Source organism: Heterocephalus glaber, unplaced genomic scaffold (genome assembly GCF_053883595.1).
Source record: "Heterocephalus glaber isolate CG9 unplaced genomic scaffold, H.glaber_assembly_v1.0 deba00001538, whole genome shotgun sequence".
In the NCBI taxonomy this organism is placed as follows: Eukaryota; Metazoa; Chordata; class Mammalia; order Rodentia; family Bathyergidae; genus Heterocephalus; species Heterocephalus glaber.
The window spans coordinates 37,995,009-38,283,366 of NW_028258333.1; the positions used below are offsets into that span (position 1 = coordinate 37,995,009).

The following is a 288,358-nucleotide window of genomic DNA, read 5'->3' on the forward strand; positions in this document are numbered from 1 at the left end:
AGGGGCTTCCTGGCCACCATCCCTCCTGCTGCTCCCAGCCCAGAGGAAAAGGCTTTTGGACTGCCTTCTGTCCCTCTGCTCCTAGCCCAGAGGAAGGGGCTTCTGGGCCACCATCCCTACCAAAAATAGACCACATACTCACACATAGAACGTGTGTAAGTGCAAAGGAATTGAAGTTATGCCCTGTATATCGTCAGACCATAGTGCAATGAAATTGGAGATCAATAGCAAAATAAAGCACAAGAATTTCCTAAACACATGGAAATTAAACAACACACTTCTGAATAACCAATGGGTCACAGAGGAAATTAAAGAAGAAATCAGACAGTTCCTTCAATTAACTGACAATGACAATACAACATAGCGGAATCTATGGGACACAATGAAAGCAGTCTTATGAGGGAAATTCATAGCAGTGAATATGCATATTAGGAAAACAGAATGAGCCCAATTAAACAACCTGATGCTGAACCTCAAGCTTCTAGAAAAAGAAGAGCAGGACAACCTCAAAGCTCATACAAGGGAGGGAATTATAAAGATCAGAGGAGAAATCAATGCAATGGAGACTAAGAGAACGATACAAAAAATCAATGAAGCCAAGAGTTGGTTCTTGAAAGAATCATCAAAATTGACAAACCCTTAGTCAACCTTGTCAGAAAAAGGAAAGAAAAGGCCCACATCCATGCAATTAGGAATGAAAAGGGTGAAATTACAACAGGCCCAGCAGAAATCCAGAGGATCATCAATACCTACTTCCAGAACCTATATGCCAATAAGATGGACAACACAGAAGAAATGGACAGCTTCCTAGATACATATGAATTACCAAAGTTGAAAGAAGAAGACCTAAAAATTCTTAACCTAATATCAAACAATTAAATTGAAAGCGTAATTAAAAACTTATCAACTAAGAAAAGCCCGGGTCCTGACGGCTTCACTGCTGAATTCTACAAGACATTTAGAGAGGAACTGCTGCCACTACTGTTTAAACTCTTTAATGAAATTGAAAGGGAAGCAATACTCCCAAATTCATTCCTGGAAGCAAGCATCACCTTGATCTCCAAAGCAGAGAAAGACCCAACCGAAAAGGAGAACTATAGGCCAATCTCACTGATGAACATAGATGCAAAAATCCTCAATAAGATAATAGCAAACAGAATGCAGAAGATCATCAAGAAGATCATACACCCTGATCGAGTGGGATTCATCCCAGGGATGCAGGGATGGTTCAACGTATGCAAATCCATCAGTGTAATACACTATATCAATAGAGCCAAGGACAAAAACCATATGATTATCTCCATAGACACAGAAAAAGCATTTGACAAAATCCAACATGCATTTATGATAAAAACCCTACAAACAATTGGAATAGATGGTCTCACCTCAAACTGATAAAAGCCATCTATGAAAAACCAACAGCCAATATCATACTAAATGGTCAAAAACTAAAATCCTTCACACTAAAATCAGGAACAAGACAAGGATGTCCACTATCACCACTCTTGTTCAATATAATTTTGGAAACATTAGCCACAGCAATTAGACAAGAGAAAGAAATAAAAGGAATAAAGATAGGAAATGAAGAAGTCAAATTGTCATTATTTGCAGGTGACATGATACTCTATATCGAAGACCCCAAGAACTCCACCAAAAGTCTTCTAGACTTAATAACCAAATTCAGTCAAGTAGCTGGTCACAAGGTCAACACACAAAAATCAATAGCTTTCCTCTACACCAATGACAGACTCACTGAGAGAGAAATAGGGCAAATAATTCCATTCACAATAGCATCCAAAAAACTGAAATACCTAGGAAGCAACCTAATGAAAGAAATGAAAGACCTCTTCTCTGAAAACTATAGCACTCTGAAAAGAGAGATTGAGGATGATATCAGAAAATGGACAGACATCCCCTGCTCCTGGGTAGGAAGGATTAATAGAGTGAAAATGGCCATACTTCCAAAACTGCTATATAGATTTAATGCAATTCCAATTGAGATCCCAGCAGCATACTTCATAGACCTTGAGAAAACAATCCAAAAATTCATTTGGAACAAGAAGATACCCAGAATAGCAAAAGCAATTCTAGGTAACAGAGACATGGCAGGGGTATCACAATCCCCAGCCTGCAACTCTACTACAAAGCTACTGTGATAAAAACAGCATGGTACTGGCAAAGAAACAAACTTGAGGACCAGTGGAACAGATTAGAAGATGCAGAAACAACACCAGACACACTCAGCCATCTCATCTTCGATAAAGGAGCCAAACACCCTCATTGGAGGAAAGATAGCCTCTTTAATAAATGGTGCTGGAAAAATTGGGTTTCAACTTGCCAAAGATTAAAACTAGACCTATACCTCTCATCATGCACTAAACTAAAATTGAAATAGATTTGAGACTTAAATATTAAAATAGAAACTCTGAACCAGTTGGAACAGAGCTTAGGTAGAACTCTTGAAGACATCGATGTAGGAAAAGATTTTATGAACAAAACCTCAGTTGCCTGTGAACTACCACAAACAATCAACAAGTGGGATCTCTTCTTATTAAAAAGCTTCTGCACAGCAAGAGAAACCACCAGCAGTGTGAAGAGACAACCCACAATGTGGGAAGAAATCTTCACCAGCTGTTCCTCAGACAAAGGCCTATTATCTTGAATCTATAAAGAACTTAAAAAGATCAGACCTCCCAAATTTAAAGACCCAATCCCAAAATGGGCATCTGAAATGCACAGACATTTCTCAGACAAAGAAGTAGAAATAGCAAATAAATACATGAAAAAATGTTCAACATCATTGGTCTTTTGAGAGATGCAAATGAAAACAACGCTGAGATTCCACCTCACTCCAGAAAGAATGGCTGCTATCATGAAATCAACCAATAACAAATGCTGGCAGGGCTGTGGGGAAAGAGGAACCCTGCTCCACTGCTGGTGGGAATGTAGACTGGTGCAAGCACTGTGGAAATCAGTATGGAGATACCTCAAAGAACTAGGACTGGAAGTCCCATTTGACCCCACTATTCCACTGCTGGGGATCTTCCCCAAAGAATTAAAAGAATCATACCCACAGTGATATATGTGTGCCCATGTTCATAGCAGCGCAGTTTGTGATAGCTAAAACTTGGAAACAGCTCAGATGCCCATTAACTGGAGACTGGATAAAGAAAATGTGGTTTTTTGCTAAAGTGGAGTACTACTCAGCCATAAAAAATGAGAAATTAGAGACATCTATAAGCTAAGTAGATGCACATTGACACAATACTTTTAAGTGTAATAAATAGGACACACATGTGTCAGTACCGAATATTTTCTCTGGTGTGAGAAACTGAAAGTGTAAATAAGGACTAAATGTATAATAGGTAATGTGAAATAGGAAGAAAAGGGGCAAAGGGGAAGGAAGTGGGAGGGCTAGGGGATAGGATAGAAGGGAATGGGATTAATATGAGAAAATGGAAAAACAGGAACAAAATCTTTGTAAATAGGGAGGAATGGAGGGGTTGAATAGAGGGCTGAGCAAGGGTGAAAAATAAGAACCAAGAGAGATTATGTAAAGGTGCAAATTTCCAATGATGAATGTCATTACATTGTACACCTAAAATGTAACAATGATTAGAATGAATAATTGATAAGGCAAAATAGGAAGGAAAGGTCCAAAGGGGTAGGGGTAGTGGGAGGGACAGGGAAAAGGAAAGAAGGGAAAGGAAAAATGCTGAGAAATGGAAAAAATGGAAATAAAGTCTTTGTAAATAGGGAAGGGTGGAGGGCATGAAGGGAGGGCTAGGAATGGGGAAAAAATAAGAACCAAGATGCATTATGTAAAGGTACAATTCCCAATGAGAAATGTAATTGTGTTGTATACCTAAAATGTACCAATAAAAGAATTTAACGACAAAATAAATAAATAAATAAAAGATTTAAGAGGATGAATACCACACGTGGCTTTGTAAAAACTGATTTAGTGAAGCAAACAAAATCTTAGGTCCAGAGGCCAATAATCTTTAATTCTACTACTGACCACAAAGTCAGTGTGAATGACGAATGCAGAAGATCACGAGTCATGGGAACTTTCAGGTCACCTTAACCCATTCAAAAATTGTTGCAAAACCTCAGTAATTCAGATCTTATGATTTGAGAATTGGTAGACACTCAAGCAGGAGCTTCCTGTTCTTCCCAGTGCTCAGAGTCCAAATTGATATAAATGAAGTGTTTCTTTATAATCTTATTAAAAATAAAATATGGGAAATATTTGGGTAAAATGGTCTCCAGTGTTTCAGATTCATTCCTTGTGACAGTGCAGCTAGAAGGAAAAAACTGGAACCTGAAGGCCAGAATCAGCTGTGGTCAGTTTCAGGCCTGATAACAAAAAAGGCCCAGTGTCACAGTGCCAGCCAAATTTAGACTCAACTTGAGTCTTCTCATTGTTCTAATCCTAAGAAATTTTTTCTGTATGGTAATTGAATCATTTGGGAAAGGTTGGGAGGAAGGTGACCGAACACAACTATGTCCTGAATGTTCCCACAGATAGAGTAGGATGAACTGAAAAGTGCTCAGAGACAGGTGTGCTCATCATCCTACTTAATTTCTGGCCTTCTACCAGCCCCCAAAGTAGTCACAAATCCAGGCTTACCCCAGAATCACTCAAGAGATGAAGTGTTGGCAAAGTGTGATACTTTCCACAAACTGTAGGATTCTAAATGTGTGTAGGGGAATTTGACCTTATAGGGTACACACACACACACACACACACACACACACACACACGATGAAAGGATAAATTGAACCTGGCAAATTGTTTAAATTATCTGAACCAGTCCTCCTGCACTGATAGTACAAATACCAAACACTACAAGATAAATCCTAGTAGCCATTCTTGTAAATGCATAGCAGAGCTTATAAGAAAGACAGGGGAACCCCTATGTGTCAGATAGATAACAGGAACAGAAAACCAAGCCAGAAGGTGTGGGAGCTTTTGCGGTTCTTTGGCTGTGTGTGTGTGTGCGTGTGTGTGTGTGTGTGTGTGTGTGTAGGGGGTCGGGTATGAAGGTTTTTGGTTAATGGCAATTTTGGAACTTTAATTAAATGCCTATGTAGAAACAATAGAATTAAGATCTTTGTTATGGTCAAAGACAGTGGAACCTAAGACCCCTCCATAAGCCTGGAATTCCAAAACATTGCACCCCCATGGAGGAATAAACCAGGAGAAAAAGTCCAACCTTCCGGCACAAGAACATTTTTCTGTCTTTCAGAGTTCTCAGTAGAGACAAAAGTTTTCCTGAGAATTTGTATTTACAAGTTTTGTGACAGCTTCATTTCATGAGTTTAAGGTTGACTGTTTTTATATTTATGTGGTGTTAGAAACTAGGGCAGAGAAATTTTGCTATAGATTGTTCTTGAGACTATGATTCCCCAGAGTTACCTCCTAAAAGTAAAAATAAAAATTTGAACTAAGTCTACAAGATATACAAATAAAGTCCTGCCAAGATGAACTCACAATCTAAAATTACAAACAATTCTACAAGAAATAAAATTATGTACTGAACAGCAGCATTAGAACCTAAGAACTTCATATAACTTAATACTGTTATTAGTCATTTGATTATTGTTAATAATTGTGATGATCAAAGATATTTTAAAAATCCAAACCAAAAGATAATAAAAAGTGGTCAGTATTTGACCCAGCTATCTCTCTGCTGGGTATCTTCCCAAAAGAATTAAAAGAATCATACCACAGTGATACATGCTCACCCATGTTTATAGTGGCACAGTTTGTAATAGCTAAAACTTGGAAACAGCCCAATTGCCCATCACCTGGAGACTTGATAAAGAAGATGTGGGGTTTTTTTTATAAAATGGAGTACTACTCAGCCATAAAGAATGAGAAACTAGAGACATTTATAGCTAAGTGGATGCACATTGAGGCCATACTCTTAAGTGAAATAAATAGGACACACATGTGTAACTACCAAATAGTTTCTCTGGTGTGAAAAACTAAAAGTGTAAATAAGGATCAAAATGTATAAGTGATATTATGAAATAGGAAGAAAAGGTCTAAAGGAGTAGGGGAAGTGGGAGGGGTAGGGGAAAGAAAAGAAGGGAAAAGAAAAAATACGAGAAAAGGAAAAAAATGGAAACAAAATCTTTGTAAATAGGAAAGGGTGGAGGAGGTGAAGGGAGGGCAGGGAAATGGGGAAAAAATAAGAACCAAGATACATTATATAAAGGTACAATATCCCAATGATGAATGTAACTGTATTGTATACCTAAAATGTACCAGTAAAGTTAATAAGAAAAAAAGTGCGCAGAATGAAAAAGGTAAAATTAGATCCCTACCTCCATTCTCAAATTAAATTCCAGATATATTAGAATCCAAATGTGAAAAGAAAACTTTAAACAGAAAACTTAGAAGGATATAATTATGACATTAGCATAGTGGAAATTTTCTTATATAAAAATCATAAACCATAAAGGGAAAGACTAATAAATTAGAGCTTTATCAAAATCCTATAAAAAAAGATAATGTAAACAAAGAAGAGAATAGAATAGAGGGAAGATACTTGCACACCATATAAGAATAAATCATACGTTAATAAAAAAATATAGTCAGTCTAATTGTAAAAGGATATTAATACTCCACAGAAGAGGCAATGCTTATAACAAACACACAAAGGATGCTCCAACCCAATGTAACTAGATAATTGCAAGCAGCAACAAAAATTGAGAAAGCTATGGGGTAATAGAAACATTTATCTATTGTGGGTTGTGGCATATGTTGGAGCCACCATTGTGGAGAGAAATTTGATGTCATTTAATAAAAATCAAAATGTTTACACCATCTTTGTTACCTGTCCACAAGGAGACACAAATATGTATATTTATTATTACAGCCCTCCTGTGACATTAAACAAACTAGGAAAATCTTAATGCCCACCAAGGAACAATCGTACACATAAAACAGTTGGGTGGGTTATTTATACATACAAGAACATATATAAGAATGATACACATCTACTTCAAGGTAAAGATTACCTTAAAAAAGAGGAAGAAATAAGAATGAGGTTTTGATTGTCTCTAAATAATTGTGTTTCTTAAAGAACTATTTGAAGCTAATTAGGCTATATGTTTTAGGTGGCAGTTATGTAAGTCCAATAATGATATTTTGGTGTTTGTTAGATTATCATTTGTAATTAAAAATTAAATTTAGAAAAAGTATGCATCTTGGGAGTAATTGCTCTAAACATCACCTAAAATTATCCACTGGGCTTTAAACATCATTAAAATAGGTTCATTGATTTAATAAATATTTACTTATTGGCTACCACATAGTGAGTGTTATGGTAGGTTCATACAAAACAATTGAACCTTCTCTGAGTTCAACTGGGAGCCATGTATGGCTAGCAATGATTGATAAGGTCCAGATTGGTGTTGCTTTATGATGAATTTTGATCTATATTGGGCCACTTTAAAGGGCCTTTCCCAGTGCACTTTATCTCAATATAAAGCAAGATGAGTACATTATAATAACCAATAACACCAAATAGAGGTTCCAGAATTTCAGACATAGCCCTAGGATTTGTGTGTGTTATGTATTTTTATCCTAACCACATACTTATGAGATAGGTACTACTATTATTCCTGTATTATGGATTAAGAAGATGAGGTACTGTTATTGTTTGATTATATCTTCCAAAAAGTATGTGTTGGAAACTTGATGTCCAATGCAACAGTATTGAGAGGTAATTCCTAATGGGAGGTGTTCAATTCATGAAGGCTCCTCCACCTTCCTGAATGGATTAATGGTTTGAGGCTTTGAGTTTGAGCTCTTGACCTTTCTCTCATGTGTACTTCCTTAACTTTTTGCCTTTTGCTGTGGGATGACAGAGAAAGAATTTCTTCATCAGATGTGAGCCCCTTAATTTGGGGTTTCCCAGACTCCAGAGCTGTAGAAAATATGTTTCAGTCCCAGTCATTCTGCTACAACATAAAACAGACTAAGATAGACACAGAATAGTTAACTAATTTAATCTAACTCACTGACAGAGCCAAAATGCTGACTTCATCAATTCAACAACAAAACACAACACTCTTAAGTTCTTTTCTGGTCTGTTTGTCCTTGTATAGTTATAGTTGGACAGTTAACTCTAAGGACAAAAAGTTCTCTGGGTGTGCTTGGGGACACCTGCTTTATGATGTCTTATAAGTGCAAGATGTTGGATCTGGAAAGGAGCCTTAAAGATCATGTGCTCCAGTAAAATGGTAAAATGTGAGCTCTATCACAGCAAGTGGCAATGTCATTCTTTGGGGCAGTGCTCCTGCCCCTAAAACACTGCCAGATAAATAGTTGGAGCTCAGTAAAAGAAAACATGTCAAATAATTTTTTTAAAAATCAAGTTTCCTTCAAAAGCCCAATATCAAACAGATCAAAGAAGAGACACTCTGCTTAAAGCTTTGAAGTAGAGATGGGGCCCAGAGCTCTGAGATGTAGAGCCAACTACAAATCTGTGCATAGCTGAAGACCACTCACCAATCCAGATCCCTGTAATACAGAGATAATGAAGAACTGAACCACCTCTTCTAATTTTGAGTCTCAGATTTTGAGTCTCAGTTCACAGCTGAGACTAAATTTCTAAGAAAAAAATACAATGACTTGGTAAATACCCAGTAATATAATGAAAGTTACTGAAACACAGCTTTAATTCTTGTGTGTAAGCTAAACAAAGATTTTCTGTCCCATAAATGAAGAATTAGCAATTTAACTGTCAACTACCACATCCCATGAAATGCTGCTAAATTCAGAGACTGCTTGTCTGTTAGTTTAAAAAAAATACCAAGATCCATTTTATTGATTGCTTAAAGACTATTTATCTTATGGTAGAATGAGGGTTTTTTCTCTTTTCTTTTTTGCCATCCTTTAGCCTTTCAGCCCGTTGTCTAAGAAACATCCACCCCATCTGCTTTGCCATGATAAAAATGTTATAGCAAGAACCAAGCAAAGGGCTTCTTAGAAGAAATCTGTGTGAAATGTATACTCTTGTTTGGGTAAGAGACAGTAAAACCAGCTGAGACATCCATCCAATTATCTCTTTTGGAGGTGCACTCCCTGTACTTAAGAGCATATTAATCATTTTTATGCTGTCCTGACTCCTAATCACAGGCGTTTCCAGTGTTGTTAAAACAGTGCCTGCCTATATCTGTTTTCTACGTCTGGCCTGGCTTCCAGGGAGTGTTTGTGAGAGAGGTGAGAACAAGAGATTGACAGTCTTGTGTTGACATTTTGTGGCTGTTTGGAAATGAGAACAATTCAGGGTTGATGTTGTAATTCCTCCTTTTATAGGCAAAAAGTAATGTCTCAGCATGAATGGGCATAACTGAACACATTAGGGCACACCCCAGACACAGGGTGTACTCCCAGGATACTCACTGTGCTTTTTGTTGCTGCTATTGTAGGACAAAAGGCAGAAAAGTTTTGTCTGGTTCCCTGAGTCTCCCATCACTAATGAATTGAATAAAACATGAACCTTAAAGAGAAAATATTCCTGATATATATATATATATATATATGTGTTCATCCTTCAAACCACAATCTTAATCATAATTCCTTATAATAATGAATTATTTTTAAAGTTACACAAGTAATACATTCTCATTGATAAAAATAAAGTAGCACAGAAAAAGCAAAACTTCTCTTTTCTTGTTCCTCTAATTATACAGTTCTTTATTGAGTATCCTTATTATTCATCTACTGTCTATATCAGATTTTTCCTAAGCGCGCGCGCACACACACACACACACACACACACACACACGTACATATATATTTTCACATATAGGAAAGGATATTTTGTTTGGCAGGAGTTTTTGTTTAATATCTAAATTGTGCCATGCTGTATATATTATACTACAACTAGCTTTTCTCATTTAAGAAAATATGTTGGACATATTTTTCATATCAGTACCTATTATTTCTTTCATTTGTTTTTAGAAAAAGCATATACTTTGATAGGATGGCTATGTGGTAATTTATTTAATTATTTCTCTAAAGATGGAAATTTTGATTATTTTCAATTTTTCACTTTTAGAAATATTGCTATGATAAAAATCATTGCACATATCTCTTTAAGATCTATAAAGAGGTACATGTGCTTATTTAAAGAAACAGTAAAAACTATTTAACTGACTTAGCTTGTGCTACCATTATAATATACCATAGAGACAGTGGCTTAAATAACAGACATTTATTTCTCACAATTCTGGAGGTCAGGAAGTCCAAGATCAAGGTGCTGATATTCATTCCGGGTGAGGACCCATTTTATGTCTTGAAGAAGGCTGCTTTCTCCTTTTTCCTCACATAGTGGAGTGACAGAGAACCTGGTATTTCTTCCTCTTCTTATAAGGACACTAATGCCATCACTGGAACTCCACCCTCATGACTTCATCTAAGCTAAATTACATCTCCAAAGACCTCACCTAAAATACCATCACATTGTTGGTTAGGGCTTCCACATAGAAATTTTGGGGAGACAAAAACTTTTAGCTCATAACATTCTACTCCTAGCATTTCTTCCCAGCTCACATCCTTCTCACCTGCAAAATACATTCATTCATTCCAACTTCTTCAAAGGTCTTAATTCATGGTATCACTTCCAAATTCTCATCTAAATATCAGTTAAATCACTAGTAGTTCAAATTAAAGGTTTCATTTATTCTGAAGCAAAATTATTGTCCAGCTGTGAGATTATGAATTTAGATAAGTTATGTGCTTTCAAAATAAAGTGATAGGGAAGGGATAGACTAGACATTTCCTGTTTAAAAGAGAGAAGTTAGAAGGAAGAAAAGCTTAATAGTCACAAGCAAGTTCAAATAGTAACAAGGCAAACACCATTCAATTTTAAGCCTTGAAGCTCATCCTCTTTTGGATTGATGTTTTGCCTTCCAGACTCCCTGGGGCAGAGGTTCCCCCTCCTACTATGTCAAGTGATAACCTTCCCACAAGGCTCTGTGTGTCTGCTTTCTGGTTTACTGAGATCAAGGTGACAACAAGATGTCCTTCTCTTTGAAGCTGAGAAAGGTCTTCGTATTTCTTCTTTCTCAAAGAATAGTGCACGTTTGCTTTTGAATAGTTCTAGGGTCCGATCCTGTAGTGTCTAAGAAGTGTAATAACCTCCCTTTATTGCATCCCATTTCCACGCCCTTCAGTTCCAATTGGTAGTGTTTCTGTTGAGGTGGCTTGTTCACACATACACAGATCTTGTCAAGCAGTTGCTTGACCACACACTTTTAGTGTTCCCCACAGAGCAAGTTTTCTCATTCTTCTATAATATGGATATATTTACTTTTGTTTAACAATTCTTCTTCATTTATTTTTTTCTTGCTTTTTACTATAAGAAGTCAGGAGAAACTGAGCCTTTCCTTCAATATTTTGTCTCAGTTAAATAACAAATTTCATTGTTCACAATTTCTGCCTCCCCAAAAAACTCTAGAACAAAGTTCAGCCAAGTTCTTTGCTACTTTATTGCATGGATCATCTTTATCTCCACTGTCCAATACCATTAATTGCAGTCTGATACTTCACTAGAATGAGCTTTAATACCTACATTTCTACCATCATTCTGTTCATGATTATTTATTTATTGTTTATGGGAAGAAGGAACTTTCTAGATGTCCCCTTTTCTTTCTGAATGGTCACTCGAATTGCCATTAATGTCTACTTTTTAGTATGCACTTCAAAACTCCTCCAGCTCCTACCCATTATCTGGCCCTAAAGCTGCTTCCACAATTTAAGGTATTGTCACAGCATTACCCCACTTCTTGCTACCAAACTCAATCTATCTCAGCTAGTTTGGGGTGCCATAATAAAATAACACAGAATGGAGGTTTAAAAACAACAGAAATTTATTTCTAGAGACTGGAAGTCCAATCTCAAGGTGCTGGCTGATTGAGTTACTGATGAGGGCCTTTTTCCTGGCTTGGAATTGGCTGTTCACTTTTTGCTGATGAGAGGGAGAGAAACAGAGAGAGAGGATATGAATGAGTGGGTAACATTCAGTCTATCATCTGTCTAAATAAGTAATAAATGCCTATGATAAACAATGTTCACAGTTAAACTCAAGTGGAATCATAAATCCAAAAGTAAGTGTTTAAAAAGATGGTAGATTTTAATCCAACTATATACATAATAACATTAAATGTAAATGGTCTAAGAATACAAATAAGAATACATACTTTAGATTGGATTAAAAGAAAAATTCCAACTATATGTTACCTCTAAGAAACCTACTTTAAATCAAAAGACACAGATTAAAAGAGAGAAATGAACAGTAATCAAACACTAATAAAAAGGAATAAAAGAAAGCTGGAGTGTTTATTCTAATATTACACAAAGTAGACTTGAGAACAAGGAGTTATTACCAAGGATGAATGAATATTATGTTATGATAAAAAAGATTAATTCATAAAGAGAATACAGTAATCATAAATGTGTATGCATCTAATAAGATAGCTTCAAAATACATGAAACAAAAATTGATAGAACTTAAAGAAGAAATAGATACATCTACAGTTATACTTGGAGTCTTTAGTACTTCTCCATCAGTAATCAATAGATTGATAGAGGAAAAATTAGTAAGGATATAGATGACCTAAGCACTGTCCACCAATTACTTGACGTTTACAGAGCATCTCACTTGTGAACAGTTGTACCTTAAAAAAGTTCAAAAGATTTAAATAATTCAGGGTATATTCTGTGACCACAATGGAATTAAAGAAGAAATTAATAGCAGAAAAACTTTTAAATCCCCCAATATTTGGGATATTAAACGTGATTCCCAGACTCAAATAGGAGAACACAGGCAAGTTGGAAAATATCCTGCATTGAAAATGAAAACATAATCATCAAAATGTGTGGGATGTGGCTGAAACAGTACTTCAAAGGAAATGTATAACTTAAATGCTTATATCAGAAAGGTTTCCAGGAACCTCTGAGTACTGAAAGGAACACTGGAGAAACAAGAATGATGGCAGTATCTAGATCTACTGCCATGCTCAAACCTCGCCCCACCACGTTAGTCTTACAGAGCACCATTATATCAGTTACTAACCAGTGACCACAACAGACTGCCGGGAAGCCTCTACTGGCTTTTATCACTCCAGTTGTTGCAACCTATAACCAAAATGACCTCCTCATTCATTTCTGCTTCTTAATACCATCATTCCCTTCTTTGTAGTACAGAGCTGGTGGATCTGACTGGCTGAGTTCAGAACAAGTGCCTCTATCCCAGCTGTAAAAGTAAATGTGAGAGTGAATGGCTTAAATGTTGAGTTTCTGTGGTAGAAGGCAGGCTGTGTCTCCAATAAATACTTAGAAAATCAGCCCCCAGAAGTCTGGAAGACTGAACCAAGAGGATCTCAAATTTAAGCCCAGCCTGGATAAGTTAGTGACTTAATGAGACCCTATCTCAAAATAAAAAGAGTTGAGAATGTAGCTCAGTGCAAAAGCCCTGGGTTCAGTCCCCAGTATGCAGAAAAAAAGAGAAAAGGGGAAGATGGAGGAGAGGGTATGGGAGAAAGGGAGAGAGAGAGAAAGAGAAAAAGGAAAGAGGAGGAGGAGGAAGGAAGAGGAGAAAGAGAAAGAGGAAGAGTAGGGGAGAAAGAAATGGAGAAAACTGGGGACTGCCCAAGCAGAGGAAAAGATTTCAGAAAAGAAAAATTCCCACTATACCTCCCTGCCATTTTTTCCCTGTTTCAGTTTCCCTCCAGAGAGTCAGTGACTCTCATAAGTGTCTAGAACATCCATTCAGAAAAGAACATATGTGTGTAAATGCCTATCTGTTCCTCTCGCTTCTTTGTATGTAAATAGAAATATGCTAAGATATTATGTGAAACTTTTCCTGATTCACAGACCTACGAACAAAGGATATCATGTAACTTAAAGAAGATTTCCAAAGCATTTCATTTTGGCCTTTTCAAGAGGCTGAAACATGGGACCTTCTACTTCAACTATCATCTCAGCTTCACTTTTCCTGATCTATAAAGAACAAGGATGGGGAATGAGCACAAAAGAGGCCAGACTTAACTGGAATGAAGTGTTCATGTTGAGGGACTATTTCTGGATTCTATATATTTCCATACTCTTCCAACTTCATTCAGGCAGGACCTCCATTAGCCCTTTTCTCCAAGTAACCAGTGAGGAAGGTAGAGAATCATTGGTAGATGATGAGAATATCAGCAAAAAAGGGTAACTAAGGTCTCTCCCCTGACTGGCTGCCTGCCTCACAGGGAAGGGCTACTGCATATAAGATTAAATAAGACCTGAATAGGAAGTCAACTAGACTAAACTTAATTATAAGGAGGAGACTTGCTCCAGGTTAGGTTAAATGATAGTAAAGGAGAATATGACTCATATGGAGAAAGTGTCAGTAATGGTGACAGTGCTACTTTGCATTCAATAGAGTCCACTCTAGCTGATGTTAAAAGAAGAGATTTACTTAAGGAGATAGAATGCTCATAGAAACATGGATGAGAAACAGGCTTCAGGCTGAGCTTCAAGGAACTGACCTCAAAAAGACTTCTCCCTCCATCATAGTAATAAATAAGTAGAATTATTAAAAAAACCAAGCAAATAAATCAGGAAGCAGACACAACATCTGGCTTCAAGATACTGCTTCTGTTGAGAGGGGTCAAATGGATGCTTCATATCCTACCTCTATAAACAAAAGCTAGTTTTAAATCAAAGTATTTTGGAGAGGACTGCCGGGACACCAGCAGCATGGGTGTGCAGGCCCCAGTGACAGGCTGGCCCAGACACCATTGGTAAGGGCATGTAGGCCCCAGACAGAGGCACTCCCGGAAAACAACACAGCACAGGGATGCAGGAGGCCATCATTCTGAACCCAGGATTTGGCACAGTGATGAGAAGCAGAAAGAGGGCCTCTCCGAGGCTTGTTGAGAATTGAAGCCCACTGGGAGATCAAAGAGTCACCTCAATAAGAAGAGACCCAGAACAGCAAAAGCAATTCTGGGCAACAAAGGCAAAGCAGGGAGTATCACAATCATCAACTTGAAACTAAACTATAAAGCTACTGTGATTAAAAACACCATGGTACTAACAAAGAAACAGACCAGAAGATCAATGAAACAGATTAAAAGATGCAGAAACAACTCCAGACATACTCAGCCATCTCATCTTTGACAAAGGAGCCAAACACCTTCACTGGAGAAAAGATAGCCTCTTTAATAAATAGTTCTGGAAGAACTGGGTTTCACTTGCTAAAGATTAAAAGTAGACCCATAATCTCTCACCATATACTAAACTAAAATCAAAATGGGTCAAAGATCGAAACATTAGAACGAGAACACTAAACCTTCTAGGAGATAGTTTAGGTAGAACCCTTGAAGACATTGATGTGGGAAAAGACATTATAAAAAAAACTTCAGTCTCACATGAACTATCACAAAGAATCAATAACTGGGACTTCATCTTATTAAAAAGCTTCTGCACAACAAGAGAAACCACCAACAGAGTGAAGAGACAACCCAGAATGGGGGAAAAATTTTTTACCATCTGTTCCTCAGACAAAGGTCTACTATCCGGAATATATAAAGAACTTTTAAAAATTAGACCCCCCCCCAAATTTAAAGACCCAATTCAACAATGGACATCTGAAATGAACAGATATTTCTCAGATGAAGAAGTAGAAATAGCAGATAAACATGTGAAACAATGTTCAACATCACTGGTCATTCAAGAGATGCATATGAAAACAATGCTGAAATTCCACCTCACTCCAGAAAGAATGGCTGCTATCATGAAATCAACCAATAACAAATGCTGGTGGGCCTGTAGGGAAAAAGGAACCCTTCACTGTTGGTGGGACTGCAGACTGGTGCAACCACTGTAGAAATCAGTGTGGAGATTCCTCAAAAAACTAGGTTTTGAAGTTCCACTTGACCCAGCTATTCCCCTGCTGGATATCTTCCCAAAAGAATTAAAAGAATCATACCACAGAGATATATGCACACCCATATTTATAGTGGCACAGTTTTTAATAGCTAAATCTTGGAAACAACCCAAATGCCTGTCAACTGATGACTGGATAATGATGTGGGTTTTTTTAATAAAATGGAATACTACTCAGCCATAAAGAATGATAAACTAGAGACATTTATAGCTAAATGGATGCGTATTGAGGCCATACTCTTAAGTGAAATAAATAGGGCACACATGTGTAAATACTGAATTATCTCTCTGATGTGAGAAACTGAAAGTGTAAATGACTACCAAAATATATAATAGATAATGTGAAAAGGGAAGCAAAAGTTCAAAGACGAAGGGGAGGTAAGGGGTTGGGAGAGGGGAAAGAATGGAAAAAAATATGAGAAAAGAATGAAAAATGTGAACAAAGCTTTTGTAAATAAGGAGGGGTGGAAGGGTGGGAGGGAGGGAAGGGGAATGGGAAAAACAAGAACTAAGGTATATCATGTACAGGTACAATTTCCCAATGATGAATATGTATACCTATATGCACCAATAAAGTTAATTTTTTAAAAAATATATTGTTCCATATTCAAAAAAATAAATCAAAGTATTTTGTGGACATACTTTATTTATGGAACATAAATTGTGTGTCCTCACCCTTGGGTCATGGGAAATTACAACATATTGCTATTGGTTTTGATTTTACATTGGAAAAATTGGATCTACACTGTGGGAAAATGTTAAAATGTGGAAAAATATTCAGTGATTTTGGGGCAGTACAAAGGATAGCATTTACTATAACTATCAGTGGAAAAAATAAATTATTTTACATTAATTCACGTTGACCTAAGACTTTAAAAACTGGTGTGGAAACACATAGTATTGATTTATATCTTAGTTAATTCACTTAACATGTATCTACATCAGTCACACCTCATTTTGTTGGTTATTGTATAATAATCCATTATGTGGCCACCCCCTATCATACTAACCCTCTAATGACAGAAATTCAGGTTGTTTTGAATCCTTTACTACTATTTTTAAAAATCCGGAATTCAGGTCTGGGCACACAAGTACAACATTCTCTATGATCATGCCCCTTCCAAATGACAGGGTTCAAATTTTGTTTTCTCCTCGAGTTAAATAAAAAGGCTTTACCTCATCTCAAGAATAAACTAAGTGGGGCCCGGGGATTTAGCTCAGTGGTTTCGCCGCCTGCTGTGCAAGCACAAGGATCCGAGTTCGATCCCCGATACCAAAAAAAAAAAAAAGAATAAACTACATGATTTTATTTCTTTTAAACCAAGTGATTTTAAATCAATTCTTGAATAAAAGTAACAAGAATATAAACAGACTCCTGGCAGAGTGGCTCCAATACCAGCTGCCTTGTGACTTCAGGCAATTCACAGAGCCCTTTGGGGTTAATTTCATTCTCTATAAAATGTAAAGTTTGGATAAGGTGATCTCTGAGACCCAGCTAGTAAACTCTGTCACCCTGAGCAGTTTCCCCTGGACACTTGATATTGCCGTAATCTTTCAGGGCATTGATAATTAACTCTCTAAGAGACGCCTCCTGAAAGTTCCAAGCAGGACAGTTACTTCCAGTTTCATCACGTGTTTCCATCTCTTCTTATTTTCCCAGCACCAAAAGCAGCACTCCAAATAGAACAGATGCTCAATGAACTAGTTACTGATAAAAAGACAGTAGTATGGAATGAGAGATAAAATCTGAACTTATCCATCCATCACCCCCAATAGTCCTTCCCATACCCTATCCAAGTTCAATTCTAGAATACTATTCCTTAATTTCTATAATTCCTGATGGCTAGTGAGTTGAAGAAACCCTGTCTGATTCTGTTCTGTCATTTGGATTATTTTGTATTGTAAAATATGATTTATAAGATTAAGAAATTTGGTTTTTAAATTTTATTAGCATGTACTCTTTAGTCTTTTGGAAACTTTGAACCCCAAATGCCTTCATGGAAATTGGTTAAAACCTTTAGCAGGTTTTTCCCAGAAGAGTTTTTTAGTGTATATGAAAACATTTTGCAAGTGATCCTACTTCATGCAGTTCTGTGTTTGTGAATAAAATGTAGAGACCTGGGTCCAGAATGGGGATTATAAGGATGCGGATAACCTGGTAGTGCAGGGGAATTGGCACAGAATTCTTTGTTATGCAGCCAAGGATGCACATCACACCCTGCCTCATGAGCTGTTACCTTACCTCTCTGGGCTGTACATTAATAATTCTTCCTTTGCAGGACCATTGTGAAATTTTAAGAGTACACATACCATTTGTGTTATGTGTTATCCTCTTACCCTTGGTAGTTGTTAATATTATCATGCTTGAGTGAGGTGTGAAGCACTACCTCAGTACTTCCACAAAGCTGACTGAATGGAGTCTTCTGCTCACCTCACCTGAGTATCTCCAGGGTCTTATCTTAGAGCAGCCATGCTCTAATATGATCTACAAAAATCTTATCTATTGCCTCCTGGAGTGACCGCTATGTCCAAAGTACCCCTGGGTGGTCACACATGGTGCAGGCAGTGTGCCTGAACTGGCCTTCATATCCCCTCTTTAATGCTGTTCTGACTGTCAGTCCCACACCTTCCTCTCCATTCTACCTGTTCCTTAACTCTTGCATAGGGCTTGCTACTGACCTCCCTTCCTATGATCTACATTTAATCTGGCTCCCAGTGATCACTCCTCTTCCTACTCTCTCCAGGATGAAGTCACTTCAGTAGCACTTTCAGAACCCTGTTTCTCCTCCCCTGCCCACATCTCCAGCCTACCTCACAGTCCCTCTCACTAGCCCTGCCATACCCTCCTAGTGTTTACTTATTCAAGTACACTCTGTGTTCTGTACTGCACACACAGGTTGTATTGTATCACTCCTCCTGCCTGGAAGATAATCGTCTGACTTGTTTACCTAAAAAGTGCTAACAAACTCAAACACAGCCTTCCCTGACCCCTTCACTCAGTTTGGAGGCAATCACTCTTGCATCCACCCCATTCTCCTGAAAAACTTAGTGCAGTGCATGGGTTTGTCTTCATTCTTCCAGTTAAGTTGTAAGAAGGCCTTTGAAAGTTTTTTTTTTATTGGAAATTTGCACCTTTACATAGTCTCTCTTGGTTCTTATTTTTCACACTCGCCCAGCCCTCCCTTCAACCCCTCCATTCCTCCCTATTTACAAAGATTTTGTTCCTATTTTTCCATTTTCTCATATTAATCCCATTCCTTTCTATCCCTTCCCCTAGTCCTCCCACTTCCTTCCCCTTTGCCCCTTTTCTTCTTATTTCACATTGCCTATTATACATTTTAGTCCTTATTTACACTTTCAGTTTCTCACACCAGAGAAACTATTCGGTATTTACACATGTGTGTCCTATTTATTTCACTTAAGAGTATCCTCTCAATGGGCATCCATGTAGCTATAAATGTCTCTAATTTCTCATTTTTTATGACAGAGTAGTACTCCATTTTATTAAAAAACCACATTTTCTTTATCCAGTCTCCAGTTGACGGGCATTTGGGCTGTTTCCAAGTTTTAGCTATTACAAATTGTGCTGCTATGAACATGAGTGCACATATATCACAGTGGTATGATTCTTTTAATTCTTTGGGGAAGATCCCCAGCAGGGAAATAGCTTGGTCAAGTGGGACTTCCAGTCCTAGTTCTTTGAGGTATCTCCATACTGATTTCCACAGTGCTTGCACCAGTTGACACTCCCACCAGCGGTGGAGCAGGGTTCCTCTTTCCCCACAGCCCTGCCAGCATTTGTTATTGGTTGATTTCATGATAGCAGCCATTCTTTCTGGAGTGAAGTGGAATCTCAGTGTTGTTTTCATTTGCATCTCTTGAATGACCAGTGATGTTGAACATTTTTTCATGTATTTATTTGCTATTTCTACTTCTTTGTCTGAGAAATGTCTGTTCATTTCAGATGCCCATTTTGGGATTGGGTCTTTAAATTTGGGAGGTCTGATCTTTTCAAGTTCTTTATAGATTCGAGATAGTAGACCTTTGTCTGAGGAAGAGCAAGTGAAGATTTCTTCCCACATTGTGGGTTGTCTCTTCACACTGTTGGTGGTTTCTCTTGCTGTGCAGAAGCCTTTTAATAAGAAGAGATCCCACTTGTTGATTGTTTGTGGTAGTTCACGGGCAACTGAGGTTTTGTTCATAAAATCTTTTCCTACACCGATGTCTTCAGGGTTCTACCTAACCTCTGTTCCAACTGGTTCAGAGTTTCTATTTTAATATTTAGATCTTTAATTCATTTTGATTTTAGTTTAGTACATAGTGAGAGATATAGGTCTAGATTTAATCTTTGGCAAGTTAAAGCCCAATTTTCAGGTACCATTTATTAAAGAGGCTATCATTCCTCCAGTGAGGGTGTTTGGCTCCTTTATCAAAGATGAGGTGGCTGAGTGTGTCTGGAGTTGTTTCTGCATCTTCTAATCTGGTCCACTGGTCCTCAGGTCTGTTTCTTTGCCAGTAGCATGCTGTTTTTATCACAGTAGCTTTGTAGTGTATTTGCAGGTTGGGGATTGTGATACCCCCTGCCATGTCTCTGTTACCTAGAATTGCTTTTGCTATTCTGGGTCTCTTCTTGTTCCAAATGAATTTTTGGATTGTTTTCTCAAGGTCCATGAAGTATGCTGCTGGGATCTCAGTTGGAATTGCATTAAATCTATATAGCAGTTTTGGAAGTATGGCCATTTTCACTATATTAATCCTTCCTACCCAGGAGCAGGGAATGTCTGTCCATTTTCTGATATCATCTTCAATCTCTCTTTTCAGAGTGCCATAGTTTTCAGAGAAGAGGTCTTTGATTTCTTTCATTAGGTTGATTCCTAGGTATTTCAGTTTTTTGGATGCTATTGTGAGAGGAATTATTTGCCCTCTTTCTCTCTCAGTGAGTCTGTCATTTGTGTAGAGGAAAGCTATTGATTTTTGTGTGTTGACCTTGTAACCAGCTACTTGACTGAATTTGGTTTTTAAGTATAGAAGACTTTTGGTGGAGTTTTTGGGGTCTTCTATACAGAATATCATGTCATCTGCAAATAATGACAATTTGACTTCTTCATTTCCTATCTTTATTCCTTTTATTTCTTTCTCCTGTTTAATTGCTGTGGCTAATGTTTCCAGAACTATATTGAACAAGAGTGGTGATAGTGGATATCCTTGTCTTGTGCCTGATTTTAGTGTGAAGGATTTCAGTTTTTGACCATTTAGTATGATATTGGCTGCTGGTTTTTCACAGATGGCTTTTATCAGTTTGAGGTGAGACCATCTATTCCAATTGTTTGTAGGGTTTTTATCATAAATGCATGTTGGATTTTGTCAAATGCTTTTTCTGTGTCTATGGAGAGAATCATATGGTTTTTGTCCTTGGCTCTATTGATATAGTGTATTACATTGATGGATTTGTGTATGTTGAACCATCCCTGCATCCCTGGGATGAATCCCATTTGATCAGGGTGTATGATCTTCTGCATTCTGTTTGCCAGTATTTTATTGAGGATTTTTGCATCTATGTTCATCAGTGAGATTGGCCTATAGTTCTCCTTTTCGGTTGGATCTTTCTCTGCTTTGGGGATCAAGGTGATGCTTGCTTCCAGGAATGAATTTGGGAGTATTGCTTCCCTTTCGATTTCATTGAAGAGTTTAAACAGTAGTGGCAGCAGTTCCTCTCTAAATGTCTTGTACAATTCAGCAGTGAAGCCATCAGGACCAGGGCTTTTCTTAGTTGATAAGTTTTTAATTACATTTTCAATGTCATTGGTTGATATTGGGTTGTTCAGAATTTTTAGGTCTTCTTCGTTCAACTTTGGTAATTCGTATGTATCTAGGAATCTGTCCATTTCTTCTGTGTTGTCCATCTTACTGGCGTATAGGTTCTGGAAGTAGGTATTGATGATCCTCTGGATTTCTGCTGGGTCTGTTGTAATTTCACCCTTTTCATTCCTAATTGCCTGGATGTGGGCCTTTTCTTTCCTTTTTCTGACAAGGTTGGCTAAGGATTTGTCAATTTTGTTAATTCTTTCGAAGAACCACTCTTGGCTTCATTGATTTTTTTGTATCATTCTCTTAGTCTCCATTGCATTGATTTCTCCTCTGATCTTTATAATTTCCTCCCTTGTATGAGCTATGGGGTTGTCATGTTCTTCTTTTTCTAGAAGCTTGAGGTTCAGCATCAGGTTGTTTAATTGGGCTCATTCTCTTTTCCTAATATGCGTATTCATTGCTATGAATTTTCCTCGTAAGACTGCTTTCATTGTGTCCCATAGATTTCAATATGTTATATTGTCATTGTCATTTAAATGAAGGAACTGTCTGATTTCTTCTTTCATTTCCTCTGTGACCCATTGGTTATTCAGAAGTGTGTTGTTTAATTTCCATGTGTTTATGAAATTTTTTGAGTTTCTTTTGCTATGGATCTCCAATTTCATCGCACTATGGTCTGATAATATACAGGGGATAACTTCAATTCCTTTGCACTTACTTACACATGTTCTATGTGTGAGTATGTGGTCTATTTTTGAGAATAGAGTTCAATTGAGTTCTAGTATTTCATTACTTATTTTTTGTCTAGTTGGTCTATCTATTTGTGACAATGGGGTGTTAAGGTCCCCCTCTACAATTGTATTAGTGCATATATGACTTTTCATGTCTGTTAGTATTTGTTTTCTATAGTTGGGTGCACTAGTGTTTGGTGCATAGCTATTTATGATTTTCATCTCTTCCTCTTGGATTCTTCCCTTTACAAGGATGTAGTATCCTTCTTCGTCTCTCTTAATCAGTGTTGGTTTGAAATCTACTTGATCTGCCAAGAGGATAGCTACTCCTGCTTTTTTTCAGGTTCCTGTGGCTTGGAGTGTTGTTTTCCAGCCTTTAACTTTCAGTCTATGAGTTTCATTTTGAATTAAGTGTGTTTCTTCTATGCAGAATATTGTTGGATTTTGCTTCTTCACCCATTCTGCAAGTCTATTTCTTTTGATTGGTGAATTGAGACCATTAACCTTGATGGTTATAACTGAAACATATTGACTTGTCATTGCCATGACTTTTTCTTTTTGTTGAGTTCTCCCCTTTTACATTTAATTTCTTGTCATGCCAGATGGGTTCATTCTGCTTTGCTTCCTGGGGTTGTGATCCTCAATGTCTGTTCCTAGGATATTGTGTAAAATTCTTTGGAGAGCTGGTTTGGTATTCATGAAGTTCCTAAGGTGCTCTTTGTCATGAAAGTATCTTATTTCTCCATCCATTTTGAAAGATAGTTTTGCAGGGTACATCAATCTGTGTTGGAGGCTGTTTTCTTTTAGGGCTTGGAATATGTCACTCCAAGCTCTTCTTGCCTTGATGGCTTGTGTTGAGAAGTCGGCTGTGATTCTGATGGACTTTCCTTTGTATGTGATTTGTTTCTTTTCTCTAACTGCTTTTAGAATTTTGTTCTTCTGTTGAGTTTCTGAAATCTTAACAATTATATGGCTATGTGTAGATTTTTTTTTGATCAAGGCTATTTGGAGTCATATATGCCTCAATTATCTGGATGTCAAGCTCTTTTCCCCTCTTTGGGAAGTTTTCTGCCATTATTTCTGTGAATATTTTTTTTATGTCATCTGCACTCTCTCCTGTTTCTTCATTGACTCCAATCAGTCTTATGTTATTCTTCTTTGCATCATCTAGCAGCTGCTGGATTGATTTCTCATGTTCCCTTATAATTTTGAAGCAATTTTTCTTTTCCTGGTCAGTAATTGCAATCTTATCTTCTATATCTGAAATTCTGTCCTCACATTGGCTCACTCTGCTGTGTAGACTTTCAATGGAGTCTTTCATGTCCTGGAAATCTATTTGCATCTGTTTTATGGATTCCATTTGTTTCCTATTTTGGGATTCCATTATCTTCCTGAGCTCCTCTCTTGATTTATTAATCATGTCTTGCACTAGGGGCACAATTTCTCCTGTTATCTGAGAAATTATTTCTGATTTCATTTTTTCCAGTTCCCCTTTTGTTGCCAGTTCAGTGGGTCCAGGTGGTTGAGTATCAGAGTGTTCCATCTCATTTCCCTTTGGGGTTGCTGTAGGTGATCTGGAAGTCTGGTTTTGAGACTTATGTACGTGTTTTCTCATTTTGACTGGGGTGGGGCTGTTGATGCCTGCATGGATTACCTCCTCTGAACTGGGAGAGGTGGGACAGGGGCCAGGAGCAGCAGTAGGAATGGTGGCCTAAAAGCCCTTTCCTGTGGGTTGGGAGCAGTGGAAGGGATGGTGTCTGGGAAGCCCCTACCTCTGGTCCAGGAGCAGTGGGATGGAGGCTCAGAAGCCCCTACCTGTGGGCCAAGAGCAGTGGGAGGGATGGTGGCCTGGAAGCCCCTTCCTCTGGGCCAGGAGCAGCGGGACAGAAGGTGGCCCAAAGCCCTTTCCTCTGGGCTGGGAGCAGTGGGAGGGATGGTGGCCAGGAAGTGCCTTCCTCTGGACCAGGAGCAGTGGGATGGTGGCTCAGCAGCCCCTACCTCTGGGCTGGGAGCATCAGGACTCAGTACCATGGTCTGGTGGTCTGGTGTCCTCTGCGTCTTTGTAGTGTGGAACCAGGTGGCTGTACAGAGGAGCGGCGGGGGGGTTCAGTGGATTGTTGCCGGGGTGCAGGCTGATTTGCTTGCCTCAGGATCTCGGTAGGGTGTCCGCAGACCTGCCTGTCTGCAGCAGGTTGATTCGGCATGTTCCGTGCTACTCGGGACCTCAGTAGGGCATGCCTTTGAAAGTTGTTTTAATGATAAGAGCTAAGTATTTTCATTTTTGTATCACCAGAACCTAGCACAACAGCTGGCACCTAGTAGGTACTTTATAAATAATAATAACTGCTATTTGAATTAGTTAGGAATAAGCTTGGCTATACGTAATTAAATACCTAAGGGTAGCTTGAAAAAATAAGGAGTTATTTTCCACAGATAGTAAGACTTCTGGAAGCAAGTGGTTACTGGCTTTGTCTCAGCTGTTTACTGGTGCCCTTTGAGAGGTCAGATCTTTCTGTTTCCCCCCTTTCAATCTATTCTCAACATGAGCCAGAAGGATCTTGTAAAATATAAGTAAAATCCCCACAAACTCTCCTCTAACCCTCCAATGAAGTGCTTTATAATTGCTCATTTTTTTAAGAGTATGAAAAATTTATTGAGAGAAATATAGCCTCTGACTAAGAGAGACAGAAGGGGGTCCAGAAAATGGGTTGCCCACTCACCCTTCTTCTCAAAGGTGTTTTATGTGACAAAGCCATGAAGTGAGGTGGCTTCAAGGTGGGACAAAGCTATAGAGAACTAGTAAGATTGCAAGTACAGTTGCTTAGGTAATATTGATTAAATGGGGATCTAATGGGTAAGCAAATCATGTAGCAAGCATACAATGAATGAGCAAGGATTTTCAGTAAGGGGTGGGTCAGGGATCTTTCTTGGAAGATCTTGGTCCCCTACTCAAGTGTTTATACCTATTTAGAATATCAATCACTGCTACTTACCCTATGTGTTTGTGGTAGTTTCTCTCCTTTTACAATGCTGGCCTTCAGTGAATGTGTCTTGATTGTCCTCCATGTTGGCTCCTTGACTGTTTTCCATGATGGCTTCTCATGGGCTGGCCCTGTCTTACTGCCTACAAAATATCTAATTAACTTACATGTCTACAATATTCTCCCCTCTGAAGAAGCACCCCTAACTGCCATGAGGGGGTAAAAGGCAAAGACCATTCTGGCTACTTCTAGCTGAAGAGGGTTGTGGTTGTGATCAGCAGTCACTCTACAGAGGGTCTATCTGAAGACACTCAAGAGGTGCCAGGCATTGTCATCTTGGGTAGGCATATAGCTTTGAGTCAGGATGAGTCAAAGCCACAGAAACAGTTAAGAATACATGGACCAAATAATAAGGTCAGCAAGATTGCTATGGATATAGCCAACCAGCATTTCCACCAGGAAGAACGAGTAATAGCCTCCCACAGAGGAGAAGGTCCACGGGACTTCAGAATCCAACATAGAAGTTGTATTGTAATTTAGCAGTTATGAGCTGTTTCAAGGTTGATCTAATGGATCCTGGTAAAGAAGTCTAGCACATTTGTCATTGGTTCCATTTGTATGAGCACTTGGAATTTCACAGCCTCTGAGCAAGAATAAACAAAATTTTAGAGAAATTACAGAGTGTATAATCTGAGCATGAGCACTAGAATAGAAAGGCAAGTTAGGGAAAGAGTCACACTTAGAAACTGAAAAAGTGAGTGATTGTGTTAGACTCTTTTATTGATGGAGGTTATCTATAAGTCCTAAGTCTCTCCAGTCCTAGCTGTAAGAAGATAGAGATGATTTGAAGGACAAATTTAGCTAAGAAATTTAAAACTCCAGCTGACCTCTTATAGATTCTACTGTAGTATTTCCATAACCATGGTCAGCTACAGGTGTGGCTGGAAACTTCCAGAAGAGGTCAGCGATTGGAACCCCTTTTTATATCTAACTTTACTACTACGGTTAAATATCTTTTGATTATTCTTTTCTGTTGGGTGTTTAAGATCAAGTTAAAGTGAGACCTGTGTCAATCAAAATCAACTTCTGGCTGTCTATCAAGGTCAATTAAGTCTCCTCAGGGATTTTGGAACCATGCATATAGCCCCTCAGCTCCTCTATCAGTGACAGCCATCAGGATGGGTCACAGCCTTGCTTGACCATGTTGCTTTTGGTGAGAGCATGGGAGGCTTTTCCCTCTTGGTGATCCTCCTTTGGCACACAGTACATTTGTCCTTTGGTGTCCAGCAACCTCCCTGCTCAGGAGGTTGGGTGACTTACCAAAGATGTAGGATCCTGTAGATCCTCATATCCTGGATCTTTGTTGACCTTGAGGGGCTAGGGCCAAAATATTGGCTGTCCTCTTAGCCTAGTTACCTTTCTAGTTTTGGTCTCCAAACTTTAGTTGTTGAACACCCAGAAGACATGATCAGTGATATTAGTACTGCAGTAGCAGCAGTGAGCTTAACTATTATAATTTTGTCTGGACATTAGTCACTTTTGAAATGTAAAGCACAGTTAGAGGACTATTATTTCTTACCAACCTTGGTTGTTCTAGTTGTTGAAGCCCTGTAGAATGTTAACAAACAACAGTTATACATTATATAGAGAAACTTGAGATCAAGAACCACACAGAGTATTTTAGCATGACAATCATGATGACATTATCTTTGTAACACTTACATGTCCATCTTAGTATGTAAAAGTCGTTTATTTAAACACTTCCATCTGATCACAAGAGATAAATGACCAAAAAACCTCTTATTTAATTTGTTATCCTTCAATAGGATGCCATCTAAAAAGAACATACATATTGGCCTGTAAATTACCTTAGAAGTTCATAATGTCAAGCTTCTAATTTAGTGTGTGATATTGTTTAGACTGTTTGGCATCTAAGCATCCCTAATTGTGGTGACACATATAACATACACATCACATAAATTCTTAAGAAAAACTGTTATTTGACTGGTTATCTCATGCAGGCTTGACATGTACCTCTTATCACAAGTAGCTAGAATGCAAGAGAAAGGCAGATACCTGAGTCAAAAGATTATTACCATAAACAATATCTTGGAAGACTTGTACACCCAGATGGCATGAATGTATGTATGTAGTATACCATGAAATAATGATGAATATCACAATTAAAAGAAACCCTTTGTCCTTTAATTTAGTTTTGTACCAAGAGCATTTAAAATAAAACCTATATATATATATATATATATATATATATATATATATACATTGCTAAACATATTATTGTGATATATATAATAATAATATGTTTAGCAATGTACTTCCCACTAGGCTATGGAAATTATTGGGGCCCCCTTTTTGAACAAAGGATGGAATAAATTTTCCAGGCAGCTGCACCTTTATTTACCAAGGAGAGTCCTGTCCAGTAGTTTTTCTCAGTTCAAGGGTCTTTATTTAATTATCTTAACAAATTTTTGGATGATGTATGAGAGCCAGATCATAACAGTTAACACATTATTTTTGACCAATGAAAGATTCCCAAGTTATTATACATAGACAACAATATGTACTGCATTTGTAAAACCATCATTTGGATCATCTGGCCATCTGGGGAAAGCATGTCTTTAGTGACATTTATCTATAAGCCAATTTGAGTTACAGGCAAATTTTAAAAAATCCAAAAGGCTAAAAAGAAAAATATTGTTGAGCTCAAACAAAACAGCTGCATGTGTTGTAACAAATTGAACAGACAGACAGACAAATGCACACACATATAAGAGGACTCATTTATAAACCAGAGTGCACTCAGATGTATTTGACCAAGTTAATAAGACTAGTCAGAATTTTTGTAGGTCAATTAACAGAGATCTCTGGCTTGGTCTTTTGCAAGTTCCTGCCATTGTACATTAAAATGGAAGTATTTACTAGGGACAAACAAGAATGAGCAAGATGTCTAACATCATGTGGGGTTAGAGGGTAAGACCCCAGCATAGAATCCAAAATACCCAAAGTAAATTGTCCCTGAGCTCCATTATTAACACTTTTAATTCCTTAAGCAATTTGAAGTCAAACACCTGCTGTTCAAGAATAAACTGATTTTGGTTGTTTAGATTGGCTCTGTTACTGGGAAACAACAAGGCCCAAGAACATTCCTGTGCATAGTTGCTTCCTTAAGAAGCAACATCCTTAGATGTTGATATTTAGACCTTTCACTTTCTCTTGGGACCAAGTTTGCCCTCTCATCGCCTAACACACTGTGGGTCCTTTCCTCCACTGGAATGGAACTTCCCTCTCAGGCCTGTTCACTCCCATGTCATGCATCAAATGTTGGAGGGTGATCAGTCCTCCAACTGCCTAGAAAGGGGGACAGTGAGGGCTAAAGGGAAAAAAAGACAATAGACTTGCATAGTTTCAAAGTATATGGGAGGCTGAGATGTCAGTGCCTCAGAGCAGGCAAAGACAAAGACTCTCTGAGCTAGCCACTATTTATTGGATACACACAGTAACTGGAAGGAGCATCAGGTGACTTAGGGAGTGACAGTAATCCTATGTCCATGCAGATCTTATGCTGCTGAAGATCTTAGGTCACAAGGTTCTTATGCTGACAACATTACATCTTTCTAATCTAGTCCATATGTCTGAGTAAGTCTTCTAAAGACTTCAATGTACATATCAGGGCCATCTAAAACTTTCTTAGGTCTCATTTCATTTTTTCTGTCTTAGGTCACTGAGAGAAAAAGACACATGAACACAGGTAATCCTATATTTACCATTTACTTTCTGCAAGGGATACTGTCTTTGAAGGACTTGAACAACTTATCTAAGGGTGGATGTAGCCTCATGGAAATTTTAATTATGGCTAGCCTAGAAACTCCACCCTCAGCACCTGGTGGTCAAGGCTTAAAGTTGTCTTGGAAAGTTTGTTCTCAGGTTAAAAGGGTGAGGAGTAGCCTCAGGTTTACAGGTACTGAATGTCTTAAGGGCAAGGTGTCTCATATTTCTATGGTCCACATTACATTTGAATACAAGCAAGGATTACTTCTTCATGTAAAAAAAGTCTCAACATAAGATAATTCTGACCATTTTTTTCTCTTACAGTGTAATTCTAAATGTGAGATAGCATCATAGTCAGTACTTTCCTCTGTATTCTATTTTGGCTTTAGGAGCTAAACATACCATGTGAGGGTGTAGAAAAATACTAAATTGCTCTTTAATATATTTCAAAGGAGTACGAGGTTAAACAAAACAGTGAGAGACACAAAACAGCATGCTGTAGGTCTCTGCTCAATTTTTATCCCCCCAGGGCATTCCCCAAGGTTTTTCCTCTCCAGGGAAGGTAGCTACTGTCTGGAGAGAGACCCAGAAAATAAAACTGGACTGGACTATCTACCCTTTACCAGCATGCAATCTTATCTTCCCAGAAAACTCATGTCCTTGCTCCCATAGGTACTCTTGAAGCACAAGAGCAATCATGTTTAGAGAAGGAAACATTGCTAACAAATCAAGAGATTTAAACCATTGCTTTCTAGTTCCTTAAAAGAGAGGGGGGAAAATAGGTCAATGGTCAAATTAGGGTACTTTTTCCTACAAAAGAGATCACTTCTAGAGATGGTAGGTCAGAGATTCTTCCCTGGGCCATAGGGCAGAGAAAGCTCTGAGACATTTCTGTTGTCCATCTAGTCATTTATTTAGGCAACCTTTATTAGCAGCAAAACAAGGCTACTCTTTAAGGTCCATTTTAAATTCACTAAGTATTTGAAATCACAGCTCTGCCTAGCAGCCATAATTCACATGTTAGTAAAGACACCTTTATCAACTTCCTACTCTCACATGAAGGAAGAGAAATGCTGGCTAAAATTTTCTTTTATCCTAGTTAGTATACAAAAACACAAATGCAAGTCACTAACTGATTGCTGTTTTCCCTTGTGTGAGACAAAACAGTTGTTGCAAGTTGCCTTAGTTTGACTTCCTGGAAGGAGGAGTGGTCTGACTACAAGGGATTCTCAAATGAACTCCCAACAAGTTGGAGAAAAGTTTAAGGGGAGTTTTTAACTCATTTGCAGAGAGAAAGAGTCCAACTAAATTTCAAGCCATTTAAACATTTAAAAAATCACCACATAGCACTCCACAAGTCCATAGTAGAAGTTCCAAAGTCCACAACCTATCAGCAAAGGTATTTTTTTCCCTTAAACATATAAATGAAGACCAAGCATAGGAGAGAGAGAGAAGGTTTAGGTAGTTTTTCCTCTATCAAAGATTTGTTTTTTATATTTTTCTAGAGGTCTGTCTTACTGGTAGAGAGAGCAGTCCAAACCTGTAACTCAACTCTTAACAGAGGCTTCAGAAAGGGCTCTGATGGCATCATTTCAGATCACTCTGAGACAGGATATCTGGTGGTCACTGACAGCTTCACTTTCACCTCACTGAGGAGCCCAGATAGGGATGAGATGTGGAGATTTTCTGCTGATTACCTGGAGGGCCACTGGGAGCTAGTTTCTTCTGAGGAACGTTTGGGTGTCTGCCAGAGATTAGCCCTGGCCATGACTTCTCAATTGTCACCTCAGCTTCCATTAGTTCCATGCAGTCAGAGAACTGTCTCTTAAAGGAACCCGGTTGCCTATCTGGTCAATGTTCCACCTACCATTGGCTTCAGTGGGAGTGGGGGTTCACCAGAAGGCAACTGGAGAAATCTGTCCTCTGCTTTGAGAGTGGCAGCTGCCCTAAGAGCCATTACTAGCTGGCAGAGTAATCACCATGTTTAGGATTCTATAAGGGATAGATAAAAGCCTGAAGTGGCACAGAACATGCCGAATCAGCCTCCTGCAGACAGGCAGGTCTGTGCACGCCCTACTAAGGTCCTGAGTTGCGTGGAAGATGCCAAATCACCCTGCTGCAGACAGCCAGGTCCGGCCCATGCCCGACCGAGGTCCTGAGTGACACAGAACATGCCGAATCAGCCCACTGCAGACAGGCAGGTCTGTGCACGCCCTACCAAGGTCCTGAGTCATGTGGAAGACGCCATCGTCCCACTGCTCCTGGTCCAGAGGAAGGGGCTTCCTGGTAACCATCCCTCCTGCTGCTCCCAGCCCAGAGGAAAGGGCTTTTGGTCCACCTTCTGTCCCGCTGCTCCTGGACCAGAGGAAGGGGCTTCCAGGCCACCATCCCTCCCACTGCTCCCAACCCACGGGAAAGGGCTTTTGGGTCACCATCCCTACTGCTCCTCCCAGCCCCTGTCCCACCTCTCCCAGCTCAGAGGAGGTAATCCGTGCAGGTGCTAACAGCCCCCGCCCCAGTCAAAATGAGAAAACATGTAAATAAGTCTCAAAACCAGACTTCCAGATCACCTACAGCAACCCCAAAGGGAAATGAGATGGAACACTCTGATACTCAACCACCTGGACCCACTGAACTGACAACAAAAGGGGATCTGGAAAAGATGAAATCAGAAATAATTTCTCAGATAACAGGAGAAATTGTGCCCCTAGTGCAAGACATGATTAATAAATCGAGAGAGGAGCTCAGGAAGATAATGGAATCCCAAAATAGGAAACAAATGGAATCCATAAAACAGATGCAAATAGATTTCCAGGACATGAAAAACTCCACTGAAAGTCTACACAGCAGAGTGAGCCAATGTGAGGACAGAATTTCAGATACAGAAGATAAGATTGCAATTACTGACCAGGAAAAGAAAAATTGCTTCAAAATTATAAGGGAACATGAGAAATCAATCCAGCAGCTGCTAGATGATGCAAAGAAGAATAACATAAGACTGATTGGGCTCAATGAAGAAACAGGAGAGAGTGGAGATGACATAAAAAATCTCTTCACAGAAATAATGGCAGAAAACTTCCCAAGCAGGGCAAAAGAGCTTGACATACAGATAAGTGAGGCATATACGACTCCAAATAGCCTTGATCAAAAAAAATCTACACATACGCATATACATATACTTGTTAAGATTCCAGAAACACAACAGAAGAACAAAGTTCTCCAAGCAGTCAGAGAAAAGAAACAAATCACATACAAAGGAAAGTCCATCAGAATCACAGCAGACTTCTCAACACAAGAATGGCTGCTATCATGAAATTAACCAACAACAAATGCTGGCAGGGCTGTGGGGAAAGAGGAACACTGCTCCACTGCTGGTGGGAGTGTAGACTGGTGCAAGAACTGTGGAAATCAGTATGGAGATACCTCAAAGAACTAAGACTGGAACTCCCATTTGACCCAGCTATTCCACTGCTGGGGATCTTCCCCAAAGAATTAAAAGAATCACACCACAGTGATATATGTGCACCCATGTTCATAGCAGCACAGTTTGTAATAGCTAAAACTTGGAAACAGCCCAAATGCCCATCAACTGGAGACTGGATAAAGAAAATGTGGTTTTTTAATAAAATGGAGTACTACTCAGCCATAAAAAATGAGAAATTAGAGACATTTATAGCTAAGTGGATGCACATTGAGGGGATACTCTTGAGTGAAATAAATAGGACACACATGTGTAAATACCAAATAGTTTCTCTGGTGTGAGAAACTGAAAGTGTAAATAAGGACTAAATGTATAATAGGTAACGTGAAATAGGAAGAAAAGGAGCAAAGGGGAAGGAAGTGGGAGGGCTAGGGGAAAGGATAGAAGGGAATGGGATTAATATGAGAAAATGGAAAAACAGGAACAAAATCTTTGTAAATAGGGAGGAATGGAGGGGTTGAAGGGAGGGCTGGGTGAGTGTGAAAAATAAGAACCAAGAGAGACTATGTAAAGTTGCACATTTCCAATGATGAATGTCATTATATTGTATACCTGAAATGTACCAATGATTAGAATGAATAATCGATAATGTAAAATAGGAAGAAAAGGTCCAAAGGGGTAGGGGTAGTGGGAGGGGCAGGGGAAAGGAAAGAAGGGAAAGGAAAAATGCTGAGAAATGGAAAAAATGGAAATAAAGTCTTTGTAAATAGGGAAGGGTGGAGGGCGTGAAGGGAAGGCTAGGAATGGGGAAAAAATAAGAACCAAGATACATTACGTAAAAGATACAATTCCCAATGAGAAATGTAATTGTGTTGTATACCTACAATGTACCAATAAAAGAATTTAATACAAAAAAAAAAGCCTGAAGTCTCTTTACCTGAGTTGATTTCATGAGAGACCCATTTTACAGCATTTTAAGCAACTAAGTCCAAAGCAACATGTACAAAAAAGAATAAAATATACTTTTAACAAAGAATTCATTATAAGAGAAACAAACAATTTGCAAAAATTTAAAACATACAAGTTAAAATTAAGACAATTTTGAAGTAAATGCTAAAACAAAGGCCAGAATTTATGAAGCAAAAACCACAATCTATGAAACAAGAGCCAGAACTTCTGGAACAAGTAACAATCTATGAAGCAAGAAGACCAATGTTAGAACCTATGAAAGAAAACTCTTACCTCCAACCAGTAATCTCAGTGGAACACCTCCAAAATGATATAGGGGGAAGAGATGTAACTCCAAACCCACTAGATATCCAAAGTGCAAGATCGTGTTCTCTAAAATCAAAGAATGAATTCTAGGAACAATGGAGATTAAGAGTAGGAGAAAATTATTGAGAGAAAGGTATCTTCTTTCTAAGAGAAGGCAGACCAGAAAGTGGCTTGCCCTATAATTTGTTCATCTTTCCCAGAGGACTTGGCTAGCCAGAGTCCTCATATTAGCATTCAGGGTCCCACCCAAGAGAATGCCTGCTTTTCTTTTTTTCATAGTACTTATCACTATGTTACACATTCTATGCTTTGCTTATCATATGATATATATATATCTAAATATATATATATTTCTTTTTTCTCTCTAAACAAAAATTAAACTTCAGAGAGGCAGACAGTTGTGTGGGTTCTCTTTTTCACTGTTGTGTCTCTAGCATCTAGAACAGTGCCTGCCACATTGTAGATCTCAATACTATTAGTTGAATAAATGAATGATAGAGATATTTCTGCTCCATCTTTCAGTCTTGGTTTTGTCTTCATTTTTCTTGCCTTGTGGCTACATGATAGCTGCTGCTTTCTAGTTATCATATCCATGTCCATTTCCAACTCAAAACAAAACAAAAATGGGGGAGAATGGTGCCAGACACATAGGTCTCTTTTTTTAATCACAAAAACAGAAAATATTTCCCCCAAATCCCAAGCTATCTTCAGCTCACATCTCATTGGTTCAAATTATGTCATAAACTACCACCAGCAGTGAGAAAAGCTAGGAAAATAAGTAAGAATCTGAGCATGTTGCAGCCCTGAGCAAACTTGGGGAGAAGCCAGGACTGTATGTGGGGTCCTCTGTGGAACTGCCAAAGAACTCAGATCTGGTAATAGTGTGGGAAATGCACTATTCTCCCTCAAATAACCTCTCTGGATCTCATTCCATGTTTTCTTGGATAACCTGTCCTTGGTCACTGGAGGACCATGAGAGGGACAAACAGGCTATGGTCTGAGGCTCAAGGAGTGCATGAAAGACAATTGTGGCTAACCCTTGAAGCTTACAGGAAATAATTGCACATAATTGCATCTCCTGGGCTCACCAGCATGCTTGGCCTTGTTCAGGCAATTAGCTCCTTTCTGAGCCTCTGAACTTAACCAGCTCAGGTCAGCATGGCCCAGGCTTTTGTCCTTCATACTGCTCATTGATGGAGAAGCTGTCAACTGCTAAATTGCCTGCAGATGGGTCTAGCCATGCAGAAGTATTCTTTCAGACTCCTCCAGTTCAGTATATGTGCTGTCCCCAGATACAAGAGTGGGACTTGGAGCTCTTCTCTGCCCTACAGGCCATCTCTATGCCATATTCTCCAGGAAATGACTGCAGCACATTTGAACTGGGAGAGAAGCATGTGGAGTCTCAGAGCATGGTTCTCCTGGCACCTGTAGCAGAAGTCATTGCAAGAAGGCAAGGTGCTGGGACTTTGGATGCAGGGCAGGAACAAGGTGTCACATTGAAATACTCTTCAGTTATTCCAGCTCTGACCTGGATGCCATGGTGACACCTCAACTTGTCCTTCTTTAGGTCAGGGCTCCAGGAAGGCAGCGATTATGTCTTTTATGTTTCTTTTAATTTGTAAAATTTTGTGGTAGATAACGACTACATTCATCATGAAAAGTTAGTACATGTATATAACACATCTTAATTCCTTTTACTTCCCTTTCCCTCCCTTCCCTCTCTCACTTGGTTCCCTTCCCATTTGCAAAAGACCTCCCTGTTTTCTTATTATCTGTCTTTTACTTTGCTCTTTAAATTATTTATACTTTGTGTTTCTCATTTAAGAGAAACCATGTGATATTTAAGGCTGTGTGTTTATTTTACTTAATGTATCTTTCATGTTTTTGTACCTCAGCACTTAGCACACTGCCTAGTACTTAGCAGGTGGCCAGTAAGTTGGCACTGAATAAAGGCATACATGAATGAATGATTCCCTGAAAACAAAATGTGACAGACATGTGAGAGATCCAAGAGAACACACAGTACCCTTTGGGTTGCACAGTACTTCTCTATACCCTTTGCAATAAAATCTAAAACTTTTACTCACCTTCGCACATGAAAGACCTAGACAGACCTTTTCTATTTTTGTTGTTCTAAGATCATTAACTTTTTTCAACCCATTGTCAGTATGGGGTAAAAAAGAGGGGGAAAATGTTAGTTTGACCATGAAATTTAAGAAGTTACTTAAATAGTTTAACACCCAGATAAATCACCTGCAGCTTAAAAATCCCATGCTTCTGTGATTTAGCCTCTACTTTTTACTATAAGAATATTTACCAGTGAAGTGGGTGGTCTTGGTCCTCTTAAACCTCCTGTGAGCTCCTTAGTATAATCTCCAAATCTTTCTCTACTCACCCATGATTACTTTCAAAAAACAAACCGGAATCTTTAGTAGTCAATCTCCCTCCCATTCGGTTAAAAAGGGCTGTTAGATGTGATACCCAAAGACTGGGAGTCCCAGATGCTGCTAGAAGAGAGAAGGCATATTCTCTGTCTCACATCCTGAAGTATTTCCAGGGCTTATCATAATGGGAAGAAAATCCTTTCCTGTCTTCTATGCCTGACAGTAGCATTCTGTCTAGACTATTCCCATTCATCCACATGAATTATATTGAAAGAGATAGATCTTTAACCTGAACTCTGTCTGGTTTAGAACTCTGGATTCTTCTGATCCATGAAGAGAAAAAGATAGAGAGAGGGAAAGAATTATAATTCTTCATAATGATGAGCATCCTGAAGCCTTGGGAAGTTTGTTGATATGCTGGAAAAAGCTACTTCTCAGATGGCGCCATGTTAGATATCCATGTGGCCACTATTCTGGCATTGTTTCCTTTCTGCTGTAAGGAAAAAGGTGCATGTGAAGTCGCTTGCTAGACATGACATTCCTGTGTGATACAATGCAATGATTTGGCTGTCTCTTACAGTAAATCTTTTCATTCCCAGACAGCTTGTTGTACTGGACGTTTGGGATGCAGCTTGGCATGAGCACAGAAAGTCCATACAGCCACCCACAACTTGATCTGGTAGTTGTGAACGGAAACTTTTGAATATGTTCCACCAGCTGCACAATGGTACCATTTATTGCTTTATTCTCGGGGGGAAACGTTTGCTGTGTGAATAATACCAGGCACTTATGTAGGCCTCTTCCTTTTCAGGGAGGTTTACGGGTGTCAGCAAATTCACACAACAGCCTGGTAAGGTAGCAAGGCATTGTTATGCCTTCTTTACAGGGAGAGAAACCAGATCACAGCATTAGATTTTTCCCAAGGCCACATAGATAATAACTGGCATAGACTTCTTTCCAGAGAGACCTACCTTCTTCTGCTAGACAGCACAATTTCCTAATTAAAGAAAGTGTCAACAGGGCTCTATACTGCACCTAACACTTGAGGATTATTGCCCTCACTTTTGATACATTTCCTAATGTTGCCTTACCTTAGGTTTTGTACAGATGGGTAAAGAGGGCAAGACAAGATGAGGGTACCCATTTAGGACAGTGGTGAGAGTTTTGTCTCAGTTCACATGCCCTGCCATGTAGTAATTGTCCGATTTATAATCACAGGATAACAGAGACAGGTTGGAGGGGAGCTGAGTATCCATTCAGCCCAGGACATAAAAAATAATACTTTCTACAATAGAGAATAGATTTGTTGACTTCAATTGCTACTTAGCATAGGGATACACACCTATTTTTCTAGTACTTGGGAGGCTGAGGCAGGAAGATTGTGCATTTGAGGCCAGCCTAGTCTACACAGTGAAACTCTGTCTCAAAATAAATAATAATTAAAATAAAATCAATTGCTACTTAGGAGATTGAGAAAATTTTTACCTATCAGCTCCAGGACCATACTAAATACCTTCAGTAACAATTTGAATTGTGACTTCAAAACAATGTATTCAAGTCCTGACCCCTAATGTTTCTATGTGACCTTATTTAGAAAACAGACCTTTAAGTCCAGGGATAGGTGTCCTTATAAGAGAGTGGCAAAGGTAGAGTTGAAGCACAGGCACACAGAGGGGAAGCCATGTGATGACAGAGGCAGAGACTTTAGATCCATGCCAAGGAGCATCAAGGGGTTCCAGCAGCTAGCAGATGTTGCGAGAGAGATACAGGATGGATTCTCCCTCACAGCCTCCAGAAGGAATCGAGCTGCTGACACCTTGATTATAGGCTTCTAGTCTCCTTAGCTGTGAGAGAGCAAATTTCTGTTGCTTTTTAAGTCACCTAGTTTGTGGTGATTTATTTTAACTCCCCTAGGACACAAATATGTCCTCTTTCACTCCTGAGGCTCAGAATCATATGAATTTCAGCTTGTTAAAGCTGAATATAGGCCATGCCAAATCTTTTAAGTCATATTTATGCACATGCACATGTGGCTGTGCATGAGCGTTGGAAGGCAGTAATAACTCTAAAGTGGATAGGCATTACTCTTCTAGAAATCCAACATTAGTGAAGGCTGACTTGGATTTTCTGGACTCATCCCCCTGTGAAGGCAGAAGGGCCATCATGAAAGCAGAAAAAGTCAGGAACCATGCAGCAAATTCAAATTCAGATGAAAAACAATGGTTTTCATGCCTTCTTTTCTCCAGGCAACTGTACCAAGAATCATGTAGTGTAGCACTGCATATCCTTTAAAATCTAATGTGATTGTTATTATTAACTTAATACAAATTCATTAGACAAAATTCAATTATGATTGAAATTCATAAAGTAGAAAACAATAACATCCAGAAGGCATATGGTACAGAGTCTTCTGCTTTTCTCCCTCTGTCAACAGTATTAAAATACTTTTCCTCTTTTCTTCAACTTTCAAAAAATTAGAATAGAGAGCAGGTCTCCAGGGAAATCTGGTGCCTACTAATTCTCTGGGTTGATTCAGCTCAACAAAAGGAATGTTTGTTGAGTGTCCCTGGATTGTAAGTCTTATTTCTTGGGAGCCTTGGGTTAAGAACAAGACTGTCACTAAATACAGCTGACATGAGATTACATTTATGGTTAGAGCACAAGTTGGCAAACTTTTTCTGTGAAAGGACAGAGAGTAAATACTTTATGCTTGGTGAGCAGTAAGGTCTCTGTTCCAAATATTCAACTTTGCTAGTGTAGGGTACAAGCAATCACAGATCGCATGTGCAGGAGTGCATGTGGCTGTTGCATCACCATATTGCTGCCATATAATAAATTGCCACTTTTTGTAGTTGTGTCAGTCAGAAGTCTAGGTTAGCTTAGCTGAGTTCTCCACTTAGAGTCTCAGAGGGCTGGCATGTTGAGGTTAGCTGGCTGAGCTCTTCTTTGGAGGCCTTAGAGAAAAATCCACTTTCAAGCCCATTCAGGTTGTTGGAAACAGCCTAGTTCTTGAGACTGTAGAACTGAAGTCCTGGTTTTCTTGTTGCCTGTCAGTAAGACCACACTTAGTCCGTAAAGGTCTATTTTAGGCCTGTAATGAACAGTTCATAAGATGAACTGGAGCTGGAGCATAGCTGTCTCACTTCTTCTGCTACCAAGAGGATGAACTCTCTACTTTTAAAGCATGCATATTATTAGGTTAGGCCCACTTAAATAATTCTTCTTGTAAATAACCTGGCAATTGATTAGTAGCTTTAATTGCATCTACAAAAATATATTTTGCCATATAATGTAACAGATATCCTAGGAGTGATCCCTTACTATATTCACAGGTTTTTCCTACACTCAAGGGGAAGAGATTATTCAAGGATGGTCATCTCTGGGATCATTTTAGAATTCTTCCTACCACAGCTACATTTTAATACAACTTTAGTTACAAACACCAGAAACAGAACACAGGGGAAGAGGCAGAGAGGAAGGGGCCAGGTGCCAGATATAATTCCCAAAGTTACACACCTGTGACCCACCAGACATACTCAGCAGTGTGCTTTACTAATCTCCTAGGTATCTCTCAAGCCAATCAAGTTGGCAATCAAGATTAACCATCTCAATGTGTAAAAAATATTATTATTCTTTTAATTTCTTTCTTAAGCACTTAAAAACCATTCTTAATTTGTGAAGCCATAGAAAAACTGAGGACCAGATTTGGCCCATGGGTTGTGATTTGTTGACTTTTAGGTTAGAGGATCAAGTACACAAAGCATTAAGAAAAACCAAAAGAATAATTGTCACAATGTTCCATGTAGAGCCTTAATCAAGTGTGTACTTGAATGAATGAATATTGGTGTCCAGAAGAGATTGAGGGCACATTCACTGAAATGTTCTGTTGCCAAGTCTACTGCACTATGTGAAGTAAACTCACTCTGGCATCTCCTTTTCAATGATACAAGGCAGAACCACAGGAATCCCAGGTGGCCCAGAGCCCCAACCCCAGAATCTGCTACATTCCCTCAGGTTTCAAAGTGAAATCCCTGCAACTACAAGGGCCATGTTCAGTGGAGACCAGTCCAATTCACATTATCTTATAAGTGGACTCAGAAGCCAAGCAAGACTCTCAGTAGGCTGTCGCAGGGATAATGGGCTTGGCATCAGGTCTCAGTTTTCCCTAATTACAGGTTGACTTGTCAGGTTGTGCAACAGTGCCTTATCCCAGATGATTGTCATTTTATTTTTTGGAAGGTCAAATGGATGAGGTGAGAGAGGCTTGGAGCACCCTGAGAATTGAACTCATGGTAGACATTGGGAATATGGAGAAACAGCAATGCTTGATGAGAACTCTCACCTGGATACAAAAGAACCCATCCTCTATGTTTTCTAATTGGAAACATTCCTTGTGATAGGAAGGGGCATTATATTGGCTAGTGGCATACCACAGAATTTTCATTATTAAATCTGGGAGAGAAGATCTCTGGCTATGAACTACCTGGGTTCCCAGATTCACAGATGTTAGGAGGAGAGGGGTTCCAGGAACCACTTGCTTCAACTCTCCTATTGTATGTGCAAAAAACCCCACAACCCTCAGGAACATGACATTACTTTCCCAAATGTCCCCAGCTACTTAGAATGAAAAAAGAATCTATATATCCTGATTCCTAATAAAATTACATTAGTGCTCTATATACTCTCTTCTTGTGTTGTAAGCTCTGGTTTACTGGTTAGCACATCAGCCAGAAGTTCACAGGGATTATTGCTCACTCCTACTCTTCCCATGATCACAGCACCTCCCTGGCTGATGCCTTTTACTTTGCAATTCAAAACACTGAAGAAGGTGCACTCATAGATTTTCATATCTTCTTCTAGCTTGGTTACTATGTAAGATAATATATTCAGGCTGTTGAATTGATAGCTCCAAATGAGAACCTGGGGAAAACTGAATTTGGTGTGTATTCAGCCTGGCTGAAGTAATAGTGATTTTTTATTTTATCCCAGTATCCCAAGAAGGTAAGAAGTCTCCAAAAGATTTATCTGTACTTCTACCAATGTATGGTTGAGTTTTCTTTGAAATGGAGAATCTTGATTGCCGCCCTACATTAGCAACACCCTAAATCTTTGGGGGAACATGCTTCTCCATGGACTCTCTATCAGTGGGTGACATCTCCCCTGGTCTATCCTGCGTCCAGTGTCTCAGGACCCCATCTTATGGTTATTGCCCCCATTCCATATTTTATCCCATCTCTAGGCATCCTGTACATCAGCTTGAGAAAACATAATCAAGAGGTCTTAAGTTCTGAGTTCCTTGTTGGAAACTCACTGGACTGCAATTCTGTAAGTGCCCCCTTCTCTCTCTCAGTGCTCCCAGTGGTCCCAGGTACTCATCCTGCTATTCTGTCCCTGTGAGTATGGCTGGCTGTCCTTCCTTAGCATCACAGGTCCCTGTGGAGGTCTAATGCTGTCACCCATAAAGGGTTCTCCAGTTCCTCTAGAACACAGAGTTCTGGTTAGCCTCACTTATCCTCCTTTCAGCATGGGCTGTAGGGGTTCTTGTGGGATTTGATGTTCATCACTGAGCTTTCTCTTCTTTTCACTGTTAAAACTCAGTTAGATCTGCCTCTGATACTATCCCATGTCACCAATCTTATTCAGCTGCCTCTTTTCATTCCTCAGAGCTGTTGCTCTTGAACAACATGGGACTGATATCACAAGGCCCTGTAGAAAGGATACCACAAAGTTGCCTACCCAGAATCAAACTCTAATATTTGCTTGCCTGGGTGGCCTTTGCCCCACCTCCTTCCTAGGATATCAACACAAGTAGATTAGGGAGCAGCTCTGTCTGCCCCCATCTCCCACATGGCTCAAGACTGAATCTCAAGCAGGCTACCACAGCTCAGAAGGACCTAGGCCCCCACCTTGAGGCCTTGGGATGCTTTAGGAAACTGCACTCACCCACGAATTATGGGTCTTGTGTCAGGGATGCTATGGCTGTTCTCTCATATTTTCTCTTTCCCTTTGGAACCTGGATCACAGGCTCTAAAGTGCACCTCCTCCCTCATCAAGGGAGTCCCCTTGAAGCTCAGGCACCTGCAGGTGGACCCTGAGGAAGAGAAGCAGATACTTCCTGCTGCTATCTCAGTCTAGAAATGTTTCTTAACTTTAAAAAAATAATTTTCTTATTTGTCAGACATTAAAAAAATGTTAATGGCCTACATGCAACAAGCTGTTGATGTAACCTGCCTGTGGAGAGGAGACTCCAATTCCAGCAGGTGCCCACTTTGACAGCTCCCAGATGCAGATTCCCACCAGCAGAGATCACTTGGTAAATCTAACTTTCTTTGTCTATATTAGGAGAGTACTGGACTTTTCTAAATTGTGATATTCTGCGCTGTGAAATATGTGTTTTTAAACTATACATATATTTCCTTCTAGAAATGCTGATATAAATCCCAAGGAAATTTCTTTACCCTTGTTAGAAAACCAATGCTATAAAATGTTAGGGGGAAAAAAGCATGTATGGAGGAAACACACAAAAGACCAACATCATGGGACCCAGGGAGAACAAAGCAGAGTCCCGTTATGAAACTACCTTCATATATGTATGTGTGTATATATATATATATATATATATGTGTGTGTGTGTGTATATATACATATATATATATATATATATATATATATATATGTATATATATCCCAATAGATCTCACGGGTTCCAGTCAGGGCAAGGAAGGGCTGTGTTCATGTGCATTTCAATAGGAGTACACAACTGGCTGGTAGAAACCTGCTGTGAAACAAAGATTATAGATTGCTGAGCCCTCCTTTGAACTTTAAGCTTTGCTTTTCCTTGAGCAATAGTGATGTCTTGTGAGACCTGTCCTTATCTCAAGGGTGTGAACACATGTGAGTCTTGGCCCACTCCAGCTCAGCACTATCAACATGGCAACTCCACAGAAGACTGGTAGTATTATAGACAGCTAAGCTAGGCAGAAATATTATAGGCATTCAGACAGGATTAGGCCCTCAAGAGAGTTAAGACAAAGGTAAAAACACATTACAACTGTGCCTGCAAACACATCCGTTGGAGGCCAGGCCTCAAGATAAAGATGAAATGACCAGGCCTAAGATAAGTGGTAACACCTAGTCTCAAGAGCTCTAGATAGACATCAGTCACCTCAGTGGGTAACCAAGACCCTTGGACTCATCCCTTCCTGAAAAGTTCTTTGTTCCTTCCATGTATACTTGCTATGTGTCTTATTTCTTCATTGGATCAATGTTACCTAAGGGACTATACTTACAATCTTATTGGTTGATCATAGCTATAACCCACATTGTACTCATTTGGTTGTGCTCCATACAATTTCCCCTGAGAAATGGGGTCCTCAGAAACTCACTTTCAGGCTCCCTCCTGCCTCTCAGGAGCTGTATTTCCCTTCAATAAACAACCTCTGTTGTTCCTTAGAATTCATTCTTTAATTTTGGGGAACATGAACTCAGGATGTTGGACATCTAGTAGGTTTGGAGTTATAATACTTCCCCTGTATCATTTGGAGATCCTATATCATTTCCTATGTCATATTTGGAAGCCCCAGTGAGGTAACTGGACAGATATCAGAGTTTGTTTTTGTTTCTTCGATTCTGGATTGTGACCCACTTAGATAATCAAAAATTGTCATCCTTGTTTATCAATTGCTTATGTCTTAGATTCCTATACTTTCTCTCTTTTATGCATTGTCTTTTGTAAAAGTGATGGAAAATTTAAGTTGAGAACATGGGAAGATTATGATGTTTCTTTGGTGGGACATTATACTTTGGCAGGCAAGGTCTTATATTCCTGTTTTGTACATGCTGCATTTGGCTGCATTTACTCATGTTCCTTGCTTGACCTCTTTGGCTGTTGTGTTTTATCTTATTTTAAGGGGCAGCATGAGGAAAAAGTATTGTTAGGGCATTCCCTAGTGGATTTTTATATGAAGTGCTATAAAATAGGTCTTATATTTAGAAAAATACATGCCTATTAATAAATCATGGGACCCCATCCACCAGTTAAAAGGCAATAGGCAGGCAGCCAGTCTTAAGACTTGGAGGACAGGTTTCACTGGGACAAACTGGCCCAAATAGCCTCTCTATACCCTAGAGAGAATTTCAAGCCTGTTCTTCCTCAGTTTCCTTTCTAGTCTGGTCTGCTGGTTAGGAGGCAATCTTAGCTCTTGAGATTCCCCATTCTCAACTTTCCAGGCTAAGAGTGACGCCTCATGAGCAAGTTATCTCAATAACTCACCAGAAGCATGAGAAGAAAAGACTTCCTTCTTCTGATCTAATTTCTGATCTTTCCCTGCCACTTTGTATTTTCGTGTGTGTGTGTGTGTGTGTGCGTGCGCGCATGTATGTACTGGGAATTGAACTCAGGGCCTCCCACTTGCCAGGCAGGTGTTGTGCCACTGAGGTACATTCCCAGCCCTGTACTTTCCTTTTTTCAGAGGCATGTAAGATTAGAGAGAAAGGAACCCTAAAGTGTCCCAGCCTTTTCCTTCTATGAACCTTTAAATTGAGCCCATAGAAAATGGGGGTTTGTTAATGCTGAAGAAAGGGGGTCTTTTTAGATGAAGACAGTTCAAATTTTTCTGTCCCTCATAGAATGCTAAGACAAATAGTGGTTACTCTCCCAGCTCATCAAACACCCATAGGGGAGCTGCCACCTTTAAAGTAGAGGACAATTTACCCAGCATATTCTGGCCAATCTTCATTGAAGCCAATGGAATGTTGACCAAAAAGGTAGCTGTATTCCTTTCCAGAGATAAATCTGCAGTTGTGTAGAACTGGTGAAAGAAGAGAGGATAACTGAGGGGACATGGTCAGAACTACTCTCTGGTGGATACCCAGAAGTTCCTCAGAGGAAGTTGGGTCCTGACAGCCCAACTGCGTTGCCAGCAGAAAAATCTCTGCTTATCTATTGTCCCTACCTGTACTACTCAATGAGATGAGAGGTAACTCTCAGTGATGTTCAGGTGTTCTCTGTCCTGGGGTGACCTGAGATGATATTGTTAGAACCATTTCTTAAGCCTCCATTAAGAGCAGAGCTACAGATTTGGACTTTTCTCTCTCTGCTAGTAAGCTAAACCCCCTATGGGGCCAGGTAGACAAATAAAAACAATAATCTCTAGATACCCTGATGAATCATTGGTAGGGCCAAGGTCTAAGTTAAGAGCCCTCTCCCAAGTTTTTCTTTTCAACTCACTGAGAGCAAACTTCAAAGTGCCTTGGCTATTTTATCAGTAGACTGCACCTCTCTACAGGAGGACTCAGGCTGAAGCAGCTTGCAACAAGTATTTTCCTTTCATAGAAGGAAATAGCTAACAGAGAAGCAATTTACACTTGTGCCTTGCATATGCTACCCAGAATTAAAAGGGAGATTTTTGTAGGCTTTCTCTTCTTTCATGTGCATGTAGAAAACTGATAAATGTGCCTTTACTAATATGTAATTGTGGTTGCTAGATGATAGGTATAAGTTTAACCTGTGAGCTTCAGAGACATAGAAAATTTATGGTGGATTTTGAGTAAAACTTAGCCTTGTCTTGCTGCTAAGGAAGACTGCCTATGTGATTAGGTAGATAACTTGATTCTATCTATCTCTAGAAGTGATTTCTTTTGCAGGCTGGGAGGTGTTCCAATCACTTTCAATGCCCTCACTCTCTTTCAAAGAATTGGAAAGCAGTAGTTTAGATCTCTTGATTATTGATTTTGTTAACAATGCTTCCTTCTTTAAACATGACTGTTACAGCTGAAACCAATAATAGCTTGCACTTTTAGAAACACCTTAGAAATTAAGAGTGTGAGCTTCCAGGGAAGATAGTCTCATGCTGGTGAGGGTGGCTAGTCCAACTCGACCTATCTTCTACTCTCCAGGTGGCAGCCACCTGCTCTGGAGTGGGTCACCTCAGGGTACACCTTGAGGACATGGAAATCAAGTAGAAATCAAAGGGACGCCAATTCTTTCTCTTGTATTTTCAGATGGGAGATTCAATGTCAAAATCTCTTACCCCTTTGGATTTTTTTTTTTAATGTATTTTTAAACACAGGAATATCTGCAACCTTCACATATTGATAAAGAGCAGTTTAATATTTTTCTGCACCTGCACATGGCCTGCCTACCCCCTACAGCTAAAATGGAATGCAAAGGAAAGTATTGATTATGATATTATTTCACAACTAGAATCATACTGTAAGAAAGAGAGAAAATGGTCAGAATTACCTTATGTTCCTACTTTCTTTGCATGAAGAAATAACCCATACTTGTGTTCAAAATGTAAATGTAAGCCACAGAAAAAGCAGATACCTCTGGCCGTTAAGGTATCCACTATCACTGAGCCTGGGATTCCCTACCCTTGTCCTTTGGAATCTGATGAGGTTTCCCTAGGCAACCTTAATCAAAGCCCTGTCTACAGTTACTGAGCCTGAGTTTTCCCCTACTTGCCATTTGGAGTCTGAGGTCCCTCCCCCTTACCCTGTGGAGTCTAAGGGTGAGGCTACTAAGCCAGTCATAATTGAACCCTCTATTGGGAATATCCACCCATAGCTGATTTTGATTTTTGATTTGGATAATGCCCTTTACAAGAAGTAAATGGCAAATTTGGACATATTCATGTCCATGTGTCCTTTTCTCTCAGACCTAAAACAGATCAAACAAGATCTAGGAAAGTTTTCGGATGACCCTGATAAGTACACTGAGGTCATCAGAGGTCTTACTCAGACCTATAAACTAGACTGAAAAGATGTAATGCAACTCTTATATCAAACATTGACTTCTAATGAAAACCAAGCAGCAATACAAGCTGCCATTACACTTGGGGATGAATATATTGCTAACTTTAGAAAGCCAGAAGACAGGCAGCCAAGAGCACAGCTTGTTCCCACTGGAGCCCAAGCAGTCCCTACCAAGGACCACTACTGGCCTACCAACCAGACAGGAGAATGGAATAGGAGACATCTCCAGACTTGTATTTTTGAAGGTCTAAGGAGGACAAGAACTAAGCCCTTCAATTATTTTAAATTGTCAACTATTAATCAGGAGAAAGAGGAGAACTCCTCTGCCTTCTTAGATCATTGACAAGAGGCATTGATGAAACATACATCCCTACATTCTGATTTGATAGGACAGATTATTTTTAAAGACAAATTTATTACCCTGTCAGCCTCAGATATTAGAAAAAAAGTACAAAAGATGGCTTTTGCTCCAGATAGCTCACTTGATACTTTAGTGACAATTTCCTCAATTTTATAATTGAGGTCAAGAGGAAGCCAAGAGGAGAAAACAAAGGGACCGAAAAAAAATGGCTCCCTTAGTAACAGGCTTAAAAGGAATAGATCCTAAGTCTTATTCTCAGGGCTCCAAGAAGAGCTTGATGACTAAACTCACTTGCTATCACTACAGCAAACCAGGCTATTTTAAGAGGAACTGTGATAAGAACCATCACAACAAAAATCCCTCTGAGCCATGCCCCGATTACAAAGGTGACCACTGGGAGTCAGACTTCCCCTGAGGCAAAGGGCTTAGGAATCAGATCCATCATATCAGCTGATCCAGCAAGACTCAAGGGTTCCAGGGCACTCTCTGCCTTCTCCTTCTGTCATTTCCATAGAGGAGCCCTGGGTAATCATGACTACAGAGGGAAAAGAAACCAGCCTACTGCTGGACACTGGCATGTGCCTCTAGGTCCTTCTTTTCAGCCCTGGCCTTCCTTCTAGCCATCATACCTCAGCAAAAGGAGTCACTGCAGAGGAGGTAATTTGATATTTCTCACAACACTTAGGCCAGGATGGCTTTTCTTTTTACACATTCCTTTTTAATTATGCCTGAAAGTCCAGTTCTCTCCTGGGGAGAGATATTTTATTTTGTCTGAGTATTGTACTATATATGCACCCAGGTCAGGTATACTGCCTTCCCTTTATGGAGACAAAAATAAATCCTGAAGCATGGGCAACTAAAGGTAGAATGGGAAGAACAATAAGAGCTGCTCTGGTACAAGTACATCTCAAGGATCCTATTATCTTTCCTCACCAGAGACAATACCCTCTAAGGCCTGAAGTTAAGAGAGGATTATTTCCTATAATTAATAATTTAGGAGCCCAAGGCTTACTTAAAGTCTGTACTCGCCTGTTCAACATTCCAATCTTAGGAGTTCAAAAATCCAATGGAAAAAGGATGTTGGTACAGGACCTTAGATTGCTAAATGAAGCAGTAGTGCCAATTCATCTGTTGGTACCTAACCCACTCACTCTCCTTTCTCAGATCCTGGAAGATGCCAGTTGGTTTTCAGTGTTAGATTTAAAAGATGCCTTCTTTTGTATTCCTTTACACACAGATTCCCAGTTTCTTTTTGCCTTTGAAAATCCTCCTGACCAGGCCTCTCAAGTGATTTGGACTGTGGTTCCTCAAGGGTTCAGAGACAGTCCTCATCTTTTTGGACAAGTGTTTTCCCATGCCTTGGAATGTTTTGAATTTCCCTAAGTCACAGTTTTATAATATGTAGACAATATACTGTTATGTACTCCCTCAGAAGAACTCCCTAGCCAAGGCACCCATGCTCTGCTGAATTTCTTAGCAGACAGAAGTTACAAAGTCTCTGGGTCTAAGGCACAACTTTACAACCTTGAGGTAAAATACTTGGGCTTTATCATATCTAAGGGAACCTGAAGGCTAAGGAAAGAGAGAATTAAACCAATACTTTCCTTCCTACAGCCCAAGACCCTAAAACAGCTAAGGGAATCTCTAGGAATTACAGGCTTTTGTTGCCTTTGGATAGCAGGGTATTGTGAGATTGCACAACCCCTCTAATCAGCTTATAAAGGAAGTCCAAAAGGCAGATACCTATATTTTAACCTGGGAACCTGATTCCCAAGCTGTATTTCAGAAGCTTAAACAAGGTGCTTCTAAATGCCTCAACACTGAGCCTACCAATAGGATATCATTTCAACCTGCATGTTGATGAAAGGCAGGGCATGGTTTTGGGAGTGCTTATGAAGGATTGAGGACCTGTTAAACAGCCTGTGGGGTATCTGAGTCATGAATTAGAGATTGTAGCGAAGGGATGGCCTACATGCCTTAGAGCAGTAGTTGCTGTGGCTCTCCTATTCCCAGAGGCATCCAAGATGACTTTAGGTGAAGATCTCACTGTATATACTCCTCACATTGTGGCAAGACTTCTTTCTTCCAAAGGGAGGCTATGGGTATCAGACTTCTTAAATACCAGACTCTACTTCTAGAAGGACCAGCCATTTAAATAAAGACATGCTCCTCCTTAAACCCTGCCATCTTTCTACCAGAGAAGAAGGAAATTGAGACTGAAAGACATGACTGTGAACAAGTAATTCTACACATGTACACAGCCAGAGAAGACTTGTTAGACATTATTAACCCTGATTTAATTCTCTTCTGTGAAGGCAGTTCCTTCATGGAGAATGGGACAAGAAAGAAAAGGTATGCTGTAGTGACTCTACATCAGAGACTTGAAAGTTCTTCACTTGTCCCTGGACTAGTGCCCAACTGGCAGAACTCATAGCTCTGACAAGGTCTTTAAAACTCAGAAAAAGACAAAAAGTCAACATTTATACTGATTCAAAGTGTGCTTTCCTACTACTGCATGCCCAAGCAGCCATATGGAAAGAAAGAAATTATCTGACAGTCAATGAATCTCCCATAAAATATCATAAGGAGATAGAAGAACTTTTATCATCTGTCTCTATGCCCTCCAAAGTGGTTCTAATTCACTGTAGAGGATACCAAAAAGGAGTTGATGAAGTATCTCCAGTTAATCAACTGGCTGATGCAGCAGCAAAAGAAGCTGCTTGAGGACCCCTCCAGTAAGGATCCCTAATCTGGGAAAGGTTCCTTAATCATACTCAACCCAAATATTGTCAGTCAGAAATTGAATGGGCTCCTTCGCATGGGTGTCAGTTCCTCCCATCATGATGGTTACAATCAGATGGTAAATTGTTCCTTCCTGGTGCTAGTAAACGGAAAATTATTAAGTCTTCATGTCAAACCTTTCACTTGAGGAGAGACAAGACCCACCAGGTAGCCTCAAAGTTATTCATAGGAAAGGGACTTTCTCAGACAATACAACAGTTAAGACATGTGATCTTTGCCAAAAGAACAACCCCCTTAACAAGATCATAACCCCTTCAGGTATACAAAGACACGGTAAATACCTTGGAGAAGATTGGCAGCTCAATTTTACTCATATGCTAAAGAGTAAGGGGTTTCAATACCTATTGGTCTAGGTAGATACTTTCACAAACTGGGTTAAGGCCTTTCCTTGTAGAACAGAAAAAGCACAAGAGGTGATAAAGGTTTTGGTCTCAGAAATTACCCCCATATTTGGACTTCCTAAGAGCTGAGAGAGTGATAATTGGCCTTCATTTAAAGCAACAATCACACAGGGTGTCTCCCAGGCACTGGGCATTCTCCATCTTCCTCATTGTGCATGCAGGCTCCCAATCATCAGTAAAAAAATGAATGAGACCCTAAAGAGACATCTTTGAAAAATGGCTCAAGAAACCCACCCACAATGGTTTCACTTACTACCTTTGGCTCTTATCAAAATAAGAAATACACTTCAAATTCTAGGCCTCAGTCTATTTGAAGTGCTTTATGGATGCCATTTCTCACTAATAATTTTCTCTCTTATAGAGAGACAGATGCCTTACTAAAAGATGTCAGTCACTGGCTAAATTCCAATAGACTCTTGAACAGCTTAACAGAAGCTCAGCTTAAAGAGAAGGGAAATCCCATATTCTGTCCCGGCCCGCGGGTAAGTCAACGGAGACCCTAGAGGGGGACCGAGAATGACAAAGGACAGGGGACACGAGAGATGGAGACAAGACAGGTTTCTGATCAAGTCTCATTTATTGCAGAAGCTGTTACAACATATATACTGTAGGGCTAGAGGGAGGGAGCAAGGGGAGGGTACTGGGGCTACTTCCTTGTTGCCGGGTAGACTTGCAGCAGGCTTAGACATGCCCGTAAAAGGCACTCAAGAGTACTAGCGGGGTGGGGGGACAAGGCCCCCCACAATATTCCAACCAGGAGATGTAGTATCATTAAAGCCTCTTCCCTCATCATTCCCTTCCCTAGAACTTGGGAAGGACCATACACCAAGATCCTATCAACTCCATCAGCTGTCAGGGTAGCAGGCCTGGACTCCTGGATATATCACACCTAACTCAAGCCCTGGGAACCAGATACTGTTGCTGAGTGTGAGCAGTCATCTGAATATTCCTATAAACCCATAGAATATTTAAAATTCTTGTTCAAAAAAGAAAACAAAGTCTTCAGATAACTGATCTAAGATATTACTTTTAACCCTTTTACTAATTACGTTACCACTTAAAAAAGAATGCAGTTCCTTTCTAGTCTGGGTACAGGAATATGCAGAGTCATTACAACAAACATGTTGCTGAATATGTGGCCTGCTCCCTGCTCCCCTTCTCAAGTACATTAGGACTTCCTTAGTGGGTATTCCCACTTCAAGGAGATGATTGGGATAAGTTACAAGACCACATTGATGAGATATGAAAAAGTTCAATGACTCATAGTTTAGTCTATCATTACAAGGTAACTGAGTGTTCTATAAACTACACCCTTTGATCCTGGACAAAATAAAATTTTTTCAAAAATCCCACTGAAGCCTCTCTACATGTACTAGTAAAACCCCTATTAAGTAAAAGTAAGGGTCTTATCATGAGAACCAACAATCATAGGTGTAAAGACAGCTACTTTCAGATATGAGATGATTATATGTGGTTAATTGCAATGAAATAACAACTTAGTTACCTTATGTTGGGAACAAAGAATTCACTCTTGGGCCAGGGATTTAGCTCAGTGGTTCCACTGCCTGCCCAGCAAGCCCAAGGACCTGAGTTTGATCCCTGGTAGCCCCCCCCCCACAAAAAGATTCACTCTTATTCTATTTGGATTAACTTTACTAAATACTTGGGATGGACACCCTTTGAACAGTGTATGCATGCCATAACCAGTCAAAGACTGGTTTACAACAGATTGGTTTAATTGCCCTGGTATTAGATGGGAAGCCCCCAGTGGCATGCATTGTTCCTATGGAACCAATTTATGGTCCTGGATACCCTCTGGATGGATAGGGAGATGCACACTAGGATTTGTGTGGTTACAAGGCAGTAGAGTCAAAAATATCAATAAACCTGCAAACTTATCCTGTCTATGACATTGATGGTCTAGCAGTGTGTTCCATTGGTATGATCATTTAGCTTCTATTTTTGTCTCTTCTCTAGGATTAGAGGATGTCATGCAACACACCGAGGCCTTAACTAACTATACTCAACAAGACTTAAATGATAATTCAACTGGTCTCTCTCCTAAGTGAAGAAGTAAAATTAATGAGACAAGCTATCCTCCAAAATTGAATGCCATTAGACATTCTAACCGCAGACAAGGGGGTACTTGTGCAATTGTAAAAGCTGAATGTTGTGTGTACATTCCTGATACTTCTGCTGATATCTTAATGGCTGTCCAAGATGTTAAATGACAGGTTAAGGACATGTCAGATTCTGAAAGTCCCTGGACCTTCTCCTTACCCTCTTTGTGGGAGATTATTACTGGCTCTCCATGGTAGAATCATTTATTGGTTGTATTCATAACAGTCTTGTAGATTTACTATGTGGCCCATGCATACTTAAGTGTTTCTTTGGCTTTGTCTTCTCCAGATTTAAAGCTATATGCCTATCCAAGACAAGAACACCTGACATCTATCTAGGACCTTTAGATAGACTCTCTGGAGAGTGTCCCTAACTACCAATCACAACTATCACTCCCTTCATCCTGAAGTACCCAGAACAGTCATTTCCCCTTGCCCTCTTGCCTCCTAGCAGTTAGGAGTACCTCTTCAGTTGGGGCAATATTATAGACAGCTAAGCTAGGCAGAAATACTATAGGCATTCAGACAGGGTTAGGCCCTCAAGAGAGTCAAGACAAGGGTAAAAACCTATTACAATTGTGGCTGGAGGCATATCTGTTGGAGGCCAGCCCTCAAGATAAAGATGAAATGATCAGGCCTAAGATAAGTGGCAACACCTAGTCTAATGAACTCTAGATAGACATCAGTCACCTCAATACATGGTGACTCATCCCTTCCTGAAAAGTTCTTAGTTCCTTCCATGTACACTTGCTTCATAATTTGCTTCCCTATTGGATCAATATCACCTATGCAACTATACTTATAATCTTATTGGTTGATCATAGCTGTAACCCATGCTGTACCCATGTAATTGTGCTCCATATAACTTCCCTTGAGAGGTAGGGTCCTTGGAAACCTACTTTATGCCCCCCCCCACCTCTCAGGAGTTGTATATTTCCCCTCAATAAATATTTCTTTCATTGTTTCTTAGAATTCATTCTTTGATGTGGGGGAACACAAACACAGCATGTCAGACATCTAGCAGGTTTGGAGTTATAATATTTCTCCTATATCATTGGAGGTCCTATATCTTTTCCTATATCTATAGCGGGGGTCATCACCAAGGTTCATTGACTCCATATGGTTTTTCCTGCCTTGGCCCCACAGTGCTTTTTGCCCCATACAACAACATTATACAGTTTGGCAGTGCTGGGGCTGGCCCTCTGGAGACACATTCACTCCCTAGGACTTATCTGAGACAAAGGGGAGAAGGAGAGATGGCATTAATGGTTCCCTGTCATGTCAATGGGATTTGGTCACAAACAAGCAAAGGGGCTTAGTAAGATTTTAATACTCTCAAACTTTATTATGTACATGGGATGTTTAAGGTTCTATTTAGTATTTGATTCACTTATTTTAGCAGGAGACAAAGTAAAAGCTGAGTGAATGACACATTAAAATCCATAAAGCCTTTCCCAATTTGAGGATGGACAGTAATTGTTAGCTTTAATTTACATGAGGAAAAAAAATGTTTCAATGAAGCATACCAAATTCTTAGAAGAATCAGAGGTAAGAAGCTCCCGCCAATGACTTCAGTGTCCCTGGACCAATTCAGTGATATGTGCCTTGGCTGTACTCCCACTGACAGGACAGAGGACTCTTTGGGAAGACAGAGCCCATTTGAAAGGCAGGTGTTACTTGTAAATTATCTCCAGATGGTCCAATTCCTACAATTTCCCTGTTGCTCAGATTTTCAGAGTGGAAATTTTAATCACAGACCATTTGAGGTTGATTTGGTCTAAGCCGAGGACAATTTTAAGAACTCAAATGACAAAAAGAAAAGGAGCACCTCCTGGGACTGCTCTGGGAGACCTGCCCTTGCTTGTGGAGGCTTAATCACTATTTGTATTCTGCTTTGCAATTCACACGGCCATTTTCTCAAACTTCCAGACAGATCTCCTCACTTTCCACCTATGAGGAACTATTGAAAATAACCTCCTAGGAGGGAGCCTAATTGAATATTTAATTTACTTTTTAGAGTATCATATAAATGCACAAATTAGTTATAAGTTTCAACCATACTAGGTCAATTAAGCACTTTGACACATCAGGAGCTAACATCTCATATACTCATGTATACCTCCCTCCCTTCTTTCCTTCTGTACTTCAGTCTGGTCCTTCCATTGGTCCTCCCCTTACAGTGATACTTTGATTGTCAAACTCAATTCATTCCAAATTCATGTTCAAACACAGAAAAGTTTGAGAACTGAACATGTTATGTCCCATAAGAAATAATAGAAAATGGCTCCACCTCTACCTGCCCAGAGGAAGGGGCTTCTGGGCAACCATTCCACCACTCCCAGCCAAGAGGAAGGGGCTTCTGGGCTGCCACTCCACTGCTCCTGGCACAGAGGAGGTGACCCATGTGGGGGGCAACAGCACCCACACATCAAAATGAGAAGACACCTAAATAAGTCTCAAAACGAGACTTCCAGATCACCTACAGCAACCCAAAAGGGAAAGAAGATGGAACACTCTGATAATCAACCACCTGGACTACCTGAACTGGCAACAAAAGACAATTTGGAAAAAATGAAATCAGAAAAAATTTCTCAGAAAACAGCAGAGATTGTGCCCATAGTTCAAGACATGATAAATAAGTCTAGAGCAGACAAAGATAAAAAAAATAGAGGAGCTGAGGAACATGATGGAATCCCAACATAGGAAACAAATGGAATCTATAAAACAGATGCAAATGGAGAGTTTTAAATCCAGGAGATTAAAAATTCCGTTGAAAGTCTACACAGCAGAATGAGCCAATATGAGGACAGAATTTCAGATACAGAAGATAAGATTGCAATTACCGACCAGGAAAAGAAAAATTGCTTCAAAATTGGAAGGGACCATGAGAAATCAATCCAGCAGTGGCTAGATGATGCAAAGAAGAATAGCATAAGACTGATTGGAGTCAATGAAGAAAGATGAGAGAGTCCAGATGACATAAAAAAATTGTTCACAGAAGTAATGGCAGAAAACTTCCCAAGCAGGGAGAAAGAACTTGACATACAGATAAGTGAGGCATATACGACTCCAAATAGCCTTGATCAAAAAAAATCTGCACATAGGCATGTAGATTCTAGTTCTACAAGCAGTTAGAGAAAAGAAACAAATCACATACAAAGGAAAGCCCATCCGAATCACAACAGATTTCTCAATACAAATCCTCAAGCCAAAAAGAGCTTGGAGTGACATATTCCAAGCCCTAAAGGAAAACAGCCTCCAACCTCCAACTCAGATTGATGTACCCTGCAAAACTCTTTCAAAACTGATGGAGAAATAAGATACTTTTATGACAGAGAGCACTTTAGAAACTTCATGAATACCAAACCAGCACTCCAAAATATTTTAGATAATATCCTAGGTACAGACACTGAGGCTCACAACCCCAGGACGCACAGCAGAATGAATTCATCAGGTGCAACAAGAAATTAAATGTAAAGGGGGAGAATCCAACAAACAGAAAAAGTCATGACAATGATAAGTAAATATGTATGAGTTATAACCATCAATGTTAATGGTCTCAAATCACCAATCAAAAGAAGTAGACTGGCAGAATGGGTCAAGAAGCAAAATCCAACAATATGCTGCATAGAAGAAACAGAGTCAATTCAAAAAGAAACTTGTAGATTGAACATTAAAGGGGGGAAAACAATACTCCATGTGACAGGAAGCCAAAAAAAAGCAGGAGTAGCTATCCTCTTTGCAGATCAAGTGTATTTCAAACCAACACTGATTAAGAGAGACAAAGAAGGGCACTACATCCTTGTAAAGGGAAGAATCCAACAGGAAGAGATGACAAACATAAATATATATGCACCAAACACTAGTGTACCCAACTATATAAAACCAATACTAACAGACATGAAAAGTCATATATGCACTAATACAATAATAGTGAGGCACCTCACTCAATACTCCACTGTCACAAATAGAACAATTAGACAAAAAATAAGTAAGAAATACTAGAACTCAAACAAACTCTTGAACAAATGAACTTAACAGATGTTTACAGAGTCTTCCACCCCACAAAATCAGAATACACATTCTTCTCAGCTGCACATGGGTCATTCTCCAAAATAGACCACATACTCACTGATAGAACATGTTTAAGTAAGTGCAAAGGAATTGAAGTTATCCCCAACATATTACCAGACCATAATGAGATGAAATAGGAGATGAATAGCACAAGAAACTGCAAAAATTACATAAACACATGGAAATTGAACAGCACACTTTTGAATAACCAATTCATCACAGAGGAAATTAAAGAAGAAAGCAGAGTTCCTTCAATTAAATGACAATGACAATACAACACATCAGAATCTATGGGACACAATGAAAACAGTCTTACAAGGGAAATTCATAGCAGTGAATACTCATATTAGGAAAACAGAGCGAACCCAATTTAACAACCTGATGCTGCACCTCCAGCTTTTAGAAAAAGAAGACCAAGACAACCACAGAGCTCATACAAGGGAGGAAATTATAAAGATCAGAGCAGAAAGCAAGTCTATGGAGACTAAGATAACAACACAAAAAATTAATGAAACCAAGAGTTGCTTCTTTGAAAGAATCAACAAAATTGGCAAACCCTTAGCCAATCTTATCAAAAAAAGGAAAGAAAAGGCCCAAATCCATGCAATTAGGAATGAAAAGGGTGAAATTACAACACTCAGCAGAAATGCAGAGGATCATCAATACCCACTTTGAGAACCTATACTCCAATAAGATGGAAAACACAGAAGAAATGAACAGATTACTCGATATGTATAAAATTTCAAAGTTGAAAAAGAAGACCTAAAAATTGTAAACAACCCAATACCAACCAATGAAATTGAAAACGTAATTAAAAACTTACCAACTAAGAAAAGCCCAGGTCCTGATGCCTTGACTGCTGAATTCTACAGACATTTAGAAGAAACTAATGTTACTACTATTTAAACACTTCAATGAAATTGAAAGGGAAGCAGTAGTCCCAAATTCATTCCTGGAAGCAAGCATCACCTTGATCCCCAAAGCAGAGAAAGACCCAACCAAAAAAGGAGAAATATAGGCCAATCTCACTAATGAACATAGATGCAAAAATCCTCAATAAGATACTGGCAAACAGAATGCAGATCATCAAGAAGATCATACACCCTGATCAAGTGGGATTTGTCCCAGGGATGCAGGGATGGTTCAACAGGCACAAATCAATCAATGTAATACACTATATCAATAGAGCCAAGGACAAAAACCATATGATTATCTCCATAGATGCAGAAAAAGCATTTGATAAAATCCAACATGCATTTATGGTAAAAACCCTACAAAAAATTGGAATAGATGGTCTCTACCTCAAACTGATAAAAGCTATCTATGAAAAACCAGCAGTCAGTATCATACTAAATGGTCAAAAACTGAAATCCTTCACACTAAAATCAGGAACAAGACAAGGATGTCCACTGTCACCGCTCTTGTTCAATATAGTTTTGGAAACATTAGCCACAGCAATTAGACAAGAGAAAGAAATAGGAATAAAGATAGGAAGTGAAGAAGTCAAATTGTTATTATTTGCAGATGACATGATACTCTATATAGAAGACCCCCAGAACTCCACCAAAAGTCTTCTAGACTTAATAACAAAATTCAGTCAAGTAGCTGGTTACAAATTCAACACACAAAAATCAATAGTTTTCCTCTACACAAATGACAGACTCACTGAGAGAGAAATAGGGCAAATAATTCCTTTCACAATAGCATCCAAAAAATTGAAATACCTAGGAATCAACCTAATGAAAGAAATCAAAGACCTCTTCTCTGAAAACTATAGCACTCTGAAAAGAGAGATTGAGGATGATATCAGAAAATGGACAGACATCCCCTACTCCTGGGTAGGAAGGATCAATATAGTGAAAATGGCCATACTTCCAAAACTGCTATATAGATTCAATCCAATTCCAATTGAGATTCCAGCACCATACTTCATGGACCTTGAGAAAACAATCCAAAAATTCATTCGGAACAAGAAGAGACCCAGAGTACCAAAAGCAATTCTAAGTAACAGAGACATGGCAGGGGGTATCACAATCCCCAACCTGCAACTACACTACAAAGCTACTGTAATAAAAACAGCATGCTACTGGCAAAGAAACAGACCTGAGGACCAGTGGACCAGATTAGAAGATGCAGAAACAACTCCAGACACACTCAGCCACCTCATCTTTGATAAAGGAGCCAAACAATCTCACTGAATTAAAGATAGCCTCTTTAATAAATGGCGCTGGAAAAATTGGGTTTCAACTTGCCAAAGATTAAAACTAGACCTATATCTCTCACCATGCACTAAACTGAAATCAAAATGGATTAAGGATCTATATATTAATATAGAAACTCTGAATCGCCTAGAACAGTGGTTAGGTAGAACTCTTGAAGACATTGGTATAGGAAAAGATTTTATGAACAAAGCCTCAATTGCCCGTGAACTAGCACAAACAATCAACAAGTGGGATCTCTTCTTATTAAAAAGCTTCTGCACCACAAGAGAAACCACCAACAGTGTGAAGAGGCAACCCAAAATGTGGGAAAAATTTTTCACCCACTGTTCTTCAGACAAAGGTCTACTATCTTGAATCTATAAAGAACTTAAAAAAATCAGACCTCCCAAATTTAAAGACCCAATCTGAAAATGGGCATCTGAAATGAGCAGACATTTCTCAGACAAAGAAGTAGAAATAGCAAATAAACATGTGAAAAAGTGTTCAACATCACTGCTCATTCGAGAGATGCAAATGAAAACAACGCTTAGATTCCACTTCACTCCAGAAAGAATGGCTGCTATCATGAAATCAACCAATAACCAATGCTGGTATTGCAGTGGGGAAAGAAGAACCCTGCTCCCTTGTATGAGCTCTGTGGTTGTCTTGGTCTTCTTTTTCTAAAAGCTGGAGGTGCAGCATCAGGTTGTTTAATTGGGCTCAGTCTGTTTTCCTAATATGAGCATTGACTGCTATGAATTTCCTTGTAAGGCTGTTTTCATTGTGTCCCATAGATTCTGATATGTTGTATTGTCATTTAATTGAAGGAACTGTCTGATTTCTTCTTTAATTTCCTCTGTGACCCATTGGTTATTCAGAAGTGTGTTATTCAATTTCCACGTGTTTATGAAATTTTTCAAGTTTCTTTTGCTATGGATCACCAATTTCATCCCACTATGGTCTGATAATATACAGGGGATAACTTCAATTCTGTTGCACTTACTTAAACATGTTCTATATGCAAATATGTGGTCTACTTTGGAGAATGACCCATGTGCAGCTGAGAAGAATGTGTGTTCTGATTTTGTGGGGTGGAAGACTCTGTAAACCTCTGTTAAGTTCATTTGTTCAAGAGTTCGATTGAGTTCTAGTATTTCATTACTTATTTTTAGTCTAGTTGATCTATCTATTTGTGACAGTGGGTTGTTGAGGTCCCCCACTACAATTGTATTAGTGTATATATGACTTTTCATGTCTGTTAGTATTTGTTTTATATAGTTGGGTGCACTAGTTTTTGGTGCATAGATATTTATGATTGTCATCTCTTCCTCTTGGATTCTTCCCTTTACAAGGATGTAGTGTCCTTCTTCGTGTCTCTTAGTCAGTGTTGGTTTGAAATCTACTTGATCTGCCAAGAGGATAGCTACTCCTGCTTTTTTTCGGGTTCCTGTCGCATGGAGTATTGTTTTCCACCCTTTACCTTTCAGTCTATGAGTTTCCTTTTGAATGAAGTGTGTTTCTTGTATGCAGCGTATTGTTGGATTTTGCTTCTTGACCCATTCTGCCAGTCTATTTCTTTTGACTGGTGAATTGAGACCATTAACATTGATGGTTATAACTGAAACTTACTGACTTATCATTGTCATGACTTTTTCTTTTTGTTGGGTTCTCCCCCATTTATATTTAATTTCTTGTCATGCTAGATGGGTTCATTCTGCTTTGCTTCCTGGGGTTGTGATCCTCAGTATCTGTTCCTCTGATATTGTGTAAAATTTTTTGGAGTGTTGGTTTGGTATTCCCAAAGTTCCTAAGGTGCTCTTTGTCATGAAAGTGTCTTATTTCTCCATCAGTTTTGAAAGATAGTTTTGCAGGGTACATCAATCTGGGTTGGAGGCTGTTTTCCTTTAGGTCTTAGAATAGGTCACTCCAAGCTCTTTTTGCCTTGAGAGTTTGTGTTAAAAGTCTGCTGTGAGTTTGCTGGGCTTTCCTTTGTATGTGATTTGTTTCTTTTCTCTAACTGCTTATAGAACTTTGTTCTTCTTTTGAGTTTCTGGAATCTTAACAATTATATGCCTATGTGTAGATTTTTTTTGATCAAGGCTATTTGGAGTCCTATATGCCTCACTTATCTGTATGTCAAGTTCTTTTTCCCTGCTTGGGAAGTTTTCTGCCATTACTTCTGTGAACAGTTTTTGTATGTCATCTGCACTTTCTCCTGTTTCTTCTTTCCTGCAATCAGTCTTATGTTGTTCTTCTTTTCATCGTCTAGCAGCTTCTGGATTGATTTCTTGTGTTCCCTTACAATTCTGAAGCAATTTTTCTTTTCCTTGTCATTAATTGCAATCTTCTCTTCTATATCCGAAATTCTGTCCTTACATTGGCTCATTCTGCTGTGTAGACTTTCAATGGAGTTTTTCATGTCCTGGAAATCTATTTGCACCTGTTTTATGGATTCCATTTGTTTCCTATGTTGGGATTCCATCATGTTCCTCAGCTTCTCTCTATATTTATTAATCATATCTTGCACTATGAGCACAATCTCTGCTGTTATCTGATAAATTATTTCTGATTTCATTTTTTCCAGATCCTCTTTTGTTGCCAGTTCAGTGAGTCCAGGTGGTTGAGTATCAGCATGTTCCATCTCATTTCCCTTTGGAGTTGCTGTAGGTGATCTGGAAGTCTGATTTTGAGACTTATTTAAGTTTCTTCTCATTTCGACCTGGGGGTGGTGGTGGTGCTGTTGGCTTCCTGCATGGCTCACCTCCTCTGAGCTGGGAGAGGTGGGACAGTGGCTCAGAAGCCCCTTCCTCTGGGCCAGAAGTGGTGGGACAGCGGCTCAGAAACCCCTCCATCTGGGTCAGGAGCGGTGGGACTGATGGCAGCCCAAAAGCCCTTTCCTCTGGGCTGGGAATGGCACGACCTAAAGTTTATTTTTATTTGTATGTGTTTGCAGTACCCAATTATTACATTCCTTGTGTGGAGTTGGTTCATGTACATAACACATCTTAATTCCTTTTTTCATCCCCTTCCCCTCCTCCTTATCCCCTCTCCCTCCATCTTTGGATTCCTTTTCCATTTGAGAAAGATCTATCTCTCTATTTCCTATTATCTACCTAATATTGTCCTTTAAGCTAGTTTTAAACCTGTTACTTGGCCACATTCCTGCACATAAGACCAAATATCATACACAGGGAAATAGTCCAGTAAGAATATAAATAATGCAAGCCTGGAAGTAATTTGCAATCATCTTTCAGATCATTTGGGATGTTGATAAAATCTGCCAAAAATTGAGGTCAATATGCGAGACTGCATTTTCCACATATAAATAAATGTAAGTAGTTATAATATCTAATTCAAAACTGCAGCCTGTCCAGAAGAACAAGGAAAAAACTCTTCTTTATCCACTTTAAGTTTAAATCAGCCAAGCTAAACTTCCTCTCAGGCTGAAAGATGTTGGTAGAATTCACATCGTGGTGAATATTATTACAGCTGAGAGAGAAAGGACCCTGAACTGTGTTTCCAGAAAGCCAGTCTGAAGCATTCTGAGCCCTGTGTTGGGACAATAACTCCCACCCAGTAAATAAAGTAAGACTCAGAGTGTGCCGTGTAAGTGGGCTGTGTATTTCCTTAATGTTTCAACTCACTGGCACACTCTCTCCCTCTCTTAAGTGGGTGGGACCCCATTTCGTTTTGGACACTTCCCAAGGGTAGCTGGAAGGTGGCTTCCTTTAAACTCTCTGGGTGGCAGCAGTCCTGCAGAACAGGTGGCAGGAGGGAGTCACTGACCAAATAACCTCTTGAACTTTGTGGGAAAGGCAGGCAGGATACAGCTGGCCCAGCCAAACATTTCTCCCTGCTTCTTTGGAAGCTGCTTAGGAGGCTTTCTTTGGTGTGGAAAGAGCAAAAGGGTCGAATCGCTTTAAGTTTTTCTGGGCGCTTCCAGATCACCCCGAGGTCAAAACCCAAATAAACCAGCGGGGTGAGTAGTGAATGGAACAATCCCTGCAGAGGAGCGAGCCTTCTGCCTTTGTAAGGAGGAGTCATCCAGGAGGAGCCCGGCATTCTGGAAGGAATCCAGAGCAAACAGCCCCTGAAGGCAGCGCTCCCCACACACCCAGGGTCTGTCGATGCTTTTCACACACACATACACACACACACACACACACACACACACACACACACACTGCCAAATGCAGCAAAAACATTCCTACCAAACCCTTAGGAAAACAACTAGAAAACCACTGACTGCAATGTGCCAGCCTGGGAGTTTGGGCAATTAGAGACAGAAAGCTTCAGCTTCATGAATATTCAATAAGAATCAATAAAAGTGCTTTTGGAAAGTTCCCATCTAGAACTTCCAGCTCATTCCACATTTACCTTCTTTCCAAAACATCTGATATGAAAGCCTTCCTCTTCCTTTCCCAGAGAATGTTGGATGTGTGCTAGGTTTTCCGTATAAATTGTGGAAAATAATGACTTTCCCTGTTCCTTAACTGAGACAGACATTAACATCTGCAGAGAAGAGGTATTCATTTTATTAAAAATGTTCAACATTATAATATTTAAAGTACTAATGACAATTAATAATTATCTGAAATCAGTAAATTATTTGACTTTAGTAAATATTTTTACTTAAGGCATTAGGAAAAGAACAGTTAAAATTTGAGCACCCTTTATTTTTTAATTTAAAAGCTTTTGATATATTATCTACTATCTCATTTTAATTTTGACATACATCCTTATTAAAATTAAAAGGAATAGAAACTATTTATTATTAAAGTTGCAATTTTCTATTATTATTAATCAATGCCACTAAATATTTCAGAAACTTAGAAAAACATAGAAAAAGTTCTCATTGTGTCATACCTAAAAACTTAAGACTCAACCAAACAGAATAATTTGGTAGACACATGCAGGTTTAACTGTCAGATAAATCTTCATTACCAGCAGGTACTTCAAGAAAGTTGCCTGGATCTTTAGACCTAATTTTCTTATCTACAAAATGGGCATAATAAAATCCACCATCAAAATTGTTGTGAGAATTGGAGATGAAGTAGTAGCAGGCTGAAGGAAAGCTTCCCCTTCTGAAGGTTTGCTGGAACTAATTAACAATAGACAGATTAGCAAGAGAAAAAGATGTGCAAATTTATTTATTGTGCATGGGAGTGAAGTGGATAGGGGGAATACCTGATAGTTCAGTAAGTTCTAGATACTTGTTCACCCTTTTTTCATAGGAGGGGAGAGAATGTAGATAACTTTGAGAGGTAGGAAATGATATTAGGGAAGATGGATGGACCCACCATAACCAGGTGTTATAATTTTTGGTAAATTTAATTGTTCTTTTCTTTTCTATTATTTTATATATTAGGGTTTTCCCTATAGGTTTGTAGGAGTTTGTTATTTATATTAAAAAAGTTAACCTCATTGAAAGACCCTGCTTCTCTGTAAAACTGGGTCCTATGATTTCCTTAAACTCTATAAAGGTGTATGACATCCATAAAGTGAGAAAAACGAAAACAATCAGATCTCTGACATTTATTGAATACTAAATATGACTATTCACCCTTTTGTGCACCAAATATTTATTGAGCAACTACTACATGTGTCAGGCTTTGGTCTAAATGAAAGGATATTACAATGAAGAGAAAAAGATAAGATCTCCACTTTGGTGGAGCTTATTTTCAGAATGCTTCTTGAATTTCAGGCACACTTTCTAAAGTCTATTCACTTATTATCTCCAAAACACTGTGTATTAAGTATTATTATTTCTTTTGTTGTTGTTGTTCAGATTTTTTTTAAAAGGCAACTGAGTTTTGAGTGGGTTGATTTACTTGACCAAGAGCAGATAGCAAGCAATTTGGTGCAAGAATCAGAATGTGAACCTAGGCAGCCCGAATCCAGAGCCTACATGTTTCATCATTCTCTTTTAAATGAGATAAAACTTCAAGTACATGCAGTCTTCACTCAGTGGTGCAGGACCATGAAAATGACTGCTCAGGCAGAAACCTTGCAAAATAATAATCTCTAGAAAAAATTATTACACAGTGTTGTCAAAATATTAAAAATTCTGCACAGGTTATAAAAATTGTATAACAAAAATTGGTAAAGTAAATATTTAGCATATTATAATTTAAGAATAGAAATAATATCAAAAGTTAAAGGGTTTTCTTTGTTTGAGGAGTGTGTTCTCTGTGCTTTTATGTGATGCTCAGTCATGTGTACAAGAGAACCCAGAGAAGAGGTTCAAGAAAACCAAGTGTACAGTATCAAAGTCACAACCAGAGGCCCAGCACATGGGGAAGCCTCAGAAGGGTGAGGAGGTAGAATATAGGAGCCAGGGCAAGGATTAGTCCAGAGCCTTTATTGTGGTTTCTGAGGGGAAAGGAAGTCAGGGAGGGTGAAAAGTTTAGGTTGGTTCATTTGAATAATTTCAGCAGGTTTTGTGCTATAGGGTCCTGGTTGCCTGGTGATGGCCCTGGGGTGACTAAGGCAGAGGAATATTGCCTCCTGGGGATAGGCCCCAAAGAGAAGGGGCCTGGGTTCAAAGTATGGGTAGTTTCCATATCAGAAGCAGCTCCTGATTGAGTCCTTTCCGGCAAGATTGGCTAGCTCCAGGAGGGGCAGGCATTTCTGAGCCAAGAGGGTTTTTAGGATGTAATATACAGGAAAAATATATTTAAAATACAAAGCTCTACCTTTTTGTCATATATCTTACAATAATGTGCAAATATCTCCTCTATGCCTTGATAAATTGTCAGTTATCTTTCTAAATTTGGATTAAATTCTGACATTTTATCCTTTGTATTTTCAATAACGTGAAATATCTGAGTATTCCATTAATGTGATTTTCTGCTAACATCACTTCCCTAGGACATCTTCCTCCTTTCATCACTTCCTTATTTATGTAAGTAAGTTAACTCTCACTCAATTCCTTTGGTTGCTTAGGTAGAGTCCAGAATGACTATCAACCTTCCTATGCTAAGCTGTATCTTTTGACTTCGTTTATGTTCAATTTGAATTCACTTCCTGTGTTCTCATCTTTGATTCCTTTGCTTCACTTGCATGGTTTGACAGTTGGTTCCCTCCAGTGATTATCCATTTTGCAAAATGTCCTATGAGTTCTCCCTAGAAGACAAGGCTTGCTTTGCTGTCAGTGTATGAACTGAATGACAGAGGCACAGTGACCCACCACTGAGAGATTTTGAAGGAAGTGACATGATCATGATGCAAATGCTTACAGAGTGACTTGTGTCCTAAAGAGCTAGCAGCAAAATTCACGCTCCATGCAAGGATTCAGAGTTCCTGTACATGGTGACTGAAAATTAAACCGTGCTCCTTCTGTTTAACTATCAACTGATGTGGCTGAAGTTGGTGCATGCTGGAATCCTGACAAGGAAGGAGTACCTGCTTCTTGTTGCTGAATCTTGCACAACTGCAACAGAGAAATGATGGTACATCTTAAAGAAGACAACATTGATTTTATTTCATCAAGTTGTTTTTTTCTGTTGTGTAAAATTGCAGGGTGTGGCCACACAGCACTATTGTTAATCAGACAGTTGAAAATTCAGCCCACACATCTCTCCTCACCCAATGAGCCTGCTCCTTTAGGGTAATTTCATCTAATTCCCAAGGCTGCGGTGAAGATATTTCCTGTCTTCATGAAAAACACTTCCATCCTCTCCCTGTTGGGGGAGGAAATATGGAAAGAGAATGCTATCCATCACAACAGGATAGACCTATGCTCCTAAGTCCTACTCCCTATCTCTTAATGTGCAGTCAGAATTGGGGCAAAATCTAAGCAATATGCCACCTGTGCAGAGGAATCAGAGCAAGCCTGAAGGAAACCAGGCAGGGTAGCAACCTCCTGGTGTATACGTTATTGTGAAAAGTGAGGAAAGAAGCATGAGGAGGCATGGAAAGGGAAGGGTCAAAGCTGTTTGAATCATTCAGAGTATGTGTTAAGGTTACTGTGATCAGACAGAAGTGGGTAGCAAGGATAAGAGTATCTTAGTTTGGGTTTCCCAGAAGCAAATCCTGAATTCAAGTAATAATTTAATTTAGGCAGTAATCCCAGAAAGACCAGGCAAATAAGAAAATGAGATACGGATGGAAAAGAAGCAGTACAGGATAGGCCAATGAGCTAGTTACTAAAGTGGGTGATTGGGGTTCAGTCACCCTGCAGCTGTCCAAGGAATGAGAAAGCTAAAGTATTTGCATATCAACTCTCATGCTGCTTGCTGTCTAGCAACTTCCAGGCACTTGTGCCCAACCCTGCATGTACAGCATACTACCAAGAGGCTAGAGGAAGCCTAAGGGCAAAAATTCTTGTAGTTCAAAGCCACCTGAGTGTATGAAATGGGGTATACCAACAGGTATGGCCAGAACATCCATAGTGTCTGCTGTTGGGTTCTAACTATGGTCTATGCAACTATTCGTAGCAGTTTGTCATTAGGTTTTTAAAGCTTATGTTATGGCTACAGAACAGCTTCATTTTTAAGATAACAGGAAAATATTGATCGGAGCAAGCACTGTATATGAGCAGGACCCCCAACAATATAAGGTAAAAGCCAAGTATTTTTTATTTAAGTCACTGTTCTTAGAAATCTCATCATTTCAAAGGTCCAATCAGGATCCTAATGAATATACAGGATAATGCTGGAGCTTCAGTTATAGCCCCAATGCCAAACAGGAGAATCCACTGTTGCTACAGCATGGAGACCTCAAGCAAGATGTACTGGGTCAGGATCAGTGGACCTCAGCTCATCTGTGTCATGCAAGTTTCTATCCCTTGCTTTGACCAAAGGAGGGCCCAGCCTCTTCTAGAATTTCCTTTCCTTGTAGAAGGAGCTTGTACAAGAGGCAACATGATTGAATCCTCCCTGACTCCTACGCGAGTCACTGCTTGATTTCAAGTCTGCCTCACCAAACCAGTCCTAAGCTCTCAGTGCCCAGAACTGTCAGCAACCCTCCCACTCCCTGTTTGTGTTGGCTTGTGTCACTGAGCTACACTGGAGGTGTCAGCTAAAACTGTTTACTGGCTTCACTTAAAAATACCTGGAGGTGTTCTTAAAATTCTGCTTTATTCAGCAATATTGACAGGAATGGCAGGAGGCAAGAAAGTAGTGATAAGCTGAGCACAACCTAAACAAAATTGTCATGAAATCATATTGGATTAGCTTGAAGGAACTTCTGAGAAAATATTATGTTCTTTAAATCCAATGTCATATACATATTAGTTCATATAAATATACACACATACATGTATATGTACACACAAACATATAGAATTTCAGGTGATCTTATTGTCTTTGTAAAACTCATCCCTCCATGCTACAGAGGTTAAGCCATGTCCAGGCTAAGTTCCAGGCTGAAATGTATTTTTCAAAGATAAAAAACAAAACAAAACATAGTTGAATTAAATACTAGTTTAATATTCATGAAAAATAATGCCACTGGGCCGGGAATTTAGCTCAGTGGTTCCGCCACCTGCCTCACAAGCGCAAGGACCCAAGTTCGATCCCCTGTACCAAAAAAAAAAAAAAAAGAAAAGAAAAATAATGGCCCTAAAAATCAGACCTAATTGAAAAAGCTACCATAGAGTTTCTTTGATGACTTTTGTAGGGTCAGGGACCACTCAATGGTGAGATGTGGGTAGATCCAAGTTATACACAACAAAAGGCTAAAAACTCATGCAGTCACTAGCTGCCTGTATCAAATGAACACCAATTAGAACAGCATTTGTCCCATCCCTGAGAAGCAAAAGCTGAAAGAGAACAGAGATCACATAGCCAGTCTGAGAAGGACTCAGGGCCAAAATCTACCTCTTTTGACTTCAGTATTCCACAACACTTAATGGTTCCCCCATGACTGATTCTTACTTTCTCCTAATGTACTACAACTCTGGATTAGAAGGAAAATCCTAAAACAACCTCTCAGGCTTCATCATTCTGTTTCATAGTCATGCCACTCAGCCACTTGCCTTACCCAAGCCTGACCTACAAGGCCTGGCCACCTGCCTTAGCTCTAATGCAGGTTGAGATTAGTCAGAAGGGAAAGTGAAGAGGGAAGTCAGGAGAGGAGTGGGATGAGCAATTCTTTGCAAGTGGGGAGGCTAAAGTAACAATGACAAAATTCCAGCCTTGCTGCCCTTGTGCAGCCCAAGAATAACATCCAGGCATCAACATCCTGCCTCCCACATGGTGATACACAGTCTCTTTGTCTTGTGTAGAACCTTTAAAAATGAAAAAGCTTGACTTTGGTTTTCCTCCTCTTAAGAGTTGAATGGATTTGGCCCAGGGATTTAGCTCAGTGGTTCCGGCGCCTGCCTCGCAAGCGTAAGGTCCCAAGTTCGATCCCTGGCACAAAAAAAAAAAAAGAAAAAAAAGAGTTGAATGGATTTAAGAAATGTTTCTAAAAGTCATTTGAAGGTCATCTTGGAAACCAAGGCAGAAGAGTGTTTTCTGAGTTTCTTTTCTTGGAGAGTCTCTGTAGGAGAGGAGCTTACTGCCATGATGGTACGAACATTCTTTAGCCCCAAAGTAGACACAAATTCCCTTATCAGAGTGGCCCACAGAAAGCCAGTATCGATGGGGAATGAGTTCCTTCTACATGGAAAGAAACGAACAAGATGGTTTCTTGTTCCTGGCTGGGGAGGGGTAGATGGTAGAGGGCAGAAGGGTTCACTTCTTAGGCCAAACTAAGACACATGGAATTTTTAAATCACCATACATGCACCTAAATCATTAGATTCTCAATTATGTGTCATTTGGCTGACATTCAACCCAGGTATAGTTGGAAAACAAAGGACTGACATATGTGGAAGATCTGAAATGGATATCATATGGATATCAAATGGAGAGCATATCCAGTCAGAAGTTTAGTTAAATGATTATAAAAAGGAAGGGAAAGGGGAAAGGGGAAAGGGGAAGGGGGAAGGGGGAAGGGGAAAGGGGAAAGAAAGAAAGAAAGAGAGAAAGAGAGAAAGAGAGAAAGAGAGAGAGAGAGGAAGGAAGGAAGAAAAAAAAGAAAGAAAATTGTTAGTGGTTACCATGTGCCAGGCACTGTCCTTGGTGCTTTATGTAGTTTCTTTAAGCATCCTAACAGCCCTGAGTGCCAGGTACCTTTATCAATCCCACTTTCCAGATGAAGAAGTTGGTGTCCAGCATAGCTTGGTAACCAGCTCAAGGCTACTGAGCTGCTTATGTGGCAGTCAGGAACTGACTTGAGAAAGTCGGGCTCCAGAAGGAATGCTCTTAACCAGGATGGAATATTGCCTCTCAATGCCTAGAAAACAAACGTAATTCTTAAAATAGAACACAACATTTTGTAATTCATTCATTAGTGTATATTTAGTGCTAGTGTGTCTGTGCCAGGAATTACACACTAGGAGATGAGAAGACAGTTGAAAACTGATGAGGTTCTTACTCTCTGACATTTAGATTTTAATCCAGACAGATTTAAAAAATTGTAGAAATCAATAGAATTAATGTAAGTTGCAGTAAGAGCTAACAGAGAGATGGAGCTTTTGTAATGTTAAATAAGGGAAGGAGACTCTTAAATTCTCCTGGAAAGCTTGGCAAAAGATTGTGTGGAGGTCCTTTATTTAGGAAATGACCCCAGGGAAGAGGAGTGGAAATTAGGGAAAGGAAAAAAAAGGAGAAAAGCTGAAACTTAGATGCATTGTCAAGTTGGCCACTGCTGTGGGCAATGAGGGCAATCCTGCTAGGACACCAAAGAGCCAAGTAGAATATAGGTCAGAACTGTTCACCCAAGGGATGAAAGAGGTGAACATTGTTTCACCAGCTCCCGCTGGTCATAGGTTGTCAGTTTCTTCACATTTCCAGGGTGTGCAGGCAAAGTCCCCTCGGCAGCATCAGAAAAACCCTGGAGCAGAACCTGAAAAAAGCAGGTACATATGAAGTCAGGTGCTACCAGGTGGTACCTGGACCAGGTGGTACCTGTTGCTGCAATGGCTGCAGTACGAGGGGGGCTGAGAGGCTGAAAGGATACAAATGGTGACCAATATGGAAGCCTGCTTTAAGTGGGTAGGTAAGAGAAGTCTGCTCTGGAGAGGTGGCTTCTAGGCTGACATTTAAGAAAGTGAAGAGACTAAATATGGCGAGAGCTGAGGGAACAGTGTTTCCAGACACAGGCAACAGCAAACTGAAAAGCCTTGTGAAGAAGTTTGCGTATTTTAGGAACTGAAAAATCAGAGTAGCTATGATGAGTAAGGGTAGGAGGCAGATCAAGGTGTTAGCACAAGAAGGGCAGTGGCCAGAGCATGCAGGGCCATGGACATCCTAATAAGGATTTAATTTAAATGAATATAAGTTCACTGAAGGGTGATAAAAACGCACGCTACTAAACTCTGAGTAAGAAACCCTAAGAGTTTCAGAGCTGGAAGAACCATGGGATGAAGAACACAAGAAAAGACAAACAGACTAATAGGATCATGGGCCAAAGGTCCATATGGAGGCCGGGTGAAGACTTCCCTCCATATCAGGGCAGGGTAGATAATTTTTCCTGGGCTATTGAGCTCAGGCAGCCAGGCAGCAGAGCTGGAGTTAGCAGACAGGAATCCAGTCTCTGACACAGACACTCTTGGTGAGAACAAATGAGCCCCAAAGCTGGGAAGGGACAGGGAGAAGAACTGGATGGAGACTGAGAAACTCTTAAGAAGCCCTAAGAGCTTTCTCCTCTGTCAGCATTGATCATCACATCATCATCATCATCATCATCAACATCATCATTATCATCTTCACAATAATAACAATTTCAAATCTCTAAGACTTAGGGGAATGAGAACTCTGAAAGGAACATTTGAGTCTCCCCTTCAATTTCCTCTCAGCTTCCCCATGGAAGTCTTTAACTTTGATTTATCTTGCATCTGTTGTGTTGGGCCCAAATGAGGCATTAACAGTCTGGTTCAAGCCTCAACAAAATCCTTTTCCCTTGAGATATTTGTTGAAGCCTAATTGTCTGTGTTTATTCAAACATATTTGCCACATGATTAATGGGTAACACAAAGCACTTACACTTGGGAGTCATTAGACATGTAATTTCCATTTCCCTTGCCTACCTGACCTTTACTTAGCTTATAGGTACATCAATATACATCCTGTCTTCTGAAGCACCTTTTATGGTTGTGTTAGAGTAGGCTAACTAATACCAATATTCTGGTATCTCAACACAACAAAAGTTTAGTTCTCATTCCAGCTCCGTTCCTATGGAAGAGTATATTCCATTCAATCATATGAGGATCCAGGCCTGTTCTTTCTCTTAGCTCCATCTTCTTTTAGTTCTTTGGGATCTCTCCATTTGGCCAGCAGAAGAGCCAAGAGAGCATATGGAAAAGGGGCTACAGCTTGTAGGTGAGACATTCACTCTGATGAGCACTAATCTCACGGATCACCCATCTACAGGGTTCGAGAATTATCCATTGGGGATCTAAAAAAAGAGGCTCAGGGATGTGGGTGAGCACTAGCTACTTCTACCACAGTGATGAATGATACCAAAATACTACTACTGACCTTTCATGGAAATCATTGAAGCTGCAAATATTCTTTATCATGTAATTTAGGGCAGAGTGGAAGGAAAGGCTTAGCTTCCTAAAATGCATATAGTTGACAGTTCAGAGAATACAGTTCCTCTATTTCCAGAGCTTAGAAGAAACCCGAGGAATATGTGTAAGGGCAACCATTTGAAATATATTACACTATTTATTCCCAATAATTAGGTATCTTTTTCTATGACTTTATAATAATGCAGCTTTTGAGTTTGCAGAGGCTCTCTCTCTCTCTCTCTCTGTCTCTCTTTCTCTCTCCTTAGTGTGGTAAAATAGACATAATGCAAAATTTTCCATCATAGTCATTTTTAGAACACTACTCAGTAATGTCGTTCACAGTACATTCACAGTGTTATGGAACCAACTTCCAGAACTATTTCTAAAACTCAGAGTGATAAGTCAGCATTCAAGAAAACAAATAAAATCTATGCTTGCCATTCCTCACACAAAGAAAGATTGCAAGCATTACTTCATTGTTCTGTGACAGTCATATTGTTTTGGTTTAAGAAAGGTCTTTAGTGAGCTGATCATTATCCAGGAATGTTACTTCTTTTTTTTTTTTTTAACTGTGGTAAAATACACATAACAAACTTACAAACTCTGCCACCTTAACCACTTTTTTTGGTGCTGGGTATTGAACCCAGGACCTTGTACGTGCTAAGCACATGCTTGTCACTGAGCTACACTCCCAGCCTATCTTCTTATAAGTATATAGCTCAATAATGTCAAGTGTAGTCACATTGTTGGGCAAAAATCTCCAGTACATTTTCAGCTAGCAAAACTGAAATTCTGTATTCAGAATGGCAGCTACCATTGTATTTTCTGTCTTTATGAATTTGACTATCATAGGCATCTCCTATAAACCAAATCATAAAGTATTTGTCCTTGTGTCTGGCTTATTTCAGTTAACATAATCTCCACAAGTTTCTTCCATGTTAAAGCATGTGTCAAAATTTCCTTTTAAGGTCGAAGAATAATGATAATTACAATAATGATTCCATTATGTGTACGTACCACATGTTATTTATTCATTAATCCATCAGTGGACACTTTGGTTGGTTCTACCTTTTGGCTGTTGCAAATAATACAAAAGCAGCCATTTTTATGTAAATGTTAAAGACAAAAAAATCATCTACAGTACACTCAGTAGTGTGTGTGTGTGTGTGTGTGTGTGCACAGATAGTATTGTCACCATCCTCCTATTCCCAGACTCAGAACATGTCGGGAAACTTAATAACTGAACTGAGGGTAATTGATTCTATCATTTCATTTCACCTCCCTGAATAAATTCTTATATGATTAAAAAATATTTCATAAATGTAATCTATTAAAACTATAATTTTTTTCAATAAATATGGGACATTTTCCAAGTTATATTGGACTAGTTATTTGTTTTCAAGGTTAATCATTCAGTAAATTATTTACAACACTTACTTGTAAATTGGTATTAGTTTCTGCAGAAACTGGAGTCCATTAAATCAGTGTGTAGTCCTTTCCCTTGTCATAGCTTAAATATGACATGTGTAACACACTAGGCTAACACTTTCAAACTATATTCTGAAGCACGTCCGTATTCAGTGTGGTGATAAGAGGTGCTCCCCAATGCCAGTGTTCCATAAAATAAGTTTGTTGAACACTATGATAGCTTTATTTTTATTTTAAAAAATTGACAGGGGCCAAAGGACAAGGACAGTGGGGTAGAAGAGCGTTCCTTTGGTGAGTTCACTCAAGGGAGCAATTCAGCCTGTAGTCATGATAGGGAAGTCAATCCTTCAGGAATGGCTGGGATATGCAATGCACAGCTCAGACAAACAAATTAAAATTTTCTCTATTACCAAATTTGAAAAGTTGTATATCACTGAGGTCATTAGACATGGTATATAATGTCTGTGTGTCTCATAGTGAACCTCTAGTTCACAATGGCAACACAAGTTGTCTGCCCATCAAACATACTTCCTGCATCACTAAATATTGTACGACCAGGAACTCAATTGAGAGCATCCTCCCTGGCCTCAGTGTAGTAGATCTTCTCAAGTAGGCCTTTTCTGGAATCTCTCACCTCTAACTCTACTGCTGGTGCATGGTCCTGTGAACAAAAACAACACTGAGAGTCACTCCATGAGGACCATAACCCAAGGGATAATGTGGAGGTGAGGGCTCCTCAGGCCACACACCCTAGTGATGTAGGAGCAGCTCCCTGCAGCTGTCACTGAGGCACATCTTCCCATAATATGAGACGAATAGAGCAGAGATCTTGTCCCTATTTCTTAGAAGCCGGAGAACGTCTCTTCACGGGATGCACACCCAACCCCTGAGAAGGCCTTGAGGATAGTTACTAGTATAAGGGAGGAAAGGCTTTTCTTTTTTCTTTTTAATCCGTTTAGAGTCCCTCTGGGCCTGAGAATTAAATTGATGTAAGATAGATTAATGGGACAAAAGCATACACATTTGATATGTTTTGCATGACATGGGAGCCTGTATAAGGAAATGAAGACCCAAATGGCAGAACCTACATATTTTCATATTATGTCAAAGAAAAGAGAAGTGACCATGGAAAAATAACTAAGTTATATGTAGAAGGCTAAAGGAAGATAAGAATTATTTTAACAAGGTCCATTTGTACAGAATTCTTTTGGCTATGATTCCTCATCAAAGAATGTTTCTTTTCTTCTGGTACAGGGAGGGGATCTTTCATATGAGAGTCTTTATCTCCTGTTTTCAGGGAGAGGATTAGAAGGCCTTTCTTGCATCTGCTGTTTTTTAAGAGTATTCAGCTTAATGCAATCCTAATAGTGAGACTGCATATTTTGGGGTGGCATATTCTGCCAACCTCTACCAGTTTAACTTCTTTATCCCTCCTTCACCTGAGCCATCCCCAAGTGCTGAGCACAAAAGTCGCCCTTGCTAGCTCTTTCCCCACCATGCAAAGCAATTCAAGCAGAGTTGCCAAAGGTTGGCCTGATCAGTCTCTCATACAGCGCCCAACTTGTCCGAGTCTAAAGTCCATTCATTCATTCTTTTTAATCTTCCCTAGATATCATAAGTTCCTAGACAACTGTTAGGCTTGTGATTTATTTGTCCATAACTCAGAGTAAGTGCCACAGTGTTTCAACTGACAATGAATAAAGAACAAAGGCACCCACCTACAGTTTCCTTGGTGAACTAGTGATTCCAGGAAAGGCAGTAGAAAGCTACCATAAAATTCTCCCCAAAAAGTCATATAATTAGGGAATTAATTTATACTTACTTTCTTTGTGATCTCTCCAAATCTAACATCTTTTACCTACAACAGAGGTTAATATTCACTAGCCCTTTAGGAGGAAAACTCTCGTCAGTCCCCACAGGATGACTGTTCTCTACTTAATGTAATAATAATAATTCCTTTTAAGAAGGCTAGTGATGACTGCATCTCTGCTGGGGCCCAAGTACAATGAAAAGCCTGGTAATCAGACACCTGGAAGTTGACACTGCTGAATGTATCTTTCCTTTTGTTCTCTTTGCTTTTTTTTTTCCTAATCTGTCTTCCATTTCATAGCTTTGCCAAACACTCAGGTCAAGGTCAAAGCAAGGGACTATCTCACGGTGGGAGGAACTGAAATCAGCCACACAGGGCCTCTACCCAGTGCAAAAATTAGCACGTGCTAAAGGAATATGGCTTTAGATTCTTATAGAAAAAAAAAAAGATTAAAAAATCTCCTTAAGAAAATCCCAACTTTGCTTTGCTTCACTAGTGCCCAAGCCAGCCTTGCTTCAGGATCCAAAGAAGCTGCTTCCTTCAGAGGGGAAAGTGCACCAGGGGCCACTGGAAGTCCTGGATTCTGTTTCCAGCCCTCACTGACCTACATGAACTTACCCCCAGCCACTACTTAAGCCCTTCCCCAAGCTAACTCCAAGCCACCACCTTCTGCCATACTCTTCCTACTACAATGTTGTATGTAAAATTTCAAGGGATTCTCCAAGGCCTTAAGCCCAAGTGGTCAGTGCTACTTAGAACCTTCATTGCTCACCAACCCAGATGGGCTTCTGGGAATGAGCACCACAGTGCTGGCTTTCAACATTTGTGAATGAAAAGACTTAAATTTGAGTACTACTAAGGAACAGACACAGGGCACAAGTTCTTTTACAAAGAGTAGAATTTGTGGTTACTGGAGGCACTTGAATGTCCATGAAACTCACCCTAAACAAGGCTGTGGCAAACTGCTCTGCCAACACCCGCCCACCCCCTACCCCTGGCTCACCTACACACACAGGCTGGAGATTTACTCACATCCTCTAGGAGCCACCTGGGATGCTGGGAGTCACAAGTAGCTTAAACAAATAAGCAAGATGCAAACAGTGAGAGAGAACAAACCATTTTCTTTTTCCCAGTGTGCTCTGAGAAATGGAAAGCTGTCATATTAGAGACAGTGTAATCTTGAAGGGGTAAAATTTGGAGAAGACTAGCTGGATCAAATCCTGATCCTGCCTTAGGTTCTATGTGGCCTTCAACAATTAATCTTCCTCTCTGATATATGAGCTTTATGTGTGTATGTGTGGCACTGGGACTAAACCCAAGGACTTTGCACTGAGCTACCTTCCAAATCCTTTTTTATTTTGAAATAAAGTCATGCTAAGTTGCTAAGTTGCCCAGGGTGAGCTTGAATACATAGTCCTCCTGCCTCAGTCTCTCAGAGTGCTGGGTTTACAGGCATGCACCACCATGGCTGCTACAATGGAGTTTCTAAGTGGACCTAATGCATCATATTGTGAATCTCAACTGAGGAAAATACATGTGCAATGCTTGGCACTATATCCAAACATACCACTTCATTAATGCTATCTATTAACAACAACAATAATAATAAGGTTCACGAAGGAAAATATTGTATCTAGGGAATTCATAAATGATAAGCAAATAGGATTGATTCTGCTAACCTTTTTGTGTCCCTAACATATCCTTCTATGTTATTTACAGTAATTATTTAATTACTTATTATTATATATTTATTATTATTTATACTTCTATTTTAGCACCTATAACATTTCACTGTACTCTTTACTTGCTTATATTTCTAGTATTCTGAACTCCCAAGGAATTATCTCTTATTGTTTGTAATGGTTTAAATATGAAGTGTCGCGTGAAGACTCACGCATTGAAGGGCTCTACCCCTAATGGAGCAGTGTTCATGAGAGGGGCCTACGGCAGTGATTCAATCATGAGAGTGCTAATCTTATCAGTGGATTAATCCATTATAAATCCGCAGCTGAATGGGATAGGTAGAAAAAGTAGGTCACAAGGGTGTGTGCCTTTGAAGGCTATATCCTGTCCCTGTCACCTCCCTTTCTCTGGCTCTTTTCCTGGTCTGTTTCCTGGCTGCTATAAGGTAGGCAGCTTTCGTCCATCATATCCTTCCATCATGATGTTTTTCCCTTGGAGCCAGCTAACCATTGACTGAAACCTCTGAAACTGTGAGCCAAAGTAAACCTTTTCTTCTTCAAGTCATGTATGTCAAGTATTTCATCCCAGCAACAGAAAAGTGACTAATTATTGTATCAATCCCACTACTAATACCTGTATTACATAATCTTTTTTGAGTAAATGAAATGTCATAAATCAATGAGCAAAGGAGTTAAGCAAGTAAAAAAAAACTTTGTGGAAGGGAATTTTGTGTATTAAGCTAGAACAATTGTTTCTTACACAAATTATTTCTGGCAAAATGGCATTTTACTTGTTTTTTGTAAAGTATCCCATCCTCCTTCTGTCTTTCATCTATGCCAAGTCACAGTTTAATTTCCCAGAGTTGTTTAGGTACTTAGTCAGCTTGGGCTGCTACGCCAAAATATCATAGATTGAGTGACTTAACCAACAGACACTGATTTCTTACAGTTCTGGAAGCTGGAAGTCCAAGATCAGAGTGTCAGCAGATTTGCTTCCTGGTTACGATCCTGTTCCTAGGTTGCAAATACCTGCCTTTTAGCTGTATCTTCAAGTGGTGGAAAGAGAGAGAGCTCTGGTTTCTCTTCCTTTTATAAGGACACTATTCCATCACGGGGACCCACCTTCGTGACCACATCCAAATCTAATCACCTCTTGAAGGCCCACTTCCAAATACTGTTATATTGGGGGTTAGAGCTTCAAGCTAGAATTTTGGAGACATACAATACTCAATTTCTAACAAAAGCTTGAAGTATAATACAACACAATTCCCCAAAACTGTGAGAGTTTTGCCAGGTCATGTGCATTTTTAATTCCACTTTGGCCTCTGCATCTGCGAGCTAGGTATTTTAGACTAGAAAAGGAAAAAGAAGCAGCACACATGAGCACCTTATTATGGAAATCACTAGATCTTTGAAGAGTGCACATTTTAAGTCCCAAGTGCCTAGTTTAGTTTGTGGAACATTAATTAATCAGAACAACTATGGTGGATATATTTGAAATTTAAGAGAATTACCTTCAGCACCTTATCAACTAACCACAGACTATTATGGCAAACGGGAACTTATTCAGACCATTATTCAAATGAGTGTGCACTCTTACTAGAAATTACTACATAATTTGTGAAGCCCAGTGCAAAATGCAGATGCATGGTCCTTAAAAAAAAGAAAAATACTATTAAACATTTCCAGATGGTGATAGGAGAAAATTCAGCCAAGTAAATGTCCCTCGCTGAGCACCGGTCCATAAACCCACCCTCGCTACTGATTACTATCTAATAAGTCCAGAACCCCCAACCCCTCCTGAGTCATGCAGCTGCTGCTGCAGAAAAATAAAAAAAACAAAACAAAACAACACACTATCAACACCAGCAACCTGGATTGGCTGTCCCAAAACTGCCACACTTCCTTGTAGTCCCCTTAAATGACTAGTTTCCACTTAAGCCTTCCCTCTTTGGGTTTTTGTTTATAAGGCAGTTCAAATCTACAAAACAAAAAACCGACAAAACAAAACAAAATACTGCAAATCTCTCAAACCATGGCAGTAAATAGAGAAACCAACAAATTTGCAATCCTGATACCTGCACCTGGTGTTGACTGGTACAGTGGAAACCAGGGACTGGGAATATGCACCAAAGCCACAGCTGCCTTCAAGCTGGCAAACTAAAACCCCAGTGACACCATTCTGTTGGCAAATCCTCTCCTTCCACCCCAAGTCCCTGCCTCACACAGTTAGCGGCACTAGTGCGCAAATTGCTTTCTGAATATTCCCTTGGAAACTGCAAAAAAGTGTAAATGGCTGTAACTGTGAAGAGAAAGAAGGGAAGCTGAGATGCCTGGCACCAGGGGCGGAATCTTTTTCTCGCTAGTGGATAACTTGATAAGGAACCTGGATCCCAGCGGGCTCACAATGGCCTATTTATCCGGCTCTCACGCACCGCCCGCAGCCCCGGCTGGGAATCACGGGGGTGGCAGCCGTCCCCGGAAAACGGCGGCGCTCCGGCACAGGAAAGCCAGCTGATAACTGATCTGCAGACAGCGCTTCTTCCTTCCTGGGAAGCAACCACAAAGGCAGCCAGCTGACCCGGGCCCAGCGCAGCTCCGGCCAAGGAGGCCAGAGGCGGGGGAGGGAGCCCGCGGGGCGGGCAGGGGATCGCTGTCTCTTTGCTCCGAGTTTCTTTTGGCAGGAGCACCTCGCAGCATGACTCAGGCAGAGCCCATGGGCAAGGCTCGCCCGATCCCACCACGCCAGGGAGGCGCGCCCGCTGCCCCGCGCCCCTTCCGAGAGCCCTTCCTGGCTGGGGCTGGGATGAAGTTTAGAGGGGGGACGACGGGAACTGATTGGCACAGCCTTCAGCGACCGTCTCCTGGGGTGGCCCCTCCCAATGGCTTTCGGTCAAAAGCAAAAAGCAACACAGACATTTGTGTCACCCTATTAAGCGCTCGGGGCTTTGGCTCGCGTTTCAGGGGCAAAGACTTTTTTCATCCGCCTCTTGGCAGGATGGCCCAGTAACAGCAAGAGGGGAGTTCTTGACTCCCAGACTTTCCTAGCGACAGAGAACTTTATGGGTCTCTCTGTGTCTGTTTCTCTCATCTTCTCCTGTAATTTACACAAGAAGGCAATGAGAGGAACTGGCTGGAGGTCACGGCGGGTTCTGAGATGCCCTGGGCTCCCCGGAAGCGCTGTTCCCGCGCGGCCCAGCAGCTGCTCCCTGCTGCTCCTTGGGTCTTACTGCATCTTGCGTCTTGCGTGCTTTCCCTTTTGCATTCTCCACCAGTCTCGAAAGCTTTGGAAGAGCTGCCTAGGAAGGAAAGGAGCAGAAGGCCAGGAGAGCAGAAACACTGGGAGAGGGGGACAGAGCACAGCAGAGAATTCCTCTGTGGGCCCTGTGGGCGAGGCGTGGTCAGCTGGGAGCCAAGACGTCCTAGATCTGCTATCCATCCTAGATCTGCTATCCAAATCCCGTACAACTCCCACAAGGGAAAAAGGGTCAGGCAGGTCAGATCTTGACTGCGACTGCCTGTGCTCAACAGGAGGCCCTAACTCTCATCAGCCCGCTAACCCTAATGTCTACCCAGGGGACCCAAAGAAGACCAAAGTTCTTCCCTGCAGGCAGAATCCTGGGCCCAACATTCCCATCTCCAAACTTCTCTTAATGTACTGCCATTAGCAACAGTCAGCCCTGTAGGGTTGAGCTGGGAAGAAATTTCTTCTAATTTATCGGCTGCAGGGTCAGGCCTTGGGGAGCAGGATGAGTTATTCCATCCTAAAGACAATGTCGCTGAATTGACTCTTGAATAAATCTTGTTCTATTTCAAGGGACAGAGCTGACTCTGATACCTAAGAGCAAAGAAATTGCAGGAAGGAGCACCCTTGATGTTCCGTGGTGGTTAGGGGACTTCAGTTCTTTGGCACCCTGAAGTAAGGCTACCAGGCTGCTACATTTACCAGGAAATTCTTCTAAGTTAGTCTTGAAGATCCCCCGGCCTAGTCCTGGAATTCCTTCAAATGCCCAGGTGATCGCCCACATCTGGGAATTCATAGCAGAGAAGGGTGAAGGCAGCCAGCAATAGTCACTTTTGGCCTAAAAGAACCAATTTAGGGTTTTCATACCCACTTATCCTTATGGGGCATTACTGCATCCTTCCACTTTGCTGCAGTGTTTCAGAAAAATGAAAAGTAGTTCCTTCTGAGAAATAGAGTGAGTACTAAGTCTGAGAAGTAGTTATTCTCATAGTTCTGGACAACATAGCAAGGAACATGGACTTTTGTGACTATATTCAAAGGAGAGAGGTTTTGCATTTGCCATACTGCAGGTTTTACAAGTCTCTGGATGCCAGTATGCTGTTTAAAGACATCTGGGTGAAGTCAAAGAATTCCCTGAACCCTCATTTAATAAGCTGTCATAGGAACCTGTTGAAAAAGGCTCTTTTTGCTTGCCCTGACTTTATATCTTCAACTCTGGCTGTCTCCACACTCAGTGGGACAATCCATAAGAAGAGTGAGTTGTAGGCATCTTTCTTAGTCTGTTTTTTGTTACTATAAGTGATCGTCACAGATCAGATAATTTATAAAGAATAAAGGTTTATTCAGCTCACAGTTCTAAAGGCTGGGAGGTCCAAGGTTGAAGGACCACATCTAGTGAAGGCCTTCTTGCTGTTAGGGATTCTGCAGAGTCTTGAGATGGTAGAAGGCCTCATAGGGGCAAAGGGGGCATAAACATGTTAAAGAGAGTTTACTTTTGTGGCGAAGTCACTGCCTCAATAACCTATTAATCCATTAGTTCATGAACTGCGTCAACCTTGATTGGTAAGAGGACAGCTTTTATGACAGTCTCCTTTAAAATGTTTCATCTTCAAACACCATTAACATAAGACTTTAGCAATTGTTTCCAGCACATGAATCCTGAGGGACAAACATTCAAACCCTAACTGGATCCCAAGCCCATGTAGGATCAATGCTTTGTGCAGAATGGCAGACCTAGCCCCTGACTCCTCATGGCTGATACTCTATTCTCCCCTCCCAACTTGTGGCAGACATGGCACCTTCTCAACCCTGACCTTCTGTGCTTTTCTTCAAAGTTACACTGTCAAATCTACTCCAATAACTTCCCTGCCCCACTGGCTGGGTTCTAAGGCAGGTGCTTCTGGAATGCCTGATCTACCTGTGAAACCCCAAAGAGGGTCGGATACATGCTTCTCTTCCAGCTGCTGATAGCGGAACAGACAACAAGTACGTGGGAGGCCTCAAGGTTGGGGACAATTATTGCCACGATTAAATGTACAGGAATACCACACTTTTCTTTTAAGAAAGCAATTAGGATTCAAAATTATCTACATGTAATGAGCTAACAACTATTATTTTTCCCGTTTCAAAGATGAAGAAACTGAGAAAAAAAAGGGGTTACTATTGCATCCAAAATTCCACAGCTTCCAGGCAGTGGTGTTTGCATTAAGGCTCAGAGAGAAGCTGCAAGGGCTGGACAAGAGCTTGCTGGGCAGGGAACTGAGCGATTCTTCCTGACTCTTCCCCTTTCTTGTGGAATTCCAACAGACTTCCCTTTTGTTCTTCCAGGGAGATCATGTCCTCCAACATCTGGCCCTGCTGCCTTTGGCACCAGAGCTATCTATGTACCCTGGAGCAGAGACTTACTGAGTTTCCTTAACAATATTTTCATGCTGTTTCCTACATCAGAATATAAATATGACAAAACAATAGCTTGTCTTTCCTTTGCCTTTGCTATTGTTTGTGAGATGCACTCTGGGTGAAAAGACATTGAGGCAGTGCACAAATAACTTCGGCTCTGAAATGAAAGGTATTTACTTTGCTGCTGCAGGAAGTCCAAAAGAGATTTGTTCCTTTTCTTGTGCAGTGTGTGAGGGAGACTGATTCATGATTTTGTTTTTTGTTAGTTATCTCACCAAGGACTGGGAGACTCATATTGGAGTATCATTTTTCTTTTCTCTTCCTCCCTCCTTAGTCCCCAGAAAATCTAGTAACATCATAGCATAAAGCCACAAAGCTCTCCAGCTAGGGAATTGGGGGTACTGGCAGCATGAATGGGTGTCTGGAAGTGGCTTCAATGATATTTACTGTAATATTTTCTCCTCCCCATTTTATAGATGAGAAAATTGAGTCCCAAATGGCAAACAGATGGTCACATTCCTGCCTTATAGTTTGTGCAGAACATAAATCGTTTGTGCAGAACAAACCCTAGCCAATCTTCTAGTTCCATATGCAAAAATCGGTTCTGCCAGGGCACCTTCCTCTCCATGCCACCGATAAAGGGCACTGTGAGAGGAGCTGGTAGCTGCCAGGCCTGAGCAGAGATTGGGCCCTTACAGGTATCAAAGGTGCTGGAAGCTAGAAGGCCCAGAGACAAAGTTCAAGGCAGAGGAAATAGAAGAAAGTGTCTGGTCTCTGAACTGATGGGTCACCAATTTTAGAAACAGGTGGTCCAGATGGTTCAAGTGTTTAAGGGAATACTAGCTGTAGGAGTTGTCTTTGTTTAAGATGACTGAAGTGGAGAGTATGAGACTTCTTCTCTGAGAAACAAGAATATCTCTAGTATTATACAGGGGTCTTCTGGGCATTATCTCATTTAATTCCCAGAACAACTTTATGGTGTAAGTTTGTTTTGTTTTGTTTTTTGGTACCCAGAATCTAACTCAGGACCTTGTGCTTGCAGGACAGGTGCTGGCACCACTGAGCCAAATCCCCAGCCCTGGTGTAAGTTTTATTAATCTCTTTTTACAGATGAGGGAACTAAGTTTCACAGAGGTCACGTGGTCAAAAACTACCAAGACTAGAATACGAGTTTGATTCTAAAATGGGGATGTTGAGGCTATCCACCAAGCCACACGGTGTTCCTGAGTTGAAACGAGTCTCTCACCTCAGAACCCTAGACTTCTGACTTCTGCAGTGGATCCTTCCTTCCAAAAAAAGTTTTAAAGCCAGGTGTGGTGGGCTTATACTTGTAATCCCAAGTGCTGGGAAAACTGAGGCAAGAGGATCACAAGTTCGAGGCCAGCCTAGGCAGCATTGTGAGAACTTGCCTCAAAAATTTTTTTTTCAAAGGAAAATTTTAAAACGTTATTGGTACACAATATTATCAATTTTTCTTAGACTTTGTCCCAATAGGCCCAGTGGAAAATTCCTATGGGGGGGGCATTACTCTTTCTCTGACCTCATCTAAGGCATGTTGGCGATATCTGGACCTTTAGGCCATTTAGCAGATCATCTGGAGGTGAAGTTGGCAAGCTTGTGTTCTCTCCCAGCACTGGCTGATTTCACAAGCAAAAAACCCTGGAAGAGTGGCCACGAGGAGGAACTCTGATACTACACTCCATGAGATAAATACCTGTCTCCATTTACCAGCTGTGCGGTCTTGGATAAGGCACTTAGCCTTGCTAAGCCTCCTTTTCCTCATCTGTGAAGGAACTGCGGGTAATAACATTACCTATGTCACAGGATTGTTGAGAAATTGAGCTACTTAACCCATGCAATGGGCATAGAGGATGGCCTGACACACCATAAGCATATGGGAGTGTCTGCCATTAGCATGCTTTGGGAATCATTTCCCCTGAGGCTTGGGTGGGACTGAATAACCACCAGAATCTTAGAACCAGATACCTATTTTATGGATTACCTAATCTCTTTAGTAGGATATCTATCTATCATCTATCTATCTATCCTTCCTGATAAAGACCTTCTTAGATAAGCATTATGATCTCTATTTTACAAATGGAAACTGAGGCTCTGGCTTAGCTGCCTCTCTAATGCTGGGTTTGTGGTTTCAAACAAAAGCCATCTTTTAACATAATATCTTTTATTATTTTTTCATTTCTTTCTCTGTTTTTTGGTGAGAGTGAGTGGGTTTGGTAGTTAAAGGATAAACAGTGTGACTATAATCAAATGCTCCTTAACTTGTCCCTTGGAAAATAAGATTAAGGAAGAAAAACACTGTCATTTGGCAGAGCTACTAGGCCACAGGGTGACAATATGGGGCTGCACACCCTCTGCTTAGGGGTTTGTCCTTGACTGACCTAACCTCAGCCCACATCTATAGTAACCGAGAAGACTGAAGTCAGTGACCAAGTAAATGAATTTTCATGGATTTAGGACTCAACGCCCTCCCCTCCCAAGAGGTTCAGAATGATTCCGAGCCAAATCTTTTTGTTCTACAATGTTCTAGTGTGGGCAACTATGTCAATAATAATAATGACAAATAACTCCCATTTACAAGAGCAAATGGCATGTCAGGCACTGTGGTAATGTTTTATGTTATCTCAGTTAATCCTCACAGATGTCTTGTACAGCCCCCTTTTACGAATGAGGAAATTAAGATTTAGGAAAGCAGAGTCCATAGTTCATGGTCCTTTATAGTTTGGATGTGGTTTGTCCCCCAAGAGTTCATGTTTTGGGGGCTTGACCCTTAGCACGGACATGTGAGAGGTGGTGGAACCTTAAAGAAGAGAGGCCTAATAGAAAGTCCTCAGATCATTGGAGGTCTCTTCTTAGAAGAGATTAGATAGCTTTTGTGGGACCTCTGAGTTCTTATAAGAATGAGTTGTTGTAAGACTGAGCCTGATCACTCAATCTCCCTCTGGTTTCCTGTTTGGCAAAGTGATTCAGCTCCAATACACACTCTTACCATTGTGGTATCCTCCTGCCATAGACCCTCACCAGACGTGAACTGATCTGGTGCCATTAGACCTCCAGCAGGTGAGCTCAAGAAACCTCTTTATAAATTAGCCACCCATAAGTATTTTGTTATGGCAATGACAAACTAATACAGGGACACATGGTGAGACAAGGAATCAAAGTTTAAATTCTGCCTGTTTCATATTCTAAACTTCTAATGATGGGTGGTATGGTTTCTGCACCCTTTAGGAAGGGCTTGACCGCTTCAGGCCCATGAGCCAAGGCTGAATGTGAGAGGGTTCAAAACATACCAGCCAATCCAGATGTCCTAAAAGAAGAAGGATCATCCTGTTCTCCCATTCTCAAAGCCACTCAAATTCTCCTCTTAGTTTCTGAACTTTGATAGAGATGACAGGTTCTACTTGAATTTCCCAAATCCTTTTGAGAATGGAAGAATTAAGGCTTTAGTTATTGGCAGCTGTTTTAGTTGTACTTGGTTGTTCTTCAAATGATGAAGCCCCACCTAGTTTCTTTCCATCCAAATGGATCTTTGGGTAAGATCTGGCATTCTAATTTGCTCTTCTGTTCTGAGTTAGCTGGAAATATTGCCACCTGTATTAGATATAAGACTATTTATTTGTTTTACTTCTCAGTCCTCTCAAGTACTCTTAAATGAGACCAAAAATTTGTCCTTCCATTTATTCTTTTAATCCTCTAACTATTATTTATGAAACATCCAAAAGTTTTCCAATTCTGTCTTGGGAAATGCTGGGAAGACAGAGAGAAAAATAAATGAGCCTACCCTGGTCTCAACTTGCTTAAAATTTACATGTGCTATTCTAGTTCAGATTCTTCCAAATCCAAAGAAAAGATTTTAAGTGGGCCTAAAAAGCAAGATCAAGAGAAATTAAAGGGCATGATTTTATAATTCATGTAGCTTTTTGGGTATGAAAACAGGAAGAGGAACTGCCACAACTCCAGGGTTCTTTGAAGGCATGAATCATAAACCAGATCAACAGGTATGGTGGCCCCCTTGTCAGGGTAGCAGATGTCTCTATAAAAGGAGAGAAATGTTTGGTGAGAAGGAAATACCAATGCTTGTCTCTACCCCAACCACCCTCCCACACAAAGCTCAATCTCTACAGCATGGTTAAGAAGTTCTCTGTTTTGTTTTGACTTCAGCTCCCTCTCTACCCAGCTGAGCTGCATAAGGAGAATGAAGCCTGCCATTTTTAACACACTTTGCCTCTTCTACTGTTTATTTTGCTAAGACTCTTAAACCTGTCAGTCAAGCGGTTTCCAGCCCAGTCTCTGTGGTACTAATCTCCCTTTCTAAGAGATAAGCGCCCAGAGTGAGACAGATTGGGAGACAAACTAACACATCAAAGTTGCTGAATACACACAACTCTTTGAAGACTGCCCTGGGTTTATTAGTTTCAAGGCAAAAATGTGTAAGTCCAGCTACAAGGTTTCAGAAATTCAGAAATTACAGATACCCATCATTGGCAAATGCCAATGTATGTGCATGTGCCTGAGCCAAACCCATGCTTCTTGCCACAGAAGTGCTGGGGGGGGGGGGGGGCGAGCAAGGAGGGTCACAGGAGAGTTGGAGAGGAAAGACCATTTTGGTTAGCCTGGAGTTTACTGAATGTCCCATAATTTGTTATGCAAACCAAACTTCTACCATTGGGATGAGAAGGTGTGAATTTATTCCCAGGAAGTGAAACAAAATAAAATACTCAAGTGAGAAATGTCACATTTTTATTTCCTGAAATCAAATTAAATCTAAGTAACTCTGCAGTGCCTTTTTACCAGGGCAGGAAATATATTCTTGGCCACCAGGAAGGAACTCTCCATCAGAGATAACACGATGTCTTTGGTGTTCTTGTTCACCTTTTGGGGCCTACTTAGATGTTATTACTTTTCTTTTGTTTGCTGATAAAATCCTGATTTTATCCAAGTGCAAGAGAGCAATCTACTCAGGGAAGGTAGGTCCTTCCCCAAACTCAGACAAATAATTAGCTTAAGCTGTACTAGTATAGCAGACCTAACATCCTTCCTACCTATAGTATTCGATGGTTATGTGACAGTAGATTCTAAGACCATGGGCTAAGGGGTAGTTTCCTTCTTAATTACAATAAAAGCAAAACTCCACTCTGTCCTGCCTTTGGACACATCCATGTGAAGCATGCATTTGGATCAACAGCAGCAGCCATTTTATCCCTATAACCTGCAGGCAAATGGACCACCAAGAAGCCACTGGGCAACTATTGTCATTGAGGTCATCAATCTTCACATCTGTTGATGTGCATGATGAAAACTATCTGTTGTTGAAGACTCTGGATGAGTATTCTGTTACCGGCCAAAAGCACCCTACCTTATACAGTGAGACGCTGAACACTGGGGAGAACCCTCTGATCTTCTGTCTACACTGTTCACCATTGGTAGTGTCTGAGCCATTATGGCCTCTGAACCACAGTACTTCAGTTTTGGTGCCAACACTGGGCAAACCTCTGCGGAAGATTGCTCCCTAAAGCCTTATGTTCAGTGTCCCTGGCCACCATGGCATTGCTCATCATCATGCCCTGCTATTTTGATGCTGGCTGACCCTCCCTGAGGCTTTAGTGATAGGCTTTTCTGACTTGTACTGGGTTCTCTGTTCCCAGTTCATTCCTCAGAGGTAAGAATCTAGGTCCTGAGGCAGTGAGCAGACCAGACTTTAAAATGACATCTGAAAATGTGAAGTAATGGTTTGGTCAAGTAACTGCCCAGGAAAACACTCAGTTCACTCTTGCACTTCCTCCACCCATCCCACTCCACTACAACTCTTCACAGTCACAACCTGCTTGCTGATGTATTTTCAGCACCATCTTCCTATCACAGAACATCTGCCCTCCAAGGACTCTTAAGTGACCAAGAACTTCAAAAACAAAACAAAACTGAATATAAGTGCCTGTTTATACTGAAAAACTAGCCATCAAGTGGAAGGAAGCTCAATAGACCAAGAAGGGTGAAATAAAGGTGAAGATTCTGTCCTCTCCAGAGCAAAAGATTTTCTTGTTAGAGCATGGCAGTCCAAAACAACTTCTAGTTCATCAAAATGGTGATTTTAGGCTGGTATGGTGGCTCACACCTATAATCCCAACATTCTAGGAGGTTGGGCAGGAGGATTGCAAGTTTTATCTCAGTTTGTGCAATTTAGGGATTTACCAGAGTACTGTCTCAAAAGTAAAAAAAAAAAAAAATTTAAGGGGTGAAGGATGGAGATGTAGTTCAGTGCCAAAGCCCTGGGTTCAATCCTCAGTACTGGGGTGGGGGTAGGGGGAGAAGTGATTTTAGAAGCATAGTTGTCAGAGCTAATTAACATAATATTACCTGAAGATCTCCGCAGCTCCCTTTTAAAGCACACTTCTAGAGCATAACCTTTTGTAATTCTAATTCCTTGGGCCAGGGGTGGGCTAGGAGAATCTGCCAATCTATATTCAGCCAGTCCAGGGGATTCTGACAAGGGCAGTTCAGAGGCCCACTCAGATGCACTGCTCTACACCTAGATTTTGCCCTCTAAAAAGCAGCCTCCACCTTCTGCACATTATCAGTGCTTTTCTTTTCAAAATAGAAAAGAAAATCAGACTTAAAATAGTTTAGTCAGAGGCTTTGCCAAAGCACTTAGTAAAAGTATTTTGTTAATTCCAGAATCTGAAATAATAAATGAGGGTTAAAAAAAAAGAACCTAAAATTACTTTTGAGAGGAGATTTCCTATATGGCTCTTCCACTCTGTGTGGGAACCACCCGAGGAGGCTGGAGTTCTGGGGAACACACTTTGGACAGTTTCTTCACCTCTGCTAGGTTTCAGCTTCCTGCAATATCCCGGGGCAGTCTTCTACACAAATGAATAGGTTGCCTTCTCTGGTCTTCACCAGTTCCTGTTTCTGCTGAAAATCACTCTGAAACTGGTTTGCACACAAGGGGCTGGATCACAGGCCCCAGCCAGGCCAGCACCTCTAAGAAAACAGAAAGGATCACATGATTTATCGGGTGATGAGTGTTTGCTGGAAGCATGTGGTGCGAGGTTACTGTCCTGCGGAGGGGAGAGGGCACCAAAACACAACAAGAAACTCCCACTTGCTCTTGTTTTTGAGGGAAACTCCCCTCCTGTGTGTAAGCGCCGGGAGGAGGGGGGACCTCTTTCTGAACCAGAGCCTCTAGGCAGAAAGTGTTACATACTGTGGTTTCAAGGGGGTAGGGAAGGCTGATCTGGGAACACGGTAGGGATCAGTCAGCAGGCAACTCTCTCCTGTAAGAGGCTTCTTCACAATTGTTTCCCCAGAATCTTTTTGGCTATTTCCACTTCATAGGGCCTTTCCCTTACCCAGGTCAGATTGTTTACTGGTGATCTAAAAAAACATTTGCTTGATGCTTGAGAATAAATCACCCACTTGGCAGAAGAACCTACTTGTCAGGAGCTTTTTAGGAGGGAAAAGGAAGGTCAGTTTTACAAACTGGAGGAATGGGCTGTGCAGGCACTGGCCTATGGCAGAAGACTCTCTGGGCTGATTATTCCAATCACTGAGCTGTTCGACTCATTACTGGATTTCTAGAATTCCAAAGGCTTCCAAAGGCTTCACTCTCAGGGGTCGGCCACAGTTGACAAATTCCATCATAACAATCATAGCTTTCCTATAGTCAACTGAAATTCCCATATTGCTAAAAATAACTTCTAAAAATCAAGAAGAAAAACCAGCAACAGCTTAATCTAAGAGTAGGCAAAAGATATGAACCATAATTCATAGAAAAAAAATGTAAATGGCTTGAACACATGAAAAGATATTTCACTCTGTTAAGCCAACTTAAAATCTTTTTTTATTAGTACATGTTTGCGGTACATAATTACATTTCTTGTGTGTACATAACCTATCTTAGTTCCTTTTTCATCCCTTCTGTTCTCTTTCCTCCCCTCTCCCTTCATCTCTTTTTTTTCTTTTTTTAGTACCAGAGATCGAACTCAGGACCTTAGGCTTGCGAAGCAAGTGGAAGCACCACTGAGCTAAATCCCTAGCCCTCCCTTCATCCCTTGATTCCCCTTCCCATTTGAGAAAGATCTAATGTTCGTACTTCCTATTATCTTTTAGTTTGCTCTTTATTTATATTTTGAGTTTCTCATGTAAGAGAAACCATGAAATATTTGTTTGTGTATCTAATTGGAAACTCTTGATATACTGCACAAGAATCATCTCTAAAATACATCATTGCATGAACAGAAAAACAAGGTATAGAGAAGTGTGTACAGTCTTCTAAGATTTAAATAAATAAGAGCAAAATTATATAGAAACAAACAATCTCTGGAAGACTATACAAGAAACTGGTACTATAACTTTCAGATGGGAAAATTAGCCCGTTGGGGGACAAGATTGCGGAAGAAGCTTTTATTATATTGCTTTTGAACTTTTGAATTAAATGAAGGTATAATCTGGTCAATACATAGCACTAAAAAACTTAAATCTGTATTTTATGTTGTATATAATATATTGACCACTTTATTATTTGGACGCTATTTTTGTATTCTCTCTCTCTGTCTTTCTCTCTTATACTTTCAATCATAAACTATCCCATCAAATCAATTACTTCTGTGGGAAGCAGGAATTCTCCAACATTAAATCTGTCAATTAGCCACAACCTGACTTCAGAAATGTTCAATTGGGAAAATCACAAGCCATCCAGAATGGGGAGAGGATATTCCTCTGCTTTTCTGACTACTCACTTATGCCCTAGACTATGAACTATCATCACTCAGCAGTTATTAACCTTTCTTTCCTGTTTGGTATTGCTTACTAAGAGGCAGTAACATTCACTAGCTGTGTGTGTACTGTGACCACTGTATCATTTTCTGCTATTTCTGCTTGCTTTCTGAATAGCCTCTTGTTTCCTTATTTCTGGGCAGTCTGTTTATTCTCCTTTCCATTGTGCTATCTCCTGCATCTCTCTAATGAGCTTCATCCTGTTTTTGACTGGCCATTCTCTGTTTTGACAAGGTAAAATTGATCAATGAATTAAACACATGTGAAACATCTCTAAATACAAACCCATTACAGGGAAAGATTTGAATGCTGTCCATTTCCTTGCAGATAATAACTTGGAAGACAATTTTAACAGTCAGACAAATTCCAAATAGAGATCTCTGTTTAAACTTTTTGTTCCATACATAGAAACAAAGTGCAGACATCCTGCCTCTTGACTTATTTTGTCATTTGAAGCTTTTAGACATATGTTTTTGTTTTCTTGATTTCTCTCTTTTCTTCTTCTGCAACCAAGACTGCAGTCAGGATGACCTCATAGCTCAGCAAGAACTAGAGTGACTCCTGCTCACTCACCTATTTCTGGGAGATACCTAGAAGATCGTGGCCAATTTCTTGACACCTTACTGCCTAGTGAAGCTGGCCTAGTGAGTCTTTCATTTAACTTCTGGATTTAGTAACTCAACTCCAAGTGAGACATTTATTTCATTCAACCAAGCAGGCATTCCCTATGAACCAGAGTAGGAATTCAGGTGATTCACAAATATAAAGTTGCATTTTTAAGTTTTATCTCACAAGCTCATAGGCTTTCAGAATTAAAAAAAGACTTTAGAAGTATTTAGACTTGGGATTGTTAACCTCAGTCTCACAGGAAGTGCAAGAAGCAATGAATAGACATAAGATAGTGTATCACTCAGGGTGGGCTACTTACTCTGTGGTAACAAAGAACCCACCCAAACTTCAATGGCTTAACACAACAAAAGCTTGTTTCTTACTCAAGCTACATGATAATCTAAGACTGGCTGGGGACATTGGTTCTGCGGTAGTACCATCCTCATTCCTGGCACAATGAGAAAAGCCAGTGTCAGGAGCATTGCTGGCCTCAGTGAAGAAGATAAAAAGAGCAGTGCACTTCATTCTTCCACCCAGAAGTGTCACATTTCTGCACACCTTCTGTTGGTCATTGCCTGAGTTCCAAGGGGTAAAGAAACATAATTCTTCTTAAAGGAGGAGAACTGCCTTGGAGAACTGTGTGCTGCAGGGTCTGTGAACCCGCAGAATTGCATACAAAATTATACGTGAGTAAGTTTATGTGCATCTTTCTCAGGAGTTCTGTAACTTTCAGTCTATTCCAAAAAGTGTTTTTGACCACCTTCCCACTCCCTCACCAAGTTAAGAACCAATGTTTTTAATCCAAACTGCTTATTTTACAGATGAAAGAACTTGAAAGCCAGATCTTTAAGAAACTTGCCAAAACCTAAAACATCCCCAACTTGCCAAAACAACAGTTAATTGAGAGCAGAACCAGCCCCTACCCCAGTACTAGGGGGAGGCCACACTTCCAGGCACAGCAAAAGGCTCCAGTCTCTGCAACCAGCTCTCTGCATCCAAATTTAATTTAGAGAGGAAGAAAAGAGGTCATGGGAAGGGTCTTTGTTTCCTGTAGGGTTCAAATCCCAAATGGAGGTTGGAAACTGGTAAAGGATCCTCCTTGGAAACTTTTGAAAAATAACTCATTTGAAAATATTTCAATGCCAAGACAAACGTGACCCCTTGTCCTTGTTCCCTATAGTTCGCCTTTCCCTTCAGCCCTCTTTCCTCTTGTCAGGTAACCTGGGCTTCCATCATATTCTTCCAGCTTCCTCACATCTCTCCTGAGCTTCCCGTTGGGCCCCACAAAAAGCATCATCCTGGAAGTACTGGCTTTTCCATCTCTTTTTGTAACCCTGTTTCCTTTTCGGAAGACCATGTGTTTTCCTTAATTCATTTCAGCTCCCCATCCTGTTGCCTCCTTTTTCTTTACCTCCCCCCACCTCCATTTTAGGCTGCAATATCACTTAGCTTCTCAACCAGCCTAGAAATTTTTTATTTCAGCTTTTAAAGCACACAAAAGCTTATATGCATCCTCTCCTTTGACCCTCCAAGTGTGAGGACCCTCTCTTTTGACCCACTTCCACCAATGGTAGGACATTTGAGAAGACTTATCAGTTTATCAATATTCTCGATCCTCTTTTTTCTTCCTCTTCACTAGATTTACTATTTTCTCAGCATTCTCCCTATTTGTTATCTCTTTTCTAGGTTGGATTTGTGTTTTGTTTTGTTTTTGGTACCAGGGATCGAACTAGGGTCCTTGCGCTTGTGAGGCAGATGGCGGAACCACTGAGCTAAATCCCCAGCCCTCTAGGTTGGATTTGTGTTGAGCCATGAAGAGCAACAAAAAACCCAAGTATTTTAAATATAATATGTAGCATATTTAATATGTAATATATATAGTATACATTTACATAGGTGTAGAAATTATAGAATATCAAGGTAGAAGAGATTAAAAACTATGCGATTATATGATTGTCAAAAGTCTTAAATCCCAGCTAGGGATTTAGCTCAGTGGTTCTGTTGCCTGCCTCACAAGTGCAAGGTCCAGAGTTCAAGCCTCAGTACCAAAAAAACCCCACAAAAATTCTTAAATCCAAGGATATTTGCCTTCAGGTTTTATGGAGCCTGAAGAATTTGGGGTTTCCAAATTTTAAAAAATTAAATTGCAAATACTGAACTAGGCATCAAAGTAAATATCTTTTTAGACACTAATTTAGTAACCAGTGAAAATTTATTTGTAATTCCCTATCCTCATCCTTATTTCAACCCTTATCTAGAGGACAAGCAAAATGGAGCAGGAATTGGAGTGGAAACAGTCTGCACTCTTGGCCAGTTATGGTAAAGGTATCTTATATTTGCAAAATTGACATGAATACTCAACTATGTTAACACATTGCTAGAGGTTTTTCAAGGTCTTACCCTTAAGGGCCTCTGCAAGTGAAAAGTCCTTAAGTATAAGCTTCATTAACTCTGAGAATCAGGCTATACTAGAGATCATTATAGCCAAGACACCTGCAAAGAGAGTCAGGTCAGAAAACAATTCTCTCACTCCATTTTTTAATTTTTTAATTTTTACTTTTTACTACTAATGGCCAGGTCCTCTAAGAATTTACATTTTGCCCAAAATAATACAGTTGATAAAGTATTTTATGTATCGTCAGTATTGAGTGGGGCAGACTTTTGGAAGCTGGCTCATTGAATCCTTCTAGTATCCCTCCAATCCCACTAAGGCCCTGGAATTAGGAAGAGGAAGGTTAATGAGGTTCTCACTACAGAGCCCTGACAGCCTTTTGATGAATTATGAGCATGGAGGCCTCCCATGGGGGAATAAAAAGAGGAAGATTAGTTTCTTTCTTTGCCTATTAGCTAGAGGCTGGCCCTGCAAACATCTTCCTGATTCTTCTTCTCCACCATACATTGAGACTTATTCTATGCTAGATCATCAGATAGACACTGCCATTCATAAAGTAGAACAAAGGGATGCTCTCTGCCTTCCACACAAAATGGTGAAAATGAAAAAAAAATTTTTTTGAAGAATTGTTTGATGAAAGAAGGAAAAATATTGATTCCTCAAAGTCAGTAAGAAAGATATGCAAATGATATGGTTAGGTAAGATATCCATGAGAATTCATGATTCTTTCTCATTTGTGGACGTTTTTTCCTAAATCTACAAGATTTAGGCCTATGTCATACACTAAGTAAAAGACTGGAGTCTACTGAGAGGTTTCCAATAATGTTTCAAGGGTCCTCAATACCCAGTGGCTTATGAGAACAAACAGGTAGAGACCAATTAAAATAAAAGATCTAAAACTCGAGCTAAAGGTCACTCAGGACCAACCTGGCAGATGAATCTTAGTCCCTCTTATGGATGTCTATCCAGCCCTGACATTAATTTGAGCCAATCTTTTGTGGGTGGCTGAGTCCTATCAATTGGAGACTTCCAGGAGAAGGACATTTCTTCTACTCTAGGATGGGAAAAATGTCAAGAGAGAGGAGAAGGGATAAAAATCTTCCCTATATTAATAACAGAGTCAAAGGTTGAGTTTGGAAGTTTCTTCCACCACTAAGGTTTTGACTCTAATCAGAGAAGCCCACAGATGAAAGGACATTTAATGCTGATAGTAATTGTGTATGGACAATGAGATTGCTGGGCTGAGATGTTTTAGGAGAGAATTAAATATCAGATTCCAGCTGGGAGCTATTATCAATTCACTTAGTCATCCTAAATCCTTCTTTAACCCCCAATGGCTATAAAAGCATTATTACTATGACTATTATAGATAGAGCTTTAGTAGATATTAGATCATTGGATTGACTGAACCTCTGGGCCCCAATTCTTCTAAGGCCCTTTTTAACCAAGTATATTCCACAATTCCAGTATTATTTTGAAGAAAAGTTAAGGTAAATTCCTGGATATTTAGGAAAGAGGCATCTGTCTTTGCTTCTCTTATATCCCCTCAATGTCTCCAAAACCCTTTTTAAAAATAGATTCTCTTGGAGGGTTTTCATAGGGGAAGAAGAAAAGCAAAGAGTCTGAGCAGAGTGTGTATATATATATACATATATAAATTTTTTTTTTTGGTACTGGGGATCGAACTCAGGTCCTTGTGCTTGCAAGGTAGGCAGCAGCATAACCACTGAGCTACTGAGCTAAATCCCTGGCCCTTGACCAGAGTATTTTTGACAGGAGCAGGATCTCTTAGTTTAATTCCATGAAATAAAATGAGATGGGGTGTGATAATTATAGAAAAGGCTGAAGTTGGAGATTCAAGGATCAAGGATATATTTGCCTTTGAACATTTGATAACTGTTTCTGGGGCCAGAGGAGCCTCCATAGGAGGCACAATTGACGTATAAGATTATCTCCTACAAAGCTTATTTTTCCACCATTCCCAGAACAACATCCACCTCCAGACAGGAACCCAGGTGAGGCATATGAAAACTATTCTCAAGGAAAAAAAATACTTCTGTCTTTTTGTAAAAATAGGATTAACATTTGTTCTGGCAAAAAATTTTAGGGTCACATTCTTGGTTGGTGGCAAAATTAGGTTTAAAATTCATGCAATGTGTATTAATCTGCTATGGCTTCCATAGAAAAATACTGCAGGTGGAGTGACTTAAGAACAGCGATTTATTTCTTACAGTTGTGGAGACTGAAAGACCTATATTGAGTGTTAGGAGAGTTGGTTTCTGGGAAGTCTCTCCTTGGCTAGTAAGTGACAACCTTATCGCTGTGACCACACATGCCTTTTGGTGTCTCTCTCTTTTTGTAAAAGCATCAGTCATATTGCATGAGGCCCCCACACTTTAGACCTCATTTAACCTTAATTATCTCCCAAAGACTCCAAATAGAGTCACATTGGGGTAGGGCTTCAACATATGAATTTGTAGGGGATATAATTCAGTCCAGTACACTCCCTGACTCCCCATCGAAGGTTCTTTCCCTAATAACACCTTACATCCCAACAACAAAATAAGTGTAGGGGTGTATGTATGTTTATGTAGGGAAGAGAAAAATGACCTCATTATTAAGTTGTGAAAAGTGAAGAATCAGTGTTTTTGGAGAGATTTCCATTAGTTATGACAAACATGGTTATATGGAGGTATTTCATAAAAGGTAATAAATAAAAAGATAAGATGTTCTCCTTTGCAATGATTTCAATCCCATTTTGAGGATGCCATGAGGGTTTATCTTTTGGCATCTTCCAGAATTTATAGACTACAGTATTTGTACCACATGCTTTAGCCTGGAGGTGAGGATGCTGAGAGGGGATAAGTTCCTATTTTAGCTATTTGCAGAACAATCATGAGAAAGGATAGGATCATAGATGGCAAATGCCTTAGGACATTTTTTCTTATTCTACCCTTGGCAGACATTACTTACCAATTATGGCACGCATTAAAAATAGCTTCAGCATATACGCAATATAGCACTCAAAACAACATGAGTTTTCTTAAAATAACGGATACATGAGATGAAATAGTAAAAATAATATTGCTATCAGTTAACATTAATTATGTGCCTATCAAGTGCCAGAGAGAATTCTAAATTCCTTACAGGGGCCATACTAAAGGAACTTAGATTTGAATTCAGGCCATCTGGTTTCAAAGCCATGATCATCTTCACTTTAATGTACTTAGGTAAGATTTATCCCACATTATTCTAGAGGTAGAACTATAACAAATGAGGGAACATTTCAAAATAAACAAATATAAGAAAATAACTTTTTCAAAACAATGAAATTGTGCCAGTAGTGGCCTTAATACTCACCTGGCAATCTTCAGCTCCTCTCTTTGGAGACATCCAAGGAGAGCTGTAGAACTGGTAGGGTTGTTTTGCATTTTTTTTTCTTGAATTAGATAAAGAAGGAAGTAGGTTGAATTACATCACCTCAATCTCCCATCTGGCTATAAAACTCAAAGATTCCTTGACAAAACTAAAAGGAACCACAAGTGGCATCCTTCCTGATTCTTTTTTGCTGTCTGCCTTGCCCTCCAGCATTGTCAAGCAGAAGGAATCTCCAGGATTTGAATAAGTCACACTATATTTTAAAAATAGACACTCAATAGATGGTATATAAACCCCACATATCCTTAGAATACAAACAGCAGGCATGAAAAACTAGATGAAATTCTATGAAACCATTGTTCTTTTATTAGTCTGAGAAAACTTAATCCTCTTCTTACTGATACTTTTCTGGGAAAGGGAATGAAGTTATAGCAACAGTTGAAGATAGGTAAGCTTGATAATTGATGAAGTTGACCATATTCTTCAAATATTAACTTTCCCTTTATCTCTCCTCAAGAATGCTATGCTTTGCAAGGCAACCATCCTTTTCTGGAATGTGACCTTGACCATTCCTAACAACAGCAAAGAAAAATGCCATCCCTATGAGGTTACCATTTACTAATGGGAAACAGAATGAATGGCAAGTGCAAAATCATTGACAATGAAAACTAACATATATCAGACAGAAAGGAATTTCTGAGTACTTGGCATGTGATTGCTCTCAAGATTTCTACCTGACTTTCATTCTTCTGAAACTCCATGGTATTACATGACTTCTGCACAACTTCTATGATCTCCTCTTTTAAGACAGGGATTGACCCTCTCTGTGCCTCACTCCAACCCAGAGTGCATCTTGACTTGAAGAAATTTAGAGAGCATAGAGTCCCTTCTGATTGAGGGTATGCTTTGGAAGACCTTCCACCAGGGCCAGCACTAATCCTAACCTCACTACTGAATGAACACACGTGACCTTGGGCAAGTCACTCAGGGCCTGAAATCTCTCTGTCCCTTTTTTTCAGATACCTGTAATAGAGATTATGATCATTGGTCTTGATAACATCACAAAAAGTGAGAATAAAAGAAAAATTAGTAATATATGAAGGCTGGTTATAAACCAGGGCCAGAACAGCATTTTTCCATGACTCTGGCAGAGGTAGCTCCGGGGAATCTGCAGTGGGTATAGTTACAACCCACATTTACTATTGTTTACACAGGAAGGATCAAGACCTGACTGCTGGATTTAAATATTCTAGGCCATTGAAACTAGATACCTAATATCCAAGTTTGGGTAACTATGAAGAAAATAGATGTAGGAGAAAAAAGTCTATGCTTTCTTTTATTAATTCCCAAATCTATGCTCTGGGAAAGATTTAGCAAGTGGTTTTAGAAACAGCTAGCAATCTGTTATTTGGCAAAGATGTAAACCTAAACAATTAAATAGGTACATAATATTGTTTTAAATGTAGGGTTTTGGAATTTAAATGGATTTGAAGGGAATTGAAAAAAGGAAGATTGTTAGGGAAATTTATTTATTAAGACAAAATACTTATAAGTTAATACATGATGATAATAGTATAAGGAATGACAACCAATATACTCCTTTTCCTCTTCTAAACATCTTACATGTATAAACTTACTTATTTCTCCTAGAAACTTTCCAAGACAAGTAACATTATTATCTCCATTTTATACATAAGTAAACCAAGGCATAATCACCCCCTTCTTGTTCTTGTCAATGATTATGTCTGGCCTGTGAGGTGTGCATTACATGTCCTTTATGTTCTTGGTTAAAGAACTCAGATTCATCCAAGTTAGGTATGACACCGTTGTCAAAATAAGGATACTAACCTCTTAATGTGAAGAACTTTCTTGCCTGCATTTAAGCCACAATGATGAGCTTGTCTAAAGGATTGCTGAAATTAAATTAAAATTAAAATTAAATTAAAAGATGACTTTTAATGCATCACATCATACTTTGGTCCCATGCTCCTCCTATCAGATTGCCACATCTCCCACTCTAATCAGAATTTCAGGGCAAACACATAGCAAGGCCAAGGGTCATTTGCCTTTTGAGACTTTCTATCACTCTCCTCCTTTCAAGTACCCTAGCACTACTGGGCCCTGAAATATCCAGGCAGCTCTCCATTTATTCTTTGTTTTTGTTTTGGTACTGGGGATCGAACTCTGGACCTTGTGCTTGCAAAGCAGACAGCAGAACCACTGAGCTGAATCCTCAGCTCTTCCCATTTATTCTTCAGGATAACTTTAGCCACCCCAAACTCAAAGACATAACTAGTTGAAATGGTATAATGACAGGTTCCACCACTCCTAGTCCAGAGGAAGGGGCTTCCGGGCCACCTTGCCACCACTCCCAGTCAGGAGGAAGGGGCTTCTAGGCCACCATTCCACTGCTCCCAGCCCAGAGGAGGTGAGCTGCATGGGCGCCAACAGCACACCACCCCCACCACCCCACCACCCCCGTTGAAATGAGAAAGCACATAAATAAGTCTCAAAACCAGACTTCCAGATCACCCACAGCAATCTCAAAGGGAAAGGAGATGGAACACTCTGATACTCAACCACCTGGACTCCCTGAATAGGCAACAAAAGAGGATCTAGAAAAAATGAAACCAGAAATAATTTGTCACATAACAGCACAGATGGTGCCCTTAGCGCAAGACATGATTAATAAGTCTAGAGCAGACACAGATAAAAAAACAGAGGAGCTGAGGAACATGATGGAATCCCAACATAGGAAACAAATGGAATCCATAAAACAGATACAAACAGATTTTCAGGAGATTAAAAACTCCATTGAAAGTCTACACAGCAGACTGAGCCAATGTGAGGATTTAATTTCAGATATAGACTATAAGATTGCAATTAGTGACCAGGAAAAAAAATTGCTTCAAAATTGTAAGTGACCATGAGAAATCAATCCAGCAGCTGCTAGATGACCAAAGAAGAATAACATCAGACTGATTAGAGTCAACAAAAAAACACGAGAGAGTGCAGACAACATAAAAAAACTGTTCACAGAAGTAATGGCAGAAAACTTCCTAAGCAAGGGAAAAGAACTTGACATACACATAAGTGAAGCATATAGGACTCCAAATAGCCTTGAACAAAAAAAAAAATCTACACATAGAAATATAATTGTTAAGATTCCAGAAATGCAAAAGAAGAACAAAGTGCTACAAGCAGTTAGAGAAAAGAAACAAATCACATACAAAGGAAAGCCTATCAGAATCACAGCAGACTTCTCAACACAAACCATGAAGGCAAGAAGAGCTTGGAGTGACATATTCCAAGCCCTAAAGGAAAACAGCCTCCAGCCCAGATTGATGTACCCTGCAAAATTATCTTTCAAAATGGATGGAGAAATAAGATACATTCATGACAAAGAGCACCTTAGGAACTTCATAAATACCAAACCAGCACTCCAAAATATTTTAGATAGTATCCTAGGTACAGATAATAAGGATTACAACCCCAGGAAGCACAGCAGAATGAATCCATTAGGTGTGACAAGAAATTAAATGTAAAATGGGAGAATGCAGCAAACAGAAAATGTCATGACAATAATAAGTTAATATGTATCAATTATAACCATCAATGTTAATGGTCTCAATTCACCAATCAAAAGAAATAGATTAGCAGAATGGGTCAAGAAGCAAGATCCAACAATGTACTGCATACAAGAAACACTTAATTCAAAAAGAAACTCAGAGATTGAAAGTTAAAGGGTGGAAAACAATACTCCATGTGACAGGAACCAAAAACAAAGCAAGAGCAGCTGTCCTCTTTGCAGATCAAGTGGATTTCAAACCAACACTGATTAAGAGAGACAAAGAAGGACACTACATCCTTGTAAAGGGAAAAATCCAACAGGATGAGATGACAATCATAAATATCTATGCACCAAACACTAGTGCACCAAACTATATAAAACAAATACTAACAAACATGAAAAGTCATATATGCACTAATACAATAGTAGTGGAGGACCTCAATATCCCACTGTCACAAATAGATAGATGAACTAGACAAAAAAATAAGGAATAAAATACTAGAACTCAATCGAACTCTGAACAAATGAACTTAACAGATGTTTACAGAGTCTTCCACCCCACAAAATCAGAATACACATTCTTTTCAGCTGCACATAGGTCATTCTCCAAATTAGACCACATACTCACACATAGAACATGTTTAAGTAAGTGCAAAGGAATTGAAGTTATATTATCAGACCACAGTGCGATGAAATAGAAGATCAATAGCAAAAGAAACCGCAAAAAATTCATAAACACGTGAAAAGTGAACAACACACTCCTGAATAACCAATGGGTCACAGAGGAAATTAAAGAAGAAATCAGACAGTTCCTTCAATTAAATGACAGTGACAATGCAACATATCAGAATCTATGGGACACAATGAAAGCAGTCTTATGAGGGAAATTCATAGCAGTGAATACACATATTTGGAAAACAGAACGAGCCCAATTAAACAACCTGATGCTGAACCTCAAGCTTCTAGAAAAAGAAGAGCAGGACAACCTCAAAGCTCATACAAGGAAGGAAATTATAAAGATGAGAGCAGAAATCAATTCAATGGAGACTAAGAGAACGATACAAAAAAATCAATGAAGCCAAGAGTTGGTTCTTCGAAAGAATAAACATAATTGGCAAAACCTTAGCCAACCTTACCAGAAAAAGGAAAGACAAGGCCAAAATCCATGCAATTAGAATGAAAATGGTGAAATTACAACAGACCCAGCAGAAAAACAGAGGATCATCTATACCTACTTCGAGAAACTACATGCCAATAAGATGGAAAATGTAGGAGAAATGGACAGATTCCTAGATATGTATGAATTACCAAAGTTGAACAAAAAAGACCTAAAAATTCTAAACAATCCAATATCAATCAATGAAACTGAAAAAGTAATTAAAAACTTACCACCTAAGAAAAGCCCGGGTCCTGATGGTTTCACTGGTGAATTCTAAAAGACATTTAGAGAGGAACTGCTGCCACTACTGTTCAAACTCTTCAATGAAATTGAAAGGGAAGCAATACTCCCAAATTCATTCCTGGAAACAAGCATCACCTTGATCCCCAAAGCAGAGAAAGACCCAACCAAAAAAGAGAACTATAGGCCAATCTCACTAATGAACATGGATGCAAAAATTCTTAGCAAGATACTGGCAAATAGAATGCAGAAGATCATCAAGAAGATCATACACCCTGATCAAGTGGGATTTGTCCCAGGGATGCAGGGATGGTTCAACAGGCACAAATCAATCAATGTAATACACTATATTAATAGAGCCAAGGACAAAAATCATATGATCATCTCAATAGATGTAGAAAAAGCATTTCACAAAATAGAACAAGATTTTATGATAAAAACCCTACAAAAAATTGGAATAGATGGTCCCTACCTCAATCTGATAAAAGCCATCTATGAAAAACCAGCAGCCAATATCATACTAAATGGTCAAAAACTGAAATCCTTCACACTAAAATCAGGAACAAGACAAGGATGTCCACTGTCACCACTCTTGTTCAATATAGTTCTGGAAACATTAGCCAGAGCAATTAGACAAGAGAAAGAAATAAAAGGAATAAAGATAGGAAATGAAGTCAAATTGTTATTATTTGCAGATGACATGATACTGTATATAGAAGACACCCAGAACTCCAGCAAAAGTCTTCTAGACTTAATAACCAAATTCAGTCAAGTAGCTGGTTACAAGATCAACACACAAAAATCAATAGCTTTCCTCTACACGAATAACAGACTCACTGAGAGAGAAATAGGTCAAATAATTCCTTTCACAATAGCATCCAAAAAATTGAAATACCTAGGAATCAACCTAACAAAAGAAATGAAAGACCTCTTCTCTGAAAACTATAGCATTCTGAAAAGAGAGATTGAAGATGATATCAGAAAATGGACAGAAATCCCCTACTCCTGGGTAGGAAGGATCAATGTAGTGAAAATGGCCATACTTCCAAAACTGCTGTATAAGTTCAATGCAATCAATTGAAGTCCCAGCAGCATACTTCACAAACCTTGAGAAAACAATCCAAAAATTCATTTGGAACAAGAAGAGATCCAGAATAGCAAAAACAGTTCTAGGCAACAAAGACATGGCAGGGGGTATCACAATCCCCAATTTGAAGCTATACTACAAAGCTACTGTGATAAAAACAGCATGGTGCTGGCAAAGAAACAGACCTGAGGACCAGTGGAACACATTAGAAGATGCAGAAACAACTTCAGACACACTCAGCCACCTCATCTTTGATAAAGGAGCCAAACACCCTCATTGGAGGAAAGGTAGCCTCTTTAATAAATGGTGCTGGAAAAATTGGGTTTCAACTTGCCAAGGATTAATACTAGACCTATATCTCTCACCATGCACTAAACTAAAATCAAAATGGATTAAAGACCTAAATTTTAAAAGAGAAACACTGAATCGGCTGGAACAGAGGTTAGGTAGAAGTCTTGAAGGCATTGGTGTAGGAAAAGATTTTATGAAAAAAACCTCAGTTACCCGTGAATTAGCAAAAACAATCAACAAGTGGGATCTCTTCTTACTAAAAAGCTTCTGTACAGAAAGAGAAACTACCAACAGAGTGAAGAGACAACCCATAATATGGGAAAAAATCTTCACCTGCTCTTCCTCAGACAAAGGTCTACTATCTCGAATCTATAAATTACTTTAAAAAAATCAGACCTCTCAAATTTAAAGACCCAATCCAAAAATGGGCATCTAAAATGGACAGACATTTCTCAGACAAGGAAGTGGAAGTAGCAAGTAAATACATGAAAAAATGTTCAACATCACTGGTCATTTGAGACATGCACACGAAAACAAAGAAGACATTGGACCTCACTCCAGAAAGAATGGCTGCTATCATGAAATCAACCAATAACCAATGCTGGTGGGGCTGTGGGGAAAGAGGAACCCTGCTCCACTGCTGGTGGGAGTGTAGACTGGTGCAAGCACTGTGGAAATCAGTATGGAGATACCCCAAAGAACTAGGACTGGAAGTCCCATTTGACCCAGCTCTTCCCCTGCTGGGTATCTTCCCCAAAGAATTAAAGGAATCATAGCACAGTGATATATGTGCACCCATGTTCATAGCAGCGCAATTTGTAATAGCTAAAACTTGGAAACAGGCCAAATGCCCATCAACTGGAGACTGGATAAAGAAAATGTGGTTTTTTTATAAAATGGAGTACTACTCAACCATAAAAAGTGAGAAATTAGAGGCATTTGTAGCTAAATGCATGCACATTGAGGTGATACTCTTAAGTGAAATAAACTGGACACACATGTATAAATACTGAATAGTTTCTCTAGTGTGAGAAACTGAAATGGTAAATAAGGACTAAAAGGTATAATAGATAATGTGAAATAGGAAGAAAAGGGGCAAAGAGGAAGGGGAAGTGGGAGGGGTAGGGGAAAGAAGGGAATGGAATTAATATGAGAAAATGAACAAATGGAAACAAAGTCTTTGTAAATGGGGAGGGATGGAGGGGTTGAAGGGGGGGCAGGGGAAGGGAGAAAAATAAGAACCAAGAGAGATTATGTAAAGGTGCAAATTTCCAAAGAGGAGTGTCATTATATTGATACCTAAAGTGTACCAATAAAATAATATTTAAAAAAAGAAATAGTGTAATGACAAATTACCACCATGGGTAATACATAGTTTTCTTCTTTCTTTTGTTCCTTTTTCTGCGTAATTTACTAATTGACCAATGGCTAATGGCTCATGTCTGCTTCTCTAATGCCATCTATTCATGTTCCCAAGTTTTGAACTATTAAACTAATAAAAATCATACCCAGTGCCTTGATAAACTTCTTCCTTTGTCAAAGGTGACCACTGCATCCCCTGAGACAGTCTCTGTGACCAGGCATTCACCTTGAGGTCATAACAGTGTGTGGGAACAATTACACAAAAGCTCCACAAGGGACTCAGCATGAGACCAGGAAGTGGCCACAAGAAGCAGCAATGATCAGATCTTACAGTTTTATTCACTCAGCTCAAACATTGTTCATTTGAACTGATTTACTAAAAGTTCAAAGGACCAAATAAACAATTTGAATGAGTAATGAAATTGATAATGGAAGCCAGAATTATTTCTCATGGGCGGGGTCTCTTATCAACATTTTTAAATGATACAATTTTATGTAATACCTTGAACTAATTTCACCTAGTCTTTGTCACACATACACATACACACACAGAGACACACAATTGTTTAATTATTTTTACTCTCTTAGTGGTTTTTCACAGGCCTTTTTGTTGTAGCTGCTGTTTCCACATAGCCTTTGAGATGCCTGCTAATCTGACAGTCATTTCTACCACTGGAGCCATCTTTCTTGTCTCTCCTTGTAGGTGTGTGTGTGTGTGTGTGTGTGTGTGTGTGTGAGCGTGCGTGTGTGTTTCTAGATGCTTGGGTGTCAGAAGAGGACATGTACCAAACATGAGGAGATATCTAATGAGTGGTTGCTTGGAAGGATTCTCTTTTTTGCAGATAAAAGAAGGAATGATGCCCACATCACTTCCCTCTTCCCTTCACAAGGAGATAAACATGCAAATCAAAAACCAACACACTGTGGATGGCAGAAGTTAAGTGTTAGAAAGAATTTAGGCCAATTCTGAAACCTCTTACCACTGGTTATCTTTTTAAAAAAATATAAATGTCCTTATAATCAGTCCTGTTTCACAGAACAAAAAGGTTATCTAATTATTATGCCTCAGCCTCCCAAATAGCTGAGACTACAGGCATGTGCCACCCCACCAGCTTCTGTTATTGTCTTCATAGCCATTACTTTAACCTTAGTCAAATAAGCCTGGAAAAGGTGAATGTCAGCAATAGCAGACACTTGTACACTCATTTCACAAAGAAATCTTCCAGGAGCTTTGGGATGACAGCTAGGAGGAGCTTGCAGAATGGCACTGATTGTGTTTAACTTGACATTGTCTCCTTGACTTTCTCTTTCCCTGAAGCTGCATAAAGGCTCAGAACAAGGATGTGGACTATCATGTACATTTCTCTTGCCCCAAGACCATCCCTGCGAGAATACCTAGGTATCTGAGAGGCTTACAAAGCACAGGCTGAATTGTTAAAATTAGGCAAGGGAGCTGGAAGCAAGACTGATTCTCTGTAAAGTTAAAAAGACCTTCCATATCTTGTCTTCTCTCCTGAAAGCCTTTTCTCCTTGTTTTCCGCCTTCTTCTCCATGCTTGTGTCTTATCACATATGCTCTTTTAAAACTTCTTCAAGCTCTGACCTTTCCCTGCAGCCTCCTGCACTCTTCTGTATCTTTCCTGTCCTCCTAACTGGCAGTCACCAAGGAAAGACTAGCCTGCCCAAAAGGGCTTCTGTGACCCACAGAGCACAAATTCCGTGGTCCAATAAGTTTGAGAAGTACTGCTTACCAAATGCTCCCTCTTAGAAATTATCTATGCTTATTAGGAGAATAGAGAAGTCTTTGAAATACAATTGATCCACTGTTTCCCAAACATATGTGAAACAGATCCCTTATACCTCATCAATATTCTGTATATGTAGGTTCTACACATCATATTTGAGAATATTGTCACTCAGGAGGGTCTGAAAGTAGCTATAACTTCAAACTCTCTAATTTTGCATACAAAATTGTCAATCCTGGGGATGAATCTCAAACACCTTAGTTTGGCTTTTTAAAGTTCTTCACACTATCTCCCTAATCCAGTTTTCTTATCTTGTTTTTCTCATTATTCCTCAGCATGAGTTTTCTGTTCTAATAAAACTGTCCTACTGTTTATTCTCTAAGCAGTCTGTGTCCATTTCTACCTCCCTACTTATGTACATATTCTGAAGGGAGGGGTCTTGAATTTCATAAGGACTAGGGAAATGTCACAAATTCTTAATTAGTCATTTAACAAATATTTATTGCCTGTTAATTTACCATTGTATCTCTCAGGATGGCTTGTTGCAAGCAACAGAAATAGGCCCTTGCTAATTTAGGAAAGAACAGGAATTGATTGAAAAGACATTGAGTAACTCTAAGAATTTTTAGGGGATCCAGAGAATCAGGCTTGGGGACTATGTAGCCAGGAACAATACTGTAAATTGCACTGCAGGATTCAAGCAGTGAAGATGCCACAGCTGATCTATGCTACACCCAGACAGAATAGGTAGCTCCATCAACACTATCAACATAGGTGCTTAGATGCTGATGCTAGAAGCATGGACATTGCTGTCTCTGAGCACTAGATGCAGTTCCACTGTGTCCAGTATTTACTTATTAGCCAGAGTAGATTCTGGAGGTTTCCTTTCTTATATCATTAGCACATTCAAAGACCTTCAGGCTGGTGCAATTTGATCATATATCCACATTGAATGGCAGGGGATATTGGGAAAAACAGAGATTGGAATTTTCTGTAGGAGGAGCTGGGCTCTGTCTCATAAGATGGGGAATTCTCTAAAAAGAAGAAGGAGTTTCAGATGGTGGTTGGTCAGAAAGAATAGCAATTGTCCACTATGATTATGTGATGGATTATTGGGAGATGCAAGAGAAGAAAAGATTGTTCATACCCCCAAAGGAATTTACAAACTACTTAAGGACATGAAGTAAAGAGATGAGATGATTAAAAATAAAGTAATATGTAATAATATAATAAACTGAACTGCTTAATTAAAAGATACTAAAATGATTTTAAGCATAAGCAACATAGAGAGAAAAGGATATGCATACTTTATAGCTCCAAGCCACTAATTTCCCAACAGACTTTTTCCAGAGCAAAATTTATGTAAATGAACCCTGTTTCTACCTGGAATATTTCCACACATCCTAGCAACTCCATTTTTCAATTTTATCTACAAAAAGATAAGTTCCTTTCTTCCCTAACATGATGTGTGGGGCTTAGGACTGAGCCATCTGTTACATATGCTTATGTGTGCCTGTATAAAGTGTGATAAAAAATACAGTGAATGTTTTAAAAGTTTATTATAGTAAAAACTACATTTTCATTAATTTCCCTGAAAATATTCCCACTCACGTTGAACATTCATTTCTTACAACTTTCTGAAGCTGTTTTGGAAGTCCTTTTTTGTGTCTTCAATTGCACAGTCATGGCTGCCTCAGTGTCAAAAATCAATTCAAAACATTTACATTTTATAGTCATTTTGACTTTGGAGAAGAGCCAGAAGTCACGTGGTGCCAGATCTGTTGAATAAGGTTGATAAGGACAAATAATGTTTTTACTTGACATAAATTGCCTTAATTGTTTGATCAACAAGGGGTAACCAAAACATAAGGTAAATGTTTAAATTTTAAAAGTTTATTACAGTAATTTTTCCTTTCCCTTCTCTCCTTTCCCCTTCCCCTCCCACCACCCCTACCCCTTTAAACCTTTTATTCCTATTTCACATTATCAATTATTCATTTTAATCATTTTAATTCTTATTTACACTCTCAGTTTCTCACACTAGAGAAACTATTCGGTATTTACATGTGTGTCCTATTTATTTCACTTAAGAGTATGGCCTCAATATGCATCCATTTAGCTATAAATGTCTCTAGTTTCTCATTCTTTATGGCTGAGTAGCATGCCATGTAAATGTATTGTTTACCAAAAATGTACCAATAAAAGAATTTAAGAGAAAAAAGTTTATTACAATAAAAGACATACAGCCTTTAAATCTCCCTTAAAATACTCAAAATACTCCCTCTCTACTGAAACTCACTCATCCATTGCTACTGGCAATGTATCTTTTACTATAATAAGTATTTTTTAACTTAAACAGTCATATTTTTATCACCCCTTGTGTGTATACATATATATAGTATGTATGTATGGATAGTATATGCTATATATGCAGAAATACCATTTCTCTTCCCCTTCCCTGGGAAAAAAGACAGATGTTAAGACTAAAGAATTAATGCTGGGCATGGTGGCACATGCCTGTAATCTCAGCACTCAGAAGGCTGAGGCAAAAGGATTGCCATGAGTTCAAGGCCAGCCTGGACTACATAGCGAAACCCTGTCTCAAAAACAAAAAACAACAAAACAAAACTCAAGAGAAAGAAGACTAAAGTCAGAAATGAACCTGGGAATAGGTGAAATTCTTGACCAAGAGTCAGAGAGGTAGAGAATAGGCCCAGAGTCCTAGAAAATCTGCCAGTGCCCTTCTGCTTTTCGTGCTTGCCTCCTTGCCTGGGGAAGGGCAGTGCTGGGCTACACTGGTGTAAAGGAGATCTGAGAGCTGAGCGCTTCTCTTGTGCTGTGTCAAGGTCATTGGTGCCCCATCATTTGAAGCTGCACTGTTATAGTCAGCCAATGGCCACTCAGGATTAACAATAGAAGCTGTGTGGGTAGAACTGGGAAAAATAGGCCACTTGGCTATTTGTGGGACATCCAAGGTCAGCAGGCAGGGCATCCACCCATAACAGCCACCCAGCCCCAAGGGCCTGCTGCTACACTCCCATTTCTTTGATGCCATGCAGCTTGCTGCTTCATGTTTTCCATTTTTCTAGCAGTCAGTGTGGTCTCCAGAAAGAGAGTGAAAGTGCACACAAAAGTAGGGAGAAGGAAGTAAGTCATGCTTCACTCTACCAAAAAGGAAAGGGATTGTACAATGTAATAGAAAGGAAACTAACTCAATAGCCTTCTCCAGTTGTTATCTGAGTGATCTTTTACAGGTTCTTTTTCCTCCACAACACCATTCAATAAACTAGAATATGTGAGGTAATTAGCATGAAATTATAGCAAACAATAAAGAACAACTCCCTGGAAGCAAACAAGATAAACTATTTATGTTCTAAGTATCACTTAGGACTGATTGCAGCTTGAGCTGCTGCTGGTATACAGTCAGTGGCCTTCTGCTCTGGCTTTTGGCTTTGTGTAAAAAGCTCTACAGCATGCTGATTGGCAGGTGCCGTCAGAGCACCTGCAGCAAAAAGCTCTCATCGAGCCTAGGCATCCACTCACCTGCATTCTCTCTTTCTCTCTTTTACACCCACACACCCACACCCACTCACACACCCCTAAGAAATATATAAAGCATAATAATAAAGTAATGACTAGTGCAGTGTAAAGTTGTGCAAGAGTAGAGACTCTAGACCTAGATTCCCAAGTTTGAAAATCCTGTTGCTGCCTTATGCTGTTACCTTAGGCACATCCCTGACTTAGCACCTTCCTTTCCACATGTTGTGAGGACTAAAAACATTAATATACCTAAGGCACTTAGAGCAAGACCCAGTATGAAGTTGTTAGTCAACAACAGTAGCCTCTACTATTTTTACCATTTTTTTCATATATCTGAACAAGCGCACTTGTATTCATAGCATCACTAAGAAGAGGAAAACTTGATTGCACACGTTTTGTGTGCTGTACGTGATACATACACATCCAAGCACTATAGAGTGAAGAGCTGAGATTCAAACCCAGGTCCTTCTGATCCCAAAGCTCCCACAAGGCCATGCCTACTCTCTATCCCAGAAGCTGCCATTATTACCCAAAATATTTAACATTCTTCCTTTGGAATTTCCTTCAGTACTCCATGATCATATTTACAATTTCCTTAGTGCTAACAAATCTTCTTTTGAAAAGTAGGTATCAGGAAAATTCAAAAGTCATTTATTGTCAAGGTGAATAATCCAACTGTAATACTGTTTTGAGCTAACAATATGGTATGATTAATATCCTTCAGTGGCTGGTGAACTGACTTTGAGAACAATTCCAAAAGCATAAGCTCTGAAATGATTGTAAAAAATTCAGTAACCCAGGAAAACTCTATTTTCCACTGTGTTTGTCAGCTTTCCATTGCTGTAACAAAATGTCTGAGATAGAAAAATGTAAGAAGAATTTATTTTGGCTTGTAGTATCAGAGGCTTTGGTTCATTGTCATTTGGCCCTGCCACTTGGGACCTGTGCCAAGGCAGAGCATCATGGCAGGTAGCAAATCTGCTCATCTCATGGTGGCTGAGAAGAGGATGGAGAAAGGGGCCCAGGACCCAAAACACCCTTAATACTCTTCAAGGGCAAGACCCAGTGGCCCACTTCCTCCAAATAGCTCTGACCTCCCAGTGTTTCCACCTCTTCCCAACAGCACCCTCAGCCAGGGACAAAACCTTTAACACACGGACTTTTGGAGAACTTTTAAGATCCAGACTATAACACCACACCCACAATGGGTTATGCTGGTTTTGATATGCTTCTGTAGTTGTGGGTTTTTTTTCTTTTTTTAACCATGTGGTTGTTACTCCTGTATATGAAGGACATAGAATAAGATTGTTCTTATCGTAATCACGAGTAAAGCCTGGAGCCTGTGGTAGGACAGAAGAGTGGGAATTCCTGGCTTTTTGCCTGTCTTTCCACAGTGATATCCTCCTCCATGGTCCTGGGAATATTGTAATGTCTCCAGGGTCTGCAAAGCACAGGGCCATTCTGAAAGTCAGCATGACTGAGGAAGAGGAACAACATGGAAAGAGGAATTGTTGTGTGTTCTTTCATTTATTCTTCATAACTTCCCATCTTACTGGGTGGAGACTGAGGTCCAGTATGGGTTCATAGCCACTACAAGTCATACAACTAGTTTGACAGAGAGATGACCCGTGTCTCCCTTCACCTGACCTATGGCTGGAGCTCTGCTTCAATCACTCCAGGCTAAAGCACTTCCATACTGAGCCATTTACGCAGCCTAGATTCCAAGGCAGAGCATTTCAGGGAGGTGAATAACTAAGTAATTGCTGAAGATATTTGGGCAGAATCAGGATTTCTGGTCCACTTGCTTCTGGATCCAGCAACATTAAGGTACCAGGAGATCATACACTTTCTGGAAGTGGCTCACTCAGAGATCTGTCCTCCAATTAAATGGATCCTTCTGCCACTAACTCCAGCCTCTAGGGTTGATGCTTGGGAGGCTCTGTTCCCACGTGCCACTCGTCCAGAGGTAGAGTGAGAGAAGATACTGTTGATATGGTTGTGTATGTTAACTTCAATCACAGCCAAACTGGTAGATGAAATAGGGAGCAGTCATCATCCAGAGTTCCAAGTTTATCTTCTACTATTAACCCCAGAAGGAGAAATAAGGAAAGAGGGATGTGGGAGATGATATTAGAGAAACAAGGTAGCTGACCTTGACCTTTTATTGGAAGAAATAATAATTACTCCAAGTGAAAAGTATTTTCAGACAAGAACTCACGTCAAAAAAATGAAGTGACTGAAATCATGTTAACTATTATATTCTTTCTCTGTCCACCTAACCTCCAAATTCTTCACTTGTTCCATCCTACTGGTTCTTTTCATGTGTCCCTTGAGGAGCTTTGAAGTGTTGTTAATATGTGACTACAGGAAAATCCAAGGTAGGGAGAAAAATTAAACTCTTCCACCACTCTGTGGAATTTGGCTCTCTGAGAAGAACATTGTTTTAAAATCAAAAACACGTCAGAGATTACCAAGATTCAGTTGCATTCTTTGCTTCCCAAATCTTAATCCCTAATCCTTGAGAACCAATTCTACATGATCCCTTTACTGTATTCTTTGAGCCCTGGGGTGAGTTTCTCTTAGATGAGGAAGAATTAATAGATGGATTATGGGGAGGAAAAAGGAGACTCATTTCATGAAACTGACAAAATAAATTCATGCTGGTAATAGCATGCATGATGCAAACATGCTCCTACATGGAAAATAATCATCTGTATGGGAAGTTGCTAATAAAGAAGATGACGTTTAAAATTTGACATCTCAGCAGTTTTACCTTTGATCTTGGAAAACTGCCCCAAATAACCAAGTCATTCCCAATCTGTTTCGCTTGCCATTTTAATTATTTTTAAGATTGAGGAGATGCTTTCCTCTTAACCATGCAGTAGCAGAGGCCTACTTTCTTATCTGAAAGTAGCAAAACTGATGGACCTCACAATCTGCGATTAAACAAAAACACAAACCTCATTAGACAGTGATTTTATTTATATTCCAATCCCTGCCCGCAGCAGATCAGATTTCACAAATTTTAAACCCCATAATGTGAAGTCTGAAACAGAAATTGAATAGGCTGTTAATTACATTTGCCCTGGAGATAACTATGAATATCGCTCTGCTCCTCACGAGGATCTAGTTACACTGGTTTTGCATTACAGGATCAGAATTTGGGATTCTGGGTGGAGGCCACCTGAAGGCCAGTGTCTGCTCTCTGATCTGTAGTCAGCTCTGAAGGCTTCTGAGAGAGGAAGGAAATTGGCATGGAGTTATCCAGGCAGCAGTTCTAGTGGAGGTAGTGCTTCTGGGTAATCTAGGTAGGTATTGGGTAGTGGGAGAGGGAGGATGAGTGAAGAATAGGGTGAGAGAAGCCCAATGAACCAGAATAGAGACAAGGGGAGACAGGGCAGTCATGAAGCTTGGAAAGAGAGAGTACAAGAGCAATTAAATGTTCCCCTGCTCCTGAGGAGAAAGCACTGAAGAGGAAACAATGGGTATTGCTCCTTGAGGGCAGACAGGCATTAAACCTGACTTTAAAGGTGATTATTCCAGAGAATCTGGGGGGCCTGAGTCAATCCACTGAAAGGCCTTCAGAGCAGAATCGAGGCTTCCTTGATGAAGAAGAAATTCTAACTATGGACAGGAGCTTTGGCCTGTGCTCAAGAGTTCCAGCCTGTCTTTCCTGACAGCCTGCCCTGTAGATTTCAGACTTGCCCAGCAGCCTTCATAGTCATGTGAGCCATTTCTCTGCAATAAATCTCTTAATATTTCTCTCCTCCTGACTCAGCTTCACTAGCTGAAACTGGACTGGTACAGATACACATCATAGATTCCTTTGCAGAGTGGAAAATTTCTTACTTCAGGTACTGGAAGTGCTGCTGTGACAGAAGTTTGCAGGCTCCAGCCATCTGCAAGGAGGGCTTTGACAGAACAAGATGACCTTGTCCTAGGTTTCACTCTCTTCCCAAGAGAGCTCACATCTACTGATTGGTGCACCTGGCCCCACACTACAACCCTAGATACCCTGGGAGGCCTCCCTCAGGTTCACAACTCCCCAGGATCTCTTGGCTGAGGCTGCACTATGGCTGCATCATAGCTCACATACCCTCCCCTCCTTCCCCCTCCTTCTTACATAGGTATTGATTCTAGAAGCTCCTTCCTATGGATCCTGTTCTACTTCACAGGAACACCATTTGGACCAGAAATTTGCTCCACGGACTTCCCACCAGGAACCTTGCTCCACTGAGTTTCTATTTTCTACATCTGCTTTGTTGTTGTTTTCTCCTTATTTCTTTTTTTAATCAATACATTTTATTTTATTTTAGCCCATTTGCCCCCCTCCAGCCCCTCCCTCCCTATGTACAAAACTTTCTTTCCATTTTTCCTTCAATTTTCACTTTTTTCTTGTCCCTTCGTTCCTTTCTCCCTCCCTCCTCTCTTGTTCCCCTTCCCATTTGAACACTTTCTTCCCATTTCCCAACATCCATTATACATCTCAGTCCTTATTTCCACATTCAGTTTCTTACACCAGAGAAACAATGCAGTATTTAAATGTGTGTCCGATTTATATCACTTAAGAGTATGATCTCAAGGTCCATCCATTTAGCTATAAATGTCTAATGCTCATCCTTCTTTATGGTTGAGTAGTACTCCATTGTATAAAAAAACCACATCTTCTTTATCCACTCCTCAGTTGATGGGCATTTGGGCTGTTTCCAAGATTTAGCGATTTCAAACTGTGCTGCTATAAACATGGGTGCACATATATTGCTGTAGTATGATGCTTTTAATTGTTTCTGGAAGATACCAAGAAGAGGTATAGCAGGATCAAATGGAACCTCTAGTTTTAGTTTTTTGAGAAATCCCCACATTGATTTCTACAGTGGTTGCACCAGTCTGCACTCCCACCAGTGGTGGAGAAGGGTTTCTTTTTTCGCCACATCCCCTCCATTATTTGTTATTCATTGATTTCTTGATAGCAGCCGTTCTTTTTGGAGTGACATGGAATCTCAGCATTGTTTTAATTTGCATCTCTCAAATGACCAGAGATGTTGAACATTTTTTTATGTATTTATTTGCCATTTCTAATTCTTTGTCTGAGACGTGTCATTTTTATTTCAGATGCCCATTTTTGCATTGTGTCTTTAAATTTTGGGGGTCTGATTTTTTTGAGTTCTTTATATAGTTTAGATAGTCCTTTATTTGAGTAGCTGGTAAAAATTTCTTCCCACTCTGTGGGTTGTCTCTTCACCCTGTTGGTGGTTTCTCTTGCTGTGCAAAAGCTTTTTAATAAGATGAGGTCCCAGTTGTTGATTCTTTATAGTACTTCCATTCAGTCTGGGCTTTGTTAATGAAGTCTTTGCCTAATCCTATGTCCTCAAGCATTCTACCTATTCTCTCTTCCAGCAGATTTAGTGTTTATGTTTTAATATTTAGGTCTTTGATCCATTTCAATTTTAGGTTAGTGCATGGTGAAAGATATGGGTCAGGTTTCAGTCTTTGAAATGTGAAAAGCCAGTTTTTCCAGCACCATTTATTAAAAGACTATCTTTCTTCCAGTGAAGGTGTTTGACTCCTTTGTCAAAGATAAGGTGGTTGAGTATATCTGGAGTTGTTTCTGCATACTCTATTCTGTTCCATTGATCATCAGGTCTGTACTTTTTCCAGTACCATGCTGTTTTTATCAATGTAGCTTTGTAGTATAATTTAAAGTCAGGGATTGTGATACCCCCTGCTTTGTCTTTGTTGCCCAGAATTGCCTTTGCTATCCTAGGTCTCTTCTGGTTCCAAATGAATTTTAGAATTGTTTTACATCTTTGACCTTCCCTTTTGCTCATCTCTTTCCCTTCGATATATAAAAATACTCTAGTTTTGCTGATATTTTTAAAAAACACAACCAAAACCACGAAAATCATTTCTGAATTTTGTGTCATCCTCAATATCTGACTGTTTGTTTTTCCTCCACATGCAAACTTCTTGAAAAACTAAGTTGATACTGTTCTATCTTGCCCACCACTGAATTCACTCCCACAAATATTCCTCCTTTCTGAGCTGATAGAATGATACCATTCTTCCCATCACTGCAGCCTGCAATAACCCTCTCTGTCTCTTTCTTTTTCTTTTTCTCCACAAGTGATCACCAGAGATTAACACATCTTCCCTTTACTGTCTTCTTATACACAGTCTTATTTCTCCCAACAATGTCACCAGCTAGCATGAGTTCTTAGCTGCATGTAGGATGGCAATAGTTTGGTGGGTTCTTCAGCTTGCAGATGACTGTCACCATTGTCCACCCTCTTCTTCAGTACCTTACTGCCTTCCAGAATGTTACCTATCTGCTGAGGGTTCTTGCCCAGTTTGTATAGAAATCACAAATAGGAAAAGTGCAGCTCTTTTAGTGTTAACAACTCTGTGTTTTGAATGCCAGTGGCTATCAGTTCTTTTAGTGTTAATGACCCTCCTTGCTACTCAGAGCTAGAAATTTCTCTACTGGCAGGTCCCAAGAACTCTTCTGGCCACTGGAGATGGTGGATCCCACCAATTCTCCATTACTGTCTGTCATTACCTGTCTTCTAGCTACCTTCAGAGTTACCAGTACTGGCTGCTGGTGCCTTTTAGCCACTAGTGTACTAGCTCAGCCTCTTTACTTAAGAGATAAATCATAAATAGGCAGGAATATGCCATCTGGGAAAGACTTTTGAGGGCTTACCCTGCAGCATAAAGGAGAACAGTGCACAAGCTGAACTCACTAAAGGTGTGCGGAAGTTACTTGTAAAGGAAAAAAGGTGGGCTGGTGCATGCATAGTGTCAGACTTTCTGATTGATCAAGGTAGAAGAGCAGCCCTGCAGACCTGAATGAGGAAGGATACAAAGGAGAGGAATAATCTCCTCTGTATGATGTAAGATTCATCTCCAGTAGGGTAGAGTTATCCAGAGAGAGCACAGGGTAGAAGTATCTGTGATAGGTCCATGATTGAAGCCTGAGGCAAATGTCTCTCAGAACAGCTGTAGGGTATCCAGTGCAGCCAGGCTGGCTGCAAGACATCTAAGGCAGCTATAGAACAAAATTATCTTTTAGGGAGCATCAGATCTTTCTATTTCATCCCATTAATATTTTCTCCCATCTCAGGTATTCATGATCTCATATATTTCATAGAATGATGAACAGTGCTACCCTTGAACCTGAGCAACATGGGTTCCACACTTTAGAGGGCTTGACTCTGTCCTTTTGCTGGTTACATCCCTAATCACAAGTTAAGACCATAGGGCCAAAGGGAAGAGATAAAGCCATCATGGACCCACATATCTCAATTTTGGGCCATTTCAGTATACCCAGGACTATGGATTCCCTGTCCAAATGGCCAAAGTCTGTTTACAGGTCCTCTACATGACACTCAGCCAGAACACCCTCCCACACAGACACACACCACATATACTGTATCACTGGAGGCAGATCTGTAGGCTTGAAAGGCCAAGTGGTGGCTATGTTAGTCAAGGAACAGCATAAATAGAGGCTGGACATCAAGGCTGGATTGTACATATACACATATGTGTGTAAATGGACCTTGGGTGTCAGGCTGAGGGACAAGAAGTGATGATTCTGCGCTTTCCTCTAGACCCACAAATATTGAGGAAGAGAATTTGGTTATGCAGCATCTTTTACAAGCCAAGTATTAGGCTAACTCATGAGAATTGAACCAGATGTATCACTGCCTACAAAAATCTGAGAAACAGATAAGAAGGGGAAACCTTCTAAAATGAGATGAAGGCTAACTTTACACAGGATCTTGGAAGAATTGTATGGAGTGGCAGGATCAAGTCCTGTTGGGTTTTATGGGGAGATTTCCCATCTTGGATAACATTATATATGGAACATGAAGCTTGATAATAAGTTTTCTAAGCTTGGTTGTGGAAGTTATTATAAACAGAGAAGATAGCAAATACTCAAAGAACTCTGGGTAGCTAAGCAAACTGAGTGCTTGGGGAGAGATGGCTGGAAAGGCAGGGAGAATGGCCAAGAAAGGCCCTTTAGGGTTTGCCAAGTAGCTTCTACTTTATCACAAAAACAGATAGAAATTTTTAAGATTTTAAAACAGGGGAACCTGGGGTATTATGCATTTGAAAGATTTCTTCTCTAGACTAGCCTCTTAAGTAAATGCCTGTCTTTCCCTACCTCTAGCCCTGAATGTCCAGCCACCACACAGCCACCAAAGAAACTTTTCAAAAATCTGTATTGTAGGCAGGCTCTCTTCTCTTCTTCCCATTGCCCACAGGATCGAGTCCACTTAACCCAATTTCCACCACCTCTATGTCGTGTCCCTGCCTGCCTTTTCAGTCTCTCCCATGCTTCTTCTCCCACAGACATACCCAACTTCTTTCCCATTCAAAACACATTATATTCTCTGATTTCTGCATTGATACTTTCTCTGAAAGTTGTGGCCTATACAACTGAAAACACTAAACAACTTCTTAGTTTTCAAGCAGTTGGGTGGAGAAAATAGAGCATGGACTCTCCCACCCAGATCGTCAAGGATATGATCCTTGTTCTGCCACTTTCTGACTTCATAAGCTTGATCAGGTTACTTAAATTCTGATCCTTGGAAACTTCATCTCTTTCAAGGACCTGATGCCCACTTTATGAAACTGTTGTGAGAATCAAATAGAAAGCAGCTGGTGTGAGCATTGTAGGCTCCTCTGGACCCACTTGCTCAACAACTGCCAGCCTTCCCCACTGTTCTTGCCTGTTGTACACACCTTGAGTCCTTGAGTCTGCCTTGGTTCTTGCCCTAACTCCAGCTAGTTCATGCTGATATTCTTCACTTCAAGGGAGATCCTGCTTTGATGAGCCCCAACCATTGCCTGATTGGTGTCCTGCTACAAACCCAGGAGGATCCCTTGAAATCACCACGTTGCCATTTGTTCACTCATCAGGCAGACTGCTACTGCCACTCTCCACCAGGCTGATGCTGATATAATGGAACTGAGCCTAGTGCATCCCTCGAATATAATTTTTGTTTGGTTGCTATTCACCTAAGAAGTTATGCCTTGTACTTTTGCTTTATTTCCATCTCCCCATCAGCCAGGAAAGGAATATAAACCTCATGGTTTATGACCTATAACTAAAGTTAAAGATACTACAATTTATCACCTAACTCACCTCATTTTTGAGACTAAGGGGCATACTTAGAGTTAACTGGACATGTGATCAACTAACCCACAACCCAAATAGTATTGGTCATTGAGGAGATGAAATAGTAAGACATCTGTCCAGGTCCACCATATGCTATCACTATGTTGCCTTAAATCATAGAGATATTTTTCCTCAGTTTAGTTGATTCTACTAGGTCACTCTATCCTTGTGGCTCACCCAGAGAAGCATCCACTTTCAGAAAGAACAGTGTTCCTCTGTCTGGTATGCCACAGGCAAAGAGCAGCTGCAGCTTCCCTGCCAGGGAGCTCTGCAACAACATGGCAGCCACACTATGTGTGGGTGGGAGGTGAGGCAGCTGTGTTTTGTGGTGCTTGTCATCTGTATTTGACAACTGTTTGGGGTTTTGGAAACTCTTGGCTTTGGGTTACAACATCTCACCCACCCATTTGGTAACCACCATTTGCCCTCCCTCCAGGAGGTCATGCCAACTCTGAAATGAGGCAAGGCAGTGCTCAGCAGCCCTGGCTGGCTCCTGTCTGGCAGCCAAAGGGTTTTTTCTTCCATCTGGCCAGATCTGCAGCCTCCTGGGACTCTCAAGAATCAAGCACTTATGAGTAGGTTCAGGTGTCGAAATCCTGACTCCTCAGAAACAACAAGAAAGCTAAGAATTTCTTCTATCTTTAAATAACACAATTGAAGTTGAAATGATCTTTGGTCATGTGCTTTGTTGAGAGAGGCTGAGGGTATGCATTAGGACATCTGAGCACATTATTTTTTGCCTTCAATAAGGTATTGCCATTTAAAGGGAATTCTCTTCGGTCCTTTTATTTCACCATCATGTATGACCTTGGACCATGTTGCTTTATGTAACATGTGAAAAGATCATAGAAGAGGAGGTACAAGTGTGCTCATGAGGGGCTCAAATATGCCTTTTAATGAATCTCCCTGCATTTTGCCTCCATCTCAACTTTTAAAATTACCATATTTGTCTAACTCCTCCTAAGAATAACAGTCAGTGAGCACTGTCTTATGCAGCAGTTCTAACTGAAAAAAAAATCACTCCTTGAACAAGCATGGTTACCCTAACTTTACAGATGGAGACACAAAGGACCAGAGATCTTAAAACAGTTCCCTCAAGTCACACAACTGGTAAGAGATGGTTCCCAGCAAGGTTTCAGCTTTGAAACTGAAACTGTACAGCATTCCTCCCAATTGCTTGCTGCAGACCTCTGGCAGATTCATCCCTCTTTACTGCCCCTCTCTTATAATGACTGTCATTCCAGGTGGAATAGACAAAGACAAGTCTCTACTGCTTAAAGTATATTTGTTCTGCTGGGAAGGACGGGGTAAAAGGAGGAAAGCAGTCAAACTGAATTATAGGAGATATGATAGACTAATTTAAAAATATCTAAAACCTTCAGGATTTTATTATTGTATTTCAATTATTATTGAATTTTCTGAGACCCTCCTCCAAAACATACTTAAAATAAATCCCTCAAAACTTATATTCAAAAAAATGGCCTCCAATTCAATTAATGCAATGGCAAATTTTAATTCATTATTCCAAATTGTCCGTGACTTCAAAGACATATCTTACTTGAGGCAAAGTATGATCTACAGGTGTTGGGAACACTAGACTTCATAAAATAAGGCATTAAGTCTGGAATTGAGAAATTTCCCTACAGTATAAACATACATGAGATGATTATCCTTACATTAAAGTGTGATGTTGCAGCCTTTGCTGTTATTCAACTTAGCAGACGGAGCCGATGGAGTCATCAGGAATGGTACAAAGCATTACTGAAGCATAGTTGGAGACCTTGACAAGTGTGAGAAAGGCAGGGGAAGAGGGAGGGAGGGAAGGGGATTGTCTTGGAAAGGAGATTGCAAGATCAGAAGAAGACTGTGCAACTTTCTGATTTCTCCCTACTGCAACTAGGTCATCTGGCCAGTTCTTGCAAGAAGTTTTCAACCCAGTGAATAGAGAACTGGGCTTTTCCATTGTAGCCTATGGGAAAGTGGCTGAAATCAGTAGTAAAATGGGATTTGCTTTTTGAAAATTTGCTTTTCAGATACCAACACTGCAAAACACCTATTTTTACTGGCTCACCAGTAAAGCCTCCAAAACTTTGATATTATTTTTAAATATTTATTTTTTAGTAAAGAACACACCCAACCCCTCCCCTACAACTGGAAAAAAAATCTGTGTCCTGCTTGGAGCTCAAAGCCCTGGCCTAGAGCAAGGTATACAGGTGTTCAGGCCTGAAAGATTAGGGTGTAACGGCAGACAGATCTGGGTTTCAATCCCAATCATGTGGTCAAGTTACATAAACTCTAAATTTCAGTTTCCTCACCTGAAAAATGGGGGCGCCAAAAGTACTAATATTTATTTGTTGTGAGGATTAAATGAAAAAAAATGCATGGAAAGTACCTGGCCCGTGGAAAGTAATAAAATCATACTGTACAGATACAGAACAATGCTGAACAGAGGACTCTTGTGTTCACTGAATGAACATGCTACTGTGGGAGGCAGACTCCAAAAGATGCCAACTAGCTTGCCCTCTGGCCTCTCGCTACCTTCTCAGAGAAGTGCATCACTAGTGACTGCCATAGCATGAAGAAAGCTGGCATGGGATCCCCTCTAAACATAACTGAGCAGGAAGCTAGAAATGGTGATTCCTGTAGCTTCTGCTAACCTCAGGTCTGAGGAAGTCTGGTGGGACTCTGGTTTTGACTAGGGCAGAATGAATTGACCAAGACAATGAATCCAGCTACTACTAATCATCACCTTCTTTGAAGAACACAGAGTCTTTTTCTAACTAATCAACTAATTAAATGTTAAACTCTGGGATCTTTTAAAATACATGGATTTTCATTACCATTTTAAAAACAACTAAGATCTGTGAATACAACTATTTATAGTCTCATAAAAATATGTGCCAGATAAATAGAAAAGACTACTGGTTCAGACTCTCTCTCTGTCTCTCTCTTTGTCCATGATTTAAAGTTGTTGCTTTCAGTTGTCAGCAACTAGATAACTTCCAAATAGCTGGTTATAAGAATTGAACCTGTTTGGCTTATTATGCAAATACACAAACACACAGGGCTGTGTACACAAATACAGTCTGAAATTTCACCTCATGAAGGAGTTGACATAGTTAGAATATTCATTTCTATGGATAAGTTAGAGTTGTATAATTTTAGGCAGAAATTTTTGAGTCTTAGATATCTGAAATATGAGTAAGTAAACCCAGTTATATCCTCAGATTGTTTTGTTTGTCTAGTGGTGTTGTAAAAATGTGAATGTGAATGACTTTTCTAAGCATTCAGTTTCTAGTCTCCATAGTGCTAGCCACCCCTAACACCATCCAGGTGCCTGACTTCTTATACTTCCTTCCTGTTCATGACACCGAAGCATCTGAGTTTGCAGAGCCTCCATAAGGTGGGTTTCAGAGACTCAGCTATGCTGATTCTTCATTTACACTATTGAGTTGTTTAATCTTTTTGTTGGGAAAGTAAACAAAACATTTATTCTTTTATAGATAGACTTGGGTATTTATTAGGAAGAATTGAAGCATGCCTCAGACAAAACAGAATCAGTACATTCTAACAAAGAAGTTAAAGCGTTTTGCAAATATTTTTAAAGATCCCCGTTCTGTAACTCTAGATGCAAACCTGCAATGTATCACGTATTTCAGCCACCTCTCCTTTTAAAGACATTGTCTCTGAGACATACCCCAACATTTCTGCTTGTCTGTCTTTGTCTTTTGCTCTTATTAAGGATATTAGGCAAATATCCCTGACAATTTAAATCCTGGATGTGACAAACGGGGATTTAAATTTTATGATTAAATCATCATGATTTCACTTGGGCTTTCATCTGATTTCGGCTGGCAGCCAACAGAAATTGAGTCAGACCCTCCTGGTGAGTAAAGGCTTGTGAGACCAAGCTAGAATCAAACAGAGCAGAGAGGCCTTTGGTTGTAGCATTGGACTGAGAGAATGAACCACTCCTCCTGCTTATGTTGGGTCAGTGAATGACTTTTTCCCCCAAAAGTCAAAGATGTTATCCACCCAGATGGCATTCAACCTGAGAAGTGCAATCTGTCCCACTTTGGTTTTAGAAACAGTACCTTTGAGGCAACATTCTCAATTTTGCCCTTATAACTGAATCTTAAAACTGGAGGCAATCCAACTTTCTCTGCCTAAATTTTATTCGTCCTTGGTAGCTGAGCCACTGCCCCAAAACTGACAATGAGCAGAAAGAGTGGGCAGAATCTCTCAAGGCATCTTATAGAAATATGATGAGTGAGTCTGATCAGTGAGTCTGGAGTAAGATCATATTCTACACTTTGACTACTCCTGACTGATGTGGGTGTATCTGGTCCACGGCAAGATTTGGTGTAACCAGGATAGAGTCAACTTTGCTCATTTAAAGGAGATATTTATTTATCTCTAAGTGCCGATTTCTGTGCTAGTTGCTAGGAGTATGAAGATATGTGAGAGACAATTACTTTCATAATCACAAAGATCTCACCATGCAGTGGAAAGGAAAGCACATAAATACCTAGCTAAGGACACACAAGGTAACTACTACTATTACAATATGAATAAAGTTCTTTGGGATTGATGAGGTGAGAAATAAGTTGTTATTATTGTCAATGCACAAATTCTCCTATCTCCACATATTTCCCTCTCCCCCTCTTCTTTTTTCATGCTCCAAAAGGAAAACAACTATGACATGGGATCTAGATCAGATCTCCCTTAAACTGATATTCCCAAGGGATCAAGCTTTGGACAAACCACAGATCACCAGACACTCAAAAAAAGTGAAATGATTCTCATGCAAATATAAGAGCAATATATGTCAAATATTTTATCCAATTAACACAGTTTAAAGAGCATTGGAGAGACTAGGTATTTATAGGCAATGTTAGGATAAGATTGCTGGGTGAGGTACATAGGTAGTTAATGTCCAACAGGGCCATAAACTATAAGATAACTTTAGGATTATCTTTTCTACTGGAGAGAAATGATTTGCATCTCTAGCAGATAAAACTTACAAGTTAGAGTCTGCTTTCTCCAGAGTTATAAAATAGCTTAAACAATAGAAAATCAGCCTATCACTTAAAGAATCCTTGATGATCTCTCTTGTTTTTATTTCCAAGTTTTAGGGGCCAGGGATTTAGCTCAGTAGTGCCACACTTGCCTGGCAAGCACCAGGTCTTGAGTAAAAAAAAAAAATAGAATTATTTCCAAGTTTCTGATAAACTTTCTGTACCCATACATTAGAAAATTACCATGAGGTAAGAGAAGAATCCCCTCTTCATTTCAAACACCTCTAAAGGTACTTCAAGTCCTGAATCTTCCTTTGATTCATCTGGTTGAATCTCATTCACAGATAAAATGATTGCTATAGTTTGGAAGTGTCCCCAAAGGGCCTGGTTGCCAGTCTGTGGCTCTAATGGGAGCTGGTGGATCCTTTAGGGGATGGGGCCTAGTGGAAGGAAGTAAGGCCACTGAGGCCATAACTTTGAAGGGGATATTGGCACCCTGGCCCCTTCCTTTCTCTTTCTTTGAATCCAGGCTGCCGTGAGGTAAGCAGGCCTCCTTTACCATGTGCTCTACTATGTGGGACACTACATGGGGCCAAGTGACCATAGACTAAAACCTCTGAAACCATGAGCCATAATAAACCTTTCTTCTTAAGTTGATCTACCTCAAATATTTGTCACGGCATTGGAAAGGTGAATAACACAAGGATAAATATTAATAATAGTATCTGTCATTTATAGAGGTACTAGAGTATGTTTTAGGTACATTATCTCTCTCAGTCTTCCGCCCTTGGTGTAAGTACAACCATCACTACTTGACAAGTCTTATGGTGGTCAGTTGAGTTTCCTAAAGATATGCAACTAGTGGTAGAGCCAGGATTCAACACAATAATATATTGTCCTACACCATTAGCTCTCATGATTTCATATTAAAATTATTTAGGAATTTTCTAAAACCAGCATGCCCTGGCCTGGGAATCTATCTTTAAAATTACCCTTGGAAAACTATTGTTCTATTACTTAGCACTTCTCAAACTCAAATGTGCATTCAAATCATCTAGGAAGTCTAAAATGGGGCCTTCAATTCTGTTTTGAAAAGTAATTTTATTAGTGCATTTTAGATATTTATAATTATAACATTCATCACAGAAAATTTGTACCTGTACATGATATATATTGATTTCTCTTTTTTCCAAATCCCTTTCCCTTTCTTCAACTCCTCTTCCCCTCCTTATTTACAAAAGCTTTGTTTCCATTTTTTCTTCTATTCTCTCTTTTTTTTCTTTTCCCTTCCTTCATCACTCTCTTGTTCCCTTTCCCATTTGAATAATTTCTTTTTATTTCCCAATACTTATTATACATTTTGGTCCTTATTTACCCTTTCACTTTCTCACACCAGAGAAATAATACAATATTTAAACATATGTGTCTGATTTATGTCACTTAAAGAGCATGGTCTTAAGCTTAGTCCTTTTACCTAGAAATATCTCAAGTTTATCTTTCTTTATAGCTGAGCAGTCCTCCATTGTTTTATTTATTTATTTTTTTAAAAAAACACATTTTCTTTATCCATTCATCAGCTGACAGGCATCTGGGCTATTTCCAAGATTTAGCTATTACAAGCTGTGCTGCTATAAACATGGGTGTGCATATATTGTCTGGTATGATCCTTTTAATTCTTTTCTGTTTTAGTATTTAGATATTTGACCCATTTTGATTTTAGTATATGGTGAGAGATATGGGTCTGGTTTTAATCTCTGACATGTAGAAAGCCAATTTTTCCAGGACCACTTATTAAAGAGGCTCTCTTTAGAGGTGTTTGGCCCCTTTGTCAAAGATAAGGTGGATGAGTGGCTTTGGAGTTGTTTCTGCATCTTCTAGTTTTTTCCATTGATCCTTGGATCTGGTTTGTTTTGTTTTGTTTTGCCAGTACTATGTTGTTTTTATTACAGTAGCTTTGTAGCATAATTTCAAGTCAGGGATTGTGATGTCCCCTGCCTTGCTTTTGTTGCCTAGAATTCCTGTTGCTATTCTAGGTCTCTTCTGCTTCCAAATGAATTTTAGGTCAATCTTATATTTTTAATGACCTCCCTGGTAACACTGATGCAGCTGGCCCCTGGCTGCACTTTGAGTAGCAAGTTTCTCCAACATTGATTCTTTAGCTATTCATTAGAATCACCTAAGGAGATGATGTTAGTTTCCTAGGGCTGCTCTAGCAAGTTGACACGCTCTTTCTGGCTTAAAATGCACAAATTAATTCTCTTACATTTCTAGAGGTCAAAAACCCAAAATCAGTCTCACTGAGCCATCATTAAAGTATTGATTGGGTTTTGTTTCTTCTGAGGGCTGTGAGGACATCTTTCCAATCTTTCGCTCCATTGTCACCTGGCTTTTTCTTCTATGACTCCTCCTTTTATAAAGGGACTTGTAACCACATCAGTCTCATCTGGCAATCCAGGATGACCTCCTTGTCAAAACATCCTTAATGTAATCACATCTGCAAAGTATCTTTTACTACATAAGATAACAGAATATCACAAGCTCTGGGGATTCTGATATGGACATTTCTGAGGGTAAGAGGGTTGCATTATTTAGCTTATCACAGAGATGTTTTTCAGTTCTGAAGATCAGGCCCATAATAAAGATCTGACATGTTGGTCTAGGCATGAAGCAAGCATAAGCATTGTTTAAAGCTTTCAGGCAATTCCAGGGCTTCACAGGAAGCATGAGAAACATAGTTCCTGCCAGGCCAGAGCACACAGGCGCTGGTCCTCCCTTCACCTCTTCCATGGGTTTCTCCCTGGATTTCCACTGAAAGATTCCAACATATAAACCTGAGCCTTACAGAGAGTCAAGGGAGACAAATTTTGGTCATTCCATCTCCTTTGGAGGCCACGGCATACAGGCAACCTGTTCCTGAACTTTATCCCTAAAGTGCAAAGTCCCAGGATGGCAGCAGAGGGTTGAATCAGCACTTTCCTCTGAGTAAGCTCTGTATGTTAGAGAGTTTTTTTAAGTTGGCATTTATAGTATTTCCAGCCACTTTAATTATAACCCAGATCTCACTCACACTACTTCAGCTCAGATTAAAAGCAAAGCTCTCTCTTGAAGCAACCAACTATTAAAATTTCATGGCCTTTTACCAGATATTGGTTGACATGAGGTATTATGAAACACTGTCTAGTATAATTAAAATTTTACCAAAACTGTCAACACCCATGAGTCAGGCACACTGTGCAAAGTGACAGTGGGATGGTACAGCCTCTTTCCTAGCTGGCTACCCAGGCTTGAGGCTTTCCTAATCCATCCCTGAACCCTGGGCTTTGTCATCCACTATGAGCTGCAAAGGCCAGCCATGCCACCAGAAATGGGACCAACCCTACTAGTGGCTTCTGCTCTAGTCTTCTCACTTGACAGGAATGTTGACTTTCTACTTGCCCTTTGGACTTTGGGCATGGATTTGCATAGGAGCTGGGTGTTCCATTTTTCTGTTTGGTTTCAACTACAGTAAGCTAAACAAGTACTGATTTGTGACTATCAACATGGTACCTAAGTATCCAAGATGAGGATGGTCTTGGCAGGGATACCTGAGAAGATCTGGTTCCTTGTTCCCTTTTACTACCATTCTTCTCTATGAAGGAGTCTGCAGATGCTCAACACTGAAAACTATCTTGAGCAGCCATCTCGCTCCTCTCTTCCTTTTATGACCACCAATCAGGTCCTGTGGCTGAATCCATTGGTCTTCTCTCAATCCTGTTGTCAGTTCTGTTTCTCTGTTTTCAGTTTCATACCTTTGCTCTTAAAATCTGAATTTCATTACCACAACCTACATCATCCAGCTGCTGCCTACCCTAAGTTTTATCTCATGTCCCCTTCTTCCTCATGCTCTGTGCCCTGTCACCTTAACCATCTTCCAGTACCTCCAACGTGCCAAGCTCTTTCCTGTCTTAGCAACTTTGCCTGCTCTCCCCTCTACTGAGAAGCTTATCCCCTTCTATGACTTGGCCAGGCTCTTCTAGCTTACACATCTCAGTTCAAACAACATCCACAGGGAAAAGGTCTTCCCTGCCCACCTATCTAAGAGTGTGGCATACACCCTTAATATCCTCTTCTTATAGCATCTAGATTATTTCATTCATAGCTTCAATTGTGATTTTATTTGTTTTGTTCCTTTTTATTTTCAAGGTGTTAGGGACAGAACCAAAGACCTTGCACATGATAGCCAGATGCCCTACCATTGAGCTACAGTCCTATCCCTTATTATTTGTAATTGTTCACTAGTTTCCATGCTTATTTACTTCATCTGTTTTTTCCACTGGACTCTAAACTCTGTGAAAGGAAGGGTCATGTTTACTTTCTTCATCTACAAATCTCCAGGTACAAGAGCTGGATATGTGGACCCACTTGACTAATCAACCTGTATAATCTCTCTCTCTCTCTCTCTCTCTCTCTCTCTCTCTCTCTCTCTCTCTCTCTCTCTCTTTGGATCTGCTGTATTTTGCCTTTCTGCTTGTCCCCTGAGCCTCCTTTCCTCCATCGCTCTTCTACACTATTTCTTGTAAGTTATTATTGCCCCTACTTCTTCTCATTTGGTTTGCTTATGAATTCCTGTGAACTCAACAAGTTCCTCTCCAACTCCAAAAGCTATCTCTAGTCACCTTCTCCCGGTGCCTAACACCCAGCTCTCGCTGCCCATTTTCCATTTTGTTTGTTTGCTGGATTTTTAAAAATCAGGATGAGTATATTTTTCTCCTAAACTAGCTTTTCCTCTTGATTTCTTATTTCTTTTAATGATATCTTTATTTCTTTGCTAATTAAGCTCAGATTCTCAAGACTGATTTTGACTCTTATCCTCTCTCTGTTTAATCCGGTAAAAAGCCACATCACGGCATTATCCTTGGCCACTGCTGTTGTCCAGAAACATGGCCCCTCTTCCCTGGACTGTACAAATTTCACTTAACCAATTTCCTAACATCGCCTTCTTAACACCATGATCCATTTTTCTATCACTAGAAGAATCCATATCAACTCCTTTTAATGCTATTATTCCATAGCTCAACCACCATCAGTGACACCTTACTGATTACAAAGTTAAGTGCAAATTCCTTAGCCTGGCAATCAAACCCCAGGTTACCTTTCTATTTGGCTCTTTACTACTGCCCCATCTCAAACCCCCATGTTCCAATCCAACACTAGAGTTCTTTGCTCCACAGGTAACTCTCTAACCTCTTGATTATTTACTTTTGCCATTTGCTTCATCTGAAATGCCCCCTTCCATGTTTGTATGGTAGAATATTTCAAGGGCCCTCCCAAGTCTACTTTTTCAATATTATTTTGTCTTTATTCTATCCAGCTAGAGTGATTACTTCCTTATCCTAAATGCCATGCCTTTTATTTCACTTTTCTTTGAGTTTTAGTTATTTGAATACTTGAGTCTCTTTCAGAGCATATTCAAGTTTTATGAGGATTTAAATAAATCTATCTTAACCATTATTACCCTCCCAATTCATGCATGCATGCACGCACATGTACACACATACCACAGAGAGACGGGCAGTTAAGAGTCTTTAACAAGGACTATAAGCTGTAACTGTCCTCCAGGTGATCTATGGAGAACTCATGACTCTTGTGAAAGGATAGAGCAAGTATTCATTACACAGATGTCAGAATAATGTTCAGGCTTACTTTCTACAGAATTTGGATCTCTAAACCAAACTGAAACTGCCCGTGTGATCATCCTCCCAGCCATGAATGTACTGCTCTCTCCTGGGCTGAGCTCATGAAGAAAAATTAGTCCAGATCCCAGGAAAATCAAGCTGCTGTTTGGAAGCCTGGATATGAGGGCTGAGAGACCACAAGCTCTGTCAGTACTGATCCAAGCAAGGTTGTCACTGCACATGTTTCTGAGGCATAACATGGGGTATTTGCCAAAGGAAGTTGGAGAGCTTTATCAGTGACAGATGGCTCTCTCACCTTTGAACTCCCATGGTATTTTGTACCATTCATCTTTAAGAAACCTAATTAGCGGACATATCAAATAACCATTGTGGCTAGTGGGCACCTGAACCATATTGGGTGTTTGTATTTTCTTAAACAAAAAATAAATGAATGAACTTCTCTATTCCCCTTTTATCTTAGGGAAGCCCATATTTTCTAGTGAAATCTCATAGAACATTCCCAGCCACCACTGCCCTCTTGTTCAGAACCTGGCTCCATAAGTCTCTTGCATCACTGAAAAACTCACCTTGACCTAGAAGGTACTGGTAAAATAAAGGATCTAAAGTCAAAGACCTGTTGCACACCAGCTCTGTGAGATTAGACCTATGCTGTTCAATATGGTAGCCACTAACTATATATTGCTATTTAAATCCATATCAATTGAAATAAAATTTTGTTCCTAAGTAGCATTAACCACATTTTCAGTGCTCAATGGCTACATGAGGTTAATGGCTTTTATGTGGACAATTCTAGTGAATATTATGTTGAATAAGTACTGTTGGACAGTTAATCTCTTTGTACTCGCTGGTTAAAACTGACTCAGTTGAACTAAATAGTGCCTAAGATTCTTTCCTGGAAAATAGAACTATGAATATTTTGTAAAGTGTACGGTTTACGTCTGTCCTTTTGAAGCTCTAGAATATGTGTTTTATGTGTGATTAAAATGGAAATGTTCTTTGTTCAGAACAACTAGCAATAGAGCCAGCTTATGTGTGACAAGTTCTCTAAATTCTATCCTAAATTACAGGAACCCTTGGACAGCCCCAAACCTAGTCCCATGAGTGCAGCACCCTGTAAGGCAGGAGTAGGCTGCTCAGTTTGAGCAGCTGTTGAGTGGGGTTCTGAAGGTGGGGAAGGAGGGTAATACAGTACAGCAAATGTTTCTTGGAAGCTGATCCATCGTCATCTGCTTGCCTCTGTAGCTTGAATCCTCCTTTTACCTATTCATTTTTATTTGGCTCTACCTATAGCTACTTTGACCTTTTCCTGCCCAAATGTCCCCTTGGGCTCAAATGACCATTGTAACATAGTCTTTTGGAGCACAAACTTGCTTTCTGCTTTGTCGTTGCTAACATTCACATTAGATAACTTGCTGTAGCTCTTCCTTAGCCTGCTACCACCACAGTAGTTGGTTTTAGGTGGTATCATATAGTACTTTGGATTAATGTAATTATTTAATTTTCATCTTCCTTCTTTGGATCTGTTTGGGCTCTCATGACCTCAGATTTCTGTTAAAAAAGATGATTTATTGTCTCTTGTAAAGGAAACTATTAAAGTATATGTGTGTGAAAAAAATTTAAATAAAATGAAAAATGCCCTGAGAATAAGGTCATCAGAAATTTAGTCACTCAACACGCTTATGGCAAGAATTGGAAAAGGCAAACAATTTGTTTTGGTATAGTGCCTTGATGGCTCTGACTATGCAAAAGCCATGTCTTGTCCCTTAGTCTTAGACCTATATTCCCTTCCCAAACACCATCCTAGCCTCAAAAAAGTATGTTCAGCTCTTTTGGCCTACTCTCTGCTTGGTAATAGTTAGATAATTGGATCAACTGCACACCATTGCATTTTAGCATTAATGCCTAAAAGGTCTAAAGTCATGGCTTAGCATGCTGCAGGATTTAGGAGAGTGCAGAGCCAGCCCTTGACCTGTCACTCCTTGGCTGGTAATCTTAGACAAGTCACCTAATGAGACCTGATTTGTTCACGTGTAACATTTAAGACTCTGGATTTTGACAATATCCCCAGCTCCAAGATTCTAGATTGTAGCATTAGGCTTGCCAAATCAACAATAAGACCTATGAGGAATTTACATTTTGGAGACAGAAGAAGTATGTGTTGACCAGAGAGACATTAGCAAGATTGATCCTAGAGAGCTGGGAATGTCTCATTTAAGGGGACAATCCTCTTCTTGAAGCCTAGGGCTAGCAGAACAGAGCAGGCTGTCCTTGTTTCTGATAGAACTCCTTCCTGAGGATGAGTCATCCTGCAGAAAAGGTGTGTCCAGAGGCCTGCCTGCCTTGTCTAGTTAATGAAATTCCTTACATGGCACCCGTTTTTCTGACAGGTAATATTCTCCTAAACATGAAACTCATTTTAAGTTAGTTCTTCAAGTGACATTTAGAGAATGTTTGTTTTGTTTTGTTTTGTTTAACGATGTGTTGTCTCAAGGGTATCAGCCTTTTTCCCAGGAAGTTCTCTTCTGGACATGTCCAGCTGTTACAGAAGTTTCTCAGAATCAGGTCCCAAATCTAGGGGCATAGAGTCCCCTTCCCTTCCCACAAATAGCACTGTGAGGGTGGGACCTCAGGCAAATGGAGCCCATGACTTCTAGCTCCATGGTGACTTTCTTGAATCTTCCCTATTCTCGTCATAAGCTTGGCCTATCCAGGCTGGCATGGCAAGCACAAAAATGGATTGGTAATGGTCCCAGCAAGAATACTGGGGTCATAATGGCCCTGTATAGTGAAGGTAGCTCACTCTGCTAATCTGGCCTGCCGCCTGTGCCCCTGCCCCCTCACCCAGGGGATTCCAACCTATCTCAATTTAAATTCAAGATGTCTCTGGCAATAGATGCTGTAACACTGCCTGCCTGCTGCTAGTTTCCCTGTACCATGTATGAGAGCCAGTTATGAATCAGAGCCATGTTTTATGCATTACCACATTGTCTCTAAGCCTCCTGATCACCCTGCAAGGTAGGTATTATTTCTTCTACGTACAAGTGAGGACAGAGTGAGGGGTCAGTACTCACCTGTAGCATCCAAGTAGATATGTGGTCAAGCTAGACCAGAACAGTTCTGAGAGGTTTCAGTATCCATGCTCTGGTTCCTAAAAAACTGCAACCTCCTGAGCATGAACAGGCCGAAGATCCAGCCACTGTGAAGTTTGAGGAAAAGCATAGGAAGAGGGTAGTATATTCATTTCCTGTTGCTGCTGCAATAAATTACCACAAACTTAGTGGATTAAAATAAAACAAATTTATTCTCTTAGAGTTTAGAACCCAGAAGTGTGGAATCAGTTTCCCTGGGCTAAAGTCAATGGGTTGGCAGGGCTGGTTCCTTCTAAAGGTTCTGGAGAAGAATCCATCTTCTTACCTTTTCTAGCTCCTAAAGGCCATCTGTATTCCCTCATCAAATTTCCAAGGTCCTTTTTGCTGAATAAGGTAACATGTATAGGTTCTAAGGATTAGGAAATGGTCATCTTTGGAAGGCATCCAAAATTTATTCAGCCTACCATAGGCAATTCCTCATTTACCTTGAAGGTGGTAGAGCTCCTAAAAGTACATTTGAATTTCCTCTTTCATATTTTCTCAACACTTTTCTCCTTGGGTGGAAAGCAAGTCTTCAGGGATCCCAGGAGTTATGAAGTGGTAGAACGAAAAGACTCCAGTACATGCACCATCTGTGGAAGTGGTGGTAGGCAAGTTAGAGGTTGGGTAATGAAGTTGCTGGTGGCCTGAGCATTGATGACTTGCCAAAGCTTTCAGATGGGGGAGACACCCATTTCCTCTAAACTTCCTCCTTGTACTCTTGCTAGGGAAAAATAAAAACTCTTTGCTTTAACTATTTTGTGCCTGTTTAGACTTGGAAAATCTTCAGCTTCTTTCCATGGTCTACCCAAGGCTGTGCAAGAGAAGCCTTCTGCCCACATTGTCCATCTCAACCTGTCACTCTTCTCCTCATCCTCATCCACAGTGTCCCGGCCACACTGCATGGCTGACAATGAAAACAAGTTAAGAGTCTTGGTTTCTATAACACTTAGGTTTTCTTTGAGAACAAAAAGGTCATCTAGGCAACCCAGCCCCCTAATGGAATTTAGAAAAACAAAAACAAAAACATGAAAGTAGACTAATGCTTTTAAATCACCCAAATTGCAGCTGGAATCTATTAGAAGTCTTCTTCCTTCAAAGAAAATAGATTTTACAAAGCTGCTTTTGTATCATTGTTTCAAAACACTGTGTGATCTAGAGGGTGACTAATATTATTCTTTCTTTAGAGATAGGTGACAGTCTCAAAAAGAAAGTCAAACAACTTTTGAATAACAGCCCCAAGATTATAACACCAAATTCCAAACTAGTCTCTCTTCTATGTGCTGTGTTTTAGGCAGCTTGAATATAAATAATAAGATAGATTATAAAAGGACAAGGCAAACTGAGAAGTCTTAAGATGATAATTAGTACATGCTGATAGCTGGATGGTAATTTGGACATCAACACACACCATACACAGACACACACACACACACACACACACACACACACACACCACTATGGGGTTTAGCTTGGCTGAACCAGAGGGTGAGAACAGCTTCTTGTGAACCCTAGCTGTACTTGATCTACCACTTTCTGCCTATATGTCCCCTGTACCCTTTATCATCTTCCCTGCAATTTATCTGAATTTCCCTCCAACTTTACTTTCTGACCCAAAAGGCAAGAGATAGAAGCTGAGGCCACTTGGAGATGAGAAGGGCAAGAGGGCACTGGAAGCCACCTTTCTGTGTCACCGTTCCGTAGATGCTCGATTAATGTTGCCAAGAGATGCCTTGGTACTCCAAAAGCTGAAAGTCAAAAACAGAGGTGTTTCTTCCAGGAAGCATTTGCAAGAGCATCAGAATATAAATTTTAAGTCATAGACAATAACCAAATGTTATTTAAGGATGTTTTCATGTGTTTGCTTGTTTCAAATGACCAGGTCATAGAGCAAGAGGCTTCTGCTCTCTCTGATCAGTGGGTTCTATTTTCCATGACATTCTGGGTGGGTCAGAAATTTTCTGAGCCTTAGTTTTCTCACTTATTAAACTAAATAAGAATATCTTTTCAGGGATTATACACAGTATTATTTAAAATAATGCATACTTCTGAGTAGTTTCCAATAAACTAGAATTATCATTGAGTTTACCATGCCTGCTATCTTGGAATTCATAATGACCACCAGATATTTGTTTCTATTGAATGGCTGACCCATAGAGTCAGTACATATCATTGTGTCCACATTGCACACATGAACTAGAGCTATGGAACCCAAGTTAAGTATTGGTATTCTGCTCCCTCTTCTTGGAGACAGCTTTAATCTTCTGGACCCATGTACAGTGTTCATTGTGGAAGGAATATGGATTAGCAGTAAGAAGTCACTAAAGCCTCCAGGAGGATCTAGAAACTCTTTTCCTGACCAGACTATGACCATTAATTGGTATCCACAACACTATGAAATAGTGTACAATAGCAAATACCAATAGTAATGTTATCATTTCATTACGTTTTTGTTTCCTTGTAATTGATATGTGTGACAAAGTATAGAACACTGAATTTAATGTACCATATAGTTTCTGCTAAGGGTTGTAATCCGAAGTCCTTGAAAAATGCTGTTCTTGGTATGGGCATAAGTTGTCCATTTCTATGATTTGTTCCAGAATGTGTATTAAACAGGAAGAAAGGACATCACGAAATGAATATGAGGATCTAGAGTTTGGAGAAGATTCAAGCTGCCTACCTAGGTTATCCCTATTGTTCCTCATTGGTTAGCAGAGTTAATGATATGTTTTATCCAATGGAACCATTGAGTGATTGATGCCTGTGAGTTTAGGTCAGGAGAGACAAAGATCAGTGGCTCCTTGCTGGTGTTCTCACTGCCTGTAGAGGTGGCACAGGAGGGACTCCAGAGAAAGATCACAGAACACAATCCTCTTTCACGTTCCTTACAAAGCATATCTCCAGCTTAGCTACCACCATATCCTGAGCTGTGCAGTGGGCACTTGTCCACATGAAAAGATACAGAACAGGAAAAGGAACCCCAGAGGAGAGCAAATGAGCCCACAAGTATCATGGAATTGCCCACTTCTCACAGAAGTTAATTAACTCTCCCAGCAATGCCAATAGTTATTCTTCACAGCACCACAACTCAGAGATAACTTCTCAGAATGCTTTGAGTTAGACAGAACCTACAGCAACAATAATACTAATACCCACCTTACAGGGATCATTAAAGGACTAATTGAGATAATGTGAGACTCAGAGTAGTTGAATGATGAGAAAGGATGAAAGTATCCTTCCTGATCTTGTGTTGCAGAAGGGAAATAGATCAGGGGTCAGAGACCTGTCATGCAGTACCATGTCCACCACTAACCAACTGGTCCTCCTTAACACACAGTGACCTCTCTGGGCTTCACTTCCTTATCCATGAAACAAAAGACTTACAATAGATCATGGAGTAGAAAAGGGAGGAGTGGGCAAATCATTATTTAAACAAACAGCCATTCACTGAAAACTTTACAAGAAGGCACAAAATAGAAAACCCATCGAAATGAGATAACTTGTGCTGAAGGAAATTGAGTGAAGAGAGCCCCATTTCTATTCTTCTTGTGTCAGGCAGAATTCTAAGGTGGCCTCCAAGTTCTGTCTCTAATGAGCACACATTTTCTTCCATCTATTCAAACACTAATCTAGGTATTGCTATCAAGAAATTTCAGAGATGTATTTAAAAATTCAAATTCATTGAACTTAAATCAGAGAGATTATACGAGTGGGCCTGAATCATATGAACCTTTTAAGAGTAAGGTTTACTCTGGCCCAAGAGCAAACAAAAATCCAGAGATGTGAAGCACAGGTGGATTCAACACACCATTGATGACTTGAAAATCTGAGGGAACCCATCACAAGGAATGTGGGCACCTCTAAGAGCTGAAACCATCCTCCACTAATAGCAAGCAAGGAAATGGGGACCACAGGCACAGAATGCAATAAGAGTAAATTTGGAAGTGGACTTCCCCAGAGCCTGTAGAGGAGCACTCAGCCTGCCCAACACCTTGATTTCAGCTTTACAAGACCTTGAGTAGACAATTCAGCCATGCTGTGACAGTTACAGAATTATGACCTAATCAATAGATTAGAGCTGTTAAATTAATCTTAAGTAGACTTAAGCTGCTAAATATATGGCACTTTCTTTTGCACCAGTACATCTTTTGATAGCAGACAAGGACCTCCATGGAATGCCATCCTTTGAGACTTCAGGATAGCATTACCTCTGCCATCTCTCCTGAATCCAAGTTTCCACGTTCTTCCATACCACTTCATTCTGATGGAATGGAATGGCTTTATGAAAGTCATATTTGAAACTGTGAGCTGTAGAAAGTCTTCATATATTTTTCTATTCTTTTCTTTTCTGGTGACCTGGGAACCATTAGAAAGAAATGGGAATTGCAAAGCAATAACTATATAATCATAGAACAAGATAATAAAAATTTTTCAGAGATTCAGTAGTTTGATGATACTGAAAATGTATTGGTAATCAGTAGCACAAAGTTTCTTTTCACCCTGGATAGAAAGCTGACTGGATAAGGTAGTTTACCTTCTATCTATAGCTATCATCTGACAGTGTCAGAGTCTCCTGGATTCCAGAATGAAATTACAGTGATGGCATTATGTTCAGAGAGAGTGTTTAGCCCACTAGGTCACTTATAACAGGCAAAGAATGAGAAGAACTTGGCCAAGGAAGCCGGTGGAGTCCATCTGCATCCGTTGGGGTGTTCCCTCTGAGTGTTCGCTGACGCAAAGGAAGAAATTCATGGGTGACTTTAAATCTCACCAGTGTTCCAATGAAAACAGGAATATTGCCTGTGGAAACACTTCCTGACTTGGAAAAATAGTCACGACCTCAAAGACCCTAGTTACCCTAGTCTTGTTCCAATACTCTGTTGGTGGAACTGCTTTCACAATTTAGAGAAATAACAAAGTAGTAAGAGTCAGAAACTTGGGTTTTATTCTTAGCTCTGCTATGAAACAGCTGTATACCAAAGGAAAGTTGCATAACATTTTGAGCCTCAGTTTCCTTGTCTGCAGGAATGAACAAGAGTATCTAACTCCCAAGACAAGAATAATAAGTGCTTACTTCATAGAGGTCTGATGAAAATTATATAACGTACATAAAATATCTGCAATGTTGAATAAATACTAATAATCAGAAGAAAGGTTGTATTATTATCACCTAACCTTTAACAGTTCTTCTATGTAATCTCTATTGGAGTCAGCTCTTCCCTCTCAGAGGAAAACTTATCATCCTGCCTCTGGTCTGCTTGCATTCCTGCAGAATTTATGAAGTTCCTGCCATAAGGTCAGGGCTCTTAGAAACCAAGTCAGTGACCAATAAGAAATAACTTTTATTGTCTAGGAGCTTATATTTCATTTTTAAAAGATATTCAGATTATATACAAGATAAGGTAAAATATTAATAAACTGTACATTGTTGTGGAAATCATCATTATCATCCCCATTATTTCTTTGAGTAGCTGGAAAGTAAACACAAAATTCAGTGTTTAATAAATATTTTAAGAATTTAGAGTAAGTAACATTTAATATAAATCTACTGGCTGGGAAAGGGCCTATATGGGTGAGGCAGGCAGGGATGGGTCCTGAGCTGATCCTGAGAGGGGTGGGTAGACTTTAGAAGAATGGAGGGGAGAACAGCTTGTGAGATGCTTGAATTTGAGAATGACCCCCATGAAGTCCGAATGTAGTGAGAGGTCTCGTGTCAGGACTTGAAAGTTGGTATTAAAGAACTGATGGTAAGAATCTTGAATAAGTGGAAAAGAAGCTACTCTAGACAGATATGACTCTAGACAGCTTTGAGTATCACATTTAAGTGAAGAGGTCTTTGCACTCAGCCAATAGGAAGTCACTGAAGTTGTTTAAGAAATCAGGCAGCACATGGAGATCGGCATGGTAGGGAGAAGCCCAGGGAGCAGAGTGTAGGCTGAGTGGTCTGTTGAGGACCCTGCAGGCAGAGACGTCAGTGCAGAGACCACTGTAAGTACTTCAGATGAGGTGAAGAGTGTCTTTGGCAGCATTTTTCAATCTGCAGTGTGCACAAGAATCCCCCCCCCACACACCGGGATCTGACTCAAATGGCACGTCCTGACTGAGTGCCTGCATGGAGTATCTTCTAGGAGAGGCTGATGCTACTGGTCAGAGACCACACTGTGAGTTCCAAGTACCTGGACTGAAACAATTACAGCAGAAATAGAAAAAGGTGCATGTCTCAAGGGAAGATTCTACAGCAATTAGTGTTTGGTGAAAGACAAATACAGGCCACAATACAGGTAACCCTTTAAAACATTGTGGAGTGAAAGAAGCCAGACTCAAAAGATAACATATTATATGATGCTACTCACAATCATCCCTTGTTGTCCATGGGGACTGGTCCCAGAACCCCACTCCCACCCCACCCCTGCAAATACCAAAATCTGCAGCTGCTCATCCTTTTCATATAAAACAGCACAATGTCTGCATATAACCTATACACTTCCTGTAATATACTTATAATGCCTAACTCAATGTGAATGGTGTATAAATACTTTATACTGTTGCTTAGGGAACAATGACAAGAACAAAAGTCTATGTTTATGTTCAGTATAGACGCATTTTTTCAAGTATTTTTGATTCATTGTTAATTGACTCCTTGGATGCAGAAGCAGTGGATAAAGTGGGTCAACTGTACAGAACAGAGAGAAAATGAGTCATTACCCAGGAAAGAGTGGAAAGAGAAGTGATTGTGTAAGGGTATGGGTGTTTTTAAGGGGCAATAAAAATGTTCTAAAAATAGATTGTAGAGATTGTTGTACAACATTATAAATATATTAAAATAGTTGAATTGTACATTTAAAGTAAGTGAATCTCATGATGTGTAAATAATGCTACTGAAAAATGATTCACTCAAGTTTGTGAAGAAACAATTCAAGAAAACTCATATACTAAGCGTATGTCATAGATAGGTTGGTCCTTGGTCCCACTTGGTTCCTTGAAAGCAGCAAGCCTGGAGGGATTAGATATGAGCTTATAGGTAACCTAAATTTTTGAGACATATACATAGCTAGAGAAAGCCTTTTTGGTGACTTCAAATGACACCTTGAGTATAATTACCTTCACTGACAGCTCAGTCTGATTAGTGACCTAGAGATACACCAGGACAAAAGATACAACTATTAGAAAATGGATAATGTAATAGTATAAGTGGGCAACTCACCTATTACTTTTTAATACTTATTTTCATTTGGATCCTAGTAATATCCATCATATTGAAAAACTCTTTTCAGGGGACGGGGATTTAGCTCAGTGGTTTTGCCTCCTGCTGTGCAAGCATAAGGACCTGAGTTCGATCCCTGGCACCAAAAAAACAAAACAAAACAAAAAAACTGTTTTCAGGTTCCCAAGCACAAAGTTTTTCTCAGATGCTGCATTGCTTTTACTACAATTTGCACAGCACCAGAGCCCTGAGATTCCAGATGAATGTGATCCCGGGACCAGCAGCACAAGTATCACCTAAGAAGTTGTTAAAAATACAAATTCTAGGCTTTCACTCTACATTACAGAATCAAAAACTGGGTGTGAAACCCAGAAGTCTGTTTTAACAAATACTCCAGGCCACTGTTTGCAGGCTAATGTTTAAGAACCACTCCTCTAGGTCATAATATATGTGTGCGCACATGCACACACACACAAACAAACTCACCCTCCCGCCTCACTTGGGAAACCATGTCAATTTGAAGACAAGAGTCTATTGTTTTGTAAATTCACAAATTAAGATGGAAAATGGTCCAGGACTGCATCCACTTCCATCCTTTCCATGGCACACACCAAAAATCAACAACTCGTGACCTAGAGTAGCAGCAGCCTTGGGCCATTCTGGGAGGAGTCAACCTCACCAGGTGTCTTGCACTATTGTGGGTGGGATGAGGAAGGCTGAAGGAGATTAGGAATTGTAATATGGAAGAAGTTGGCAAAGAGCAAGTGCCTGATACACTATCACAATTCCCTAAGTTTTTATGTCACATATAGGAGCTCCAGAATTTCCTGTTGTCCAAGCTGGACAACGTGCACTAAAAAAAGTTGGTGAATCAAATAAGTCCTGAGTCCAAGAAAATAAATTCACAATGAGCCAGTACCTCAAATCCAGAATTAATAGCAAAGTGCCGGATGGTAACATGAGGTGCCCAAAGTCTAAGTGGGACTAGCCATGTCTGGTGGAAATCAATACAAGTTGCTCATTGACCTGATAGAGGCCAGAGAAGATGGGGAGGACAGCTTGGACCAAAGGCCCCTCTCTCAACTGTCATGTTCAAGAAAAGTAAGCATCTCCTCTCAGTAGCTATTTGGGAGAAGCGAAAGTAGAATGGTGTTTCCTTGAGAGCAGAAATACGATCCCAACAGAAATACTTAGCCATAACCCAAAAGGAACAGATATAAAGACTAGATTATCTGAGTCTGTTAGCTTATAGAACAATTATAGAACAGTTACAGAAACAGTTAAATTTTTTGGAAAATACCTGATTCATACTGCTCATAAAGCTAGGTAGACACATTATGGATCAGAGTTTTGGTCCTGAGGAGACTTCCAACTAAACAAATGCTAGGTGGGAGACAGAAGCAAATGTTGCCCCTGGCATTGGAGGGTTGACTAGCTCCAGGTTTCAACATGAGGTGCCCTTGTCCCATTTCAGAATGCTTCCCCTTCAGCCTAAAACATTTCAACAGTTACTGCTTTCCCTTCACCCTAAATTTAACGTTTCAACAGTTAGTGCCATTTGGTCCAGTCATATACCCACAGCTGGTAACTGGAGAAGGTGAACATGTGCTTCCAGCATTCACTTTTCATAGAATCATTAGGTCAAAGATCAACTAGCCAAACCCTCTCATTTTCCAGATGAGGAAACCAAGGTCAAAGAAGCTAAACTCAGTTACTTGTGAACTATAGACAAAGCTGGAACTGGATTCCAAATTGTTCCAGCTCCAAATCCATGGCTCTTTTTGCCACATCAAGCTTTCATAAACCAGAAGTAATATATCCCTTGCACTGTAGATATGCAAGAAAACGCAAAGATTCAAAACAGGATCTTTCTTTATGGCAGCCATGAATTTCGTTTTCCCTCTTCTTCCTGCATTTGCTTTAAGAAATGTTCTGAGTCTCCTGATGAAAAGCTATTCTGAGAGAAGCTGAGACAAAGCCTCCATGATCTATGGCTGCCAAAGTTAGCTCTTTGCAGCTGTACCAGCACATTGGAGGCTGAGAGGCAGCCAGGCTGTCTTTGGTGCTGGATTAAGAGGTGTGAGCGCCTGAAATTCTGCAATCCACAAAGACCTTCTGGCAGGCAGCTGCCTTCTTAGTCTCTGAAGGACCACCCTGCTTTTACTGAAGGAAGACTTTGCATGTGTCCTGGGGCATGACTTTCAAGAAGTGCCAGAATCCAAATTCTGGACCAGTCCCTGAGACTGTGGACAAATTTTAGACATGATTTGGTGACAGTGTTGAGCATCATTTTATTCTTCCATTACCTAAAGAATTTTGTCTGTAATTGGTATTGGGAAGAAAAAGACAACTAAAACAAATACCTGAATATTTTAATCCAAAAGCATGTTTGCTTCAGTTGCTTGGAATGACTATGAATCAAGATTGATGCAAGTGTTTTCTTTTACTGTGAAGTGAATCTCATGGGGACTATGCGTGGCTCAGCGCACGGGGTTGGAAGTCTACCTGTCATTTTACCCAAAGTGATCAGAAGCTGCCCAGTCATCCAGAACAAAAGAACTCTAGCCCCTTCTTCGTCAGAGAGAGAGATAGTAAGATAATCATTTCCTTTAATTGTAGCTTCAATATTGATTATATTGTGGATAGCTAATGTTTATATGTTTTTAAAAATGTTTTCCCCATGGACAGGATCTGCTTCCTCAGATCACAGCTGGAAGAATGAACAGGATAATATTCTCCTTCAACTTGTGGTGTATTTGCCTGACTCCTATTAGCTATTACATAAAAGGAAAAAAGTGCAATAAAATATATAGCAAAGTCTTGCTTGTTACCTGCTTTATTTAATTTTGTGATTATTTTTGACATAAAGGTAACATGTCTAACCCTGGGGGATAAAAGTAATTCTGAAGCCATCTTTACCATCAATTAACATGTTTTAGCTTCTTCAGAACTTATGGAGAAAAGTTGGACAATATTATGTTTGTCTAATGATAAAGTCTGCAAATATTTTAACATGACAGTTCTTTTGCAAATGTTACTATCGCTTTGCAGATGGTTAGCATTTCCATTTCAGATTTCCATTGTGGTCTGAGTAAAACTGTAAATCTTTTTCTCCTCTTACCTAAATATCCTCCTTGTCTTCTAGAAATGAGAAGAAAAACGAAAAAACACACACACACATACACATGTCTCTTCCCTTTGTATCTCCTAATTTCTGCCCCTTTCCTACTAATGGTGATGGGCAAATTGTTCCTATGCCTACCTTACTGGGAGTTCTAGGATGTGGTTTGAGAAGGTACTCTCCACTATGGCAGGTGGGAAAGTAGGACATACACTCTGGGGAAAGATCTCCAAGACAGAAAGTCTTTGGTCTGTTCACTTGGGTTATCCTTGCTTACACAATGTGGAAATCAAGGTCTCTGATGAGCACCGTGGAGCAGCTGTCAGTTCCCACCATTGGCAGATGGCTTCTTGGCATATTTGTGCCTGGGTGAGGTGAGACCTTGGAACAGATAGAACCATGATGAAGAGTAAAGATAAACCACACTCACTGTCAGGGCCAAACCCCCAATGGTGAAGGCTGCATATCACCCTCTGCACCAATGGCAAACAAGCAGGTGCATTTTATAGAAAGAATGACATTCGTTTCTAAAAATTCTACCTGATTTTTCATGGAAGACATAATTTTTTGCATGCTTGAAGATTTTTTAGAAGTCTCTACTTTGAATTCTTTTTCACACATGAATTATACACTAATGGAGTGTTAAGGCTGGGAGAGATCTTAGCTCTCATCTAGTTCAGCCTCCTCATTTTAATGATGAGGAAAGAAAAGTCTAGAAGATTAAGCAGTTTTTCCTAAGTTCTCAGAGTAGATACCTGGTTAAAACTAACTGAATTCTGCAAGTCAATTCTTTAGAAGGCACAACAAAAATCAAATAATTTTAATGATTAGTAAATAAATGCATGAGGTATGGGAGAGATACTGTGGAGACAGAAGACAAGAGGCAGACACAGAGAAAGTCAGTATATAAGCATAGAATTAGAATGATTAAAGTCAAAGGCTCTGGGGCAAGCAGACCTGATTTCAAGGCTTAGCTCTATCACCTATTCACCATATTAACCATGTGATTTTGGGTAATTCCTGGACCTCTCTCACCCTCCATTTCCTCACCTGTAAACATTTGGATGATAGTAACACAGCAGGCAGTGATCTAACTCCCATTCTCTTTCCTCATTTGTAACAACAGAACTTTGATCCTATCTAGCCCACTGTCTCTAAGGCAGCCTGGGGCAATATTGATATGTAAAAATGCAAACTTCTTATAGATAATTTTAACTAAGAGCCCTGACTGCATGGGGGTTTGAAAATGTTTTCCTTCTGGCTCAAACCTGCTCTCATAATACTAATTAATTTTTTTTTTTTTTACCAGTTCTCAACTTTCTTTCCCTAGCTTCTAAAAGCTGTGAACTATGATTGGCTTGGAAACCAGTCACAGTGATCCCTTTCTGTTTGTGGATGGATGCTTTAGGGATGGGTATGTTAAACAATTATTTATCTGCTCTTGAGGAGTGGGGGCTTCTGGGAAAGTTTTATACCAGGAGAGACATTGACAAAGAGACTGGATGTTGCCACAAGTAATAAGGCAGCCATCTTGGGGCCATGAGGGAAGCTTGCTTAAAGACCACCTGCCAAAGTAATGATGACAGAGCAAAAATATAGAAAAGTCAGCTTTTGATGACTGAACTGATTACCCCTGAAACCATTCTTCATAGAATTTCTTACAATGTTCAGCAATAAAGTTATCTGTGTAGGCCAATCTTCTGTTACTTATAGCAGAACAGCAAAGTAGCACAGTAGTACATATATAAGATTATTGTCAATAGTAAATGATAAATGCAATAAGGGAAATTGTATACAGTATAGTCAAGCACAAAGAAAATCTTCAATAAATATTAGCTGTCAATATTATTTTAATTATTGTATTATTGTAAAAGAATATATAGTGAAAATAACTATCTCTCAAACTTCCCCATCGTATTCTTTTTTTTTAATGGCACTGGGGATCGAACTCAGGACCTTGCACTTGCAAGGCAGGCACAGTGCCACTGAGCTACATTCCAGGCCCTCTCCATCCTATTCTTGAGTGACAAATTTTTAAATGTCTTATGTAGCATTATATCTGTTTTATTTATTTTTACACCTTTTTTTTAAAAAGGAAAATACTACACATATTGTTTTTCAATTCCAAGTTATTTCCTAATAGATATGTTGATGCCCAAAGTGACATGCCAAGACCATTGGAAATTACCTCTAATCCCCAAGAGTATGTTTCACTTAATAATCTTCCAAAGATTTGGAAATATTATCTTCCAGCCCAAACATTTGGTTTTTCAAAATCCTTCTTTTCAAGGAAGGAAAAAAAAAGTTAGAAATGTCAAAGTACATAACCAAATAGACTTCACTCTGCCACTTCCTAAGAGACCTGAGGCCTAGGCACCCTCACAAAGGACTTTTGTTGGAATTGAATTTTACAGTCTCTGCAGAGATGGAGTAGTGGTTACTATAAGGGACAGTGGCAATAATCTGCTGTGTTTCCAAGGGCATGTCACCTTCAGTCAAATGACCATTGTCAGATCATGGGCTGCAGCTCTGGTCTCTTAAGGACCACAACCTATTCTCTGTGGTGATCAAATGGGCCACAGAAATTCAACCAAAGTTCAGGTGATCCAAGGGGAAATCCCTAAGCAGGGATGGAAGGAGATGAGGCCAACTGTTAGCTAAAATTTCTCCCAGAAATGATGAGCATCCAAGGAAGATTTTTAACTAGTGAACAAGATTCAAAAAATAAAGATCCAGGAAGATTTTCACAGATCTCTTTGATTCCCTTGAATTTGTAGTTACAACTGTTCTGTCTGAGCAACATGGGCTATGGGAGCACAGAAATTCTTGTGCGTGGAAAGGAATAAGGGAAGCAATTAAAAATTTCCCAAAAGTTCAAACCTGTCCAGAAACTTCCTGTTTCTAACATGTGATTTGGAAAGGACTTCTGAATTCTTTAATGAGGGAAAATCTGCTATTTTTTAATAGCAATGTGGTGTAATGTGACTTTGGAGTGAAGTCAATGGTTTTCACACCAGCTATGCTTTAGAATCATATAAACAGCTTTGTTTAAAATGCCAACTCCAGGACTCTATCCCAAGATCCAAGTAAATCAGGATCTCTGGCATACAGGACTAAGCACATGTAAGTAAAATAGCATTTGTGCATGTGCATATGAGTTTTTCTAGCTTCCTTAGTCAGGAGTGAAAATTTACTGAATAAGATCCAGATCTTCACACATCTCTTTAAATCCTGGCTCCCGAGCTTCTAAAATGTGAGACCATGGCCACATTATTCTTCTCTATGTCTTAGGCTTCTGGTTTATATACTAGGAATTATATTAGTATAACAGATTACAGAAGTACAATAGCCTACAACTCAGTAGGTCATGTCAGATCTGTCCCCTTTCCACGGGACATTTCACTCCCCTTCCCTGCATAGTGAGCTTGCCTTGGTAGAGAGAACCAGCAGGTGCAACCAGAGGCTATGGAAGTCCATTGGGAAGAGAAGGTGCCACTTTCTCAGATTTGGCCAATCAGTTCAGCTTGTGAATTCCGGAAAGAAAGCAAGTGTCCTGAAATAGCAACTTAAAATGATTCCGTTAGAAAGGATTTCACATTGAGGTTTTTTTAAAAAAAAGTCTGCTCTGTCTTCTCATACGGGAAGATGATGAAACAGCTACTACACCCTGCTGTGGACATTGGCCAACCTGACACAAACATCTATGGGCAGTAAACAACAATAGTGTTGACCTCTGACCTAAAAAATACAACAAGGAAGACCAATATTCACCTGGCACCAACTGCCAATAGGCCAGTGTTTCTATGACATTGTATCTGTAGTTGTCTATCTCCATCAGTACCCTGGGGGAACCCTGGGAGCCAACGAGTGAATCTTTCTAACAACATTTACCAGTTATTGACTGCCTTCCAAGTTCAAGTAAGAACTGCAGAGATTATTGAGGGAGAGGAGTTTTCCTTAAGCTTTAACTACTTTAATGTTTTAATTATGAATTTTTGTCTAATTGAAATGTATTTTAATTGTTTCAGAACAGTCTTCCTTGATAATCTGCACTTATCTGGATAAGTCTTACATAGCAAATTTTCTTTTAGTAGCTAACATAGTTCTCAAAATAGCTCTCTGAATCAGTGGACAGATTAGGTTTTCACCTTCCTCACAAGTGTCTTTGGCTCAGGAGTGTGATACTTAGCTAATGAACTTTCCATCAGCCTTCTGACTAGCAGGACCTTTAAAAGCACTTGAAAACCAAGCACATGGCCACAGAACTGACTGGTGTGAGCTGCTGCTGTGTTTGTGGCTGATGGCTGCTTTTTGGAGGGACATCATGGAACACCCAGGATAAAGCCATTGTCAGTACTTGTTTGATCTTGAATGATCTTGGCCAACCATGTGCTCTTCTGTTTTTTCAGCAAGATCAGCTTTCATGAATGATCTTGTCATTTTGTTTATCTGCTGGTGCCACAGCTGTCAAGCTTTGCAGCATAATCCATTCATGTTGCAAGATCCACAACACACCCGGTGAAGTTGGCATTGACCCTGACTCAATCCGTCATGTTGAACTTTATGCCTTGGCATCCAATTATAGCACACTCACCCAAATCAAATCCTATGGGGTCTGGTTAGAATCATCCAGTGAAAATACATCTTGTGCAGTGATCACAAATCCCTTAAAGTGGTCTTGCCCTCTGCCCACTCAATCCTTTTCTACCACCCAGTGACAAGGCAGGCACTTTCTCTCAAATCACGTTCTCCTACCACAGTGATGGTCATTAGTACAGAGAGCCACATCTGGAATGGGGGTGGTGGTGGCTCTTTTAGCTAATAGAATGTTCATAAATATAAGAGAAGGCAGATTATTTTGGATCTGTGACTCTAAATAGTAGAGTTGTTGTGTGTAAAGACTTTTACTTACATTTACTTGTGATATGCTATTTTGTTGCATTTCAAATTTAAGCCATGTAAAATGACCTTCCTTGTGTTTTCCATCTCCAGATTACATCAATATTTGGCACTGCATTATTAGGGTTCTCTAGACAAATAGAATCAAGAGAAATACATGGTAATTATGCAAAGGGATTTATTAGGTAGGCTTACAGAATCAGAGGTGGAAAAGTCCACAGTGACCATTTGCAAGATCAGAGGTGGAAAAATCCAAAATGGCCACCTGTGAACTAGAGAGCCAGAGATCCAGTAGCTGCTCATCCCAAGATGGAAGCCACAGAACAAGTAGAATCAAGGATAAAACACAAGTTCAAGGTCAAAGGCCTAGAAGTTCACTGTAGAGTTGTCCAGAAGGACCTGTGTAGAAAGGCTGAAGGAACTGGAGATTGACAATGTCCAAAGGTGATGGTGAAGACTAGAACTCTTCCAAAACAGAGAAATTTATTTCTTCTTTCTGTTTTTATTCCAACCAGGCTACAAGCCTACTGGTTGGTCCCATCCACATCCAAGATGGGTCTTACTCCCTCAGTTTGCTGGCCTACTTGTCAATCATCCATAGATATACCCAGAACTGTGCTTCACTAATCTGCTAGTCATTTCATAATCTACTCAAGGTGACATGTTATGATTAATGATTATGATTAATGCCTGACAACTTAAAAGAGACGTTTAATTTGATTCATGGTTTCAGAGGATTCAGTCCATGGTAGGCTGGCTCTGAAGCAGAAATATCACAGCAGAAGCGTGTGGTGGAGCAAAGCTGCTCAGTTCATGGCCGGTGGGAAGCAGAGCATGGGAAGAGTGCCAGAGAGGAAAACCAGGGACCATATATAGTACTCAAGCTAACACCTCCATGACCCACCTAGGAACAAATGTGCTTTACTAACTCTTATGCAACTCCCAAGCCAATCAAATTGGCACAAATAAGCTTAAACACAACAAGACCCTTTCCCCATCGCTCAGGGACAGTTTCAAGACTTCATTGGATCATTAATAACAATAAATAAAACCCTTTCTTTGTATGTATGGATTATTCTTCCAAGAGTCTCAAAATGGGATGTCACTAGTGAAATTTTTTTTCTAGCCTTTCAATTTGGGATCATCTTTACAATGGTTGAAGGCAAAGAAATAAATATACCTAAATTGTTCCTGGTATTGTACAGTGAATCAAACCCAGTTTCACTAAGCGTTATTTTTCTTATAAACTCAAGTAGTTGATCAACTAACATGAAAAATTTCTCCCTCCAAATAATTCCTTTCACAATAGCATCAAAAAAACTGAAATACCTAGGAAGCAACCTAATGAAAGAAATCAAAGACCTCTTCTCTGAAAACTATAGCACTCTGAAAAGAGAGATTGAGGATGATATCAGAAAATGGACAGACATCCCCTGCTCCTGGGTAGAAAGAATCAATATAGTGAAAATGGCCATACTCCCAAAACTGCTATATAGATTGAATGCAAATCCAATTGAGATTCCAGCAGCATACTTCATGGACCTTGAGGAAACAATCCACAAATTCATTTGGAACAAGAAGAGACCCAGAATAGCAAAAGCAATTCTAGGTAACAGAGACACGGCAGGGGGTATCACATTCCCCAACTTGCAACTATACTACAAAGCTACTGTTATAAAAACCTCTCCTCTAAATTGTGAGTGTTTGGGATTGTGTCTCAGTGACAAGAAAAGTGACTAAAACAACAAGTATAAAAACAGCATGGTACTGGCAAAGAAACAGACCTGAGGACCAGTGGAACAGATTAGAAGAGGCAGAAACAACTCCAGACACACTCACCCACCTCATCTTTGACAAATGAGCCAAACACCCTCACTGGAGAAAAGATAGCCTCTTTAATAAATGGTGCTGGAAAAATTGGATTTCAACTTGCCACAGATTAAAACTAGACCTATATCTCTCACCATGCACTAAACTAAAATCAAAATGGATTAAAGATCTAAATATTAAAATAGAAACTCTGAACCAGTTGGAACAGAGGTTAGGTAGAACTCTTGAAGACATTGGTGTAGGAAAAGATTTTATAAACAAAACCTCAGTTGGCCATGAACTAGCACAAACAATCAACAAGTGGGATCTCTTCTTCTTAAAAAGCTTTTGCACAGCAAGAGAAACCACCAGCAGTGTGAAGAGACAACCCACAGTGTGGGAAAAAATTTTCACCTACTGTTCCTCAGGCAAAGGTCTACTATCTCAAATCTATAAAGAACTTCAAAAGATCAGATCTCCCAAATTTAAAGACCCAATCCAAAAATGGGCATCTGAAATGAACAGACATTTCTCAGACAAAGAAGTAGAAATAGCAAATAAATACATGAAAAAATGTTCAACATCACTGGTCATTCGAGAGATGCAAATGAAAACAACACTGAGATTCCACCTCACTCCAGAAAAAATGGCTGCTATCACGAAATCAACCAATAGCAAATGCTGGTGGGGCTGTGCGGAAAGAGGAACCCTGTTCCACTGCTGGTGGGAGTGTCGACTGGTGCAAGCACTGTGGAAATCAGTATAGAGATACCTCAAAGAACTAGGACTGGAAGTCCCATTTGATCCAGCTATTCCCCTGCTGGGGATCTTCCCCAAAGAAGTAAAAATATCATAGCACAGTGATATATGTGCACCCATGTTCATAGCAGCACAATTTGTAGTAGCTAAAACTTGGAAACAGCCCAAATGCCCATCAACTGGAGACTGGATAAAGAAAATGTGGTTTTTAAATAAAATGGAGTACTACTCAGCCATAAAAAATGAGAAATCAGAGACATTTATAGCTAAATGGATGCACATTGAGGTGATACTCTTAAGTGAAATAAATAGAACACACATGTGTAAATACCGAATAGTTTCTCTGGTGTGAGAAACTGAAAGTGTAAATAAGGTCTAAAAGGTATAATAGATAATGTGAAATAGGAAGACAAGGGGCAAATGAGAAGGGGAAGTGGGAGGGCTAGGGGAAAGGAAAGAAGGGAATGGAATTAATATGAGGAAATGAAAAAATGGAAGCAAAGTCTTTGTAAATCGGGAGTGATGGAGGGGTTGAAGGGAGGGCAGGGGAAAGGTGAAAAAGAACCAAGAGAGATTATGTAAAGGTACAAATTTCCAATGATGAATGTCATTATATTGTGTACCTAAAATGTACCAATGATTAGAATGAATAATCGATAATGCAAAATAGGAAGAAAAGGTCCAAAGAGGTAGCGGTAGTGGGAGGGGCAGGGGAAAGGAAAGAAGGGAAAGGAAAAATGATGAGAAATGGAAAAAATGGAAACAAAGTCTTTGTAAATAGGTAAAGGTGGAGGGGGTGAAGGGAGGCCTAGGAATGGGGAAAAAATAAGAACCAAGATGCATCACATAAAGGTACAAGTTCCCAATGAGAAATGTAAGTGTGTTGTATACCTAAAATGTACCAATAAAGGAATTTTTAAAAAAAGAAAAGAAAAATTTCTCCCTCTTAAATTTAATATATTTGTTTAAAAAAGCAAAAGTTAAATGATTCATTAACTAAATAGCTAATTAAGAGACTCCAGGATTGATCTTTTTGGAAGAATTCAGGAGAGAGTCCTTGCTTATGAAACTGCACTCTACAGTTCCATAATGGGAATCAAGTGGTTTATGAATGCATTTTTGGAGTACATATTTATGTTCCTTGTGTGGAGTTGGTACACGTATGTAACACATCTTAATTCAATTTTTCATCCCCTTCCCCTCCCTCCCATACCCTCCTTCCATCTCCTGATCCCCTTCCCATTTGATTTAGTTTTATTTTTTGAAACAGGGTCTCACTATCTTGTTCAGGCTGGCCTTGAACTCATTATGTAGCCCAAGCTGCCCTCAAACTCTCAGTGATCTTCCTCCCTCAGCCTCCCTAGTGCTGGAATTTCAGGAGTGTGTTATACACCCAGCTCCCTCATTTGAGAAACATTTATTTCCCTACTGCCTATTATGTATCTTTTATTTTGCTCTTTATTTATAATTTGGATTTCTCACAGAATAGGAACCATATGATATTTAAGCTTGTGTGTCCAACTTTTTTTTTCACTTAATATTATTGTCTCAAGGTGCGTCCATTTTCCTGCAAATGACTGAAGTTTGTCTTTCTTTATGGCAGAGTAGTACCCCACTGTATGTAAATACGACATTTTTTATACATTCATCTCTTGATCAACATAATCTGCTTCCAAGATTTAGCTATAATGAGTTGTGCTATTATAAACATGGGTATACATATATCACTGTAATATGATGTCTTTAACTCTTTGAAGAAGATACCTGGAAGGGGAATAGCTGGGTCAAATTTAATTTTAAATTTAAATTTTAAATTTAAATCAGTATGAAAACTCCATACTGATATCCTAATGGTTGTACTAGTTTACACTCCCACCAACAATGTAGAACGGCTTCTTTTTCCTTGCAGCCTCACTAACATTTGTTATATTTGATTTCTTGATGATGGCCATTCTTTCTAGGGTAAGATGAAATCTCACTGTTGTTTTAATTTGCATTTCTCTAATGACCAGCAATATTGAACACGTCTTCATGTATTTATTGGCCATTTGTGCTTCTTCTGTGAAGTTTCTATTTATTTCACTTGCCTATTGTTTGATTGGGTCTTTTATTCTGGAAGATGTAATTGTTTTGAGTTCTTTATATATTTTAGATATTAGTCTTTGAAGAACAATTGGAAATTTTTTTCTATTCTGTAGGTTGTCTTTCATTCTTTTGGTTGTTTATTGTACTGTGCCTAAGCTTTTTAATTTGATATGATCCCATTTGTTGATTCTTGGTACTATTTTCTGTGCAACCAGGATTTTGTTCAGAAAATCCTTGTCTACATGTACGGTTTTTTAAAATTCTCAATATCATAGCATGGTAGAAGTTGGAGTATACATTCTGGTTAACAGTAGTATAAATTGACATAAATTTTGGAAAGCTATTTAGAAATATGTAGTTTTAAGAATCCTCAAAAATTCAGGCAACCTGATCCGTTCTACTTCAGGGAATCTATCTTAGGAAATAAGCAAACTATAAACACAATCTTAAACACATAGTTGCTCATGGGAGTTATTTATAGTAGTAGCAAAAATTAGAAACAATTTCAATGTCCACTAAAGGGATAATACTAATAAATTCCAGTACAAACATTCAGTAGTCATCATCTCATGTGATGTTTATAAGATTTTTAATGCCATATAAAAATGTTTCTGATGAACATTAAGTAAAAAGATTAGGATATAAAAACTGTGTGCATGATGTCCAAACATTTTATGTGTATGTAAAGAGACTTGAAGAAAATATAACATACTGTAAACTACTGTAAACAATATTTATCTTTAGTATGATTCCTGTAATCTTTACTCTCTTTGTGTATATATATATATATTTCTATGTTAATTATCTCCCTATTAGTGTTAAAGTTTTATGAATAAAGTGATAGTAATTGTAGTTTAAATAATCAAAGAAAATTATAATCTTAAATGAAAAATCTACATAGAGGTGAGTCACAACTACTGCTTATTTTTTATTTTTCATTGATTTTATTGAACAGATAAATCAATGTAGGAGTGAAGGAATATGTGTATTTACTTTCAGAAGCTCTCCTCAGGAAACTGTAAATGTCCATGAATAGGCTGCCTTTCGTATACATTGATGGCAACTACTAAAATCAACATGATTTGGACAGCAATTGTGATTGTCCAACATCTGGAGCAGACCATACTGGCACCATAGCTAATGAGGCACAGCATTAGCAGGGAAGCTATTGCTTCCATTCTGTAAACTTTGACAAATATGTATTGTGTAAAATTTAGACTCAGTAACTGTTACTGAAATAACAGCCACTGAGAAGTATAGGTTACCTAGGTGAAACAGAGCTATAACTATAATTCAACGTAAGTGTGCTAAGAACTCTGGTGGACATATTGGGGAAATAATATGGGAATGCTGAAAAGTTAGAAATGAATTCAAACACTCTTAGAAGGAAGTGGTTTTTGTCTATGTATTGATATGTAAATAGAAACAATTCACTTTATTCAGGAAAATATTTTCATCCAACCCATAAATAAATATAATAAATATGTATAAAATATAATAAATATAAATAAATATAATAAGTAAATATAATTTAGCACCCATGAAAATACAATATTTTGCTTTTATAGTGATGTGATGTCTGATAATATCATCCAACATTTAGATATAGTTTACCTAAATATTCACATATACCTGACAGATTCCTTTTCATAAGGTTGAGAATCTCTCATCATCACCACTTGAATGACAAGGACAGGAAGACTAAGACAACAGCTGCTGTATAATCATTTTTCTTTAGCTGCTGTGATCCTATGTGGAAAATGAAAATGGCAACACATTCTGAATCAGAATTGCTGTGCATATAAAACACTTTTTTGTCTAGACAGCTTTTGTCCAATGAAAAGATTAGCCTACAAAATATATAAAGCCACTACTAAGTCTTGATTTTTAAAATATCAGGTTTGGATTGTGGAGAAAAATCAGATGCCATTCTAACCAGTCCAAGTCTCATCTGGTTCTCTCTGTTCTGTGACAGTCTTTAGTGTTGAAAGCCATGAAAACCTCTCAGGGAAGCTGATTCTGTCTTTGTAGAGAGCAGTAGAACAGTGATAAGAGCTTTTAAGAACCTAGAGCATCACACTAACCTTGCCTTCTTTTCTCACTTGACCCTCTTTTCCATTAACATAATTTGAAAGGTACACACAAGGAGGGCAAGACTCCAGACCCTTAAAGAGCTGACATTGTAATAAGACCCATCAAAGTTTATGTGAAGCCTTGTAAGGCTGTACCCACAAGTACAGGAGAACATAGTGTTCTGAGACACCCAAATGTTAAGTATTTATGGATAGAGCTCATAACAGTCCATAAAGACTATTGAAAAAGAGGGATGATTTGGCTTGAACAGAGGCAAAACATGATGTTTATATTACGTAGAAGTTAAAAATGTTTTATTCAAGTTTACTTCAAAATCAAAGATTCTAAAGGTCTATTCTTGGTTTCAAGCTAAGCCAAATTTTGTCATTTTAATGATACACTTTAGGAAATAGGGGTAAAATGAGCAAAAAGGAGATATTTGGTCAGTATAAACATAAGCAAGATTGTGATGCTTGAACATAGTTTACTCTGCCATAATCTCCCCCAAATAGTTTAATTCCCTGTGTGTTTGAGTGTCTGTGTGGGTGGTCTGAGCTCTTGAGAGGCTTCTGGAAAGGCACAGTCCCTCTTCTGTTTCTCAGGACTCTCAGCAATTGCTCACCAGCCATACTGCATGGGCAAAATAATCACCAGATAAACCTTGGAGATACTGCAGAGTAATTACTTTAAAATAGTCCAATTAGTTTCAGTCTCGCATTTAGTTAAAATTATACCCTTAGAAAGGTCATGTGAAAAACTCCAACGCACTTGGAGTAGTATCTGATGACATCATAGTTCTCTAAAAGTCACCAAGCCCCAGCAGCTGAAGGCACTGTTTCTTTCTTCCATACTATGGCTTCATGTGGTGTTCCACCCACCAGAGCACTGCTACCTGATCAGCCCAAGAGCTAACAGCATTAGGGAGGGAAGTTTAATGAAGAAGCTATTACAGAACCTCACTGAACAGACTTTACCTTGCACTGTTCTATAAATAGAGCCACTTTTGAGCACCACTTCAGATGAGAGAGGGCAAGGATTTGCCCAGCTTGTCAAGGTATCGGCATTGCCATCGACCTCTGCTGAAGTTTTATTTCTGGGCTTTGCATCTGGTCAGGACCCCATTCCGATCTTTTCATCTTCACCTACATCTCTGCAGCTTTTCCTCAGCACATCCTCTACCTGGGCAGCAAAAGCATGTCCACTTCTCCCATGGGGCTATTTCATCTTTCCCTGCAGTTTCTCACACTTTTTAAAACTGCTGTTTTCTATGATGAGTCACCCTTGCAAATTTGAAGCCACGCTTTCTGTTCTCTTGAGAAAGAGATGCTTTCCCTTGTGGTTCTCTTCCCTCTGAAGGATTCCTTTATCTACATCAAAGACTGGAAGGCAAAACAGGATTTCTAACAGTCTCCCCAGGTTCCTCTTTGGCAGGATATGTGATAAGGAGATTTAAAAAAAAGTAGCAGCACACAGTTCACACAGCAATATGGCTTACTACCAGATGAACTTCACAAAGGAAAAAAAAAATCATCTGTTGACATGGATCTTCAAATGGTTTTATTTACATATATATATATATATATATATATATATATATATATATATATATATATTTGGAGACAGGGTCTCACTCTGTAATTCAGGATGGCCTTGAACTCACTATGTAGCCCAGGCTGGCTTCAAACTTGTGGCAATCCCCCTGCCTCAGCCTCCTGAGTGCTGGGATTACAAGTGTGTGCCACCATGCCCAGCTTTTAGATTATATTTTAATGAAAGATTTTAAAGTGAATTTTTCATATTTTTAATGCTCTCAGAAATCCATTAACACTTAAAGTGAAGAATAATTAATAAAGTTAAAAATAAATAATTCTATTTCTGCTTGTCTTGAGAAACATTAATTACTGACTTAAATTAGGCATTTTTGCAAGTATCAATAGGGAGAAAGCATTTTGAGCCTGGGCCTCAAGTGTGGCATGATCATCAATAAAATTTAAGTAAACTAGAGCACAGAGGAGAAGGCTTCCGGGTCAATGTACCACTGCTCAGAGCACAGAAGAGGAGGTGTCCAGGTCGACGAGCCACTGCTACCATCCCAGAGGAGGGGGAGGCTTCCGGGTTGACGTATCACCACTCCAAGCACAGAGGAGAAGGCTCCTGGGCTGCTGTAATACCTCTCTCAGCACAGAGGAGGAGAGCCACACAGGTGCCATCAGCACACCCCACCCCCACCCCCCACCCCCACCTCCTGTCAAAATGAGAAGACACATAAACAAGTCCAAAACCAGACTTCCAGACCACCTAGAGCAGCCCCAAAGGGAAATGAAATGGAACACTTTGATACCCAACCACCAGGACTCCTTGAACTGGCAACAAAAGAGGATCCAGAAAAAATGAAATCAGAAATAATTTATCAGATAACAGTAGAGATTGTGCCCATAGTGCAAGACATGATTAATAAATCTAGATAGGAGCTAAGGAACATGATGGAATCCTAACATAGGATACAAATGGAATCTATAAAACAGATACAAACAGATTTTGAGGAGATCAAAATCTCCACTGAAAGTCTATGAAGCAGAATGAGCCAATGTGAGAGCAGAATTTCAGATACAGAAAATAAGATTGCAATTACTGACCAGGAAAAGAAAAATTGCTTCAAAATTGTAATGGACCATGAGAAACCAATCCAGCAGCTGCTAGATGATGCAAAGAAGAATAACATAAGACTGATTAGAGTCATTGAAGAAACAGGAGGGAGTGCAGACAACATAAAAAATTGTTCACAGAAGTAATGGCAGAAAACTTCCCAAGAGTGGGGGAAAAACCTTGACATACAGGTGAGTGAGACATGTAGGACTCCAACTAGCCTTGATCAAAAAAAATCTACACACAGGCATATATTTGTTAAGATTCCAGAAACCCAACAGAAGAACAAATTTCTATAAGCAGTTAGAGAGAAGAAACAAATCACATACAAAGGAAAGCCCATCAGAATCACAGCAGATTTCTCAACACAAACCCTCAAGGCAAGAAGAGCTTGGCGTGATGTATTCCAAGCCCTGAAGGAAAGCAGCCTCCAACCCAGATTGATGTACCCTGAAAAACTATCTTTCAAAATGGATGGAGAAATAAGATACTTTCATGACAAAGAGCACCTTAGGAACTGCATGAATACCAAACCAGTACTCCAAAAATTTTAAACAAAATCCTAGGAAAAGACAATGAGGATCATAACCCCCAGGAAGCCCAGCAGAATGAATCCATCAGGCATGACAAGAAATTTAGTGCAAAGGGGGAGAATCAAACAAAAAGAAAAAGTCATGACAATGATAAGTCAATACGTTTCAGTTATAACCATCAAAGTTAATGGTCTCAATTCACCAATCAAAAGAAATAGACTGGCAGAATGGGTCATGAAGCAAGATCCAACAATATGATGCATATAAGAAACACAATTCAAAAAGAAACTCATAGACTGAAAGTTAAAGGGTGGAAAACAATACTCCATGTGACAGGAACCCGAAAAAAAGCAGGAGTAGCTATCCTCTTTGCAGATCAAGTAGATTTCAAACCAACACTGATTAAGAGAGATGAAGAAGGACACTATATCCTTGTAAAGGGAAGAATCCAAGAGGAAGAGATGACAATCATAAATATCTATGCACCAAACACTAGTGCTCCCAACTATATAAAACAAATACTAATGGACATGAAAAGTCATATATGCACTAATACAATTGTAGTGGGGGACCTCAACACCCCACTGTCACAAATAGATAGATCAACTAGACTAAAAATAAGTAATGAAATACTAGAACTCAATCAAACTCTTGAACAAATGAACTTAACAGATGTTTACAGAGTCTTCCACCCCACAAAATCAGAATACACATTCTTCTCAGCTGCACATGGGTCATTCTCCAAAATAGACCACATACTCACACATAGAACATGTTTAAGTAAGTGCAAGGAATTCAAGATATCCCCTGTATATTATCAGACCATAGTGCAATGAAATTGGAGATCGATAGCAAAAGGAACAAAAACTTTCATAAACATGTGGAAATTGAACAACACACTTCTGAATAACCAATGGGTCACAGAAGAAATTAAAGAAGAAATCAGACAGTTCCTTCAATTAAAGACAATGACAATAAAACATATCAGAATCTATGGGACACAATGAAAGTTGTCTTAAGAGGAAAATTCATAGCAGGGAATACGCATATTAGGAAAACAGAATGAGCCCAATTAAACAACCTGATGCTGAACCTCAAGCTTCTAGAAAAAGAAGAGCAGGACAACCCCAAAGCTCATACAAGGGAGGAAATTATAAAGATCTGAGCAGAAATCATTGCAATGGAGCACACTAGCATTGAGAATTTCAAGTGGCAGTGCAATGCTAGAGGCCAGTGGGACCCCAGCATCCTCTGTGATGATTATGGAACCCCTGGATGAGCTTTGGTGGTGTCCGGGCCTGGCAGTCATGAAGACAATGGATGATTTGCTACGATGTGGAATTTGCTTTGAATATTTCAACACTGTGATGATAATTCCTCAATGTTCACATAACTATTGTTCTCTCTGTATAAGAAAATTTCTGTCATATAAAATTCAGTGTCCAACTTGTTGTGTGCCAATCACAGAGCCAGACCTGAAAAATTACCACCTATTAGATGAACTGGTAAAAAGCTTGAAACTTGCACAGAATCATCTGTTGCAGTTTGCTTTAGAGTCACCACCCGTATCTCCTGCTTCTTTTTCCTCAAAGAAACTTGCTGTCAAAGTACAGAGTCATGGAGCCTTCAGAGAATCTTTAAAGCAGGGCAACAGGTTAATGGGCAAGTTTTTGATCAGAGAAACTGGTGGTTCTACATCAGAGTTGTTAATAAAAGAAAATGACAGCAAATTCAGTCATCAAAAAGACGAAAGCCCTTCTACAGAGACCAAAGAGACATGTTTTGTAGAAAAGATGACACTTGGTTTCTCAGATGCTAATAGACCTGAGATACCCTCTATATCCTCTTTGAAACAAGTTGCTAACGTGGATTGTCCTGTTTGTGGGGTGAACATTCCAGAAAATCACATTAATAAGCACTTAGACAGCTGTTTGTCATGTGACAAGAAGGAGAGCCTCAGAAGTTCTGTTCAAAAAAGGAAGCAGCTGCCCAAAACTGTGGATAACTTACTCTCTGATCATGATGTAAAGAAAAAGCTAAAACAGCATGGATTATCTATTCAAGGAAATAAACCATACCTCATTAAAAGGCACCAGGAATTTGTGCACATGTGTAATGCCCAGTGTGATGCTTTGCATCCTAAGACAGGTAAAAAGCATCAGAATGAGTTTCAAGTTCTGGTGGATTGAGCCAAAAAAGGATATAAGAAAACTGGTGGAATGTCAAAAATCAAAGTAATGAAAGAAGAAGAATCTACAGGAAAGATGTTATCTGTATGCATGGGACCAAAAGAGGATAAAATGAAATTTTCAGATGTGACATCAGAAGCAGACCATTTTCACCCATCAAAGCTGGGCTCTCCAAGCAATTTCAAGGCCAAGAGAGCAGATGATTCTTCTAGTTGTACTGATATTCAAGAAGGGACTCTTTTCTCATCAGAATCAGATTCCTGCAATAGTTCCAGTTCAGACATCATAAGAGATCTTCTGGAAGAAGAGGAAGCCTGGGAAGCATCACACAAAAATGATCTTCAAGACATAGATACAAGCCCAAGACAGAATCCCCGCATGAAAGCAACTGAAAGCTGAGATTGAACCAAGAAATAAACCTAATAGGAATTAGGGGACTTTTACCAACTCTTTTAAGGCCATGATCAGAATATGGTAGTTTTTATTGCTGAACATAGATTTCATATTTATAAATGACCAATGAAAGATGTGAACTTCTACATGTTATGGTTAACTAATTTTCATTCTTTTCTATCTGGAAAAAGGAAAAGGTGACAATACATTGTCACTTGGTCAAAAAAAAAAAAAAAAAAATCAGTGCAATGGAGACTAAGAAAACAATACAAAAAATCAGTGAAGCCAAGAGTTGGTTCTTCGAAAGACTAAACAAAATTGACAAACCCTTAGCCAACCTTATCAGAAAAAGGAAAGAATAGGCCCAAACCCATGCAATTAGGAATGAAAAGGGGAAATTACAATGGACACAGCAGAAATCCAGAGGATCATCAATACCTACTTCGAGAACCTATACGCCAATAAGATGGAAAACACAGAGGAAATGGACAGATTCCTAGATACCTATGAATTACCAGTGTTGAATAAAGAACTAAAAATTCTAAACAACCTAACATCAACCAATGAAATTGAAAACATAATTTAAAACTTACCAACTAAGAAAAGCCCAGGTCCTGATGGTTTCACCACCGAATTCTACAAGACATTTAGAGAGGAACTACTGCCACTACTGTTGAAACACTTCAGTGAAATTGAAAAGGACGCAATACTCCCAAATTCATTCCTGGAAGCAAGCATCACCTTGATCCCCAAAGCAGAGAAAGACCCAACTGAAAAAGAGAACTATAGGCTAATCCCACTAATGAACACAGATGCAAAAATCCTTAATAAGATATTGGCAAATAGAATGCAGAAGATCATCAAGAAGATCATACACCCTGATCAAGTGGGATTCATCCCAGGGATCCAGGGATGGTTCAACATACCCAAATCAATCAATGTAATACATTATATCAATAGAGCCAAGGACAAAAACCATATGATCATCTCCATAGATGCAGGAAAAGCATTTGACAAAATCCAACGTGCATTTATGATATAAACCCTAAAAAAATTTGGAATAGATGGTCTCTACTTCAATCTGATAAAAGCCATTTATGAAAAACCAGCAGCCAATATCATACTGAATGGTCAAAAACTGAAATCCTTCACACTAAAATCAGGAAGAAGACAAAGATGTCCACTATCACCACTCCTGTTCAATATAGTTTTAGAAACATTAACCATAGCAATTAGACAAGAGAAAGAAATGAAAGGAATAAAGGTAGGAAGTAAAGAAATCAAACTGTCATTATTTGCAGATGACATGATACTCTATATAGAAGACCTCAAGAACTCCAGCAAAAGTCTTCTAGACTTAATAACCAAATTCAGTCAAGTAGCTGGTTACAAGGTCAACACACAAAAATCAATAGCTTTCCTGTACACAAACAGCAAACTTACTGAGAGAGAAATGGGGCAAACAATTCCTTTCACAATAGCATCCAAAAAACTGAAATACCTAGGAATCAACCTAATAAAAGAAATCAAAGACCTCTTCTCTGAAAATTGTAGCACTCTGAGGCAGGTGCTGAAACCATTGAGCTAAATCCCCAGCAACTAGCACTCTGAAAAGAGAGAGTGAAGATGATATCAGAAAATGGAAAGACATTCCTTGTTCCTGAGTAGGAAGAATCAACATAGTGAAAATGGCCATATTTCCAAAACTGCTACATGGATTCAGTACAATCCCAATTGAAATCACAGGAGCAATCTTTACAGAAGTATGGATTGAGAAAACAATCCAAAAATTCATTTGGAACAAGAAGAGACCAAGAATAGCAAAAGCAATTCTAGGTAACAGAGACACGGCAGGGGGTATTACAACCCCCAACTTGAAACTCTACTACAAAGCTACTGTAATAAAAACAGCATGGTACTGGCAAAGAAACAGACCAGTGGAACAGAAAAGAAGATGCAGAAACAACACCAGACACACTCAGCCACCTCATCTTCGACAAAGGAGCCAAACACCCTCACTGGAGGAAAGATAGCCTCTTTATTTTTTTTATTCTTTTATTGGTCCATTTTAGTTATACAATATGTTTACATTTATCATTGGGTGCTTGTACCTGTACATGATGTATCTTAGTTCTTATTTTTTTTCCCCATTACCTGTGCATCCTTCACGCCCTCCACTCTTCCTTATTTACATAGATTTCATTTCCTTTTTTTCTTTTCTCATAATTTTTCCTTTCCCTTCTTCCCTTTCCCCTTCTGCTCCCACCACTCCTACACCTTTGGACCTTTTCCTATTTCAAATTATCAATTATTCATTTTAATCATTTTAATCCTTATTTAAACTTTCAGTTTCTCACACTAGAGAAACTATTCGGTATTTACACGTGTGTCCTGTTTATTTCACTTAAGAGTATGGCCTCAATATGCAGCCATTTAGCTATAAATGATTCTAGTTTCTCATTCTTTATGGCTGAGTAGTTCTCTATTTTATAAAAAAAAACAAAAAATAAAAAACATCTTCTTTATCCAGTTTCCAGTTGATGGGAATTTGGGCTGTTTCCAAGCTTTAGCTATTACAAACTGTGTTGCTATGAACATGGGTGCACATATATCGCTGGGGTATGATTCTTTTAATTCTTTGGGGAAGATACCCAGCAGGGGAATAGCTGGGTTAAATGGGACCTCTAGGCCTAGTTCTTTGAGGTATCTCCATACTGATTTCCACAGTGGTTGCACCAGTCAACACTCCCGCCAACAATGGAGAAGGTTCCTTTCTCTCCACACCCCCACCAGCATTTATTATTGGTTGATTTCTTGATAGCAGCCATTCTTTCTGGAGTGAGGTGGAATCTCAGTGTTGTTTTCATCTGCATCTCTTGAATGACCAGTGATGTTGAACATTTTTCCATATGTTTATTTGCTGCTTTTACTTCTTTGTCTGAGAAATGTCTGTTCATTTCAGATGCCCATTTTTGAATTGGGTCTTTGAATTTGGGGGGTCTGATTTTTTTCAGTTCTTTACAGATTCAAGATAGCAGACCTTTGTCTGAGGTACAGTTGCTAAAAATTTTTTCCCAGATTGTAGTTTGTCTCAGCTCTGTTGGTGGTTTCTCTTGCAGTGCAGAAGCTTTTTAATAAGATGAGATCCCACTTGTTGATTCTCTGTGCTAGCTCCCATGCTACTGAGGTTGTGTTCATAAAGTCTTTTCCTATGCCAATGTCATCAAAAGTTCTACCTAACTTATCTTCCAGCAAGTTTAGTGTTTCTGTCTTAATATTTGGATCTTTAATCCACTTTGATCTTAGTTTAGTGCACGGTGATAACTACAGGTCTAGTTTTAATCTTTGGCAGGTTGAAATCCAGTTTTTCCAACACCATTTATTAAATACACTAAGATAGCCTCTTTAATAAATGGTCCTTGAAAAACTGGTTTTCAACTTGCCAAAGATTAAAACTAGACCTATATCTCTCACCATGCGTTAAACTAACATTAAAATGGATTAAAGATCTAAATATCAAAACAGAAATGCTGAACTGGCTGAAACAGAGGTTAGGTAGAACCCTTGAAGATATTGGTACAGGAAAAGATTTTATGAACAAAACCTCAGTTTCCTGTGAACTGGCACAATCAACAAGTGGGATCTCTTCTTACTAAAAAGCTTCTGCATAGCAAGAGAAACCACCAGCTGTGTGAAGAGACAATCCACAATGTGGGAAAAAAAATTTCACCTGCTCTTCCTCAGACAAAGGTCTACTACCTTGAATCTATAAAGAACTTAAAAAAATCAGACCTCCCAAATTTAAAGACCCAATCCAAAAATGGGCATCTGAAGTGAATAGACATTTCTCAGACAAAGAAGTAGAAATAGCAAATAAATACATGAAAAAATGTTCAACATCACTGGTCATTCAAGAGATGCAAATGAAAACAACGCTGAGATTCCACCTCACCCCAGAAAGAATGGCTGCTATCAAGAAATCAACCAATAATAAATGCTGATGGGGGTGTGGAGAGAAAGGAACCTTCTCCATTGTTGGCGGGAGTGTTGACTGGTGCAACCACTGTGGAAATCAGTATGGAGATACCTCAAAGAACTAGGACTGGAAGTCCCATTTGACCCAGCTATTCCCCTGCTGGGAATCTTCCCCAAAGAATTAAAAGAATCATGCCACAGTGATATATGTGCACCCATGTTCATAGCAGCATAGTTTGTAATAGCTAAAACTTGGAAACAGCCCAAATGCCCATCAACTCGAGCCTGGATAAAGAAAATGTGGGGGGTTTTTGTAAAATGAAGTACTACTCAGCCATAAAAAATGAGAAATTAGAGCTATTTATAGCTAAATGGATGCACATTGAGGCGATACTCTTAAGTGAAGTAAATAGGACACACATGTGATAAATACCAAATAGCTTCTCTAGTGTGAGAAACTTAAAGTGTAAATAGGGACTAAAAGGTATAATAGATAATGTGAAATAGGAAGAAAAGGACCAAAGAGGAAGGGGAAGTGGGAGGAGTCGGGGAAAGGAAAGAAGGGAACAGAATTAATATGAGAAAATGAAAAAATGGAAACAAGTCTTTGTAAATTGGGAGGGATGAAGGGGTTGAAGGGAGGGCAGGGAAAGAGGGAAAAAAGAAGAACCAAGACAGATTATGTAAAGGTGCAAATTTCCAATGAAGAATGTCATTATATTTTATACCTAGAATGTACCAATAAAATAGAATTTTAAAAAAATTAAGTAAACTCTTTTCATTTTCAAGGAACTGGTACAGAAGCTAAAATGTAGACTTCAAATGCAGGCATAAATTCACACCCTAAAATCTACTTGAGAAACTAGTGATTGTAATGAAACAATTATTCAGTGCTGAACTTCATTAGAGAAATACAAAGAGACTGGCTTGTCATTTGCTGGTGGGTAATACACAATTTGATCAGAAGGAGATATGGGCTGATTTTGTGTGCTTCCTTTCTTCCAGATGCTTTCTTGATATTCAGTTATAATTAATAGTGATTTTTTTTTCTAGCTTAGGACTCTATTTCAGAACTATGGAACTGCTATGGTCAACCCAACTTCTAGCTATTAATCGTACCACAAGAAATTTTTTTTCACTGTAAAAGCACTGCAGTCACTGTGCAGTTCCAATCTTTTAATTGCCCTTTACCTCTCCTGGAGAAGATAGAGAGGTAAGGGATATTCCTAGGGCACATTACTCTGGCTTTTCTGTACACTTTCTAGAGGGGTAGTTCTGGCTCTCTTATTTCCCTGGGGACTCACCTATAGAATTTTTACTCAAACCTTTTCAAGGTCATCAAGCATATTTTCTTTCTAGAACAATTTCTCAGTTACATATTGGTCTTTCTAATTTATTATGAAATCTAAAACTATAACTACGATGAGGAATAACATTTGGTTCCTTTTAACTCTTCATCACCATTTCTTTGTCCTTTATTTTTTCCCTTGCAAGTAATAATCCTTGTTATTCATATTCTTGAAGATTCTCTCCCTTTTAAACATCTGCGATACTGTGCCCACATCATAAGACTACAGCCTAAATCCAAAATCAGTAGACACAACCCCAAGGCAGCCTACTACTTCAGGTCAACTCTTGTACATAAAGTGGAGGCATTCTGACAAACACACTCTGAATGGCAACTGACACTGTTGAGCCTTCTCTGTAGAGCACTTCTTGCAAAGAGCATTTCAGCTCAGATACTCCACTCATAAGCTTAGTTTGAAATTACTTGACTTGTTTTTGATATTCTATTGCATTGTCTCTGGATTCTTGCAGCTATCATCCTTTTTAAATATTCTCTGTTCTAATCTTCTGTCAATTCATTAGAACTGATGCAGGTATCATCTGGGGTACTGCAATGAACCGTGATGAGTAGGCTGGTTCTTCCATCACCACACTGGTTGAGTAACACCCACTTTGCTTCTTCTGTAGCCTAGGACTTTCTCAGGTCATTGTCATTTTCTGAGCCTAACAGATTTCTCCCTGATCTAGCAAATGAAACCTGGAGTTAAAGAAAAGATTATGAATTTATAAAAGAGCAGTTGGGACTCTCTTATTTAGCACAATCAAGATTAGATAATTGATCAGCACATTCATTAGCTTTCCAACTTAAAGGAGATGTTTAATCTGGGTCATGGTTCAAGGGTTTCAGTCCTTGTTTGGTTAACTCCAAGGCAAAAGCATCACAGCAGAAGGGTGTGGTGGAGCAAAGCTGCTTATTTCATGGCAGCTGGAAGCCAAAGCAGGGTAACAGCACTAGAGAGGAAGGGGCAAGGGACCAGATACAGTGCCCAAGGTCACACCTTCATGACTCACCCAGACACACCCAGAAATGTGCCTTACTAATCACCACAGCAGCTCCTAAGACAATCAAGTTGACAAAATTAAGCTTAACCACCACAGTCATATAATTAAAATTCAGTGGGTGTAGAAATGCCGGGCACACCAGAGAGTGAGCAGCCTTCTGGCAGCAAGCACTTGACCATGAGAAGGTAAGAAACAGTAACCTGTGCGAAGGTGACCACTAGTTAAGCTGGTGAGCTGGCCAAGTGGAAGCCAGTTTGTCAAGCTGCTAAACTTCATTTTCCTTATAATACTCACCAAGATTTAACTGTTCCCTTAAAGACAAAAAAGACAGAGTCACACAGAAGGCACTGAATCACCCCGCTGCAGACAGGCAGTTCTGCCCACGCTCTACCAAGGTCCTGAGTCTCACAGATCACGCTGAATCAGCCTGCTGCAGACAGGCAGGTCTGTGCATGCCCTACCAAGGTCCCAAGTCCTGCAGAAGACACTGAATTTCCCCGATGCAGACATGCAGGTCTGCACACGCCCTACCAGAGGTCCCAAATCATGCAGAACATGCCAAATCAGCCCGCTGCAGACAGGCAGGTCTGTGCATGCCCTACCAAGGTCCTGAGTTGTGTGGAAGACACCGAATCACCCTGCTGCAGGCAGGCAGGTGGGCCCATGCCCTACCGAGGTCCCGAGTCACACAAACATACCGAAGCAGCCCGTGGCCCAGCAACAATCCACTGGACACCCCCCCGCTCCTCTGTACAGTCACCTGGTTCCACACTACAAAGACGCAGAGGACCAGACCACCAGACCACAGTACTGAGTCCCGCTGCTCCCGGTCCAGAGGTAGGGGCTTCTGAGCCTCCATCCTACTGCTTCTGGTCCAGAGGAAGGGGCTCCCCACCCACCATCCCTCCCGCTGCTCCCAGCCAATAGGATAGGGCTTTTGGGCCACCATCCCTACCGCTGCTCCCGGCCCCTGTCCCACCTCTCCCAGCTCAGAGGAGGTGATCCTCATGGGCCCCAACAGCATTCCTCCCACCCCCCAAGTTGAAATGAGAAAACATGTAAATAAGTCTCAAAAACAGACTTCCAGATCACCTACAGCAACCCCAAAGGGAAATGAGATGGAACACTCTGATACTCAACCACCTGGACCAACTAAACTGGCAACAAAAGGGGATCTGGAAAAAATGAAATCAGAAATAATGTCTCAGATAACAGGAGAAATTGTGCCCCTAGTGCAAGACATGATTAATAAATCCAGAGAGGAGCTCAGGAACACGATGGAATCCCAACATAGGAAACAAATGGAATCCATAAAACAGATGCAAACAGATTTCCAGGACATGAAAAACTCCATTGAAAGTCTACACAGCAGAATGAGCCAATGTGAGGACAGAATTTCAGATATACAAGATAGGATTGCAATTAGTGACCAGGAAAAGAAAAGTTGCTTCAAAATTAGAAGGGAACATGAGAAATCAATCCAGTAGCTGCTAGATGATGCAAAGAAGAATAACATAAGACTGATTGGAGTCAATGAAGAACAGGAGAGAGTGCAGATGACACAAAAAATCTCTTCACAGAAATAATGGCAGAAAACTTCCCAAGCATGGGAAAAGAGCTTGACATACAGATAAGTGAGGCATATAGGACTCCAAATAGCCTTGATCAAAAAAAATCTACACATAGGCATATAATTGTTAACATTCCAGAACCTCAACAGAAGAACAAAGTTCTACAAGCAGTCAGAGAAAAGAAACAAATCACATACAAAGGAAAGCCCATCAGAATCACAGCAGACTTCTCAACACATTTGTGTTGAGGCAAGAGCTTGGAGTGACATATTCCAAGCCCTAAAAGGAAACAGCCTCCAACCCAGATTGATGTACCCTGCAAAACTATCTTTCAAAATGGATGGAGAAATAAGATACTTTCATGACAAAGAGCACCTTAGGAATTTCGTGAATACCAAACCAGCACTCCAAAGAATTTTACACAATATCCTAGGAACAGACATTGAGGATCACAACCCCAGGAAGCAAAGCAGAATGAACCCATCTGGCATGACAAGAAATTAAATGTAAAGGGGGAGAACCCAACAAAAAGAAAAGGTCATGGCAATGACAAGCCAATACGTTTCAGTTGTAACCATCAATGTTAATAGTCTCAATTCACCAGTCAAAAGAAATAGATTGGCAGAATGGGTCAAAAAGCAAAATCCAACAATATGTTGCATACAAGAAACCCACTTAATTCAAAAGGAAACTCATAGACTGAAAGTTAAAGGGTGGAAAACAATACTCCATGCCACAGGAACCCGAAAAAAAGCAGGAGTAGCTATCTTCTTTACAGATCAAGTAGATTTCAAACCAACACTGATTAAGAGAGATGAAGAAGGACACTATAACCTTGAAAAGGGAATCATCCAAGAGGAAGAGATGACAATCATAAATATCTATGCACCAAACACTAGTGCTCCCAACTATATAAAACAAATACTAATGGACATGAAAAGTCATATATGCACTAATACAATTGTAGTGGGGGACCTCAACACCCCACTGTCACAAATAGATAGATCAACTAGATTAAAAATAAGTAATGAAATGCTAGAACTCAATCAAACTCTTGAACAAATGAACTTAACAGATGTTTACAGAGTCTTCCACCCCACAAAATCAGAATACACATTCTTCTCAGCTGCACATGGGTCATTCTCCAAAATAGACCACATATTCACACACAGAACATGTTTAAGTAAGTGCAAGGAATTCAAGATATCCTCTGTATATTATCAGACCATAGTGCGATGAAATTGGAGATCCATAGCAAAAGAAACTCAAAAACTTTCATAAACATGTGGAAATTGAACAACACACTTCTGAATAACCAATGGGTCACAGAAGAAATTAAAGAAGAAATCAGACAGTTCCTTCAATTAAATGACAATGACAATACAACATATTGAAATCTATGGGACACAATGAAAGCACTCTTATGAGGGAAAATCATAGCAGTAAATATGCATATTAGAAAAACAGAATGAGCCCAATTAAACAACCTGATGCTGAACCTCAAGCTTCTAGAAAAAGAAGAGCAGGACAACCCCAGAGCTCATACAAGGGAGGAAATTACAAAGATCAAAGGGGAAATCAATGCAATGGAGACTAAGAGAACGATACAAAAACTCAATGAAGCCAAGAGTTGGTTCTTCAAAAGAATCAACAAAATTGACAAACCCTTAGCCAACCTTGTCAGAAAAAGGAAAGAAAAGGCCCAAATCCATGCAATTAGGAATGAAAAGGGTGAAATTACAACAGACCCAGTAGAAATCCAGAGGATCATCAATACCTCCTTCCAAAACCTATGTGCCAATAAGATGGACAACACAGAAGAAATGGACAGATTCCTAGATATGTATGAATTACCAAAGTTGAATGAAGAAGACCTAAAAATTCTGAACAACCCAATATCAACCAATGAAATTGAAAATGTAATTAAAAATTTATCAACTAAGAAAAGCCCAGGCCCTGATGGCTTCACTGCTGAAGTCTACAAGACATTTAGAGAGGAACTGCTGCCACTACTGTTTAAACTCTTCAATGAAATTGAAAGGGAAGCAATACTCCCAAATTCATTCCTGGAAGCAAGCATCACCTTGATCCCCAAAGCAGAGAAAGACCCAACTGAAAAAGAGAACTATAGGCCAATCTTACTAATGAATATGGATGCAAAAATCCTTAATAATATAATGGCAAATAGAATGCAGAAGATCATCAAGAAGATCATACACCCTGATCAAGTGGGATTCATCCCAGGGATGCAGGGATGGTTCAATATATGCAAATCAATCAATGTAATACACTATATCAAGAGAGCCAAGGACAAAAACCATATGATTCTCTCCATAGACACAGAAAAAGCATTTGACAAAATCCAACATGCATTTATGATAAAAAACCCTACAAAAAATAGGACTACATGGTCTCTACCTCAAACTGATAGAAGCCATCTATGAAAAACAACAGCCAATATCATACTAAATGGTCAAAAACTGAAATCCTTCACACTAAAATCAGGAACAAGACAAGGATGTCCACTATCACCACTCTTGTTCAATATAGTTTTGGAAACGTTAGCCACAGCAATTAGACAAGAGAAAGAAATAAAAGGAATAAAGATAGGAAATGAAGAAGTCAAATTGTCATTATTTGCAGATGACATGATACTCTATATAGAAGACCCCAAGAGCTCCACCAAAAGTCTTCTAGACTTAATAACCAAATTCAGTCAAGTAGCTGGTTACAAGGTCAACACACAAAAATCAATAGCTTTCCTCTACACTAATGACAGACTCACTGAGAGAGTAATAGGGCAAATAATTCCTTTCACAATAGCATCCAAAAAACTGAAATACCTAGGAATCAACCTAATGAAAGAAGTCAAAGACCTCTTCTCTGAAAACTATGGCACTCTGAAAAGAGAGATTGAAGATGATATCAGAAAATGGACAGACATCCTCTGCTCCTGGGTAGGAAGGATTAATATAGTGAAAATGGCCATACTTCCAAAACTGCTATATAGATTTAATGCAATTCCAATTGAGATCCCAGCAGCATACTTCATGGACCTTGAGAAAACAATCCAAAAATTCATTTGGAACACAAAGAGACCCAGAATAGCAAAAGCAATTCTAGGTAACAGAGACATGGCAGGGGGTATCACAATCCCCAACCTGCAACTCTACTACAAAGCTACTGTGATAAAAACAGCATGGTACTGGCAAAGAAACAGACTTGAGGACCAGTGGAACAGATTAGAAGATGCAGAAACAATGCCAGACACACTCAGCCATCTCATCTTTGATAAAGGAGCCAAACACCCTCACTGGAGGAAAGGTAGCCTCTTTAATAAATGGTACTGGAAAAATTGGGCTTCAACTTGCCAAAGATTAAAACTAGACCTATATCTCTCACTATGCACTAAACTAAAATAAAAATGGATTAAAGATCTAAATATTAAAATAGAAACTCTGAACCAGTTGGAACAGAGGTTAGGTAGAACCCTTGAAGACATCGGTGTAGGAAAAGATTTTATGAACAAAACCTCAGTTGCCCGTGAACTAGCACAAACTATCAACAAGTGGGATCTCTTCTTATTAAAAGGCTTCTGCACAGCAAGAGAAACCACCAGCAGTGTGAAGAGACAACCCACAATGTGGGAAAACACCTTCACCTCCTCTTCCTCAGACAAAGGTCTACTATCTAGAATCTATAAAGAACTTAAAAAGATCAGACCTCCCAAATTTAAAGACCCAATTGAAAAATGGGCATCTGAAATGAACAGACATTTCTCACACAAAGAAGTAGAAATAGCAAACAAATACATGAAAAAATGTTCAACATCACTGGTCATTAGAGAGATGCAAATGAAAACAATGTTGAGATTCCACCTCACTCCAGAAAGAATGGCTGCTATCATGAAATCAACCAATAACAAATGCTGGCGGGGATGTGGGGAAAGAGGAACCCTGCTCCACTGCTGGTGGGAGTGTAGACTGGTGCAAGCATTGTGGAAATCAGTATGGAGATACCTCAAAGAACTAGGACTGGAAGTCCCATTTGACCCTGCTATTCCACTGCTGGGGATCTTCCCCAAAGAATTAAAAGAATCATAGCACAGTGATATATGTACACCCATGTTCACAGCAGCACAGTTTGTGATAGCTAAAACTTGGAAAGAGCCCAAATGCCCATCAACTGGTGACTGGATAAAGAAAATGTGGTTTTTTTTATAAAATGGAGTACTACTCAGCCATAAAAAATGAGAAATTAGAGACATTTATAGCTAAGTGGATGTACATTGAGGCGATACTCTTAAGTGAAATAAATAGGACACACGTGTAAATACCGAATAGTTTCTCTGGTGTGAGAAACTGAAAGTGTAAATAAGGACTAAATGTATAATAGGTAATGTGAAATAGGAAGAAAAGGGGCAAAGGGGAAGGAAGTGGGAGGGGTAGGGGAAAGGAAAGAAGGGAATGGGATTAATATGAGAAAATGGAAAAATAGGAACAAAATCTTTGTAAATAGGGAGGAGTGGAGGGGTTGAAGGGAGGGCTGGGCAAGGGTGAAAAATAAGAACCAAGAGAGACTATGTAAAGGTGCAAATTTCCAATGATGAATGTCATTATATTGTATACCTAAAATGTACCAATGATTAGAATGAATAATCGAAAATGTAAAATAGGAAGAAAGGGTCCAAAGGGGTAGGGGTTGTGGCAGGGGCAGGGGAAAGGAAAAAAGGGAAAGGAAAATGATGAGAAATGGAAAAAATGGAAATAATGTCTTTGTAAATAGGGAAGGGTGCAGGGCGTGAAGGGAGGTCTAGGAATGGGGAAAAAGTAAGAACCAAGATGCATTATGTAAAGGTACAATTCCCAATGAGAAATGTAATTGTGTTGTATACCTACAATGTACCAATAAAAGAATTTAATTTTTAAAAAGACAAAGAAAAGAAAGGTAACAAATATGTTAAACAATCAAACTTAAATGTATGACATTCCGAGGAGTAGCAAGTTCAGGGAAGTGACTCCTTCACAAACTGTATTCCACTTACTCATGAGCCAGAGCATCTTATGAAGATTAACAGTGACCTTGGTTGAGACTTTTTATAGAATGCAGAAGATGTTAAGTACAAATTATTCAAATTCAAATCCCAAAGCAGATGGAACATGAATAATAGAAATCATAGACTACTAGTAATTCAATAATAGTATGATTGGACCAATACATAGACATAATTGCAGCTTGCTATGTTACTTGTTCATCTGTTTGAAATCTTGGAAAAGACTGAGCCATAGAGTGAGGCAGCTTTGAGACACTGAAGCCTTTTCTGTTTTTGCTTGAACAAGGCCAGCCATGGCATGTTTAAACAACACTGTTGGTAGCTGGGTGCTAGTGTGTTTTCACCAGCAAGTGTGGGCAAGGATACTGTTTAAAAACCAAAAGAATTGCTGCCAAAGAAGGAAATCAATCACTAAATCTGTCTATTCTTCATTTTTTAAAAAATCCTCTATTCTGCATAAAAATCTCTCTTGTCACAAATATACTTAACTCCAGGGGTTTGCTATTGGGATGCTCAAACCTATAATCAAAGCATCAAATGATCTCTCCCCTCCTTTCCTTCATTCACCCGTAGCTCTGGCCAGTCAGTAGAGAGCTTTTTAAGAGCACATCCAAAAGAAACCGAGGCCCTGGAAAGAGACCTAAGTAAAGGTAGACTGCTAAAAATAATCATCCACCATTAAGGAGGTTTGCCATGGGAGTTTTGTTTTTTAACAAAAAGGAAGGAAGAGAAGAAAAAGAATGGAGTTAATGATGTAGAAAGCCAAGTTCTTAAGTATTTGTGTGATTACAACTACTAAGAAGTATAAATAAATCACATACATAGATATGTCACTCTCTTCCTCTGCTCCTAAACTATAACTAGGTTATTTCTTGAGAACAATGACATTGCCTTCTCTGTTTTTGTCCTCATGCTTTAGCCTTCACCAACATTTTCTGCAATGTTCCACACAGAGCAGCTGCTTAGTCAATGCAGGATAATGTAGTAGGTAAGAGCAAGGGTTGTGAGCAGACTACCTGAGTTCAAATCTCAAACCGACCATTGCCTTGAGCACACTATGTAACCTTTGTGCACCTAACATCTGTAAGTGAACGTAGAGCCCTCCAAAGAGATGACTGGTGTGTAGCAAACACCTAATGAACACTGGCCATTTTCTGCAATTTGCTACTGTTTGTGTATGAGCAACTTGATTCCTTGAAGGAAAGTCTGCAAAATGGAAATGGAATTGCAAACACAGATCCTGGTTAGTAAGAGCATGAGTCATCTGGAGCCATCAAAGTTATGTCCCCAGAAATAGTAAAAAGGAGAGATGGTACATATTCCTATAAACTACAAACCCAAGGGAGACCCTGTGGATCCACTGGTGTCTTTGTGGCCATGAAGAAAATATTGTGACATAGAAAACAAGAAACCTACATTGTACCTAGTTCATCCCTTAACTAGCTTTATTGCATTATCATGTTTACTTCTCTGCACACCAGGGCTTTTATATATATAATGAAAACACTGACCTAGCAGTGCTACCGAGTAGAATTTCCTGCTGTGAGGGACACATTCTAAGTCTGTACATGTGGCTCTTGAATGCTTAAAGTGTGGTGAGCACAACTGAGGAGATATATTTTTACTTCTAATCAGTTTTTTGTTTGTTTTGCTTTGTTTTGTTGAAACAGTCTTTCCTGTAGTCCAGGCTAGCCTTGAGCTAACAGTGATCCTCCTGCCTCCACCTCCAGAGTGGAGATTACAGGTGTCCACCACCACACCAGGTGCAATTAGTTTTTTAAATTAGTTTTTAGTTAATTTATATTTAAATATCCAGAGCCATCTATAGGTAGAAGTTACTGTATTGGACACCACAGACAAAAATCTTTTCTAAGATATTTTCTAGTTCTAGCACCCTGTCATTCACAGTGATTTTCTAGGTAAAGATATGGAAAATAAGTACTGTGACATGGATATTAAGAGCTTATTTGTCCCTAGGGCCTGTGTAGTTTGGAAGGCAACTGAAAACAAATATGTAAAAAGGGAAGAAGAACAAAAGTCTTCAGAAATTAAGGGTTGTCCTACCTAGAGGCAAAGGAGTACTCAAACAACCCTCAGTGTTAGTTTCCAAATCTTTGAATGACCCAGATTGGAAAGGGCTCACCTTTTGCAAAGCAATAGCCAAAATAGACACTTTTTTTAGTACTTATTATGGATTAACTCATTTAATTCACAACAACCTCACAACATAGGTATATTATCAGTCCTGACTTATAGGTGAAGAAAGAAGGCACAGAAACATTAGGCAACTTATTCTCAGGCCATCCACCTGGAAAGGGATGAGTCAGGATATGAACATAGGCAATGAGGTCTAGAATCTTATTTTGTAAAGAAGAAAATGAACATTATAATGAATGATAATATATGTACTGAATAGTGATTAAATCAAGACCATGTCATGATCCTATTCCATCACTGCTCACCACAACTCAATGAAGGAGAACCACTACTTTGATTTCCAAACCATACATTAGAAAGGCTTATACTTAATCACTATGTTGTATATTCCTGAATACAGTATTAGAAGATCACATCCTTATGATCAAAAGAAAAAACAAACACATATAACAAGAGCAATAGCTACGTACTTGGTGGTCTCAAATCCACAAGTACTAAAAATGAGTAATTCATGGACAGGAGAGCTATTCATTCATTTAGAACATATTTATTGAGCATCTACTATATGGTAAGAACTGTGCTAAGGCACTGGGTATTTAACATTGATGAAAACAGAATTCTTGCCTCCTGCTGCTCTTAATCCTTAATCCAGCTCATCAGCCAATGAGTGTCTTAGAGAGTGGAGGAGACTTACTTTTTGGTGGCCACCACACAGTCTTGGTGGTAGTGCTGATGGTAGTGCTGACATCCCAGAAAAGAGTTGGCCTGGATCTGGTCCCTAGAATTTTAACAGGGTACCCTTTGAAGCTCCTGGAATTTTGGAAATACGACAATTACAGCTCATTGCATGGCTCCCACTAAAAATAACTTTACAAACAATTTCTAAATACTGTCTTTATAAGCAATAACTTAAGAAAAATCTACAAGCTTAATGTAACTAGAATTATTACAGCATGAGATGGGAAATGTGGGGATATTGCACGGTTGAGAAAAAAGGAAAAATGTCACCAGGGATCTCCACCCTAGCTAGTGAGGAATGGTTGCTTTCTACCAACAAGTCACTGAGAAACTCTCACTCATATTTTTCCAGAGGGAGAAAGAGGCTGATGCAAGACATTGAAGAGCCAAGGGATATTTCCAAACATATTCTGGGTTATCCAGAAACAAAAGGAACTAATGGCAGTAAAAAATCAGCTTCTGTGTGCTACTGAGAATTGAGCTCTTTCTGTGACCGTGACCCGGACATGTCTAAGCCTGGGGACACTTCAGGAACTGTTTAATGGCACCAGAAGAGCATAGAAGGAAGTCAAGTCATAAGTGCGCCCACGTTTTTCTTTTTCCACAGTTGACTTGATCTCCACCCTTGCATCTCACACGTTAATATGAGCCGTGGGAATTGTACAAACCTATCAACACAGCACAAGGTCATCTGTTTAGATGTTGTTGGGTTTCTTACTACTGAGAAAACAGCATGTGAGTCCTACAGGAACTGTGCCATTACTGTATTTTTCTTATCCAAACTCGGTTCTCACACTAGCTGTAGCTCTTGCTGCTACTGTACAATGAAAACATACTGTGGGAACAACTAAAATTGCGTTTCAGGGGAAGAGAGAGCATTCTCTCATTACCCAATTCCATGATCTCCAACCAGTCTCACCCATACTTGCATCAAATTCACATCCTTAATGGAGCACAAGCAGCCTGGTCTATTTATTGTAAACAGTGAGTGGAGTGAGCAGTAAACAGGATTTCTAATCTTAGAGACCTGGTGGAGGCTGTGCAAAGTGTTTTCAGGGAAATCCAAGTCCAGAGAGGGCAGCTAGTGTGTAATGAACTCAAAGAGTGGCTCTGGGGTTTTTCCTATAAATGAGCAACAGACAGACTCCTGGGAGCTTTCAGCTCCGCTGAGGAGCAGCCAGGCTTAAGCAAGGAATTCGGCACAGCTAGGAAAGTTCTGACTCAATGAAAAGTCTGAGCAAGAAAAAAACCCTGCTTCCAAGTGGAAAAGGTCTCGACATCTAAATCCATTGCTCCCAGTCTTTTCCCTCTGTGACCTCAGTTTGAATTCAGTGAGGCCTGGCGATCTTCCCATTCAGGTCTTATGGTTTACCCAACAATCATACCAAAATCAACACTTAGCCTATAGACTAAATGGAGTGTACCCAAGGCTACTTGGTAGGAAGCAAAGGTCTGTGCAATGGCCTGAACCCTTTGAGCCCTTGTGCTAACGGTTGGGAAGATCAGAGTCAGTAAAATGATGACTGTTGTCTCTGTAGCTGAAGGAGGGTACTGCAAAAGTGTGTCCTCTTGGTTTTCTCTCTGCCCCATACCCTGCCTTTTTCTTCAAGAGGTTGAAGACTAGACTCTTTGATTCATTCATTCTTTTATTTATTCTTCACTCAGAAAATATGTATTGAGCACTTGCTGGATGTCAGGCATTGTTTAAAGTGCAGGCAATAGAGCAGCATGCAAGACAGCTAAAATCACTCCTTTGTGCAGCTTACATTCTAATGAAGGAGAAAGTAAAAAAAAGAAAAAACAAGTAAGTAAATGCATAATTTAATATCAGCCAGTGATACACAACATGCAGAAAAATAAAGCAAACTAAGAAGACAAAAAGTCCCTACTATTAAATAGGGTAGTTAAAGAAAGTCCCTCTAAGAAAATGACATTAGGGCCCAGATCTAATGATATGATCAGGGCATGTGAACATGGGAGAAGAATGGTCCAGGTAGTGGAGACAGCAAGTACAAGGCTAGTACAAAGGCGTGCTTTGCATGCAGGAGAAGCAGCCAGGAGACAAATATCCTTCTGTGATGGAAGAGGAGGGTGAGTAAAAAGATAAGGTCACAGAGGTAGGCACTTGCCTGATCATGTAGAACTTGGATACAAACATTGTATTTCAGTTGTAATATAGAAAATCACTTGAATATGGTCAAGATGAAATCTCTATTGCAAAACTTTGTGACTCTTCGGTGGCCTCAATCACAGAATGAGACTGAAAACCAAATTTCGAGTTGGAGAATAGACTTCCAGAGAGGAGTAGAAGAAGTCCTAAAGATCACAGGCATTCCAATGGATCAAAGCTCAGCTCTGAGAGCAAAACTAGGAGAATTCTTTGCCACAATATCCTCTTCTCTCCACTCTCTCTTTAGGGTGACTCGGATGCTCCTGTCAGGAGAGAAGATGAGCACCGCGAATGGCAGCAGGTCCCTCCTCGTGAGCAGCCAGGGCCGCCTCCCACCCCTATCACCCGCTCTTCCTGCATGCAGCTGGGGACCTGTTATAGTGAAGTAAGTATCCTCTTCAACTGTTTTATTTCTTTATGCCAGAAATGTGCTCATTCTTCTGCCGACAGTGACAGTCTCTGCCTCGTATGCCTGAGGAAATACCCACTCATTCTTCAAGAGTCCTCCTCTGGGAAGGATATACTGTACTGTATTTCTGTTCATATGTATCACACTGCACTAAAGTACAGACAGATGACTATGAGAAGGAATAAATAATCCAGACTTGGAGGAAAATATTCCAATTTCAAGTGACTTCTTTCTTACCTGTGGGATTGGGGGAGATACTACACCCCTGCCATAGAAGAGGTAGGTACTGCAAAGAGAACAGGTGTTCAAGTGACCATTAATCAGGGAGGCAGGACCTTCTGAATGAGGAGGAGACAGACCAGAGTGAGAAAGGAATTCTTAAGGGATGGAAGAAACTGGGCTACGTGTACTTAGGCATGAGCTGAACTGGTTCAACTCCTTAGGGGCTAAGAGGGAGCTGGCCCAGGAAGCAAATGTACATCTGGGTTTAGGTGCCAGTTCTGTCCTTGCTTAGAGGGAATTGGTAAAAGGAGAACAGTTTTTGCTCCATTGAGTCAATGATGGCAGGGAGGGCTGTTCTCTCGATGAACAAGGCACAAAGAAAGCCAAGGCACACAGCTACATGTAGTAGACATGTGGGTCAACAGTTAATCCACTAAATCATGTGTTTCCAATAAAGGACAAGGAACCACTGCAGTCTTCACTCAAGAAGAAACCAATGTCAGCCTAACAAAGGGTAATCTGCTGCTTCCCATCAAAGTTGATGAAATCCTAAGAACAGATGAATTCTGATCTTCCTATTGACTCCATTCAGTAGCCAGAAACACCATAATCACTATTTTGATAACTGGGAGGAACAGTGGATTTTGAGTTAAAGCACATTAGTTTGAGTCCTGGATCTATCATCATTTGACTATGCATACCTACAAGTCACTTAATCATCTCAAATTCAATATTCTCACCTCTAAGAGAAACACAGTAATAGTGAACTTGTATATTACTGTGATAATTAAATGAAATACTGTATGTAAATCACTGTGTCAGTATAGATCCTGATTTAAATAAAAGTAACTTTTAAATATATTTCTAGTAGAATTATAATGAGAAAAGCAGTGTGTTTAAAATATGTTTACTTTATTGTTATTGCTAGAGAATATAGCCAAGTTCAATGTATAAACAGTAAGCTTCATACAGGTATACATATTCTAATCAATATATGTGAAAATTGTTGAGGTTTTTAATATCAGGTCATCAGAGCTGTAGCAAATGAAAAAGCCCAAGGGCAGGAAGGCATGAGTTAAGAGCAGTTCTTATGATTCATTATCTTTTACATTTTGCTATCCAAATACTGCCTCAAAATGTTTGTTCTTTATGCCCACCTAGAGTTGGTAAAATCATCTGGCCAGAGGTAAGGTCTTCCTAGGCATAATAAGGACAGAAACTATAAACATAAGAATAGAAAGATTTGATGACTTGAAAATTCTGAGTCTCAAAAAATCTCACATCAAGCAAATAAATTAAAGCGCAGTTGAAATGCTATACAGTAGGGTAAAATGTAACATATAAAAAGCTTGGGTGTTAAAGTCTTCAATTTATAATTTTTAATAAAAATCATAAACAATCCAAAGGAAAATAACATATAAAGATAACAAATAAGAGACACAATTAATGAGAAAGAATACCTAATCTCCCTAGTAATTAAAGGAGAGCAAACTAAAACAAGATGCTATTTTTTGCTTATCAGATTGGCAAAGATTAAAAAGAATGCTAATACCCATTGTTGGCAAAGGTGTAGGAAGTGGGCACTCTCATAAACTGTTGGTGGGAATTTAGTACAATCTTTCTGGAAGGCAGTCTGGCAAACACCTATAAAATGTAAAATATGCAGACTCTTTGACCCAACCATTCCACATCTAGAAATTTATTCTAAAGAACCACAAGAAAAATGCACAAGATGTTTCTATAAAATTATTTCTCATGGAGTTCTTTATTACAGAAAAGTGGAAGTAGCTGATGTACTTGGGGCATTAATTGGATAAATGAAAGAATATATACACAGTGCACAATTAAAAAAGTGATGTAGACATAGTTATTGACATGGCATATCTGTAATGAAGAAACAAAACAGCAAGCATCAATTTGTCTATTGCTGGTACATGGGATTAGTAATAGTGTTCAATGTGTAATTTTCTCAATTGTTGTGTTAATGTTTTTATTATAGTAGGCATGTGACAACTATACTTACATTAAAAGATGTTTCCAAAATAGTTTTCTTTAAAAAAGTAATATGGCTATTTTACAATAATTGTTTTCTATCACAGCCCTTTTTTAAAGTATGACCTATCTTCTCCTTGGTAGATTCTAACTGAGACATATTCTAGACTATTCCAACATAACATTCTCTCAGAGAATAAAGATACAGCTGACAAACTGTCAAAAGCAAGCATTATGTGACCACAACTCAGTCAGAAAATGCACAGTACCCAGAACAGGTTATGTGCGCCCTCCCTACCAAATCTGCCACCTTGGTTTAAAAACTTAATGGACCATCTCCCTCACTTCCAACCTTTCCCTAGGAATTTGGGCTTCCTGCTAGGACAATTCTCAGATCTAAATCAAAGAGCTTGATTGCAGTGAATATCCTTTCCACACAAGGCTACTATTCCCTTCTCTGGTTTTTGCCTGCTTCTCTCTTGGAGACCAAGGGCCCAGGCCTGGAATTACTTTATTTAAAATAAGAATGCAACTCCATTTAAGAATATCAGTGAATATCAATGCAGTAAAAAAAATTATATTCAGGATTAGAGAGATTAGTTGAAAAAGAAAAGAAAACAGAGCATAGGGCGGGGGATTTAGCTCAGTGGTTCTGGCGCTTGCCTTGCAAGCACAAGGTCCCAAGTTCAATCCCTGGTACCAAAAAACAAAAACAAAACAGAGCATACTATTTAAACATCCAAGTTCTAGAGCAAGACACCATGGATTTAAAGTTTGATTTTACTTACTAGATCTGCAACTGTGACAAATAACCCTTAAGCCTCTTTCTCTTCTTTTCCCCCTTATAAAATGAGCATGTTATCTTCTTTATGGAGTTATTGTGAAAATAAAAAAATAAATCACAAGTAAAGCAGTTTGCACAGTGCCTAACACTCAAGAGTGTTAGTCATTAATATTATCATTTATCTTAATTGTCTGTTGTGTAATTATTCTAGTTTCTGTGGGTCAGGAATCTGGTGGTGGTTTAGCTGGATGCTCTGGCTCTGGATCTCTCATAAGGTTGCAATCAAGTTGTTAGCAAAGACTACGGTCATTTTATGGGTAAACTTCTAAGGTCTTTCAAATGGTTATTGGCAAGATTCCGTCTGTTTGAATGGCTGGACTGAGGGCCTCAGTCCATCAAAAAGGTGGTTCCAGGTCCCCTGCAAGCTAGGTCTTTGTGTATGGAGGTCCACATCATGGCAGCTTGCTTAATCGGAATGAACACCTGGGAGTGCCACCCTGAGAGGAGTGCAAGACATGGAGACTACAGGCTTGTCTAACATAATCTCAGACATGACATCACGTTACTTTCACCATACTCTATTCCTTACTAGTAAATCACTGGTCCCAGCCCACACACAACAGGAAGGGTTTACACACAAAAGTGAATACAAGGAGGTAGGGATTATGAAGAGCCATTTTCAAAATAAGTCCCTAACTTGGACAAGTTCCATTCTGGGAGAATGTTCATAAGTTGGATTTGTTTGTATTCAACAAAATGAGTCTTATACAGTACACCTCTAAAAGTTCACAACTTGAATGTTCGTAAGTCAAGGACTTAATGTATCCTATCACATCATTATCCATGCTTTTCTAGGAAAATACTAATTTTAAAGAACTATATTGTGATAGTTAACTGTTGGTAGTCCCCTTGAGTAAGAAACATCCAACTGCTGGCTGGGTCCTAGGCCTGGGGGAGGCCAGCGGCCTCTTGCGGGCGAGGAGGGGTCGGGGCTTGTGGTGCGCGCCCGGGCCGGGGCAGAGCAGGGCAGGGGCCTTGTGCTCCCTGCCGGCCGGCGTGGGAAATGGTGGGGCTTGGGAAATGGTGGAGTCCGGGCCCGCAGCGCCCCGTGACGGCCAGGTCTCTGTCCCCAAGCAGACGATGAGATGTTCTCTGACATTTACAAGATCCGGGAGATCGCAGGCGGGCTGTTCCTGGAGGTGGAGGGCAAGATGGTCAGTAGGACAGAGGGTTAACATTGATGACTCGCTCATTGGTGGAAATGCCTCCGCTGAAGGCCCAGAGGGCAAAGATACCGAAAGCACATTAGTCACTGGAGTTGATATTGTCATGAACCATCACTTGCAGGAAACCAGCTTCACAAAAGAGGCCTACAAGGAGTGCATCAAAAATTATATGAAATCAATCAAAGGCAAACTTGAAGAACAAAGACCAGAAAAAGTAAAGCCTTTTATGACGGGCTGCAGAACAAATCAAGCACATCCTTGCTAATTTCAAAAACTATCAGTTCTTTATGAATCCAGATGGCATGGTTGCTCTCCTGGATTCCCGTGAGGATAGTGTGACCCCCATGTATGATTTTCTTTAAGGATGGTTTAGAAATGGAAAAACTGTTAACGGATTTGGCGGTTACCTTGGATCTATTACTTGTCATAACTGGCTGCTACTTGTCATCTACACAACACTGGGATTTTAGACAAATGGGACTGATGTCATCTTGAACGCTTCGTTTATTTTGACCATGATTTATTTGGAGTGGAGACATTGTTTTTTAGAGAAAAAAAAAACATGTCATGTAGGTTGTCTAAAAATAAAGTGCATTTAAACTAAAAAAAAAAAAAAAAAAGGAAAAAAAAGAGAAAGAAACGTCCAACTGATTGGCTTAGCATAATTCTGAATTTGACTAAATGGATTTATTAAAGAGGGAAGATGCATCCTGGGTGTGAGTGGCACCAGCCAGTAGGCTTGTAGCCTCAATGGAATAAAAAAGGGAAAGAAAAAGGAAGGCCTGCTTCTGTTTCTTGCAGACAAACTCAAGTCTTTATCTTCACCTTGGATGTTCATCTCCTGGCTTCTAGCACAGGGCCTTTACTGGCCTCCTAATACAGACCCACACAGGACTCTATAGTGAGCTCCAGGCCTTTGACTTTTGACTGGATCTTTTGGATCTCCAGCATGAAGATAGCCCTTTTGTACTCTTCTACAACTGACCAGGAAGCCATTGTAAGCTTATTTTGTAAATCTTTATTTAGTGAGCATTGGTTAATACATATATTAAGTGGCTTTTGCACACTTTCCTTAAACCTAGACAAATTGCAAAGTGTCCACTTGAAGTCAATGAGTTATACTTTGAATTATTATTTATTTGACTTGGAAATGAGTTCACAAAGAAATTCCACCATAAAGGAAGGATTGGATGCTAAAAGAAGTCTTCTCTGGTACTTATATAACAAAAACAATAGGATCTCTGTTTTTTCCTCAAATATAATTCAATACATTCTGACTGTGACTATGTGCCTTATTCAACTTTTAAAAGAATTGGACACCTCCCAGGCTCTCAGAGTCACTCTTCTCTGAGACCAAAAGAATATAGAACCACATTCAGGGTCCATCTAAGCCACCTCCAGCCTCTTACTGTTTGTGGCTCCTATTTGTCCTGAGGCTATTGTTTCACTGTAAGTTGTGAATATCACAATTTTCTTCACTCCTCAGAGCTCACTTCTGTTACTTGGCTTCAGAAAGAAATTTAGTTCTTCCATGTGTATTAGTTTGTTTTTCCATTGCTATTATAAAAACTTCTGCAGCTAGTAACGTATATAGAAAAGAGGTCTATTTAGCTCAGTTTTGGAAAATCAAGAGCATAGAACCTACATTTGCTTCTGGCAATCCTCTCCTCAGCTACATCACACTATGGTGGATGGATGGCATCATGGTGAGAGTATGTATAAGAAGAACAAATCACATGGTGAGACAAGAACGCATAGGGTGGCATAGAGGGTTATTTTGTTGTTTTACAATGACCATTTCTTGTAGGAACTAATGAAGGTCACAAGAGAACTACCCTAATTCCTTCCCAGGTCAGTGCCTTAAATGATCTCATATTCCACCAGGGTTCACTTTTTAAAGTCACACCCACCTCTTAACATTGCCATGCTGAGAACCAAGTTTCCACACATGAACCTTTGGGGGACACATTTGAACCATAGAATTTTTCTGTCCCTGCCCCGCCTAGGTTCATGTTCTCATAATGAACAAAAATAAACATAAATCTTTCCATCCTCATTTGTCCCAACATCTTAACTCATTCCAATACCGCCCAAAAGTTATCTGAGACTCAAGGCAAACTGTCCAGACATGAGCCTGTAAAAATGTTTCCCTTCTAAGATACAATACTGAGGCAAGGATACCTGTGGGAGAAACAAGGAAACAGAAAGGAGAAATATACCAAAATAAGCACATACACAACATAAATCCTTAAAAGAATGTACGTAGAATACACTAGAGTTTATAAAAAAATTACAGAGATTAAATACATATCAATTCTAAATTAATATCATTTCCTTTAAAATAATACTGATGAAAACACTTATTCCCCCAAAATTCTTCTTTTTTGAAATTGCCCTTAGAGCTAATTTATCAGGTACATGAAACACAGTGACAGGTAAAATGGAACTCATTATGTTATAATTACAACTCCAATTAAGAAAGATGTTGGCCCAGCTTACAATCAAAACCACACTTAAAAACAATGAATCTCCATCATTGAGACTTTTTTTTTTGGTACCGGGAATTGAACTCAGGGCCTTGCGTTTTCCAGGCAGGCGCTGCACCACTGAGCTATATCCCCAGCCAAATTGAGACTATTTTTAAAAATTCACAAAGTGTAATTTTTTCAAATGTATATATGTAATGGTAGCCTGACAGAAAGAAGTGACAAGCTTCTTAAGCAGCAATTTGAAAGAAATGATAGTTATCTTTGATAATAAGACTAATAAGACCTTTTTTATTAACAAACAAAAAGAAAAGAAACCTACATGATCTCATTATATTATTATAATTCCTCTGACACTTGAGGGTACGTGTACATTTATACTGTATATCATGTCATTACTATTTCAATGAGGCTTTTTAATATTTTAAAAAACAACTTATTAATTTTTCTTTTTACTAAATTACTATGAACTAATTAAAGACTTCACAGAATACAGAAGAACCTAAAGAAGAAAGGTAATCATTTTAAAATATGAGTTTTGCATATTATATAGTGTTAGGGTGATGAGGATGAGGCTAAAACGGCTAAGCTGGTTGAGATAGCACATTCAGAAAAATTTGAAAGGACATTAAGTAAGTCTTTATATTTGTTTTCTAAAAATTAAACCCTGGGAAGAATCAAGTTACAGCTTTTTTTCTCCAAGATAGGCCTCAGATAATCATTCCTCAACTTGTGAGTATCCTTGGCACTAAAGATTCTTAACATATCATTTGAGAAGTATTACCTCTTCCAGATCAGAAAGCCATGTTCAACAGAACTGAACAAGCCAAAGGTTATTTGCTTTCTTAAGCAAGTTGGTATGAGTAAAACAGAACAAGAGTAGTCATTCATCAGCTTTTCCCTTTGGACTATAGAATGGAAGCCACTGCAACCATTCATCCAACAGCCATAGTCATGGCCAAAGCCAAGGAGCCCCGCTGGCACGTGGGCTTCAGGGAGAAAGGTCATCACCTAACCCAAGAACCCCAGTGTTCTTGACATATCTTACAATGCCTTTGTATTGGTCAGCTTTTCATCACTAGGACTAAATATCTGACATATACAACTTAAAGGAAGAAGGATCTATTTTTTGTTTATGGTTTCAAAGGGTTCAGTTTACGGCCAGTTGACTCCAATGCAGGAACATTATGGTGGAAGGGTGTGGCAGAACAAAGATGCTTAGTTTATGGAGGCTTGGAAGCAGAGCAGAGGAATAGCACCAGAGAGGAAGGACCAAGGATCCCAAGGTCATAACCCACCTATACACAGCCAGAAATGTATTTTACTAATTCCCTGGCTAGCTTTCAAGTTGGTTAAGTTGACAGCTTAACCGTCACAGTCCTGAAGTCTAAACTTAAGTTTGGATACTAATCATTGTGAGCCAACAAGGGTACATGGCATTTGAATTCCTCTAGCTATATTACTAAAAATCTATATGAGACCTATTCGAAGGCATTACTTCTTTGCCACTGTTTTAGTCAACTATTGCTGAAACAAAATTCTGTACCTGAGAGAATTGCCTTAAAAGAAGAAATATTTGTTTTTCCTCATGGTTTCAGTCCATAGTCATCTGGCTCCATTCTTTTCAAGCAAGGCAGAAACATTATGGTAGAAGAGTGTGGCAGAACAAAGCTGTTCACCTCATGGCAACCAGGAAGCAGTAAGAGAACAAGCCAGAAAGGAAGGGGCCAGGGACCAGATATAGTGTCCAAGGGTACAATACCATGACCCACTCCCTTCAACTAAGTCCCGTCTTCTTTCTATCATCTCCTGATAATGCCATCAAATTATGACAAATCCATCAGTGAATTAATCCCTTCTTAAAGGTAGAGCCCTTGTGATTCAATCACCTTCCAAAAGTCTTACCTCTGAACACAGGGGGACCTTTTAGACCAAAATCATAATAACTTCTCAATATTCTCAATATTCCTTTGGTCATACTGATGCCTCTCTTGTGTTTCAGTCACTGCTCTGTGGACCACAGACAGGGAAGGGCGGACAGGGAGAACAGAATATAGGGAAGGTTGAAGTCATAGGTGGAACCGTGTCTCCAAGACCAAACAAGGAAGATGAGAAAGGAAAAGACCAACATGGAGACCTGAGGAACACTTGAAGTCTTACAGGACATAATTACTGACAAGGTTTAGGGACAAAGAACAGAGGCACATACAATGGTACCCACATTTATATCAAGTGTCTGAATGGCAGAAACTTCGTCTTATTTTTCTTCAGGTCTTCCATGGCACCCACAGGTACTTAGTCGTTCTAGAGAAGGAACAGAATAGAATAAGATGGAAAAGACAGAGAAGAAGGAGAAAATAGAAGAAATAATATAGGAACAAGGAAGGTGGACAGAAGGAAACCAGCCAAAGAAATAATATCTCTACAAGTATTCCCTATTCAGCCTGCTTGTTTTAAACTCAGAACTTTGGTGGCCCAGTCAAGTTCCGAATCAGAAGAGGCATTGCTGAGAAGTCTGGATGTAGAAACTTTGAAAGCATGTCCTACACAATCTACTTCTGGGGAGTTGAAGGCCAGCTTCAGGGAACCAGCCTCCAGAGTAAGGACAGGAGCCCTGCTCCCACTCAGAGTGTATACCATGTTTCCAGGCCTACACAAGAAAACAGCAGTGACTTCAGTACAGTCAGACTTCTGAAACAAAAATCTCTTCATCTATGCTTTGTGTGGCTTAAAGAGAAAGTAGTGAAAAGAGCTTGGTGACTCTGATAGCTCAGTACTGAAAAGAAAGTGAAAAAGACTTAGTAGCCTCAGATATTTATGTGTTTATAATATGCCTTCCCAATGGTGGGCTGGCTTGTTGTTAGATAATGACTGTGAGTGGTAAGGAAAGGCTAGAGAGGGTTTGGTTCACAGCACACCAACATTGCTTTGATAGCAGGTTCCCAACAGTGGTGCCAAATGATATTTCCCCAACTGGCTGTGGTCTGTGTCTTCTAGAAATTCCTATTTATTTTCTCCCAACTAAAGTTTATCTCCATTTGACTTTGTAGGTCCTTGAAGCTAATAAAGTATGGAACTACTTGCCTAGAAAAATATTTTTCATGGAAAGAATCTATTGCAATCTAGAGGAAACACTGCCTGAATTCCAACAAACCTATGCCACAGCATGGTTAAATTCTTGCACTCTGTCCAAAGCCAAGAGGTGTAACATGAATAGAAATACTGCAAAGCTCTTGATCCAACATTCTTGCATACTATTTATTTCAAATTTGGTCTTCTGATAGGAAGGTATAGTGTGGGACAGGGAGGCTTACAAAATTCTTTTTATCTGGCCATACTTGCAACTTTTGTTTAGTCTGGAAAAACCCAAAGGATGCAGTTCTTTAAGATTCTGTACTTTTCAATGTCACTTTGTTTGTGTATGCTACATGAATCAAAAAACTGTCAAAGTACAAAATTCATTTTTAGAACAAGTTAGAGTCTGCCTATATTAAACAATGAATTAAAATAGCGTGTTGCTTTTCTGTAGTTCCTTCAAGCACAACTTTATATCTCTGGGTATTTATAGGAATTTCCTTAACAGCTAAGTCAGACAATACTTGCCCCTAATTTTCAAATGAAAAATATTTTGATAAATGCATTTTCATAAATGGCACACCACAGATAATTTCTTTTGAGTCCTTATTCTCTGCTTGATTTTCCCTTCCACTCACCACCTCCCAAAGGAGGGCATTAAAAACCAGTGATTTATTTACACAATTAACACATACACATGGACTCAAAATTTAGATATTTACATTCTGAGAAAATTCAATAGTCTAAGTGATTAAGAATTTGATCACTTATACTAGGCCACCAAAAAACAGGGACAAAAATGGGAAATTCTGGTTCAAGGTTTTACTCCCTAGGGAAGAAAGCATTCTGTGAGTACTATCTCAAATCTTACTCCATTTAACTGAGGACAAGGATCCTTCCTTTGAATACTTGGCACATGGATACAAAAATGATCACAGGTATGTGTTCTTATGAAGCTGTTTATGGAGTGTGTGTTGGGGTTACCCCGTGAGCCTCCCAAGGGCAGGTGGGATATCCCACATACATTTTGCTTCCTCTGCAGATGCTATCACAGGGAAGGATTGCATTGCAAAAGGATATTTTGTTGTGATTAAGACATGACCACTGGAAATAGAGTTTAGAACAAGTTGTTGTAGATTTGCCACTTACTACTTTGAGCAAGAATTTACTCCAGGCTCAGATTTCTCACCTATAAAATGAGTATGATTATATGACAAAGAGTTGCTGAACAATCGAGTGAGATAAAGTATGTGATAAACTTAGTAAAATTCCTAGAATATGGTAAACTTTCAGTGAATATTTTATAATATCATTTATTGTGATATGTATTTTTGAGTAATGATTAAATAATATAGTGTTTAAGACAAAGCTATTTCTTCTTAGGTAAAATTGCTTTACATCTCTCTAACAGTTTAGGCAAAAGTGGTGGAAAGGGAACAAACATTTACTATGCACCTCTGTAAGCCAGACTGAGCTAAGCCTTATCTATTACTGAGTGAAAGGAGGAAATCGGGTCCCATTAAAGGAACTGCTAGTTACTTTGTAAATTGTATCCAATTGACTGAGGGAAAACAACTAGAATGAATATGGGATGGGGATTTTATTTACACAACAGAATGTAAAAGAATTAATTAGTTGAGTGAAGAGACAACCTACAGAATGGGAAAAAAATTTTGCTAGCTATTTCTCAGGCAAAGGACTAGTATCTAGAATACAGTATATAAAGAACTCAAAACTATTAGACCACTTAAAATAAAAGACTCGGTCAAGAATTGGGCAAGTGAAATGAACAGACACTTCACAGAGGAAGAAGTACAAATGGCCAACAAACATATGAAAAAGTGTTCAACATCTCTGGCTATTAGAGAAATGCAAATTTAAAAAAAATAACTCTAAGTTTCCATCTTACTCCAGAAAGAATGGTAATCATCAATAAATCCAAAAGTAACAAATGCTGGTGAGGCTGTGGTGTAAAAGGAGCCTTCCTACATTGTTGGCGGGAATGTAAACTAGTACAACCATTATGAAATTATGAAAATCAGTATAGAGATTTCTCAGAGAACTAAAATTTGATATCTCATATTACCTAGCTATCCCCTTTCTAGGTATCTTCCCCAAAGAACTTAAGACATCCTACTACAGCTATACATGCACACTAATGTTTATAGCAGCACAATTCATGATAGCTAAATCCTGGAAGCAGCCTGGACACTCATCCACAGACAATTGAAAAAGAAGATGAGGTATCTATACATAATGGAATACTACTTGGCTATAAAGAAGGACAAATTTGAGACCTTTGTAGACAAATGGATGGACCTGATAAATATAATGTTGAATGAAATAAACCAGACACAGAAGCTTACATATTGTATGATATCTCTCATTTGAGTGAGGCAAAGTACAAACAAAGAGATTAATACAGAATGGATAGAAGGAGACAGGGAGATGGATCTCTTGCAAGTGGGAAGGGGTCAAAGGGACTCAGGGTGAGGAGTGAGGGGAAGAGGAAGGGAAAATGAGTAGAATAAAGATATGCAATGTATGGGCACCCAATTATCTCAATGAATGCAAACATTATATGTCATAACATGAGCCAATATTAATAATATCAACAAGAATGAAAATGGGCCCAGCACTCAGGAAGCTGAGGCAGGAGGATTGCCTTAAATTCGAGGCCAGCTTGGGCTACATTTGAGTTCAAGGCCAGCTTGAGCTGCATAGTAAGACCTTATCTCAAAACAAAACAAAACAAACAAACAAACAAAAAACCAAGGAGAAGAATGAAAATGAGAAAAGGGAAATTAAAGGAGGAGGGAGGAAGGGGGAAGAGTAAGGGGATTAAAAAAAGAAACAAGTTGCATTGTATACATATACCCTCTCCCCAAGATAATCGGAAACTTCACATTCTGCAAATATATACTAATAAAAAAACTATACATATGCCTACCATAGATCTATCCATTCTCCTAAGTATTTACCCAAAATATAAAAGGAAACTATGTCCAAACAAGACCGTTCACAAGTAGTAGCAATTTTATTGATAATAGCTAAAACTAGCAGCAACCCAAACACCCACTAATGAGAGAACAAATAAAAATTTGAGATACAATGGAATACTATTCAGCACTGTAAATAAATCAACTATTCATACATGTAACATCAATAGTGAGGTGGTTTCTATGTACCCAGAATTATAACTTGTTTCATTTAAGCCTGGTAGAAACCTTATAAACTAATTATTAAAGGTGTTCTCTTTTTTAGATTGGAAAAACTAAAATGTGGAGAAGGTAACCAGCTGTCTGGGTCACACTGCTAGTGAGTGGCAGAGGCAGGAAACAGAGGAAGTCAGTCTGAGGCAGCGTCCTTGCACACACTGTGCTCTGCAGAGAGCAGGGGGTGCTTGGGCTCCTTGGACACACTTACCTCTTCCAGGAAAGGTGCTAGGTAGTGTGCAGGACGTGACCTCTAGAAATGAGAGGGGACTCAGAGTTGGTGCAAAGAGAAAAACTTTGGAGGAGGAAGAAATTTTGTTCTTTCTTGTCTTTTTTAATATTACGGCCCAGAAGACTCACCCTTTCTTGCCTCTCAGCCTCCAAATCCTCAGGTCTTAATCTTGACATGTTAGATCTGGGGACCCAGTGGAGTGCTCCCCGGAATGGCTGCCCTTCTGCCTCAAGGCACAGGTCTGTACAAGCAGCAGCTCCTCCACCTGGGCACCTATTGCCAATGTGAGCTGTAATTTGATATCCTTTTACTATTTACTTCTGCTTTAATTACAGGGTGGGGGAGAGAGCTCCTAAGCTTTGCCAAAAACTTCGGTGAATTTTTTTAAAAGTCTTTCTTTCCAATTGTTCAACTCTGTTGGGAAAGGCAATAGGAATGGTTTTGGAACTGAGCTCACTGCTGAGTTGCCAGGGTCTGAAGATCTCTGCAAAGGTCATTGTTTTTTATAAAGGTCATTGTCTTTTCATGAAAACCCCAGCAAAGCATGCCAAAGCAGGAAGGCCACCAGCTTGCCAAACGTCCGGTGTCCCAGTCACCTGCTCTTCCTGCCCTAGGAAGGATGTGGATTGATCTCTGCAGTAAAGACATCAGATCGGGTTTGTTCCTTTCTTGCTCTTAAATCAGCTGCAAAATGCATGAACAAAGCACACACAGGACGATTCTCTGAGCCCTGTGCCGCCTCCTCGTTAAGCGCCAGCAGCTGCTGAGTGTTGCACAGAGCAAGATAAGCAATATGACATTTGCAGCCATTCACATCCTGAGTGTAGATCATTGTGCTCTCAACGGAACCTCTGAGGCCTCAAGCCTGGAGAATGCCCCTCAAGTGAAAATACAGAGAAATAGAGCAATCTGCATAGGGTGGGATGGGGGTACCCGGAAGGAGCCAGTGGCAGGCAGAATCAAGCAACCAAGTCACGAGTCACTAGCTCTTCTGAAATGTGGCTCTGCTGACAAGACAATTAGGGCAGGATGATTTTGGCAAGCCCCATGTTGTGTTAGCTGCACAAACTTTTTCTTTCCTCTTAGCAGCCTCTTAACATTGGCTAGGAGCTTCTTTTCATATTTCACATAGAGACTGCTTCGCATCACAAGTCCTGCACCAGGTTTCATGGTAGGTTGGCCAAGCATGCCCAGCTCCATAGGCAACTCTGAGCCTAATGTAGCTCAAAAAGATTTAAATGTGCAGCTTTCTTGCATTGGCAGCGTTTTGACGTTTTTCTTTTTTCTCTGTTTTCTCACATTACTGGAAGTGATTCCTATGCTTATCTCAACACTGTGTGTTAAAAAAAAATATGGGGGAGAGAAGGTACCCAGTGTGTCACCAGGGGCAACCTGCATTTGATAGGAGGCTGCCAAGCCCAGTGAGTGCACCCTGACTGGAGATTCACCCCCCCCGCTCAGGGCAGCCTCTGACTTTCCTCTCTATGGGAAGATACTTATTTTAGACTTATGGCTGCTAAAATTATTTCTATAATTTCTCACCTACCTTCCTGCCTATTCCAAGAGCCTCTATGTCCTTATCCCTTCTCTGCACCCCTCCTCAATATAGCTCTCATTAGGGCCCCTGCATCTAAAGGACCAGTCCCCCCAAAAGAGCCTGTCTAGGCCCCACACAGACCCCTACACCAGGTTAGTGCCCTGAGAGAGTTCTGGTGAGTCATCATCTGAGAGTAGGACCAGGGCAGCACCCCAAATACAGAAGAGGCTCTGTGTGCATAAGTATTGAAGAAAATGCTTGCAGCAAAACAAAAACCCTCCAAAGGGGAAGATAGATAGATAGATAGATAGATAGAGATAGATATTTGTTCTGATATATGACTAGATAGATGAAATAGATTAAAAACTTCACCTTAATGCAGATTTAAATATATGTGCATATATTCTTCCATCCCACTTATTCATTCATTTATTCAACCATGTCCATTCAGTATTTCCTATATGAAGGAACCAAGGCATGAACCATAAAGACATCTCAGGAAAGGATAATGAAGGCAGAGAAAAGGCAAGTACAAATGTCCTGGGGTAGGAACATGCTTGGGAGGTTCAAAGAGCATCAGGGAGACCAGCATGACTTCAGTGCAAGGAGTCGGGGGAAAGCAAGTAATGAGGTCATAGAGAAGAGGGCTCTGATGAGCAGACATTCTGGTGAGCTCTGCAGAGGAGAGGCACCTCTGACTGCGGCTGCTAGGCAAGAAGAGTTTGAGTATTCAGGGACAAACACAGGGAGTCTAATTTGGAGGCAGCTACAGTAATCTAGGCCAGAGGCAATGGTGCTAGAACAAGGTAGTCACTGCGCAGGTGGCAGGAGTGGACAGTTTCTAGATACACGGAGAAAAGAGAGCTGCAGGATTTGCTGACAGGTTGGGTTTTCTAGGTAACCTTGGTCCTGAAACCTCGGATAATAGAGTGGACTTAACAGTTAGTCAGAGGAGTAAATGGATCAGAAATGGAGGCCTCTTGAATCCTGGCTCTTAGGCAAGAGACCAAGGCCCCATATAACTACCTTAGGTGGGTTCACAGAAACTTTTCTCATACGCCTTTACAGCAGGTTTGACTCCTCTCCCCTGATCCCCTTGCAGAAGGAGAGCCCACGTGTGCGCAGAGCAGAGTGGCTCAGCAGGGGTGGACTCCAAAGTGAGGGGAGCCTCCATCCCCTCCCTGGCAGCCCTGCTCCTCAGAGCTCTGAGTGAAGGTGCATGTTCAGGAATGGCTCAGCCCTGAACTTCCTCAGTGGGGTCCCGGATGCAGCTGCTAGGCTGCAGCTACCAGAGTAGGAAAGCTGAGTGGGAGCAGGCAGAAGATCTTGGTGACCCTCCAGCCCCAGACTCAGCCAAGGGGCAGGCCACCCTGGTGCTGCCCACAGCCCCCGTAGTAAACGCCCCTTGATTTCAGTTTCCTTATTACAATGTCCATACATTGAAACTTTCTGTGAACCATCCTGGGAGGCGCCTGACCGAGGTCACCACCTCTGGGTTGGCCCGGCTGTTGGAGGAAATGGGCCTGTGCTCAGCTCTTGTGCACCTGCACTGGGCGTAATCTATTTCTCTTCTGGTTGCCAGGGCAATGGGAACAACAGTGGCTGCAAAAAGCCCCTTAAGGTCACAGCCCAGGCTGAACTTGACCAACACAGCCAGATCAGACCCTGCCTCCCTGACTCTTCCCTTTTCTACTATCCCCTGAAAGTAATACCTTCTCAGAAACCAATCACTCACCCACCCTCTTTCTGAGCTGAAATGGTCCTCTGAGTCTGACGGGCTGAGCTCTTCTCAGTACCCTAGATTTCTGACTAGGTTTCTGACTCCCAGCGCCCCAGGGGGAGGGTGGAGCACCACCTCCAGGCATGGAGCGCAGTGCCACCCTGGAGACACTCTGGAAGCTGGTTTGCTCCAAAGGACAGAAGAGTGCAGTTTCCCAAGATGTGTCCACCCATGGCTGCTGACCCCAGAGTTTGTACACAAACAAACATGGTCTGGTTGCTGCTCTTATTAATAATGTTCACCTCAGGAGAGGCACAGAGGCTATGAGTCCTGCCCATTTGGAGGAAATTAGTGTGGGGAAGTTTCCACATGGAGAGAACACGTGATTATGGTAATTTATGACAACAACTACTTGTGGTGGAAATGACTGGGAAATGAACAGCCTGTTCCACCCATTAACTCACAAATAAACATCAGGGACCACAGGTGCCCTCACTCTGCAGTAAGGCACACGCACAGCCCATGTGGAACTGTGGCAATCAAGGACAGCAATGGCTCACAGTCCTCTGCAGTAAGATCTCAGCATGAAGCTGGGAAGTGGGCTGCCTAGGTCCTTCCCTCTGTTCTACTAGGATCCATTATGTGAATAACCCTAGACAGTGAGCCAGGAGGGCACTTCTATGCTATTTTGTTTAGTTTTCTTCACAATCCCACAAGTTAGATATAGTGTTTCCTCCATTACAAATGAGAAAATCAAAGTTCAGAAAGGTCAAGCGACTTGTCTGAAATCACACAGCAAGCAAACAGCAGGACTAGAATTTGAATGTAGATGTCCTGTTCCATGTAATGCTGCATTATTGAAAGGGTTAAGAAAAGCACCATGTTCCTTGATTATCCCATGTAGTACACAGTTAGAGGTACCTTTAGTTTGCTCATCTTGCCATAGCAAAGTATCACATCCAGGGTAGCTAACAACAGAAATTTATTTTCTCATGATTATGGGATAGAAATCTGAGATCAAAGAAAGGCTGGTTTCTTCTGAGGCCTCTCCCCTTGGCTTGTGGTCGGCTCCCTGTCTTCTCTTCTCTTCATGTAGTTTCCTCTGCTCCTGTCTATGTTCTAACCTCCTCTTCTTATAAGGACACCAGCCACACTGGAGATTAGGGCCCATACTGTGGCCCCATTTAACATTCAGCTCCCCTTTAAAGGCCCTGTGTCTAAACACAGTCACGTCCTGAGGTACAGGGCATTAAGACCACAACGTGTAGATTTAGAAAATGAGAACTATAATTCAGTGCAAGCCCTATGTTTTCAATTCTTCCTTTAGCTGCTCTATAATGTATTGTTACATATATAGTAATGACAATATTATGACTATAAAACAAATTAAAGGCATGTATATTGGTGATAAAAAGGAGAGTGTTTACTAAAAATTGATTTTCAGTTATTATGCTTGAAACTTTTCTCAGAAACCATCTGCTATGTAAAAAATACTTTGGTCACATGCCTGTAATCCCAGCACTCAGGAGGCTAAGGCAGGAGGATTGCCATGAGTTCGAGGCCACCCTGGGCTATATAGCAAGATCGTATCTCAAAAAAAAAAAAATCATTCTGGTCATTCAGGTTCCCTTTGGTACATGGGTCCCTACTCATCCAACTGAAGTGGGCTGGAAGGTGAGACAAAGACCAAAATGAGTACCATTCAAAGAATTCCTGCCCTGTGCCCTGACAACAGTGACCTACAGGGTTCCAGGAGGCCTAAAGGGTAAGAGTCACTTCCATTTGGGAGGATTGAGAAAGACTTTGTGGAGAGGGTGACTTCAAAGCTGGACCTTAATAGTCTCATGGGATTTTAAGTAGACAGACATTGAGGATTTTAGCTTTTTTAAAAAAAATCCATGTAGACCTATATTTGGATTTTATGCCCACCTTACAAATTTTAATCTAGAAGTAGGAATACTATTTCCAATATCATTCTGCTGCACTTCCCTTGACAAGGAGCATTTCCAAGGGTACCAGAGAGAAACAGGACAGTGTGGAGATAAATTGCATCCAGTAGCCTGGTTTGGCTGACTACCTAAATCCATGTAGAAATGGATGATAGCTTCTACGCACTGGGCCACCCTCTTTCCCCTCACTGTCTGGTGGCCCACCTTCTGCAGCAGCCAGCAAAAAGCTTGGTATTGTTGAGGGGTGGGGGCTGTAGTCAGCCCTGCTCCTCATTCTTCGTTAGAAATCAGGAGGAAACTCACTTCCAAGAGAGGACAAGATAGGTCTTAAGCAGACAGAGGCCTCCAGGACCATTTGCCTCTAAGAAAGAGGATGTTTTGTTTGGTTTGTTTGGTTTGTGCCCCCACCCCCCACCATTATCCACTATGATTTGGAACTCTGACCTTTTTCCTTTCATTAGTCACTACACCTGTCTTTAATAGAGGAGATGACCACTGAACCCACAAAACCTGTTTGCTACCCTTGGAGGAACTCTCAGCATAGGAACCAAGGATGGGCTGTATGTTTTTTGTATTTAGTTCTCCCTGCTGCAAAATCCCTTCTCCCTTTCTCTCATCTAATCTGGTTACCTCCTACCCACCCCTGGAACCTTAGATCAAAGGGTCCCCTTTTAAGGAAACCATTTCCCCTCCACACATTTGTGTCTTGGCAGGTTTTTGTAACATATATTCTCATTACACTCACCTTCATAGTTGATAGTTATATTTAATTTGCATCTCCTACATCACACCTGAATCTCCACAAAAGCAAATATCACTTATGATTATCATCATATCTGACACATATAGGGTGCTCTGTTTATAACTGTGGACCTCACCACTCACTGGTCTGATTCCAGAGCAACTTTGACCTTGATCTTCAGGCCACCCAGACCTTCCTTTATGAAACCTAAAGTCTTCCCTAGAATTTTCATTCAAGATTGAAGATACCAGTCAGAGATTCCATTCATCCTCTGTGTCTGTCAGGGATAGAAAACAATTCATTCATTTAAGAAGAAAAATAAGTTATAGAAAGCCAGTGGGGTACTTCAGAGTATCTAGGATTGTGGAAAACTAAGCTCAGAGGCTCCACCAAGAACAATGTGTCAAATGAGGACAGAGCTGAGCCAGGGAAGATACTATAGCATTGCTGCTGGGCACTGACCCAGCCCTGGTCTGTGTGCCCAGTCAGCACTGGACATTGTGCGCTGGCTGTGGAAACACAGTCCCTGTTGCCTCTGGAAACTAAATACAGAAGAACCTCTGTCCTGCCCTCGCCAGAATGGAGTCTGCTCAGGGCCTATTTTTGTTCTGCTTCAAGAAAGGCATTTCTGATTGGTGCAGGTCAGGTTACTGTGCCCATAATCTAGCCACAAAATGATCTGAGAAAACATGGGTCTGCCCCACATTCCACTTCTCTAAGAGATAGGAAGTCTCCCTTATCAGGTGAGGAGATCCTCTTAAAGGAAAAGGGTTCAGTTACTGGGCACCTAAAAAGAATGACTGGTCTGAGTTCTCTGGAGTTTGCTGTCAATTCCTCACCATGCCTCGGAAGCCACATGGAGTATGCCCCCTAACTAACTCCTTTCCATATACCAGCATTTTCTAGATGATTCCTCCTTTCTTCACATCTCTGTTAATCTCAAGCATTTTCATCTACTTAACTCTGCCCTCATCTGTTTATATTCGTTCTGGTTTGGCCTGGTTGGTGGATGTGTGCAATCCAGAACTCTGGATGGTTGAAGCAGGAGGAACACAAGTCCAAGCTCAGCCTGCACGGTTTAGTGACATAGCAGATTCTTTCTCAAAATAAAAAATAAAAGACAGGATGGGGATGTATTTCAGTGACCACTACAAAAAACAATGCATATCAGTTCTCTCCCTCCATAGTCATATGGCCGGGTTTATACATACAAAAAACCCCACAGCCAACCCATCCCACTGCTCAATTCTTTTTTTGTCTAAAGTTCAAGTTCTTTCAAAATTACTCTGATCCTATGCAAATAGCAGTTTCACATTTGCACAATAGGGAAGTGTCCCTTCTCTCATGTGGCCATTGGTGTCAGTGTCTGAAATAGCCATTCTCGGTAAACATTATGCTCTTAACATGATCCTCAAAAAACTGTATTCTTTGGTCAAATGAATTTGAGAAAATTTCCTCCAGGAGAGTTATAATATACACTAGCCAGTTAAAAGCTCTGAAAAATAATGAAATGAAGAAATTGATTAAACTTCCAACACAATGTTTCCAAAGTTTATTTGGCTACAAACCATCTCCACATTCTTGTTCTTGTCCTCAAAACCCTTTTGTACAGCCAAAATATACTGCCATAGAGGTTCCTAGAAAGAATCTACTCAAAAGATTCCTTGTGCTCCTTTTGTTCTGCCTGTCCTACTTCCCTAATTAAAATTATCCTGAAGTGAGTGAATCTGATGTGGCTGGAGAGAGGGAACAAGGAAAATGAAGGAAGGGTATAGTACTACAGATCCTTGCTACTCAAAGAGTGCTTCATGGGCCAGCAGCATCACCATTGCCCTGGAACTTGGGAATACAGAGCTCAGTATCCCCCCTCACCTCACCAAAATCTGCATTTCAGCAAGATGATTCTTATGCACAGTAAGGTTTAACCTGTGCTAGCATAGTGACTCCTACATCTACAAATTTCAGCTCCTCATGATAAACATTTGAGGAGTTCAACTCATGCTTAAATTCCCTTAAGTAGATTTGGTTCCTCCCACTAGGATTTTACAGAGCTCAGCATTCTTTTACAGGGTGGGCCTATAGCTTTTGGAATTCCCGGACTTCAAGCAAACCTTAGCAATTTGTGGTTGAGCCACAAAGAAGCTGAGCTGATTTCTGTGATCTTTCCTAAAACATCCTGTAGAGACTCTCTAGCCCCTGTATCATGGGATGCATCATTAGTGCCATCATTAGCTTGTTGCATACCAAAAAGTACTGTTGTAACTAGCAGCAGACCAGGTAGCATCTAGAAATCTCATTCCGCACAGAGAACAGAATTTTTTAAAAGGGCACTTAATTAGCCTTCTGTAAAAACTAAAAGTTTCTCAACACCATTGTTGTGTTCACCAAATGTGGTGGATTTTAAAACAATGTAAACTGTCACTAAAACCAATTCTCGTCTGGATTTCAGCCTGCCTGCCACTCTGTGACCTGCTTTAGGTTACAAAAGGTGTTACTATGAGCCCTTCACCCCTTCCACCCTTCCCTCGCACAGGTAATGGGGAAAAAAATAAGAACCAAGATATATCATGTAGAGGTACAAACACCCAATGATAAATGTAAATGAATTGTATACCTAAAATGTACCAATAAAAGAACTTAAAAAAAAAAAAAGTGTTACTAGTTCCCATAATGCCCTGCTTTGTAGGGAAGGATTTCAAAGGACTTGGAGACAGACAGACCTAAGTTTTGATACTGGCTCTGACTTTTACCATTCCAGTGAAGCCAAGTGTTTTGCTTTATCTCTCTTTGCCACGAGTGCCTTCCTCTAAAATGAAGCTATGAGGACTGGCTATATAGAGCTGTTTGAAGGAGAACTCCTTAAATAAGGTGTGGAGAGCACATCACAGCACCTCGCTGGCATCAAGAGATCCAAACCCATGATACCCTTCCCAAGCCCACTTCACAGAGTGACAGCTCAGCCTTCCCTTCCCACAGGCCTCCAGCCTGAAGTCACCAGCCTCTAGCCCTGCAGGCTTTGGAAATGACACTGGATCCACTTTCACTCCCCTGCAATCCCTGTGTTCACCTATCCACACCGCAATTACCACACACCATAAGACCCAGAGGCTGCCTGGAGAAATCTCTCCTGCAGCCCCACAAGGCCTCTTTAACCTGCGTTAGGCTCAGGGAGGAGGCAAAGGGGAGAGCTTGACAGGAAATGGGAGAGATACGACGGGGTCTTCTCCCTCTACAGACCTACAATCTAGGGTCTATATCTTCTGCTTCTAAGAAGGAAAGAAGTAAAAGGAACACTCAGTGTGTTTCTCTCATAAAACATGGGACAAAGTAAATGAATGGGCCTGCTTTCTTTCATTTAAACTTGAAGGTAGTAGAAATTGATTCAACTAATCAATTTTCATACAGTTCTCATAAAATTCTAATATGTGAATACAGATTTAGGATTCCTGAAGGGAAGAGACACAGATAGAACCAACTCCAAGGTACAAGTTGACTGAGACTGGACAAAATCATGGACCACCAAATGATGACTGTTTCAAATCTACTTGTGGGCTCACTGTCAACACCAAGGGAAAATTATTATTAATCACCCCAGATAGAAGTGTTTTCCAGCTAAGATAATTAATTCATTGAACTGATAGCATTCACATTACTACCAAGGTGGAGATGAAGATGATTGGTATTAATAAATAGCAAGTCATATATTGAACTGTATTGATCAACAAAAATGTAAAATAAGACCTTTTTCTAAAATATTCTCCAGATATAGTTGTATTTCAAATAGTCAATAATAAAATTTATCAAACATCTTCAGTTTCCTAAGGAATTTAAAGGAGACTGAATTTCTACATCCAGGCCTGAGGATGGACCTCCCAAGGATTCAATGTGGGTCCCAGATGTCCATCTTTCCCTGTCTCAGGGATCTGCTAACAGCTGCACCTCAAAATGTAGTCCATAGACTGGAAAGGTTGACATCTCTGGGAGCTTCAGGAATACAGAATCATAGGCCCTATTCCAGATCTATGGCAGCAGAACTTGCATTTTGATAAGATCTGCAGGGGATCCCGGTGTTCATTACAGTTTGAGAAGGCTGTTTTAGAACTCCAGAAACCAAGGGGGTTGTTGTGCCAAGTTATTCTCTGGGAGCAGTCAGGATAGGCAGATTCATTCTGTCACATGCATAGAACAACTAGAAATGGACAGTACCTATTTGTGACATTACTCACCAGGGACAGGAGGAAAGTATCTTTGTTCAGAGACCTCTGACACATTCCTACTCAGATACATTCGTGGTTCCAACTCAGTAACTCTTGAAGCAGGAGCTAAGCATTCATATGCCAGAGTACCCATGGAACCATGTGACCCCGGCAGGAAGCCTAGTATTGCCTGTGAGGCAGTAAGTTTGTCTTGGCCTTGTTCTTGTTCTTGTTCTTTATAGCCACATTCATTAACCTTCAACAGCAGCTGTATCATAACAGGGGTGTGCTGGAAAGTGCAATGACAGCGGATTGTGCAACACTGGTGAGATGGAGACGTGGACAAAGGAACAGGAAAGAGAAGGAACCATGTTTAACAACATGTCCAGGAATTATGACCAGCGTGACGTGTGGAGTTTCAGACTTCAGGGAGGGATGGGGAAAAGTAGAGAGGGCGTTGACCGTGAAAGCCCATGTCTGGCTTTCATTAAATACATTCAAAAGTGTTACTAGGGCCCTTTGAATTTCCCAACATTGCTGACAATTCATGATTAGAGTCTTTGATGAAATAGTTTGAACTGGACTGAAGAACCTCTATACCAGAACATTTTCATCAGATTTTAAAATGCACCTAAAATCTGTGTGCAACACATTAAAGAGGCATATTTATTTATATTGTGAAAGTAAATAATCTCAATCTTTATCATTAACAGCATACCTCTGATTACATTTCTTTGCCATTTGCCCTATTTTTCCCTGCCTCTCAGAGAACACCCAGAAAAATCACAATATAAAGCTGAATGAGTATTCCTCTACTTCCAAATGCTACCATGAGGAGGATAGTTAAGTTCTACAGAAAGCTGGGAAAAGACGGAAAAAAGTCTGGTTTTGAAAGGTCTTGAGCTGTTTTTTGCCTTTGTTAGGAGTCTGCTTCCATGAGAAAAGCACTTTATGGCATACAATTGCCAATCAGTAGTACTTATCTGAATTCGATCTTCCGTATTTATTCACATATCTTCCTTTCCACAATCCTCTCTCAAAATTTCCCCAAAAGAGAATTCAATTCTTCTCCAATTCCACCCTTATCATCCCAGGAAGAAAAAGTAGATTCCAGGCGGAGGTGCCTGGAAAGAGCCTGACTTGGACAAGAGGAACTGAACAAAGTAGGAATGCATGACATTTGTATGGCCCTGCCCCTTATTTATAAACCTCCTTGACGTGCATCATCTCAAGTTTCTGAAGAGGTATGAATTGTGTTTAATTAAAGCCTGAGTGATGGAAGTGGACAGAGTTATTTCGAGGCTGTTCACACATCCTCAGCCCCTCTTATCAAGCTTTCAGAGCTCTATTTTAAAAGGTTACGGGTGGTAGGAGGCAATTATGTCTCTTCTCTAACAGCTGCCAGAGATTACTGCCCTCAGAGTAATTATCACCAAATAATTGTCCCCTTTCTTCCCTGCTGACGGGGCAGAGCCCCAACTGAAGTAGATTTTGTTTTTGCTGAGTACAAGTTGGCTAGCTCAGGTCAACAAGCATCCACAGAGTATTTCAACATCATGCTTGTTGAGCATAGAGAAAAATTAAAATTTATTTGATACCAAAGAGAAAACCATTAAATATCACCTGCCTGAGAGCATGCAGATTTCTTGAATTTGAGTAACTGGAGTTGGAATAACTCCTTATTTTAGCCTAAAATAAATTGTTCTCTGCTAAGGATGAATTCCAGGAGATGGGAACAAGAGGAACATTTTCTGGAGCCTTGAAATTTGAGTCTAATATCTGACTTGTCTCTGTAGTGGTAGTTATGAAAAGACAGTGCTAATTATCCCTTCCTCCTTGTGGGCCTTTATGATATTCATAAGCAGGTTATTAAAACTGTCTACTTGGCTTGTCTTGGTCAGTGCCAAAGTCCAAATTCTCCAAGGGAGTTCTCAAACTTGTCCTGAGACTGAAGATAAAGTAAGTTATAACATGAGTGAAAAGTCTCACAAATTTGGTTGTGTCATCTTTTCGGCTCCCATCTATCTGAGAATGCCCTAGACTTCTAGGAAATGAAACTTTCCATACTAACAAATATTTAGGTACAGTTCTATGTAGGGTGGTGGACAAAAGCAAATAAGAATGGGGTGTTGTCAGAACCTTTAAAATCTGGTGATGTGAAGGGAGAAAGGCGACAGTCTCTTTATTCTGTCTTTTTGATGGAACTTCAATTTCAACAGTAATCCTGCGTTATTGTCTGATGTGTATCACATGTGGTGCCAGAGGAATGGGAAGGAACCCGAAGTAACCAAGACAAGATCTACTATTGGATGAATTCATGGTGTAACTCCTTGCTCTTTCTTAAAGGAAGGAGAATAGTTATTAGGCTCCTGAATTGAAAGTCATAACATTGGGATTTAGCTTCGCCACTGGCTAGCTATTGATCTTCAGAAGGTCACTCACTCCATGCCTCTATTTCTCCTGGTATAAATTGAGGATAAGGATACTCTGACCACTCATCTCACAGGATTGTTGTAAAAACTATGTGAAATTAAACACAGAGACATTTTTTAGATATGGCAAAGCATTGTGCAAATGTGAACATTATTTTAATTATGGGTCACAGTGAAAGAGATGCTAGATTCCTAAAAACACTGCCCTCTCTATATAAACAACAACCCTACCTAGCAACTCCCATCTTTGAAATCATCTAAACAGAAACATGAAAAAAGCAGCCTGGCTTTCCTTCAAAGACAGAGGTGTATTGCTAATATTCGTTTGAGCCTAGTACCAAGAGTACAGGAGGTGCTTGATAAATGTTGAAAAATGGAGTTTCTGTGGGGCTCTACAGTCAGATTGGAGAAAAGAAAACCAAAGAGGGCCACCCTGGCTATTGCAGGTGGGAAGACGGGACACAGAACCACACATCTCAATGGTCACAATCAGTCATTTGTCTTCTTCTTTAATAGTGTCAATGTCAGCATTAAAGGTAAATTTTCCAATTATTTACCACTCACTGGGGACTGTCACATGCAGCCACTAGCACTAAGGATGCATTAAGGTTTTATGTTGACAGATGTGCAATGGAGGATTACAGTCATACCTTGGTATTCAACTGCTTTGAAACTTGTCAAATATGGTGCTTGACACATTTTGATATGAAAATTTGTTGGTGTCAATTGCCTTGTGAATCAATACCACCCAAAGCAATTTGTTTAGTATTTGTTGTTTTTGGTTCTTGTTGCACCACCCAAAACCAATTAATGGCAAGTACCAAGGAACCACTACAGTTTCACTTCGTGTTCTGAAGTGTGTTTCAGTTAAGATGAGTAGAGCACGCGCACGCACACACACACACAGACACTTTTACTAAGAAAAGCTTAAGACTGCTCCTAAGGTGCCACCTTGGTAGTGCAGGCTCAGATCCTCTCCTCCTGCCCCTTCCTCTCATCTTAGATCATGCCCAGGTGTGGCCAGACTCCCACCGCTACCGGAAATCCAGGCTTCAGACTCCCTGTACCTGCAACCAGAACTTTCTTCCCCCTCCTTCTCCTGGAGATCCCTGGGACTGTGGATTTGAAAGCCCTTTCTTCCATGGCATCATGTTCCTCCTCAGTTGCTTTGTCTGACATGTTGGCAAGTACTAGGCCACAGCAAGGCCCTTCACCTACTGTTCTGTTTGCCCTTTGACTTCTGTACCATCAGTCTTTCTGGTTCTGTTTCTTCTCCCTCTGCCTTGTTCCCAAGCCCCAGCCACAGGATGCTGCTCCATTACTTTGGTATTTTTCCAGCTCCCTCTGCTCTGGGAGCAGAGGTGTCAAACAAGCTCTATTTATTGACCCATACTCTCATTACTTGCCTGATCATTATCTGTGATGCTTTTTAGTTTTTAAGCATCTTTGGGTTTCCCATGGCACTTCCTCAAAGGTAAGCACTGCGGTTTAAGTGGCTTATTTGGCTGTAACACTGGGAGGTGGCATTGTGAGGAAACAGACCAGGGAAGGGAAGAAATTCTAAAAAGAGTATGTCAAGAAGCTGTGGGCAACTAGGGATTCTCCCCATAAGAAACCCTGGTGGGGGCTGTGTAAAACAATCCTCAGAATGAAGGCAAGGATGCTGGGTTATCTATCCAGCCAGGCCTGTCCCTCCTTGACCAATGGTTATTCTTTAGGCAATCATTCCCTGCCCTTGCAGCCTAATCTGCATGCTCCCAGGTTCACTTACACAGCCAAAGAGTGTCCTCTGGCAGAGAGGATCAGCAGATTGTTCATTTCTGCAGCAGCTCAGTCTACAGGTGAACTCTGAGAGTATCAAGGAGACATGTGTGGGACATCAACAGCATCTGCTAGAAGAATGGTTGCTGTGGTTGCTGAGCCCCTTTCTCTGGATGACTTTCCAGAAAGTAACATGTGCTGCATGCCTAACATGTATAACAGATTAGACTCAGGCAAATACAAAGATGTGTAAGACAGAGCTCTTCTCCACACAAAACTTTTGATCTGATACAGGAGACAAACAGAAATAAAAGTCACTAAAAGTGGAGAATATGAGAAGTGTTGTATTAGAGTCATGAATCACAGGCTGTGAGAGCCAGAGGAAGATGAAATTAATTTTGAATATAGAGAAAAGACTATCAGTGCAGTTTTCCAAAGCCAAAATATTTTCAACATATGCTAAATCAACAAACATCCAATTCCCACCAAATGCAAGAAATGAAACATTCTTTCACAGGACCCTAAAGCTAGAAAATAGTAAGAAAATCACAACCATTTGATCTCACTCCATAAAAGGAAATGTCACATATTTTGATATCACTCAGTCTAGATACATTTATAATCAAATCATCAGAATAAGAGATTCCTCTTGCTCTATATTTAATCATACATTTGTAGTCTGTCCCCATTGTAGAAATGAATCATTAACAGATTTTGTGCAGCTCCCAAACACAGCAAATGTGACCTTCTCCTGCTACCCTGTGACAGGTAGTCACTTCCCATGGCCCTGTCTTTGAAGGACGACTTTGGAACAAGGCCCAGTGAGACCTCAGCAGTTTTCCAAATCCAGGTGTAGAAAGTAGATGACTTCAGCTTCAAAGACAAGGGCTGGGGAGAAGAGGAGAAGAGCAGAAGACAGATGGATGAGTCAGCCCACATTCATGGAAAGCTGGGGTTTTGTTGGGAGAATCTCAAGCTTTCATTTTGTGGTGTTTGGAGGCTTAATTCCCAGCTTCTAATTAAATGTATAAACTGTAATCACAAAGATATTTCACAATTTGTTTCTTAGATCTAGAAGAGATTCTGTGAACCAGTTTGAAGTTGGGGGAGGCATGGAGAAGGAGAAGGAGAGGAGTAAACATCTCTGGCTTACAGAGGCTGCCAAAGGACTTGGTGGGCTGGAGGACTACTGAAGAGGAGTGGAAGTGGAGGTGTGAGTGGGCCTTCTGATCCTTTCTGCCCAAATCCCGTTTTCCTGACTCTTCTGACTGCCTCGATCCAAGTCAAAACTTGGATATGGGCTGGGGATTTGGCTCAGTGGTTCTGTTGCCTGCCTCAAAAGCACAAGGACCCGAGTTCAATCCCCGGTACCAAACAAGATAACAAACAAAACAAAAACTTGGTTATGCATCTGGAAGTTTGGAAGCAGAGAAAGAAGTAGTGACTGAAGCTCAAGTTCATATGTGCGCACGCCCCTGCCATGATCTCAGAAAGGAGAGTGGGCAATGATGGGGAGAAACAGGGTTGTGCAGCTCTGTCTAGCCTTACACCACCCACTCTTGCTATGACTCCTTCTGCTGTCAGCAGAGAATGTTGGAACAGGGGCTATTTCTTGAGCTTCTCTCCTTTGATCGCCTTCATTATTATATACTGGCCAGAGGCACCAAGGCCCTGCAAAGAAGTTTGTGTTTTCTGGATGGGAGAAATAACGAGAATCCAACACAATGAAAAATATGAGCTCTTAAGCATTTCACACAAGGTTGCTCTATGATCAGCTACCCAGCACTGCTCAACAATCACACAAAATAATTGCCAGGAGTGACAAGTTCTAGATCATTAGAGCTCAGTGCTCCAAACAGAAAAGTTCTAGATCACTGAAATTTCGGATCCAGTCCTAGCCTTTCTCCTTTTTTGTGCTTTCCAAACATTTTGAGGTAAGAGTAGAAATGAAATGATAATGCATGGTTAAAAGAAGGCCTCCGGGGCTGGGGATTTAGCTCAGTGGTTCCGGCACCTGACTCGCGAGCGAAAGGTCCAGAGTTCGATCCCCAGTCCCACACACACACAAAAAAGCCTCCAAAACAACCATGAAGCAAAAGTACTGTCATCCTACATTTTATTTTTTTATAGCAAATTAATTTATTTAGTATTTTTTCCATTCCATATATTCAGGAGGATTGATTTCAACTTTCCTTTTACCTACATCAGACCAGTTGGTACTCAAAACTGTACCACCAGACTCCATAAATGATTTGTTCGTGGCACGTTTGACTTCATCAGAGCCATCTGAATAGATCTGCTGAAATAACTTGTTTAAAGCTGCATCTCCCTCCAACTTCTTATTCTTTTCTTCTTCTTTGATCTCACCAACCAATTTATCCCAGTTTCTTGTATAATGAGATGATGACGAATATAGGTTCTTTACATGTGCTATGAACTGTTTTGACGTAGGCACATCTCCTTGTTCCTCTAGCATTTCCCATCTCACAGCCTCTGGCTTTTTCATTTTAATTTCAATCTTTGTTGAAAGTACTTTAAATGTGCTCTGTTCTGGTATTATAGGTTGAAGCAGTCTCAGTTTCAAATTGTAATTCTCTCCAGAAGGAAGTTTCACCAAAGCAGACAGCTCTTTTTCTGAAAATTCCACATTTACATCATTCTTCTGAACATTCTTAATCATAAGTGTTATGACTACTTGAGATTCTGTTTGATACCAGTCATACTTGATTTTTGATTGAGTCTTCACCTCAGATTCTGATCCATTCTATGCTTCTTGGCATCTTTTAATCCAGACAATAAAATTAGAATCAGCACTATCTAATTTCTGTCCTTCTGCGCAGCAGCATAGTTTTTTTTCGTGATATTCACATAACCCTTTTCTCAGCATAGCAGTGGAATTATTGGGGTTGAGTTTGAGAGAAGTTTTTGCATCTGCAACACCATCACAGTAATTCCCAAGGAGAATGTGACAGTAAGCTCTTTGACAATAATACTGTGCATCATCTGGTTTCTGTTCCAAAGCCTTAGTCAGCTCCTCTAATGCCTGGGGGTCCTCGTCGATCAGACTATCTGAGAAGCTCTGGAAAAACCGCTGGGTTGTTGAAGGTCCTACTGTAGCTGCCGCCATCCCTAAGGTACTATTGCAGCTGCCTGAGACACTGCCACCGTGGTTCTGTCATCCTACATTTTACAGATAAATCAAGATTGAGAAACTTAGCCAAATCATGTCTAATGGCAGTGAAGCTCTGAAATGAGCTCTGGTTGACTACAAGGCCTACACTCTTCCTACTCCAACACATTGTCCCTTTCTTTACCAGGAGCTTGTGCTTAAATATTTGGACCTTTATGACTGGGAAACAATGATAAGAATGGTTGTCAGGTAACCTGATCTGGCTCCATACTGGTTTCATGGAACTTTGGGACTCGGTTTCCTTATTTCTAAAATTTAAAAGGAAATATTACTATGTACCTCCTAAGGATGTGAAAAGGACTACATAAGATATTGTGTGTAAAACAGCACAGTACCTGCATGTAATCATATTCAGTAAGTGTTGGTGATTATTGTTTGTAGTGTTTAGACTCTGAGCTCCGAGAGGGGTTTTCTGATGTGTACCCAGAATTGCATTAATTATAACTAATCTTTGGGAGTTTTTGTTTTGTTTTGTTTTGTTTTTTGATACAGGATCTCACTATGCAGTGCAGGCTGGCTTTGAACTCACTATGTAGCCCAGATTGGCCTAAACTCATGGGGATCCACCTGTCTCAGTCTCCCGAACGCTGGGATTACAGGTGTGTACCACCATACCCAGCTAATCTTTGGATTTTGATGTATTATTATTAGTCCATGCATGGACTTCTTACTAATGAATGAATTAATTCTGTATTTATTTTATACAATACATTCACATGCCACTTACTGTGAGCACTATACCATTGACAATAACTTACAGCCTTCATATAATATAAGAGGTTTCATAGGTATATAATATGTATCCTTATATATACCCATCCTCAAATTCTCAGTGTATCAGAGAGAGAAATAGGGCAAATAATTCCTTTCACAATAGCATCCAAAAAACTGAAATACCTAGGAATCAACCTAATGAAAGAAATTAAAGACCTCTTCTCTGAAAACTGTGGCACTGTGAAAAGAGAGATTGAAGATGATATCAGAAAATGGACAGACCTCCCTTGCTCCTGGGTAGGAAGGATCAATATAGTGAAAATGGCCATACTTCCAAAACTGCTATGTAGATTTAATGCAATTCCAATTGAGATCCCAGCAGCATACTTCATGGACCTCGAGAAAACAATCCAAAAATTCATTTGGAACACAAAGAGACCTAGAATAGCACAAGCAATTCTAGGTAACAGAGACATGGCGGGGGTATCACAATCCCCAACCTGCAACTATACTACAAAGCTACTGTGAAAAAAACAGCATGGTACTGACAAAGAAACACACTTGAGGACCAGTGGAACAGATTAGAAGATGCAGAAACAATGCCAGACACACTCAGCCATCTCATCTTCGATAAAGGAGCCAAACACCCTCATTGGAGGAAAGATAGCCTCTTTAATAAATGGTGCTGGAAAAATTGGGCTTCAACTTGCCAAAGATTAAAACTAGGCCTATATCTCTCACCATGCACTAAACTAAAATCAAAATGGATTAAAGATCTAAATATTAAAATAGAAACTCTGAACCAGTTGGAACAGAGGTTAGGTAGAACCCTTGAAGACATCGGTGTAGGAAAAGATTTTATGAACAAAACCTCAGTTGCCCGTGAACTACCACAAACAATCAACAAGTGGGATCTCTTCTTATTTAAAGGCTTCTGCACAGCAAGAGAAACCACCAGCAGTGTGAAGAGACAACCCACAATGTGGGAAAAAATCTTCACCTGCTCTTCCTCAGACAAAGGTCTACTATCTTGAATCTATAAAGAACTTAAAAAGATCAGACCTCCCAAATTTAAAGACCCAATTGAAAAATGGGCATCTGAAATCAACAGACATTTCTCAGACAAAGAAGTAGAAATAGCAAACAAATACATGAAAAAATGTTCAACATCACTGGTCTTTCGAGAGATGCAAATGAAAACAAGGCTGAGATTCCAACTCACTCCAGAAAGAATGGCTGCTATCATGAAATCAACCAATAACAAATGCTGGCGGGGATGTGGGGAAAGAGGAACCCTGCTCCACTGCTGGTGGGAGGGTGGACTGGTGCAAGCATTGTGGAAATCAGTATGGAGATACCTCAAAGAACTAGGACTGGAAGTCCCATTTGACCCTGCTATTCCACTGCTGGGGATCTTCCCCAAAGAATTAAAAGAATCATACCACAGTGATATATGTGCACCCATGTTCATAGCAGCACAGTTTGTGATAGCTAAAACTTGGAAACAGCCCAAATGCCCATCAACTGGAGACTGAATAAAGAAAATGTGTTTTTTTTTATAAAATGGAGTACTACTCAGCCATAAAAAATGAGAAATTAGAGACATTTAGAGCTAAGTGGATGCACATTGAGGTGATACTCTTAAGTGAAATAAATAGGACACACATGTATAAATACTGAATAGTTTCTCTAGTGTGAGAAACTGAAAGTGTAAATAAGGACTAAATGTATAATAGGTAATGTGAAATAGGAAGAAAAGGGGCAAAGGGGAAGGAAGTGGGAGGGCTAGGGGAAAGGATAGAAGGGAATGGGATTAATATGAGAAAATGGAAAACTAGGAACAAAATCTTTGTAAATAGAGAGGACTGGAGGGGTTGAAGGGAGGGCTGGGCAAGGGTGAAAAATAAGAACCAAAAGAGACTATGTAAAGGTGCAAATTTCCAATGATGAATGTCATATACTGTATACCTACAATGCACCAATGATTAGAATGAATAATCGATAATGTAAAATAGGAAGAAAAGGTCCAAAGGGGTGGGGGTAGTGGGAGGGGCAGGGGAAAGGAAAGAAGGGAAAGGAAAAATGCTGAGAAATGGAAAAAATGGAAATAAAGTCTTTGTAAATAGGGAAGGGTGGAGGGCGTGAAGGGAGGGCTAGGAATGGGGAAAAAATAAGAACCAAGATGCATTATGTAAAGGTACAATTCCCAATGAGAAATGTAATTGTGTTGTATACCTACAATGTACCAATAAAAGAATTTAATACAAAAAATTCTCAGTGTATCAGCATATTGACCACACTCAATGTTCATTGAATAACTAAATCAATGCATGCAATATTTCTTCATTGACTACTTGTGCTGAGTGACCATAAAATAGACACCACTCTCAAAACAAGATGTAAGACTCCAAGGTAAAGTTTGTAAAGGCTGTATGTATATGCTAGGTTTTAATTATTATTAGCCCTTTACTAGAACCTTCTGCACCCCCTTACTAGAACCAACTCTGAGCCATCAGGATCGTGTGAGCCCGAAGCCCTTAAAACTGGGAGTGCCTGGGACTTTGAATTCCCACCTCCCAGATGCTGGTTGTCCAAGACAGGCTAGTACAAGAGGATAGAAGCCCAGCTCCCTCATCTCCAGCTAGGATAATTTAAATTGTAGTATAATTTAGACTTCATAGCTGTCCTATGTATTAAGCTATGAGTGTGAGACTTCACCTGAAATCACACCTTTGCCATTACTTGGCTTGCTTCCCCCACTCCTTTCCTGGTTTCTTCCCAGAGTACTTTATTACTAAATCACATGCATATGCACTCTCTTCATGGGCCCACTTCTAGAAACCCTACCTAAAATAAGTTGTTAAACCTACTCAGTAGTACCAGATTGGTTCACCCCGTAACTTTATGCTGTCAACTAACTGAACTCCAAATAGCACTCAAGGAGGACAATGCAGTTTGCAGCTATGGATGTAGCTGGATGAGCTGGAACACAGCTTCACCAGAAAACTCCCAAATCTCAAAATAGCAAAGCTCTTAAGAAAGGAGAATGACTTCTTAAGTATTCTTAATAGGGCTTAAACTCAGTCACAAACATTTATTCAAATTTTTTTGTTACTCCTCCATTTGTTTTTGGTCTCTCTTGATCACCAATCTCCATTAGTACCTAAGGAAATTGAATAAACATTCCACTTAAAAAGTGTGCATTTTAAATAACGAATAGGTATTGAAAGAGAAGGGACCTACAGATGAGGGTGGAGGTAAGCCTAAAAAGAAACCCTGAGTGAAACTCAGTACCTGTTTCTTTACATAGATAGAGCAACAGTCAACAGAAACTCAGTAGAAGTACAAGGAGCACCTATTTAAAAGGCATTAGCCTGTAAAAAGACCTTTGTCACAAGGCTTACAGTCCTGAAACAGATGGAGAAGGGGGCAGGTCCTTAGAAATCTACAAGTGGAGTACTCTAACTCCTGGGTGGGTCACAGCAATTTGGATGCAACTGCTACTTCCTGATTCCCCATTTAGAGAACTTGATGAGTCACAAGGAACCCAGCAGGTCCTTGGGGAACAAGTCCCACTTTGCACAAAGGGCAGCGTTTCCACTGGCAACTTCATGGGGAGAAAACTGAAGACATATCTCACAGTTCTCTTAAGTACTGAGCCTCCTTCTCCCAACTTTCTCACCACTACCAGGGTTCCAAGCAGCAAATTCCCAAATTTACAATTTTCACCTCCTCCCATCTAGATTAGAAGTAGTGGTGGGGCAAAATGTGGATGGAGACTTCAGTTCTAAGAATTGAAACCATGGGAAAACTTCTTGATATATAGTTTAATTTTTTGATATGTACTTGGGAGAAGTGTGAACTGAAGAACATTGAGAAGCAAAACAGCTCTCTATTAAAAGATTAGGTTATGAAGCCCAAATGCCAGTTCAAATCCAATACCAATTCACACCCACTATGTATCCTGGAGCAAAGCTCTTCAACTCTGTACGCCTCCTTTTCTTCATTTGTCAAGTTAGGATGATGTTACTAGGACTTACCTCCCAGAGTTGTTGGGAGAATTAAATGAGCTAATATTTGAAGAGTGCCTGAGTACTTATCTTAGAATAAATGCTCACTAAACATAACATGTGATTGTGTGGTAATAATTGCTACTGTTATTGAAATCATTATTTTCAGCACCATCATTATGGTTATCAGTAAATTCTTCCCTGACTAAGAAAGTTTACAAACTGGAAACCATGTCTTTTTAATTTAGGATAAAGGAACATCTACCCTGCTCTTTTACCCTCCAATACCTGAATAAATTCCTCAAAGTTGTTCTACATCCATCTTGATTACATGGCTTATTCTGTAGAACTCTTAAGCCAAACATCTCTTGTCTTCTGGCCTATACAACTTCTCTAATGCCTCAGAAACTCTAGGGACTTAAAATAGGAAAACTATATTTATATTTGGATATGGAAAATACAGTAAGGAAAGTATAGGTCAAATAAATCAATTCAATGCTTTTCTTCCTATAGGGAGGCTCACTGCTACCTCTTTTGAGCACTAGACAATACCAAGAATCAATAGTTTCAATATACTTCCTTCCTGGTGTTTCACCAAGCTAAGGCTGGCTTTTTTTTTAAGTCAACTGACACATAATAAGAAACATGTGTACCTCTTCTCTCCTTTGTTCTCCAGCAAATCTTACATGCAGCAGCAAGAGTATCATTGATCTAATACTCAGTAACTCGTAATACTGGTCTAATACTCAAACTAGTCTAGTACTTAATAATACTGGTCTAATACGTAACCATTGAAGCTACATAAAATAAAACACTTAGCCATAACCTTCTATATAACTGACAGGATTCAGAGCAAAAAGAGGGAAGAATTTCAAAGTGGCAGTAGGAGAGGACAGTGTCCTTCTAAGTGTGGGTCTCCATGTGACTGAGAAGCCAGCACTGTTTCTGGTCACAGAGCAACCCCCACCCCACCCTGCCCCCATCGCTACTCTGGTCCAACACTTAAAGCTGTCCACATCTCTTGCAAAGCAATGTCTTCTTCGATGTAACTCTCTTCTTAATCCAAAAGAGTCATGTTATTTTCTTTGTCACTTCATGTGCAGGGTCCTGGTCACCGAAACCCAGTCTCTTCAGAGCTTTATTTACTCTATGAAGACTTCCCAGAGCAGCCCTGAATGGCTGCAGTTTAGGTAGAGTGTCACAAGAACAGAACAGCCTACCCCTCCTACTGATCGTGAGGTATTACAAGGTGTTGGGTAAGATAGGGACGTAGGAAAGACATGGAGGGTGCTTCTGTGTGAAGCTTAAGGGTCCTGGTCTCTATGGACCTTCTGCAGCAATCTCCCTATTTACAGGCATTTCTCTGTTAAGAGGACCTAGAGCTGGTGGATATAGCTCTGAATAGGTCAGTAAAATGTGACTGTGACTGCACTTTTTAGAAAAAGGTTATTAACCAGGTTATTTGCATCTGTCCAACTGCCCAATCCTTAACACATCAAGATATAAGAAAGACCAGGCATGGTGTCAAAGTCTTGATTCCTAATCTTGACTCTCACTAGTTGTGTGAACAAAGGCAAGTCACTTCACCTCTCCAAGCTTCAGTTTTCTCACCTGAAAAATGGAGTAGTGAATGTCTGTCTTCCCCACCTCACAGGATTGTAATAAATCCCAAATAACATACGGCATTTAAATAGGAACTCCTTGAGCCAGAATTTTGTGTCCTGTCTATTCTTATTCATTCTCATCTCCCAAAACATACCACAATGTTAGTGATCAATAAATGTTGGATGAATGAATAAAAACCACTGTAACCTAAACAAGCAAACTTTGTGAGGCAAAGACTATTTTAAATGTGAGTATAAAAAAGTTACAAAATTGCCTTCCAAAGATTATATTCCATACCTAACACAAGTGGTAGCTTCCTCTTTTCCCTTTGGTTTCAGAACTATAATGTGAGTACACAGTCACTTTAAAATTCTTTCTCCTTCTCCACTCTCTCTAATTATATGGTGTCATGGGCCAAAAGATAGACCATGAGATGTTGCTACAACTTGCAAGTGACGCAAATTAGCATTAGCAATCTGCAGCCGAAACTGAGAGCGCTTCACCCAAAATGATCCCAGGAGAAACAGCCCGCTTCAATAACAAAGCCAAGGCAAAGGCTGTGTTCACAGTTTAAGGAACACATTGAGACCAACCTGGCGATGTTTTTAAAACGCTAATTATTGCTGCAGCAGGTCATAAGGGAAACTAAACCAACTGGGTTTATCTGTAATGATTTTTTAAAAATAATGCTACCAACGCATTTCACATGGGCAGAAAACTCCAGGCTAAATTGGTTGCAAGACATAAGGCCATCAGTGCATTCAAAAAAACAGTCACTGCAATTATCTCTAATTATCCAGCCCTAACAGTTGGCAGCCAGTTGGAGAGGTTTATGGTTGAACGTAAATGAGGGAGGAGGGATTTGCCGGAAAGAAATGGTGTGGAGTATTTGTTTTGTTTTGACTTCTTTCCAGACATATTTCAGTTTACATAAATATTTGAAGGTTGGATCAGACAGGATTTACAGCACAATAGTATCAGGAATGTCTTTATAAAAACTTTGATATGGTCTAAATTAGGTTTCAAGAAGGGGAGGGGAAGTCATGGGAGCAGGAATCTTTTTCAATATATAACTCCACATCTGACCGGGACTGCCACCACACTTAATAAATCACAGGTATACTGCACTTAGAACAACAGTTTCCATGCCTGCATTTTAGCTATCGATTTCAGCAGCGACAACTGCCTGCGGAGAGCTTGCCAGCCTTCTAGTTTCAGCACTGAACGTGACCTTTGGTTGACCTTGGGCTCTGGGATTTGATGGTTAAAGTTGGCACTGGAGCCTGACCTTTTTTCTTCAAAAGTGCTTAGAGAATTAGGAGTGAGCCCCACCCTCTGCAACAGGGCAAGCTGTTTCCTGTAGAAGCAAGAGGTAGTGACTATCCAGATAGTCCCTGTAAAGAATTCTTCAGGAGAGAAGCTCTTTCTCAAGGAATCTGTTTCTGTTTCTTTGTCTGCTTCTAACTTTCCAAAGAACTGTTACCAGGGTTCTCTGCATGAAGGTAGCTAAAGCCAAAGCAATGCATGAAATGCTGAAATCTATGTGTTCTCAAGGTTAGAATTAGGCCAATCCAGGAAGGAATCTTTTTTTTTTTTTCAGTCTTGAGTGGCACACTTTATTTATTTTTATTTTTTTGTTAAATTCTTTTATTGGTACATTTTAGGTATACAACACAATTACATTTCTCATTGGGAATTGTATCTTTACATGGTGCATCTTTGTTCTTATTTTTTCCCCATTCCTAGCCCTCCCTTCACCCCGTCCACCCTTCCCTATTTACAAAGACTTTATTTCCATTTTTTCCATTTCTCAGCATTTTTCCTTTCCCTTCTTTCCTTTCCCCTGCCCCTCCCACTACCCCTTTGGACCTTTTCTTGAGGAAGCAATCTTGATAGGTTGGGCCAAATGAAAATCCCTTACCTCCCTGAAGGTGGGTTTCCTGAGCACAAATTGTTTCCTTCTGAAGGTGTATCATTAAGGGGCAGGCGGGTTATGGGAACCTTAAACTACATAATCATCTCTTTAATAAACTCATTTTCATTGAGCCTGATGGTTGATTAGGGTTATACCATGAAACAAATTAGTTTATTTCTGAGTGAAGCAGGAACCTTCACAGAGAGGTTTAATTGTTTACCTTCAATGAAAGGAAAAGTCTGACTCGAAGTACTCAGATTTAATCTCTTTCTGAATTAAAATGGTTCTATTGTACTATGACTGCTAGTGCTATTAGGAAAGGTGAATCCAGGATTTTTGCCCAGACATAGAATCTCTTTGTACAAGGGAGCTATACATGTGGCCACAAACAGACAAACATGCCTGGTTATTGGCAGCCACCCTCACTGCAAGAAGAGTTTATTTTCCTTTAGGAACCCACAGTTGAACAATGCTCTGGTCCCTGAACTGTTTCATAACTTTCCATGTAATTAAGCAGTTGGCATGACCTTCAGTAGCAAGATAATAATAGGAGTTGGGAAAGGCAGGGCATGTACACAAGAACACTTTGGACTGCCCAAGCTTTCAAATAAATGCAAAACCGCCTTTCAAATTCAAAGAGCTTTCCCATTGCAGTGACACCCCACAACAACATATGGTCCTCTTGAGATTGCGTGCTTTCCCCCCGACCCCCCCCCCCAAGTGAACATGATGCAATTTCCTGTAACTTGAAAACTGCAAAGAACAATTCAAAAAGATGGAAGGGAAGCAAGCGCTGTCTAACCTTTATTAAGATCCACTTCCACTATCCAGATGAGAATAGGGGTGCATATCAAAGCTAGTCATTTGCAAAAGACAAATCGCTGTAGATTGTCAGATGTTAAGTTGGTTTTGAAAAAAAAATATGACTTTTTTAAAAACATGGGCAAAACACTAATTACATGGCTACTAAATACCAAGTGGTTTTAAATCAAGATACAGTACAATAGATGTGTACCTTTCCTGGAATAGGAAAGCTAAGCACTTCTATCCCCTGAGTAGTTCAAAAAGCAGGCAACAGATACAGGCAACTATATCAATGTCTTCCCTTCCCATACACACCTTGCCACTTCTTCCATTAAGATGAGGATCCAATTCCATTTTTGACTCAACTGGCCTTAGTGCTTAGCTGGATGAGAAATATGGCAGAAATGAGGCTGTACAATTTTTCAAGATGAGTTCATTAGAGCGTCGTAGCCTCTCTGGGTCTTTTGGACAACTCACCAGAGGGAGGCTTCCACTAGGACCCAGTTGATATAGTAACAGAAGCTTCAACTTCAAGTGAAGCCACATATAGGCACTGTGGTCACCAGCCCCAGATGCAGCCCTAACTGCAGCTGTGCTGGCTCCCAGTGTTCAACCAGCAGCAGCTGCCACCTTGCAAGGAAGCCATCATGAGTGTGTGGACTCAGCCTACATCTGCTTGCAACTGCCATCAAGGAGTCCAAGCAAGAATTACCCAGCTGAGCCCAGTTAACAGAATCATGAAAAAGAATAAATTGTGTGCACATGTGGGAATGAGGCGTGAACAATTTTGTTCATCTTTTTCTTATCAATTTCTAACAGCTTTTTGTCAATGAGTTATAGTAACTCTTTGTCTGACATTGTACTACCATATTTTATTTTCTCCATTTTGCCAATTGTCTTTTCCCTGCTGTACATTTGGTTTTGGTTTCTGACATAATCAATTATTTTAATTATTTGCTTCTATGGCTTCTGCTTTTATATATGATTTCACAAGTCTATCCAAGGCCAAATCTATATTCATTTATTTGGTCATACATGTATGAATTCAACAAATGTTCATTATGGAGCAGCTACTCTGCACCAGGTACTCTCTGAATTGCTAGGGATACAGTAATGAGTAAGAACACATCATGCCTTCAGTTCACAGTCTTCCAATTGGGGCAGGGTGAGTGAGAATTAAACACAGAACTGCTATAAAAAATGTTACATAGTAACGGGGAAAGCATTAGCCTCCAGGCTGCTCTGGTGGCCCATAGTGGAAGCATTATTAGTTTCCAGGGAGGTCAACAAAAGCTGCCTGTAGGAAATTTTGCTCAAGCGAATACCTACCTTTATTATATATTTATGACTATTTTATATTTAAATCTTTGATCTATCAGGAGTTAATATAGTAATTTCAAGTAGCAGTGTACCTAGTAAACACCTTATCAATGTGAGCTATTACTGTTTTTGCATACTAGATTTCTGTGTATTTGCATCCCTTTCTGAGCTCTATGTCTTGTTTAAAAATCTCCCTCTTTCTATTTTATAGCCGTTCTCCTTATAATTGTTTTAATTTCATGTTTGGGCTAAGATATAAAACTACTTATTTTGCTCCAGTTAATATTTTTACCCTAACATTTTCTTGACCTGAATTTGTACATCTGTCAATCTTTATAAAAATATTACATTAGAGTGTTTACTATTTAAAAGTCATATCTGTACCGTATAGGTGTCACCTAATGAAGACTAATAAAATGACACTGCTGCACCCCTGCATTGCTGATCCATTGGGAGGCTCTGAGGGTCCTTTCTGATCTGCTCACTTCCATACCTTGGGAGACAATCTTTATAGAATTAACACTAACTGCTCTCTTGCTTTTCTTTTTAATTTTTGACATGTATGTACTTTTACCCCAAATTATTTCATTTTGCCTTCTTTTAACTTTTACTAAATAACATTACTCTATATGCTTTTTTCTGTAACTTCTTTTTATGGTTCAATATCATGCGTGTGTCCATATACAGGTAGTCACACAGACAGACAGGCAGACAGACATGTTACTGCTATATAGTATTATATGTATATCCCCTATTATCTTTTTCAGGTAACTTATTTTCTAGAAGGAGGAAGAAGGCAGTAAAAACATAAAATGATACATGTTTTAAAAGCAATGAGACAGTACTGTAATGAGCCTGAGTCCATTCAATCCTTTGTTGGTGAATATTTGGATTACTTCCAGATTTTGCTAAAAGGAATAATGCTTTGTTGAACATGGCCTGTTTCATGTGTAAAAATTTCTGTAAGATACATACATAGAAGAGAAATTTGAGGTTACACAGTATGCATATATTCAATTTTATTAGTTAATGCCAGATTATTTTACAAGGTGACTGTGCCACATTATACTCCTGCAGATTCTTTGTAAATTCCTATTGCTCCATATTCTTGCCAAAATTGATGTTAGCTGACTTTTTATTTTTTATAAATCTGACATATATAAAGAATGCCATAATGGTTTTTATTTATATTGTCTTGATACATTAAAACTCAAAATATTTTTATGTCTTTATGAACCATTTGTGTTTCCTCTTCCGGAAAATATCTATTCACAATTGCCTCTCTCCATTTCTCTCACAGTCCTCCAGTACTGGGTTTTGAACCCAGAGCCTTTACATTAAATAAATATCTCAGCCTTTCAGGCCTGTTTTTTTTTTTTTTTTTTTGGTACCACGGTTCAAACTCGGGTCCTTGCACTTGTGTAACAGGTGGCAAAACCACTGAGCTAAATCCCTGGCCCCAGAGCCCTGTTTTTTGTTTGAGTTTTGTTTCTGTTTTTGTTTTAGACAGAGTCTGGCTAAGTTGCTAAATTGCCCAAGGTGGGCCAGAACTTGTGATTCTTCTGCCTCAGCCTCCAAGGATGCTGAAATTACAAGCATGCAAACATCAAATTTAGCTCATCTTTTTCTCAGTGATCCAAAGGAATTCCTTTGGTATTCCAGATACTAGTCATATATGTGACAAATATCTCTCTCATTATGAATTTTATTTTCTTTCTCAGTGAAAAATGTGTCTTCTGATAAGCTGAAGTCTTGATTTTGATCAAATATTTTAATCTTTTCCTTTATGGTTAGTGTCTTTTGGTATCTTATATAGGAAATCTCTCCCCACCATGAAATCCTAAAGATATTCTCTATTTTTATAAAAGGTTTAAATTTAGCCTTTAAATTTTAAATCATGAATCCGTCTTGAACTCACTGTATATAAAGTGTGAAGAATGAAGTATATTCAGTGTTTTATCTTTCATGAGGACAACTGACTTTTAACAGAATAATCCTTCCTTGCCTTACTGGTCTTTATTGAATATGATACCTTTTAGGGCTACCAAATTTATGCAGGAGTATTGGATTCTTGCTCACCTAGCTTAAATTCCAGATTTTGCTCCTGACCTCTGAGAATTCTTGGCCTACTGAACTCCAGGAAAATCCACCAGAGGTCTTAATAAGGGAATATGCCGCAAGGTCAGTGCTCACATCCGCCTATGGAATCACACTTTCTTCTGCTCTGCCCCCAGGTATTTTCTTCACTTCACCACCTGCTCAGTCCTACCTTTATAAATATTTATTAGAGCTGGGGATTTAGCTCACTGATTCCGGCCACTTCTTCCCAAGTGCAAGGTCCCAAGTTCAATCCCTGGTACAAAAAAAAAAAAAAAAAGAGAGAGATTCATATAAATATCTATTTCAGGTGTCAGTTGAAGAGATTTCTCTACCTTTTTGGTTTAAAATATTACCCTTAATTTTATTCTATGTATTTTCCAGTTCTTTTGCCTTCACTTATCCAGTTGGCTTTCTTTCTTTCTTTATATTTTATTGTTATTGTTTTTATTCTGGTTGGCTGAGTTATGTTGTCAAGAAATTTTCCAGGAGGAGTTAATGAATAATTCTATTTTTGAGGATGTTTTAGTATTGCCCTCAAAGGAGAAAGACAACCTGATTGAATGATACCTTTTCCTTTCTATACATTGCAGATGTTACCCCATTGTCTTTCATCAGAAAATGCTCTGGAAGAATCTGAGATCAGCCTGAATTATTAGCTTGTTTATATTTTTGAAGGTTGAGGTTTATGGAGGTGAGGGAGAAATAAAATAACAGTAACCTATTTATGGCCTCTGACCTGTTCTATTGTTGAATGATTACAGAAAATTCTCCCTCTCTCTTTCTCTCTCTCTCTCCTTGGTTTCTTTAATGTTACTTAATTTCCACAGGATGTACCTTGATGTGACTTGTTATTTACAAAATTTTTTTAGGCCATAGCAAACCTTTTCAATCAGCAGGTATAGATTTTCCTTCATTTTTAGAAAGTTTTCTTGTATTTTTTAATTTTTTCTCTTTTCTTGTCCATGAATTGCTGTTTTCTGTGTATTGGATCTCCACTGACTATACTTCATAATTTCATTTCTAATCTCTCAAAAGTTGGTCCTTTTCCTCACCTATTTGTGGAATTTTCTCAATTCTATCCTTTATCTCAGTAGTTTTGGTTCTTCATAGTATCAATATTGTTCTTTTACTGTTTTTAACATACTTTAAATTGCTTTAACAAGAAAGTATGCTAGTCAGATTGCAGTCATGAACACTTTGAACTACTTCAGGTTTAAAATGTTCTTAATTGCACAACTTTTGAAAACTTCTATAAAGAGTAAAAATAAAACCTGTAATTGACCTCATTGTGAAGGAGCGAGTAAATATATTTTATATAAATTTAATATATAAATTGACATGTATAATTTCCTTACATGCTCATGTAGTCTCCATACGTTCATTCTACTTTAGAAGGATCTTAGGAAAATATCCAGACATGGGTAAATTTGGCCACACTCAAAAAATGGCCACACTGATGAATTACCTTCCCATTCTACAAATCTATAATATATAAATTATTTCTCAGATTGTTAAAATGTTCCATCAACTTCTCTGACTCATTACAGGTACATGTACATTAAATTTTTTCTTTTTTTTAACGTAATAACTACTGTTCTCTATCAAACTAATGAATCTCCAAATAAAATCCTGTGGGAAATATCAAAAGAAATATATAGCAAGTATAGTGTTTTTCATTTTTAGGACCTAAATGAAACATAAAGAAATCCCAGGACATAAGTATGCTCTCTGTGTGTTGACATACTCAGACCAAATCACTTCTTCCATCGTGTTGAAATACAATAGCATTTATTTCAGATATGAAATGATTTTACAGATGCTAGTTTCAATTATGTTCTTCTTATGAGTGAGAAAGCTAAGAAGCAGTAGAAGCACCTATCTAAAAATTTGTAGTGAACAGATTTGAATAGACCAAACCCTTTATTTGTCAATGTTTTTTCAGAGTTTTTGTTTGTTTGTGGTACTCAACATTGAACTCAAGGCCTTTGCATTGAGCTATGTGCTTTTTATTTTCAGACAGGTCTCACTAAGTCACTAAGTTGCCCAGACTGGATTCAAACTCACAGTCCTTCTACCTCTGTTTCCCATAGTTTTGAGATTACAGGCATGGCTACTATGCCTGACTGTCAATGTTGGGGTTTTTTTTTTGGACTGGAGATTGAACTCGGGACATTGCACTTGAGAGGCAGGCAGCAGAACCACTGAGCTAAATCCCTGCGCCCCCGTCAATGTATTTTTAAAAGTAACATGTACAGGATACTCTGGCCCCTTAAGAGTAGGTGGAAGTACTATTGCAAAGTTAAAATTTTCAAAAAGGAAAATTGTGTGGGCAGTTTCCTTTATGTCTGGACAAATTGGAGCCGCACAGATTTGCTAATGGGTATGTGATAGCTTAATGTAGTCGCCTTGCCTCAAGGATCTTAAAGTTACTTCTCCAAGTATTATACTTACAAGAAAAGATGAAGTAAATTAGAATTATTTGACTTGGAAAAGAAAAGAATGCCAAGGGCTCAACTTGCTATTTTTCAAATAGCTCAAAAGAATATAATGTTGTGTGGTCCACAAAATGGGAAATTAGATAATTGAAGCAGGAGTTGTTTTGCATCAAACAAAACTTCCAAATTATAAAGGTCAAAAAATTATTAAGGTCAGAGAGGAAAATCACCAGAGAAATTACAAAATAATAAGGACAACAAGGATAATAGGTATGAATTATTGGTCATTTTATGTGTCATTTCTATTTTAAGCCCTTTATAGACATTATTTCATTGAAAATCACAATAATGTTCTTTCATCAGTATTATTATTTCAATTTTACATTTATTTATTCATTTAAATGTTATTTTTTGAGAGCCTACTATGCATTGGGCAGTTAGATTAGAAATTCATAAGACTGACAAAATCCCTGTACTCATGAAAGTTTACTTGGGTTTAGGGGAAGGAAGGTTGACAACAGAGAAATAAAAACATAACACTGAAAATTAGTATGTAAACAATAGACTATCAGCATAATCACTAGTGGACTAAGCAAACTGAAACTGATTGTCAGAAAAGAAGACAGCTATGAACACGAAGAGGCAAGAAAGAGCACTGCTGGCAGAGACAGGCAAACAGAGGCAAGGTATGAAGGAAGCAACACATTTAACCACTTTGGGAAGCCCAAAGAAGGCCACTGCTCTGGAGCATGGTTGATAAGGGAAAGCGGTGCCAGATGGAGAGCAAAGAGAGACCAAGGAGCAGGCTATGGGGCTTTATTATATTCTCAGTACTATAAGAAGTCCTGAGACCATTTAAACTTGAAACAATCAGATTAACATTCTCAGTGTTCCTTTTTTTCTATATTTCTCAAGCATCACTCTGGCTTTGTTGTAAAGAACGGATGTAGGACGGCAAGAATGGAGAACGGAAGTCATGTGCAGGGAGCATACCAAGCCTTGCTCTGGAAGGAGGGGAGCTGCCCCAGCAGAGACTCAGGGGTCTGGCCACTCACCTTTCTAGAATTCAGTCACAGCTAGAGCATATGACACTGTCCCATTCTGCAGCAGCTGGACAGTGCCAATTAGAGCACCTGCCTGTATAGCACACACACACACATACACACACACACATACACACACACACACACATACACACTCACTCACATGCTGAAAAAAATCACTTTTGCCCTGGATTTAGTCATGTGGCAATACCTTAGAATGGAATGTGTCTGACTTGGATCAACTGTTATTTGTAATGCAAGGTTGACTCTACTCAGACTTTTTGCCTTTCTTCCAGTGAATCCCAGAAGAATTAACATCCAGGAATTCCTGAGGAATTTCTCATGCCAGTGAACGTCTCATGACAGAAAATCCACCCTGTCAATGTTATTGAAAGGAAAATAAGGTTTTGAGGAGGCTATCCTTCCCATTTTGTGCACAAGCAGGAATTGGTAATGTAGCATAAAGATACAGATCCTTGATGAAGAGGATAAAATCATGGACACTTAGGAAATCATCTACATGTATCACATCCTCCTATAGTACTCTCAAGTCAAATGAATAATGTTCAATATCTATGTCTAATATGTGACACAAATATTGCGGAAAAACATCAATGAATAGAAGAGCTGGTTCTTTGAAAGAATAAATAAAATGGACAAGCTCTTAGCAAGACTCACCAAGAGAAAGAGAGAAAAGACTCATATTAATGCAATTAGAATTGACAAAGGTGAAATCACAACAGACACTGTCGAAATCCAGAAGATAGTAACTACTTTGAAAAACTATATTCCAACAAATTAGCAAATTTTGAATAAATGGACAGATACCTAAACACATAAAAACTACCAAAATTAATCTAAGAAGACATAAATATACTTAACAACCCAATAATAAGCAATGAAATTGACTCAGTAATAAAGAATCTACCAACTAAAAAAAGCCTAGGACCTGATGGATTCACAGTTGAATTCACAGTTGAATACAAAACCTTTAAGGATGCTATAACACCAATACTTCGCAAGCTCTTCAAAGAAATTGAAAGGGATGGAGTGCTCCCAAATTCATTTATGGAAGCCATTATCACCCTGATCCCAAAACGGATAAAGACCCAACTATAGCTCTAAAAAGGGAACTATAGGTCAATCTCTTTAATTAACATAGATGCAAAAATCCTCAACAAGATATTAACAAATAGAATGCAGTGCATTATAAAAAAAATCATACATCATGACCAAGTAGGTTTCATCCCAGAGATGCAAGGATGTTTCAACATACATAAGTCTATGCATGTAATACATTACATAAACAGGTCCAAGGTCAAAAACCACATGGTCAAATCAATAGACACAGAAAAATCTTTTGACAAAATCCAACACTCCTTCATGATAAAAATCCTGAAGAATACAGGCATTGAAGGAGCATACCTAAATATGATAAAGGCTACTTATGACAAACCAATACCCAGCATCATACTAAATGGGTAAAACTAAAAGCATTACCCCTAAAATCAAGAACAAGACAAGGATGTCAACTATCACCTCTGCTATTCAACACAGTACTTGAAACATTGGTCAGAGAAATTAAGCAAGAGAAAGAAATAAAAGGAACACAGATAGGAAAGGAAGAGCTCAAACTGTCATTATTTGCAGTTTACATACTTTACATAGAAGACTCAAAAAACTCCACCAAAAAGATCTTAGAATTAATATTAATTTCAGCAAAGTAGCAGGATGCAAGATCAACACACAAAAATCATTAGCATTTGTATATACCAACAATGAACAGGATGAGAAGGAAATTCTGAAAACAATACCATTCACAGTCACTTAAAAAAATCAAGTATCTAAGAATAAACCTAACCAAGGGAGTAAAACACCTCCACAAAGAAAACTACAGTACTCTGAAGAAGGAGACTGAAGAGAACATTAGAAAATGGAAAGATGTCCCTTCTCCTGGATAAGCACAACCAATATTGCCAAAATGGCCATACCTCCAAAACTGCTATACAGATTCAATCCAGTACCAATCAGGTACTTTACAGATCTAAAGAAAACAATCCTAAAATTCATATGGAACCAAAAAAGACCCCAAATAGCAAAAATAATTTTGGGCAATAAGAGCAAAGCAGGCTACAAAACAATACCAGGCTTCAAGCTATATTGAAAAGCAATAGTAACAAAAACTGCATGGTATTGGAACAAAAACAGACACATGCATCAATGGAATAGAATAGAGGATTTAAAAACCTCCTCTGGAATATTCAACTATTTGATCTTCGACAAAGGGTCCAAAAGCATATGTTGGAGAAAAGCCTATTAAACAAATGGTGTTGGGAAAACTGGTTATTTCCTTGTAGAAGAATGAAATTGGAACGTTATCTCTCACCATATACTAAATTAAAATAAAATTGGATCAAATAGTTAAACATTAAAACAGAAACATTAAACTTTCTGGAAAATAAAATAAGTAAAACACTTGAAGACACAGGTGTAGGAAAGGATTTTCCTAAACAGAACCTCAGCTGCACAAGTCATAGCAATAAGAATCAACAAATGGGATTATATCAGACTTAAAAGCTCTTGTACAGCAAAGGAATCAGTCAGTACGGTGAAGAGAAAAACTTCAGAATGGGAAAAAATTTTGCCAACTACTCCCCAGACAGAAGACTAATATCTAAAATATATAAAGAACTCAAAAATATTAAACCATCTAAAATTAAAAGTACAGTCAAGAAAAGGGCTAGGGAAATGAACAGACACTTCACAGAGGAAGAAATTCAAATTGTTAACAAATATATGAAAAAATGTTCAACATCTCTGGCCATTGGAGAAATGCAAATTAAAACAACACTAAGTAAGATTCCATGTTACTCTGGAAAGAATGGCAATCATTAGGAAATCAAAGAATAATAAATGCTGGTGTGGTTGTGGCAAAAAAGGAATCTTTCTACATTGTTGTCGGGAATGCAAACCAGTACAACCTTTATGGAAATCAGTATGGAAATTTCTCAAAGAATTGAAATTAGAAATTCCATACAACCAGCTATTCCTCTGCTAGGTATCTTCCCCAGAGAGCTTAAATCATCATACTGCAGTGACATATGCATACCAATGTTCATAGTAGCACAATTAGTAATAGCTAAATCCTGGAAGCAGCCTGTATACCCATCAACAGATGATTAGATAAGCAAAATGTGGTATCTATATAATAGTGGAATACTACTCTGCTATAAAGAATTTGAGGCATTTGTAGGAAAATGGATGACCTGGAAGATACTATACTGAGTGAAATAAATCAGACACACAAGCTTAAATACCTTGTGGTGTAGGGAACAGGGAAAGGGGATGTTACTAGAACCTCTGCAGTAAGTCCTAGTCTCCCTCGAGCCATGACAGCACAAGGTGAATTGACTTATTATACACAAAAGTTAGGAAAAATGAGACTTTGAGAAGAACCTGAGCTTTGGGCCTGATCAATGCTGCTCTGGACAGCAAAGACGAAAGACCCCGGAGCTTACTGCACCTTTTATTCAGTACATCAGGAGAAATAAATTAACAAATGACTTATAGAGAATTCAGTACATCGGGATAAACAAAGTGTAACAAATGACAGTGGCGGTGGAAATCCAAGAACAATGAGGAACTGAGTAGATGAAGATTTTGTTCCTCCCAGGATGTCTTCAGCTGGTGTAATCTTGTCCTGGAGCATCACAGCATCACCGGATCATTGAGGTCTTAGCTGTGACCGGAGGCCAAAATGGAGTTCTGTCTCGAAATCCAAGGCAGAAGAACTAGGTCTAATCAAATGATTTTTCCCCAAAATGATATAGAATTGCTCCCAACAATGTGCTATCTCTCATTTGAGTGAGCCAAAGTACAAACAAAGAAAATGATAAAGGATGGACAGAAAGGGGCAAGGAGACAGATCTTTTCCAACAGGGAAGCGGTCCAAGGGAACAAGGATGAGGAGCAAGGAGGAGAGGAAGGGGAAATTAGAGGAATAAAGATATACCATGTACAGGATCCTAATAACTCCAGTCAACATAAACATTTTATGCCATAATATGAACTAAGGCAAATAATATCAAGTATGCAAAATGTGATAGGAGAACTAGAGGAGAGAGAGGGAAGGGGAAGGGGTTAGAAAAAAAGCTGTAATGTGTACATGCAACCACTCTCCAAAATGATTGTAAACTGTGTGAATTGCAAACATGTACTAATAAAAAATACCAATAGTTATAAACAATATTTATTGAGGATATCCTATAGGTCAGGCATTATTTTAAATGCTTCTAGATCTTTTCCTAGGGATGGAAAATATTTCCAGATCTACTGGTGATGTGTCTCCAAAATTGAGTGAAATTGCTATTATTTGCTTGGGGACTCACTAGAAAGTTTCCCACTAGGGAAAATTGTTAGATAAAAATGGTGCCTTGTTTTGCTCCCCCATCCCCCCAAAAAAGAGTTGAAGGGATTTAGTGTGGAGGAACTTCCTAATTCTGACAACATTAAAGACAATCAAGCCACATACATCATTGAAATCAAGGTTTTATCTAATTAAAAAAGAGAGTGGAAAATATTAAGACAAAAAGCATTTTCTTCCTCCTACACATATGTAAATACTACCTTGAACAAGCATCCAGAATCAGTGAATCATAGTTAATGTTATATAAGATAACTATGAAAACATTTGAAACAAAAATAGCATGTGTTCTCTCAGTATTTGTACAAAAATTAAGGGCTCTTACATGAAGATAAGAAAAAATGCCACTTACTCTAGTCCTTAGTAATTATTAAGCATCATATTCACACTATTATCGTTTTACATTTTCTTATTTTAAAAGTAGTATTTCTTCATCAATGAAAATGTGGAAATAGAGACTACATATTACAAAGCTGAAAAGAGAAAGCATCCATAATTCCACTACCAGAATTAATGACTTTAATTTTTGGTAGATTTAATTTGGTTCTTTTCTCATGAAAGTCCGAAATTTTTCCACAGTTAAGAAACAGGTGCATGCACACTTGTTAAATCTTTATATTATGAGCACTTTCCTGTCATTAAAACTCCTCAGCAGAGGGCCTATAAATATTCCCATCAATGTTCTTGCTTCTAAAATCAATTTTTGTTTGGAAAAGCAGTAAAACTCTATATTTCAGTCCTTGGATAAAGCCTTTCTCAGGGGTAAAACACATGGTTCATCAATCCCACAGAATTATGATATGAGGGAGTATAAAAAGAATCAGAAAATGACACAGGGCTTTTCACAGGATAGATTTTCACTAAATATTGGCAGATTAAAAGATTTTTATCATTGGCCTATCAAATAATTTCTTCCTTATCTTCATTTGGTTTGTTTGAGAAGTTGGAGGAACTTCTAAGCTCTAATGCCAGCGTCATTTCATCAGTAGATCCTTATATTTACTAATGAAGAAAGAAATATCCACCAACACTATAACTAGAAAATACTATATGAATATTTTCACGTATGGAATGATGCCACTGTGTTGGTCAGCTTCGTATCACTATAACAAATACTGAAGAGAATCAACTTACAAAAGAGAATATGTTTATTTTGGCACACTGTTTTGAAAGTTTAGGCCTATGGTTAGTTGGCCCCATTACTTTTAAACCTATGGTAAGGCAGCAGAGCCAAATCGCTCATCTCATGGAGAAGAAGAGGAAAAGAAAAGAGCTGGGGTCCCCTTATCACCTTCAAAGGCTATTATGGTTTAGATCTAAACAGTTCCCAAAATGCTTTGTGTGCTTGGAAGCTGATAGGATTATGGGGTGCTGTATTCATCAGTGGATGAATATAGCACTGATGAGTTTAGTAGTTCAATGTGCTATCAGGAGGTAGGAAGAGGTTGAAGGTGGGTCACTGATTTATGAAGACCCAGAAGAATGTATTCTTATCTCTGGCTCTTTCCTCCTCCCTCTGCTTCCTGGCTACCATTGGATGAGCAGTTGTCTTCTGCCATGCCTTTCCACCATGCTGTTTCTGCCTTGGAGCCAGCCACCCAAGGACTGAAACTGTGAGCCAAAATAATCCTCTCCTCCTTTAAGTTGTGTCAGGTAAAATTTGTTGCAGCAGGAATGGGAAATGAGTAGTACAAGGAAACACCCAAATGACCCAAAGACTTCTGGTTACCCTCCCCCCTAAATGTTTCTACCACCTTCTGGTAGCACTAAGCTAGGAACTAAGTCTTTAACACCTAGGCCTTTGGGGGACACTTCAGATCCAAACTATAGCAGCCACCAAAGAACCCTAAAATACACAAGCTCTTGAGTGATGATAATCACTCAGCTAATGCAGCCAGTGTCTGTTGTGGCCCCCATTCCTGAAATGGCTCATCGGAGCTGATGACATAGTCTTTACAAGATTTTCATGGTGGTTTTCCACTATAAGTGCAATTTTGCATTTTCTGCTAAATTCTTTTAAGGCTGTGAATGCATCTGGCCTTTCTTTTGGCCTGTCTTTCCTGGCAAAGTATTAAGAACACAAGGGATTTCATCAATTATTGCTGAATTGGAGACAATGAGTCCATTAGGATCAACCCAGATTTTGACTCTACTAACACTATTCTTTCACCAAATGGGTTGCTGAACACAGTGCCACAAATGACATTGAAGACGGAAATGTTTTGCTGAAAAGAAATCTTAATAAACTAGAACCATCAGTTTCTCTAAATTTCTATCCTTCCATTGATTTATGAAGCCCAGTGATTACCACATAGGTTTTTTTTTCATTCAGTCATTTTATTGGTACATTTTAGGTATACAATATGCTGACATTCATCATTGGAAATTTGTACCTTAACATAATATATCTTGGTTCGTATTTTTTTCCCCATTTCCTTCCCCTCCCTTCAACCCCTCCACCCTTCCCTATTTACCAAGACTTTGTTTCCATTTTTTCCTTTTCTCATATTTATTCCTTTCCCTTCTTTCCTTTCCCCACCCCTCCCATTTTCCCTTCCCCTTTGGGCTTTTTCTTCCTATTACACATTATCTATCACACATTTTGATTCTTATTTACACTTTTACTACACAGTTTTAACCTGAAGATCTGCAGCTAAGAGTACTTTTGAAATAGCTGCTCATCTGTTAAATAAACACTCAACAATCCTCTGATGGCTGCTCATTTGTAACTTGTGGGGTTTTTTTTTGTTTGGTTGGTTTTTTTCAGAAACTGCCCTGGCTCAATTGAATCATTTCATCAAATGAGAAATCATGCCTTCCTCAGATCAAAACATCATCATTAGGACAATCTGGCCTCACCCTTAACTTTCCAAGTCTCAATCTATTCCTTCCCACCCTTATAAACATATTTCCCCCAACAATCTTATCAGTGATGCAATTAGTATTGATTTGCCACCAGTAGCTTCTACTTCTTCCCATGACCCACAAATTGCTCCAATTTATGAGAAAACAAGCCATGGAAAATGGGCATTATCCCTTACATTCTTGGCCCACACCTTTTACCAATGCCATGACCCTAAGAATTTTGGTTTAAATAACAATATATTAAGTTACATTACTTAATTTTACTGCATATATCTCGGAGATTGTCAGAATTTAAAACTATAAAGAACCTCGGTGATCACTCAACTCTTTCATTTCACCAAAATTGAGGTCCAGATTAAATGCCTTAGCCTAGATCTAGACACAGAACCAACACACAACAATTCTGAGCCCTTTCTTTGTTTGTGTTTTTTTGTTACCAGGGATCGATCTTGGGACTTTGAGCTTGCGAGGCAGGCAGCAGAACCACTGAGCTAAATCACAGCCCCTCTGAGCCCATTCTAATGAGTGTTTGACATTATTCTGTATGCATGAACTTAATCAGAGAAAATTGGCAGGACGTGGAAATGTCCCCAATTCCTTGGTAACAATAAGGTAACTTGATTTAATCAAGCAAGACCACACTCTAGCCCCTGCCCCAAATGGAGTAGCAGGACAGCCTCTTTAGAGACTTCCCTGCTATAGCAGAAGGATGAAGGGAACCAATGCTCAGTTTCAACAGATCTTTCTCACCTTTCTGACCCACAGATCTTCTTAGCTGACATGAATTAAGTTTGTACTGGAATAGGCCTCAAACACTTTACAAAGTGACACTTTAGAAATCTCCCTGTGCTACTTGTCTTGCCCACCCCGATCTCATACCTCATCCTTCAGGGGTGGCTCCATAAGGAGAAGAGTACAGAGATCAGACACCTCCAGAATCTGGGAAAAGGTCCTGCTGAAAAGTACCTTCTTTCCAATAAAATGTTGTTTGTGTAAGTGCCATGTGACTAGAATTTAAAAACTTGAACTTTGGGTTATGATCCAATACCTGAAATTCCTTTCATTCCACAAGTAAAGATAAGGCTTTCAGTGTAAACAAAGCAGGAATAAGCATTCCTGCTTATTACACATTAATGCCCATGAAAAGAAAAATGACTTGACATGGGTCATTTCTTAAAGCTGGCTTTGAAAAAAGAGGAGGGAAATAAGAGGTCAAGAGCACTAAAGGAGAGTGAACGTAAGGAAAAGAAAATCTGGTGGCACTGAAGAGAGACTTTGCTCACTTTACCATCTGCCCTGAGAAGTGCTAGATTTAACTTCTTTCAGGACTCACCTTCAGGTTTTATTTTTCAATCTCCTTTGACCACAAAGTCAACTACTATAGGTTTTCAAATAGACAAGGATGTCTTTGGGTGGTATCTATCCAGCTAGAATGAATGGGAAATATATCCATATAAATAGACATTCTAGGAAAAGATTTCAAAACATGTAATGCATCTGCATTATTGATCATTAGTTACCTAATCACAACAGTACTGTATATTAATATGGTCCATTCAAACTGAGGAGCTCAAAGTGAAAAAGAAACCATGGATTTATAAAAACAGCAAAATCAGTTTCCTGAGCTTTCAGCCGTATTATGTGTACTACAAATCACCAAAAAAGAAAGAAAAATATCAATACATGCATTAAAGGAATTTTCATACTTGTGTGGTTGTTTCCACAAAGGGAAAAGTGAAATTGAAGAAATGATAGAATGTGGATCTTTTATGTTTTGGGGGGAGGAAAGAAGCAAAGAAGCAGAAGAGGTTAAGAAAATACAAGGAGGAAGATTGTGCTCCTCGTTTACACACTGCCTGGGTTAATGTGTAAGTGACAAGATTAATGTCTGCATAATAATTGCCTCTAGGGCCAAGGATTTAGCTCAGTGGTTCCACCTCCTTCCTGGAAAGAGCAAGGACCCGATTTCGATCCCTGGTACCAAAAACAAACAATAATAGTAATAATAACAATAATAATAATAATTGCCGCTATTGTTTACAGTCTGGATAGAGGCCAGACACCTTCCTGCTCTGCCCACCAGTGATTTTGGGTTTGTAAGGAATGCAGTAAGCAACTGGTAGGGTCTGTGTGCCACGTGTAAGCTCGCTAAGCATGTTCAAGGACCTTCGGGGAGAACTGGTGATGCCGGCTACAACGGGGCGGGCATACCTCCTTTGCTTTGTGGTAAATAGTCTCATTTTGAAACTTCTAGGTGAACTGTGCCAAAATAGAGCCAGACTAGGCCTGGCTAAATGGCTCCACTGAGGAGGGAAAGGAAAAGAAGACCTTGAGGATCCAGAGAACAGTCTCAATTCTGTCTCGTCCACGCTGGGTAACAGAAAGCAGTGTTCCTTTCCTGTTGCATGCACTTCCTTGAGTTGTGCTGGAGAATGCCCTGCTTTCATGTGCAGGCTTCCTGGGCTAGAAGGAGACATTCTTCCCACTCTTCCCCATCCTCTTGCTAAACTCTTACCTTGCACTGTGTGAGTTGAGCAAACAGACCAAGACCTTCAGCCACAAAGCACAGAAAGGGTTTCCATGGAAAGGAACAGAGTCTAACAGCTCTCCTGCTGGTCTTGCCTCTCACATGGTCTGCCATGGGCATGTGTACAAACACAATAGTTGTGTAATTGTTTCTCATGTGGCCTTGTTTAGTTTAGGCCTTGAGTGTTTCCCTTGATTACCTCAACTTTCACAGCTTTCCTCATTTCCTAGTGTATCAGGTTCAGGTTTCTAGCATCCAACATGACCTCCTGGGGCTAGTACTGACCATCCTCACTTCCCTTCCACCCCAATTTAAACTGTTTTGCTGTGAAACTCTATGCTGTCTTCCTTCTAACTGGTATGTCTCCATCTACCCACTGTCCCTCAGTTTAGGTTTAGAATTCTGAACACAAAAATCTGAAATCCAAAATGCTCCCAAATCTGAGACTTTGATCACCAACAGGCTTCTACAAGCAGAAAGTTCCATACCCGACCTCATGATGGGTTGCAGTCAAAATACTGGCACTCTAAAAATAGCATATAAATTTACCTTCAGGCTATGTGTATAAGGTAAAATATGTAAATAAATTTGTGTTCACACTCCAGTCTCATCCCCAAAGTATTTATGTATATGTAAATATTCCCAAATCTGAAAAATCCAAAATCTAAACAACTTCTATTGGCTAGCTTTTCAGATGAGGGATCCTCAACCTCTACATTCAACTCCAATTGCTCTGGTACAAACTCTGCTCTGTCTCCTTATTTTACACTCTCAAACACTTTGCACTATTCCTTCAAAACACTCAATCCTACAGCTATTAGATAATTATTTCTGTAGTCATCAATATGGTGGCTTTCTCCCTTGATAGGCAATGAGTTCCCTAAAGATAGAAATTGCACATATGGTATTCCTTGACATATATCCACAGGCTGCCTGTAGAAGGTACTTAGAGTAATTGTAAAGTTAAAATATTAAAAAATGGACCTCCACCTTCAGCCTCTCCATCTGGGTATGTCCTTGTTGGTAATGATCTGAAGTAATAGGAGAGCTTGGTTGTTCTCCTGTGAGATAAGAGGTATATATAATGAAAGGAGCTTGAAAGAGGGAACCAAGACCCCATAGAAACAGTACTTAAGGAACAGGAGAAGACTGAGGCCCCAGGAGCTCCTGCAGAAGTGGGCCTGGAGTGGCTGAGATGAAGTAGGACAAAATCTCTCTCAGGAGAGTCCATTGTATAGTCTTCTGAGAAAACACAGGAGGATAGCTATGGCATTTATGAAGAACTAATGAAAGGAAAAGGAACCACAGAAACCAAAACAGGAGAAAGTACCCAACCCAGGCAGTCCAGTCAATAACAATCTCATCCTTCTTTCTGGTCACACAGCCAACTACATTTCTCAGGCTCCCTTGCAATAAGGTGTGGCCATGAATGAGACAGAGTTCTAGCTAAAGAAAAGTGAACAGAATGCTGCATGTCACTTCCAGAGCAGTGTGAATACGCCACCTGTCTTTCTCCACACTGCTTTCCCATCCAGAGCTGGGTGTTCATCCCTTGGGTAACTTGGGAAACCAAATATTGAAGATGGTGGAGCAGCAAGAAAAAAGGAGCTCTGGTTCAAAGGTCACCACTTGGACCGAATCCTATCAATCAGGACATTTATTTTAGACTTTATATCAACCAGGAAAAAAATCTATTCTGTTCAAGCCATAGAGAATAAGGGAAGAGTTTATTATAGCAAATATCATTACCTTAATTAGCATAGCATGATGACTCTGGGAGGTGACTAAGAGCCCACTGGCTGCATTTCTAAATAATCAAAGTGAGAATTATAAAAGAATTGAAAAAAGCTGGGAGAAAGAAGGGGATGGTAGGTGGTGTGTATGTATGGACCGTTTTTCAAGCCAGGACACAAAAATAAAGAATATGAGGCGCGACTTTTACATAAAGTCCTTGCATGTTATGACCTGGCTAGACTATATCCACTTCTGCTTATTGGGTCCAATCTACTCTGTGAGCTTGGCCATGACATAACCTTTCCTTGACTTCTATTTATAGCCTCAAAAGAAAAATACCAATCAAATTGTTATAAAAGGCTTTCAAAATTCCAAGTTCCTTCTGTTGCTTCTTCTCTCTTTTTCCTCTAAATAATTTTTAATTGTTTAGTGTGGGAAAATGTTTTATGGCAGTTGCATTCCTTTCTAAGCCACTGCCTGAGTCATTTTTTTAAAAAAGACAAGGAGAAACATTAACAGTGGTGGTGGGGGGGAGGCTTTATAATAACAATCTTTAGGGCTCATCAAGGATCAGGTAAGAATATAAAAGGAGTTGGAAGATTTGTGGCCATCCAGGCCACAAATAATCAGCTTTCTTCTCCTCTCCTACCCAACAGGTATGCTCCAAATCGACAATGCTTAACTAATTCCAGTCAGTCCTACTAGTGCTAAAATGTTCTCAGATCCTTATGGAAGTGATAGACCAATGAACTAATGTAGATACTAAAAGGTGAGTTTTGCAGAGCCTCTGAAACTATTAAAGCAAAAACAAGGTGTAAACAGGATTTACTGTAATTACTATTTTTTACTGTGTTAAGAGATATGTCTATCTCAAACATGTGAACTTAGCTTTTGAGTCTTGGTCATAAACCTCTGGGCACTTTTCTAGTTCTTGTAATATAGTGTCAATGAGAGATTAGGCTGGAAAATAAATCTACAAATGAGTAACTATCATATAATTAGTAAGCACTCTCCTTTCTATAAAATTCCATGCCAGTCTCTAATAGCAAACTTTATACTCTCCTAGAGCCTTTCATCTGAAATGCTCAAAGCACTTCTTGCTAATACCAGTACTAATTCTCTCAAAATTCCTGTAAGTCAAGAAAATAGAATGCCCATCACTAAGGTAATTTGGTCATTTCTGAAGCCAGAGCCCTTCTGCCTCTATACCCTGTAGTTGTGGGTGGCCCCAACCCCAGCCCAAGGAAAGGGAGAAGGGATCCTATCAGGGCAGGAAGTTCTGACTACAGCCACATGGAAACCAATGGGACAGAAAGGAAATTCAGCCATTCCACTAAAACTTGACTGTAAATCCTGGCTCTGATAGCTAAGCAAATTATGTAATCGCTCTGAGCTTCAATTTGTTCATCTCTGATGAAGAATGTAAGATAATACTATAGTCCTTGACACATTAAGTAGTCGATAAATATTTGCTTGAGGTTATAAAGCATATCATTTTTCATATTCTCAATTTATTGGATCTTTGAAACTAACCAATGCTGTATCTGGCTAATACTCGGTTGAGGGTCTGCATGCCCAGTAAGCTCTCAAATGTTAGAGGAGTTGTCATACTTGGAAAAAGTCTACATCCGATGCCCAGGCTACCCAAGCCAACCTGAATTTTCCTAAGAACAGGTCTCCTATTATCACAAATAAATGCTAATCTCTGTGTATGAAAGATTTATCTAAGCACAATTGTAATCTTTGTCTTCAGTACACCTGGATTAATTTGCCAGATCCACTCATGTTCTGCATTTTTAACCAAAGGAGAATACTGCCATAGATTCTATCACTTTGTTAAATACCAATTAAGTTATTCCTTACAAGAATTTGAATGTATTGAATTATAATTTGTGGATTTGTTTAGATTATATTTTAGAAGGCAATGCTTTATTCCTTTAAACTATTTAAAGACAAAATAGTATATTTTGGATTTTAAATATCATGTTATTGTTAGCTTTTTAATAATGCTACCAAAAGTCCGGCAAAAAAGCTATAAAATTACTTAACATTATACTCTCAAGGTGCATCCATTTTCCTACAAATGACTCAAATTTACACTTCTTTATGGCAGTGTAGCACTTCATTGTGTTTAAATATCACACATTTTAAGGCATAAAGGACTAAAATATCACACATTTTTAAATGCACTTATCTGTTGATGAACGTATTGGCTGCTTCCAAAATTTAGCTATTATAAATTGTACTGCTATAAATATGGGTACACATGTATCACAAGCTTAACTATCACATAGTCTCTCTTATATGAGAAACCCAGAATATAAAAAACAAAAATTAGATAATGGGAAATAGGGTGATCTTTCTCAATTGGGAAGCAGATCAAAAGATGGAGGGAAGCGGGAGGGAAGGGAGGGGGCAAAAAAGAAAAGATTTAGCCAGGAGGGAAGGGAAGAAAAGGGAGGTAAGAAGAATTAAAATCTGTTATGTACATGTACTGACTCCTCATAAGAATAGCTATAAAGTCATAAGAAGTCCCAATTTTGTGGATTTGAAAATAAAATTTATGAATTTATTTGGTGGGCCATGATAATGACATCATACATACTCAGAACTTGTCAAATAACTTGGCAGTTCAAAATACTGTAATAACCAAAATGTAAGAACAGGGCAGGAGAAGGGAAACTTCTAAGTAGGCAAAACAGATACTAAAATGTTAAAATTTATGTCTGGTGGTTGTGAATTTCATTGACAAGAGAGCTTTCAGAGTACCACTCAAAGTTAGTTACTCTTGCTTTGTCTAGAATTAACAAGGTTTTAATTTGATCTTTCTTGTTGTCAGCAAATGAAAAGCAGCAAGATAAGAAATGTGCAGATAGGTAAATTGTTTTACTTAGTAAATATATACAGCCTTTACTTACCAATTTAAAAAAATTAACATAAAATTTAAGCAGTTGCGGAGTCGCACAGAACACGCCAAATCAGCCCAGTGCAGACAGGCAGGTCTGTGCACGCCCTACCGAGGTCCTGAGTCGCGCAGAAGACACCGAATCACCCCGCAGCAGACAGGCAGCCACCTGGTTGGTTCCACACTACAAAGACACAGAGGACACCAGACCACCAGACCAAGGTACTGAGTCCCGCTGTTCCCGGCCCAGAGGTAGAGGCTTCTGAGCCATCGTCCCACTGCTCCTGGTCCAGAGGAAGGGGCTTCCCGGTCACCATCCCTCCCGCTGCTTCCAGCCCAGAGGAAAAGGCTTTTGGCCCACCTTCTGTCCCGCTGCTCCTGGCCCAGAGGAAGGGGCTTCTGGGCCACCATCCCTCCCATCGCTCCTGGCCCAGAGGGAAGGGCTTCTGAGCCGCCATCCCACTGCTCCTGGTCCAAAGGAAGGGGCTTCCCAGCCACCATTCCTCCCACTGCTCCCAGCACACAGGAAAGGGCTTTTGGGTCACCATCCCTACTGCTCCTCCCAGCCCCTGTCCCATCTCACCCAGCTCAGAGGAGGTAATCCGTGCAGGTGCTAACAGCCCCCCGCCACAGTCGAAATGAGAAAACATGTAAATAAGTCTCAAAACCAGACTTCCAGATCACCTACAGCAACTCCAAAGGGAAATGAGATGGAACACTCTGATACTCAACCACCTGGACCCACTGAACAGGCAACAAAAGGGGATCTGGAAAAAATGAAATCACAAATAATTTCTCAGATAACAGGAGAAATTGTGCCCCTAGTGCAAGACATGATTAATAAATCGAGAGAGGAGCTCAGGAACATGATGGAATCCCAACATAAGAAACAAATGGAATCCATAAAACAGATGCAAACAGATTTCCAGGACATGAAAAACTCCATTGAAAGTCTACACAGCAGAATGAGCCAATGTGAGGACAGAATTTCAGATATAGAAGATAAGATTGCAATTACTGACCAGGAAAAGAAAAATTGCTTCAAAATTATAAGGGAACATGACAAATCAATCCAGCAGCTGCTAGGTGATGCAAAAAAGAATAACATAAGACTGATGGGCTCAATGAAGAAACAGGAGAGAGTGGAGATGACATAAAATTCTCTTCACAGAAATAATGGCAGAACACTTCCCAAGCAGGGGAAAAGAGCTTGACATACAGATAAGTGAGGCATATAAGACTCCAAATAGCCTTGATCAAAAAAAATCTACACATAGGCATAGAATTGTTAAGATTCCAGAAACACAACAGGAGAACAAAGTTCTCCAAGCAGTCAGAGAAAAGAAACAAATCACACACAAAGGAAAGCCCATCAGAATCACAGCAGACTTCTCAACACAAACCATCAAGGCAAGAAGAGCTTGGAGTGACATATTCCAAGCCTTAAAAGAAAACAGCCTCCAACCCAGATTGATGTACCCTGCAAAACTATCTTTCAAAATGGATGGAGAAATAAGATACGTTCATGACAAAGAGCACCTTAGGAACTTCGTGAATACCAAACCAGCACCCCAAAGAATTTTACACAATATCCTAGGAACAGACATTGAGGATCACAACCCCAGGAAGCAAAGCAGAATGAACACATGTGGCATGACAAGAAATTAAATGTAAAGGGGGAGAACCCAACAAAAAGAAAAAGTCATGGCAATGACAAGTCAATACGTTTCAGTTATAACCATTAACGTTAATGGTCTCAGTTCACCAATCAAAAGAAATAGACTGACAGAATGGGTCAAGAAGCAAAATCCAACAATATGCTGCATACAAGAAACACACTTAATTCAAAAGGAAACTCATAGACTGAAAGTTAAAGGGTGGAAAACAATACTCCACGCAACAGGAACCCCAAAAAAAGCAGGAGTAGCTATCCTCTTGGCAGATCAAGTAGATTTCAAACCAACACAGATTAAGAGAGATGAAGAAGGACACTACATCCTTGTAAAGGGAAGAATCCAAGAGGAAGAGATGACAATCATAAATATCTATGCACCAAACACTAGTGCACCCAACTATTTAAAGCAAATGCTAACAGACATGAAAAGTCATATATGCACTAATACAATTGTAGTGGGGGACTTCAACATCCCACTGTCACAAATAGATAGATCAACTAGACTAAAAATAAGTAATGAAATACTAGAACTCAATCGAACTCTTGAACAAATGAACTTAACAGATGTTTACAGAGTCCTCCACCCCACAAAATCAGAATACACATTCTTCTCAGCTGCACATGGGTCATTCTCAAAAATAGACCACATACTAACACATAGAACATGTTTAAGTAAGTGCAAAGGAATTGAAGTTATCCCCTGTATATTATCAGACCATAGTGCAATGAAATTGGAGATCCATAGCAAAAGAAACTCAAAAACTTTCATAAACACGTGGAAATTGAACAACACACTTCTGAATAACCAATGGGTCACAGAAGAAATTAAAGAAGAAATCAGAAAGTTCCTTCAATTAAATGACAATGACAATACAACATATCGGAATCTATGGGACACAATGAAAGCTGTCTTACCAGGGAAATTCATAGCAGTGAATATGCATATTAGGAAAACAGAATGAGCCCAATTAAACAACCTGATGCTGAACCTCAAGCTTCTAGAAAAAGAAGAGCAGGACAACCCCAAAGCTCATACAAGGGAGGAAATTATAAAGATCAGAGGAGAAATCAATGCAATGGAGACTAAGAGAACGATACAAAAACTCAATGAAGCCAAGAGTTGGTTCTTCGAAAGAATCAACAAAATTGACAAACCCTTAGTCGACCTTGTCAGAAAAAGGAAAGAAAAGGCCCAAATCCATGCAATTAGGAATGAAAAGGGTGAAATTACAACAGACCCAGCAGAAATCCAGAGGATCATCAATACCTACTTCCAGAACCTATATGCCAATAAGATGGACAACACTGAAGAAATGGACAGATTCCTAGATACATATGAATTACCAAAGTTGAATGAAGAAGACCTAAAAATTCTGAACAACCCAATATCAACCAATGACATTGAAAATGTAATTAAAAACTTATCAACTAAGAAAAGCCCAGGCCCTGATGGCTTCACTGCTGAATTCCACAAGACATTTAGAGAGGAACTGCTGCCACTACTGTTTAAACTCTTCGATGAAATTGAAAGGGAACCAATACTCCCAAATTCCTTCCTGGAAGCAAACATCACCTTGATCCCCAAAGCAGAGAAAGACCCAACTGAAAAAGAGAACTATAGGCCAATCTCACTAATGAACATAGATGCAAAAATCCTTAATAAGATACTGGCAAACAGAATGCAGAGGATTATCAAGAAGATCATACACCCTGATCAAGTGGGATTCATCCCAGGGATGCAGGGATGGTTCAATATACAAAAATCAATCAATGTAATACACTATATCAATAGAGCCAAGGACAAAAACCATATGATTATCTCCATAGATGCAGAAAAAGCATTTGACAAAATCCAACATGCATTTATGATAAAAACCCTACAAAAAATTGGAATAGATGGTCTCTACCTCAAACTGATAGAAGCCATCTATGAAAAACCAACAGCCAATATCATACCAAATGGCCAAAAACTGAAATCCTTCACACTCAAATCAGGAACAAGACAAGGATGTCCACTATCACCACTCTTGTTCAATATAGTTCTGGAAACTTTAGCCACAGCAATTAGACAAGAGAAAGAAATAAAAGGAATAAAGATAGGAAATGAAGAAGTCAAACTGTCTTTGTTTGCAGATGACATGATACTCTATATAGAAGACCCCAAGAACTCCACCAAAAGTCTTCTAGACTTAATAACCAAATTCAGTCAAGTAGCTGGTTACAAGGTCAACACACAAAAATCAATAGCTTTCCTCTACACCAATGACAGACTCACTGAGAGAGAAATAGGGCAAATAATTCCTTTCACAATAGCATCCAAAAAACTGAAATACCTAGGAATCAACCTAACGATAGAAATCAAAGACCTCTTCTCTGAAAAGTATAGTACTCTGAAAAGAGAGATTGAAGATGATATCAGAAAATGGACAGACATCCCCTGCTCCTGGGTAGGAAGGATTAACATAGGGAAAATGGTCATACTTCCAAAACTGCTATATAGATTTAATGCAATTCCAATTGAGATCCCAGCAGCATACTTCATAGACCTCGAGAAAACAATCCAAAAATTCATTTGGAACAAGAAGAGACCCAGAATAGCAAAAGAAATTCTAGGTAACAGAGACATGGCAGGGGGTATCACAATCCCCAACCTGCAACTCTACTACAAAGCTACTGTGAAAAAAACAGCATGGTACTGACAAAGAAACACACTTGAGGACCAGTGGAACAGATTAGAAGATGCAGAAACAACACCAGACACACTCAGCCATCTCATCTTCTACAAAGGAGCCAAACACCCTCACTGGAGGAAAGATAGCCTCTTTAATAAATGGTGCTGGAAAAATTGGGCTTCAACTTGCCAAAGATTAAAACTAGACCTATATCTCTCACCATGCACTAAACTAAAATCAAAATGGATTAAAGATCTAAATATTAAAATAGAAACTCTGAACCAGTTGGAACAGAAGTTAGGTAAAACCCTTGAAGGCATCGGTGTAGGAAAAGATTTTATGAACAAAACCTCAGTTGCCCGTGAACTACCACAAACAATCAACAAGTGGGATCTCTTCTTATTAAAAGGCTTCTGCACAGCAAGAGAAACCACCAGCAGTGTGAAGAGACAACCCACAATGTGGGAAAAAATCTTCACCTGCTCTTCCTCAGACAAAGGTCTACTATCTCAAATCTATAAAGAACTTAAAAAGATCAGACCTCCCAAATTTAAAGACCCAATTGAAAAATGGGCATCTGAAATGAACAGACATTTCTCAGACAAAGAAGTAGAAATAGCAAATAAATATATGAAAAAATGTTCAACATCACTGGTCATTGGAGAGATGCAAATGAAAACAAAGCTGAGATTCCACTTCACTCCAGAAAGATTGAAATATGAAAATATGAAATCTACCAATAAGAAATGCTGGTGGGGCTGTGGGGAAAGAGGAACCCTGCTCCACTGCTGGTGGGAGTGTAGACTGGTGCAACCACTGTGGAAATCCATATGGCGATACCTCAAAGAACTAGGACTGGAAGCCCAATTTGACCCTGCTATTCCCCTGCTGGGGATTTTCCCCAAAGAATTAAAAGAAACATACCACAATGATATATGTGCGCCCATCTTCATAGCAGCGCAGTTTGTAATAGCTAAAACTTGGAAACAGCCCAAATGCCCATCAACTGGAGACTGGATAATGAAAATGTGGTTTTTTAATAAAATGGAGTACAACTCAGCCATAAAAAATGAGAAATTAGAGACATTTATAGCTAAGTGGATGCACATTGAGGCGATACTCTTAAGTGAAATGAATAGGACACACATGTGTAAATACCGAATAGTTCCTCTGGTGTGAGAAACTGAAAGTGTAAATAAGGACTAAATGTATAATAGGTAATGTGAAATAGGCAGAAAAGGGGCAAAGGGGAAGGAAGTGGCAGGGCCAGGGGAAAGGATAGAAGGGAATGGGATTAATATGAGAAAATGAAAAAATGGGAACAAAATCTTTGTAAATAGGGAGGACTGGAGGGGTTGAAGGGAGGGCTGGGCAAGGGTGAAAAATAAGAACCAAGAGAGACTATGTAAAGGTGCAAATTTCCAATGATGAATGTCATATACTGTATACCTAAAATGCACCAATGATTAGAATGAATAATCAATAATATAAAATAGGAAGAAAAGGTCCAAAGGGGTAGGGGTAGTGGGAGGGGCAGGGGAAAGGAAAGAAGGGAAAGGAAAAATGCTAAGAAATGGAAAAAATGGAAATAAAGTCTTTGTAAATAGGGAAGGGTGGAGGGCGTGAAGGGAGGGCTAGGAATGGGGAAAAAATAAGAATCAAGATGCATTATGTAAAGGTACAATTCCCAATGAGAAATGTAATTGTGTTGTATACCTACAATGTACCAATAAAAGAATTTAATACAAAAAAAAAGAAGTGTGCAGACATCAGAGGGAAGAAGAGTTCTTAAAGCTGTCAGCCTATAAGCCAACTAACCAAATGCTTTTTGAGTGTCAGCTATTTATTTGTCACTTGAGCAGAAATTAAGGGACAAAAATTAATAGTTATTGTCTTTGTCTCCCATTTTTCACACTTAAAAAAGAGCAATACACAGGATGCAATTAGACAACAAATAAATTATGTGCTAACAACCATAAGAACTAAAAGAAATTCAGAGAAGGGAGAAACCAGCATGGGAGACAGTATGTAAGATTTCACAAGACTACGTCTTTTGAAAAATTATAAATTGAAGCAGACTTTGTGTCTAAAAAAAAACCATTAAAAGCTAGGTATTGTGGCAAATCTCTATACTCTCAGCACACTGGGAGGCTGAGAAAAGGAGGATCGTAAGTTCAAGTCCAGCCTGAACAACTTAGTCACTTAGACAGACCTGTCTCCAAAACACAAGAAAAAGAGCTGGGGATGTAGCTCAGCTCTGTGTAAAAGCCCTGCTCAAGTCCCAGTACCACAAAATGAAATAAAATAAAGTAAAATAAAATATTGAAAAATGATGCCTTGAAAAGAAACATTTCTATTTGGCCCAAAGACAAAGTCTGATACAATTACATTTATTTTAGCAGACCGTAAGATAGCTGAGAGTGGAGACCTGTCAGTACTCATTCCTTTCTCCCCACTGAGCACAGGGCTGTACTCTGCACAGAGCAACCACAAAATAAAAAGAGGCAATTTAAATTTTTAAGTGAGTTCATACTAATGGATTCTATTAATTGTCACATTAAAACCTAAGCAAGTGGTAGATTTAGATGAGCTGCAGAGGAAAACACAAAACTGCTTAATAGCTCAAATGAGTTAAGAAATACTAAAAGGTTGAGAGAGGAGAAAAAAAATGTTCAGAAAAGAAGATAAACAGGGAATTTTAGGACACTTCAGATTTCCAAAACATAATGATGGTTTCTTTGCACAAACTTAGAAACTGGAATAAGAACTTGAGGTACAGAGGGAGAAATTTAGGTAGCAAGGCATTTGGAATGTGTTCTTGAATAAAATTGTTTTTTAAAGTCTTCTTTTCCATGCTGCCCTTTCAATGGTTTTTTTAAAAGTGTGAACACAGAGTCACAGGATCAGTGACCCATTCAGTAATGCTGGGTTGAATGACTTGCGTAGGACTTGGTCCCCCAGCCCTACCCACTGACCCCGCCACTTCCCAGGAGTGCCCAGTCCTTCATAGGAGCAACATTCCTTAAGGAAGGTCACATTGACTATCACCTGTAATCAGGAAACAAAACTTTCACAAGCACTCTGCTCTTGACCCAGGTTGGGGAAAAAAACACAGTCTGTTGAGAATCAGTATGATGATACTGCTGTGGAACAAAGGTTTGGAACAAACTTGCTTCTGGACTCCTTGGAAGCAAATAAAGCTTCCTTGGTGTGATTGGAAGCATATCAAGAGAATGTCCCACATCTCTCTCCCACCAACAAGAAAAATAATGAATATGGTGAATAGAGAAGTGGGATAGGTCCGGGGGAACCCAAGTTGAAGTCCTGGGTCTGACATTTATTATGTGCTATCCTGAGCCAGTTACTTAGCCTCTCTGGGATTCAGTTTCTTCATTGACAAAATGATGATAATGTCTATAATATACTGAGTTGTCTGAGAACTAAATAAGATCCCTTAATAATCGGAGCCACAGAGTGCCTGCTCAACATGGTAGCTTTCATTACTTCTATGAATGGTACTACTGCAAGGGCCCATCTTTGGCCTAATAGTGCATCACCAAGTGAAAATAACACAGTAGTTGTTCTAAATACCCATAAATGAGTTAACTTCTATTGTGTGGAACTAAAAATCTAGGCAAATCCTCAGCTTGGTTTGTTGAATCTAGGAAAGGAAGTGGCCCAAGGAGTCATGAGAAAGAATTATTTTGAGAAAATTAAATACTTTCAGCAGAATTTGAAGTGTAAAATGAGGCACAAGAAAAAAATGAATTCTAATTGCTCAATATAACTGAATTTGTAGGTTCTGTATATGCATCAAATAGAATTTTAAGAATAATAATTGTTCACACAGACACTTCTGGATGAAACTAAACATGATTTGAATACATCCTGGCATAGAAAATTGAAAAAAGGAAAATCAAAGGTGGCGCAACAGAAGCACAGAATTCTCAATCTGAGGAGACCTGTTGCCAATGACATACTTCAGTTATCCTTGTCATTGTTAGCTGCAGTTAAGATAAAGATTTCACCACTGGGCCCAGAGAGAGCCCCTGAGAATAAACACCTCACTGGGCTAGCAGGACCTGATAGGACCAGGCTGGCTCCACTCTTCAGTGAGTTGGAGAAGATAGGCATAGATTGAAGCTAGTCAAATAACTTAACTGAATGCTGCTGGCCCCAAAACATAAGTTATAGAAGCTAGAACTGGACTAAAAGGTAGTAAACCTGAATAAAGCTGGCTAGGGTAGTTTTATAATTAAAAAATTATAAAAAGTGAGTTCTGAAAATTGCATATGGGACTTTCCCTCCTGGTAAGACAGGAGATGGAGGAGAACTTTAGAATCAGACTTTCAGGAGATGGAAGCAAAAACAGGCAGAGCAAGCCCCAGTGCTCAGGGCCAGGACTCCTCACCCAGAGCTTAATAGCTGACTTTGGCCCCAGGACATGGAGTCTCAGGCCAGCGGCTTTCTCCAGCTCCCTTGTTGAACATAAATATAAAACTATGGCCAACTACTAAACGTTGTCTTTCCCATAAGTAAAATACAGGCAATAAAAGCAATAAAGTTTCTAATAATAAAATTATGATAGATGTTCCAGGTAAGTGGCTATCTGCAAATATATCCTAGCAGACTAAAGATTACTGAGAACTCTTGTTGGTCTGTAGACAGGAAGAATCAGAGTTTCCCACCTATGTGTACTTACTTGTTGCTCAAAAAAAATTCATTAGAACTTCTGAGACCATGGACGAGGTTCCTATTATTTAACAAATACAAAGTAGAGAGTAAACATAGTTGATTTACATTAGAGATAGAGATAGTATTGGTGTAAATATTTATTGTAATTTTCTAAAAATTTTCATTTATACCCCTGCTATGTAAGAAAAATGCTTCATATTATGTTAAAGGTGACATAAAATATTAGCAAGGCTCCTTCCAAGTGCTTACATTTTAGGAAAAACAACATGAACTTAAAACTATAGCAATAGCTAGAATTTGAGTGTTTGCCATATGCAAAATGTTAAGTGCTCCTTACTTAATCCTCATAAGAACTCTATGAAATGAATTGAATTATTTCCCCCCCCCTTTTTTTTTTTTTCCTTTGGTACTGGGAATCACATTTAGGACCTTGTGCTTGTGAGGCAGGCAGTGGAACCACTGAGCTAAATCCCTAGCCCTGAATTATTTCCTTTTTGTTGAAACTCAGAGATAAAGTAATTTGTCTAAACTCACATGGTGAAAAGAAAATTTTTTGTTTCATTATGTAGAACTCCTCTTTCTGGCAACACTAACCTTTTTCTTTTGAGGATTTAGTCTTCAAAGTATAACACACTCCCACTAAGTGCTTCTATTGAGCCAATCATAGAAATCTAAATTCCTGGTTGTGTGATACAAATCAGACCAATCAGAGATCTTCCATGGCATCTTCAAATTGGTATAAGGGGAGAAAGTTTCTTATTCCTGACTCTGTTAAAATGAAGTTGGGGAGTATGAACTTTGGACCTGCCAGACCACACAGTTCTAGCCTCTTGTAAGATGCTGATTGGAGGAATCAAAGCCCATTCAAAGAAAAAGAGATAAGAAAGCCCCTGATACATCAAGACAATGGTTCCACTCAGTGGTATGCAGGCAAATGTTAACAATCAGCTCTCCAAGTGTTGTTTTGACATCATTGTTCATGGGAAATTTTCTTTATGTAAGATGAAAGTGAATCAGCAAAGGCATATGTTAGACAATCAACAAAACAGTATATCAAGCTCTGATGTGTAGCATTTATCAATTCTGCAGTGTAAATGCTTCCACCACAGCCAATGTGAACTTCCAATATGACATCATGCCATCATTAGAATTAGGAAGAGATGAGCAATGGCATACCACTGAATAGTCATTCCATCCAACAGACCCTGTAGTTATAAAGAATCACAAGTGTAAAGAATAGTAAAATGCAGTAAAATGATAAAGAAGTAGTGAGGTTGTAGAATGCATTACCTTTGTGTCTAATGTAACTTTCAATCATGAATTTATGATTTAATTTTTAATAATGATTGTGTTTAATAGCTGCCTCACAAAATTCTTAAAACTTGAATGATCAAGTATAAAAGAACACGAGAAAGAGCCAACATACCACATGTTCCCCTGATTCCTGAGATATAGTTGTATTTCCCATCTTGATTTTAGGAGCAAACTAATACTCCAGTTTATTCCATTTATAATGTGTCTTTTCCATCACTTGCAACCTAATGAATCTTCACTAACTAAAGAGGTCCTTGACAGATTGGACAGGACAGGCTTCATCTAAGAGGCAGGGCTGAAACTCTCAGCTCTGAAGGTCTATCGTCTAACCTATTTAGCTTCTTTTAAAACAAAAACAAAAATTGCACCTTCCACTGGGAAATGGAATGTTCAGCTACAGGCCATGCCAGGCCAGGTCCCTTTAAATGTCTTCCCAGATGAAGTATATTTAATCAGCTGAGCAGTTTCCAGCCCCACAGGAGCTGGGAGGATGTTAGCAGCTCCCAGCTGCTTGCTCCCAGGAACCCTGCATCATTTCGTGAAACCGCAAAGGGTGGAGTCCAGGCTTCTCCCTGGAGAGGAAGTGGCTGCAGGAATACCAGATGTGGCATTCCCACAGCAGCTGGTGGAGGAGCCACATCTCCCAGGATAAGGAGGGGCCTTAAAGACTAGTCCCAGAAGTTTGCCATTTCCACAGTCGGGGAGAACCCAAGCTGTGTGGGCCCAGGGCCCCAAGGGGATACTACACAGAACATTATTCAGGTCTGATTTCCCACCACTACCTCTATTTCTTTCACCAGTGTTTGGAAAACCTGTTTAAAGAGTTATTCCAAGTATTTTTCCAAACATCTAATCTGTCTTTGAAAATGTCTCAGAAGAGGAAATATTGTTTGCTACAGTAAACAATAGTGGTGGAAGTGGCCAGGAAAACTCTCCAGAACACCTATGAAAGCCACAAGTGAGGGTGGGCAGGGCTCAAACAGATACCAGCCAAGGATACTGGTCTGCAGCTTCTTGCTAGTCCTGCAGTTTTTAAAATAAGCGGGGGGCCGGGGATTTAGCTCAGAGGTTTCACTGCCTGCTGCGCAAGCACAAAGACCCGAGTTTGATCCCTAATACCAAAAATAAATAAATAAATAAAATAAGAGGGGATCGGTGCCTGCCTTGCAAGTGCTAGGTCCCAAGTTTGATCCCTGGTACAAAAAAAAAAAAAAGAGACAGATGGGAACTGAAGTCCAACGCTCTGTGTAAAAGCTAAGGAGGGGATGGAGTGAAGAGGGGAGGGGAGGTAGGGGTGCTATAGAAGATTGGAAAGGGTGAGAAGACTAGAAGTTGGGAAATTAAATATGCAGTTCATCTTAAATCTTGTTTAATGTATGTTTTTTTCAGAACCGAGGAGGGTGAGCTGGATCTCAGCCCTACATCCAAAGTTGTTAAACTTTGAAATTCTTATAATTGGATCTCATTAATAAATTCCTCAGGGTTCTAGGAGGCACTGAGGAGGCAAAACAAGGCTTTGGAGAGATGAGAGTAACAGGAGGGTTGTAGGATCCCAGGCCGTGGAGTTAATTCCACTTAATCAGCTTGGAGAAACTCCCAGGACTCCCTGAGCCTCCCACTCTTCTCACCAGGAAGAGATTTTTCTTCATACACTTCTCTCTTAATTTTTAACCCCTGTTTCCAACATGGGAACAACATACTGCCCCACGAGTTAGGAACCAAAGCTCTTCTTGTCTGAAGACTCTTATCGTTTGTAGCTAGGCATGATTCTGGCAGCTTGGAGAGGAGCAGGCTATTACCTCCCAGCCTCCTCTCTTTACTTTGCCATCCACCATTGCGCTCTATCCTGAGCTTCGACCTTTTTTTCCCCTCTCATTTTGAGAACTTCCATTCTCAGTTTGACCTCAGATTCATACATAATCCCAGATAGTTGGAAAAACATTATTTCTGGGTACATTGCTAAGGATGTTTTTGGAAGAGATTAGCTTTAGAAGTGGTAGCTGAATAGAGAAGGTCACCCTCACCAGTGTGGGCTGGCATTTTCTAATCACCTGAGGGCCAGCAGAACAAAAAGAGGAGGGAGAATTCACTCTCTCTGCTTGAGGCTGAAACATTTCTCTTCACCCTCACACATTAGCCCTTTTAGGACTTAGACAGTGGTCCCTCACATTTCTTAGCCCTTTGGGATTCAACTGGAACTATTACACTGGCTTGCCTTGTTCCCCAGTTTATACATTATACATGGTAAATAATAGAACTTTTCAGCCTCCATAACTGTGGGAGCCAAGTTGTATAAAATATCTGTATATCCTATTAGTTCTGTTTCTTTGGAGACCATTGACCTTAAACCAAGACCAATATTAACTGGTCCCTTTCAAATCTTCAGTGGTTAGTAATTCAGTGGTTATCTTTACTGGCAGGCTTGCTTGCTTTGTATTGTACTTTATTGTTCTCCTTTAGTAGAGGTAAGTCTGAGCTGAAAAACACTCAAAAAACAAGAAGCCTAGGCTTTAGTGATTCCCAAACTGAGAAACCAACCTCTGATTAAGAAAGAACAAGTGTCAAATGGAGGATTTTGCCAGGACTCCAGAGAGCTCAATCTCATAGTCTCTATCTGGCATGTCTATCTCCTTCCTTTTATGAGTATTTCAATAAGAAGGGTTATCCAGAAGGACTATGTGGTATGGAAGGGGCTTTACAGTTCAACTTCCATGCCCACAAATCATCAACTAGTCCTCATCATGAAACTCATTTCAAGTCAAGGGCAGAGTGTCTTCAGTGAGATGTGACATTTTTCATTGTCTTTATTAGAGCTGAACTACAGAGGAAAGGAGGTAGAGCTGGAGGGAGAACAGAGAAAGTGTCAACTTACCAATAGTGGAACCTGAAGAGGTAATCAGCATAGACCTGCAATTTCTTTCTTACTGCACCTGTCCATCCTTTTCCAAATCCACATCCCAAGTTTATTGTTGGTGAGGAGAAGGAGAGACAGGCAATCATAAACTATTGGTTTGTAGAGACTCTGAATAGGTTCTCAATAGGTATGTTTTTGTAGAAGTATATTTGATAACATCTAGTAAAGTTAGAAAATGTCCATGCATTTTGACCCAGAAATTCTACTACATGAAATATATTACATAGATATAAAAATACATAAAGACATATATACAAAGATGGTAAGTATAACTTATTTGCAATTAAAAAACAAAACAAAACAAAAGCCTGCATATATAGGCCAGTACATCAATTTTTTTAGAATTGGAGGGGTATAACTAAAGACATTAATAAATGTAGGACTATAGGTAAGAAAAGAGGGAGTCTTTTATTTTTTAAATTAAATTATTTTTCTGCAAAGTAGTCCTAATTTGTCATAATTTTTCTACCAAGTCTACTTCATTTTCAAACATTCATTGTTAAACAAATTATACTGCAGCCATACCTGCTGTTTGCTAACTCATCTGCAGTGCCAGGGATGTAGTCTTTCCCCAAGACAAATGCATCATTTGCCTAATAAGTACTGATAAATCAATCTTTCAAATTAAGAGAAAATGTCAATAAATGGAAAAGTTAGGCATCAGAATAGTTGACAAAGGCAAAATTTTATCTATGGAAGGCCCCTTTCTTGGTGATGCATTTAAAGAGTTGAAAGAGCTGGGTTGCAGGACAGCAAAGTGGAGTATTTGGACTAAGTAGCCACTAACTTCACTCTGCTTCCAACTGGTCAGGCTGGCCAAGGTGGAGTAGGGACAAGATCAGCAAGGAAGGTTGGTAGACTCAAAGGCATTTGCCACTTTGACACGAACTGGCCCAGCTCTCTGCCTGTACCTGCCTTAGGAAAGAGTTGAGGAAGTTTCCAATTCCTGCCCCAGGATATGGTTCCAACTACCTGACATTCTGGAAAAGTTTTAACTATGAAGATAGTGAAATATTAGTTGTAGCCAGGGGGAAGCAGGAGGGAAGGATGCATAAACAAAAGACAGAGGATTATTTGGGTACTGAAAGTACTCTGTATGATACTGTAATGTTGGATACATGTTATTATATACTGTATTTGTCCAAACCCATAAAATATACAACACAAAGAGTGAACTCTAATGTGAATTATGGTGTTTGGGTGATAATGATGTGTGGATGCAGGATTGTAACAAATGTACACTCTGGAGGGGGACATTGATAATGGAAGAAGCTGTGCACCTGTGGGGCCAGGTGGTATATGGGAAATCTCTTTATCTCCCCGCCCCCCAAATAAAACATCTTCAGGGACAACATACCTTGCTTAATGAATGCTTATCATATGCTAAGTTTAAAAAGAAAAATCCTGACCTGACCTAAACATTGATCTGGCATTCCAGGGAGGGAGGTTGGTACTGTCTGCTCCTGTCTTATCTGCTACTTACACCTAGAAGATTTTTCTACCTCCTTAAAGTCTGGACAGATTCTACAGAAATTTCACTGTTAAATACTTAGGGATGGAGGAGCTACTTTTTATTCCCTGTATATTTATAAGATGAAATTTTATAAAACTATCTATACATTTACTCTAATAAAAATAATATGAATAGAATGAACTGTGCAATATTATTTCGTTAAGCTTCTGATACTAATTATAAATCAGGTGTGTGCTAGAATATTTCTACTTCCTTGGGTTGGCTAAACTTGGTCTTTACCCAACTTCTGACCCATTCCCTTCCCATATTTTTATCTTTCTCTGCTTTTGCCCTGATGTCTCCTCCTGCCCTACAATACTTATCTCAGTAGAAGCCCATGCCAGTACATCCACCAACTCTGTCTCCTCTCTGTTTCTACAGGAAAACCAGGCTCACTCAACATTTAATGAGGTTGGTGATTCTTCGGGGAGTGGTGAGACAGCAAGGTCAGGCTCCATCCTCTGCTCCTGCTTCCAACCACTTTCATCATTTGAGAAGAACAGTACACGTTCTCCCACTGCTTCCCATCCTCACCTCCTTGGAAATTCTGATGAATCTACCTCTCCAGCCCAGAAGACTTATCATCCTGTAATATCCTCTAGCTTGTCTCTATTCTTCTCAAAGCCTGGCACTCTTGGGTGCTTACCAGCTTCCTCATTTATAGGCCCCAAGGACCTATGTAACTTTAGACTGAGTGACTTTTACATTCAGATGAGCTACCTGTGCAGGCTCTGTAAACTACTGGTCAACCACACTCCCACAAGGCCTTGTCATAGGATCTGCTGTCAGGCCAAGTTCCATTTCTCCCGAGTCCCAGATTGCTAGACTGACAAAAGCAGTTGAAGTTACACAACAAGCCAAGGGCAGAGACTAAGAGATGTCTCAAGATTTATAATTTCTAGTTCAGCATGGCTCAGAAGTTTACTGGTCCACAATTCTTTGGACTGGTCTCTGTATATAAAGTATGGTTAATACTTACTGAGGATCTACTCTGGACTAAGCCATACTACAAGCATTTTCTAATTTAACCTTCACAACAAGTACCTAAGAGTTTTAACAGACAAGGAAACTAAAGCTAAAGCTTAGAGGGGTTTAGATATTTAAACCTACTAGCCCAATAGAATGGAGAATTAGGTTAGACATCAAAACAATAAGGTCCTCACATAGCAAACACGACAACTCTGGGTTTTCATATTTTTCTACTAAAATTAGGAATTTCTTAATCCTGGTGACCAAACTTGAATCCATTTAAACAGAGGAAGGAAACTCACATCAACCAGCTGACATTTGAGGGTATAGAAAAATAATCCAACTCTCAAGGTCCTTTTTCCCCTACCTCCCACCCTTTTTTAATGTTGCATATGGTATGAGAACAGAGTTTTCAGCTTTACAAAGCCTCTGTAGACATTTGCTGTCTCTCTTACATTTATGTAACGGGGCTGCATATCTGATTAATTTGATGATCTCCAGCCAATCTCATATCAGAGCTACAACTTGTGGTAAAATCATATTTACTTATTTAATACACTTCAAAGAGCTTCTCATATTCAATTGTTTAAAAGCCAATAATAGGGCCAGGGATTTAGCTCAGTGGTTCTGGCGCCTGCCTCGCAAGCACAAGGTCCCGAGTTTGATCCCCGGTATCAAAAGAAAAAGCCAATAATAGCTTCTTTTATAGCTAAAAACATGGAATGAGAAACGGCATTGATTTGGTTGCTTCCCACACAAAGAAGGGTTCATGAGCTTGGTGGTCTTCTTGTAACACTGATCTGCTCGGGACTGGAAGGTAACAATGTCCTCAGTCACATCATTTCACTTGTAGCCAAAAATAATGAAGACACTTCTGTCCACCAAACCTTTCACCTATTCTTAGAGCTCAGGAGGATGAGATGCAGTCAGCCAACATTCTGGACAAATGCTCCCCATGGAAATTTCTGCTGATTGAACTCAGATCTCTCCTTGCTTGTTCTGAAGCAGGATCAGAGCTCTGCCTGCTGACTGTGTGGCTTCCCAGAAGATTTGGAAATATTCTTGATGTGGGTACAGGATGAGGACAGGGGAATTCTTGTGGCCCAGGGGCAGAGGCATACTCCAAACACAACATTAGGGTTTGGCAAAACCCATGAACATAATGCCAAGACCTTTTCCCTTCACTTTTAAATCCATTTTGGTTTCAAAGGGAACTTAATCCTCATTTCAGGAGGATGTGAGTGCACATTAGTGTTCAGTGTGCAGAGGTAGTAGCACTGGGGACTGATACTTGAATAACTCACTTTTTTTGAAATTCAATTTCTATTTATCTATTGGAATTCAGTCATTTCCACCGAGACTTCTCTATCAAGGCTAGCCCACAATAACTACTAGCCTGTGATAATGTCACACTCATCCTTGTAAGGTAGCTCTTGACAATCAAATGCAGGCTTATGGTATCTTTTGGATTTTTTTAGTTAAAGGTATATATGCAAACAATGTACATGCACACATGTGCATAAATACACATCATTTACAACTTTCTATGCACTTGCTCAAAACTGCTTACTGAGAACCTAGTACTGTCCAATGTTGAGGCTGGTACTGAGAAGACAATAAAGAACAAGATTAGCAAGGTCTTGACCCTCACAGACTTCACATGGGGAACTGTAAGTCTTGATGGTTGTACTCATGGGATTTTAATTTATAGAGGTGAGCAAGTAATGACAGGGAAAGGCTAATACCATTGAAAGGAGAGGTTCATACTTACATTTCCTGAGAAAAAGGGACCATGCCATGCCATCCAGGGCCACATGGGGAAGCAGCAGACATGATTAGGAGCCAGAAGCAGGAGTGAAGATCAGAAACCTTAGGCTGGAGAATTTATTGGGATTTCTGCAGGAAAAGCAGGGAAGGGCAGAGTAAACAGTTTAGAAATAGCTGATTTGAGTAATAACAACAAGCTTTGGGCCCTGGGAGTGGGCTTTGTTGCTTAATTCCTGGTCCTGGGATGATTTAGGACTAGAGAAATACTGGTTTGGTGTGTGAGAGTTAAAGGGGCTATAGGGTGCGTAGACATGGTTGGTCTATTTTTGGGTTTTGCTACAAAGAGTGAGCCCTTTGTTATCTCCAAGAATTTAGTTCTGGGACAGTCAATCTCTCTTTGAAAAGGAAATACTTTAATATGTCAAAATGCCATAAAAACCTACTAACAAAGAAAACCACAGGTCGTGATGGATGCACTGCTGAATTCTATAAGAAATTTAGAGCTCTAATGCCACTACTCCTCAAACTCTTTAATAAAACTTAAATTGAAACAAAACTCCCAAAGTCATCCCTGGAAGCAAGTATCACCCTGATACCAAAACCAGAGAAAGACCCAACCAAAAAACAGAACTACAGGCCAATATCCCTAATGAACATAGATGCAAAAATCCTCAATAAGATACTGGCAAACAGAATGCAGCAAATCATCACAAAGATTATATATCACAACCAAGCAGGATTCAGCTCAGGGATGCAGGGATGGTTCAACACACACAAATCAATAAATGCAACTCACCATATCAACAGAGCCAAGACTCAAAATCACACAATCATCTCAATAGACACAGAAAAAAGCATTTGACAAAGTCTAACACCCTTTCATGATAAAGAAAAAAAAAAACCTACAGAAAATGGGAATAGATGGTCTCTATCTCAAACTGATAAAAGCCATCTATGACAAACCAACAGCCAACATCATAGTAAATGGTCAAAAACTGAAAGCTTTCATTGGGCCAGGGATTTAGCTCAGTGGTTCTGGTGCCTGCCTCACAAGCACAAGGTCCCAAGTTTGATCCCAGTTACCAAAAAATAAATAAAAAAACAAAAAACAAAAAACTGAAAGCTTTCACTTTAAAATCAGGAAAAAGACAAGAATGTCCACTATCACCATTCCTAATCAATATAGTTCTGGAAACATTAGCTGGAGAAATTATACAAGAGAAATAAATAAAAGGAAGAAAGATGGGAAAGAAAGAAGTTAAACTATCATTACCTGAAGATTACATGATGCTCTACACAGCAGATCCCAAAAACTCCACCAAAAGACTCCTTGATTTAATAACCAAATTCAGTCACAGAGCTGGATACTAAGTCAACACACAAAAATCAATAGCTTTCCTATACACAAATAACAAACTTATTGAGAGAGGAACCAGGTCAACCATGCCTTTCACAATAGTATTGAAAAATATGAAATACTTAGGAATCAATCTAACAAAGAAAGTAAAAGATCTACAGTACTCTGAAAAAGGAGATGGAAGAGGATATCAGAAAATAGAAAGACATCCTTTATTCATGGGTAGGAAGCACCAACATAGTAAAAATGGCCATATTCTCCAAGTTGTTATAAAGATTTAATGAAATCCCAATCAAAATATCAATAGCATACCTTACAGAACTAAAGAAAACATTCCTAAAATTCATTTGGAACAAGAAGAGGCCCAGAACAGCAAAAACAATTCTGGGCAACAAAGGCAAGGCAGGGGGCATCACAATCCCTGACTTGAAATTATACAATAGAGCTACTGTGATAAAAACAGCATGGTACTGGCAAAAAATAGACCTGAGGATCAATAGAACAGATTAGAAGATGCTGAAGCAACTCCAAACACACTCAGCTACCTTTTCTTTGATAAAGGGGCCAAACACCTTCACTGGATGAAACATAGCCTCTTTAATAAATGATGCTGGAAAAATTGGCTTTCCACATGTTGAAGACTAAAACTAAATTCATGTCACTCACTATTCACTAAACTAAAATCAAAATGGATCAAAATATCTAAATATTAAAACATAAACACTAAATCTTCTGGAAGAGAGAATAGGAAGAATTCTTAAATACATAGGTATAGTCAAAGGCTTTATAAACAAAACCTTGATCTCATGGGAAATACTATAAGGAATCAATAACTGAGATCGCATCTTATTCAAAAACTTTTGCACAGCAAAAGAAATCACCAACACAGCGAAAAGACGAGAGTGGGGAAAATATTTTGCCAGCTGTTCCTCAGACAAAAGACTGACATCTAGAATATATATAAAGAACTGAAAAAAAAAACCAAATTTAAAGACCCAATACAAAAATGGGCATCTGAGATGAATACATACTTCTCAGATGAAGAAATACAAACAGCAAATAAATATATGAAAAAATGTTCAACATCGTTGGTCATTTGAGAGGTGCAAATTAAAACAGTGCTGAGATTCCATCTCACTGCAAAAAGAATGAATATTATCAAGAACTCAACCAACAATAAATGCTGGCAGGGCTGTGGGGTAAAAGGAACCCTTCCTTTTCCACTGTTGGTGGGAGTGTAGACTGGTGCAACCAGTGTGGAAATCAGTATGGAGATACCTCAAAGAACTAGTACTGGAAGTCCCATTTGACCCAGCTATTCCCCTGCTGGGGATCTTCCCCAAAGAACTAAAAGAATCATACCACAGTGATATATGTGCACCCATGTTCATAGCAGCACAGTTTGTAATAGCAACTAGAGATCATACTCTTAAGTGAAATAAATCAGACACACATGTATTGCATTGTTTTTATATTGCATTTAATATGGAATTGTTTTTCTGGTGTGAGAAACTAAAAGTGTAAAAAAGGACCAAAATATATAATAGATAGTATGAAATAGGAAGAAAAGTTCAAATGGAAAAGGGCACTAGGGAAGGGGAAAGGGGAAAGGGAAAAGGAAGAAAGGGAAAATAAACAAGAAAAGAAAAAAAATACAAACAAAGCTTTTGTAAATAAGGAGGGGAAGAAGGGTTGAAAGAAGGGGAGGGGAATGAGAAAAAAACAAGAACTAAGATATATCATATACCAGTACAAATTCCATATGATGAATGTGATCATTATGTATATCTAAGTTATACTAATAAACTTAATTTAAAAATTTAAAAAACAGAAATACAGTCTCTTTCTCAATACTTCCAGTAAAATCTTTCAGCACTCTGACTTGGCCCAGTCTGATCCTAACTAACCTCCATCTAAAACTAGAAGAAGACAAGATTCAGACTTCTGCTCACAGGTATTATATCCACCCCTGAAGCCTGGGGGGGCTCCGTGGGTCAGATCAATCCCAATGAAAGCCTGTGGGCTGAGTATGTTAGGAAAGTACATGTGATGGCACTGGGGAATAGAGTATGGGTGGTGGGAGGAAGGACAGTGGAATCTCCCACAGTGGGCATCTAGAGCTCTGCTGTCTCTAAAGCCTCATTTCACTTTCAAAGAGACTTTAAACTCCTTAAAAGCAGCAGCAAAACTGCAGCCATCCTCATGGCAATTCTTGGAGGAGCTGCCCAGGGAGATTGGTACGGATGGACAAAAAATGGACATCATTTCTAAGTTTCAAGATTGGAGAGAGAAAGCAAAAGCCCATCAGTTTCAGGTCTTGAGCAGTAAGACCAGAGTGAGAGAGAAGGGGGGAAACGCTTGGGATGTAAATGTAATGAACAGCAGAACATAATTAAAAGGAAGTGCTTCCTCTCGTCTGTCAGTTGGGTCTGTGAGGAAAAAGAGGAGTACCTTCTCTGGAGCCTCAGCTGCTCGCTGCCTTTCCAGCCACCTCCTTGGAAAGAATGAGGCCTTAACAACCAACACGGGGTCAGGGCTGGCCTCTACCCAAGTCTGAACAGTGCCCCCATTGAGGGACCTCAGGGGCAGCCCTGGATGCCTCTCCCTTCTTCTGCTCCCCTCAATGGGCCATTTGTGGGACTAACAAGGACTGGGAGACATGCTGCCCATCTCCTCCGGGGCCTGAGCAGCTGCAGAAACTCCACAGGGCCCCTGCACATCCTTGCAAAGAAACCAACGGGAGGAGTGCCGGATTCAAAAAGGGGTCTCCAGAAGCCTCCTGGAAAAGGGAAAAAAACTCCTCAGTGCTCTCCTTCCTCCTAGGCCTTTCTCTCATATTGTAAGGGAGCAACTATTCACCCCAAATGTACAGTATTTGGTACATTGTCTTCTCACAGCTCAGACACCCTGCCTGCCTGCTCTACCCTTCTTGCTGGCTAGGAGACAGAAGAGAAAGGAAGAATGATCTTCCTCAAAGGCTGAGAATTTATGATTGCAGCCATATCCAAACATTTTGTCTTCAGTGCTCGCTTCCTCTGCTGAAATAATGTGACCGGAAGTAGAAAGTGGCAGCCAAAAAAATTTTCATGAACACCAAGATCACAACTTACACAGAAGAACAGCAGGCAGTAAAGCATTCTATTTCTCTTTTGCCCACTGAGTAACAGTTTCTGTTGTCCCAAGGAAACAGACCAACATACTGTCCAGAACAGATAGGTGAAAACAAATAATTCTTGAATTTCTACTTCCATAAGTTACAGAGGTTTTCTTATGTGCTTTAAGGTTTTTTTGTTTGTTTGGTTTTTGGTTTTGGTACCAGGGATTGAACTCTGGTCCTTGGGCAGGCAGTGGAACCACTGAGCTAAATCCCCGGCCCCTGTGCTTTCTTTAAGTGCTGTGAGTGTGAACGGCGCCCAAACCTCTCCCTCTAGGAGATTGTAATTGTGCATGAAAATCTCCCACTCTGTGAATATTCCCTCTGTTTGTAGGATGAAACAGGTGTAATGTGCATGAATAGGTGGAAATTTGCTGAAGTGTTCCTGGACTCCAGACATTGACCCTTACATGTGACTAATATTAGGGTGTTATGTGGTTGTCCCTATCTTCCTCAGACCTGGGATGGAAAAGCTGGGATAGAAAGGAGATGGGGTAGCTTCAGAGACAATCTCTACTTGCTTTGCAATAACTTTGTACTTGGTTCCCCCCATGACTTCCTTACCAGAATGTTGATATCTAGCCTCTTTCTTCAGGATAGGGGTCTCTTCTGTTCCCATGCCAGTTCATTAGAACTTTGTATAAATCTCATTTGTTGGAGAATCTTTCCTTGCATCAAATCCTCAATGATTTCCCCCAAATGACCAGATGTTGATTCTGGTCTAATTCAATGAAACACTCTTTGGAAAAAAATTTCACACAGAAATCATTCATGCCTCCTCCTGAACATTTCCTTTTTCAGCTAAATCATAGTTCCTGCAATTCCTCAATAGCTCCATGTACAATATGGTTACGTGATTTTTACTACTTGGTTAATTGTCTCCAGATACTCTGATTTGTTTGTCTTGGACCCTTTCAAAGATCTAGAACTCAGATGAGGCTTGATCAAGGTTAACATACAGAGACCATCACCATCTTTGATAGAATTCTACCTCCTTACATGCACTCTAAGGCTCCATGCTAATCATGGGACACTGGAATTCCTCTGAACTTCCTTGGTGATAAAGCTCATGAGACTTTTCACACGAACTTCTGTTGAGCCAATCATCTCCAGTCAATTGATATTTTTTAACCAAGACCTAATATTCATTTCTTAGTTAGCTTTACCCTCCCAACAACAGTCCATTGATCTAATCTATGGAGTTTTTATGAAGATTGTCTTGGTTTGTGCAATCTTCCAAATGTATATAGTCTACCAGCACCCAAATATGTCTTCTACAGTTTCGTTCAAACTGTTGATAAAAGTGAAGGCAAAATTAAGAAGCTCAATTAAAAAGACCTGAAGCCCAGGGTCAGTGATATCACAACATCATGTTCATAACCATCACGTTCAATACAGCAAAAACCAGTGCTGGACATTGGAGAGTTCAATCCTTCCTGACTGAGGGACATCTCAGATAAAAGAATAACTTATTGTTGGATGTAAAGGAGTATTTTTATGTTTTCCTTGAATTGTCATTAGATGGGGGTGCTTGGTATTGGTTTTCATACCCTGCACACATAAGATTCCTGTGGGTGAAGAGGCCACAGCTTTTTAACCTATCATATACATTAGATAATGGGCTTCTTCTATTTAAGAAGATGATTTTTATTAAAACAATCTTCTTACCAAAATCCTATATACTTCTTTCTATGACAGATTCCTAAATCAAAACCCTATCCAGTTAATTTAACAATTAAATCCACATCAAAACCTTAACCCCGTGTTTTCCTGGAATACACTAAACACTACCCAAAGAGGTGATATATCTTCATTTCTTGGGGGAAATAAAGCCCTTCTATAAATTATTTGCAGAAAACTCACTTGAAGTCCATTTTCAAGCTCTTGCAAAGCAGATTTGAATATTAAGTCAAAGCAGCTCTTAGAGAAGGAGCCTCCCAGTTTGAAGACAGAAACCTCTTTTGGCAAAGTCATGTGAAAAATGCAAGTATGTCTCAAACAGATGCTTTTCTGAAGCCATTCCCCAGCTCCATGACTAACAGAGGTTGAGTGTGAGCTGAAAAATGGATTGAATAATAACATGAGAATAAGTGTTGCTTATTTGTGACTTCTAAAGGAAAAAATGTCACTTAAAAGTCATACTGAGTTTAGGTTTTGAACTAATCAAATTATGAGTTAAATGATGACAATTCTATTATGTTTGGAGTTCAAGCCCATTACACTCTTTCCTATAAGATCCTAGTACAAATAATAAGTAGAATCATACCTCACTTTGCCACACTTGAGCCTTATAAATAAATCTTCTACACTGAGTGTAGTGGCACATACTTGTAATCCTAGTTACTCAGGGAGACTGAGGCAGAAGGATTGCCTAATCTCAGGAGTTTGAGGTCAGCCGGGACAATATAGCAAGACCTTGTCTCAGACAAAAATGAGGACAAAAACAAAACAACAGAAACTTTCCAGAAATAAGTTAGCCTCTTTCTTTCCAAAGCCATGTTCAAATTATAACACACTCTTCTCAATCACTTTGTAGGAACTATTCTAATGAAATATTACTTTCTTCATCCACTTCTAAAGCTCACCTGAGTGGGATGGTTATGAATATTAGATGAGGGAAGTATCATACAGCAATTTTACAGACTTAGCAAGCAAAAAATAAATCATGATATAAATGTGAAAAATTACCAAAGTATTTAAAAATCACAATTAATCTATGTGACATAATAGCATTCAGTTCTTTAAGATTATTCTGCCATCTCTAAAAGAAGCAGCCTCCAAGTGGATATTTGCAGCTTCTTTCAATGGTGGGGAAATTACTTATGTAATGGTAAAGAAAATCAAGAGCCAAAGATGTACACAGAATGAGACCTCTGCTCCACAAAGAGTCTAGAGGAAAGCACACCAGATTATCAATTGGGATTATAGGTGATGGCAATCTTATTGTTGGAGCATTCTTGTATTTTTTAAAACTTCTGGGTAATCACTGCTTTTTGAACATGGGAATCATTGGGATTTTCTTAGGTGGACACCTGCCTGGCAGATGCCATGCTGTGTTTGGGCTGAGGCTTACCTTCATCCCAGGGAAATATCTTATTCTACACACTCAGCTCCAGCATCATCCATGGAGCTCTCTGCACCCACCCACATGCTCATCCCACCAGGAGCCGCCTATTTCCTCCACCTCTATCTTTAACCTTCTGTACAGTCCTTTTTTAGCCTCCTCACATCTGCATTGTGGAGTCTCAGCAAGAGACAAACAGCATCCTCATATTGAAGAGAGTTTAATAAAGAGACTCTTTACAAAGAAGCAGGATTTAGGGAAACACAAAAGATAATGCATAACCCAGAGCAAGTAAGAGTAGGTTCTGTTACTACTGCTGAGCTGAGAAGATACAAAGATAGAGTAGTTCCTAGAGCCTGGAAAAAGAAGGAAAGGAATGTTTGACAGGAGTTTCAGCCTTCAGTAGAAGGATGCAACTAGCCTAGAGTGAACCCCTAGGGAAGGAGCTAATGGAAGCAAGCCCTAAGAAATATCCCCTACTCCCTCCTTCCAGCTGGAAGCCAGGGAGCAAAGAGCCCTTTAATGTAGTCCACTCAGGGCAACCTCCAAGGCAAGAAAGTAGGAGAAGGGTAGTAAGTGGACCTGGAGGGCAAACCAAAGATCCAGCATAATAACACTCCGTGAGTATTGACTGACAGATATGGCCTACGTGTCTGTTGCCCAAGGCTCTTTCTTTCCTTTAATACTGCAAAACATGTAGTGCTCAAGCTTGTGTCCTATGTGCTGCAGAAATCAGACCTTCCTCTCTGCCTTCCTTCTCTCCAAAGTGTTTGTGGGTGAAGGTTCCCTGTGCCCCTCCTTGCTGCCCCCTTCCTGGTTTCAACACCTTCCTTCCCTTCTCACTCGCCCACTACTATGTATCAGTTTTATAACTGAAGGGGAGGGGTTGAAGGTGGGTAAGCTTCAGCACAGAATAAGAAGCAACTCGAAACCCTTTATTAGACATCTTTTTCATAAATATTCATTAGCCATTCTCTACCATGAAGAATTTCTCAATTATGCTTACCACCATCTTCTAAGAATCCCATCCTCTTCAAGGCCTTTCATATCTTCCTCTAGTATAAATCCTCTAAAATTCTAAGTTCTGTTACATTTCTTCTTTGTCTAAACCTTTGGATACTTTAATATTTTAATGCAAAAGTTTTTTTAAAAAAAATCAAAATGACAAACTCTATGAATAAAGCTGTATTTGAATCAAGGCCAAAATTGAGGTGAGGAAATTAAGGCAAGGCCATATTCACCTAGGACCAGATCCTCTCTGTTTAAAATGTTCACACTTTGCTCATCACGAACTTCTTTCATTAACTTTGATTTTTTTTTTAGAAAACTACATTACAATACTATTTATTCTGATCATTAAGATTCTTGGTATCTCCTTAATTTTGCATCCAAGGCAAAGTGCCTCATTTGAATCACCTAGTTGAGGGGGATTAAAAGAAGAGACTCATCTTTCTACATTAAATATGCCCATTAAGGTGTTCTTCCATACCAAAAGCAGAACTTTGCCTTCAAATTCCTGCCAATTTTGAGAAATTTTTTTATTACCCTTCCCTCACTGGGCAGAGAGATCCTTCAGGATAGAAAATGATGCTTTGTCTGTCTCTGTATTCTTAGTGTCCAGGCCTCACAGATGAATTCTAAATACTGAATACAAGGATCTGGAGCAAAGCTTTATAAGTTTAGTCTGTGAACTGTACAATCCATTTAGAGCTTTTCTTTTATGCAAAAATCAAGAGCTTTAGAAAACCAGCTGATAAAGACCTGAGAGATCATTTAATCTTTTCATTTTACTTATCAGACAACGGAAGCTCATGTCCAGTTCTTCCAGCTTTATCCAGACTAATTAATATTTCCCACTACCAAGATGCCATGTAAATAATTTTGAAAATATCTAGTAGTCAGAACAGTGTAAAATTCTACCTGGGTTTCAGAAGCCCCTACATTAATATAATGCTATTATTTCTCCAAACAGAAATCTCAGGGTATGAAAAGGGGGCTTGTTATATGAACATGCCCAGAAGAAACTAAATGAGAAAATTACTGATACCCAACCCAATGCCCTGAGTCCTAACAGCTTCCATTAGAGTTATATATAGAAAAAAATTAACCAAAAAGCTAGACTTTTAAATCAAAGCCAAAAAACATATTTGCCCAAAGTAAAGGTGTGCATGGAATGTTTACAGAGAAAGACAATGGTGATAAGGAAAATCTGCTTCTTTACAGTGAACTCATTGTGGCAAACTTGCAAGTACCCAGCAAGCTGACAAGGGTTCCTTCACCCCTGCACCCAGGAGAGCTTGGCCAAAGGGCACCTCGGGTGACACACCTCGAACAGTCGGCATTAATCTCAGGATCCCAGAATAGTCCAAAGAACCAGTCCAACTTGACTGTCTGCCTTTTCAAAAAATGCATTTGGAATGCTTTGTCCAGCTCTGCTTGGTTTACACTGGAACATATCCTTGGGGACTTTTCTGGTGACCTGATCTTCATCCACAACATCTCCGAAGAGATCTATTAGCCCCTAGATTGGCCCAGTGGATGACACTAATATTAGATCCAATTAGAAGTAACAATTCAAAGCAGATGAGGGATAAATTGATATATACATGACCTGGCTGTACACGATGAATTCATTTCTTCCTCACAGAGTCACCTAGCAGAAAAGAGATCAAACTGACCTTGAAGAAGAAACCTCCTTTTCTGATGAGTTACCATGGTAACACAAACCCTCTCCCCCTGGGGCACCTGCCCTCCCATTGTCACCTGCCAGCTGGTAGCAAGAGTGGACCAGCAGCTTCAGTTCCCAGTGACTGGGCTCCTTTCATCAACAAAGGTGCCAGCAGTGCCAAATGGCTTCACAATATGGATACCTGCCCACTAAGCATTGGCCTGGAGATCAGGGACTTTCACAAAGGCCAGCCAACAGCTGGCAGGCAGGGACCACCAGGTCATTGTCGTCCTGGGCTGAATTGAACTTGCACTGGGAGACAAAGGCTCTGTCTGTAACCACAGTACCCCTCCCTTCGGGTGTTTTATTTGCAGCTCGGGTCCTCTGCTGTGGGAGAGCCATGCAGCTGAAGGTGTCTTTGCTAGCTTTTTCATTTTTTTTTTCTCCTTTAGCATTGCCCTGCCTTGTGCATGCTGAGGTAGAAAAGCTTTCCCTGCCCTATGTCTCATTTTATTGCAAATCAGAAAGCTCACCATAAGTCACCCCTGGCCAGTGAGTTTAGAGGTGGAGCTGGTAACCAGAGGCCGTGTCAAACTTCCTCCCCTGGCTCCACACCAAGGCCTCCAAGGATTTCTTGTCACATGAGGTTAGTGTAGTTTCACATCCTCTAAAGCAAATCTCTGTCGAAACTCTCTAGTTTCACATGGCTTCAGCTCAAAACAACCACCCCACTCAGCTGGCTTCTAACTGTTTCAAGAGCAGGTCAGAAGACCTGGGTTCCACCTTCAGTGTGCATGACCTTGAACAATGACTGGCCCTGAATTTCTTCATTAGGCCCCAATTAAGGGGCCTAAGTAGCTGTCATTATGGTCTCTTTCAACAACTTTTTCCACCTTCCCACCCCTCCCACCCCTCCCACCACTCCTTTATTTAAAAAAAAAATTAAAAACAGCTGCTTTTAAAAGAAGTTTGGAGGGGTTGAAGGGAGTGCAGGGGAATGGGGAAAAAATAAGAACCAAGAGAGATTATGTAAAGGTGCAAATTTCCAATGATGAATGTCATTATATTGTATACCTAAAATGTAGAAATAAAATTAATTTTTAAAAAAACTAAGGGCCGGGGATTTGGCTCAGTGGTTCCGGCGCCTGCTGCACAAGCGCAACGTCCCAAGTTCGATCCCCGGTACCAAAAAAAACCAAACTAAAGCATTGTTACCAAGGAATAACTAGGTAGTAGTGAAAAGACAAAAAGACACACACACACACACACACACACACACACACAAAGAAGTTGCTAACCTGATAATCTGTGAAACCTATGGAAAATCAGTGTATATATACAACAAGAGAGATGAATCTCAAAAATATTACATCAGGTGCAAGAAGCCTTATATACAAAAGAGCTCATACTATAGAATTTTATTAATACAATAATCTAAAGCAGGCAAAGCTCATCTGCAGTGACTGGAATGTAAGACTGGGCATTGTCTCTAGAAATGATAGAGGAGCACAGATTACCTGGAAAAGGGCAAGAGAGAACTTTCTAAGTTGAAGGTTATATTTTATATCTAAATAGGTTTGGATCACATAGGAGAAAGTCTGTCAAAACTCACTGTTGCTCTTAAGATTGGTTAACCAGTGCAATAAAGTAATTGTAGAAAAATGTTTATTGTAAAATCTAAGTAGTGGGTATTATGGATGTTTATTGTGTAATTCCTTCCGCCATTTTGTATATTTAGAAATAGTCACAATAAAATGTTGGGGAAAAATATGTGTACTTTGTTATAAATTACAAAGTTCCCATCCCACTCATTTCTTCCTTTCCTCTACCCTGTTTCTCTTTCTTGACATGTGACCCTTTTTACCATTAAGTGAATCAGTGGAGATGGGAATATTCATTGATCTAGGTGGATAAGTCAGTGGTGCTGTATGGTGACTAATTGTGTTATCATTGTCTGGCCTTCAAGGTAAGAGGGCAAGTTCTGTACCTCCAGATCTGTCTTCTGGTCTCATTTTCCTCAGCACAGGTATGAGGAACAGGATTCCCTGGAGGCTAGCCACCCACCCAATTAGATTGCTGCCTTCGCACCACAAATGTCTCTGCTCTTTGATTACCAATATTTATTTGGCTTTTAAATTAACATGTCCCAATGAAGGCATTTTAATCTGTTCCCAAATGTAATGGAGGTATATTTTTTAGAACCATTCTGAGGATTAATAAATAAATCATCTAGGGAAAGATTAAAGGCATATCTTTTCCTACACTCACTACCTGTCAATCTACCATAAATATAAATATTATAAATATATTCCTGAAATATTGACTTTTATGACCACTTCCCTTTAAGACCCCAAACATATGCTTTATTCTTTCCCAATTTGCTTACCTTTCTAAAAACCTTCAAGCCACACACACACACACACACACACACACACACACACAAGTAAATATTTCGATGGTCTGTGCTGAGCAAAACAAAGATTTAATTCACTAAATTCCTTTAAGGGAGGGAAAAAAGGACAGGAAAGAAACATTATTAAGAAAAATAAAGCAGAGTGAAATATGTCCTAGGTGTCAGATTCATGATGAGTCCATCCATTTATCTCATTGACAGGTCAATCACGTCTCAGAAATACACACATATTTCCCAAGCACCACTCATGATCAAGGTCTCCAGCCACTCAAGAAAAATTAGATTTCTTGACCCCAAGCCATTATAGACTCTAATCCAGCGAGGAGGTAAAATATATGCTTATGCAAAGTTGAAGAATGAAATATTTAGGCAATTGTTGGATGCATCATCGGTGGAAGAATGTAAGGTCCATGAACAAATGGGAGCCCTGGGTGTTTAGGAAGGAACATATCCCTTCTAGCTGAAGAAGAATAGGAACCTCCCAGGCTAGATGAAGGTATATTGAGAAGAACAGGTAGTATTTCAGAAACAAAAGAGGAGAGACCACCTGGGCAAGTAAGATAGGACAATTAAAGCAGTACTTTTATTCATAAACAATAAACACCAGGGGAGCATCATTCCAAATGTAAAACACTTCTGTAACTCATAATTTTGAAATTATCTGCCCTCCATTTGGGGAGAAATTCTGAAATAAAATCAAATTCTATGAAAACCAGTCTACCCTTATCTCTCAAAACAAACAAGGGGTAGGTGAGCAAGATCATTTCCTCAACCCAAGACCGTGAGGCCACATTAATAGTTATTTGCCTCTGAGGAAGAGCATCTCAATGAACTGATACCCCTGGAGGACGTGGGAAGAAATGTTAGTTCTCCTAAATGAGGCATTAGTTGGCCTGAGAAGCAGGCCTGAGAGTCATGGGCTTCTTTCCTAGGTCAGAGGACAAAAGGGAAGGGCTTCATGTTCTTCAGAGTCTCATTCAAATTTTACATTAATGTTTATTTCCAGTTGCTGATCTTGGATTTCCACAAGCCACTAGATTTCCACAAAAAGGAAAACTCTAAAACTAGACCCAGAAATCTTGAGTGTGCTATTTGGATTTCTCACAATCTTAATAGAAGCTTCAGATGATGTATACTCTACATAAAACCCAAACTGGAGTGTACATATACTAAGTGTACCCACTCTACCATAAAGCCATCATCTCACAGAATCAGCGAAGGAGTCAGAGACAAACACCAGGTTTAATCTCCACTTTGTTTCGTATGACTGTGGGCCAGTCCCAGGACATTTCTGACCCTCAGTTCCTTCAGATATATAAATTACCACCAGAGTGCTGACATAAGAGAAAAATAGAAGAATGTTGTGAACATCCCTGCAAAGGATGCAGGTCCATAGCTGATGCTCTCCATAGGTATGCCAGATTGAATTGAGAACCTGCCTTGTGACGTAAGAGCCATGTTAAATTGATCAACTATCGGATATGAACCCATAGGCAGTCAACCTTGCTATCATTTTTTTTCATTTCAGTAATTCTTCTCAGAGAAAGAGTTCCCACTTGTAAAAAGTTCTGCTAGAAAGGACTGTAGAGTTGATAAGCATCTTTCAACCACTCTGCCCCCATCTCAACTCCTCCCTCCACACTTGCTAAAAATTAACATTTAGTCCCTTTTGTGAAGGTTTGTATGAAGAAATTCAAGCATAGCCCCTTCTCTGAAAAGGGGTAGCAATACTTCTATGTCTTCCATTTCTCTGAACCTATGGAAATAGGCACAAAACTAAGGCATGGTATGTGAGCAGGCCTTTTGACTAGTCAGCTAACTGAATGGCTTCAAGGCTAGAATATCCACCTAGAGATCCTAATGCAAATCACACGAACGGGAAGAGAAGTGGAAATGCAACTTAAACATACTGCAATTTGTAATATGAATGACCAGAACTGAGCTTAGAGATGGATTTCAGCATTTTTATGTCACCAGTTTTGCAATAGGCCACTTCCTGTCCTCTCACTGTCAAGTTTAGAATTTGAAACAAATCTCAACGTTGTAGCTGTGCTCCACACACTGTTCCAAGGCAAAGTTGTTGGTCACCAACAGAAAAATGACACACACTCTGTCTGCAAATATGTATGACTTGTCCTCACTTTCAGTGTGTGTGACCACAACTTCAAGAAACAGAGAATGAAGCAAAGTGTCCCGCTCCACTCCCAAAAAAAGAAGTTTTAATTAACTTCCCCAGAGCCACATACTAGGGAAACAAAGTCTAAAAGCACAATGAGACCAAAGAATATCAGATTTGAGGCAGAGGAACATTAGAATATGTTTTAGACAAAACTTTGCATTTTTCAGAAAAAGAAACTGAGGGATTTGCAATATAATGGAAGTTTTATCGGAGAATCTGTAGCTGAGATCTTTTAAAGAACCACCCAAAAAATAAAGTTAGAACTGACCTTATAAATACTATACAGGAAGCCCCTTTTCTTCACTGATGAAGAAACTGAGGCCCAAAGAAATTAAATGATCCCCTGAGGCCACACAGTCACTGAGTAGGACTAAATGCCATACATAATGGCACTGCTGAGAGAGAGCTTCCATACTTTCCTTCCTGGTTTTAATCCTGTCAGAGGCATCTACCACCCCTTTATTCTTTGACATGGGCAGTCATTATTTTTCACATGCTCTTATGTAAATAACTATATCAGTATGCCTTGATATAGAGCCACATCTACTTTCCAATAAGATTAGCTCTCCTGGTGGAAATTCAGAAGCCCCTAGTTGTATAACTCAGTACAGTATCTAGGCTATTTTAAATACCTGTGTTTTGTAACAACTCAAAGCCCATCAGCCTCAAGCAGACCAATTAAAAGTGTTCAGCATCTTTCCATGTTAAATTCTGTCTCTATGTAAATCAGAGTACTAAAAGATTTCAGCAAACAAAATATTTTTACTCATGCTCACAGATGTTGTATCAATCTCCCGCTCTTAGTGCCAAATATACTGTCATTTATCTTATTAATTTAAAAGTTGGACAAAAATTGAGGGCTTACTATGTCCCTGGAAGTTTCTAGGTGCTAGAGATACAGTAGGAAACAAAGTTCCTGCCTTCATAGATCTCATGTTAGTGAGAGAAACAATCAGCAGTCAAACCCATTATATGTCTGATGTGGATAATTCCCATAAAAGGAGGAGAGGGTTTACCAGGCTGCAGTGGGAAGGGTAGTTGCTATGTATTGAGTAGAAGATAGTCTCACTAATAAAAAAGATGAAAGATATAAGGAAGTAAGCTTTGTGTATATCAAAGCTGTTTCCAAACAGAGGGTGAAAGAGTACAAAGGCCTGAAGCAAGAGTGGCATATTCTTGGAACAAGGAGGAGGAGGAGACTAGGAGAGCAAACACACAGTAAGTTAGGGAAAAGTGCAAGGAAGCGATCTTATGAGACCCAATCATGTGGGGCCTTGTAGGGTATTATAGGGTCTTTTTGACTTGTACCCTCAAAGTAAGGTGGAAAGACATTGGAAGGTATGGAACAGAGAAGAGACATTTTCTGATTTCAACTTAGGTTGTGGAACCTAAGTAGTTGACAGACAATTGTAGCCTATTCTTGGCCTATTTAAATAATATAATGATGGTGCTGATGGTGGTGGTGGCTTGGACTATGATTGTAGCACCAGAAGTGGTGAGAAGTAGTAAGATTCTTGGAAATAGAACTGACAGGGCTTCTTGATGGACTGGATATGAGATACAAGGAAAAGAGAAGAATCAAAGATAACTTCAAGGATTTACATAGGAACAACTCTTGGGTGGAATCACAATTTTCTAGGATGAGGAAGGCTATGGGAGTACATGTGGGTTGCAGAGGAAGGGGCCATAAGTTGAGAGTTCAATCCTAAACATGCTAGGCTGGAGATGCCTATTAGATAGCCATTAATGGATTTGATTGATATAATTAATAGGCATATAGTATTAAAGATATCTCTCAAGAATGCAATTTGATACACAATGGAGATTTATTTCCAGCCTGAAGACATATTTGTTGGTATCATTAGCATGCAGATGATACTGAAAATGATGAGATCACTTACTGAGGGTAGATTTTAAAAAAGGACAAGAAAGGCCCAAGGATTCTCCAATGTTTGGAGATTACCAAGCTAAGAAGGTAAAGGAAGGAACCTCAGAGGTAGACAAAGACCAGCGGCCAGTATTTTCAGTCAGTTGTGCCCAATGCTGCTGATTTTGGAGGCAAAAAATAAATAAATAAATAAATAAAATAAAAAAGCAGAAGAGAAAAAGTAAAATAGAGAAAGAAGAATAAGAAATAATGAAGAAGCAGCAGCAGCAGCAGCAGCAGCAGCAGCAGAAGAAGAAGAAGAAGAAGAAGAAGAAGAAGAAGAAGAAGAAGAAGAAGAAGAAGAAGAAGAAGAAGAAGAAGAGAAGACGACGACGACGACGACGACGACGACGACGACGACGGAGGAGGAGGAGAAGGAGGAGGAGGAGGAGAAGAAGAAGAAGAAAGAGGAGGAGAAGGAGAAGGAGAGAAAAGGCAAAATAAAACCTCCCATATCTTCTGCTGTCATATATATTGCCTCCTGTTAAAACTGTAACAATAATAAGAATAGTATGAGTGCATCTTGAGACTATTAGGTGAAATAAATCAGGCACACAAGCTTAAATATTGCATGGTTTCTTTTATATGAGAAACCCAAAATGAGGAGCAAAATAAAAGAGAGATAATAGGAAATAGGGAGGGAGATAGGTCTTTTGCAATTCAGAAGGGACTGAGAGATAAGGGTGGGTGAGGAGGAGAAAAAGGGATAAAAAAGAAATGGGATTGTATTATGTACATATACCAGCTCTCCACAAGGAATGTGATCATTATGCACTCCAAAATATATTAATACATAATAAAAATTGAAAAAATAAGAGCCACCGCCTTTTGAGTGTCTACGATGCCCACAGATTGTGTGTTGGCAAGACTCACATCAACACCAATAGATTGGTAATGGCTACCTGGAATAATTGTTCTGAGAAGTCTTCTGAGGTTGTCTCTTAGCTTAAAGGAAAAAGATGGAGTTTTTATCTGCCATAGACATAGAATGGGGAATTGGCATCACGATGGCCAGGTATTTGTGATCAGTGTGCTAAGATTTTATGCATATTATCTGACAGGCTCATAGCACCATGATAGTGATATAAATACCCTCCTCCCTTTTTTTTTTTACAAAGAGAGAAACTTAGTTAAGAGAGATTTACCAACCTCCTAATAGTGACACAGCTAGATGTGGCAAAAAGGAGACTTGGCTCAGGGCAGCTGGCTTTGCTTCACATGACAATTTCTCTCTCCTTCTCCCTCCATCAGATCAAAAAATGCATGGACTTTCAGATCTTCAAGACACACTTTTTCAAATTTAAATTTATGACACAGAAAGCATATAATCAACAGTATAAACTTCAAATGTGCTCATTCAAAGAAAATATGGTACAATTGGACTAATAAACTGATTTAAAGATATATCTGTAAATTCAAGAAAAAGAAACAAAATATGAGATAAGAGCAGTCAAATGATTCAAAGAGCAAGTTTTTCACCTTGGGGCAGTGGAAGATGACACAGTAAGAGCAACCATTAAAAATATGACTACTATTTCGTCTTCATCATTCTCATAGCAACCTATTATTCTCTGCCAAAAAATAACTCAGTAGGCACTAAGAATTCTCAGCTTCTCTCTTAGCACCAAACCCTTCCCACAGTCATTTGTATTAACATTTGCAAAAGATTTATTTCCCTTTGATTCAAATAATTCCACATTCCCAAGAATATCTGGTCTGGAGCATGGCCAACTGCTTGCAGGGTCTGTAGCAGTCTTCCTGGTCCTGCATAGCTTGCTGGGTGCCCATGAATAGCTTATTGTTAAAGGTAAACCCACCGCAGAAAACAGAGAAAGCACAGAAGAGGAATCAGTGACTGGTCTGGACTTTGAGCAATGAAACTAACAGGAATGGCAAGCACCTAAGGCTGTCATGAGTCAGCGGGATTGATGCCTCTTGGAAGACCTCTCCTAAGATGCTACCTGGTCGTAATCAACCATCAGATCACTTCTGGGCATTCTGAACCCACATCCTTCCATGTGACCAAGCACAGGGTGAGAGTAGACCCCAAACTGAAAATCACCTTTATCATTCCCAAGTATTTGTTATGTGCCAATCACATGCAGGATTAAACAATGATATTAGAGAAAAATCTGTGTCCACCTTCAAATTGTTTGTATGGCTTGCACAACTTGCCAAAATCCTAGAAAGGTGTAATCTCTAGGCCAGTGGTGGGAAACCTACAGCATATGTGCTACAGCCAGCTGTTTGCTATCATTGAGAGATCTAAAAGGTCGGCCATCTCTATTCTAGACTCTTATGTAATGAAGTGTGGGAACCAAAATCTTTCTCTGATTTTTGCTATTGACTTCCTGAAATTATTCTGTTCATCTATCAAAGATAATAGGGCAGTTGTTAGAGAAAGGTCCAAGTCCTCTTGAAATCATAGATGAAAAGTACTATATTGTCACCATTTCTTGGGATCAATCACCCTTTCACCAAAGTAAATTGCAGAATGAAACAAATTTTTCCTGATACAGATTTTCTACATTTGGACCATCCATACTTTAAAAATGTATTGATAAAAGCCACAATTAATTAATGTTCAATGGGTGTAATTTAACAGCTACAAGCTGATTTTTCAAAATATAGCTATTACACCTTCTAGTACTTACTCAGGCCTTTTATTGTATTTATTTGAGTTTTTAATAGAAAGCTACCATATTTCAAGATAAATTTTCATACTGCACTATTTTTCCTAGCTCTCAGAAATGCACTAAAACATATTACAGAGAAGCAATGCAGGGATCCAGAAACAACAGGGTAATTTAGTTGTAATCATAATTAATCTATCTGTAGAAACAATAGCCATATCTGCTCAAGTGAATATATATACCCTTGTGCCATGGAGAAAATTCAACCTAACTTGCTAAGACATACCTCTATTCTTTAACTGCTCTACTTACCATCTGCAAATAAGGCAAAAAGGCTGTAGAAAGTCTGAATTTCTACCCTATGGACATATTTTAGTCTTCATTTAAGCTGTTAGTATATTAAAAACACTGATGAAGGGCTGTTTGTTGGGTAAGGTCATTTTTTCCATGACATTTATTATCAGTAGAAGAGTTTTTCTGTTTTAATACCCACATTCTGGCATATAATTACTGTAATAAAGTCTACTTCTTCACTCTGGGTGACTGCTGCCAGTATTATGAAATCATGGCAATGGTTGTAAAAATAAGGGAGGTCACAACCCTTCCACACACACACACACACCCACTCTGCAGCTGATATTAAATAGCTTTGGTGGGAAAATGCAGACCTTTAAACTTTCTCTACCAAACTCAATGCATTCTGTATTTAACTTCTTCTTTAAAAGAGTGTTGTAAGAATTCAAAAACTGCATATGGCCATGGGGGTAGGGCTTATACTTAATTAGCTACTAAGTCCAACTTGGACAAAGCACAATAACAGCCATGTCTTTGTGTTAACTATTTTTAATGATATGCAGTACATGCATTGGCCTGTCTACTACCCAGACAATTCCAGGCTCCATCTGCTTTAGTCTTATGCTTTTTGCAAAGGACAGCTTTGGGGAAAGCCTCTATTTTGATATTTTGCCATTTTGATGGAGAAAACTCCTAACAGGAGGCATTTCCTCTGAATCTTAAGGTGCCACCATGGTTTCATGACCCTGTGGTGAGTCCACATCCAAGCAACATCAGATATGATATAAAGATTCTTCTTATACCTCAAACAGTACTCAATATTTCAATTCATCCTCTATGACTTAAGCCATTCAGATAGTTTAATCCAATTGCTTTCATCTATTCTCTTATATAACAGTTGAATACAATTTTTCTACTTCCATCCAAGACCTAAGTCAAGCTAATTTAGGATCATAAAAATTACAAACAGATACACAAGGGAATATCATGTGGATTTTTTAAATCTTCTAGTTCACTGTGTAATAAGAATGTCCTTAGAGAGGATCTAAGGAGTACCTAGTTTAAAATTGAGATCTTGGGTTTCCAAATTAAAGTGGTCCTGAGGAGAGATGCTCCTTGAGGGTCAGAAGGTCAGAATCTCTTTTTGTCCTCAGAATGGGAAGTCACTGAGATCCAGGCTCTTACAATACAACATAAAACAATATAGAATATCAGAACATAAGGTATACAAGACCCAAAAGAAAACAGTCACAGAGCCCAGACAGAGAAAACCAAGCCCTGAGAACACCACTCCTGCTCTAAACAGAGCAGCTCAACTATCGCCTTACTGTATGTGTCAGGCTTGTTTAAGAAGGAAAAGAAACACTACAACCACTTTGGAAAACAGTTTGAGGTATGCAAACCCTCTGACCAGCCATTCTGTTCCCATCTACATATCCCAGTGTAATTTTGTACATTTATGTCCCAGGATGCATGTACGAATGTTCACAGCACAATTGGCTATGATGGCTCCAAGCCAGAAGCAACCTAAATGTCCACCATCCATAGTACAGTGGACTAATACATTGTATTAATTCAAAATGTAGAAAACTCTACAGCAAGAAAATTGATACTCCAAAGGTTTATGCTACAACATGCATAAATTTTTTAATTGAGTTTACTGGTACATTTTAAGTATACATTATGATCACATTCATCATTGGGAATTTGTACCTGTACATGATATATCTTGGTTCTTATTATTTTTCCCATTCCCCTGCCCTCTCCTCAGTCCCTCCATCCCTCCCTACTTACATAAACCTTGTTTCTGTGTTTTCCTTCTTGTTTTCTTGTTTTTTCTTTCCCTTCTTTCCTTTCCCTCATCCCTAGTCCCTAGTCCCCCTTCCCCTTTGAACATTTTCTTCCTATTTCACAATATCTATTGTGTATTTTGGTCCTCATTTACACCTTAAATTTCTCAGATCAGAGAAACAATTTGATATTTACATGTGTCCTATTAACATGGACAAATCTTGAAAACACAATATTGAATGAAAAAGGCAGGAATATGGAAGAACACACAGATTCACATAGATTATTTCACTTACATGAAGTTGAAAAACAGGCAATAATCACCTACATTGTTTTCAGATGAACACAGAAGTAATAGAACCTGGAAGGAAAGCAAGGAAATAATTATCACAAAAGTCTGAAGATTTATAGGGGGTAAGGAAGGTGGTGAAGGAGACTGTAATCTGGGCTCAGGATGTGAAATTGGGGAACTTGTAGAGTATCTGCAACATTTTGTTTCTCATCTTTTGAATTTTTTCATGTGAATAGTTTATCATTCATTTCACAGTTGCAAAAAAAACTCACTCTCCACAAAGATTTTTTTATTTTATGAAAAAATAAAGCAATTTTATAACAAAACAATAAAAAGTAACAATAGTTAATACACTGTGTATCATTCCTTCAAAGTAGTTACTCAGTGTATAAGACATGGATCAAAAAAATTTTACAGGGCCAGGGATTTAGCTCAGTGATTCCACCACCTGCCTTGCAAGCACTAGGTCCCGAGCTGGATCCCTGGTACCAAAAAAACAAAAGATTTTACAGAAGAGAAACAAACATAATAACACAAAAGTTTCTTTTCAATGAACTATGGTAAACTAGTAGTATAAGTGAAACAAATTAGCATATATGTGAAAATATTTTTGAAACAACAGAATAATTTAAAGAATATATGAACTATTTCCTGTTTATCTCTGTTCTATTTTGTTCTTTATTTACATGTATAATTTATGTAGTATATAAATAGTACATATATTATATATATATATATAGTATTTCTCATATAAGAGAATCCAAAGAAGAAAATCTTGAAAAATAGCCGCCCCAGTCCATCTCCTTCATGGTTAAGTATAAGGAACTAGAAGCCAGGGAGATAGCAGGACCACCCTTCTCCTGTTGCTCTGGTGTATGGCTCCTGGGGGTGGTTCTCCTCCCTCAGAACCTAGGGACCTGAATAGGACAGGCCATGTGGAAGCTCTGTAAGTAAAGCCCTAACCAATATTTCACTCTGCTGGTTCCCCAAACACTTCCTCAAGTTTCTGTGCATTTCCTTTTTCTACCCTTCAAGATAAGGATTTTCCCCTTCAAGGTAAGGAATGAGTAATTAAAGGTTAGCGTTTCTTCTCCAGTGGGTCCTTGTCGGGGCGGGGGGGGGGGGGTGTCTTAATTCTGGAGGCTCCAGGGCCTGTCATTGTTCCATCAGGCTCTTCTGTGTTGTATGCATACTGCCCCTTTCCTCCCCTTTTCGGACCCCCAAGGCCACTCCCCAACATGACCAGTTCCCAGCTTGTCACAGCTCTTTGGGGTTCCAAATTGAGGCCCTCACTCAGGCTCACCAGAGGGACACACATACTGTACCTAACATCTGTGTATAAATACATACTCCCACTTGTACTCTCTTCTGATTCCATGTCTACCTAAACTGCCAACCTTACGTAGACAATGTATTATATTTAATCTACAACCTAAAACATACCATGATTTTCATTTCACAGATGCTAAGATAGTAATTACAAATGTTAAGCTTAATGCTTCTGTAAATATGTTTTGTTTTGTTTTGTGGTACTGACTATTCAACCCTGCATGCTAGGCAATACTCAGGCGTATGTGTGTGTGTGTGTGTGTGTGTGTGTGTGTGTGTGTGTGTGTGTGTGTTACTAGAATTTGAATACAAGACCTTCACACTGAGCTACATCCTCATCCTTTTTTATTTTTTTATTTTTTTATTTTTTTAGACAGGGTCTAACTAAGTTGCCCAGGATGGGCTTGAATTTATAATCCTACTGCCTCAGTGTGCTGGCATTACAGGTGTGAACCACTGGCTTATACCTGCTTTTTAATCATCCTCCCAGTAAGGAGTAGAAAGTGGAATGGTAAGTTATAAACACCCTTCTGCCCCTAAAATAACTAGTTTCTCTTCTTGAACTCCTTCTCCATGAGCTACCCAGCTTATATTGCCTTTATAATCAAGTTTTTAAAATACATTTTTATCTATCTCCTTTGAAAAAGTAGTTTCTGAGGAGTATCTAGTCAGAACTCTGTTTAGAAAGTAAAATTGTTAAATAAATAAATAAATAAAATTGTTTATTAAGAAATTCCACCAGTTGGGAGGCATCACATACAGATGTGAATAATAACATAATTTTCGCAGCTGACTCAGGAGTCTATTTACTAGATTTCTCCAAGTCAGTGGCATTGTTGGATTCTGAGAATACAAAAGAAATTGAAGAAAAAGAAGAAATCCAGAATCCAGAACAGAGCCTGGAGAAGTGAATGAAGGAGTACTAGAAATAATAAAAAAGTATGGTGTTTGTTGTTTGTTTGAGCAAGTTGCCAAAGCAAGAAAATTCAGGGCAGAGCTTGACCTTGAAATAAAATTGTCTGTACATGTCTCTAAAACAATTATTGACCCCAGTTTACATCCTACTTATCGGGGCAATATAATCTGCATTACAAGAAAAAGGACAATTAAAAACAGGACTGGGTTATCCTTGAGTGTTCAAGGTAATGAGATTTAAGCTACCTCCCAGCCTTCACATGGTTTTCCCGAAGCGTGATGGCTTGATTACAAAGATCCATCAAGGAATCATCATTCCAGCACCTGAAATTTGAGACATGACTAGATAAAGGTAGAAAATAGAAGCTCGAGTTCATAAGTGAGAAATTGTAAGTCTCCTAAACAGGAACTAGAGAGGAAACCAAAAACCCGTGGTAGCCCTTACCACAGAAGGGCAAGTAAAAAATATAGGGGACAAAATCATATTATGTATGAGAATCCAAATAAAGAGACAGAGTTCTTTATTTGAATGCACAAATAACTTCTCTCCAGATAAACTTCTTACCTCTCAATGAAGCCCATATGCATTTAATTTTCCAGCCATAGGTTAAAAAAAAGGAAGTGTCATTTCTCAAAGAACTAGCCATGGGGGGAAAAATGCTTTTGTCAGAAGAACAGCACTATTTTCAAACTCCCAGCATATTAGTAGAAAGCCAAAGCCATCTGAAAAAGCCAAAATCACCTGTGTCACGTGGGCATAATGCCATTACCAGGTAATGCAAAACAAGAGGGTGGCATTTCTTTATCCTCTGTAAAAAGACTCCATGCACAAGGATTTGATTTTCTTCTTGCTGTGTACCTTCACCAAGATGAACTCATTTAGTTAAAATTCCAGATTGCATTTCACTTCTTTAAAAATCATTCCTAAGGAATTTGCTCTCTCTTGTCTGTGCCTAGCTACACTCTGCCTGTGCTCCACAGTGCTGCTTAAGCCTAGCAGCCACTAGAGACTCCTGCTTTTGCATTCCTGGGGCACTGGCTGACCCAATGGACAGGCATCTGACTGCTCTCCACATGTACATTGTTTGTTTCAACAACCAAGACTCTAAGGTTATCCAAAACTGAGGCCTTATATTTTCTTAACCATTCCCTATCACAGTGCTAACTCAGACCTACTCTGCCCATGCTGCCTTCCCCTCCACAGCTCAGGATCATCAACCAGAAATACATTGCTTCAGCACTAAGGCACGACCCAACATGGTGAACATAGCTTCTGCCTCTGTTGCTTCAGCGTTTTCTTTTTTTCTGTTTTGCCTTAGGCAAACAGCAAACGGAAGCAAAAATACCTCCAGGTCAGTGAGTATTCCCCTAATTGAAGATGGTCACTCTCAACACTAGAATACAGATCAAGTCACCACTGGCCTTTAACATAGCATGATGGTAACAAAGGTTGTAACCACCCTGAGTGATAAACAAGGGCAGAATCACTCTGAAAAACAAATGGAAGGAATAGATTGATGTTTCTGTAGTAATTTGGAAGTAGGCTCTGAAAGCATCCAACAATATCACTGTTCTATGATAGCAGATTCCTAAAAACAATCTGTGTTATCAAGTATTGGAATATTGAAATAGTTAAAGCTGGGCATGGTGATGCATGACTGTAGTCCCAGCACTGCACTCCGGAGGCCGAGGCAGGAGGCCTACTGTGAGTTCGAGGCCAGCCTGGGTTACATAGTGAGTTCAAGGCCAGCCTGAACAACATAGTGAGACTCCATCTCAAAAAGCAAAACAAAATAAAACAAACAAACCACAACCAAGCAAAAATATTGAAATACTTGTTTTAATGGAAGGAGAAAGAGTTTGGGGTTAGGATTAGAATTCAGACGTGATAACCAAACCTAAAGGAAATTTACAGTTTATGTTATTATCATAATCCAAAATGCATATATTTATTGATAACAAACCCAAATGTGTTAGTCTATACACTCAGGAATCTCATCATCTTCCCTACCTCCTTTAGCTTTCATTTTGTGATTCTGCTTATGAAACTCCCAATTTCAAATCAAGATTGAAGGAATATAAGCCAAATTTTGTAGCAGCTCACCAAAGAAACCTGCAATAGCATCTTCTTAGTATTCTCAGGCCCATAACTTTTCTTTTCCTCTTTGAGATGCAGTTCTTCAGTCACATTTTGTTACCAAAAGCAATTGTATAATGTAGAAATGCTCCTTAATTAATAAAATATCTCATATTTATTTTCCATTATGAAAACTCCAAATGGAGGGGGAAAGTCACTAAACTCCAGGCTCAGTATTAAATTTGAGCTTTTCATGTCAACCACTGACTTCCTGGGCCACACAACTGATGTTTCTCCAATAATTCTATATCCATAGAAACATTAGTCTTACCCATTATCAACCAGCCCCTCTAGATTGTTTTTCCAAAAATTGCAAGAAAATGCTTATTAAAAAATAAAACAAACTAACCCCCCCAAAACACTAACAGAAGTGGCCAGTGAAATTGCCTTAAGAAATAGACACCCTTCCACAGCAAGAAAGATTCTAGAGGTTAAACTAAAGGGACCCACAGCCAAATCTTCAGGGGAGCTCTTCTGTGACACACGGGCATATGGTTTTGAAAAGGAATACCATCAACAATAAAACCTAGCAGGCTCCTGAGAAAAGTGAGATTGAAATCTAGTAAAATAACAAGTCATCTGGTTCGTCTTTTAAATACTCTACCAAACTCACCCTAGATTTTTTTTTAAATGTATTATTTCCATGTCATTAAAGCCTTTAAAGCATCAGCAGACTGGCTTGAACTTATCTGGGATTTTTGACTAAAAAGTTTATGCAGGAGGTCTTCTGATTGACTAAGTTACTCTGAGCCCCTGGGAAAGTCAAATCATCATCATCATCATTGTCGTCATCATCATCATCATTGTACCACAATACTAAGGGCTCTACCTAGATGATACGGTCCATCCTATCTCACTTCCAGGAAGCTTTCAGAAGCATCATTTCACAGATGAGAAAATTAAGGCTCAGGGTATCTCAATGTTGCTATTTTTAAAATATTCATGTCTCCCTGATTCATATGTTAGAACCAAACACCCAGTGCAATAGATTAAGAGGTGGGACTCTTGGGGAAGGAACTAAATTGTAAAGCCAGAGCCTTTATGAATGGGGTCAGTTCCCTCATAAAAGAAGCTCAAAGGATCTCCTTTGCCCTTTTGAAGTAAAGAGCCAGGCTTCACCAAACAGCAGATCTTCTAGCACCTCGATCATGGACTTTCCAGCCTCTAGAATTATAAGCAAAAATTCCTGTTGTTTTTATTACCTACCCAGTCTAAGGTATTTTGTTAGAACAGCCCAAATGAACAAGAACTGCTATCTTGCTTAAAAGCATGTGTCTGGTGAACTTAGTAAAATCAGCATTCACACTGAGGCCATCTGATGTAGGCCCACAAGCTTAACCCCTATACCACATAAGCCATGAGGACAGGAGTAGAAATGACATTCACGGCTTCCCAGTTAACTTTATCTGGGGACACCTTTGGTGCCCACATCATATCCCCTCAGGATACCTCTGATTTCAGCCACAGTTTTGGTAAACAATTCTATGAATCTCAGATAAGATTTCCTGCTTTTCTCTCTCAAGACCTCCTTTAAAAGTAGAGGAGCCCACACAGCTCACATTTAAGCCAGCTTGCAAGTCCTCAACCAAGGGGGCATGAGAATGGCACAGAAATGTCCACCCTGCCTCCTACCACGAATATTGCCAGAGATATCCTTCTCAGCAGACCTACATAACCCAGAGTCCAGTGCCAACAGCATCAGCATGGATACTACACTTTTGAATTGGCCTTTTCTCCTCCCTGCCACACTCACCTCATGTCCTCACTCCTGCTTCTAGGGTTCAACTCCCAAAAAAACTATTTGCACCTGAGATCTTCTGTTAGGCTTGTTTTGAGGGAACCAAAATAAGACATACAACTTTGCAGCTTATTGAACTAGAGATTTTCTTAGGGCTCCTTCTAGTATTCAGTGACTTTTACATCACATACAAATTTTCAAAATTCTCCTACTTATTTAGCTCTGAATGAAGTCCATCAAGGTATACATTTCAGACAGGTTACTAGTATTTTAGGGTGTGAAAATACAAAGAAAAGACATTTCTCCTTTGTTATAATTTACCTAAAGGTTCTTGTGTATGAGCTGGTGGATCTGCATTTGCGTATAGATTTTCAGAGAAGTAGAGGTTATTTGGAAAGGCTCTAGCCACTAAATAGTCTATATAGAAGTTTGGCATAATTCTGCATAAAATTTTTCAGAAAGACACCCTGGTCTTCTCATCTTCATTTGGATGTGCTTATATCCAGTCCAGACAGGCCTTGAAGAACAAATGACAAATTTTCTTCTTCCAAACACAATTTTCTGAGACCAACCCCTTCCTGATAATATGATCCTATAGAAATTCGGTCTGACAGTCCCCAGAAACCCCAGGTCATATTTCTAAAGAAAGGATAGGGCCAGAATAAGAGGAGACAATGTTCATTTAGTCCAAACCTATTGCTTCACAGATGAGAAAAAGAAATTGCATGGAGAATTATTGAGTCATACACCATGCTCCCAAGCATTAAAAACTAGGAGCATAGACCAGGCCTCCCTTCACTATGCTGCCTCTTCCACGTTTAACCAAGAGGTGGCCATCAATCAATATTCTATAACAGCCTTTGCAAGTACCAGTGAGGCTCCTACCCTACCTATGTGAATAGCAATGAAATATACCATATAGTTAGTGATGAGGCCATAGTTGACTCATAATATACTTGTAGAGTTTGAGAAATGAAAGAGGTTCTGGTGGAATGTTGTTCACTGATAGGTGCCATTAATTTGAAGAAACTATAAATTTCTATTTAAGACCTGGAAAATTATTTTAACATTTCATTTCCCCAAATATTTTATTTTTCACTATGTTAAGTGCCCTAAATATATTATTATATATTCTCCATGTTACAGGTGCAATTATCATGCCCTTTAAACTCTACAGATGAGCTATAAACTCAGAGTAATAAGATAACATTCAGGAAGAATAACAAAGCCTGTGTTCAAAATTTCCAAACAAAGAAAGATTGTAAACTTTCTTTAGCGTTCTGTGACAATAATGTTATTTTG

General features: G+C 39.5%; 2 pseudogenes across 1 annotated transcript; one reads left to right on the forward strand and one right to left on the reverse strand.

Moving 5' to 3' along the window:
• Nucleotides 1–100,206: 100,206 nt before the first annotated feature.
• On the reverse strand, nt 100,207–236,255 carry LOC101721827 (protein SGT1 homolog pseudogene; annotated as a pseudogene). The gene is made up of 9 exons (XR_015442287.1): nt 235,360–236,255; nt 223,884–223,967; nt 193,848–211,236; nt 177,865–177,980; nt 136,036–136,102; nt 134,641–134,947; nt 134,298–134,422; nt 109,424–109,590; nt 100,207–100,271 (listed from the first exon to the last, which is right to left on the reverse strand). The product of XR_015442287.1 is annotated as a protein SGT1 homolog pseudogene (transcript).
• Nucleotides 160,746–162,865, forward strand: LOC101721473 (E3 ubiquitin-protein ligase RAD18 pseudogene; annotated as a pseudogene).
• Nucleotides 236,256–288,358: the final 52,103 nt, after the last annotated feature.